Below are 217,550 nucleotides of genomic sequence, written 5' to 3'. Positions count from 1 at the left end.
CTGGATGTAATTACAAAAAGTCTTTTACCTTATACCAATCTTTGATTCATAAGGCATCGAATACGAAAATAAAAAATTATAAGATCGTATTTAGTTTCAAGTTATAAATGTTGCATTTTCTATTTTTAGTTTATTTATTTAATCATTATTTTTCCAAAACCCATAAAAATTATAAATTTGTTGTAATGAACTTAAAATATTTTAAAACATAGTTTTGAATCAATTCCATAAATGAATTGATTACTGCGTTTTTTCGAAGAAAAAAATATTAAATATTATGTTTATGTTGTATTAACTAAATATACTTCACAAACTTCATCTGTCTTCAATACAAATATAACATTAAAAATTTGATTTCAAATCGTCACGCTTCATCGTTATCCGATTGCAAAAATTTTTAGTATTAAAACTTTTAGAGTCAAGTGTAACTTAAGTAGGGATTATACGTTTTAAAATTTTTGCAGGTGTCCACAGAGTTTTTCATATGTTGGCAGGACTATCGGGATGTCCTTGACAATGGCATGGCTCTAACGACTTGCGAGATAATTAACTGGTGATTGATTGTTTGGTGTTTTTTTTTCAGAGAAAAGGTCTCTTTATCTCAGCTTTCTGTGGGACGTTATAGAAAGTAAAAATGTCAGTCGATGTAAATGGACTGGAAGGACTGGAATCTGGAAAATAAATACTGGAACTTACGCGCATCACTTTATTGTCAGGGGCCCTAAAAGTTAAAGAAGACGAAAATATTTATTTTTTAATCTACATAAAATCAAGCCAGCATTAATACCTAAATCTTGAAGTTTAAAAGAGTAACTGAACTCGTTTAAAAAAACTAGTAAGACTTCGTTCTATGATTTTGAAGTTGATTTTGATTTTATGAAAGGGTACACCAAATTCGGCACAACATTTTTCTTACTGCATCCCACAGTAGATAAATGGAAAGTGCTAAAGGAAAAAAAGGGTTGGGAAAAAGATTGTTTTCCCTTTATTTAAAGCAGTTCCAACTAGAGTCGTATTCACATTATACTACCAAGTAATGTATGTAATTTAAGTTTTATCTAATCTTCGTAAGAATATTCGATTACTTGTTAGATTGTTAGATTAAGATGTGGCTACCCTCTCTGCCACGACTCTGACTTTGAGTTTGCCACTTTTGCTGCTACTTTACTTACTGTACTTATTTCAGCGGGGTCGTTTGGCAAGGTTAACACAATGCGTTGGGTGTAGGGCAGGAGGTTGCACTTGGCCAACGAGCAGCAATAGAAACGAAGCCATGTGTCGACCTGTTCAAAGAGAAGGGTTGATGGACCCACCGCTGTTTTGTCCTGGGTTTCCTTCTGACAAAAAAAGGTTTATTATTAGAGACCCCCCACATATGGGGCGGCTGACAGTGACAGTGGTTTATTATGAACCCTTCACTAAAACTCCAAAAAAGAGTGTATAAACATGGAAGTCCAAGAGTTGATGAAATTAATATACGAGTCTAGTTCATATTTCTGAAACCGGTTAACAATTTAATGGGGTTATGAAAAAGGGGAACTACCTAATATAAATTAAATGGTATCAACCCCATGAAAGAGAAACTTTGAAATTAAAAAACAGGACTACCAAAGATGGCACAGCTCATGAAATTTGGAGGATAATAATAACTGTATAGATCCCATTAGAAAGTCTATTGATCCCAGATAGATACTCCAAAAGGACTTCAAACGAATATAGAATCCAATCAAAAAAACTTGCACTATTTTTCGTCTTTTGTTTAATCCTTTAAGTAACTATTGTCATAGGGTGTGTCGGGTTTTAAATTTTTAATTAATTCAAAAAGGCTAATGGCCCACTGTCAGCCCGTCAGTCAGTCAGTTATTCGGTCGGTTGATCCGCTGTTGCTCTGTGTTGGCCAGTTGTGCCATGGCGAGGCGGTGTGAACAGGCAAAGGCAAACAAGCAAATAAACAAACAATCGAAGTGCGGATGACGAAAGGGCGACAGGTGGACTGGGAGATAGAAGGATAGGTTGGTTGGTTGGGAGGGGGAGGGTTTCCTATGGCTTTTGGTCAAGCAATTCAAAAGGTGCGTGTGTGTGTGTTTACTCGCACAACACACACAGAAACTCTCTGTTTGTGTGCACTGTGGTTTATTGAATGGCTTGGCAGACTGGCGGCGCAGCAGGAAACAATTAGCTCTAAATAAAATTTCAAAATAAGCAACTGTTTGGTCTTCAATCCCTCAATGAAAGGGCCACAAGAAGGAGCGGGGCTAAACGGGAAGTTAAGTTTTGGGGGGAGGAGAGCGGCGGCTACAACCATGTATATTTAGGGCGTGCACGCGAGGGCTTTTAGACCCCAACAACAAGAAGAAAGCAAAAAAAAACCAACAATAACTATAGATAGCATGCTATCACTTAATTACGGTATTTAAATGAGCAACAAATGATATGCTTTTTGAATTTAGATGCCTCACTACATTCCTCCCCTTCCCTGCACCCACACAAAACTACAGCACATGTATTTGTGTGTGTGTGTAGGTGTTGTAGATACATTTGTATCTGTTGCCATGTCGATACACATTGAAAGCTGAAAACTATGCTACAATTTACATTTGTAATAATCTTTTTGACAGCTTCATTGCCATGGTGAAATATTCCCTATACATGTGTGCGTGTGTACCTGTGTGTGTGAATATTTTTAAAATGTAATTGAAATTTAGTTGGCAAAACTAATTGGAATTGTTACATTATGCAAAAGCACCCGCATATTCGTTTACAGTGTTTGCAATAGCGAAAAATTTGACAATTTCTGGCAAATGATGCAGAATTCATTTGAAATTTGAAATTTAAATATGTACATTCATTCGAATCGATAAGCTCAACATATCAAATTGTTTGAATTATCCAGCTTACATTTAATCGCATTCTCTGCATAAATAGACTTTCCATAGAATAAAACAAATGAATGTTATTTCAAATAAGTTATTTATTTTTATTCATCATAAATTTCAAAGCCGAAAAAAATACCAAAAAATTGAAAACCTTTAAAACAATTTTCTTTAAATATTCCTTATTCAACTTATTCTACTCTACATTCGCCTTTATTTGATTACACTGTTTCATGTTAAAATTTAAACGGCAGCCACAAAAATGGCTAATTAAAATATATATTTTCACTTCCTCACCCCATCTGTTCCACACAAGCAACGTAAATAATTTAATTAACCAAAATGACATGCAAAATGCTTAGACTAACAATCGCTTTCGATTACAAACAAATCGCAAAAAAGAGAGGGCGGGAGGGGGTAAGAGCGAGATGGCAATGCATTGCAACTGTTGACCCAATTAGTAAAATGTTTTCAGAATCGAATTTAGTTTTCCGGGCTTGACTGTCAAATTATGCATTCGAATTCTAAAAGGATTTGCTATTTTTTTTTGGCAAAAAAATGACGGAAGTAAAAATGGTATGGGCATAGGGGAAGGGGCGGGGCTGGGCGGTGAAAAGGCACTGCATATTTTTGGCTGACTGGCAATTGTTTAATATTTCAACACTAAAATTTTAATCCGCCATGCTTTAATTATATTTCACATACATTTATTGTGCATATTTTTATTTGCCTCTCTCTCTATTTATTTTGCTATTCATACCCGAAACGAACTGTAGGTCAAATAGCAAACAAAAGTTAAAACTTGATACAGCAAAGAAAACAAAAAATTAAACAACTGGCAAAAAAAATTCCACAAAAATTTATCAAACTTTTTTGCAGGTTTAACCCAAAAAAAATTTAAATTGTGAGTTTATTGCGGGAATGGGTTTATTTTTTGTTAGTTTTTTGTGTGGGGAGAATTTGGAAAAGTTTTAATTTTTTGCAGTGAAAATTACTACAAATAAAAAAGAAAAGTTTTAATTAACCGATTCAAGCGATTACTTAAACACCTTTAAGCAGATGCTAAGCCAACTTTCCGTGAATTTTTTAAGCCATTTTGTGGGCCAAACTACAATTGATATAACTTTATGGTCAATTTAATGTTGTAATATTTTTCTGGTTCGTGCAATGGCTTAAAACTCACATTGAATGTGAATTGAAGCGAATCATTTATCTGGATTGTAAAACCAGAAAATTCGAATGATAGAAATCACCAAAAAAGAAGATTTACATGAGCCAATTGCAAACAATTGTTTCATTTCGAAGCGTTTGAGCGTCATCTATGGCCACAATCATACAGAAACCAGAACCTAATTGCAGCTCATTCAAAGCTACGTCAACATCGAGCAACTATCCATCCATCCATCTATCCATCTATCTATCTGTCTATTCATCCATCTATTCGTCCATTCATTTGCACCGACAAAAACACTTTTCCACTATTTCTCCACCAATTGAACGTGTGTTTGTGTATGGAATTCAGTTTTTTTTTTGCTTTTTTGTGGGTTATTTTGTTGCATTTTCTCTCACTCATCCATACATGTATTCATATGTAGTTTAAAAATTTTGTGAAAATGAAAATGAAATACCAACAGCTCGCGGCCAGAGGTGTGCCACACACACACACACACACACACCCATCCACAGTTATACAAACACGCAAATTATGCAAACGGCCACCGCAAATAACATAAATTTCACAAACTTGGCGGCCAACAGGAACGCACCTGAACGAGGTCGGTCGGGTTGATAGGTTGGTTGGTTGGGAGATGTAGACGATGGCGGAGCAGTTCATGGTGTCGCTATCGGAGGATGATGTCGGACAGGAGGTGTTGGTTAGCGCCGCATAGAAATGTTAACATACATATGTATGTATGCCATTCATGGTGGTGCATTAATCTGCATTTGTATTTGTATATTCCAAATGGTTGACAACTTCATGCTACATACATATATGCAACTCTTATCCTCATATATGCAATGCATTTGATTTCTGTTGGCATTCCAACGACCAACGACGCATCTTCTTACACCAGATTTTTCTGCATACATAATAAAAACAGATTACAACCGTTGACAACACTGTCAATACACAAAGGCCACAGACCCACACACACTGGAGTGGGTGTGCCAGTGGATGGGGCAGTGGGAAAGGAGTCTCGGTATACACCAAGCGCCGCCGTCGAGTTGTCAGCAACAGAGGCCAATTGTCGTAAATTTGCATTGGACCATTCAAAATATATAACGAAAGAAATTATGTCAAACTAAGATCAGTTAACCGACCCAAGAGATACGCTATCAAAAGGGATGCAAAAAGGTACTAGAATTGTGAAGGAAATTCCAAGTAGATTCAAAAATCATAGAAGGGTACCAAGAGGAAAACTTTGGAGAAATAAAAAATCCAATATCATGTCAAAATCAACAACTAATGACAATCAATTGCAAAACTTACTATATCTACCTGAACTATCAAGTATCCAAGTATCCATACATAATAATAAACTGCTAAGATTAAACTAAGATAAAGAAGATCATCAAGAAATCAATTATTATTCTTTTCAGACGTCTTGTCTGCATGTTTTTGTCTAGCAGTTTGAGTGCCAGTGTAAAATCTGGTGGACATAAAAATTGAGTAAGCACTTTTTACACATGTTCTCAGAAGGTGTCCCCATAAAGAAGACTAGAAAAAAAAACATAAGAAACTGGATTTTTTTTTCTAAATCTCAAATTTTCTTTTAGTTTTCAACTTTTCTTTTCAATTCTAGTCTACTTTATGCAAAGCGTCTAGATTATATTAAAATATTTTTAGTTTTGGTTTCGCATTCTCTGAAAAATTTTTAAAAATTTTCGTGAGCGGGAGAAGTTTCAAGTAAGCTTTCCAGGTTGTCGCGTGTCGATTGTCCAGGCAATTGAAAATCTAATACATTTTTAGAGGCTTCGTTTAAAAATTCAGGCAAAAAAGAAGACAGACCTTTTTATACGAAATTTATTATCTACAAAAAAATATTTTGAATGTGGCTAAAAATGAATTTAAACAGGTTTTAAAAGTCTAAGCAAATATTATTTATATGAATTTGTTTAAGACATTTTGTGCTAATGAAATGAAATAATTACTATATACAGTAAAATCTGGTTATAACGACCGACGATTTTCGTCGTTATATCCGGAAGACGGGCTACCCGGGGGCCCTTTCATATATGTAAGTTTGTATTGGGACCAACCAGTCACTCATCGAACTTTAGTCGCTATTACCGGACGGACGTTATAAGTGAAGTCGTTATAACCGTATTCTACTGTAGTTGTTTCAAATGGTTTTTTATTATTATTTTAATATTAAGACACAAAATTTAAATTTGTCCTAGTTATATATTTCGTTTGAAAATATTTGGTTTATTTTTTTCTAATTTTGTATTACGTTTTTTCGGTGTCCCACTTATATATTTGCCGTACCTTATATATTGAATATAAACCATATAAGCAAACGTCATTAAAGTGTACTCATACCCGCTCAGTTTACCCTTTTTTTTGACATTTCTGGAATCCTAAAAAACAAAAACAAAAAATCAGAAAAGAACTTATGGCAGATACAGCAGCGCTTAAAACTAAAGATCAACAAAACGATATAAAGTTATGGCAACTTCCCATTGATGTTAATGACGATGATGAGGATGCGGATGATGATGATGATGATGTTTCCCCCGGTTGGCTTTTTGTTTTCATTCCCATCGGCTGCCAGTCTGATGCTCTTCAGCTTCTGCTCATTTCTTTGCGCCGCCTCCGCCTTCCCTTTGGCTGGCCCATAAGTTTGTGACATTAATGCGCTTAATTAAAGCAGCTCGCGAATGTCAACAACAAAAACAACTGAGACATATACGCAATTTGCATTGTCAGCCACGCCCCCCACCCCTGCTCCTGCCTCCATCGTGCCATTAACCCATTCAACGCCCTACTATCAACCGAAAGCAAGCTACCCGCCTTTGTATAAACAAAATGGCAAGCGAAAAAAATTGCAAGCGTTGATTTTTTTTTTTGTTGAGTATGTATACAATCATATATTATATAAAAGTGTGTTTGTGTGTGTGTGTGTGTGAATTGTCTGTGCGTGTTGTGTGTATTGTGTGTGTGAGTTTTTTTGAGCCAGAGCTGGATTAAATCAAATCAAATTGAAGCGACGACGATGACGACGAAGCAGAAAATTAAACCGAGAAAAACCCAACACACAAACTGGAAGCTGAAGGAGATTTTTCTTTCTTTCTGCTGTTTTCCTTTTTTGCATTTCCCCATTCAAACAATGCAATAAAAATTGGGTCAAAGATCAAGTGGAGCTCAGCAGAGGCAAGAAGCAGCAGCAACGGCAGCAGCAGCGAATCAAAAAGATGCCAAATAGAGTTGCGACGAAGGCGACGCAGCGGCGCGTGGCATGAACATGCTGCAGTCGCAGTGGCAGTAGCAGCCAAAGACGCCAAAATGGGCAAAGGGTGGTGGTGGCAAGAGGGAGAGAATGAGAGGTAGATGGCAGAGGTCGCATGATGGATATGGGAACATGCAGCTAACTGGCTAAGGGAGGAGCAGAAGTAGGTGGAGGCGAAAGGCGGGCGGCACAAGAAAAAGATTAAGAAATGTGCGCGGGATATGTATATGGGTAGTGAGAGAGAGACGCAGGAGGAGGAGACCTCTTGGCGAATCTCTCTATTGTTAGTGCATGGGCATGAGCTTGCATATGCATCACAGGAAGAGTGTAAGAGATGGCGGGAGGTGGAGGTAGATGTCAGCGCCACAGCTGTGACTAAGCGGCGCATAACTACGAACCGAACTGAAGCGAACTGACTGAGGATGAGATGCATGCCGCATGCTGCATGCTCCACACTGCTGATGCCTGCTGCTTAAACTGAATCTGGTTGACGATGTCTTCGAAGTCTGCCCTGAGTGAATTTTCTTTACGTTTTCGCTTTTCTTTTCTTCTATCTCTTTCCTTTTATTTTCCTTTTTATTTTCAGTTTTTGCCTATGCATTTTTTTGTTGTTTGTAGGCGTTGATGATATCAAAAACCTAAAGCCAAAGGGACAACCAGCCAGCACAGTGGACACAAAAGGCAAGAGAGTGACACGATTGAATTGAATATTAGATAAATGATTGTTGAAGTCATTTTATACATATATGTATATATAGGTATATAGACGGGTATATATAGGTTATATAGTCATTTAGTGTTTGTTTTTCTTTGCTTTTGGTTTTCTACAGTTCGTTAAGTTCAATTCATTGGCTTACAGTATACAGTGGGACAAATAACTCATAATAGTAAACAAATATAAGTAATCAGCAGAGTATAGACAGAACTTTCAAGGAATAACATTTAGGGACTTTATGGGTGTGACTTTGGCTTCTGTTTTAGCTTATTCTCAACAGAATGACGAGTAATAATTTTACAATCCTATTATTAGAGCTATATAGAACATACATATATTAATAACATATTACGACTTATTGTTAGTCACTGAGAAAAATGATTATCTGACTCGTAACCTGTAGTCATAACGTACCCAAAAAAACTATGAAATGAAAGTGGGCCAACAAGAAACTATTTTTAAACGCTTCATTGTACATAATTCCCTACCTTAAAGGTGATGAATAACCTTTTGGCTATATACGAGAAGGCATATGCTCTCTAGACACCAAAAAATCAGTAATTAGGATGCATTTTCATATGCTCTTAACTAAATCAGTAGGCTCTAAGGGCGTTATTTCAATCAAAGTATTTAAACCAAGGCTGCAAACATTTAAGGATATCGTAATTATTAAACAAAATTTAAAACTTTTCGTTTGCTTTTAGTAAATAGTTTCTTAGTAATAAGTTTGTAGTTTCTATTTTCTCAGCAAAGTAACACACTAAGGAAATTTTCTGTAAAGAAATTTGATTAAAAATTAACTCTATTATAGAACAAAAATTAAAATTCAGATATTAAACATTCAATTTAACTGATTTAATGTCAAAAAAATTGCATTAAAACATAATAATACATAATTTGAGACTCGCTTTGCCGGCTCGAGGGCGAATCTTTTGTGAATAAATTCTAAAAACGGTTTGTTTTTTCATATATTTTATATTTCGATTTATTTCGGCCACTCATCGGTGGTCGTCTTCAAGGCAACAATAAATTTTACCAACATTAGATTATGATTAACATTACACAACGAGAAACAACTAAGTATGTTTAAAGGTAAATAAATTCATCAACTAAATAATAATATGATTTTTATACCCTTGCAAAAAGGGTATATTAATTTTGGTCAGAAGTGTGCAACGCATAGAAGGAAGCATCTCCGACCATATAAAGTATATATATTCTTGATCAGCATGACGAGACGAGTTCATATAGCCATGTCCGTCCGTCCGTCCGTCCGTCCGTCCGTCTGTCCGTCTGTCCGTCTGTCCGTCCGTCTGGATCAACGCAAACTCCTCCTAGACCGTTGAAGCTACAGAGCTGAAATTTTGCATGTAGGCTTGTATATACTGCAGGCGTTGTATATCTCGGATTCATCCGGATTGGATCACTATATCATATAGCTCCCATACAAATGGCAAAGTCACGAACAGTGACTTTTCTTAATAACTTCGTTATTTTCTGCGCTATTGTCATAAAATTTAATATTGGTGAGTTAATTACACATATAAACGACTATGCCAAATTTGATCAAGATCGGGTGACTATATCATATAGCTCCCATAGGAACGATCTTTCGAAAACAGTGACTTTTGTCAATAACTTTGTTACTTTTAACGCGATTGCTTTCAAATTAAATATTTGTTAGTTTAATATATCTGTTAATGACTGTGCCGAATTTGATAAAGATCGGGTAACTATATCATATAGCTCCCATAGGAACAATCGGTGGAAAACAGTGACTTTGTTCGCAAACTTCATTATTTCCTATGCTAAGAATGTGGGCCATTCTTTCGCAAACTTTAGACTTTTTAGATACAACGTTTTTCCAATTTGATGGCTATAGGTAAGGAAAGAGTTACCAAAAAAGTTGCAAGGGTATACAAACTTTGACGCGGTCGAAGTTAGCCCCGGCCCTCTGGTTTGGATTAAGGTAGAAGCGATTTCTAGTCAAATACGGGAAAATTCCAATACTTTCGATAGATAAAAATTGACCGTACATTAAATAATGTAGAAGTCCCAAAACGATCAACATTTAAAAATTAGAAAATAAATAAATTTCTGGTTTGAGCGAAAATTGGATTCAAATCGTTTGGTTTGGCGTTAATAGATAAACTCGGTGATGTCTTTAAAATATATTATTATTATTATTACTAAAGTATAGGATATAGTTATAAACTATCAACCTAACTATATTTTAGAAGTACTGGCAGCGAAGGCCTTCGGCTTATTGTTAGACGAAAACTACATCCATACACTAGCCTGGTATTCAAACCCGGATCCTCGTTGTTCAGTTGACTAAATGACTGGGCCACTTAGACAACTCATCTACCGAGGACTGCGTCTTTAAATTATCGAAATTTATCTTAGTAAGCAGTTAAGTATGTGTAGTTTAATGATAGTTTTCTTAACATTTTGACATCAAAATATAAATTCATATCTGAACAATTATAAACCTCGGGATACCTGTAAGCAAATGAAATATGTTTTCGAACTTAAATATTTCAACATTGAAACGATTTTAACATTTTAATGGCCCTTAAAAGATTTAGTAGTGGACCAAATCGATCTTTAAATGACGGAAAAACTTTAAAAGCGAAATAAAATATCAGATTTTTTGGTTCTGATGGTAAATTTTATAAATCAGGCAGATTTATTGAACTGATTCGGGCTAAAACCCAGTTTTGATATACTTAAAATATATTATTCAAATTCTAGTTCTAATTTTGATAGAGCTTAGTACAGAAATGTATCCACTTAGGGACGTTTTGAGTTTCTCTTTTTTTTTTTGTTATGAATCTTGTAATATTTTTACCAAAGTATATTAGTTCATTACGAATTTGGCTTGGATCATTTCCATTAGGAATTTGGTTTGGAAATGTTCCACCAATTTTGTAAGAAAATCGTTTGGAATTCCGCTGCACTTCGCTTAAGTCCAGGTTACTCTTTATGAATTCTTACTTTTAATGATGATTTTCATTTGCATTACACTTATTGCTTTTTAACCACTGTGCTGGCATTTGGGTTGAATTTCGACAAACTGCCAAGTGGCATGAAAATAAGCGAAGAACCGAATGAAAATCGAAAAGACGAGGGCGAGGGAACCGCCAAATGATTGCGGCTGAACACACTGAATGCATGTAGTATCGAGCATCCAGCGATTCCTACCCAGAATCATTCCCTTCTTCCTTTTGCGTCGCTCAGTTCCATTTTGATTGAGATTTTGTTGCCGTTTTCTCTGTCGCGTATGATGCACTTCGGTTGTAGGTCGCCACGACCCATACGACCCCGACCCGTACTGGGACTGAGACTCAGACTCAGGCCCGGCCTCATGTATGCAACGAAAATGAAATTAAGTCAAGACGGTAGTCACATTAATCGACCGCATGCCAAGCTCCCTCCACCCCACCGCTCTCAGGCCAACACTTGACAGGCAGCAGCTTTGGTTGGATTTATTTTCCCTTTCCTTTTTTCGTTTTTTTGCGCCGCTGATGATTTTCACTTCTTAACAACAATTAAGCGCGCCCATAAGTCAAAACCGCAGCAACAACAGAAACAACAGCAACTAAATGGAGCACACAAAGTGAAAATAAAGGAAAAATGTGGTAAAGTAGCAGTAGATGGTTGGGTGACGGAGGGGTGGGAGGGGTCTGTGGGGTGACGTCTGTAAGGGCATGGAAAATGCTCCACTATAGTGGCAACAAAAAAGCAAATATAAAAAAAAAGAATGAAGAATAAGAAAAGAAAAGCCATTTCCTGCAAACAACTGCTGGGGACAGCCACACCCCTTAATCACCCCCAACTACACCGCCCGACAAACAACTTCAGTTTGGCTTTAAAGCCATTGCCTTTGACCTGCCCCTTCCATCTTTCCACCCACCCCCTCCCCATCTATTGAGCATCGACCGCACAAATAATTGGAACTTAGTCTAGTTGCTGGCAAACAATGATGGCGCGGGGGAAATTGAGAGGAGGGGGGAATGGAGGCAAACTGCCAGACACAATGAGCCTCTCTTCAAGTGCATTATCCGTTGTTCTCGACATCGTCTTTTGTGGTAAATGCCGACACTCCGACCCCAGACCCCAGACCGCGACCTCTATTCCTCCCCTGCCACTTTGCTGTTGGGATACCCAAAAATACGCACGCTCAATCATCGTTTTTTGTCTATTATTTCGAGCTACAGACAGGGACGGATTCCCTTGAGCGGTGGTTAGGCTAACAATACAAATCAAACGACTAACTTTGCCTCTAAAATGTGGCAGACAGCTTGTTAGTGGCGCCCATTTCTGTGCCACCGCATTCCGTTCCTGTTGTGTCTATCTTATCTATTTCTACTTCTTTGTCTTCCTGTGTTTTTCTTCTCGGGTCGCATAATTATTGCCATTAGAGTGCGCCTCAATTGCTGTAAGGAGTTGGACGAATCTCTGCCTTTGGGGTTCTCCAGCAAAACCAATTCAAGCGACGCGTGTCATTGTGGTTTGCCAATGGCCCAGATGGTAAATCGTTGGATGGGGGAGAGGGGGAAGTCGTAGGTAGGAGAAGCAAAGCCAAGGCGCATTTCAAATGGAAGTGGCCTAGGCGGCCACTAGTGAAAGTTCTTGACAATGTGCATCATTAATATTGTCTGAGTTTCTGCTGCTGCTGCTGCTGCTGTTGCCGCTGTTGGATCTGTTGCTGCTCTTGGCAGTATTTTCCTCTCTCTCTCTCCCCTCTCCATCACCACCCAATTCGAAATGCAGCTCACTGAACGCCGACTTCTACTTTGAGTTGCAGCTATTCGGCGTGTCAGTGTCAGTGGCATCTTCTCTGTTGGCGCTGGCTTTGGCTTTGGCCACGGATTTGGTTTTGACTTTGGCATTTGTGTGGACCTGGAGCTTGGTGTCAGGTAGAAAATGCTTGAGGGAAATCTCTGAGTTTTGGAAATTGGAAGCTCATTCGGGCTAACAGTTGCAGGAATGATGAATGTTTTGTAAGCCGAGATCCACACACATACACGCATAGACACACCAACACTATCACATAAATGATTCAATTGGCAAAAGTATGGATATCACTAAGAAATTCAATGGACCAAGGTGCAAGCTGGCACAGCTTGGGAAATGTACTTGAAATTCAATAGCCGACTAAGCGACACTTGCAGAAGTCTTTGATTCATGAATTCAATTTTCTATAAATATGTAGGTTGATTTCATGTAATTTAAAGCTAGCTAGTTAATACCATGCCTGTTGCAAGAGTCGATAAAGATGAGGGAGAGACAATTTCTAAGAAGGTCAGCGAGGTGCTAGAGATGAATCAACCCTTTGGCGATGATTTCCATGGGCAGGGAGTTAATTTGAATCCTTCATTTTGTTACACAAGCTTAAGTTTAGTCAATCAAGTATCTTTATTATATCCAAACATATAACTAATAAATTTTTTTTTTGTTCTAAAATATTTATTTTCCCATCACAAAGTATTCGTAAAAATGGTTATTTTTTTACGTATTTATTTCATTATTTAAACTTAGTCCAACGAGGAAAGACGAGAAAAACGAGGTTGTATAGCTGTGCCTTGGTGGTTTATTATAGTACTTACAATAAATAATATAAGTTCTGCAGATGAAAGTTACTTTGATTATTTATATTAAACAAAAGGTCGAGATCGTTTACAATATTGTGCAAAACGTTAGATCTATTATATTAAGTTTTTTTCATGCAGTATTAGTTTCTAATGTAATCTAATAATCAGCTAGCGGATATATAATATTTCAAGCTGGTGCTTCTTAAGTCGTCGACAAGGATAATAATAGCAAGATTCTTGGGAGTTTCCTTGTCAATTTGAGATTTGATTATGCGAAGCGCCTCTTGCTTTGAAACCAATGAATTATTTTAGCACTGGCAACAACAATTAAATCATAATAACATAATAACAGACTAACATATAAGAACTTTATCTTGGTCTTAGCCGGAAGTCTTAGACTAACAAATATGGTATTGGTATAAACCCTATTTAGACGTTTTCTTCTATATGAAATTCGGCCTTTTCAAGGTAGTCTTGGCGTTAAAGTTTGTATGTTGATTACTTTAATAGAAGGATCTGTGTTGCTGTTCTACGTAAGAATGCTGTTTTATAACTTAAGCGGATTAAAGGCTACGTTTCATCTTATGACCCACTGGCTCAAGTCATCGAGTCGACATTATATTCTAGTAGAGGCACCTCTGGAACACCTGAAGGTAACGATATAGGCGATATCCTCAGTGTGTGTAGGCACTGTGATAGCTCGATTTTCAATCGAAAGTTACTTTTGAAATTCTTAAAATTTTGCAAGGCTATGGATATTCTTGGCACTTTAATCCATTTAGACCAAAATTTTGTTTTATTTTACCTTTCCGATCCATCTCATGGTATAGATACTTAATTTGGATACCTCAATTTGACTTACTCGACACTCGGAGTTAATCTGTATAAAAGCAATTTAAATATATATTCCTGGTAATTAATGTTCCTGTTCTAATTAAACAGAGAATTATGCATTACTGATTTTTTATGCAAAAGGGTAAACTTGCTCAATAGACTGGACTAAGTTTCTAAGTTATTAAAGTTAAGCTATCCAAACAAAGTACCGATTGTAGATATCATTCTGTGTTTAGCAGTAACAGTTACTAAAATTCTGTTTAGTAATGAGTCAGCTCTGATTGCCCTCAGATTTACCTTGAATTTAGCCAAGACCAATTTTTGATTTTCTTGATGAGACAAACACCTTTTATTTTTATATTATTTTGTAATTAGCCATATTAATTTGTAATCGTTCATTTTATGGGGACCAGAGGGTATAGAGGGGATATACTTATGAAATATGTGCTACACTTTAGTACAAAACTGAATTGATTTGGGTTAATACAACCAGAAGTCAAACTCATTTATTCTTTCAATGATCGACTGAATTCAATACAATGAACTAAGACGAATGAGTAATCATTTTAATTGAATTAAAAGGAAAAAAAATATAATAAATATATTTTTATCACGAATAAAATCTTATTTTTATCTATATTATCTATTGGGAGGCTATTCAGATGAAACCAAAATGAAAGGGCGAAGTAATAATAAAAAAGCTAAATCAAATTATTAAGTTTCTTTATTTTGTGCATTTAATTTTGTGATTGTCTTTAGCAGTAATTAACATTAAATGAAATTTAATTTAATTTAAATTATACATAAATAGTTTAGAATGCATTAACAACGCCTTCGAGTATTTAAGAATATAAATCTCCAAGGAGATTTTTGCCCAAGGACAAAAAAAAATATTTACCCCCATTAATTTTCACCTTTGTCAATTAATTTTCGTAAGAAACTTGTTGATTACTCACATTTGATTAACTTTTACAATAAGTTTGGACACAAGTTTAAAATTTGTTAATAATTAAAAAATATAAATCAAATCTAGACTTACAATAACGATTCCTATTATCAATTGTATTGAGTGTTAGACAAAATTTGTTTTATTTTTTTTTTTTCGCTCATTCAATACAAATGAATTGCATTAGTTTTGTGAGAAAAAAAAAAGAAAAGAAATGGCTTGACACCAGTCCAAACTGTAGAAGATATTTGAAATTTGAACGCCTGACTTATTACGGACTTAGCTGAAGATTTAAGAGCAAGCCAATTTATCCCAGGCAACTAATTTATATACATATCGATTACTTTATATTGTGACATATTTTCCATTTGCAAATTTGTTTTGTTTTGTTTTTCAGAGGGGGGAAGCAGAAAAAAAGGAAAACAATTGACAGAGAGAGAGAGAGAGAGAGAGAGAGAGAGAGAGATCGAGTGAGAGGAGAAGAAAAAAGTCCAATCACTTGAACAATAAATATTGCACACAAAAACTCTCAACATTGGACAGGCAAAAAAATTCTCCAGAAGAAAAATTCAACAATTTATTTGGATATATTGAGTATTCTATATGGAAGTGAAAGAGAATTGGTATAATCCGCTTGGCGCTTGGTAAGTAAATGCAAACAAGTGTAGTTTTATGTAAATACTAATAGATGATTATGTAGTTGAGCAAACACCAACAACAACAACAACAACAACAACTACAACAAACAACTTGGGTCACACATAGTTACATGTAGACAAAGTGCACTCAACCGAAAGCAAGCTCCATTTGTTGTTGCGTTGCCTTGAGGTCATTATATCGAAAACAGCAAATGCCAAAATGTTGCCATGCCCCAAACATAGTTCCTCCCCCTCTCTCTCTTCTAACCATAGCTTGTGTGACAAGTCAGGCATAAGAGCGGGAAGGGGTAGTGGGGAGGAGGGAGCATGGGTGCTTGCATTACATGCTTCAATTACAACAGGCGCCGAGCAACGAGCACAGAGCAATGAGAATTGTCAAAATGTGAAACAACATAAAACAGTGGCAGAAAAATAGAAATAGAGAAATAAGAACATGAAAATAAATGTCATTGACTAAATGACAAACAACTTGACAAACATTTTTTTGTTTTGTTTGTTGCATTCAATTGTATCTGTGTGTGTGTGTGTGTGAAATTGGTTGTGCGGTAGTGAGTGTGCGTGTGAAAATAATCCATAATGGCAAGAGCTATTAGCAAAAGGAAAAAGAGGAAACGATTTCCTGCATTTTCAAATGTTTGCATGCAAATACACACACACACAGAAACCGCACACTCACACACAAAAGCATCACGTTTTAATGCATTTCAAAAACATTCGCCCAACACAAATGCCTGTCAAAGACCGAAAATTACAAAGACCAAAAAATCAAAGCGACAAAGCCTAAACAACAATGACACACCCACACAGTCAAACACACCCACACACATACACGCACACACACACACACACACATGAGTACACTTTCATTCATTGTCCTGGTGATTGACCTAACCTCCTCTGAGCCCCCATTTCCCCTCAGCTGTCTGTTCATCGCATTTACCCATAGACAGCAGCAGATGAACGCACAAAAGTATGCTAAACATTTTTCGGTATTTTTTTTCCTTCTTTTCTTTTCTCTTTTTGCTTTCGCTTATGCGGGCTGAGCAGACACAAAATTTCCAATTTTAAGGAAAATGAAGAAAACGCAAACCAACATGGAAAATCTTTCAGTAGTTGGTTCACTCCAAAGAAACTTTTTAAATACTCTGTTAGACAATCGAAATTACGAAATTGAATCTGCACAATTGAGTTAGACAAGTGAATTAAATCCCTTGTGTAAAAAAAGAGATAATGCAAATTAATATCAACTAATAACATAATTAATAAACTTTTGTAAAAGGGCTTAGAGGAAATGTTTAATTAAAAATGAATTTGCTTACATACATATGTATTTGTGTCAGTGTGTGTGTGTGTGTATTAAAAAGAATTTATATGAATATTTCATGTCAAAAAATAATATTATATTAATTTTATCAATTATACGCATATTTGGCAATGTTTGTTTTAATATGCATTAATTAAATTATGTAAACGGATTGCATAAAAAAACACAAAAATGAAATGTAATGTTAAAGTAAGTTATGCAAAAAACAATAACAAAAAGAAACTAGAGAAAGACAATGTTGAATTTTTGTTGAGTTAAAAGAAGAGAACAAAAAGCTTTTCATTTAATTAAGCAAAACAAAATAGGATAATTACTTAGAGTTGGCAACACAAATTTATACTGTATACATATAAGTGGAAAAACTTTTGAACTTTCTTATTAGATTAAACGATTTCGATGGAAAAATTGTTAAGTGAGTCTTCAAGCAGAAGGTAAGAACTCTGAGATATCAAAAATAGAAATAGGTTAAAATCTTGAATAAAATTTAAAGAATGGATTAATCATATGTGAAAAATGCTAATAAGAAAATTCAAATATAAGTCAAACGATCTGCTAATTGAAATATCCTTCACAAACTGTCTTAGATACAGTGGCGGCAAAAAACTCGATTCATCAATTTTCATTCTTAATTTACGCCTTTTTCCGATGTTTAAATATAGTTGGGAAAGTGTGGTAATTATCACACTATACTATTTATAGCTTTAAGTTATTCATTCTATGGAGGCGATGTACAGTAAATTTGGTGCGGGTTTCTTAAATAAATTTTGATGTAAAATCCAAAAAAATTTGACTTTCTCTCTCTTTGGGTCCAAAAAAAAAAGTTGTAGGTCATGTAAAACTAAGATAAACTCCATACCAAAAATTGTCTATTTAGCCTCAGAATCTAATTTGTAGCCAATTGTAAAACTGGATTTTTTATAACCATATTCTTTTGGTCTCTCTTGAATTGGCATTAGTTTCCGACTTTAATTTGTTCTAAAGTATTATATTTTTGAACTTCGAAATATAGTGAATCGAATTTTCCATCGAGTGAGATATTTTTCATAAAAATCTGATTAAAAAGCAAATTAAGGACAAAAATCAAGAGAAGAGCAGAATTTCAACGTTAAACCATTTTTTACAAACAATCTGTAGTAAACATTAAACATTAAACTAAGTATAATTATCCGTAATGATAAACTCCAACTATGTCATATATCTTAGGATAAAGATAAGCGCTTTTTGACAAAAAGATATGATTCTAAATCATAATAGAAATCAAACAAAGCGATATTCTGTAAGTAACGATTGATGTGAATGGACGTGTTTTAAAAATCAGAATTTTTAGTTCAACTTTTAGGCCGAACTTTCGTTTTATCAATCAATATGACATTTTAAATAAAGTGTATTTCAAATTGAATTAATTTTTTTCATATTTAAACGATTTAAACGGTTGTTAATAACATTTACACATTACTAACATTGCCTTTGAATAATATTTGAATATAATTTACACAATCTTTTACCAATCAAAATGAATATAAATTCATTACTATAATGCTTGAAATAAACCAAAAAATGAATCTACCCTTTAAATTGCTCTCAGCAAAAGAGTGAGAAATGTGAGAAATTAAATTGCGTCCAGACGAGGGCAAAAGCAAAGCTCGAACTCGTCATATATTGGTTATTGATATCAACATTTATTTGGCTTGGGCTGGGTTAGGGCTCTGGACTAAAGGTCTGGTATTTGGGCTTTGCCTGATAAGACCAAAATAATGATGCCTATTTTGATGACGATGATGATGACGATGATGATGACGATGATGATGAAGTCCGGGGAACGTCTTCATCGTTGTCTGTGGCCCAGAAAAAAAGGTTATCGCTATGTCAATTTATATTTGTTCGTCGAGTCATTATATTTATTGTTAATGTGCGTACTTACACACATATGTAATACGTGTATGTGCGTGTGTGTGTGTTTTTATGTCTGGTGGTAGTTTGCATGTTTTTATATGAATAATAAATGCTGCCCGTTAATCGTAAACGTTTGCTGCACTTTAACCTCTCGCACACATACTCATCTAGAAAATAAAATCATATTTATTTTTTTAGCCATTTTTATCGCAATTTATTTCAGTTCATGGCTGGCAGCAATAGAGATTATCGCTACAAGTAGACGTATGAAGGGCGTGAAGTATTTTTGTGCTCCGAGTGACCTTTAACTTGGTAAATGCCAATGATTAACATAACTATATATAGACTCTCAGTAATCCCATGTAATTTGGTTAATGCTAGTGCCCTAACTGAGAACCTTTAAGTGTGCATTGTTAATTATTTGCATAACTCAATGGCAGTTGAGTTCCATAGTCTCTTCAGTTCGATTTAGAGGTCAATGATTGATTAATCTAACTGACATGTAGCACTAAGTAGCTATTAAAACTAAAATATAAATGGTTTTCAATCACTGGCTGGTTTTGCTTCATAATTACATTTTGGACTAGTCTGTAGCTATAGATAGAACGTTTAAACACAAATAAGAAGTCTGTGATTCAAGACTGTAAAAGTCTTGATGTAGTGTATTTGTTTGTCCTTGGTTAGATATTAAATAAAACTAAGTAATTAAGTTTCAACTTTATACCATTTTATTCTATAAGTGCATGACATAAATAAATTTATCAAAACATATCCATATTAACGTTTTTGACTATCTCAATATTTTGAATGACCGTAGGATCAAAGTCATCTATTGGAGTTAATAAAAAGTTCTCCAAACTGACTACTCAGGAATTGCAATCCCATAACATAACTTCAATGCTGAAATTAATTACGAATCAGAAATAGATTAATCTAAAGGATAAAGGAAATAAAGTAAGGGTATATATACCCTGAATCCTAAAGAATCCTTAGTGAATCCAAAAAGAACGTTCACAATTCCATACTGGTTTTGCGAAAAATTTGGAGGAATTTCTCGTATTATAGAAGCAATTCCTAGCTGCTGAGCTGCTCAGCCTCCTTGAATAGGGACTAAAATGCTGCCATAAGTTTTCTTCATTGCCAACTAAAACTGATTATGCTTCCATACAAGTTTGTGTGGTCTTTTAAATTCGCTACAGGAGGCGGCCAAAAGGACATTCTGCTGGCTTTTGTCAGAAATTCATATATCGTTCCTGAAATAATCTGCTATCCAACTATCGAGCCACGTCTATATGGGACCCTCACCAGACCGGGAGTTCACCAGCTAAAGCAACAAATTATTTGTTTTTATTTATTCAATAATAAAATTTGTCTTCAAAACATTTTCTTAAATTTATCACATAAGATATACATACTAATGTATATGTATGTATATTTTTGATCCAAAACTGATTTCAAGGGAAAATATCAAAGATGTTTATATACCCTTGCAGTCCTTGGCAATAATATTTTTACATTTTGCTATTTCTTTTCCTGCAACTCAGTTCGTCAATACACAAACAAAACATTCAAATTATTACTCTTTTTACTAAATTTTTTCTGCTTCTTCCATCATTCCCCAAGCAAAGCACCGCACGCATACACATAGAGCTTACGTCTGTATGTGGTCTGCTGCTCTGTTCATTTTGACCAATAACGTAGTAGGCAGCAAGCAGGGCTGCCGGCAGATTAAAAATTTGGGGATCTGAGGTTTTATACCCAATACTATTATTGAGAAAATTTCGTAGCGACACTCCAACTGCTTCACCTTCTTTTCGAATAAAACTATATGATATAGTGTTCCGATCCTAAAAATTTTCATACCTGATCTGCCCCAGATAATAAAAAGCAAAGAAAAAAAATTTCAGCCCGATAGCTCTTAGGAGTAAGGCGGACAGACGGATGGACAGACGGACATGTATATCGACTCAGCTCATGATGGTCAAGAATATATATGCTTTATGGTTATGATAATGTAGTCCAGTTGCCGATCACCATAGACGTAAACTCTATTATTGGTATATGCCGAAGAAGACCACTGAAAATTAAAAGTAATTGGCTTAGGAACAGAAACAAAAAGAGGAAGCAGTTATTTCTTTGAACCAATTTGGCCTAAATGTCTATTTTTTTATAGAACCGAAACAAATTGCGACCCACTTCCGAACACTCGTGCTTAATCCAGGGTAAATAATTTTAGGCTTTTTGTTTTCTTATAGTTTTTATATTCGATAAGCTAAGAGTCAGGTTAATCCTACTGCAGAATATATAAATGTTTATTTAAAAGCCAAAATCACAGACCAAAAATATGATTTTAAATCAAACTGTTAACATTAGTTAACATGATATTCATTTTTGTTTCAACGTCTGATTGCTATTTTTTTTCAAAAGTAATATGAATATCAGAGTTGGGTCTTGGTATTGATTAATGGGTTTAATGAGCATACATATTATTATTCACTACAATTCGTAAAATGTTAATTAATATAGGACTATTTCCAAATGTCCAAATTTATTAAGCTTTTTAATCTGGGATATTCGATATTCAACTTTTGTTCAAACGAAATTCTCGTTTATTCTTGTTTAAATTGAATTTAACTTCTTGCTTTAGTTTTGATTTACAAATGAAATGAACTATTTTGTTTTTATTGTATTTTTTTTTTCTGTTTTGTTTGCCTGTCAATTACATGCAACTTGAACTAATTTTGTGGCCTCGTGTTTTGGAAATTCGATTATTCCTTTGTACATATTTTGCAGTAATTAATTATTGATAATTAGTAGATTTGCTTGATATTTTCATTTGCCTAAAAGTGCATTTTGTCACTTTGGACTTGTTGCTGAAATATTGATGTCTTTCTAACTAGCTTTCATATTTTATTATTATGTTTTCGGATTAACATCTCATTGCCAGTCAATGCTGAACTCTCCTCACTCCGGGTCTACCTCTACAATCTTTACTCCACCTCCTTGGGGCCCCAAGAAATGTCCAATAAAATAGAGTAAAATAACTTGAGTTGAGAATTGAGATAAGCCTTTTGTCAATGCATATGTGTGTGTGTGTGCCATGTGTGTGTGAGTGTGTTTTGTACATTGTCGTTTCTTGGCAAAAATGTCAGGCCAAGGGTCATAATTAAAACAGACCTAGCAATAGATTCGATATATCTCTGGGTATGTATGTACATACATACATACATACATATGTATGTATATTTATCCTCTTATAGCCATCAGGCGATATGCTTGATTATGCCAAAAACATTTGCATTTGCTTCATCTTCTTGCTTACCTCCCCCGATTCCCCCCCCCCCCTTCCCCTCCCCCTATTCCGATTCCCTACCCTGCTGCCGCCTTTTCTCTTCATGAGTTTTCTTGCCTCGAATGCTCATGGCCTATGGAAAATGCAAATATTTCCGCTGTTCTGTGAAATTTAAACATGAATTTTCAGTTTGTTTTTCTTTTCAAATTGTTGTTCTTGCTTTCCTTGTTATTGTGGTTGTTGTTGTTGTTGTTTCTGCTGCTGCTGTGTGTCCTGTGTCTTGTTGCGGCAAATGCATTTTAATATTTCATATTGATTTGTTATGCAAAATTTTGATAGGTCTATATGTATGTATCTCAATTTACGTGTGTGTGTGTGTGTGTGTGTGTCAGTGTTTGTGTGTTTCTGTGTTTTTGTGTGTCTATAACATCACTCAATGCGATTACATTACACTAGAGACAGAGATAGGGATAGAGAGTGAATGAGATAGATGGTTCATTCTAAATATAAGCAAATTATGCATACGCCGCGTTGGCTTGGTCACATAATTTAGCATTTATTATTATTATTATTATGATTATGTTATTTAATTTAATTTGATTTCAGATTTTCCCTTTTCCATCATCCAAAAAGAAAAAGATGATTGAGAGAGTAAGAGAGAGGGGGAGAGAGCTTAAGCCAAAGCTCTTCACTTCTTTATTCCCCCCTAAAAACCAACTTGCCCCATTTTGAGGGCGGTTTCTCATCCCTGCCCACGCTTGGTGTGTGTGTGTGTGTCTGTCTGTGCGTGTGTGTGTGAGCCAAAAATGTCTTCGATAATAGAAAATATAATCAAAGCGCCATAAAAATGACATTTAACATGCGGCATGCGTCGCCGTCTCGTCTCCACTCATCTCGTCCCGTTTCGTCTCTTCGAGAAGGTTTGTGTCTTCTCTACTCTAAGCGAGTGTGTGTGTGTGTGTATGTGCGTGTGTGTGTGTGGTTTTTATTTCATTTCACTTCGTTCGAGGGTTGGAACTCAATTTACTTGAAAACGCATCAAACAGCAAATTTTATGAATTTACAACGTTTCTGTTATATTTTTTTTTCACTCCTCCTTACCCGCTCTATCTATCTCAGTATTTTTAGCTTTCTATCTCTTTTGCTCCACTTGAGGTCACTGAGGTCTGTCGGTCCGTCTGTCTGTCTGTCTATATGTATGTCTGTCTGCCTCTCATGTAAGTGTAATAGAAAGCAAAGTTGATGGGCTGGCTCTTTGACGTTGGGGTTTTCCCTTGCTTCTTCGTGTGGGTCGACCTTTTGGGCCACAAAGGAAGCTGCTGATGCTCGTACTGCTGCTGTTGCTGCTGCTGCTGCTGATGATGCTGCTGCTGCTGCTGCAAAACCGCATCAAGGCAGCGGCAGCAATAGAAGCTACCGCCGTAAGGCAAATGGCTAAAGTAACCACCGACCAAATGAGTTTGAGGTGTGAGAGAGTAGTCCTGGCTTGGCGCCTTTTGCTTTGATAATGGCAAATGGTTTTCTGCTCTCTCTCTCTCTCTCTCTTTCTCTTTCTCTATGTTAGTGGCTACATCTTCTTCTTCGCCCTTTTCACTTCCGTTTTCCCCACTTTCGTCTGTGTCCTTGTAAGTGTAGTGTGGAAAATATAGTTCCATACACGGCAGTCAACAAAAAAATGTTAGTTCAACTCATTTAGAAATTGAAAGGAAGTAAAGTCAAAACTCTCAACCTTCTTCGACACAATGCTGAAACTTGGTCAGGAATCCACAGAGAAAAGCAAAAGACGTATAAATAAACTGAAAGGGAGTTTCATTTACAGTCGCATAAAAGTGAAACTAACATTTCTCGTTGGGTTTATGGAAGAAGACGGTGTCCAAGTGGAAGTGATGTCGTTTCTCGTCGCACGTTTCAAAGAGTCCTCTGCATATACATATAGACTAACTATATGGGTGATGGTGTTTGCATGTGTGTGTGTGTGTGCCCGCAATGTGTGTTAGTTGCGTTTTGAACTTTGCTGCAGTTGATCAAAAATTCATTTTCCAAAACTTGCCATAAAAATGCGAGTTTTATAGAAGTCGCTATGCATCAGTCGATGGGTGTAACTTAGTGTGTGTGTGTGTGAGTGTATGTGTGTGTGTGTGTGTGTTCATTCAGCTGAGGGTCATGGACGTAACAATAGAATGGGGTAAAAACCACATAATGCAATTTCAAATTCTTTCAAATTATCTCATCACAAAAGACTGAACTTTCATAAATAAAAGATTATTTTTTAAAGATTTTTAAGGGGTAAGTTAGTTTCACTTCGTCCCAGCACAAATAAATTAGTACAGAAAATCAAAATTTAGGCGTTTTTTCTCGCTCAACAGAAGATTGAGAGTGATTATTTTAATTAATTTGAAGCTACTATTAAAAAAGTGAAAGTTTTTTGCAAAGTGCTGTCACTTCCATTAAAATTAAAAGAAATAAATGTTTATTAGTACAAATTTTATATTGCTAATAATTTGGCTTGGAAATGCCATTTACATATTTTAGACAGAATGTCGATATTTCTCTATGTATTTAATTTTTGCGTTTAACATTTTTTGCTTTTGGGCAAACGACAGCTACTTAAAGAATTTGGTTACCAAAATCAAGTGAATCACCCGATTATAACTTACATTCTTCACTATAAAGACTTTTTAAGTAAAACGTTTTCAAAGTTTTCCTAGTTATTGAAATCGCCTGAGTTGCCACTTGAAATTATTTTAACATTTAAGTTTTAGAAAATTATTCTATATTGAGTGAATTTTATAATAATTTTGAGTCATGTGATATTCGTTTCCTTTTCTTAAGCATCGTTTTCGAGATAATCAGGTAGAGATAATTTTTAAGCATTTGTCTCAAATATTCGTAAATATTGTCCAAAAATATTATCTGTATAATTATGTGTCACATAATATAATTATTTATCACATAATTCAAAACATTGAATACACCTTTACAACATTATAATATAGATAATATTTATTGGTATGGTCTATGTTTTAGATATATCAAATACAAACTCTAGAATCGAAAAATTGGTACTTTTAGCCATATTAAAAAAGTCAAAATTTCAGTATCTTCTTCAACAATGAAACAATATAATTTTAAATATTAATTTGGTATTGAAGATTAAAGATAAAATCTTAATTTGATCGAAATATTTTATTTTCCAAACGATGCAAACAAGTAAATATATCTTTTAATGTACAAAACCCATGTACTGAAACACATCGTTTTTAGTCACAGAATAGATAAATAGATATATGTACATACATAGATAAGTGAAAAAAACGTCCATGTGATCTACTTAGCAAGATGATGATTTTTTTCCTGCAAAAGTAAGTAGGTAAGGTTCAAGGTCGTAGCCAGGTACCAGTAGGGTTGGGTGACCTCTTGGTAGACTTTCAATAACCAATGGAAACATTAATTTTTCACCAATTGATCAGGTTTGCTAATACATTTATTAGCAGCAAGATTATGCTGCATCATTGAGTCCGGACCATCCACGAAATTTCAAACTTTAGGCTCTAATCGGGTCAGGGTTAAAGTCAGAAGCATTTAATCTAAATCATATCATATACCAATCCTAACATAAAAAACTACTATTCCACATACTACAAATTGAATTTAAGTTTTATTAAGAATTTTTGAGAGCGACACCCCCGAGAAATTTTTATTTTTAAATCTGTCCCTGTGTTGCCTGATTTTATTAACTGTTTTCTTACTTTTTATAATATCACTTGATATCCGGTGAACTTTCGGCTACACATCCCACATGAAAAAGTACACATTACCTCACCAATTTGGTTTGTATACCTAATTTCAACAAATCAGCCAATGAATTAATAGAGGAAAGACTGAAAGTTTCTAAAGTAACTTCATTTGAATTTACTGAAACTTTTGCAAATGTCTTCCAAATAAATCCAGAGTTTGCCGTTCCTTTTTTTCTAAAATTTTCTCCCCAAATAAAAATTATTTTCATCTCAGCAATATTGTTGCAATATTCAACTAGTTCATCTATGTATATAAATCTGAAAAAGTTTTGCATATGTTTAATCTCATATAAGTCTGGGTAAGTGTTTATTGATTATTGTTTTATGTATCAGTTTATTAAACTTTGTAAGAAACTTTTACAAAAATTAAATGGATTTCTTTTCTGCTTTTAGCCTAAAACAAAGTTGTAACTTATATAGACCCAAAAATGTCAGAAAAATATGAAAACAAACAGAGCAAGAGTATAGAATTTCTTCTTTAATTTCGCATGGAGACTGGAAACTTGTTGCAATGGAAATAACCAGCTATAGGTACATATGTAAATATGTTTACTTAAAGATGAAAATGCAAGAAGTCTTACACTGTGAGAGAATTGTGTCAAACTTGTGATGTTTGCAGGTTTTCAAATAAACCCTTTCCACTGTCAAATGAGATCCTGGTTGCACGCCCATGTTAGATGGGTTTGGTAGAGATGAATAGTTGATGCTCAGGCTTGCCAACAGCCGCGCACTAGGAGCAGCAGCAGCAGGAGCAGCAGCAGCAACTTACTTAAGACTTTATTACTTTGGCCAGCGATCGGCATGGGTTTGTTGTTGTTGTTGTTGTTGCTGTTGCCTCGTCCTGTTGCTGATGCACGTCGCGCTCGTCGACATGTCGTTGACAGCGTTGTTAACATTTTTATAACCAAAGTTTATGCGTCTCGCGGATGCGATGAGGTGACGCAGTGAGGTGGGGAGTGAGGCTCAGGCTGTAGGTCGATGTCAGAGTCGGAGGTGACGGTGAGGGTGAGGGTGAGGGTGAGGACGAGGGTTTACCCCACGTGATGTTATATGCACGCACGTTGCATGTAGCTAAAGTCAAAGTTGCACTTAGTGTGCACCTCTCCCACCACCACCCCCTCTGTTGGTCGTTTGCACATTTCGCGAGTCTTGGGGGCGGCGGTTCCTATGTGTGTGTATGTGTGTATGTGGTGGGGGGGACGACCTGAAAGTTAGTTGGTTGGCGGGTTTGTTAGCGAAAGTGTTGCAGTTGCCACATCATGGGCCATGGCTTGTTGCTGCTGTTTTTGATGTTGGCAATGGCTTTTTGTTTTTTTTTTTTCGTTGGGTTTTTTTCTGGCCTATTGGCTTTTTTCGGTTGTCGCCATGATGATGATGACGATGATGACCTCATTCTGTCTGGGATCCACCTCTCTGCACCCGCTTAGTCCTCCCCCCCTCCCTCATACATGGGGTACCTTGTCAGTGCACAATTTAATTTGCGAAACTATCTGGTGTTCTGGCAAAAGTTTGTCTGCCACACATCGCTTTTGTTGTTGTCGCTAGGCTTTCTCGCCTTGCCTCTCCTCGACCTGGGTGAAACGAGGGGGGGAGGTGGATGAGGAGGATGAAAACTATGCGCGAATATGGCCTGATGTTATCAGTTCGATCTGGCAGCATTTGCATGCGGAATGAATGCTGCTTCAGAAGCATAGCGGGGATTGTAATTCTCATTGTTGCTGCTATTTTTCTGTTTTCTCTTCGCCTTTTTTTTTTTTTTTTTGGTAATGTTTGGTCATGATGATGGGAGCTTTGCGTCAAACCCAAATGTGGATAATGGCCGAGGCCAAAAGGGTCAGAATGATATGTGGGCCAAGTGGATGACTTGTTTTACAGGCACACACACACAAATGTTGAAAATTTAAGTAGATTGCCAGAGAGATTGGCAAACTACTAGACTACGAGATGGCCAAAAGCTCACATTGAAAATGTCAACTAAACCGATTTGCCTACGGCCTTATCAGTGGGCAAATAACATTGCAAATTTCATTCAAAATTCTCGAAACAAAAACCAAAATTCATTTCGCTCTTTTTGGTTTTTACATTTTGTTGGTCAGTGTATGCAATCAACTGGCTAAATAGCTAATATTCCACCCTAGCCAAAAATAAAAGTTTATCTTCATTTCCTTCAGGCGCAATTTGTCCTATATACATTTACATTTGTATATGGCATATGTACTATATACGATATATTTGTATATATAATACTCCCCTCTTTCAATTTCCTGCTGCATATGCTTGCCAAAAAAAAAAAACGACAAAAAATTGAAGAGAGAGAGAGAGGAAAAGGAGCAGAAGGGTAGCAAGGGAATGTTGTATCTCCCCTTTGCTCAATTCAATGAGGGGGAAGGAGAAGGGGAGGCAAGTAAAACAATATTCCCCATGCCAAACTGTTTTCTGCTGAGCCATCAATTTCGTTTGTCGACTTTCAAAATGTTTTTTAATTTTATTCTTACTGCTTTTCCATACACTTGCTATAAAAAGGGTATATCGAAATTGGTCGCAATACCCAGTAAAGGACGAATTGGTTTGATCTATCTAAATTGCGCTTATTGGATTGAAATTTGAAGGTTGAATGTTGAAATCTGAAATCTACAAAGTTATACTTGTTTTACTATGAGTAAGCGGATTATTGATCTGTCTGTTTTTAACTAAGCCAAAGTTAGCAGTTTGCATTATGAATTCTAATTAGATTCATGGACCATAAGGGTGTCCTTTTTCATATGACTAACGTAGTTACTTAATGTAATTATCATTAGTCATCCAAATCTAAAATCTTTTTCTTTTCCTGAAGGTTTCTTTAACATCTAAATCCGAAGAACTTTCAAACATTGAAAAAATTCAAGAAAAGAACAGAAAACTTATAATTTCTAACTGTATTTTTTCTAAGAATCACTTTTAAAAAGAAGTAAAAATTTATTAAATACATTAATGAGGCATTGCAAAAAAAGGACATGACTATTTCGGGTCATATAAATATAATGCATTATTACTTTTTTTATGTTATCACGATAGTTTAATACAAAATTTTATGTGAAAGTTTTTCATAAGATGATATTGATTTTTTTATAAAGACGAAGAAGATCTCCGATGCAGATCGAAAAGGGAAATAATCCAAAAAAGAATTAAATACAACAATTGATTTGACCAAATATTTTGGATATATTAGATTGTTAGAATCCTGAAATCCATTAGGCTTTTTCATTCTTTTTGGGAACTTTGGGCCGAATTGTCAAAAAATCAAACCTCAAATCTCAAACCCAACTTTATAATACATAGGAGACGTTTCCGACCTTAAAACTATATATTTACTTGATTAGTATGAAAAATTGAGTCGTAATAGTCATGGTCTTCTGTGAATATTACCTTCAACCCAACCAATTAGAAATCTATTGGAATGAAAATTGGTATCTTAGCTTTTAATTGCCTAATGCGATCAAGTTTTACAATTTGTTGTATCGGAGAATCCAGCGATCATCCCAAAATTGGATCAAACCATAGAGTTTAATCATGTCATTTTTTCGACTATCACAGTGCTAGTAGTTCCCTAGTAGGATTAGAGTTCCCTAATAAGAAATATTTGTAGCAATTAATCAATTTTAGTCTAATTGTCACGTAGGGGGAGGGGTGGGTCTAAAGTGGATGTCCAATGGATGTCTCCTGAATGAATATTATACGACTAATGTCAATGATTTGAGTTCGTTAATGTTTTACATGATTCAGATTCGCTTTCCTTAATGTATAGAATAATCTTCAAGCTCAAGAGAGAATTTCAAGCTCAAGAGAGAATTTCAAACTTGTACCTGTGGAACTCCGCAACGATCGATCCTTTAAGAACGCATCAAAGATTTCTTTATCATCCATGTAAGTTAAAAATTCTTCTACAATCGAGATCTAAGTACCTTTATTACTTTCACATATAGAAATAAGTTAGGAATATAATGAAGGAAAGTAAATATGGTTAAAATATCGTTAACTCCACATTTGGTGACTCACATAGACCAAATTTGAAATGATGTTCTTTTGAAAGATTGACCTCGAGCCGGCTAAATTGCAAACTTGGATTTAAATTTCAAATAGTTCATAATCTAATCAGATAATTTACAATGTAAGTAGTTAAATTTACAGCCCAATATCGGAAACATTTTTAAAGTCTGACAACTTTATCCTTGTCAAAACCCCTTAATACTGGTTTTGTCGTAAGGGCATATTAACTTCGGCAGATCGAAATTGAGTTCTATATGCTTTTGAATTTTGATTTAAATGGCGCCTCGGTGACTGCAACTTCGAGTTCAGAATCTGTCTCCGATTCTGAGATGTGACAATGACAGAGGCTGTGCCCCCCCAGTGACTTTTGATGTCTCGAATTTCATGCAAGAAAACTTTCGTATACATATTTTTGGAATTGTATAACTTTCGAGGTTGCATTTTGGCATTGTGTGCGGTTTCGTGTGGGTTCCAAATTAATGTCACGTTGGCCAGGTGGGTGAAAGTGGCTGAAATTCTAGTGGTGGAGTGGCCCAATTAAAAAACATATTTTTTTAATTGCATTTTTGTCCTCATGCACAGTTCGTCTGTTTTTTTTTTTTGTGTTTTTCTACCATACAAATGTCCAAAAGCCTGTTATTACCGTTGTTTCTGTTGTTGTAATTGGTTTATTGACACAGACTGAAAAGCAGGGCAATATTTCATCTACATACTATACCCACACACACGTAGTCATACATTCAAATGAGTGTGTATAGGTGTACATATATATGTATATACATAGGTATATATGGAAGGTTTTGCCTATTTGGTTTTCATTTTTATTGTATTTCTCTCTGGGTAGGTATTTGGTATGTTTGCTTAAACTTTTTGCCAAGCTCAATTAAAAATTGTTTATTTAATTTGTGGCAGTTGCACATTTAAATTTTAATTAAATACATTTTTAATGCATGACAGCGAAATGAAATGGAATGGAATCGATTCGTATCGGATCGAATCAAATCGAAATGTTAATGCTGCATTTTGAGGCTTACACAAAAAAAAAAAAGAAAATACCAAAAACCAAACGAATGAATAAATGAAAACAAAAAAACTAATATAAATCAATAATAATTTCAACCTAAATTTCGGGAAAATTTATGCATTGATTTATGCAAATTTTATAATAATTTATAATGGTCATGGATTTCAACCCGGCCTACTTATGCTTCGAAGGACTAATCTAATCATTTTACGCACACAAATTATCTGGGAAAACTGTCAATAAATCACGATTTCACTAAAAACAAAAATTAATTTAATAAATTAATGTCTTCAACTAAAACTTTCAAACGATACGAGTTGCCTATGGGTCTTTATTGGCTCTAAGATTGTATTAGGCAACTTCGAGGATCTTAATTAGCAAGAAGGCAACATTTGACTTTCTTAAGGTATGTATAATGAATTAAAATTAATACATTTTTCGTAATCGATTTGTATAGTATATGTTCTTAAAAGCGGCTATAACAGTGTCAACACCTCACGTTTGTCTAATTTCTTAGATTTTCCTTTAGAATAAAATATTTTACATACACCTATAATACACTCAAAATTTCGAATTTATTTATTTATTTAAATTAATTTTTTAGGTATATATTAAATTTCTGTTTAATATAATTTTTGTAAGCTATAAATTTGAGTCATATTTCTATAACATTCCAATATGTTACAATCTTTTGCATAGTAAATATATTCAAAAATATTGAGTTTAATAGTCATTTGACTCGGGTTTTTGATCCTTGAGCTATTTGAAGAAAAACACAGCTTTAAATTTTCATTACTAATAATTTTTTTTGAAGGCAATAGATATAAAGGTTACGACTGTAATTTTTTTATAGTCAATACATATAAAGAATTTTAAGGAGTTATAAACTACTTTTGAAAAGTGTTACACTGGTTTATCCTTTTAACCAAGAATAGCCCCTTTCTTGGTTGAGGAAATGTTTTTTCTAATTTTATTTTCGAAGAGAAAATTGAGAAATCGGCCTTAAAGTGTTTTTTGAAATTCAGGAGAGATGACGTTTGTGAGGCTTGAAGTTTATCTCACTTTGAACGCGTTTTTCTCGAAACCACGTTTTTTAACTGGCAGCAAGGATACAGCCCGTTATTTTGAACCGATTTCAAAAAACAAAGTGGAATCGACGCAGAATAGTGCAATCATTTCGAATTTTGTTTACTAATTTTCATTTTTGAACGGGCGCTATTTTCTCAAAAAAAATCGTAAAATTACGATTTATTTCAAGACGAGAATTTCATCTATGTTAAACTCAAGGCCGGGTTAGACATAAATTTCTGACGATCCTGCGTGGAGATAGCTCCACCATCCTTGCCGCCAGCAGGATGCCTTTTTTTTGGTTCAACTTCAGAGAATTTTTTGAACAGCCCTCATAAGAAATCATTTTTTTACCTTATATTTTTTTAATTAACAAAACATAGTTCCGATAACTCTTCGCTTTCAAATAATAAATTTTTTAAATATGATCAAAAAACAGGCTTTCAACCAGGAATCGATTTTTAAGGTTCTTATTGTAATTTATTACATAGGAAATTACCACCAACCCTAACAATAGGATCTCAACTCAATAAATTGTTGTTTTTTTTTAAACTGTTTTAAATTAAAATTATAAATAATTCACTTATATAATTGAATTCGTTAATAATGCTTTACAGTCTTTATAAAGTATGAAATTTCAAACATGTTGTGCCTCAAACAATCTTATAAAACTATGGATTGAAAACAATCAGCTGTTATATATTATATACATTTAAAAATGAAATGAATCTAAAATTTACATAGATTGTAGATATCTATTAGTCAATATTTTTACCATTTTAAGGCTTACTTTTAACCGGAGAATTGCTTTATGCCTTTTCTTTCATAGAATGTTCGTTGTTTTCCCCTGTGGAAATATGCAGAAACGGGGGCAATCTTGGCTAAGCCATTTGCCATTCATTCTTTGATCGTAATGCCTATTAGAAACAAAGACAAAATTTTACATTATTTGCCTTGTCTCTTACCCATGGCTAATTCATGAATACGATGATGAAACCGTTTTCCAGAGAGATTCCACCGCATTCCAAGCGTTGCTATCGTCGACATGCCAAAAAAAAAAAACAAAAACCAAAAACCCAAAAAAAATGAAAGAGGAAAAAAAATTATAATCTTGAAGAGAGACGCCCACGCGACGACGACGAAGACGAAGACAACGACGAAGATGCGTTTTAAATAACTGTAAGTGGTGGAAACCGGTGACTGGGTCTGGGTCTGGGTTCTAGATACTGGATTCTGGCCGTCGCCGCTGCCGCTCCTTGGTTTAGGCCCGGCCTTTTGTATTAATATCAAGGCGAATATCTCAAATTTCAATGCACATTTTGCGGTCGAAAGACGAAATATCTTCGACGGCCTGCTGGCACACATTTGGCTGTCGTCGGCATCGGTCGTTGCGGTTTGTCGAGCCCAGCCCAAGTTAGTTTTAGGCTCATGAGTTCAGTTCTGGCTCAGGAAATCTTTTCATTCTCATTCTGGCCGTCCTTTTCGGTCTCATCCGCCCATCAACACACACATAACAAAAAACGAAAAAAAGGCGCACTCTCGCACACAAAGTAAAATGGTAGGAAGTCCAAATGTATCTTTGTATCTCATTTTGAGTATCTCTAAATATGCACATGTATGAGTGTGATTGTAAGAGAGTGAGTGAAACCGCAAAGAAACACACACACATACACAGAGAAAAAGAAGGAAGGCCAGACCAAGCCTGAATGCAGGCCGGAATGATGTTGCTGCTGCTGCTGCTGGTCGTCTGCCTTGGCTCACTTAGTCAGCTCCGGGACTACTCATCATCAACACACACCAACCGCAACGTGTCCCATTTAACAAAAAGGATGGAACGAGAGACAAGAGAGAGTGAGAGAGAGAAGGAGAAACAAAACTACCAAGAAACAAGATAGTCGTGTGTAATGAGAGAGAGATAGAAGAAAAAGTCTGGGCCATAAAGCATGACTTCGTCAGTCCAGCGATATCCTTGAGTCCGAGTGTGCCAGGCCATTAGCCGCAAACGAGAAATGAAGATTATCTAAAAGATACATGCAACGGACAAACCGACAAACGAACAACGACAATGAGAACGAGGATGATGACGATGACGATGACACCAAAAAAAAAAGCAACAGAAACAAAAAAAACGGGAATGAACCAAGTTTCATTACAACCCAAAAAACACAAAGAATGAACGAATTTTCCTTGTTTTGTTTTAGTCGCCGCTGCCATTGTCATTTTCTATGTTGCGCGTACGAAAAATGTGTAACTTATGCTTTCTCTTCTCACGTTGTCGTCCTTCTTCGCCTTCTTCGCCTCCTCCTTCCATCCTTAATTCGTCCCCAATGCCATCTCCATTGCCACCTCCAGTCCGCATATGCATTTAGAGTAGATTCCAAGTTTACTATGCCCCTAGCCAAGGGGGCACCTCGGCTCAGCACATCCGCCATACACCATCTACTATCCACTGTGGTCTTGTGGCCATTGTAGGCGCCATTGTTTGGCACAGTTTCGTCACACACACACACACACACACACACACACACATGTAAGCAATTTTTGCGCTTAGTTACAGTTACAGGCCGCCAGGCAGACAATGGGCCAACAACACACAAAAGCAACAAACTACAAGACCTCACATTGAACTTTCTGCTAAATCAGGGACTAGAGATGAGAGCGTGACATTCAACTAAATTCCAAAAAAGGGTGGGAAAGCCTAACTAATCTAATCATGCAATGCTTTTTCACTTAAAACAAATGAAACTTTCATGCCCATAAAGTTTAAAGTTCATGTGCAAACCTTTCTATTGCCATAAAGAAGTTGCAAAAGATCGATTAGTAACATATTTGAGCAAATTTCCTACTGTTTACCATCTAGAATCTAGATCATGAAGTAGCATCTCACTTTGAAATTTCAACGAATTAGATTAGTTGATTTTAATATGGAATATGTAAAGAATTACTTGTTAAATATAACTTAAAGGTCTATAAATAAATAAAAAAAATAAAATTATAAAATTTAATGTTTCTTACCTGAAGTTATTTTATTTTAAATGTAAGCCAAGTCTTTTTCTAAGTCTTAACGATTTGTAAAATTTTGCTTTTTGCTAAAAATTTTGAATTTATCTAATATGATTTCCATTAATTATGTTAAAATTTGCTGAATTTTCAAGATTTTTAATTTGAAAGTTTAAAATTTGAACAAAAAAAGAATAATACTATAGAAATAATAATAATATTCACTGATAATATTCACTGAGAAGCTACATATATGTTTTTTCGGCCCTTTTCTTAGTGATAAAAAAGCAATCCATTTGATTGAGATCAGATATGTCTACTTAAGGCATTCATACGACTTATCTAACCTTTACCTAAATTCTCATTTGGTAATATTCAATATTCTCACCTACTTCAATTGCAAGATAATTTTCCAACAAATAGTTTAGGCTTAAGAGTAAAAATTATTATTAAAGTAAAAGTATGAAATGTGTGCAATCTGATTAGTTCAAGAGTAATGTTTTCATTTCAATTATTTTAATCGTAATGAAACAATCTAGTTTCTAGAAATAAATTCTATGATATGCACATTTATAAATTAGTTAAAGTTCAATCCTAATTTCTTAACATATATCCATAATTAGGTATATCTCTTTTATTTCGTTATTGGAATAAGAAGTGCGAAGCTATAATCAATATTCGCTGATATTTATAAAACTAATTCTATGAATTTATAAATTTAATTTCTCCCTTAGGTTAAAAGTTGAAACTTAAAATAAAATCTTCTTTAGAATACATTTTAGATTGAATTTTTTCCAACATTTTCTAGGTAAGCAGAAAAGATGTAGGTTAAATTCATTTAACAATTACTGACAATAAGTAAAAGAGACAAATATTAAATATTAATTGTAAATTATACAAAACAACAGCTCTTTTTTGACTATGTAGAAGTAATGATCTAAGGATGGTTGTATAAGGATTATATGTATACCTAAATGTAGAGTCAAACTATGGAACAGAATAGAAAGAATTAATGAATAAAAGAGTCAAAATCTAATGGTTTTTGGAACCTGAATTTGTACCCGAGAACTGAAATATTACCTTTATAAGGGGAAAGTTTTATTAACAAATTTAAAAATACGACAATTTAATCTCTATTTCTTACTTTTTGAATGCCAAGTGGAAAAATCTAGAAACTATAAAAAGAAACATCTATGTAATTATTCTATTGGAAAATCTAATCCAAGATTAGGTTAGGCCAAAAATATTTGTGAATACACAAACTTTTTTACGCACACAATTTTTATGAAGTTTCTCTTCCAAAAAATTTACTCACCCATAATTCATCTTCACCTAGTTTTTCCTATGTACATTTTCCTGCCTTAATTCCCTTGCCTCTGCCTCTCTGCTTACTACATTTCCCTTCTAGTTCATCTTTTGATTTGGTGTTGTAGTGCATAATTGTTTTATTAGCAAAATCCTCACCGTAAAACCCATATCCTTGGCCCCTGGCTGCCCTTCTCTATTCACACAGTCTATTCCAGTTTGTGGTGTGTGTGTGTGTTGTTTTGTATCTCGCAGATACATGCACTTTGTTACAGTTTTCCGTATCAGTTTTTGGCTACCCAGTGGGTTTGTTTTGCAACTTTAACTAGAACCGAACACTGAACTCTGAACTGCGGACGACTATGTGGGTGACCGGAACGTAAAAACTCTTGCAAAAAAAAAAAAAAAAAAAAAAATAAAGACTTAGAACCTAAAAAAAGAAAGCAAACTGAAGGTTTTGTCCTAAATTTTTTGCCATTTCCCAAAAATTTGTTTTTACGTTTTTTTTTCTTTTGCTTTGCTTTGCTTCTGCTTTTGCTGCTTGGCTCTTTGTTTTCGGGTTGAACATGTGAACATGACCTCATGGGAAGTGATACAAATTCGGATTGATTGGTGAGTTGAGGCCTCTGACGGATCTCTGACTCGGTGTTCCTGCTGTTGCCTGCAACTTGAATTCATAATTCTTTGGCCAAGGAGAAATATTCTGGCTTTTGAGATGCCATTTTCGTTTTGTCTCCAGCCAGGGGATTTGGATTGAAACTCATCGCATGCACAAGTGTTTGCAAATTGAAACCAAATAGACGAGATACAGGATGGGTACCATGTAGATTCCCCTCCATTGGCTGAACAAAAAGTGTCCAAGCGTCAAACAAACTGCATACAAATTGGATTTGTGGTTACATCTTTTCATTGAACTTTTCCATGTTTATTTGTGTCATAAAGTCCTGTCTTGTTGATCTGAATATATACAAAAAATGCATCTTAATTCCAATAATTTTTCAATTGAACTTTATTATTATTATTATCATGAATAATTCTGTCTAAAGTTTTTGACAGTTTCAGTTTATATAAATGTTTCTTTACAAGTTTCCTTCCTTTTTCTTTTTTCCTGTTGCTGACGACCGCCTTGGGTTTCGATTTTTACTCACTTTTTTTTATATTTTTTTGTTATATTTCTCTGCAAAGAAATTTTACAAAAAACAAAAAGTTTTTAGTTTCAGTTTTTCCCCATTTTTTTTTTTCTTCAGTTTTCATTTTGAAAAAAACTATTCGTTAAACTATGATAGTTAATTCCCTAGAGCATCCGGCTGCAATTTAACTTTGCTCAAAGGCGCTTAAAAATTTGATTTATTGCCACGCAAGTAACGAATTGAGCCCAAAAGAGCTCGAAGTGTCTTTACCCTTTTAAGTTTTTTGAGTTACTTAGTGATTTGAAAGAGATTCGACATAATTGACATAAACTTTAAAGCTAAAATATTATATCCTCTGACTTTTTATATCGAGGGGCATCTTTAAGATAATGTTAAACGATTTTGATTAAGATCAATTCTAAACTAAGCTTCAATTTTTCAAAATATTAATAATTTCGGAATAGAGGACTTTCTTTTGTCAACAATTTGATGGCTTTAATGAAAAACGATTTGGAATATAGGATTATAATCCTATTGAATTCGCAGAAAACTGATCTGTGGCTCATCGTGAAACTGAGGAACATACTTTGTATGGTCGGAAATGCCTTGAACTCAGCATGGCAAGCTTTTGGCCAACTGACGGGTGCTGGTGCTGGTTCGTCAGTTAGTCAGCTGGCTGCTTGCATATGTAACTTGCAGATACCCATAAAAAAAAGTACAAAACGAAACGAAACAGAAATAAAAATGTGGAAAAGCCAGAAGAGCAGGCAAACAGAAGCGTGTAAACGAGCTATAACTATGTAAGTTTGGTTACTCACCAATAAAAAATGAAAACTGCCACGACGATGACGATGACGATGATGATGATGATGACGACGGCTGCTGGCTTTGATCAATCAAGCGTCAAAATTATTGCCTGGATATATATATATATTCTATATACACATACACACGTGTGTTTGTGTGTGTGTGTGTGCCCCGTGCCAGCAGCCACAGAGAAACAGCTCCAGCTCGGAAATACCAGTTAAAGGTGGTGGCGGAGTTGTTAGTTACTGGTGGCATTGGTGGTGCTTCTCGCCAGTGGGAGGGAGGAGAGTGTCGGAGAGGGAGAGAGAGCGCGCGGATGCAATTATAACCATTTCCCTGTGCCGCTTCATTGGATACAGGCTTGAAGCGGATCGGAGCGTAGTGGAGCGGTCGAGTGCATGCAGAAGCCGCCAAGCCGTTAGTCGTTAGTCCATGGCTAAATAGAAATTTATTGCCCACCAGCAGCAACGCCCACACTCTGGCGAGTCGGGGGAGAGGCGGAGATGCGGGGCCAGACCATTGGGAATGTTCGTGTGAGATGATATAATTTGTTGTTGCCTACACTTGGAAAAACAAAACGAAAAGCGCAACAAAAAATGGCAAGTTTTCCCTTTACAAATAAAAAATGTCTGCATAAAATGAAAAATGGCAAACTTAAAGTGAGCTATCAACAAAAATGTATATTACTTTTTGTGAATTGATGAACATTTATTGAAAAACGGAAAGATATCATTAAAGTCTCAGCTGGCATAAGCTCCTATTAGCTGGGTTTACTTCCTACTGTTTAAATCTAATTAGAACCTCACAACTTATCCCGTTTTCTCTTGTTATTTAAAATCGTTATTTAGAAAACCTCTTAGAAAGGGAAACTTTAGGTATGCCAGTTACTTCATAAGTGACCAAGATATAGTTTAATGAAGTAAGTAAGTCGTCTCGCCGACTTTGGTATACCATACACCAGTAAAGCCAATATTTCAAGCATTTTCACATGCTTCTTACAAGCATATCTTAGTATCTCGCTCACTCAATCATACGAGCACCCTAGCGCCCCCACCAGCCAACGGCCAACTCCGGCCTTATGGAAAAACGTTTATATGCATAATTCGACTGTTTTTTATCCGATTTTGATCAAATTTGGTATTTTGATAGATATTAGTATTAAATTTAAGTGTGCCAAATTTGATTGCATGATGTAAAAAAATACGGGAGATTATCAAGTTTTTCAAATTACGGGGGCGGAAAAGGGCGTAGCAAAATTTTTCTACATACAAAATGTGTGCATTTACTAAGCGAATATACATACCAAATATGGTGTCTCTAGCTAGAATAGTTTTTGAGATTAAAGCTTTTTTTAAATTGCGGGGGCGGAAAGGGGCGTGGCAAAAATTTGAAATAAACTTGATCACTCTACATACTACACGCGTCTACATAAAAAATTTGGTGGCTCTAGTTCTTATAGTCTCCGAGATCTAGGTGTTCATACGGACGGACGGACAGACGGACATGGCTAAATCGACTCGGTTGTTGATCCTGATCAAGAATATATATACTTTGTGGGGTCGGAGATGCTTCCTTCTGCCTGTTACATACATTTTGGCGACTTTAATATACCATTTCACCCTATGGGTGTATGGTATAAAAAGTCATTTACAAGAAGAAAAGCATAATTGCAACTCCATTTGGCAGACTTCAGTTGAGTATCTCATAACACTCTTCAAAGTTAACTTAAAATAATGATGATTCAGCTCTAATACTAAAGTGTGGTCGATTTTTTGTTCCTCTTCGGCGGAAAACTGTTAAAATAATAGTATTTTATTATATTACAAATTAAAATAAAGGACAAGTAAAATAATTATAGTCTAAAAACTAAAAGAGTGCAAAACTGTATATTTTTTTCAAATTTGCCTAACCATTTCTCTTCTTGGTGACCAAATAACTTCAAACTTTTGAAAAAGAGATTACTAAATCAAAAAATAATTACTAAATCAAAAGATATAAAACTCATCGTTTTAGGTTAACTCTAAAAAGAGCTTTGAGCTATCACACTGAAGTTTGGAAACTGGTGTTACAGTTTTGCTTGTCAGTGTAGAACAGTGAGCTGAAATATTTCACACCACCTCAAATTATATGGTATTATACAATTGATCAAAACTTCATGAAAATTGGTGACTTGCAGACCTGAAGATTTCATTGTTAGTGAACTGATATACAAACATAAGTTCATAATATGAACTTTATATATAAATAATTCATTTGAAAAAACAATCTGAAAAATCATGTACATATATACCTCCTAAGGAAAAATTCAGCTTAATATCTAAAAAAAATAAATAAATAGGGCCTATAATATTAGATTTATTTGTTTAGTTACGCTTAAGACATAACACCAAACAAATTTCTATACAATTTAATAATTTTAAAATTTGCTTTTCTAATTTTTTCATTTTTAATTGATGGTAATCAAAATTGCATTATAAATCTCTATTTTTTTCTCTTGAATAAAAAAATTTAAGGATAATTTATTGTAAAAAAGATAAGTGCATTTATTTAAGCAATACCCATAAATTAAAATAAAAAAGAAATATAAAACAATTGTTTTTTCAATATTTTAAAATATATTTATTTGTGTAGATTTTAGGAAAAAATATTTTTTAGTTAAATTTAGTTCGAAAAACTATAATTACAACTTATGGAATTCAAAATTTACAAGATACAAGATTTGTATTAATTTATCTATCAAATTTTATAGATTTTTCAAAAATTCTTCTTTGTCGCTTCAAAAGGCTAATTAAATTTTTAGGGAGGTTGTAATAGATTACACATCTAGATACAGATAACATTATAACAATATTTTTTTATCATATATTGTTTTATTTTACTAAAAATGCACCATTTTAATTTTATTTATCAATTAAAAATTATATTCATAACAGATTAATTTGTAGTTCAAAATAATTTAAAAATTTCGCCACAAGACTTTGTTAACTTCTTCTAAAACTTTAAACATAATTTGTATTATTAATTTAATTCACTTTAAAGCTATTTAATTAACTTATTCATACTTGATACCAAAATTTAATTTTGAGATGAATTTAGTTCATGAGTTAATACAAAATGTTTCTATTTAACACTTCGTTATATCATTTCAGTTTCTAGATAAGTTTGCAAAACTTTTACATTTAGCTGATGTTGTTTCGAATGTGCCCATTGTACAAAGTGTGTGCCACTAAGCGCATGTTTTTCGGGTGGCAACTTCTCGCACACGGCCAAGAGGTATTGCAACATGAAGTGCGTTAGCCCATTTCGTAGCCCATCAGCAGCTGCAGCCGTTATTGCTCAAGTGCCTAGTCCACACACACACACACACACAGCAGCGATGATGACAACATGCACAACATCCCCCAGTAGGCCTATGTCATGTTGTTGCTGTTCCAGTTGTTGCTGCTGTTGTTGTTGTTGTTGTTATTATTATGTGCCCGGTGTGGCGCATAATGCAGCTAATCTAGGGAATTAGGTAAAAAAGCTGACAAAAGGCAAACAAGCGAGTGGCCAAGTGGATGCTGTTGATGTTCCAGTTGGTTGTTGTTGTTGTTGTTGTTGTTGTTGTCGTTGCTGTTGTTGCTGATGCTGCAGCAACATTGCAATTTTGTATCCTATTACGCAAAGTAAGTTGCAACAAGGCTATGCAGGATGAATGCTGAGTGACTCACAACGCTTATCGCTTGGCCAAATGTCCTTTTCTTTTCCATTTTCGTTTTAGCCTTTTTCTTTTTTCTTCTGCTTCTATTCGCTTTTGGCCTGGCCTGGCTTGAGCTGTCAAGGATTTACTGCAACGAACTGAAAGAAGAAAAAAAAAAGGCAAAAGCAAAGTAGCTAAGCGAATTAAAAAAGTAAACTCCCAAGTAAATTAAATGACAGCCAAGGATAAGGCAACAGAATAGAAAAGATAGTAGGAAGAAGACACACCGAAAGAGAGAGAGACAGGCTCACTGAGAAGAAGCTAAGCCCAAGAAAGAGAGAGAGAGAGAGAGGAGACGCCGCCAGCAGCAGCATAACCGCAGCAACAGGAAAACCAGCAACAGCAGTAAGGAAAATGTTTTTAAAATGAAATCACTTTTAATGAGTCATTCAAGTGGCATGCAGAAGGCAGTCACACAGACACACGGCTACGTCTCAAAGACTCCTCAAATAATAATTTTTACAGCGCAACAAACAAGAACAAAAAAGACAAAAAAAATATATAGAAAGAAAGAAAGACTAAGATGGCAAGTTAGTAAGCGAGGAGGTGGCATGGAAAAGAGGAAGGCAAAAGGCAATAATAATTTCGCGTACGGACACAGTGCATAGTAGTGGCAGCATTACAGGAAATCACAAGCGGCAGCCAGGCAACGTGGCATCATCATCCGCCTGCCTCACCCGCCCCCCTCGCCGCTCATCCACCGCTGATGCAACAAGTCGTCTTCTATACTCTGTCTGTCGGTCTGTCTGAATGTCAATGCGGCGGTGGCTGCTGCTGCTGCTGCTGCTGCCGTTCCTCCTGCGGCAATTTCACTTTGCTTTTCATTTTATTGCTAATTTTTTTTTTTCTCCTCCTGCTGCTGTTGGAGAGTTTTTGCAAATTATAATGACAGCCCAGTCCAAGCAATTGGTCGGTGGGTGGTTGGTTGGTGGGTTTAGGTTAGGTTGGGTAGAATAGACATTTAATGAAACGAAACGACAACAACAAATTGTTTAAACATTATTTGCGCTTTCATATTTCAAACGGACCAACATTTCCCTTTGCCGTTTGCCTTTCCTTTTTTGCTTTTCTTTTACTTTCCTTCCGATTGCTATTCTCATTCCCATTCCCATTTCCATTCCCCTTCTCTCTTATGCATTATTGTTAATAAACAGACATTACAAAGCAAATATAATGAGCGAAAAGGAGTTGGCAGTCACCAGAACCAGTAACAGAAACAGAATCAGCACAGTAGGCAAAAAAAAACAAAAACAGAGGAAAACAAAAAAACCAAAGTGAAAAAGTAGAAAATTGAAATTGCGCATTCTGCGGAGTTTCTGTGTGGCTAACAATTGCAAATCATTCGGTGAATGATTTATAAAATGCTTTAACCATTTAAAGAAAGCTGAAAAGGAGTTACAAATTTAATTTTGCACCTTTTATATTTATTTTATACCTCAAACTTGATTAGTTTTGATGTGTTCTAGTTTCTTTTTTTTTAATTACCCATGTAGAAAGACTCAAAGTTAGAGATTTGATATTCTTCATACTTGCATTTAAATTTATGTGAGCTTTCTTTATTTCTAATTAACTCTACTTAGTTTTGATGTGTCTTTTAAAAAAATCAGTCCTGTTTTCCTCAATTCGATATCAACTTCATAACGTTTTCAAACTTGTTATTCTCAATTCCGAGTGTTATGACAATCGGTTTCGTTTTCAAAGCTAAGTTTAACAAACTTTCGTTCAGCTTTTAGTGAAATTTGTAAATGAGTCTTAAATTAATTTGATTCTAGTTCTAACGAATGAATTTAAAACATTTATTTTACATCAAATTTATTTGTCGCTTATTGGTAACCATTCAAATTGGCATAAGCATTTCGATTGTAAACTTTCTGAAGCGAAAACAGGTCTATTCCATTTCGATTTCTTCATTTTCTTCATTGTTGTTAAGAATAATTCTTATAAGTTAATGGAAGGATTAAAATTGTTTACTTTTTTCTAATATTGTTATCAATTTATTAAAGAAATAATAGAAACATGTAATGTAGTTACATGTTGAAAGTTGTAACGTAAACGAATTATTGGCAATTACTTTTCATTCCACTGTCCCCACTGATTAAAACCGAATTATTTAGCTCGAATTCAGAAGCAAAAACATGTCTTACATTCCGATTCCGACAAAAATATTTGAAATAGAAAACGAGAATAAAATAAAAATATCCGAAATAGAAAACGAGAATAGGCCTGAATATTAATCAACTTAGATTAATAAAAGACAATTGACAAAGCCAAGGATTTTCCAAGCTTAACTAAGTCTTAAATATAAGTTCACTTTATCGCGTAAACTTCTGTACTCAACTATTCAAGATTTTAATTTTAGTTGGGACTATAGAAACAGTTTACAATTTAAAGAATAGCTGTCTAAAATCTTATTTTGTTTTCTGTCGTCTAGCAAACTATTTTTTTGTTGTCCCCATAAAAAACATAGTAACTCGAATAATATTTTTCGCAATATCTTTTGTTTAGAGGTGAGAAAATGGGATGAATAGAGTATCTGATAAATCACTTGCATGTTCCTTAAAAAATTTGTAAAAAATCTCTTTGATTTTAACTCCTATGTATACCAATTAGCATATAAAATTCTTTTGACGTTATTTTTTGTATTTATTGAATATGCAATGTACAGATATACAATCGCACCAGGACAAATTTCAAAGGATTATATATTTTCAACATATGTACATCTTAAGACTGTCTTTAATAACTATTCTATAAAAAAGAATAAGCTTTGGATTTCCAAAATTTTTCTTCTAATCAAATTCGAGTTATTTAGCGAAAAGACCTTAACTTAATTTTGAAACCAACTAATAAAAGAGAATTGCACTCTTTAAAATTATAAAATATTTTCCACAATCGGCTTACAAATCGAAATGTAACATAAGATTCATTTTCCTACAAAAATCTAAAAACCATTAATGCAGAGAAACACACAGCATATACTTAGTGTAAGCTCTGTAAATGAAAATCTGTTCTCACAAATTCAATATTCAATAATTCTTATCTATTTTCTTTTTTTTTGGTTTTGGCACTGAAAAAGTCAATCCTTTAATGTGTTTCATGTTGGTCCATTTCATTTAGTTTATGAAAAGCTTTTTTGTTCTCTTTTTCGACGTCTCTTCCCCTCTTCTACCCTACCACCATGCCCATTTTTGCAGTTTTTATTTGTCCTGTTGTCTTTATTTTTTGTTGGTCCATCCTTCCTTTTGACATTCCCCCAACTCATCCGGCTGTGAATGATTTCACTTAACGCTCTCTTGGACTTAACATTCTTGTTATTCCTCATTTAATACTTGTACTTTTTGTATTTTTCTTGTCATTTAATTTAGCTTTTTCTTCTTTCCTTTATATATTTTTTTTCTTTTTTGTTCATCTTGTTTTAATGGTTTTCTGTGTGCTTGTTTTTGTTCTTGTTGTTGTTGTTGTTGTAAACGCTCGCGTTTGCCAAATAGAAAATCATCATAATTTCCCCACCTTCCTCCTTTTTGGCATGAGTTCTCTTTCATTTTATTACCAACGACCGTCTGAGCGGGAGTTTTGAACCATTTGCGACATAGTTAGTTGTTTTTATGCTTTTTATGGACAAACTTTTGTACCGCTTTAATTGCCATTGTCATGGCGTTGGCTTCGACTTTAGTCGCCCTGCTCCTTAGTCCTTAGTCGTTCTATAGCTGTTGTCATTGTTTGTCACAGACTCTGCTCATCAAATGCAAAAAGAAACGAACTGGGCAAACTTTTGTCGGGAAAACTCCTTTGATTTGTTTTAGACAACACTGTAAAGACCGACAAAAAAAAGGAATAGATTCGTTGATTTGGAAACGTTTTAAAGATACCCTGTATTGTCTTATGCATTCGATTGAATGGAAAATAGAAGAAACGATTTATTAAATGTTGATTTTTAGGGATGCTTTAAAGCAATCGATAGTAGAAAATATATCGATTTCACTCATATATTTATCTATATATCTGTAGGTGATAGAAGTTAATTGTGCCCAGCAGTCCTTCGAAAATTGTATCTATGTTTGGGTTTTCTTTATGATTAGCACTAAGAAATTGATATCTTAAGTCAATTAATTGATAAACTTACGATATCATGAAGTTTTTAGACAAACCCATAAGCTCTTGGCCTAATAGCATGCCTCTAAGATCTGTGACTTCATTTGACCCAAGTGGAGATCTTGTAGACCAAAATACTTGAGGCTATAAGATCGTTTCACTACAGTCTTACTAATCGAGAGTCTCTTATAAAATAAATACTTAACCAAAGTTCGATAGTAGTTTAAATTTAAATCGTAATTCAATTCTTAGTAATATTGAACTTTTGGTGGGATTTGACTAAGCTTAGTGAATAGTTTGATTAACCTCTATGACTCTATAATGTGGCCATTTCAGGATACTAATCTACCCGTTTAAACTTAAATTTGAAGCATGTAAAAAGAAACTTTGGCTTAAAATGAGTTCGAGATGTGGTTAGATGAGGTGAGTTGAAACTTTTTAAGCTAAAATTATTTTTGAGTTATTAATGAAATGTTCCGGTTAGTCTTCCATCTACTTTTAAGTTTGTTTCAGAGAGTGTTCACACACACACACACACACTCACACCTACATATATATTTTGTGTATAATATATATAAATACAAATGCTAACTAAATGTTATGTTTTCATTATGCTCTCTTGAATAAGACGAGACAAGGAAAAGTTTTTGTAGTTTGAACTTGCCTGTAAGTTTTCCTTATTTTCTAGTGTCTCCTCTCCTCTCTTTCTCTGTCCATCGCTCCTCTTGGGTGGTCTGTACTTTGCCGTGTTCTTTCCTTCTGGTTATTGGCTTAGCTAATTTTTTCTTTCTATATGTGTGTGTGTGTAGTATTTTATTTTGTTATATGCAGACGCATTTGTTTGCCCAAAGTGCTGCACTTTTGGGTTTTACTTTTTTTCTATCTTTTAACTAACTTGTCTCTAACGCAACTAATGAAAAGATTTGTTATTAGTTTTAGTCCAAAACTCCACTCGAAGCAGGTGCAAAAAGTGGCACAACAAGAAGCTAACTTTGCCCTAGGGATTTATACTCAAACATTGGACAAATAACTACAACAACAACAACAACAACAGCAGAAGCAATAGGAAATGTCAGCAGCAATAACAACAACAACAACAACGAAAAAAATATGTTGGAAAGTTGAAAAAGTAAATAAATATTTGAACAACTTCTTATGGCCAACTATTTGTTTGGAGACACTGCAAAAACGATGTTCAATTTTATTTTTGGCCATTATGTGAAACTTTGCACTGTAGTTTTTGGCCAAAAAAAGAAAATGTTTTTCTTTTTGGTTTGCTCACTTTTCCAAAGCGAATTTAACAAATTGTTGGGGGGAGATGTAAAAAAAAAAACAGCTTGGAAGGACTAAGTTGAAGAGTGTCGTGGTTTATGTATATAGTGAAATCGGATGAAATTTGTCAACAAAAACGAAACAAATTTTGATAGGAATTTCCAATATTATTTATCTTTAACTAAATTTATTTGTGGGGTTTGTAGATTGACCATTTTGATGGTTTTGCTTTTGACTTTCTTATTCAATTATCTGCTCTGTGTTTATTTTAATAAACTATATAACAATCAAACAATATAAACACTTCTTGCATGCCAAGATTGAAGCAAATTTTAATTAACTCAAGTAAAAAGAGAAACCTCTAAAGTCATTCTCTGAGTAGGCAATCAAATTTCTCTATAAAAAAAGAAGAATCTAAATCTATAATAGAATATAAATATACACAGCTAAATATATTTAAATTAATTGTTTTGTGTCATAAGAGGGAAGGTATACAAACCATTTTGGCATAGTAAAAACATGTAAAACAGAGATTTTTATGTTAAACTTTTCTCTTTTGTTCTCTCCTCACCCCGTTCTCAACGGGTAACCCGTTGTAATTTGACACCTCATTGCCTTAAATGATCTCTCTGATCGAAATCGGAATTGCTTGTTTATTTAAATATTTTCGAAATAATCTTTTAATAAAATCCATTCAAAATCTTGTTCAATGGCCCGATCTAAATATGGACAAAACACGGCAATAACCACAACCAACAACAATAGAGATTTGACTTTTGTCTCTTTGCATAGTCAGTTCCATTGACTATTTGGTTGAATGGTTACTTGGTGGCCTATTAGGTTACCCAATTTGTAGTAGATTTCTTTTTTTTATGTGATAGCCAAAGTTATTTTTATTGGAACTTGCGAGTTAATTAAGTCAGCATTTTGGTAAATGTTGTCGTTATTTTTGCCCTCTTGCAAACATTTTTTATTTAGAGCCTGTGAGATTGATTGACTTTATCTCTGGTGATGGTTTGCTTCTTATCAATACTTTTCCTTCACTCAATCTTTAGAAGATGCAGCAAACCAAAGACGATGGACCACTAGAAGCAAAATGATGGGAAGATAAAACGAGAAGGGAGGCCAAGAAGGGTAAAAAAGCTGAAAACAAGTTTTTTTTGTGATTCTTGAGGCAAACGTGTAGGCCGAAGGAGTGCCATCTTTATAGACAGGTTAAGACAACTTCCTGTTGTTCACATCACAAAATGAGACACAGAGACAATGAGGACAGGGAAAGAGTCTGGAGAAAGAGAGAGAGAGAGAGACAGAACGATAGGAGACACGACTGATTTAGATCGAACATCTGATATGGTCTAAATTAGCCATGGAACCTCTCTAAATTGCAAGGTATAGGCTCTAGCAATCGCTTAAGTCTTTTGAGATTTATCTAAGTACAAGCGTGTAGTTTAGACTTAAAATAAAAGACAAATCTTAAATAGGATACAATTTTTAAATTTATTAAACAAAGAACTAAAATCTCTCGGCTTATTCAATGTACACTATGATAGTAAAAGAACCTAATGATTCCATTCGAATTGAATTCAAATGAATGAGTGATAACCATCCAATGAAATGGTTAAGTGGGAATCTATGAGCTTCTCAAATCTGATAAAATACTTAAAAAGCTTAAAGAAAATGCATTAAATTACTCAATGAATGCTTTGAAATGTGATTTTAAGCAATCGAATAAATTCGAAAGATTTAAACTTCTATATTTCATTCATTTGAGACATTTTAAAACAAAGAAGCAAATAACTCAATGATAAAATTGCTTTTGTTTATTCTAGATATTCTCAAATAGTTAGTTTTTATGCACATGATTCAAATAATCGTAAAATATTCATGAACTGAATTGTTCAATCACATAAACTATAACTATGTAAATTATAATTTTATTAAAAATGAATAGACAAATCATGTGTCAAGTTAAGGGAGAAATTATGGGCTAATAAATTTTGTATGTTCAATACATCAAAAATTTTAGTGCGCGGTTTCGGAGCAGAAATTTTCGAATGTTACAAATTCGATTTAAGGAGAAGAGAGCCCTATACTTAGCCACAAGTTCAGAATTCAGACTTTAATATTAAAATGAGAATTCGTGGGTTCCAATCGAAAGATGCGTACTAAAACACAATCAAATTTGGCCATGTACAATGTGTCAGTTCAAAAGACTATTTTTGAGTGGGTTCTGTCTTAGCCACCGAATTGACTAATTTTAACGAATAGTAGGTATAAATCAATATTAAATCATAATAACGATTTGAATGCATTTGTCATAGCGACTTATTGCCTTAGATTTCAACTAGATCAATTCGTTTTCGTTTCGTTTGAATGTTGTCAGCTTACTATATCACTCGAACTCAATTTTAATATTCATTCATTTTGTTTTGAGCAAGACTCTAGTGTCTAATATGGATATTAAGATAAAGTTATAAAGGACAATCAATGATTTAGCAAAAATTTTCTATAAATAATCACTGAACTTATCATGGTGTATCAGTTCTGTTCTGGTTTTCGATTTGGAATAAGTTTTTCAGATTCGAAATCGATGTCTAGTCTGCCTTTACATTGCGAATTATTCACTATAAAATCGTTTGCCCTTCATACATTTACCTATTCAATCTATTGAAATCAAAACAATTTCCAAACAATTTGAATAGTACATGGATTGACTCTTAAAATCTATCAAATTTGTTTTGGAATTAAGGTTAATCGCTTATTGTTAAAAAATAAGTTTGTATTCTACTCTTTAAATCAAATCAGGGTATAGATCTTTGGATATTTGTAAATAATACTTACATCAAAGTTGTTAAATTTAGCATATTTAACATTTGCAGGTCTCGTTTATCTGTTTCATTTTTTTGGAATTTCTTCTTGATGCTGGCTGCAAGCGATAAATCAATCAAATGCCAAATGATGTCGACGACTTCACCCTCCATCTGTCTGTTTCTCCTTCTCCTCCTCCATTCACCCGCATATTCAGATCACTAAAATGAAAAAGGAAACCAGAGAACTGAGCTAAAGAAGTTGGAATGCTCTTGCAAAAACTATTACCCACCTTTAAAGAAATTCTCATTAATTTTCGACCTTCGCGAATACTTTATATAGTCGTTTTTAGCTGTTGAGCAAACTGAATATACTCTCTTTGCAAGGGCATACACAAAACTGTACGACAGACTGCAAAAAAACAGAATTTAAAAAATTGGAAACAAAAAAAGTGGAAAAACCAATAAACAATTTAAATATTTATGTGTCACACGAACATAATTTTATTAATGGCTGCTCTCTGCTCTGCTAGAATGAAAATGAAACAGAAACTGAGAAGGAGGATGAAAAAAAATTGAGCAGAAATTATGATTACATAAATGTTTAATGTTTTTGTGAATGAATTATTTATGATCGAAATAACAAATCAAAGCTGTAGGAAGGAGAAAAACAAAAACCAACGCTAACAGTATAAAATTAATATTATTGAATTTTTTACATTTTATGTGTGTTTGCGTGTGTTTTTCTTTTTTCATGTTTTAGTTTCCGCGTTGATTACTTGCTCATCAATTTGTAATGAGATATGACTGGAAAAAAGGAAAAAAAAATCAGCACATATTTAAAACTTGTTATAATGTTATTTTTTTCCCATTGTTTCTATGCATATTTGAATAATTAAAATTGCAAAAATGGAAAAATGCTGAAAGAGAAGAAGAAATCAATGGATTAATTATGGCAACAGCCAATGGTGAGAAGAGTGTCCTCCAGGCCAAATCCAGATCCAGATCCAGGTCCAAAACCAAACCAAACCAAAACTACAACAAACCTGGCAAAGAGAAATAGAGAAAAAAAAATATCTGACCAGAGCAGTTCAGTGAGAAAGAGAGAGAGAGAGAGAGGGAATAAGGACTGGGGAGTAGGGAAGGTTGGGAATTGGGGAGTTTGGGTTACGAGGCCGCCACTTGGGAAAACTCTAAAAAAAAGTACATATACATATATATATACATGTATATATGTATTGGAATAGTAAAAGGTGCTCTGAGCACGCACACAAGCATTGAAAAAAAAAAGAAGAAGTTGGGAGAGGGTTAGAGAATGAGTAAGGGAAAGGGGAGGTTAGAGTAGGGAAGTAAGCAAAGCCAGGTGAAAATGGATTCTGAAAATTGGGTTAATTGATGCTTAGTGTAGCTGCTGCTGCTTCTGTATGTGTGTGTGTGTGGGTGAGAGGGATGACTTTTGGAGTGGGCGTGGTTATTTAGTGCAAAGTGGCTAATAGTTTTAACCACTGCTACTCCACCTTAGCCCAAGCGGAAACGGAAACAGGAAATAAGCACACACACACACAGAGAGAGGAAGAGAGTGGTAAAGAGAGGGGGAAAGAAGGGGTGTTAGTGGGTGGCAGGGAGAGTCCTACAAAATGGCGGCGTCGTCACAGGAAATACACTTTGAAGTAGCTGAAATTAGCCTCTCAAACTGATTATAAACTGCACACACTTTTATATATATATATATATCTGTTTTGTATATACAACATTTAATTAACATTTATATAAATTGTTGCAAAAAGTTTCGTTTTTGTTATTGCTCTACACACCGGGCATAACCAAGTCAGTGAGATTGGCATTCAATGAAGTGCTTGGTGGACCATTAGCTCCATTCGTTGAAGTGGCCACTGCACTAGATCCACCCGCTCCTAAAGCTCCTCCTCCTCCACCGCCTCCTGCAGCAGCTGCTGCCGCTCCTATATCGAGTTTTCCTCTGGCATGACCCATCAATTGAAGTAGCAGCATTAGCAACAACAATTGAAGCATTGCTGGCGTCCTCGTCGTCGTCACTCTAATTGCTTTCGTTGCTGTCCACCTCATTTTGCAATTTGGTATTTTGGCCATGTGTTTGTTGTATTCCAGCACCGGTATCAACATTGTCCATTTGTTAATGCTCCTCTTGGCTCCTTGGCTGCAATATGCTATGCGTCTGCTAATTGTTGCTGCAAAACGGAAGAAATGAAAATGGATGAAAAATTTGCCATACAAAGTGTTTAATTCGTTTTATTTAATTAAAGTGAAATAAAATTGAAAGGTGATTCACATTCTTCACTTCGCTTATCTGACACGTTTTGCACACTTTGATAGATGCATTTCACTCATTGCTTTAGATACAAATGTATCTTTCATCTAAATTGCTTAAGAGAATGTCATTAAGCGTTCGCTTAATGCATCTGATAGATACACTTGTTATTGTTTTCATTCAAATTGCTTTCATTACACGGTGTTCCTTTTAAAATTATCGATTATTTCAACACTGGGAGGGATTTTCCCATCCCCATCTTCTGCTTCTTCTTCTTCTTCTTTCCTATTTCAGTTTGTTGTTCTTGGCACCTTGTCGACATTCGTTTTTTGTATCTTCTTGTTGTTGATATTTATGCATTGCACTTGTGCCCCAACTGGCTTTTCGTACATTTATAAATGGTTTACAACCAACACACACACACACTCACACACACCCTAACACACACATAGACACCACCCGAGTGTGGTACACTCACGCACAGCTGTGGCTACAATTTGTAACTGTAGAAGCATTTATAAATGTTGCCGTTTCTGTTGGTTGGAGCTACTCCTACACGACTCCTTTCTACTCCTTCCTGCTGTTGCTCATCCTTATACATTTAATGTTTACACGCTCAAGAACTTTTTGTTGGTCGTCCTCGTAGTCGTAGTCGTCGTCGTCAACAAACCATCAAGCGGCAACAACGACAGCCCAGAGAGTCCTTGCCTCGACGGGCGTTTGTCCTGCGGTTCACTTCGGTTCCTACAGTCTTACTCGCTTGTATTTGATTTTCCCACATCTACTTCCTTATCCACATCCTCATCCGAGAGCTTGGGGCGCAGGGGGTATGGAAAACGTGCTCACATGAGTTTCTGTTGAATTTTCCGGTTTCTTGTTGTTTCAGTCAATTGCCGGCATTTTAAAAACGCATAAAATTGCTCAATGTTTGCCTTGCCATTTTCCCTCAGTTTCTTCATTCAATGTCTTGATCCTTTTTTTCCGTTTCTTTCGGTTTCTTTTTTCGGCTTATCCAGCCACCTCCTCTGGGTCCTCTTCTGGCGTAAATTTATGCAAGGCGCCTTTTAGTTAGGCACCTCGTCAACACATGATGACAAAAGCGGGCAAATGGCAACGGCGGTTGAGGTAGAAGTTCCTTCTTGCTATCCAGATGAAGACGAAATGCAGCTGCAGGCAGGCAGTCAGCGGCAGCGAGTATCCGGGATTTCTTCTACTCCTCCTCCGCGTTCAGTTCCAATACAACTCCTTCTGCTATCTCTGCTGGATTTCCCTCCTTCCTCGTCTCGTGGTAAGTATCTGTAAGTGGTGCATAAGTGGTAGAGAGAAATGTTATTGATGATTTATTTGCATTTGGCATTGATATATGCTAATGTTTTTCCCCCGACTACCACTCGTTCTTTCTTTCTGATTGCCTCTCTCTCTCTATCTCTCTCGTCTGCTTTCTTTGTCTTTGCCATTGTCTGTCTTGTCTCGTCCTGAAGGTAGCTCACGGTTCAGGTACGTTTTCGGGGGATTATGTTATCTTTGGTCGCTTTGGTTGTTGGCTTTTCAATTTCTCAAAAAGAAATTATTATTATGGTATTTCTATCATATTCATACCCATTACCCAATATACCCATGGAGTATATTGAGATTAATGAAATCTTTGTAAGAGGGAATGGAAAATAATGAATGTGTCACGACTAAAATGACTTGACCTGCTCCCAAACTAAATTCAAAAGTGATTAGAATGTTTTTCTATTTCTATATGACTTTAAAATTGCTTTGCATCCTTGAAAGGATGCACTTTTCTCTTAAAAAGGCGACAAATTACTTAAAGATCAAAGAAATTACTTCAGACAAAGGCACTGCAAAAGGATCTGTCAGCTAAAAAGGACTCCTTTGCGTAAAGTGTTTCTATGAGGTATCTTCAAGTCGTTTCTTTTGTCTTAATTTTACAGACAATTTTTCCTCATTTTTCTGTTTCTTGCTTTCATTTCTTAAAGTCATTTTTATTTGCATTTCGTGATTCCATAGCAAGCGGCAGGCGGCGTCGGCAGATAAGCCAAAATGACATTCGTTTGCTTAGGGCTCTGCCGTCATTCGTTGGCAAACTAAACGTAGAAGTTGTAGATGTTATATGTCAACTGGAACTCAACTCAAATATTTGATTTAATTCCCTGACATATAATTAATCACTCTGCACCTTTTACAAGAGAGAGAGATAGGGAGACCTAACCCCGAGGTCTCCTACCCTCAATCTATCTATTTGTGTGTGTGTGTGTCTCTCTCTCCCCCTGTTTATTTGTTTATAATTAAATATTATTTGGCAGCCCAAATGAGACAGCTTCACCCGGTTTGGTCGTTGGGTCTGGCCAGCAGGCGAATGGCATTTATCAGTCATTCAGTCAGTTTCGTTTTCGTCGTTTCTTTTTTTTTTTTTTTTAATGAGTTACAAATTTGGTTTTTTCAGTTGTTTAATGGCTGACAGCATTATAGATTAGTGACCGAAAGTTTTTCTAGTTCGCTTTTTTACATGATCTTACCCACCTCACTCCAACTCAACTGAACTTAACTCCACTCCACTCCATCCCTTTCTCTCTATTAGTGGGAACTATTTCAACGTTTGGGCTGCTGGCGGCTGTTTTTGTCGTCGTCTCTTGTCTGGCTACTTGGTGGGTCTGGTCTAGAGTCTGGGGTATGGAGCTGAGTCTCATGGTCTTGGGTCTGGGTCGCTAATGTGTTTTCTAGACTCTTTATGTGAATGTGTGTTTTTTTTTTTGGGGCTAATAGCTGTCGGCCAAGAAGTAGCTGCTAGTCGAGCGACGAATTCGAAGTGGTATCTTTTTGTTGGCTTGATTTATGTATGTGTTCCCATTATGATGGGATAAAATGTTGGCAGTTGAAATAGTTGCTAGTCGTATATCTGTTAGTCGAAATGGGTGACCGATTTCTTCTTTAGTTTCTTTCGAAGCAAATATCATTAGGAAAATTGATTTCAAATCAGATTATGATTTGTTGTAGTCATCATAAAGAGTCGATTAGTTCAGACTGATTGGCATCTTCTATGCTATTAACTAAATTTGAGTAAATTAATGCCCTCTATAAAAAGCTGAACCAGCTAATTGAGTTCAGAGGCCATCAAAGTGGCCAGGTAGAGATTAAGTTTTATAACAAAAATGTTGTCAGTATATTTCAATTATCTAGATTTACTTAAGGGCTAAATGTTTGGGGCAAAACACTTGCCAAATTAACAACGAAATCAAAAAATTAAAATGGTTTAGATATATTCAATACAAAATCGTTGAGCAAGAACACAAAGAAGGACAAAAGTTAAATTGAAAAACATTAAGATTGGCACCTGACTTAAGTACTTTAAAAGCATTAATGACTCTAGATTCCCTTGAAAATGAGAGAGGCAACTTTACCCCCTAAATTATGCAATAACAAGTCAAAGAATTCAGTTTTTAAATCGCTCTATAAATGTCCTGTTGATACAAAATAATTTTCATTGCTAGACATTTTTAAAGCTACAAGGCAGACGAAAAGTTAGAAACTCTTGCATACTTTAAGGGACATAGTCACTTCATTACACAGTTACAGAGAGAAAAAAGATTGAAAGAAGTTTTTTGATAAAAATTTTAGAATTAGAAATTGCTTAATTGTTAACTTATTATATCCGGGGTGTACCGATTTCATTAGCGATAACTTTAAATCACTTTTCAATCAAATTCTCAATATGCATATTAAGTAACTTTTTTCGTATCTCGCAAATCTCTTGAAATTTCTCTCTTTTTCTTTTGTTTTCTCGTTTGTCGTTTAGCTCTTAACCGATTACCATATTGATAAATTTGAATTTCCCCTCTGTCGTTCCACCGCCAGCTCTTGCTACCTCTTACCAGTCGACCGACCCTCCACAGTCCTTTCCACTTGAAAAGAGTCCACATTAAAAATTCATATGCTCAACTGTCAAGGCATTGAAGGCTAAATTTGAAATTCAAGTGCCTCAGCACACACATACACACACACACGCTCATACACACACTCGCGCGCGTTCTCGCACACTTCCCGCTAAAAGTGTCAAATTGGCAAAATGATGGCAGCTTTTTTTTTTGTTTTTTGGCCAAGTAACAGTTGAGACAAACAGACAAACAAAGCACACAAACAAAACATTCTAAAACAAACTTTTGATGCCTATATAGTGCGGTTCTCCTCCACTCTGTCTCTGTCCCTCTTTCTCTCACAGTCTTTCTCTGTCTGGCTCCTTCTGCGTGTGAGTCAGTGAGTGAAAGAGTGAGTGAGTGAGTGAGTTTATAAGAAATTGATATCATTTATCAAACTGACACACACAGAGCAAACCAGACCAGAACGGAGGCCAACCGAACGGGGCGAAGGAGGTGGAGCAAAATCTCTTTATATAGAGAAAAGTTTTGCAAATGAGACCGGGCTCCATATAAATAAACTCAATGGCAAAGGAGGTGGAGTGAGATGGAGGGGGAGGCCGTGGCATACGCCTAATTGAATTCAGCTTTCAAGAGTAAGCGAGAAATACATAAATAATCAGATGAACAGGAGGGAGAAGGGGACGCAACACACACACACACACACCAACAAGAACAGAAAAAAAAGTAGTTCATTAAAGAAAAGAAAAAAAGTTCAGGCAAAAGAATGAAATTTGCATAAAATACCCAAAAATAAAAGAAAAGAAATACAAGAAAATAACACAAAAAAAAAAAATAATAATGTAAATTAAAGTAAACAAATTGTTATAACCTCTCTCTGGTTTCCTCAATTCATCCCTCCTTCCACCTACAACTCTCCTTCCATTTCTCGTTCTCTCTGTCTCTCTCCCTTATACGCCCTCTAGCCACATACAAAACAAAAGTTCCGATTGCCAAAAGTAAAAAAACTTCAAAAGTCAGCAACATGCAACATGAATATATAAAAATAAAAAATAAAATACATTTTTTATACATATAAAAAGATTGCTACAGCAGATGAGGTGTAGCTAGAGGGGCAGAGAGACAGATGGAGGGAGAGACTATTTGTATTTGTATTTCATGGAACGAGTGCAGCAAATCAATGCGCTTTAACAACAACAATAAAGGCATGGGATCTCTTTCTCTGTCTCTGTCTCTGTGACTCCATGCTCCGTGTCAGGGCCAAATTCTGGGAAGCCCTTAATAAAGCAACAGCCCCTCCCTTAGACCCAACCCAAAACCAACCCGATCCAAACCGAAACCCACTTGTAATAAAAAATATTTTCAATAATAAAGTGTATTAAGTTGTGAAGTGCATACACACACACACACACACATAGCAGAACACTCACACACATTCAAGTGAAAATAAATGAAATGTGAACCATGGAAAAGCTTCGAAAAGCAATAAGAGTGAACAACTTTTTCTTTTTTATTTTTTTTTTTGTATTTCAACAAAACAAAGAAATAAAAAAAAGTGTACAGAATATACAATAACAAAACAAGAAAATAAAAGATGAAAATTCTGTTAGTTAAGTAGAATGTACGACCAAGAGATACCCTTTCATAAGATACGGCAAACAGACGCTATCCTACACTGCACAAAAGTGGAAGTTAAGAAATTAGGCCAATTTACGTTTCTTAGAGTCCCGGGTTGGCTTATAACCAGAAGAAGTTGGGTAAAAGATATAGAGAGATGGGCACAAAGGAAAAAAGAAGGATCCTTGAGTCAAAATATTTACGGGATACAATCGTCTTCATGGTTTTCAAGTTTTCTTCATTCATTTACAATCTGTTTCAATCAGAAGAGGGACAATTGGGAAATTGATTCAAATACCTTGAGAAATCGATCGAATTTTGAGCGTGGTAACTCTTCATTTTCAATACTTCAGTATATCCTATACACTCTTTATAATTATAGGGTATGCATATGTATATAAATATAAGAGAACTTGTGCCTCAGTGTATGAGTATTGCGTGTGTAAATATAAATATTTTTTCCATACAAATACAGTTGGTTGAAGCAAAATAGACGGCGGGGAGGAGTTGGAGTAGTAGAAAGTGGAGAAGAAGGAGGTGGAGGAGGAGTAGGAGATGTATGTAGCTACGGTCATGTAGCTGGATTCTACGAATATGAACGCATGAATGTGTCAATGGCTCAAACCGATTTATACAGCATATTAAATTCTGACATCAATGTTTGATTGTACGACACAACAACAACCAAAAAAAGAAGTGGAAAAATGTAATAAAAAAAAGGCAGCAAAACTGTCGCACTCTCTCGCTCTTGCTTCTGCCCCTCCTTATGGCTCGTGTCAACCCAAAGGAGAGAGACAGAGACACAACTGAAATTGGAAATATTTGTAATGAAATCAAATAAAGTGTAGCGGCATCTAATAGATTTATTTATACAATTTTTTAACTGTACGAAACGAACTCACTCACTCTTTTGGAAGGGTACTCGAAATTGAAACTCATTTAAGTCTTTTCTTTTTACTTTTCTATCTATACAAATAAAAATATATATGTACATACTTATGTGTATGTATTTCCATCCTATATACATATACATATGTGCTGCTGTTGTTGTGTGTCAAAAAGTAAACTTTTGAGTTTGATTGAAGAGAAGCTTTGTTATTTATTGCTGTTGTTGTTGTTGTTGCTGGTTGTTGGTTGTTGTTTGTTGCTGTTGCCGTGTTCACATTTAAAGAGATTACATTGAAATTGAAGTGGTTTGGCTTTCAATCTCCTCCTTCTCAAAACAAAAATACAAAAAAAATTCCGATTGACGGAGGGCCACCAAAAGTGCTGTAGCGAATTGCACTTTACCTTGTCGTAAAGCTGATGGGTTTTAGCTGAATAGAGGGGTGTTAACTTGGACATATGCAGCAGCAGCAGCAACAACAACAACATGCAACAAGAATGCGGCTTAAATTTGAACTATAAAAACAACAAGATTTAAGAAACAACACGACAGAATGGAATAGAATGGGAAAAAGGGGGAGCAAATAGTAAGAACAGAAATTGATTTTAGAATTTGAAATTTTTTTTATGTTTTTATGTCAATTCTTAATCAGTTTGTGTTCCATTTTAGATTTTAGTAATTATATGTATTAACTGCAAGTAATTCTCAAAGATCATAAGATTAGAAAGTACTTTAATCTATCTATCGTAAGTCATTTAATTTCCTTGAATATTATACTCAGACTTTTGACCTTATATGTATATGTCTTTTCAGCTGAGATATTTAATAATAATGGCCATAATTTTGTACTATGTTTTTGGTTAACATGGCAAACAAAAAAGGGAAGAAAAAACCCTTAAATTTTATCTAAAAATTTTATTTGTGTTTCAACAAATTTTCAAGATTTGGGTCTTTGGACTTGTCAACATAAAAGTAGTTAATATTCAATGCAAAGATAGTTTCTTGACTGAAATTATAAGTATTACTTTAAAGATCAGAAGATTAGAAAGTTAACATTTCGATACGAAATTTGATTAAAATTGGAATAAAACATAAAAGGTTATAAAGCTAGAAATGTATTAGACTGACTTTGGACTAAATTTTTCTAAATTTAACTGGCTTTAGCAGGAGTTTATCAACATGCCATTCCATTAACATTCAACTTATTTTCGTATTCTTCAAATTTAAAGTTATTCGATCACCATATCCAGATCAAAGTGGTAATTATATATACCTGGAACAGCCTAACCAGTGCAATGTCATACGTTATGCATCCTTTTGGCCAGCCACACAACGTTATTGAAGGAATATTCAAAAAGGACCAAAGTGCCAGCATCCACGCAAATTATCGCATAGCAAAGGAGAGATGTGAGATGAGGTTAAGAGTGAGTGCGAACCTGACTCGCATATGCTAATTAAAGGCACCGCAAACTAACTGGGTCACAAGACACATGGGGCGGCGGGTGGGGGCGGGTTCTGACAGGTGTGGGCAGGCAGCAGGATGACATTTGGTTGGTGTGCGCCAACTACTAACGGTATTTCGCTGTTGCAGGCTCTTTCAGCCTATGGAGAACTATCAATCTTGTGCATGGCAAACATAATTTATAACCTAAGGGGAGACTTCGAACCAGAGCTAAGCTCGTATACTCATATCCAAAAATATTCAACCCAAAAACCGCTGCACGCCCACTTGTTCTCAGATGGGAGAGCTGGGAGAGTGTTAATGCATAAAGACGAATAAAAGAAGAAAAAAATAAAAAGAGGGCGTGGCCCAGGAGGTAATACAAAAACCAAATGCGGCACGGTGCGCTTTTAATGAGCCGCCAAAGCGTGAAAAAGCGCAACGATGATCTCCACCTTCTTCTTGAACTCACACAGATATGACTCTTTCTCCTCTACATATGTGGCAAACTGAGGCTAGGCCAGGCCGCCCAATGATAATTATGAATGAAGCACAAACTGTAAAACTGACACAAAACAAACTCAACCCACACACACACAAATACGTAGTCACATAGACCTGGATGGGGCCATTGAGCTGTCAGTTGCCAGCTCTGATGACGACCTCGCTGAAGCGGCAGCTACACCCAAAAAGCTTGACTAGCTCACACACCCCCAGAAAACGCAGAGAGGTAGAGAGGTACAGGTAAGCAGCTTAATCGAGGCTCTAGCTCCAGCTGCAGCCCCAACTTCTCTTCCGTTATCATTAGTTGCATCTTAGAGGCACTCAGCCGCAGTTGAAAAGCTTTCACAGTGCAACACAGTTCAGTTCTCGGCCAGGTCCAAAGAAAAGTAGGCAGGTAGGTAGGTTAGTCAGATAGCTAGAGGAGGCACAGTCAAGTGCCAAGGCTGCTGACTGCATTGGAACTTGGCTAACGATTTGAGGGCCTCTCACTCTCTCTCTCTGTCTGTCTCTCTTTCGACCATAATAATAATAATGGTCCGGCATTGGGTCTCTAGTCAGCCAGAGAGCAGCATTTTATAATTTATTGCCTTGACGATAGTGGAACAAATCTATTAAAATGCGCATATTAAGCCAAAAGCAGCTTAAGTAAATTACGCACTTATAGATTCGAGCGGAGAGGAAGAAGAACGCATCAAGGGAGAGCAGATGAAAGCCGGTAAAGAAGTAGAAGACAAGTCAAAAGACAGCAGGCATCAGAAGATGCTAAAACAAAAAAATCAACTCCCATATTAATAAAAAACAAGAGGAACCAGTTAACTTTGTCCGCAACGACCTTTGAATACACTTCATGGCAAATAATCTGTGATCTTTTATCAAGAGAAGTTTTTGTTGATCAACAAAGAAATTTCAAAGAGCTCGAATAGAGACTGGAACAAGTTGAATTATTTTGTTAGTACTGTTGGTCAAACCCACTCAATAATAATAAAATATTAACAGAGATTTGAGTTCATATACCCTCATTGAAAGAGTATAATTAATGAATGAAACTGAGTGTAGATTGAATATGCTTTAAGAAATATACGAAATTGAAAATTCTTCAGTAAAGAATTTAAGAAAAAATTAATTGGCTAAAGAGTTCAAAAGACTAACAAAGAATAAATGATGTACAAAGTCGAATTTATAATTAAACCTGTCTTATTATAATTTGATATACATAATAGAATATTTTTTTGGAAAAGAAGCAGCGAACAAATCTTCCAATACTATGTATAATAAAATAGACTTAGAATTCAAACCAATAAAAGAGAATATTAATTACAAACATATTATTTAGATTCCAATTATCTTTCGAAATTTACTTGATAATTGATTACAACCCATATTTGATTATGGAATTTTAAAACTAACATACATTTGTATGTATAAAGAAGGTAAATTATGTAGAGTGTTCAAGGAATTTATAAAAAATTAAATGTTTTGTTAAAGAAAATAAGGATCAGGCATATATTTTATAGAAATTACAATCTATTGCAACAACTTTTAGTTGAAATGAGTAAATTCTGAAACCCATTTATGTTATCTTTAGTGAGTTGAAGGATTTTAAGACGAATGCAACTTTAAAAAGGAATTTATTGTGACTTTAAAAGATTCGCAAAAGACAAAATTACATGGCTTTGGGATCGTTAATGTGTCACCATCTATAGTATAAAAGTTCCACATTCTGCATCTTGTAGATTTATAAGATGATTTGGATGTTGAATTTTTGAGTTGCTTTTAGTCTTAAGTCTTGGTCTTGTCCAAAAGGTGCTTAAAAGATTGATAAGAAACAAAAGAAAGAAAAATCGTTCGGGAATGAAGGTAATAAAATAAAAATTGTGTGGCCATTAAAAAAATGAATATCTCAACAAAAGCTACAAAAAAAAAGAAAAAAATAATCATTAAAGCCATAAATAATTAGTGAATCTTTTTTATGGGTCGGCGAATTGAGAGAATCGGAGATTGGCTTACAAAATTGCTTAATTAGTCACAGACGAAAAAAAAACCAAATCTGAAACAAAATAACCTTAAAAATGGGCATAGCAATATGCGTAAATAATATATAAAATATGGCAAAAAGGAAAAAACAAAAAAAAATGAAACTTTTGTATGATAAACGTTTGAGAAATTTGAGAAATTGTTTTGGCAGCGCATTTACAACAAAAGAATCCACTTTTCTCTGTTTATCTCTTTCTCACTGTCTCACTGTGTCTCTGTTTCACTGGTGGCTGGTGCTTTTTGTTTTGGTTTTTGTTATTTGGGTTCTTTATTAATTTGCGTTTTTTTTTTCTCTTCCCCCACCTCATCCACCTGGGCGTCAGTTTATTTATGGCTTTGCATTTATTAAACAAAAAAACGAAAGAAATAAAATAAAAAAAACCAAGCCGACAAATTTGTTTTTGCGTAACAGGTTGTTGTTGTTGTTGTCTGTAATGTGTGTGTGTGTGTGTGTGTGGTGTGTGCGTGTGTGTTTTGAGTTATTTAATATCAATTAGGGCCCTCAAAATGTGCCAGCTGATTTCAAAATAACGACACACGCATTTCAGTTGAGTTCCGCCGTTCGAAAGGGAAGCTTAACAAATGACAGCAATTAGAACAATATGGCAATATGCTTTCAATTTAAGAGCCTTTCAATTTATATTTATATGCTACGGTTGCCTCACATTGAAATACATAATAAAAAACAGACCAAATGTGTGGCATAAGGTCGGTCTCTTGCTTTTCTGTGGTTGTTATTGATAAATGATCGATTGTAAATAAGAGATACTATGCGTTGGATTGCATGCTCTAGTTAGAGTCAGACCCGTGGATTGATTGTCTCTGGTTGATTGATTCCAAAAAAGTGACCATTGTCAATCATCAATTGGACAGACACCTACAAACATACATACAATGAATGATTTGTCACACAATAATCAAAAATTCCACCTTCAATTAATCGAATTATTCACATAAAGACAAGTTAGACCAAAAGTAGAAAAAATGAATATGGAAAGAAAGTATTGATAAGAATGGAAAATTATTATTTAAAGTAGTCAAGAGTTCTGTGAAAATGTTTGAATGTTTAACGACTTTCGAAATCAATAGCCATAGAATATTATTCAATTTAATTATAGTTTGTTAGCCACAAAAATCACACGATATGTGAACGATGTATGAATGTATGTATATTCATAATTCCTCTGTAATAAAAATGCCAACCACAATGTGCAAAACCATATCATTATAAATTAGAATGAAAATCATTTTTAATAATCATGGCAATAGAGAAAAATCTCTCCAACACCATCAGCAGCTATCCACAACATACTCCATATATGTATGTACATATGTATGAATGAATGTGTATCTGATCATTATGTATCTTGTATCTTCCACTAATTTGTGGCCAAGTCTAATTAATGGTTATGGGGTTCAGGGGCCGCCAAGTGCAAAATATGTGTAGGATCGATGGACCAACCGACCCGAACAGGCAGGCTGACCAATTCCAATGTGAAATAAATAAATTGATTGGTTTTAAACAATTTTGTTTGGTATTTTATTATTTTTCGTTTTTCATTTTCTCTGGTCTATTGTTAGTATGAAACCCACTGCGGCTGATTGGTTACGCACATAGAGGAGAGGTATGGGAGGGATGGTGCAGATAAATGTGCCCACTAATTGACAATTAAGCAGGAAGTACATAGTTATAGCAACAAAAACAAGTTCTAAATTGCATGATTGATAAAAAGAAACACACACACACACACCGAGCAGAATATTTCATTCTGTTTTATTTTTTTTTGTCTCGTTTGGGAACGGCAAGTTCTAAGCGGCTAACTGATTTCCGAACAAAACTTTGAAACTTATTAAAAGTGCACTTGCCACGCCATGCCGACGACCACACGGACTCACCCTTGCAACTCCGCCTCGGCCTTCATCTCCGCCACCTTCTTTGGAGGCGCTCAAGTATGTTGAACACGCGTCAAGTTCCTGAGGCAAAGTTTTGCGTCAACTTTTTGTGTAGGGAATCCGTGGAGTGAGACTGAGGTGAGTTCTCCAGCTTGAGCTTGAGCTAGAGTTTGGTCTGGGCACTTATAGGAGGACCGGCCAAGTCATTGACAATGGCAGCAGCCACCAAAAACAACAACAACAACAACAGCAGCAGCAGCAATAACAATAATTCTAATTAAAGTTTTCAATTTGAAGTTTGGCTTCCCACCCAAAAAAAAAAAAGACTGTTATCAGAGACAGAGAGAGAGAGAGCGAGAGAGAACGGGAGGAATGGAGGAAAGAAAGATTGGGTGAAGTGTAGAACAAAGCAGAGGAAACAATGCAGAGCTCCAAACAATAGAACCCAAAACGCACAATGCATAGAAGAGACCTCGAACCCGAACCCCGAACTCAAAACTCTAGACCTCAGACCCCAGAGAAATAGAGATCCATGCACACCCTGTATGCCTCCAGACCTACTTTCCTCCTCTATAGATATATACACACACATATACACATATCTATATGTAATCTAATAACAAATAACTTCGGGAAGTATTAATCATATTTTCATGGGTAAGAGACTGAATGCTGCTCTGGCTAGCTACTAATTATAAATTTCAATTGTGCACAGAATGTGCATTATAGAAAATTTTTGAGTGTGTGTGAGGCAGAGGTGGGAGGGGGGGAAGAGGCAGAGCAATCAGCCCTATCAAGCGTGCTTAAGCGGCTCAGAGACTATTGAAGCATGCCACATGGAACTAAGTATGAATCACACAATGGCCAGCCCAAAATATCAACTACATACATATATGTATATAGATACATATATGCATGTATACCGTTAGTATATAGTGTTTGTATGTAGATAACAATAAATCTGCATAATCAACATTATAATGCACTTACACAAAAGAGTCAGACAAAGACAGCTAGACTCAGTGCGAGTGAGTAGTAAAGCAGAAATTGGAGTGGGAAAGTTTGGGAAGCTTTTTCGGTGGTTGTCTGCCAGCGGCTTTTTGCCACACAAAAGTTTGGCAAACAAAGCAAATTATTAAAACCCAACACATAGACGCACACACACACACACTCAGACATACTATACATATATGCTCAGCAAACAGGGAGTTCCCGAATTCAACAATCTCTAGGAGGAATTGCTTCAAGGTTTCTCAAAGAAAAAGTTATTTAAGGCCTAATTAATTATAAGGTAATGCTTAAATGGATCATCGTTTTAATATTAATTATAGACATATAGAGTAGGGCAGTTCCGTTTAAAGTCTATTGAATATAACTTACTGCGATAAAACTCTCGGTTCAATTCGTATTGATCTAATATTAATTAAAATCACATTCAATTATTTTTAGTTATGCAACTTTTAGATTTATTTTCTAAGGATTTTTGAATTAATGAATGAGAATGAATATATGTACTTCTCCAATCTCATAAAATACATAACTCGTTTGAAAGAATAAAATTTATTATCAGCTTTGCAACTTTAGAATTTCTCTTCTAAGGATCGATTCCTTGAATGAATGAGTATGAATATATGCCAAAACATAAGTAACTCGGATAAATGAATGAACTTTCAAATCAAATAAATACTTTACAAAAGTTTCTTGTACGTTTAAGACACTCAGTTCCCTAATGAGTCGAATTAAATGAATACACTTCCCTAATGAATCAAATGAGTAAGACTGAAAAGAAATAAATGAATACAGGTGCTGATGTCTGAATACTCAAACAGTAAATACTTATATAGTTCAAATAGTTTCAATTGATTATTAATGGATTAATGGCTTATTCGTTTTTAAAGTTAAAAATTTTGAAGTACTCAGTCATGTACTTTAAGTTTTTGTAGTCAAACAAGAATACTCGGAGCAACCCAAGTTTTGAATATATTCTGATTTACACAGTTTGAAATCATTGTTGATCGTTTTAAAGAAACTGCCAAGTAATTACATCAGAAATGAATGGAAAAATAAAGCCAATTGTGCCAATCATTATAACAATATTCAAAGCAAAAAAATGACTAAACATACATTTCATTTCACTTTATTTGAATGAAAGCGAAATGTATATATTTGAGATGTTCATTCTAATGAACGTTTAGTTCAAGTAAAGTCAAACATGACTAGGCTAACATTGAATGCAATTTAAATTTACATTTTGATTCTTGTGATGGGAGGGAATAGATTTGAATTGATTTTGCCGAGTATTTGTATTCAAAATGTAACTGGAACTGTATCAAAATGTTGATAAATTCAGAACGCACAACAAAGAGAAAGAGACTATGAGGGGTAGATGTTGAGGGGAAGCCTATTCACATTGTTCGTTGGTTGAAAAGCTGCAACCAAAATCATTAAAAGCAGTTGCCACCAAAAAAGGAGACGCAGACAGGGAGACAGACAGCCAAGTTCCATATACTCGGCATATGCACAGTGTTGACAGAGTGCCAGCCATCCAGGCGAGCCTTCTTCGTCACTCACTACCATTCCATTTTAGTCCGTTCCATTCCATAAGCATACACCATGACAAATCAATATTGGTTATTTTTGTATGCAGGGAACTGTGGGCGTGTCTACCAGACACACACCAGTCAGGCAGGCAGGCAGGCAGGTCGATTGAGGCGCTCCTGTCTCCTGTCTTCCATCACCTCACTTTGCTTGCCGAAATAATCATCAGAAACTTTGATGCCGCACGCATATTAAATAAACTTCATCAAATAGATGGTCAGATGAAGTGAGAGGGGCAGAGTGACGAGTAAGAGTGAGTTAGATATACATTAAACATGAACATGTTCCCCCTTAAATGAAGAGACAAAGAGAAAGAGAGACAGAGCGACGAGTACTCGTCGTATGCATAAATTAGAGCTATAGCTGATTGTGTCAATTTTTGGCAAAAGCTATTTATATCACTCATATGAAACAATGTGAGGGGGAGTGAGACAGTGTGGGTGGTCTATATCAAGGGGAAATGAGTATAATTAAGCAAAAGTTGATCCACAACATGGCTTAAACACGAACATACGGCACAGTGTGTCTTCGGCAGAGGAATTAAAATATTCAAGAAACTAAATTATAGATCTCATGACTCATTAAGGATTATTCGAAAGGAATCCCGAAATTAAGCGTGTATAAACTAAATGTAGCTTATTCTTACTATGGCAAAACTGTCTCACTTATTGGACAAATGAGTTTCTTTTTGGCTTTTGGGTCTCACCACCCGTTAGACAATTAAGTTCTTCTAAGTAAAAGTAACCACTTTTAATGAAAAAACTACATTGGGGAAATTATAAAGATTCCCAAGCACTTTAATTTTAGTTGATTTTTCTTTTAGCTCAAACTGCATATTTTCGCAAAATGCTCCCTAAAATGATGGTAAATCAAAACTCATTAGTGCCAAAATTGCAGTGTTTTCTTAGGGAAAGATGCATTATTACCACAATACCAAATCTTGCCATGTGCCTCTCTCTCTCTGTTTCTCATTCTCTCTAAGCCACTCTATAAGCGGAATGAATAAATCTCTTTGAATTTCCGAATTTACACACCGAAACCTAAAAGAGAATACGAAGGAAAAAAGAGCTGATAATGATTGTGGCCAAAAGCCCAAAGTCATGGCAATAACTGTTGGGATTTTTCCCTTACCCGCCGCGCTTAACCTAACCACTCATCCACCAGAAGTCAGCCATGGCAAAGCCAAACAAAATTTCCTAGGTTTTTCGGCTGCAATATTAAAACCAGCAGCATCAGGCCCCCTCAGACTGACTGACTGAAAATCAAATAATGTGCCGCATAGACAAACAATTTTCCATGTGCATGCAACAGCAGCAGGCGGCAAGAAGCGGCGGCAGAAACAAGCACACACAAATGTCAGAGATGAGAGAATTTTTTTTTTTTTTTGCCAAAAACTGAAGGGGTTGGGTGAAGCGTATGGATGGGGGGAGGGGATAACAGTCATAGCATCATCATTAAATATCATTAACACAGCAACCAAACGAACGAACGAACGAACAAGTAGCACAGACAACCAACGATTTGGGTGATGGTGATATCATTAACAACGAGAAGCAACAGCAGCAGCAGCAGCAACATCGACAAGAGCAGCAACAACAGAAATTGCAAAACGGATTCGCAATAACACACAACTGAATCAGAATCTGAATTTGACTCCGAGTCGTCGGAATCTGGCTAAAAAGGAAGCAAATGTGTATACAAAATGTTTTTAATTAAACGTTTCCCCTTCAAGGCTTACGACAATAATGTTAGACAGAGACAGCACAAGAATTGAGCAACAGTCAGAGCAGCCAGAGAGTAAAAGACAAGATGAAGGGACTCCTCGGAACTCGAAACTCAGGAGATGAATAGATGGATGAGTGACTAAGAGTTGGCATGGCATGGACAGATATGAGATTGAGCTGCTCTATTAGCTCAAGAGCAATGTGTATGAGTATAGGTAGTTAGTCGGTTTCGGCTTAAAGCATTTGAATGCATTTCATTATGGAACGAATACGTCTATATGTGTGCCTAGAATGCTAAGGCAATTCATTTGGATAGACATTTCGTTTAGGGCTTATCTAAGGGGTATTTTAATGCATATTACTTGCAAACTTGAACGAATTTCAAGTGATGCTAGTGAATTGGAATCAGCCCTATCGATAGAGACTGATTGGTTTCAGTTGCTAGTGAAAAAGAGGTTTTTTTTTAAATATGAATTTGCTATCACTTTGCGTTTTACATGTTTTAACATATATATTTCATATTTCAAAGAATAATCTGCCCAAATAAGCCAGTTAACATGCTTTAGATTTTAACAGACTTTCAGAGTGTTTATTATACATATTTGTCTATTTTAGAGGAGCAGGTCAGATTATCCTTGTTACAGTCGGGTTGTTGAAAATGTCCCATTGTTTCATTGAAATATCATCGATTGGGACAACGATAGTTCTTCAACTTTTGTTACTTTATACACTATGAAACGAATCTGTTAAAGATCCAAGTCAGCAGTGTAGCATAAAGGCATTTCTTTACTTTCTTTCTGAAATTCTGCTAAGGCTAATTAATTCCCTAATTCTGTATTTTTAGTTGTTTATAAGAGGTAAGAATAAAGTCGAATCGCATGGACTGAACTGAAACATAATGTCCTAGTTTATAGATACATTTGCGGAACCTCATTTATGTAGATATTTTTGTAATTTTTCTGCTTTTTGTAAGGAATAGCAACAACAGCACAAAAATGGAGGCAACAAATGTCTGTCAGCTGGTTGTTCAGTTCATGATATAATGACGATATGATATAATCGTGTTCTTCTTGTTGTTGTTCTTTGTCTGCACACTCTCTCTCTCTCTCTCTTTATGACATTATGCAATGTTGTGTGTTGGCATGGCAATCCTTTGATATGATTTCACATAATAATAATGTGCAACAACTTGGTGTGCGTGCGGGTGTGTGTGTGTGTGTGTGTTTGAGTGTTGTGTGTTTTCATTGCAGATTATGGTGCAATAGCAACAAGGACAAACATAAAGCAAATGCTGGCGTAAAACTTTTTGCTATCATTCGTATAATTGCAGTGTGAATAATTACATCAAAAATGTTGAAGAGACGCACACAGACAGACCGAGTGAGTGAGTGAGTGGGATAGCGAGAGAAACTGATGCACAGACAACAATAAAAGATTATAAGAGTTTTTGTTGTTGTTGTTGTTGTTGCTGTTTTATGCATTTCATTTGCAACAAATGTTGTTATTTATGCGCTTGAAAAAGTTTTTAATTGATTTAATAAGTAATGCGATTAATATCCATACACACAATATGCACGAGAGCCACACACACACACACGCGCACACACACGAAACGCAGAGATTCCCAGATAGGAAAGAAACCCAGAGAAAGAGAGAGAAAGGAAGATTCATATAGACAGACAGATACTTTTGTGGGATTTTATTGGATAAACATGGCAAATTTTTTTTGTTTTTTTTTTGTGGTTACTGCTGCTTTTATTTATTTACCCGATGTTGGCACTTGAAGTGCTTTTAATTATATGTTTAACTTTTGAATTCATGATGTGATTTGAGAGGCTTATGTTAGGACATAATAATGAAATGCCTCAATAAGTGCAGGATTATATAGAGAGAGATGATCAAACACCAGCAGATGGATGAACCAATAGTTGATGAGTGGCAAAAGGGGGGGAAATATTGATTAATTTTGCAATGTTTCGACATTTGCCTTTGAGGTGGCTTAGCATAGGTTTATCTCAGTTAGTAACTTGGCTCACACAAAAAGGGTAAAGTTATCTTTCTTTTGACTTAGGAATACTCTTCTCTGTGGCAAACACCAGTTGGTATTTCATAGTATTATCTTGGATAAAGGATATGATAAAAACCCTTAAATATTCGCAATTTAACATCTTGTTTTCCGGTCTTATTTTTTCACTCGTTTCTTTTGCTAAGTTGGGTCTCATTTGGTGTTGTTCTGTCGTTCTGCATTTTGTGCATAACTAAAAGTAAACACAACTAATCCGCCATTAAACCAAAATAAAGAAGAAGACGACAAAGTAAGGAAATAAGAATGAAATGAAAGTGAAGGGAATACAAAGAATGTGAAAAAGAAGCCTAAAGCATAATGCTAGATAAGAGCTGTCAATTTATCATAACCTTAAAACCTGGAAAATTGCAAACACAGCAGCAGCTTGGGACTTCGGACTACTCTCTCTCTCGCTCTCTGGTTAAACATTCGTGTGAAAAGCGTTAAACATTTGCTGCCACTTGGACAATTGGTCCTGGGATTGGCCATGACAAAGTAATGACAGTTTACAAAAGATGAAATAAACAAATGACCAAGTGAATGGACGAGCATAGAGGACAGAGGGCAAAAGCAAGACGGTGTGGGTGTACACAAGAGAAGGCAATGCAAATAAAACGAGACGCATCATCCATTTGGACATCTGTAGCTGTAGCTGTATCTGTATCTGGAGCCGAGCCAGCCGCGTTGCCTTCGTTTCATTTGTTTTTTCGCAGCAGTTAAATGAAATTGCATGTAAAAAATAAAAGAAAGAGAAGCGTAATATGGTATGGAGGGGTGCGGGGTTCATTTATAGTGGCTGCTATCATTACACATTTATTGCTGCTTGCCCAAGAGCTGGCAATGGTCAAGCCCAGGCACAAGATGCTCTTCATGAGCCTCAAGTTGATGATGACAATGGCATTGAGTGGCAGTTGGGCCAGTTGGGGTTGTATGTGGGGGGTAAGAAGAGTCTCTGGGTGGGTGTAAATTTAATAAAATACACACACACACACACAGAGAGATGGAGAGTCGTCATGGCAACATTCAATATAAAAGAGGCGGGCACAACCCACATTCTTCTCCATCCTCTTCCTTTTGCTTTTCATGTTTCCTCTACACCGCCCCTCTCTCACTCTCTCACACATTCTCTCTCTTAATACTCAACAACTATTTTCAATTATTGCCAATCAAATGTTGCATTCAATTGATGTTTACATGCAACAGCAAACCAACCTGATTATGGGCCCCAATGTTCATTCGGGTTGCTTCATTTAGGATATGCCCTAAAGGCTGCAGTCAGATGGACTCGGATTGGGTGGGCAATAGGAGCACTGTTTCGTAGTGTGGGCGTTGCCTAAGAGTCATGTAATTAGTTTGCAAGTGAGTGTCAGGATTAATCTTTGAGTGTGTGTTTGATTGTCGGCACTTCAGACGAGAGTAAGAGAGGGATGGATAGAGAGAAAGGCACACACACACACACACTCATATTAATACAGTGTAAATACTCTTGCTGTGCCCATTATGATGTAGGTCTACTGTGCTTTGCGTGTGTCCTGGTCAAAGAAAGTGCTCGCCGCACATGTTAATTGAAGACTGGGCAAACACACACACACACACATAGTTACATACAGTGCCATTCACAAACACACACATACACACAGATGCAAAGACAAAGACCATACAATTACGACCACCAACATTGCCGTCAGCGCCTCACAATGCAACACCAACAACTTCCTATGTATATATAGGCAAACAATATATAATCTTCAACGACTTATAGAATACTTGATAAATTCGTAACAAATATTTGAAGAGTTAAGATGACACAAAACAATTCATTACCTGTTTCATTTGTTTACTGAACTCTAAACAAAAATAGTGTGGCTGCTTATTTTTAAGAAAACAAAGAAACAGTAAACGCTTCTTATTACTTGTATTATTTTTATTTTCTATCCCTTTATGCGTTAATATTTATCTAACTAACATGTATCTAACTATTTACTTTTAAGAATCTATCTAACCTTCTGTTGAGTCTAGGACTAGTTTAGAACATACTTTTCCAACCATTCATTTGAAAAAGTGTGGCAGCATATTTTTAAAATTTCTAAAATAAATGTCAAAAGTTTTATGTAAAGTATTTGGACTACAAAAGTTATTTATATTCTCTGTTTAAAATAAAAGTATAAACAACTAAATTGCAAGTTTTTAACCATAAATGTATGTAGTTATAAAATAAATAAGTCTATTTTAGTGTGACTGCCTAATTGTTAAGAATAAAGACTTTCCAACTGGTTTTGTTTGCGATCTTTAAGCATTGCAGCAAACATCGTGTTAGAGTATAAAAACCAACCACATAGAGGAGCTCAGGTCTAATTAGGTTATGTTTGATTGTTGTAATATGCGATGAGGCCGACCAAGACCAGGCCAATTTAGCCCAGTCCGGGTCAGGTTGGCTTGCTAGATGCCTGGCTGGCCAGTTGGCAATGGATGATGACGCGACGACTATATGTCCTCTTTGAATTTATCTGGTCAAACGCCTCAACCTCAATTGTGCGAAATTGGAACCGCCAATGGAATTTAATCAAGTTTTATTTGCACTAGTCCGTTCTAGTGGGTTCCCCCAGCAGCTCAGATGAGCAATAAAATCTCCTTCTCTCTCTCTTTATCTATCTCTCCTGCCATGGTGAGTGACTATGTTTGCCCGAGTATTGATTGTCATAATTAAACGCTGCTGCTGCTGCTGCTGCCTGGTGATGATGTAGTTGCTGTAGTTTGTGTAGTTTTAGTTGGCTGTTGTGCAATTTCTCGTCCAGTCATTGCCATCATGTATCTTTCTTTTTCTCTTTCTTTCATTTGTTCATTCGTTCTCTGTTTCTATGTATCTGCTATCCTATTTCTGCTGTTTCTCCCAGTGTGTTTGAGTTTTGTAACTGCGCTTTAAAAGTTTTGTTGATTGAATGCAGCTCTGCACAATTGTTGCAAAAGGGCAGCCATAAAGTGGCCTTATACAAACACTCGCCCACATATATCTCCTCGTACCCTCGCTCGTTCACTCCCACGAACTCCCTCATTCCTCTCCCACTAGTTTTATAGCTATTCTTTTGTATGCTCTGTGGATTAGTTCTTCATTGTTTAGCTGTAAAAGCGTGGCGCTTGGTAGATAGCGCACAAAACCCACCAATGCATAAGGGAAATGCACTGCACGAGGTGGGTAAAAGGGTAGAAGCAGGAGGAGGAGGAGGTCACTCATATGTGTGTGTGTGTGTGTGTGTGTGTGTGGAGCGCGAATGATAGGTGGCTGGTTCTGATGGTTGCCACTGCACTAAGTACTACTGTGAGGGTTGTGGCAAATGGCATAGCTAACTAGTAAGCTTAAGTTCAACTCATACACATACTAAGAATGAGCATAAGCAGTTGCTATTGCTTTGATGATATATGTATGTATCTATGTATGTATGTATAGGATATAATATAAGGTACGGATTCCAGTACAGTAAATGGAAAACGGAGAAAAAAGTGTGTAAAAAGTGGAATTATGTGAGCAAAAACTTTTTAAGAAAAATACAAATGAAAAAAACATGTAAATTGAAATTTTAGTTCTTAACGCTGATTTTTGTTATCCCAAGCAAAGTTTCTACAAATTGACGTCAAGTATGATTCGGTTTTCAATGATTTCAAGAAACTTTTATCATATAAATATCAGTGGGGAAAAGGTAATACTAGGTTAGCTCATACTTTCGGATTCGTGACCCTTTTCTTGAACATCGGATAGCAACCTTTTTCTCACTCTTTTTTGGCATGTAAATTTGAATATTTATGACTTCTACTTCTTCCTCAAAGTTCTTACTCATGCTTAGCTTTAATAAATAGTATTTCTATTAATACAAACTTGTTTTGGACCGATTTTTCTAATTTTAATTTAAGCAATCTTAACTAGATCGAATAATGTAAATGTCTATATAAGCCATCTTCAATTGAAACCCATTTGCAGGTTTGTGGCCCGAACCAATTGCCACTTTCCTTCTCTCCCTTTTTGGCCATGCTATAGTCCACTCCAGGGGGACATTAAACCAGGGTCCATAGCATTTTGCACATTTTCACTTAGTTATTACATTTTATTTGCTTATTTATGTGGGTGTGAGTGTTGCTCTCTTTCACACGCCTACAAAAAAGCTTCGCTCCGCCCTGCCCCCAGCCCCGCCTTCGCTTATAGTATGTTTCGTGGGGAGCACTTTTTCTTCTTTAGCTTCTTTTTCTTGTCAATTGTTGACGGCGACTATTGACAAAATATTACGTAGGGGACCTCACTCTATAAAGTCCTTGCCCCAAGCCCACCTCACTCTCTCTCTCTCCGTTTCTCTCTTAGCTCATTGTCGGTTGTTATGTGAGTTTCGGCCGTTTCTATACCCACAACACGTACAATTCTCAGTCGAAAGTCGTATAATATGATATTTGCATGAAATTACATGGACAATACACTAACACACAGTGAGAGAGAGATGACGACGAATAGAAAGAAGGAATGGATAGCAAGGGAAGTTGGTGGGACAATCAGACAGATGGCCCTGGCCCTTTGGGTTATTAACATGCTCCAGAGATTAGATGACGCCGGCAATGATGACAACATTTGATTTCTTTTTTTTTTTTCGTTTACTCTGGATACAAAGAACGACTGGAGACGGACGGTGAGAGGGAGTGGGTAGCAATGGGGCGGGGTAGCCAAAGTAACGCTGTTTGGGTGGCTAATCAGCACAAATACCAAAAAATACAAAAGCCGAAATCGAAAGTAAAAGCAAATCAGTGAAGAATAAACGAAAGAAAGAAATAAAGACTGAAAGAAAGCAACTCCAACTCAAACCCAAACGAATCCAGACTGAAACTCCGCCCCCTCAAGCAAAAAAGACGTCAATCATCAATCGGGTGAAGGACAACAACGACAAAAAAAAAATTTGATATGCCTTCTGGCGCTCTCATTCTGCTTGAGTGTGTCTATGTGTGTGTGTGTGTGTGGTGTGTGTTTTCATTGAGGTTGAGGTTTATTGATTTGTTCCCCCCACCACAACTCCCCACACAGCCACTCCCTCTTTTGGGTTGCCTGTAAACCGATATTTGGCATTTCAAATGTGAAATTCTCCTCTGCCATACGAAGGGCTACAAATGTCTCAGGAAGTGTCTGCTGACTTGGTGTCGTCTTCTCTAAAGGTCCTTGCCTTTTGCTTTGATGTATGATAAACTCAGCGCCAGCAGCAGCAACAACAACAAAAACAACAAAAATATCAGGCAGCGGATTAGCCGCTCAGCGATTTAAGTGATTGTATATCTTACAGATATAAGATTTCGTCTCCTTTTCGCTTTCTAGAGAGGGAGAGAAGGTAAAAAAAAACAGCAAATACACAAGTGCCGAGATTTAATAGCTTGGCTAAGCTACTAAGTGCTGCCCGGACTATGCCGGGACGTACAGGTGAGCGAGCGAGTGAGTGAGTGAGTGGGTGGGCGAGTGAGTGAAAGAAAAAGCAACTTCATCCACTCACAAGTTAGTCTTTTGCAGTTTAAAGTGATTTGTGGTGCTTTTTGGATTGGCTTGAGAAAACTTTTTCGTTTTCGCCCTTTACTCTACTACAACTGCCGGCATCCTCCCACCACTTTGGATGGCTTTCGTTGTTTTAGACAATAGCTATCTATTTTAAAGTAACCAACATTCAAGATGAAATCTCTTACCTAATACACAATTGGCAAGAAAAACTTGGCTAAAAAATATTTATTAAGTGATATTCTTGTAAGTATTTTTTTAATACCAACTTTGATTACAACGTGATAAAAGTGAAAAATGTCGAAACTTTTTTTTTGTTTTGAAGGTATTGCAATTTTTCCTGCTTTCAATTTGAATGGAAAACTGAGAAAAAGACATTTTAGATTCTGTCATAAAAATTACTAAAAAATACTTAAAATAAATGTTGTTGTTTCTCTTAAAAGATATTCAAGCTCTAAGGTAGCAAACTGTAACATTGTTTTTCTTTTAGAAACCTATACAATTTTCATATTGGCATCACTTTTCGAAATTAACCTATATATTTAAATTGATTTTACTATAAATTAAGAATTTTTTGGAGACCTTCAAGGCTTACTTTTTAGTACAAAATTTCTAATTCACTGAAATTCGCTTTAATTATACTTCTATATATTACATCACAATGGACATGATTCTCATTTGATTAGATAAACATTCGGAGGAAACTTAATCAAAAATTCTTTTAAAATAAAATTGTATTTGGTTCACTTGTTGTTATTTTCGGCTCACTAATTAAACTCGTGTCTTTCGGTTCTGTCACAAAAGCGAAAGCAGGCGGCTTTATTCTTGTAATTAAAATCCAAAATAAAATCAGTCCCCCTCCCTCCCTAGTCCCTTGTATCACTGACGAGTGGCTATCGTAAACACAAATAGAATACATATTATATACAAAATAAGGTATAATACAAACCTTTTTTTTGTTGTCCTCCTCCTTCTGTTATTTGTATGTGATTTCGTTTTAGCTGGCTGGACAAGGAAGGATACGATCCTTTTGCTGGCGCTGTTGTGATGTTGTTTTAGTCAAAGTTCCAATGAAAAAATATAACAAAACTCACACACACACACACAGACACACAAACACACACAAAGCAATTAGCAGAAAAAGGACGCACGAATGCTACGGAACGGAATGTCTGTAAAGAGAGCAAGGTAAAATATATTTGCATTAGTTAAGAGAGAAAGAGAGAGAAAGGTAAAACGGTATAAATAAATAAATAAATAAATACAATGTACAATATATATAAACCAAAAAAAAAAAAAAAACCGGCTAATGCCAAGGCAAATGGTAAAAGTAAAAGCAGCAATCTCTGACACAGAAATCCTTTTTTAATTTCTTTACGCGCCGCAATTGTAATTTGTATCTGAGAATGGAAAGAGAGACGCTGCTAATGCGGAGGGAATGGGGGGACGCAGTTTGTGTGTGTGTGTGTGTGTGAGGGGGGACGTGCAAAAATAAAGTTATAAAAGCATAAAGGAGTCGAGTGTAAACACGCTAACAATAACCATACCAAAAATCATTATATCAAGAAACAAAACACGAAAAGGACCTACGACCAACAGTCGGACCGACCACTGGGAGTTTTCCTTCTGTTTCTCCTTCTTGGAGTTTTCCCTTCGCAGTTTTTCGTGTGCGTTGCTGTTGCACATAAAATTTCATTGATTACATTTGTTGGATCGTTTCCTGTTTCTTGAAAACCCACGAAACTCTTACACTCACACATACACACACAAATACTTTATACCATGAGATTGTAATATATATCTTTTTTTAGGGGTAGCAAAATACCTAGAATTATATGCTCAGAACAGATCTAAATATATATGTACATGGATAAATTCAAATGCTATTTATATGCTAAATACTTTATGCCACTACACACAAAAAGACGAAAAACTAAATGCACATGGGGGCACTGCGATGTCGGCTGGAAAAGGAAAAACAGTTTTCACTAAATCCTCATTAATTAGTAGCATTTAAGGCGGCATAAAAAAACACAAGACCACGCCCACAACAAGCGGCATTGCGGCAGCATTAAAGCTACTTAGCATTAGGCCATGGGCATGAGTAAGCGAGGGAGAGGCACAAAAAGAGAGAGAGAGAGAGAGCGAGATAGAGGTATCTCCCCGAAAAGCAAAGTAAAAGGCCCCTTTTACAGTGGAACAACAGCAGCTGGAAACAGGTGTTGAAACGTGGCCACTAGCGGCATTGCCTGGGCATTAGTCAGCAGTATTAGTAGCTCTGGTCAAATAATGCATGAAATGAACAGGTGTTTACTTTTTCAATTGGGATTACCACAAAACTCTCACTATACCATGCGGTTGCTATAGAAATATTCGACATAGTGCTATAAAAAATACAAGCAAAGGCAGCAAAGACTTTAAAGACATATAAATTAGATAAACTAGGACAAAGAAACAAATGGAAAATATAATACAAATGAGTCAAAAACTTCAAAAAGTATATGAAAAGTGTAAAAGAAATAGTTTACAAATTATTTGGTGTTCCTAAATATTCAAATGAAAGTAAAGGCTGCACTTTTTCTTGCTAAAATTAATAACAAAACAAGAGTCTGCAGTTATTTTTAGGAACTTAAAAGGTTAAAACAACTGTATTCTATAATTCAATCTGTGGGAAACTCATATAAATTATTGCTCCTCTTCTTTTCACAATTTGATGTTAACTTTTAAAATTCCGTGACTTCAAATTTAAACAAAGAGAATTAACATATAAGCCAAGCTTAGTTTTTTAACTTTATTTGACTTTGTTTGTATTAGAATTAAGCACGTGTTTGTCTAAGATTTAGGCAAATATCCGTTATAGTCAACTTGGAGTAAACATATCAAATATGTATTTAATGACACATTTAACCACTGTACTGCTGCTGTTTTACATTTACCGTACAGAAAACTTGTTAAAAAAAGAGAAAAAACTATTAACACCCACTCAGTCGGCGCTTGGCGCCGAAATGTAGGCAACAGAAAACAGAGAAAAACGAAATAAGCAAAAAAAAAACGCACTCAAAGCTGCAAAAAAAAAAAGAAGGAAAACTACACGAAATGCCCTTAGCTGAGCTGAGCTGACTGCCTGCCTGCCCTTTTATGCCACTGCAACAGCAACAACAACAACAACCACATCATGCAACAAATACCATTGGACAACCCAACAAGAGGCATTTGCCTGCATTTAATAACGTTTAGTCTCTGCTCACCCCATGTGTGTGTGTTTGTGAGTGTGTGAAATCCCGAACGAGGGAAAAACCCAGCAGGGTATAGAGTAGAATGGAAAAGAGTAAACCAGAGAGGCGCACAAGAAAAACAAAAACACAAACTGAGAAAAACATTCAAAATGATATGGGAAAAAAATTGAAAGAATTTTTCCCATTTTTGGTTATCGCGCACAATCCAAGGAAGAGGAAGAGGAGGAGGAGAGGACCCGGGACTCGAGAACCGACACCGAGACCGAAACCGTGCAACGCATTAATTTCATTCACACTTATGCGGCGCAGTTCAAAAACAACAACAATAACACACAAAAAAAGAAGGGGAAAAAAGCAATATTTAAAGCAAATATGCAATAACGGCGTGTTGGAAACAATAATATTTGTCTAGGAGGCGAAAGAATGAACGAAAGAAAGAGAAAAAAAAAAAAAAAAAAAATGCAGGGAAACTCGAGTGTACACCAAGCAAATGGAAAGAAGGGTGATTCTGGGTGACTCTGGGTGCCTGGGTGAATGGGTGAGTTGAAGCGTACACGCACACGCTGCCCGGGCCATGTCTAAGTGAGCCTAGGTCCGGGTCCGGGTCCGGTTCAGTTCGGTATTCATGTTGTTGTTCTACGGGTCTCCTCTTCAACGTTTGTTTAACAATTGAAATACAACAACGCGTCAGTAATAATAACAACAACAGCAACAGCAACAACAACTGCTGCTGCATTGCCCAAGAGCAAAACACCCAAAAACAACAACTATAAGAAAGAAAAAAAAAAAGAATAAAAGCCCAAGAAAAATGGGAATGGGCTAGAAATACTGTACAAAAATATTTGTATGCCTATCGTGGGAGTACTCGACAACACTTTGATCCATGGGAATTTTTTGGTAATACGAAATCTCTTTTCTCATTTGATTGGCTTATGGCAATTGTTAACTGATATATTTATTGTCAAACCCTGCATTTTGGAACTAGAACCGGCCAAAAAAAAACTTTTAGAAGAGTCAAAGAGCTCAAAAATAATCAAGAGAATTAACTGATTTATACGTACATAGGTATACTGAATATTATTCTGTATTGTAATTACTCTATCAAATGGCACTGATAACCTTAGATGTGAGATTCATAAAGGTACTGATGATTAATAGAAAGATTTTTAAAAGAAATGTGATATATTACCAATGTATTCATGTTTCTATTAATATAAGTATTAGCAGGGTTAGCCAAAAGAACATGAATTAAGTCTTATGTGTCTAAAGCTTTTCTCAATGCTCTGCAATCAAATTTCTTTATTTCAAATATATGAAAATTGATTAAGAATTTTTTAAAACCCGGTGAAAAATGAGTAAAGTCAATAAAAAAAATGTTAAAACCTAAATTCATAGACCAGAATACACATTTTTAATGGATTATGGTAAGTTAAATCCAAACCTGGGTCAAAATATTCAGTTTGGCTTAGTTTTAGGCATTATTTTGTGTCAGCTCAACAACTATTTACATTATCTTAAAGTACTAAGTTATTTCTTTAAAGTACCGTTGTCATAACTAAGCCTTTTTTTCTCACAGAGATATAACCTTTTAAAAACCATGTTTTTTTTTTGTTATAACCAATCTACTAATACAGGTAATTATAATAATATAAAATTTATATTTTAGCGATACCAAAAGAAAGCAACTAAAAACTGTTCTCTTAATCTCTTGAGTTATCTAATGTTCTAATGATCAATCTTTTATACTAATAGATTAGTAAACTATATAAAACGCAGCAACTTGAAGGCAAATATATATATTATCTTGATTTATATAACACAAAATTATTTCATCTCCTGTAGAATTTAATTGTTCTAGGGATTTTTGTTTCTCCTTGTCACTTATACCCATTGAAGATACCTGTAGATAGGTAATTTCACTGCGAGACATTGAAAAAAACAAAAATGGAAAAAAGAGAAGACAAAAACACACAACAGACACACACTCTGCGAGTTATATAGCCCACACAAAAGCCCAAAGTCTGTTTGCATTTGTCTCGCGTTGCCTTGATCCCTAGACCCATTAGTGTACACAGTAGCCAGATCTCCAAGCAACCCTCAGAAGAGCCCGTGCAACTCTCATCTGCATTCCCTACCCATCCAGCAAAGCCCCTTCCGCCCTTTGTCCCTTGTTCGTCCCTGTGATTGTGTCCACCTACAAGCACAACTCGTGTCATGGTGTTTGGGATTTTTCAATGTGTAAAACTACCTGTCGCTGTGTTGTTGTTGTTGTTATTGTTGTTGCTACTGTATTGTCTCCTCCACCAATGCTCCCACTCCGATAGACTCTATCCCTCACTGGGCTCGCGTTGAGCCGGGCAAAACTATCTTTTAACACGCACAACGCATTATACGAGCACCTTGCATGCACACCCACACACACACTCGCACACACAAAGCACTAAGGCCAAAACTAGAGAGAACAGACCCAGACCAAACACCACAGAGATTGTGTGAGAGAGAGAGTGAGGAGACGGGGATTTGGAGGCAGTCAACGTATTTCCCGAGTGTTTTTAGCAGCCGCCGCCACGTGAATTTCATTGCTGCAATTCCCCTTAGCCCACTATTTGGCGATGTCTAACGTCGCGTCGTTCTATGCAGCATTTCCTTGCTACTTTTCCTCGTGCTCTTTGCTGACGACATTTGTTGGTGTTGCCCACTGCTTTTCCTCACTCCTGCATCCACCCTCAATCCACTGGGCTCCCTTTAACTGCGTATTTTGGTTGGGCTTTGCTCGCATTTGCGTTGGCTTTTCTTTTCAGTTTTTATTTCTGTTAAGTGAAATGTGCACGGCGCAAACGAAAGAGAGAGCGCAAAAGAAAAAAAAATGAGGAGAAAATACGAAAAAAATGCTCCAACGGTTGCACTAGTCGTTCTCGTTCTCGTCGTCGCTTTCCTTAAATAAATTTAGCTTAGTTTTTGAATGGTTTTTGCACTTGAGAGGTTTATATTTTGCAGTGCGAGAAAAATAAGAGAAGAAGAAGAAGGAAGCAAATCGCACGGATGTTGGGAGTACGTAGAGTACGTTGTCGACGTCGTCATCGTCGCTGTATTCAGTATGCCGAGTATTAGATTTGCATCAGTTGAGTTGGCGTAACTGCATTTTGGGTCTAGGGGTAATCTCGGTGTGGCATATTTGTGTGTGTGTGTGCGTCTCAGTGAGTGTGTGTGAGTATTTCTTTTTTTTTTCTTGCCCCTCACATGCAAAAATTGCTTGGGCGTGTTTATGTCGCCGCCAGTAAGGGGTAAAAAGGGCCAAAGATACTACATTCTGAATGCTTTGGAGTTTAACTTGGCCTTGGGGTTGGGGGTTTAAGGGGGTTGGAGGGCTTTTGGGGTGGCTCTGGGAATGTGTATTTTATAGTTGAAGCTGTTTAACTTTCAACAACACTTTCTCACTTTCTGAGTGATTCCCTTCCCCCCATCCTTCTTGTAGGTATACCATAAACTGCTTTCGTTCAATTCTAATAAAGTTTTTACCAACTACTTTTTTTTTTTGCAAAATATAAAGTTTTATTTTTTTTTAGTAATATAAGTTGCGTAAAGCCATCTTTATGTTATTATGTTAACTTTAGTTCAAATTTATTAAACTCTGACTTTTGTTATAATATATAAGAAATCATTTTTAGAGAAAAAGTTCCAACAAATTTCATTAGTAACTTCATATTTATATCCTTCTCATTTAGATGACTATATTAGATAGTGTTGTTCTCGAGTTCGAATCTCTAAGTAGGTGGTGCTTTTCACCCTAGTGAAGCAGTTTTGAAAGATCTTCCTTTCTACCTTGGGGAACAATGTCTCTTTTATTGTTTTCGCTTTGTTTCCTTAAATTTGTGTTAGTGTTAGTTTGTCAGATTCTCACCTATCTGTGGTAGATACATTTTTATCTCAATATTTTCACTCGGGACAACTTGCACTGGGGCGGCAATCTCACTTGAGTGCCAGCGGCCGCCAGCAGCTTCAAATGACAAATTGCCTAAACGCTGTTTCAACTTGCCAAAGAAGCAGAGGAAGGAGAGTGGTTGGTTGAGGGGCCTGAGGCGCAGTAGCTAGTGCCACAAAATGTTGCAATTTATGCAAAGAAATGCAGCAGGCGACCGCATCAGCAGCGACCCGGTGCTATGGTGGCACACTACCTCACTTCCTTCTATATTTCTGCGCCCCTCTCTCTCTCTCTTAGACTTTCCCTGCACCATTCCGCTCCGCTGGTGGCTCTTGGCGTTTGGCTTGGCTTGGCTCTCTCTCGCTTTGGCTACTTTTTATGCTTGCCGCAAACAATTCAGCATGTATTTTTTAAATGTTGGCCATAAATTGTTGCGCACAGTGCGTTTTCGTTTGGTTTGGTTTGCGTTTTGCGTTTTGCAGTTCGCAGTTCGCGCAGTTTTCCAACATATTTCAGTGGCTGCCTTTTGTTACATGCCTTTTGCTCTTGTTGTTGTTGTTGTTGTTGCTGTAGTTGTTTATGCTTTCATTTTACTTTACTTTGCCGTCTTCCCCCTTCGACCAACAGGCTCATACTCATACATAAATACATGTTGCCATACATGTGAAGTAATTCATAAACAGCAGCTTGGGTGGCACCTCCCCAAAACGACGAACAAAAAAAAAAAAAAAGAATGCGCCCCAATTCTACTATTCTTTTGCCTTCTAGGTAAGGTGTGGAGTGTGTGGTGTGGTGTGGTGTGGTTTGGTTTGGTGTGGTGCCAACCAAACACGAAACTACAAGAATTCAGCGCCTTAGGAGATCCATAGCAGCCGCGTGTGCTTCGAGCAATTCAAACCGAGAAACTCGCGCATATTTTCAGGCATATCTCAGAGCTCAGCCATTGCGTCGTTTCACACAATCCAAAAACGCAGTTGAAGTCGACCCAACGAACCAGCGAACCAAACTCTCAACGAAGCCAAGCCTGAACAGCAACAACAACAACTCCCTGGAGAGTATTTATGCGGTTGGCCAGGCAAACATTTGTTGTACGTTTCGTTCTAGAGACCAACCAAGACCAGAAGAGCAGCAGCAGAGTTCTTTTTCTGTGTGCGTTAACTTTTTTTTTGGTTTCGTTTTTTTTTTTTTTTTTTTTGCCAAACTATAGCTCATAGCTCTCAGCACAGTTGCCTTCATTCCCATACAGAGAGAGAACGAACGAATGAAAACATGGGCAAATGTGTATTTGGCATCATCTTTTGCCTATCTTTTGTAATAAAATTTTCTTCTCTTCATATGTAATTTGAGACATTATGGAGAGTAAAGTCTGTGTGCGTTTGTGTTGTGTGTGTGGGAGTCGGGGAGTCAGAGAGAAGGGGACACTCTGTCTGCGGTATGTTTATGTTTATGGGTATTCAGGTAGCTAAAAGCAAGTTCTTTTCTAATGCCCGTCATTCTCATCTCATCATAAGCCGCAATATGGCTTATAACATTTATAAAGAGACACACGCAATACACTTTACACAATTAGGGGTAGTTAAACTCTTGCCAAGAAGTTTGACACAAATTTCATTGGCTCTAAGCTAGATGCGACACAATTTCTACATTTCAAGCTGAAGTATTTAAGTCTTCGTCTTGGCCTTTTCAGGTTAAAGAAAAGTTAAATAAGGACTACTTATCTATTAGAAGAATTCTTTAATGTTTAGATTTAGATAAACGAAAGAAAACTCATACATTTTATTGATAAGTAAGAGCATTTTTAGTGCTTTGTAATTTTAGCTATTATTTTTATGTTAAGCCATCTAATGTCCGTAGATAGTGTGAATGGATTTTAAAGTGTATTGAAAAGCTATGCTATGGTTTTCAAAATAAATTTTCCCAGATATGTTTTTTTTTCTTTTACTTTTTTTCCAATGACTTTTATGATTATTTTCTCATGGACATGCGACGTTGTTGGCAGTCGACGGCGGCCTTCTGTCAAACTCCATTTGCATTTGCCAAAACGTTGTCGAAAATTGTTTCTTTTCAACCTCTCTCTCTCTCTCTCGCCCTCAGAGGTTCCATCTCTCTTTGCTGCTAGTCGTCTTTTTTTTATCCATCCATCTATTTGCCTAATATATCTTCATAGTCGCCAGTTTATGGCCTGCTTCTGGTATCTGCCGCCTGATCTTACCTCCCTCCTCCACATTGTGTTCCATCTCCTGCTCCTTCTTGTTCTTCTTCTACTGTCATCATCATCATCATCGTTCGTTCGTCTGTCTCTCAGACTCCCAAACTGTTGAGATTTTTCTGTGTGTGTGTATGTGTTTTTTTGGCTTCCGTATACTAATGCGACGACCTCAGCCTCAGCCTCCGTCGAAGTCTTGTCCTCGTCCATGTCCACATCAACGGGCCTCCTCCTCCTCCTTCTAGTCTCTCTGTCTGACTGACTGTTTTGTTTGTGCTTCATATTTACGACTCCTGAATGCGACGGACTGTGGGCTCCACGCGTCGAATAGTCAAACAGTCGGAATATCTGTCTCTATGTCTGTCTGTCTGTCGGTTGGACGGTCGTCGAACGACTAGTATCTCATGCCATCATCTTTTAAACGACGACAGCGGCAAACGGCGGCAATTCCTCAAGTGTTTGGCTGCTGTTGCTGGTCGTCGCTCCACTTGAAAATTTGGCATCAAATGTCAGAGTCAGAGAGCCGACCTACGTAGTGTGTTTGTCGTTTGCATGCCGTTTGCTTGCCGTTTGTCTTGTCGTTTTTTGATTTTCACTATATAGTTTTTTTCCCCCCCATAGCATCAGCATCGCCTCACCCTCTCCTCTCAAGTGGGACGCGGGTCGTCCGTTTTAAATGAGTTTTTCAAATACTTGTGCACGTACGGACAGCGACAACCAAACTACTTTCTTTTTATCTCTCCTTTTCTCTCTCTCTCTCTCTCTGCCGACAAAATAAAACGCCTTCTGTCACGCATTCTCTGACAGTTGAAAGATGATGACGGCTTCTTTTATTGCAACCACTATTTTGGTTCTATTCACAAAAACTCCAGCAACTCTCTAGCACCAACTCTCAATTCAATTCATGCTCTGTCATTTTTAATGAATCACTTAATTGTCGTCCAATGCGGCGGAGGACTCAGCCGAAAGACATGGGCTTCTTTGCTAACTACTTCAAGCAGCTTCAAATGCCAAAACACTCGACATAGAGACGAAGAGGGTGGTGAAGAATTTTATGGAATTATGCAAGACGCTTAAGTTATGACTTCATGACCTCTACAAAATTACACTAATATGTCTAACCCACTTCAACTTACACTTTTCCAACCAAGTGCAAGTGTTAGACTATAAGTTTTTTCCTGTTAGATTTTCTCACGATTACAGACTCCATCAAAGTTCTAATAAAGTGACAGAAAATCTATCAAAGCTGGTTACAATTTAATCTTAAGAAAAAGGCTATTTCATGGTTGAGAAAATTTAGATGAAAAACTTCAAATTTGGCGATAACACTAAAACTAGTTGGGAATTACAACAAAGTTAAGCGAAAAAATATTGAAAGATATGTTTTTTTTGACTTTTCGACTTAATTGAATTAATCCTGTAGCAAAGGTAGTTTACAATCTTCTTGGGAACCTAAGCTTCTTTGATTATTATTTTAATATTAACTTTTGAGGACTAAATGCCCTAATTAAGTCCCATAAGATATTTTACTCTGATATATTTATTAATTATTTATTCTCTATTAACTTTTGCCTTGTATATATAATTTTTTGTTTTTTTGGTTTTTTTTGTGGAAAAATTTGAAACAGGAACCTGGCCTCTTGAAAAAATTCCCAAAAGAGCACACAGAATAAAACTTTTTTCCCATGCTTTTCGGGGGTCTTTAGACATTGCACATCTCCATCAAAACTACTCACACACAAAATGAAATTACTCGAAAAATAAAACGGGAACAAAAAAACAGAAGGAAGACCTGGTCGAAAGAAGTTGAAGTGTTTTCGTCGTCGTTGGTGTTAACATCTCTTTCTCTCTCTATGTGTGTGTCTGTAGTGTGTCCAACTCCATACAGTGCCTCCATTTATGTTGGCACATTCGGTAGTTGAAAGTGTTTTATTTTTTGTTCTTTTTTTTCCTGGTGGTGTGTTTCTTCTCCATTTTTGGCATGCCTCAACAGAGCACTTTAGCGTCTTTGGTCGTCTACTACGACTACTACACGTACGACACTTTTCTCTCCTTCGTCATCATTATGGTCATTGCCGTCGGCGGCTTCCTAACACAAATTTAAATTGTTTTCAACTTAATTTCGGGTACCCAGTTTTAGGGGTACTCTTTTCGGGTCTGTGCGTGCGCGCATCTTCATTAAGGAGAAGAAGAACTTGGTGCACTGCTCTGGCATGCTCTCTGGTCTCGGCCATAAACAAATGAAATGAGGCCCATCATATAATTTCAACTAAGCGTGCTACGCGCCGCACACTCAACTACTACTACTACTGACGAGACTCTGTGTCTCTGGTGTTCCTGCTGCTCCTGTGGACTTGGCGGCATCTTCATCATTTTCCATGCATGATTCGGCATAAAATTTCGTTCACACCATTTAATTTTGGTACGCGAGTTTGGCTGGGCAGAGTGTTATATTGTTGACATTTTGAGCTCAACGCTAGCAGCAAATTGTGTGAATTATAGTTCCACCCGGTGCCCCTTCCCCTTCTCCTTCCTTTTTCCCATTTCCCTCCACAGTCACCCACTCCTCCATTCTCATTCCTCTAGATATGTATATATTTGAATCTGTTTGTGGCATGACTCTGGTATTTATGGCAAATGACAGCAGAAGGAAGGCATCGGCAACGGCATCGACAGCGGCATCTGTATCTGTATCTCTTAGCATATGCTGGGCATGACACTCATCAGTTTCCAACTACTTGCAGAGGTCGCCCGCTAATTAAGTGCAGCAGAACATGAGTTTTTATAACTCAAATTTATGTTAGTTTTACGACTCGAAGTTAGTTGCTGTTTGCTTTCTAGTGGCACCGTGTGGACCCCGTGTATCAATCAGCATGGCGATATATTTGATATGTAATTAAGATGAACGTGAAATCTACAGAAATAACTGTTCTATTTCATCTCTATCTCTCTCTCTCACTCTCTCTCCCTCTATCTCTTTCGATTATACGATTTTTATATGCTCTTTCTATAGGTCAGCGGCAGGCTACTTCTGATCTTTCTTTTTCTCTCTTTCTCTCTAGTTTAGTCGTAATGAAAATTTTGATTGAGTTTTACTACAACACAGCTGCATATGATTAGCAAGAGGGAGAGAGAGAGTGTGTAGGAAACCCTTTCGGAGGTTGCATCTGTGGGAACTGATCGATGGATGAAGCTGAACTGGCCGTGCAGTTTTGATTATGCTGAACATGAATGTTTGTTTTTCTAAATTTATTATTGGTTTTTATTTTTAATTAGCACTACACTTTCAAAGTTTTCTGTGTTCTTTCTCTGCGGGGCCCGCCCGCTGTGACAATGACAGCCAAAAGTCTACACACATCCATCCCATTAGTCTGTCAAAAATGTTGGAAAACTTTCAGGTTTCTACATATACCTCCTCTCTCCTAAAAACTATAAAACGTGTTGTTTAATTAGCATTAAAACTATCGCTGGCACAAAACTCAGTCTCTGAGTCATGTAGGAGTCAAGCATTTTCACCTGCCATTAAAAGAAAATTATGATAATTTCAAATTATTTAAAGATTTTTCTCTTTAAAGCCATAAAGTTGAGAGAAAAAAGAAAAAAAAACATCTTGTATAATTTTATTATGATGTTGACCTAATGGCTACATAATATTAAATTCCATTGCATTGCATTGCTTTTCTAAAAAAAGGTAAATTGTTGGTACGGATATACAAATTAAGAAGAACTGAATGAGTAATTATTTTAACAAAGAAAAGTATGAATTCGGGCTAGAGTTTGAGTGCTTTTCCATAAAGTATTATAATCCATTATAAAATAGAAAATAAACTTAAGCTTAAATATAAATAGGTTTTGTTTTACTCTTTATAAGTTTCAAGTTTCAAGGATAACGCAATTGTGTAAAGAGCTAATTTTTAGTATGTTTATTCGAAATTCAATAATTTATTCATGATGTTTTGTTAAATTTTCTGGCCTATAAATTTCTCTCTAATGGAATAAAATCATTTATTTGATTTTACAGAATTTCACCCTTGGTTAAACAGAGAATGGTTCACCAACTCATCATCATCATCATCATCATCAGTAGAAGATGAAGATTCCACAAAATTTCAACAGTGTGTAATTTCAATTGGCATTTTCTTGCCCTGTTTTTGCCAATTACTTACTTATTTATGTATGTATCAGTTCACTCTGTCGCGCTTGAAGCAAAAAATTAAATTCCAATTTAATTTTCAGGCAGAGCAGCAGCAGCAGCAGTCATCTTCGAAGACGAAGTGGAAGTGGAAGGCGGCATTTCACCAAGACTAATCCCCTCTAGAAGCGGGCATAGTCTGCCCTACTTAGAATAATTTGAAAACTTTAAGCAGCAGCAGCAGCAGCAGCAGTGATCCAAGTTTCTTCTACTTGTTTTTTTTTTTGTGCCTCTTTTCTTTTCTTTGGCCCATAGCTGAAGAAGATGCAGCTGTGACGCGGAGTTTGTGTGGGGCTCTAGACCTAAAGTTGTCCAGTTTTGTGCCTACGGTTATCACATCATTATTCAGGCATCAAGTTGGTTTGGTCTTTTTTTTTTATTTGTGGTGCCTTTGTCAAAGTTAAAGTTAAGCCACTTGAGCGACATTGTTGAAATCGGTAATTTGCCTGGCTCGATTCCACTGCGTTGTCGTGTCCATAAAAAAAATAAAAGAAAACTAAACTAAAAGCAACAACAACGATTGCCGGACTACTAACGACTTGAAAATCCTTATTAATCACACAATGTCCAGAGAGACCCCAGACCCCAGACCAAGACCGGAGACCAGAGACTCTTCTCAGCCATCTCGTTCAGGTCTCATGGCCATAAAAAGCCAATGCTGCCAGCTGATAAGCGAAACGGGCGACATGGCCAACAGCCAAATAAGCCAAACGAAGACGATGAAGGCTCTTTGCCTTCATCTTCTTTGCCTTGCTGCTGCTCGTCGTCCACTACTCATTTTCAATTAATTAATCCAACAACATTCCAGCACTATTCTCTTGGCATATCTCAAATATTTTCCTTAATTACGCAAAAAAAAAAATCCCCAAGAGAAAAGAAACAAAAAGAGAGGTAGGCAAATAAAAAAAAAGAAATAAAAAGAAAAAAAATCTGACACCTCGAACAATCAATACATCATCATAAGAGAAGCGGCATGCAAAAAAAAAAAAAAGGAGCGGGGTAAAAAAAAGAAGAAAAGGAATAAAAAAATAAATAACTATGCAACAGCAACAGCGGCAACACGCACACACAATTACAGGCACGACGACGATCACAGGACGAGTCGAACGCCTTCTTCTACACTGAGACTGTTCGCTCTATGAAGGCATCTAATGTAAAAAATTTATGCCATTCAAAATTAGCAAAGTGTTATCTAAACGCATAAATTACATGCACGTACAATGTGCCACAGCAGGCAGCAGCAGAATGCCTCAAAAAGGGGGAGGTGGGAGGCACAGAGGAAGTGGGTGGCAGTAGGAGCAGCAGCTAGAAGGCAGCATGCAAATTGTGCTCCTCCTCATCAATGTGTGTGTTTGGGTGTGTGTGTGCGATAAGTTGAAAGACGTTGCTGAAGAAGCTGCCACAGCAGCCAACTAGTTCTCCTCTTCATTGCTGTAACCAAAGTCTCTATATATGTGTGTGTGTGTGTGTGTGTGTGTGTGTGGAGAGAGAGTGAGGCAATGCGGCATAAACGATGCCAACAACTGATTGTGACGTGAACTAAGCTCGTAATGAAAGCATATATACCAGGCAACCAGACCAAAGCAGACCCGGCCAAGACTCTAGACTCTGACCAAAAAAAAAGGGGGGCAAGAGGGGCAGAAAGAGGGGAGAAGACTGCTGACTGGCACAAGGCACAAAGTCTTCTCCTAGACGATGAACGACTCAACAGCGACAACGACTAATACTACGTCGATTCAACGCAATGCCTGCCCGCCCTCCCCTTTAGCAGCAGGCTCCAAGTTGACAACGTGGCCATGGCTTTGGCCAATTGGCCGCAGAGTTACCAACGTCATAGAGACCAAGATTTCTGCTGCACTGCAGCAGTACAATGGATGCATAGTGTTTCGAAATACTTTGGTAACAGAATTCGCCGCAAAAAACGTTTGTTTAGCGGAAAATATTAATGGAGACTTAAGTAAAGTTGCCACGAAAGATGATTTATTTCGTTACACTGTTCATATTGCATTATGGAGACTTTTGGAGACTTATGAGAAACGTGCACTAATACTTTTTAACCGGTTCAAACTAGAAGACAAGCCAAAAATATTCAATCAAGTGTTTTGAGGCTTTTTGTAGACTTTACTTATATTTTGGAGACTTGTGTACAGTTGGTAAAATGATTGGTGAAAATGAAGTACAAAATATACTTTAGGCATTCAATTCTTTTATTTTGCATTTGGAGACCTGTGTAGACTTCTTTTAACTCTCTAATTCTTACAAGAACTTCAATTTAGTGACTTGGGAAAACATTCATGGTCACATACACAAGGATAGTAGCTCCCTAGCGACTTTTATGGCTCAACTAAAGCTTTGAATAACAATTATTCGCGGAGACTGTTTTTGGATTTCAGATTTACGAGCATACTGTAAAAAGTTTTCCCTTTACCAATTATTCTTTTCCCACTGTGACTCATCACACATTTTTTTTGCGAGATCCTACAATGCCGCATGGCCGTCATCCAACTACCAACCACTGACTCCAGCGTCGACTTTGAACCAACTTGAATGCAGTCGCAGCTCCCAGCCTCCCAGACCGATGGCACGACTTGGCGAAAGAAGATATAAGCACGACATAAATGGTACTTTATATCTGCAAGATATTATTTTTCCAAACATACACACAAAGTTTATGATTTTTTCTAGATATTTTGTCATCTTTATTATCAAGACACCGCGGTAGAAAAGGCAGAGAACAAGACGCATGGGCAGGGGGATGAGTGGCGCGAAAAGAAAAGGAAATAAGGCAAAAGGCATAAAGTAACCAAATAAGCACAAAAGCCAAAACCAAACCAAATGGAGGAATGAATGCAGCAGCATTCTCCATCGGTTAGAATAGTGACCATTGAATAGTCGAGTTTGCTGGCTAGCTAAACCAGGTGAGTGTCAGTGGGGGCATTGCTGAAGACAAGCCAACCAGCCAGCCAGATAGAAAACCAACCGGACCAATACAATGGGAGCACACACATTGCACTTGACCAGAGATCTTGCAGTTCTTACCGCAGCCTGTGTGTCATATTTACGGTTTCGTCTTAACACATAAACAACCTTATTTGCCCTATACACTCACGTACGCAGCGAGATGGGAAGACATCGTGTGGAAGTTTCAACCATATTCTTGGACACTGTCATAAACTAGTTTTGCACACACAACCATATATCTATATCTTTATCTATATAGACATACAAACAAACCATATTCTCTCCGTGTGTGTGTGTATGTTTAACTCAACTATATATTAATGCGTAAGCACACACAGTTGAGGCTACCGGACTAAGCGCCTTCACTTGCAACTCCCCATCCCCCTCGCTCCACTCTGCTGCTCCATCCATCTTTACCTTTTAAAGAAAGCATTGGAAAGGTTTTTCTTTACACACTCACACACACACTTAGTTCGCTATGTGTATTATAACAAAAGGCGCCGGTCCTATGCTGCTTTTGTTGTTGACTTAGGCCCACGCCAAAGAATTGTCTAGGGCTTCGCTTTGGGTACTAGGAGAAACAGCATTTCTCAATGTTTCCTCGATGCTCGATGCTCAAAACACAGACCCAAATAAAAACCACAAAAACCTGAGCTGGCATATTGCCGCTATTGTCTTTTATAGTTTCCTGGAACGTTTGCCTCGCTGCTCTGGCTTCCACCACCAACATCACCACCCAATTCCCTTTTCTCCTCCCCCCTCTCCAAGATGTCGTTGTGGTGCAATACTCAAGAGCTTTATGTGGTTGACTCTCTCTCCCCCAATACCAACTCTAACCAACTCTAATGCCCTCCTCGTGTAGTAGGTCTTGGTGGTCGCTGAACAGTGGAATCTGCTGAGTTACACACAAACACACTTGAAACATAATTTAAGTCTTTATTTCGTTATGGAAAATTTCTCAGCTTTAGCTATACGCCCTAGTTTAGTTTTAAGTAATAGACAATAGTATTTCAAATGTAATTTGATTTGGTACTTTAAGCGCAATTTCAACTGAATTTGCATACAATTTAAATTGGTGACCCCGACGACCTAACGCTGTAAACGGCAATAACCCATCTTTGATCTTCCTAAACGAAACGTACTTCATTCAGGTTATTTTGCTGCATTCATAAACATTTCATTGTTAGGTGGCTTACAATTTGATGGGCAAAAACCAAAACAAAACTCAAAAAAAAAACAAAATCAATAAAAGTTTTTACGTTCAAAGCTCTATCTATCTTCCTCTCCCTCACCCTCTCTATCTATCTGGTCTGTGTCCGTCTATGCGGCAAAAGAGTAAATCACATATCTACAGCAAACACATCATTTTTCTATGGCTCAGTTGTGTTTTGGTGCGTTGTGGTATGGGTATGGGTATGAGTATGGTGTTTGGACTTCCCTCCCTGACTTTATTAGTATTTTCTATCATAAACTGCCCAACGGGGTAGCTGCTGTACATAAAGCGCCGTTCGCATCTAGTTTAATGTCCCACATCAAACTTAACGACGACACCTACTCCAGTTTGGTTTATGACGGAAACAACGACCGCTATGGTTTCTGTTTTTGCCGTCTTTTTTCCCCTCCTCCCGCTATCTTCTCAAACCAAAAATGGTAAATATGGACAGCTCATAATTTTCACAATTGTGGCCCTGATCGTATGGAAACATGCATGTAACCAATAACAAATTACGCCTGCACCAAAAGGCATTTCAAGTAATATTTGCGCGGGTATCATTAAAAAAACAAAAACCAAACCCAAAAAATGAAATGAAATGAAAAAGAAACAACGAAACTTTATACCCACGATTCATCCAGTTGACTGCAGTGGTTGTTCCAGCAGCGTAACGAATTTTTATTTAACTTTTTTTCTTCTTCTTCTCTTCGCGCAAAAGCCGCCGCCAAGGAAGACAAGAAAGAAAGAGATAATGCAGTTGATAATAATCCCCAGCAATGTAACTCAATCTCCTGTTCTAAGCCTGGGCCAGGGAGATACGCAAGTCCTGGACACGATGCACATACACAAGAAAGTCTACAGGGAAAGAGGAGTAAGAGAAAAGCAACAGTTGGTCGAAACGAAAATGCCCTTATAAAATGTGCAGAAAATCAAGGGGAATTGTCAATGACTGGGAATCATTTTAGTCCTGATTAAATCCGATTTAAGTGGTTAGAAGTTTTACAATTGAAGAAAGTATTTTGCTTAGAAAAGAATTATTCAGAAATTTATTGATTAATCAAAAAGAATCATTACTCAGTAAAGCGAGGGATCTAAATGAGTTTAGCCACATGGGTTTAAATTTCTTATTGTGGAAAACAGAACCTGACAGATTCAAAACTAAATTGCAATTCATCTGAAGTAAAATAATAATACAAATTCGTGCCTTTCGTATAAAGTTGCTTCTTAGAGAATGAAAAACTATAGAAATTCCTTACGAACTTATTCATAATCACAACATTCATTTGATTTTATGTTTTTCCATTCCATTCGACTCAATAATTACTATGGAATTCCTAAAAGTTTTCTAAAATTGCATTCTTCCCGAAAAAGCCTTCAAAACCTTTCAATAACAGCAACGAAAAAGGGTAGAACTGGCTACATTACATTATACATACAAACATAAAGCCAAAAAGGCAAGTCGAGGCTAAAATAATGTGCATGAATGATGAAATGCAGCCGAGGCTGACTTGCCACACAGTTCAGTTCATTCTGTGGTCTTCTTCTACTTCCATCCACTACTTCTTCTTCATCATCGACTTGAGCATGCCAGAAGGGGGAAAGAGGACAGGCAGAAGCAGGGGAGTCAGTCAAACCTGGCGCTCACAGAAGATGCAAGCGGCCCGGCCTGGACAATGGTTTCGGCCTGCTATTAACGTCCAGCGCACACATGAAACAAGATATTTTTACAGTACCCAAAGAACACTTCTTCTTCTTCGTCATTTTGTATACTCTAAGTTTTTTGTGGTACATGAGTTTTAATAGCAGATTGAAGCATAAACAGACAGTATTAAATGGTACTTAATACTAAAACTTCAATGATCTGTATCAAAAGGAATTTGAATTTTGTGGTCCTAGATATCTAGGCTCTCTTTCAATATGGACCTATGCCTAGGGAAAACTCTTTGTTAATATGCCCATTTGCTCTTTTAAAGAGTATAGAAACTACGGTTTATTTTTTAGGCAGATCTTTGGTTTTTATTTTGCTGCTGCTCTTGTGATGGAACTCACTTTGGCCAATGTCTCGATGTTATTATTGCCCCTGCCCTGGCCTGACTTTGACTTGGGGAACGGGTTTGCGCGTTCCCTCTGTCTTTATTTTTTTCTTTTTCTTTTTCTTCTGCTGCCTTCCCGCAGTTTTTTTTCGTTTCGTACAAAACGACACACGCTGCATGCGGTCCGCATGGTCTTCACTCCGTCACTCCACTGGCTCCGTCTCTTGGTCTCGGCCTCTGTCACTCGCTTTGGGTATCTTTCGGAACCTGACCGGTGTGAGTAATAGGCGGCGTTGCCGTTGTAGTAAATGAGCTTACCAGGTGATACCAAAACACAAAAGAAATTATAGTAATCAAATCATTTTTATGTTAAATTATGATCGACAGCAGGCAGGCGACTCTGGGCGATTCCTGTGTAGGGGAAACCAACGAATGCAGCGAGTGAGAGAGGGAGAGAGACAAAAGTCCAGAGATAGAGGTAGGGAAAATGGAGACCTCCTTGTAGTAGGTTTTTAATTAAACTTTATACTAAATAGCAAATTTGTTGTCTTGCCCATGTTGCGTTGTATTTTGTATGTTGTCTTTGGGCTTTGGCTTTGGCTTTATTGATATGTGTTGTTGCTGTTGTTGTGTGTAGCTATAGAGCTATGGCTAATTATCTTTTGGATTGCAACAAGTTTATTAATGTTTATGTGTGTTGGACGGCCAATGGTCGTGGTCGTGGTCGTGGTCTTGGTCCAAGTCCAACTCCAACTCCAGCACGGATCGTGGCTGTGTTCAAATTTATTATTGTAGTGCTCCATTGAGGCGCGGCGAGGCATTTTGTGCGATTTTTAAAAGGTTTCAATGAACATTTATTATGATTGCAGGCCGGCTGACTCTCTGGCTGCATGCTGCCTGCCACTTGCCTTTTATATTGGCCAATGTTACATATAATAGACATACTATAAAAGTTTTTGCTAATATATCAACTTTATGCCACACACACACACATACGCCCAAACAACACCCATACACAGAGCATCTCTCCTCTATATAAAATAAATGCACTTGTTCTTGCTGTTTTATTAATATAAATGTTCATGTTTGTTTTTTGTTAATAGTTTGAACAAACTCTACACTTTAGCAGCTCCAAATCAATAAATCATAGGAATTATATGTATACCCACATATTTCTAGGCACGTGAAGAGGAAGGGGTGCCTCGCCATAGTGTAGTGTCATCATCATCATCACTGGGTTTATGATGATCTCTCGACTCGTTTAATGAAAATATTTTTGCACGACAAAAAAATAAATTGCATTTAGAGAGATTTTTTAATTAAAAAATTCTTTTTACCCCTCCTATTTTTTTCTTTTTTTTTATGTGCAGAGTGTGTGATTTAGAGCGCGTTAAATGTGGCACCTGAATCAGTCAATTAAATGCGAGAACATTGATGATAAATTAAGCAAGGAATATGCCTGAGACAGAGACACCCAGAGGTAGAGAATAAGAGCGAATCGTAGGCAGAGATGGAGGGGGAAAAATAATTTAATGAAGAAGCTAAATTGAAATGCAATCAATCTAAAAGATTGCCTTGAATTGAAGAGAGGATTACTAAGTGGGAAATAGATGAAAGAAGAAGGTACGAAGTAAATTGATGGGATAGAAACCTGTCAAAATAAAATAGGCCAAGACAATTTTTATCTTAATTACCTAATGACTAATTAAAGCCTTAAATTCATTCATTATTCATTCATTATTCGCAATCTTTATCGAAGACTCAAGGTTATTATAACATAATGCAAACAATTGCAATTTAATTTGATTACACTTTGCTTGAATTTATTATGAGATTGCAACTTTTAGACCTGTGACTAATCTTTGGGCTTTGGGTTATGGTAAAGGTTAAATCTGACAAGTCTTGGCAATTAAAAAGATTGAAGTGCTTCAAATCTTAAGGTCTAGACTTGAAAAAAAAACGTGTAAAATATTTTGTAATAAATTTGTTGTGTTCATTTGTTTGTTTAATTTTAAAACAAATAAATTGTTTCAGATTTCTCCTCATTTCTTTAGTCAAATTCTTGCTGAAGACAGAAGATTTTTAAGGAATTTCGGAGAGAAAATAATATCAAAATTAGTATTTTTGCTCAGTTGATCAAAGCATTCTGAATTTTATTTTGATTCATTGCATCTATATTTTTTAGTATTACTAATAATAATTTATGAATTTCAGTTAGTAAACAAGCAAAGAACATGTAAACAAAAAAATCGATCGTAATCTGTTGGAACTAAAGATTATAAACGTATTAAATTGAACATGACTATGAAAAGATTTGAATTTAAAAATAAAAAAGTTTTTTAATATCTAAAACTACGAGACGTGATCGCTTTAACTATGCGAATCATTGGAATAAAAATATTTGTAAACAAGTTTAAGGAATTCACCTGATTAAGATAGTTAATAAACAGTTTTATACTTAATCTTCAAATTGCTTTAAGATCTCAATACTCTATATAGTGTTTTTTTATCGTTTACTTCTTTCTAAGATTAAATGTCATCTAGTTTGTTTAATTTTATAAAGTAAATTTCTCAAGTACAAACTTTAGTTCGTCTTTGACCGTCATCAGCATTATTGCTAGCATCTCATGGTCATCAATGTGAAACACTTACATCTGCAAATAGTGAAAGAAAAGAGGAAAGAGAAAAACTTAATTAGTTCTAAAGCCAATCAGCAAACAAATAAACAGATAAATGAAAACAGTCAAAGAGTCAAGCAAATAGTATTATATATATATGTGTGTATATGTATGTAGTTGCAGGCAGGTAACTATATATATCTAAGTATAGCAAATAAAAGTGGAAGTCAAGTGAGTGAGTGAATGAATGAATGAATGTGAAGCCAAAGATATGTCCAAGTTGATAAGAACTGTAAAGGGGAATGCCTTAGATGCCTTTCAACTAAACGACAACAGCCAAGGACAACTATGGGAAGGAAGGAGAACAACGACAACAACAACGACAACGATTGCCGTCACGTAGTGGAGTGGAATGAAGGATGCTGTATCTCTCTCACTTGCCTCCATTGGTGGCAATTCGCAAACCTTCGTTGTTGTCTTGGCATGTGACGTCACATACGTTTTAATGGCTAATTAAATTGAAACCCAAGCATTCATTCAATGTAAGCTCTCAACACCAATTACAAATTGCACTGTGTTAACTGTTTGGGCATAGAATGTGCCACTGGAGTGATCAGGGCGCTAAAATTGTGGCCACCACAAATATTTTCACTTAAGAATTAAGTAGAAACAAAACTCAAATACTAAAACCTATTACACCACCATCATCATCATCATCATTTGTCGAACCATAAACATTGGTTTTTGATTAGTTTTCCGTTCATAAATTATAGACTTTATATTTAATATGCATGAATCATTAAACACCTTTTGTCGGCAGCGATCAAAAACCAAAACCATTTTTTAATCTTCAGTCGAAAATCGTTTCTCAAGAATAAAACAGGAAATCTTTGGCACTCAATGAATTTATTTTATTTTTTCGGTAGATTCTAATGCAGAATTCTTCATCTCACTCAGAGTTCCAACAAACACACTTCCACGACGAAGACGATGACCATTTATCTATGAGACATGTGAGAAATGTTCCGCATAGTCAGACAACTTTTTCAGTTTTTTTTTTTTTGCACGATAATTAAATATTTTTAATTGCTGCCATGCACACAGCACAACAACAACAACAACAAAATGCTGCAACGATGCATCAGGCAAGAAGGAGAATGAGTCGCAGAATAAAAATTATTTCCATAAAAGTGCAAATCATTAAATCTTCTTAGCCGCAAGGAATATAGCAAACATAGCTCTAATATTTGCCAACATGCTGCTGATGCTGTGGTTGTTGTTGTTGCCCATGTACATACACATAGTTCGCGTTATCCCCTGGCCTAGCCAGATGGAGGAACAACCGCGTTTTGATACCCTTTAAAATTTGTCACATAGCACATGAGAGTCGCAATTTGTGTGAGAAAATTTTAATTTAATATTTAGTGTGGGTAGGCCACGCCCACGCTATTAAAAGCATATTTAATTACTCCCACCATATAAAGGTTTATAACATCTATTGTGTAAATGCGAAACTAATGTATGAGAAAATATGAAAAATAAATCATAGACTATCTTGGGTATGGAAGGGGATTTTCAATCGAATAAAAATTGTTTGTTTTTTGATAAACAACTTTCAATTTCTCTTAGAGTCGTGGAAAATTGTTGCCAGATAGCTTCAAAGAAAAGAAGTTTGAGGTTTTAATCTACAGGATATCACATATTCGTAGCACTTTTACATACATTTCATCTAGCTGTTGGTAGTGTGTGTTTAAAATCTGGCTTGCATTTTCGGATATCAGAGATTTAGTGCACTCTTTTTTTTCTTCTTGGTTCCATTGCTAGGAGGAGTGGACAGAATTAAGGCGCAGTCGCAGTTTACAGTCACTTTGCAAAGAAATCGACACGAAAAAAAAAAGAAAACTGAAGCTCTCAAAAGATATAAGAACAACAGCAACAACGAAAAAAAAAGGTAAAGAAAAGAAAGAAGTTTGTTTGCTTGCCAGTGTGCATGTGTGTGTGTGTGAGTTTGTTTGTTTGCCAATGTTGTTGCTGTTGTTGCTGCCTGCCATCCCATAATACCGAAGCCAGTTTCCAGTTTGTTCAGCCTTTTTACACGGCTTCTGCTGCAGCAGCAATTGCAGTTGCAGTTGCAGTTGTTTCTGTTCCTGCTGCTGCTGCACTTAATGCATTTTTCAGTAGATGTTTCTTTTCTTTTTGTTTCCATGAAAATATTTCGTGAAATTATAACATGCAGTTGCAACGACTGAGCCATATGCGCTGCATTTTGGATTGAACTTAAAAAGCTTTACAAGCTTTTTTAGTCAAGGAAGAAGTTACCTTTGGTGAGGAGAACACTTTCTGTCACTTGCAGGATCTATGCGTAAGTCCTCCGCCCTCACACTTTCAATTAATATTTTCACCCCCAAAGAAATGGTGAATCTGCATGGAATTAATGCAAATTTCCTTTTCAACCAAATTGCCAATATAAGGAATAACAAAAAGCGAGACCCATTATCATCATGATTGAGCTTATCTAATTGAAAATCCTCACATCCACCAAACTAGATGTGTATGTATTTTCTACAATTTCATTTATTTCAGCGTGAAATCAGCTTTAACAAAAAAACATTCCAATCAGCGGGTCTTAAGTGAGGAAAACCCCTCGACGGCCCAGTCGCGAGGGTGGGTTGTGGGTTATTTGTTTGTTTGTTTAATTCGTAACCCTTGGAAGGGTTCTTCGTATTGTATGAAAAATTAATTAAATTTGATTGTATAGAAATTTATGGGTTTACATTCTGATGATGTAGAGTATAGCTTAGGTCTGTCTAGACCTAGACTGGGCGAAGAAAGGTCGTTGAAAAGTATCTTTTTCGTTTCGTTTTTGTTTTTTGTGCTTTGTGTCTAGTATCTGCACTTAACACGCATTCTAATTGCCAAGCCAAGCCTCAAAGCCGACACAGAAAGAGAGGGGGAGAGAGAGAGAAAAGAAATTATTAACAACAAAAGCTTTGGCTTAAATGCAGAAGCAGAAAAATGTACGGGCAGGAGCAATGAGCTGGGTCTCTGTGAGACTTGGCGTGTGAGTAAGTGGTGCGCATTTCCCCCCGTTTGCCTCTTGTCCACCACAAAACGGAAGGAGAGACAGATGGGACAGGGACAGAATCAGAATCAGAATGGCAGAGCGGGGCATGGGGTTGAAGCAAAAGCGTAGCAAAACGTTTGCACGTTGAAGGCATAATAATAAAAGGTTAAAAAAGGCGCAAAGAAGATTAAATGCTTGAGAAGATGCAATATTTTTTGCTTCGCCTGCTTTGGCCAGACTTCCAACTCCAACTCCGACTCCATCTCCTTCCTCCATCTCCTTCCTTCCTTTTGCCTTCTGCCTGCTGTTTCTCTTTCAAGTTATGCAGGCGGGGCAGTTAGGACTGCAGTTGTTGCAAGTTGTTGCTGCTGCCGCTGCTGCTGCTAGTCCGCCTTGTAATTGCACATCATGTAGCTGTTGCCGTTGCCAACTTCAAGACCAACATTCGACTTCGACTCCAACTCCAACTCCAGTTGCAAGAGTTAACTATTTTGTGTTCAAGTTGAAGGCACATGGTAATGGCAATGGGTTGCATCTTGCTCACATATTAATTGCCGCACGGCTGCGCGCCGCCTTAGCGCACAGTGCAACACGCAAACGCCTCTCGTAGCCTTATTCTACTTTTCTACCCTGTAAAAGGTATTCCAAAAAGAGTATATCAAACTCAATGTCACGAAGGGAAACCACTTTTCAAAGTGATCTTTAGAAAAAACTTACTTGACCCTCAAATAAAGAATGGGATCTCAAAAAGAAACTCTCTTTCAATGACAGTTCAGTTCCCCATGGAAAGACCCTCTCAAATTGCAGGGTATCTTTTGGACGGCCCTTGGACATGGCTTACATTATAATTTGCTTCTTCTGCTAGGAGTTTTTTATATTTTTTTCCTTACGTTCTTTGGTTTTTTATGCGATATTTAAACAAATTGCTTGTAGAATATTTGTGACATTTTGTCAGGGGCCCTCTGTGGTGTGCGCATGAGTGTGTGTGTGTGTGTGTGTGTGCTCAGCGGGGCAATGAAAATTGAGTACAAGTTGCCTTTTTAGAGTTGCATCATCAATCATTGCAGCACACGTTGAATGATGGAAGAAGAAACACAGACTAGAACCAAAACCAGAAGGAACCCACAAACCAGCCAACCTGAGCAAGTCAAAATATTTATAAAAGTCAAAAACACAAAAAAAATTGTCACACACAGAGGGCAAAACTTATATTTATTCTCCTTTTTTTTTCGGTGGGTGTTCGATTTCGATTTGCCCTGCAGCACATATAAATCTCAAGCAATCTCACTTGGTATTGTAATTAATAATCCAACTTGCGCATTTCATCATTTTCCAACTTGAGAAATGACGCCAAGAAGAGACATTCAGCGAGAGAAAGAGATAAAGAAGAAAGTTCTTTTGATTGGAATTCTCTACCATACCATGACGAGAGTCTCTCTCTACGTGTGTGTGTGTGTGTGTGTGTGTGTGTAATGGCAAAAGTATTTGTAATTTTCTAGATGACTGCTGGGTATAGTAGTTGCTGCTTTCTCTAGTTGTTGTTGTTGCCAGGAGTAGAAGAAATAGAGAAATTGTCGTAATCAAAAGTTTTTACAAAAAGATGAATGGTTCAAGTTGTGAATTATGGCTGAAGATTGGTTCTGGTATTTAAAAACCACAAACAAGAACTCTAAGTAGGGGAGAAAAGAGTTTTATAAGTATCACTATCTAATTTGGATTAATTGCTTAGGGGACCATAATAAATTAAAAACTTTTTCAATCCAAGATAAGTATGCACTAGTGAAATATGAACCAATTCGAGATGTTTGTCTTTCAAATACATTAATGTAAGTATGCAAAATGCAATAAAAAAACGTATAAAAAATGTTTGATTAACAACAAAATAAAGATAAGGAAATATGAAGTTATCATATTAGGCCAAATTAGTTACACCACAAACAAAAGATTAATTCAAATCACACTCAAATAGAGGAATATTAAATGATTTGATGAGAAATAATAATAATATTATTTACATACTAATAACACATAAATATTTGTCTTTGGGTCACTTTCTCTGGTTACATTTAAAATGGAAAAATACATTTTTATGTTCCGTTGTCTTCACTTTACTTTGTCTATTGACTCAATGTTTAAAAACATCTGGCAGAAGTTTTCAAAGAAAAACTATATTCTACAAAGTATTACAAATTTTTCTTTATTTTCTGCAGAATAATTGAAGTTTACACAGACTTTTAACGTGTCATATATTTGAATTGTTGTTTACTAACTTTAACTAAACTATTAAGTTTAGTTTTATGAATAAAATTGCAACATGGTCTAAGCAAAACTATCTTAAAAAACCTCAGCAGTGCTTAATATTGAAAGTATTCAACAACTAAAAATCAAAATGTGTGTCATTTATTTTAATTTTTTACTTCATTCTTTTTCAAATTTAGGATTATACAAGTTTACACCAAAAGTGATCCTCCTAATAACAGACGTTTCTATAATAACATGAGGTCGAGCAGTTCGATGTTGTTATTTTTCCTGAAAACGGTGCGAGATATTCACGAAAACTAGTTTTTTCAGAAATGCTTCAAATATTCCCGCATATATTTTTTGAACCGTATTGTGAAGTTACATGTGATTTATGTGATATATAATAAATGGAAAGGTATTAAATTTTACAATGACGCATATGTAAATCACATGGAAACACTATGAGTTAAAAGCGATCAAAGTCTTAAAACATTATAACTTTTTTCTCCGTTTTTAAAATTTTTTAAAGCATTGAGATGAAAGATATTATGTAATCGAATTAATATCCAGTTAGTGGCAAAAAAAAAATGTGTTAAGTTACATCAGACTCATACTTTAGCATAATATAAGTATGTAAATACAGTAAATTGAAGACATTTAATAAAACATAAAGTATAATAAGTTTTTTAGATTCTAAAAGACATTAATTTCTTTGAAATCGTCTTAAAAATAACTTGTTATTTGATTTGATTTCCGAAAGAAGATTAAGATTGTTTTAATATTTGGCCAGTTTTGGGTTTAATTCTTATTGTAGAAGCTATGACCGATTTTTATATCATTTTTTTAAGGGCATTTACCAAGTTTATGCAATTATCCCTCATTGATTTAACCACACAATAATTTAATGACTGTAGATAATTATTGTAAACTGTAAAAACTTATGTAAACAACGATTTTTTGTTGGAAATTGCATATCCATTATAAATTTACTTTTTGCCCTGTTTTTGTGTATTGTCTTTGCGGAAAAACAGACAAGACCTTTTCACTTTTTACTTATTTTGAAAGTAGACAACTTGAAAAATTGAACAACACCATGGAAATTGCTTACTCTTTTTGTCTTTGTTGTCAGTCTTTAGGGTTTTATATATTGTCAACTTTAATTACTGACCACAAAAACCGAACACAAAAACCACAACAGAAACAGAGACTGAAGGTAGGAGGGAATCGAGGTGAGTGAGTGTGAGAGAGAGTGTAAGAGGGGGGGGATAACTTTAAGCCTAACTCTGTCAATTGTATGACATTAAAATACGCAGACAACTAAACAAAAAGCCAAAATTGAATTCCAAGAGCGCCAAGAAGAAAACAAGATGGAACAGAATAACCAGAAAAAAAAATAAGGTGGAAGAAGATGAAGATGAGGAGCAACAGCAAGAGCAACCGAAAAGGAAAAACCGACGAGTAAATACCGCAAATAAAATAAATTAAATAAGAAACTACCGCTGTCAAAAGGTTTAACATTTCACTTAAAAAACAACACACAGAAAAACAGAAAAGAAATGTCTGAGAGTCTCAGAGTCTGGCTGAGATGCGAGACTTGCCGGGTCTCAAGTTTGAACAACAATTTCCAAGAAAATTAAAACATGTAAAGACATATCTTTTCATCTGACAAACATGGTCTGGCCCGGGCATATATAGAATGTGTACAAACATATTCATACAAACATATGTAAATAAACATATATATGTACATACATATGTATATATTTTTGTGTCTCGGCTGCTGTTGTTTGCCTAAATTTAACTCTTTTGCTGCCAGTTGCCAGTTGTTGGTGTTGTTGCTGCTGCTGCTTCCGAAAATTGAAGCTCAACTCAAATGAAATTACAAAAATTTCACAAATCTCATAAATACTTCAATCGAGTATGTCCAAAAATAAAGTAAAGATATTTAACACACTTGAAAAAACAAAAACCAAAAAATTCTATACTTATTGGCGACACAATATTTTCCTTGAAGGGCTCATGTTGCTGCCGCTGCTGCTGAGGCAACACAAAAAACAATGAAGAAATGTTGCTGTTGCTGTTGTTGTTGTCTCTGACATAAGAAATTGACTCCACTTGAATTCGAAAAAGGAGTGCAACAGCCAGAAACCAGCCAACGAAATTAAAAAGTAAATGCAGCCATAAATGTTGCAGTAGTTGTTCCTCTTGTCGTTGCTCCATGTCCCTCCATATTCCCCAAAAAAAATAGAGTTGTGTTTTGGAAAAGTCGAAGTTTCTACACACTTTGTGTGAGAGTCTCCCGGAATCTCAAAGCAAATTGTTCACAATGAATTTTCCCTTTATTCATACTAAGCGAAATACCAAATGTTTAGGTAAAAATTACGTCATTATTTTTTTGGTGGGAGATTCTCACACAGTTGTAAATTTTGAAAATATTTGAACTTCCATCTATATATATATATAGTATGCCCTTTGGACTTACATATATTTTCCTGATAGCCCTAAGAGGTATTAAATTATATATATATTTAATTATATTTATAGTAAGAGTATTAAAAACTGTCTACCAAAATAATTGTGAAAACAAAACTCTTTAGTAAACTGAAGAACAGAAATGTACTCTGTACTTCTTTGTTGTATTGAGCTACAAATGAAGTGATGCTGAGATGTTGCTGCTGATGCTGCACCGCGCCTTGAATTGTAAGTTTGTTCGGTTAAAGGAGTTGTTGTTGTTGTTGATGTGGTTATTGTTGTTGCAGTTGTTATAGGTTTCCTTTTATATAGCATATCAAAATTGCTTTCGAATTGCTTGGAAGAAGGGGAAGAAACAAAAAAAAACCAGAGGGCCGGGGCTAACTTCGACCGCGTCAAAGTTTGTATACCCTTGCAATTTTTTTGGTAACTCTTTCCTTACCTATAGCCATCAAAGTGGAAAAACGTTTAAGCTAAAAAGGCTAGTGTTTGCGAAAGAACGGCCTACATAGGAAATAACGAAGATATTGATCAAAGTCACTGTTTTCCACCGATTGTTCCTATGGGAGCTATATGATATAGTTACCCGATCCTTATCAAATTTGGCACAGTCATTACCAGATATATTAAACTGACAAACAATTAATTTGAAAGCAATCGCATTAAAAGTAACGAAGTTATTGATAAAAGTCACTGTTTTCGAAAGATCGTTCCTATGGGAGCTATATGATATAGTCACCCGATCTTGATCAAATTTGGCGTAGTCGTTTATATGTGAAATTAACTTACCAATATTTCACGACAATAGCTCAAAAAATAATGAAGTTATTAAGAAAAGTCACTGTTCGTGACTTTGCCATTTGTATGGGAGCTATATGATATAGTGATCCGATCCGGCTGAATCCGAGATATACAACGCCTGCAGTATATACAAGCCTACATGCAAAATTTCAGCTCTGTAGCTTCAACGGTCTAGGAGGAGTTTGCGTTGATCCAGACGGACGGACGGACGGACGGACGGACGGACATGGCTATTTGAACTCGTCTCGTCGTGCTGATCAAGAATATATATACTTTATATGGTCGGAGATGCTTCCTTCTATGCGTTGCACACTTTTGACCAAAATTAATATACCCTTTTTGCAAGGGTATAAAAACCTGGTCAAGTGCACGCCCCTTCAATTCAAAAGCAAAGCAAAGAAAACAGCTATAAACCTAATGCATCTAAATCATGAACTTCTTGATTTTTAATATTTTTTTTAAGTACCTATTCAACAAAAAAATTTTGTATAGCCCTAATAGACTGATATTAAGAGTTTGGAAAGAAATGTTAATTTCGAAAATATTATTCAAACAAATTATGATAACCATAATTCGCAAAAATTATAGAATGTTAAATTATATTTTAAGTTTTCTTTCTGAAATTATATTTTTTCTATCTCTGTTAACTTACAACTAATAAACTAATTAGTAACAAGCTCTTACTTCTTTTAAATATTCAATTTTATAATTCAATAGTTTGTCCTCATTTGTCATTTGAATTTAGTTAGTAACAAATTGTTATCCCCAATCAAATGTAATCATTTTTAAGGAATGTTATTGTATTGCAAATATTCTTTTTGTACCTTACCAAAGAACAAATATTTTCAATTTAAAAATTTTCAACATATTTGCTATGAAATTTCAAATTTCTTTAACTATTTCTCCCCCATTTGCATTTATAAAATTAGATTTTTCTTTACTATACACGCCCTCCGCCCCCTGCCCATAGCAGTTGTGTTGCTGATGTTGCTTTTGGCAGCATTGGGTTTGGATCCTTTTTTTTTTGTTTCTTCTCCTTTTCTACCTTTACATAAGCATTTACCTTTCATTTCGGACAAGAAACACAACACAACTACAAAACCCACATGTGAGCATTTAATTTCAACAACTGTCGCTGAGGCGGGCAGCAACAACACAAATGTGGAATACCAATATACCAAACCGAAAAGGAGACCAGACCAGAGGAGTCACTGAGACACTGATATTCAGCACAAAAAAAAGAGGAATTCGAAAGGCAGTTGCAGCATCAGCAGCGTTGGCTGACACCAACGGCCCTCATGTTGGACACTAAACAGCGGGCGCTGCCAAATGACAACCAAACTACATGTGAAGTACAACAGCAGCAGCAGCAGCAGTAACAACAACAACAACAACAACAATAATACACAAGTAACAGTGGGAGCCGCATTAATATGGCCAAGGTAAAGGGTATTTAAAAGCAGCAGCCACGAGTGGTCGGTCGGTCGGACGGTCGGTCGTGTTGAAGGCACAAGCACAGGGCCCGGTAACAGGCTAAGGATAGACAGAGGACCAGAGACCCAAGAGAGAAATGTAGGAAAAAAGGGCAGACGAGTCAAAAAGACAACTGCCAAATGATAAACAGTGGTAAAAAGTGATTTACTGTAGATGAAATTTTATGAAATTCATTGAAAAAATTAGTTCAAAATGAAGTTTGCAAACAAATATGTGTACCTAAGACAAACAGGCTTGTCCTCGATTCCGAACCAAATTCGTTTGGAATTCAAATCGTTTGCCTTATAATCAGTGAAATAAAAATTAATTGCCAATTTTCTCCCAAATTCTATTGATCATCAATTTCTAAGACTTATTTTTATCAAACATCAGAAAATTTAGTGGAAATTAAATTTTTTGTTTACCGATTTCGAACTTTTTCAATCAAAATGCCTTTGCTTCAACAAAGAAATTCAGCTTGGTAAGTTCAGTTCGGAATTATACTGGTAATTGTGAGCAAATTTATAGTTTTGTATGAAAACAATAGATGAATTTTGGAGTTTTTTTCGGATCATCAGTTGTAATTCTCAACTAGTTTAAGCAATAAAGTAGTGTTATGCTCACAGGAAAACGAAATTTTTTTTAAAAAAGGCTGCTGATGATAAAACTTTATTAGAGTTAAAATACACAACTTGTTTACCTTTTTGTGCCGCCTATGAATCGATTAACCATCATTACGCATAAAACTAAGAATTTATAAATTTTAAATAATTCAAAGCCCACACAGATAATTTACATAAAATTTAGGAATATTTTCTATTAAAAAAATTTTCAAAATATATAATTTTTCAAGTATTTTGATATATTCTCGTAAGATGTGCAATTTTTAACAGGCAAAACAAATATTTCTTACGAAATGACATTATTTATAAAACAACTTATTTATTAATCGCGATTTTCTAAATTCAGTTTACTTTCAGTTTATAGCAAAAATTTTTTTTAATTAACCATTTTAAATTGTATCATAGTATTTTTTTATATTTTTCACAAATAGAATTTATGTTCAGCCATAAAATAAAAACAAGTTTTTTGCTTTGATTATGTAGAAAAATGCTGTTGGAACCACTGTACGCTTGGTTGGTCGACTTGTGTTTCGTTTGGTTTCTTTTTTTGGGACAAGGAGGAGAGGCTGAGATATATTTGTGTGTGTTGTTGTTGTTGTTGTTACTTTGGCTACCTTTGTGTGTGTTTGTGTGTGGGTTTTGGAACAGGTAGTTTTCTTGCATTTCATTTCAGTTTCTTCTTTTTTGTTTCCTCCAGCATTTTGGCCAACATTTTGAGAAACACTGTTGCAGCAGCAAAGGAGACTAAAGGAACAGAAAGTAAAAGCCAAATGCGTTGAGAGTGGTCTGGCTGCTGGTGAGTTCTTTTTCAAAAAGGAGGAAAATTAAAACAGTCTTAAAAACATGACAAGCCCGACACACACATACAATAATAATGACAATGGCAACCCTGAAATTAGTTGACAAGGATGAAAAGGGAATGCAGAGAAAAACAAGAAGAAGACGTAGAAGTAGGAGGAGGGGGTGAAGGTGAAAGAACACACAAAAACGACTGCGTGCTGTGTGAAGATTTACATAATGTAGATGGGTCTCCATCGTCTCCGTTTGCGTCGTCGTCGTCGTCGTGTGGGAATTTCATTAATGAAAGAATTATGAGAGGTTACATAATGAGCAGGAATGAGTAGAGGAGGAGGAGGAGGAGGATGAGGACTCCTCTGATGAGCAGAGCAGAGATAAAGTTAGCATTTTGTGTGTCAGTGAGTGTCTGCTGATGGAGGTTAATAACGCGGCGGGGGTGTCCATGTGTCCATTATTTCCCTGTCCAACAAATTAACAACGAACAACAAAAAGAAGAACAAAAAGTTTTCTAAGAATTTCCTAGTAATTGAGAAGGAGGAGCAACAACAACAGCAAGAAGGGGTCAAAGTAAAAGGGCAATATCTATGGGGAATCTATCTATCTACCTTTTACTCTCTCTCTCTCCTCAAACTAATTTGACAACTCTTAAACCAAATTAACACACACTCACATATACACAAAGCAACATGTACGCACACACACACACGCACACACACTCTCAAACGGCTTATTTGCATGGCAATCTACTTTTGGCCAATTTGTGTATACGACGAAATGGAAACTGTTTGCCAATTTCAAATCGCAATACGCACCTGTCACATAAATCACCGTCCAAATGTGATTTATTAGTTATTCATATTAGTTACCAAAAGCCAAAACCAAGCCAAGACCAATATGAGACCAAGAGAGCCACGACCAAGAAGACTTTGACTCCTAAGGGGCAAAAACAGAAAACACAAAACCAGCAACGACCAGAACAGACACCAGCCACACGCTAATATATAATAAGCTATAGTCAATATATACGATTTCATATATACATACATATGTAAAACATATGTATCTATGAGATATATTGTATTTTGTATACAGTTCAATGTCTTGCCAAGTTTCTCTACCAGCTGCACTTGGTCTTTATTTTTCTATCTTATTTTTTCTTTTTTTTTTTGTATTTGGTGTGTAAAATATTGAAATTGAGTGCAAACGATTTGAACTTGTTGTTGTTGTTTGTTGTTGGCTAGCTAGCTGGCCAAAAGTGGATACCTGGGAGATACCTGGGCATTATATACATTATTAAAATGATATAAAGTAGCTGAGGCATGAATGGAAAGTAAGTATCTGCCAGTTTGCTTACCTGGCATTTGTTGCATGTGAATTGGCAATGAACTGGCCTCAAACAAAACACCAAGAAAAAAGAACCAACAACAAGCAGAAAATGTTGCCATGTCGGTTCGTAACTTGGTTGCTTCAAAGATGGTTTTAAGGTATCTCAAGTATGTATCTTAAGTGGTAAAATATGAATGAGGGGCAGCACACACACACACACACATGAAGGTACAATAGAAAAATACCTAAAGTGAGCTCAAGCACAAAGAGAAGAAAAACGTAAGAGAAAGAGTTAAGTGCAAAAATAGGGTTTATCATCTCAATGTCTAGCTTATTAAATTATGTTTAAATAACTGAAATTGATTTACAAGTGATTTAACTGCACATCGATATGATAATTTAATGTCAGTTAGATCATTTAAACGTCTTAGCCTTTTAAATCTGCCAAGCGATTCTTGTTAGAACTTTAAATATAACTTTTTGAAGCAATTTTCAAAGACCTGACAAAGTTGTTTTTTTTTTTTTTCTGTCGTAAAAAAAGGCAATTACATGGATAATTTAAATTTTAGAGGAATAAATAGAAAATAATATACCAAAATCTATAGGTTATACATATGTATTAAAAACCTGCAATTTGTGTTGGGAAAATATTAGAAAAATTTAGAAAATAAGGGATCAAAAGTGCTTCCATAGTAGAAACTTTCAACTTTGCGAGTACATAAAATACAAACGAATGAACGAAATCCCAAGAACTTTTTGTAAAACCAATAAGATATATTTAATTCTTAACAAATTGACCTATAAGTAAAAACAAAAATCCGTAGAATTTTCAATTATAAATAACCAACACATCACGCTTGTATATAGTTTTGCAACTTTGCTGAACATGTAAAGTATAATTCAAAATTAATATTTTGTCCTCAGACCCCCTTATTATACGGTTTGGACTAGTCTCGACCAACTTTTTTATGGTTTTCTTTGGAACTCGGTTCTACTCCAGTTCTACACGCTTCCAAAGATCGTCTAGGTTGGATGGCGCTGATTGATAATGCCCGAGCCGTCGTTTCACGATTGACCACAGGTTCTCAATCGGATTGAGATCGGGACTTTTAGCTGGCCATTCCATTAGCTTAAAATCTTGGGCTTGTAACGCTTTGCTGTCAATTTTGGGTCCCCATCTTGTTGATAAGTGATTTCCCCCTGGGGATAGGCATACTTGTCCAAAATATTTGGTAGATGGGTTTAGATAATGTTCTTTTAACATTATACCATAAATTTTTTGCAATGGTCCAATGTGCCACCAAGTAAAACATCCTTAATCCATTTACATTCTCTTCTCGATGCTTAAAGGTTTGCTTCACATAATGTTTATTCTTCAGATTATGACTACGTGAGATTTCATTAAACAAAGTGACAGTTTCGACGTGATTTTGACATTTTTACAGGATCTTAAATATATAATAAAGATGATGGTTAAAGAAACAATTCAAATATTTTGGTCTGTTTTGGTTTTGGCTCCTCCATTAACAAAACTGTTGTGAAAATTCATTTTGGTAAAGTAATTTGCAAATAACAATTGTGGAATAAGGATTTCGAGTATGCCTCGTAACTAATTTAGATTAAATTTTTTCGTTATAGAGGAATGTAAGAAAGATTAACAGAATGTTTTTTTTTTTTTTTGCTGTTGAAGAAGAAATTCTAATTACTTAACGTTGCCCAGATGCCACTCAATCATCCGTACACACACACACACACACTCGCACACACACCATTAATATCTATCCATCTTTCTCTCTCCCCTTATCTATATATCTATCTATGTGTTCCATTCGCCTCACATTTAGCCCATACCTTTATGGCATTTTTCCCCCGCCTTCCCTGGGATAAAAACCAGTCACAAAATGTTGCAGCTAGCTAGATTATGCAAAGATACAACGCGAAACGTCGACGATGTGAAAGAAAGAGGAAAATTATGGTAGAAAATTCTGCGAGCTGCTGTTAACTTTTATTGGCGAGCTTTAAAGCGAAAAATTTGTCTTTCTGCCACTTCTCACAACGAAAAAAAAAACAAAAAAGATTTACGACAAAACGAGTAAACGACCATGTTGGCCTATTCCCAAAATATGTATGAAACAATTAGAATATTTTCAAAGACTATTAAAAATCTAAGAAATGGTTGTAAAATTTAACAGGTTCTTGTTATTGTAAAGGGCGTGACTAAGAAAGCATTATTGTCCCCCCTGTTACAAATTCATACATATACATATACATATGATGACTGATCATTTTCTTTAACTTTCCATTAACTTTGTTTTTCTTTTCCAGGAATCAAAGGCTACTTCATCATTACAATAAAAAAAGTAAAATGCCTCACTCATTTGGGTAAAATTCAAGTTGAACTTCAAACTAAGCCGCGGGCCTAGCCAACTTTTCCTTTGGCACATTACTTTTCATTTTTGAAATACCCTTAAGAAAGAAGGGTATATACAGTTTAAAATTTTATGCAGAACCATTCTTAAAGTGTTTAAGTTCTTTTTTTTATCATGTACATTTACAAGTGTATACTAACTTCGGTTTCTCTTATGGTTTTATTTTCCTGGATCTGTTTTTCTTGTTGTTGTGGTTATTTTTGCTTATTTTCCATTTCATAAAGCAGCCCATCGAGTCGGCAGTTTATGATTTAAGCTGCTGTTTTGAGGAGGCTGCTTATTAGCCTTAGTTTGGTCTTGGTCTTGGTCTCGGTCTCGGTCTTGGGTCTTTAGTCTTCGGTCTTCTTGGACTGTGACTTGTACTTCCTTCCAAACTTCTGACGTTGCGTCGCATTTAATGATTGTTAGTGAGTTGTGAAATTGCTCCTCTAACTGCACTTTACCAGATGAAATGGGGAAAGCCAAGCAGCTTCCACACCATTTCCCATTTGCTGCTGATGCCGCCGCCAAGTGACCAGCAGCAGCAACAACGACCAAGCCTTTCCGGCAGGCCTAACCAAGATTCCCCCCCATTCATCTTGCCCCCCGGCCCTCTGCCATTCTCTGAAAACAACCCGCTCGCATATTAAAGAGTAAATTTTTCAATTTCACAGACATTAAACGCGGCTGCCTTCCTCCTGGTTTGGCTTCGGTTGCTCTCTTTGGTTGTGGTTTCGCTTAGCTTAAGCTAAACGCTTGGCCTAAGGCTATTTTTAGTCATGAGAAAGATAGAGAAAAAGAGAGAGAGAGAGAGAGTGAGCGCGAACGGGAGATAGGTGACGAGAGCTGGGCTACAGCTAAACATTTTGCCATTAAATAGTTTGTTAAAATTTGCCTTATTAGATTATTAAATTTATGCAATTTAAGCAAAATTCGTTTCTGAACACCAAAAACTCAGACTAAGCGACTAGAGCGAGTCAGTTGAGCTTTTACACTGTGAGAAATTGATGTAAATCAGAATTTACTCACAATAAATACATTTTTTTTTTAGTTTGTCTAATAATATTTAGTCTTACTTGGAAATCTGATGTGACTTTAGTTAAGTAAATATTTCGCATTAAAGTTCTGCTCGTATGATTCTTTCAACTCTATTTCCATATCGATCTACAAATTCTAGGCGTTTGAGGTTTTAGCCCAACGAAAATGCCCACTATATCATTTCTAATCCATCGCTTCCTTTTGGCTTTTGTTGGCCAAACTTCTCTATGCAACATTCCACACACACACAGAGAGACTCCTGTCCGTCTCTCTCTCGCTCTTGCTTGTCCTGTATCTGGCCAAAAACTTGCATAACTCTTCCTATAGCCAGCTATGTTTAGGTAGCGGGGATTACCCCCCAGAGTGAGTGCATGCATGCTGGGCCAATGTCCAAATTCTCCTACTCATCCTCTATCCTTCTCTCCGTCTTCCTTTCGTTTTGACTATCGCCTACATATCGATGTGTGTAAGTTGGTTTATCGGCATGTGCGCGCGCTGGCTGGAGTATCTGAGTATGAGGATGACTATGAAGGGATGATGGTGGAAAGGAAAGGTGGGGGTAGGGGGTAAGAGGCAAGCGGGCAAGTGCCTTAGAGTGTATGGGCTTTTGTTGCTACTGGCCATATGCCAATTTTCGGTAAACTAACTTGCCTAAACTCGACAAGCAAATTGCCTTCATTAAGATACATGCTTGCTACCTACAATTTAGACACACACACACACACACAAACATATTTAGAGATAGAAATTTATATATGTATATAAATATATTTAGATGTGTGTGTGTGTGTGGTATGTGTGGTGTGGCAGGGCCCCATCTTCAACCATGTGCATTTTCCTAAGCTGCACTTCTGTTTTTTCCTTTTTTTCCTACTAACAAGCGAAGCGTTGACGATGACGACGACGACGTCAATTGGGTCACAGTCCAACAACAACAACAACAGCTACAACAACTGAAACTGGAACCACAACAATTTCAATAGATACATGGGGGCTTGGGCACTAACGGAAGCCACTTTAAGACACGCCAAGCGCCTACACCCACATTAGAGTTGTGTATAGTGAATGGTTCATTCCTTCCATAAAAAAGAAGGAGGCGATGGAGCCGGAGGAGGAGTTGGGTAAATGAAGAACCAGCGCCGCAGTAGTAGTAGTAGTAAAAGTGTTAGAATTGTGGAGCCTCTCTCTATCTCTGTCACTCTTTCTATCCCTCTGTCCATTTTGGTTTTGGTATGGCATCTCATACAACATTAAAGTTAATTTCGAATCGCTTTTAAATTAGCTTAATTCGCATTAAGTGAGCTGAAATAAAACTCACGCCTACAACAACAGAAACCGATTCAAGCTTGACGTTGAAAAGACAACAACAACAACAACACGAAAACGAAGACGACTATTGAGAAAGTTTCGTGTAGTTGTAGTATAATATGTGAAGCAAATAAATAAATCGGGTCGACAGTTAGTTTACTCATTGGAAATGAAAATAAAGAAGTTTTTCTCTGATTAATTTTTTAAAGACAAGATTACAAGCAAAAGAAATCATCTTGTGCCGGTTCCACAGGGTGGCGAAAGGAGGCACTTACTCCGTGTGGAGTGAATCATCTTCACTTTTAAGTTATCTTTGTAACTATGAAAAGTGACAGAAAAAGTTTGACTTAATACGACTGCAATCTCTAAACTGCATTTACTATAAATCCAGCCCTGATTGGAGGATAGAAATATGTTAAAAATTTCAGTATTTATAATTTTAACTAGTGAAGACTTTGTGTGGACCCATTTCATTTCGGTCCTAAACCGATTAAGACAAATAATCATCAGAAACGTGAACGAATTCCAAGAAGGGGATCCATGGGGTCTAGACACCCCCGAAAATATTGGTATTTTTCACATTTATGTACTCTCTTAAGGCCCAATCAGCAAGTTTTGTAATTTTCATAAATTCCCATGCAAAAATTAGCAAGGAAAAAAAACAAAACCGTCCATTGTAAAAATCATAAAAAAAATGACTAACATTATTTTTAAATCATTATAGTAACACTTCATAGCAATTGAAATCAAAAGAGCAAGAGCAAGTTCATTAGCATATATCCAAAAAGAAAAAAAAAACGTGAAGGGAGGACAAAAAATATATTTGCTTTAATTACAGTGAACAAAATTAACAACTTTTAACAACTTTTAGCAACTTTAGCAACTATTTTGATAACACTTTTACACACTTATTCTCCACTTCTCACATGGCGCCTTTTCGCTGCCTGCTGTTGCACTTGCCCCCCCTTCCTACCCACCTCCTGCATGCAACCATCAATTATACAGCACTTTTTCAAATTATGCAGAGGCGTGATATACATAATAGATGATATTAAAAAGTTTTTTTCTATTTTTTTAATAAAAAAGTGTTTGTTGCTTTGCTTTTAATTAGTTGCAGGAAGAAATTTAAAAAAAAGAAAATATGTCATTTAACTTTTATTGAAACTTTTTGTCTCTATTCGAGAGAATACTTATATGCAAATGAATATTTTCTCAGATCGATAATTAACAGTTTAGAGATTGATTTATCTGATCTGCCAAGCAATTGCCACTCCCTATATACCTTACATTATACAGAGAGAGAAAGAGAGAGAGAGACAGCGATAGAGAAGCAAACCTGCCAACTTCTCAAAGTCGAAACAGAAAACGGCAGCTAAACATTTAAATGTTGTACAAAGCAATAACAAGAGCCAAAGCCAGAGTCTAAAAGGCTGAGGCCAACGAACACAGCAACAACAACAACAACAACAACTGATGCTACATACATACGTATGTATGTACAGAAAAGATATACAGACAGAGATACAGATACATTAGCTAAAGCAGAAACAAAAAAAAAACGCCGAAAAAAAAGGAAAAGAATTGCCCGCAGCCCCAAAAGCCAAGCCAAACTTTAAGATACATTTCGGCTGCTGCTGTCGATTGGCGGTTGCTGATGGCCACAAAAAAAGCAACAACAACAACAGAGAATATACAGAATTCTTTTTTGTTTCTCTTTCTTTTTTTTTTTTTGGTTTAAACGCTAGAACGCCTCTTTGCAACACTTTCGACAGTTTCTCTTTGGGTTTCATTTTTGTTTTAACTTCTTTTTTTTTTTTTGCAGTGGCTGCGGTTTTTGTTTTTATAGCTTTTTGCACAGATATTCTCTGGATTTCATTTCTGCTACAGTTTTTTTTTTATCTTTTTTTGGCAACAATTATTTTGGTTTCGACAACAAATGAAATGAAATTATGTTGAAAAATTTAAATACGTTTTGCAGCAAACTGAGCGACGAAATAAGAAAGAAATTCCAATTATCAATTAAGTCGCAATGTTTGGGTCCAGAATGAAATGTAATAAAATTCACGCGGGAAACGACACAATACAGGAGACGAGAGGAGATGAGAAGGAGAAGGAAAGAAGGATGAATACATCGGGATGCTGGTCAGTTTCCTGTTGTCAGAACAGAAACAGGCAAACAGAAACAGATTTTAGTCGTCGACTTTTTGTATATCCTAAAGTTGGAAATTGAGATTAAGGGGACCCTATCGATGCCGAGTAATTAGTTTATCGTATATTAGATTTAACCATTAGCAACAGTGTCTACAACACTGTTTCCTTTTGAAGGACTCTTGAATGATTTAAGTTACCTTTTTTTTCCTCTGAGGTAAACGTTGATCTAAAACTTTTAGTCTATCGACCCATAACTATATCGAAATACTCTTTGGTGCCCTTTTCCATAGCATACCCGTTGCTTGGCTTTCTCCATTAAAGGGTACACACACACACACACACACACATAAAGAGAGAGAGAAGATAAAAACATTAATTATTATTAATTGCCTTTTTTCTCTCTGTGTGTGTATATATATTTTATTTTTCGTTCTTGTTGTTATTATATTCTTTATATTTATTTTTTTTAATACCGCCTACTTGGCTTGGCTTTTGTTTTATTGAGGAGACCTTTTTTCTTTGTATTGTATTATTTTTGGTTTTATCCTTTTTGGCAACTGTCGCCGAGAAGAAGACCTTTTTCCTTAACGTTTTCCTTCCTTTCCCACAAGTCTCCTTGATTTTTATTCGCCGCTTTTTGTATTGTCTCTGTGTCTGTCATTTTGGAGACACAGACACAGCCAGAGAGAGGGGGAGACAGAAGGGGAAAGGGCTGAGCCTTTAGGCCAAAAGTGGCAGTGGCTTTGCCTTGTGGAAGTGGAAAACCTGTTCTTCAGCTTCTCTGCTTATGACAGTCCGAGAGACAGATGAGAAGATGAGAGAGACCAAGTCAAGTTTTTGGGGTATTGTTTTTTTGGTTTAAGTTATAAATGTTAATGTTTAGAAGCTAATCGTTATGACAAGTTTTGGTTTTTTTACCTTTCCCCTCTCTCTCTCTCTTTCTTTCTATCATCTTCTTATTCGTTTGCCTCCCACGCAATCAAGAAAAAAATCGAATTTCAAAGTGAAAAGTTTAATAGTTTATTTAGCCAAGTTAAGTCAAGTTCAGTTCAGTTCAGTTTGGTTCAGTTTAGTTCTCAGTTATTAAGTGGCAAAAAGTGCAAATTTCCCTGAGAGTCTGGGACTAAGCTAAACTTTTCTAGTTAGCTTGGCCAACTGAAAATTTGCCAAGTTTATCGATCAGGTCAGGCCGACACTCTATGTTAAAAATAAACTGCAATTCATTTGAAAAGAAGAAGAAGAGGCCAAAAGCTGTTTGCTGTCCGTATCCTGTCGTGTCCTAGCCAGTGTCCTGCTATTCCCTTCTTCTTTGCCTCCGCCGCCTCCTCTTGTCTAGCATTCCCAGTGTGTTATTGGTTCTTCTCCCCAGCGTGCCTTTCGACACTTTCGCTTTAATTAAAAACTTACGAAAACCTTCAACACCCACACACACAAACGCACACTCACACACACATACTCTTGTATATCCCAGAGAAATATGCGTAAAATATGCCAAGCAGCAACAACAAAATAACAAGAAGCAGCAGTAGCACATTCTATTTTTTTTGGGGGGAATTGAAAATCCAAATCCCATAAAATGCAGCCAAAGCAAATCTAGTTATACCCAGATCACACACAAAAAAACAAGCTACTAGAAAAAAAGTTTAAGAATAGAGAAAAAAGAAAGAGTATATTCCTACATACAAATGGAATGAACGAGGTATCGAATTTTTGCGCTTTTTTTGTAGCTCCATCGATAGTTTTTTTCACTATCGATAGTTATGGTCATTTTGAATAATCATGAGGAAGAACTTGAAGCAGAAATTTGGGTAAAAAGTAAGCTTATAATAAAATAGTTCTGATGGATCTGAAAAGTGTTTATAGTTTTTGGGAAACTGTACGTGTTTTTAATCTTAACATGTTGTTAAATATATACAGTGCATCCACGGTTCCAGTTGAAAACTTGATGAATTGTAGACTGCCTAGACATATCTTATTAATTGAGTTGTAAATTCTACAATCAACTTTTTAAAAGATTTAGGTGTTGATGTTGGTAAGTTATAAAATAAAGTTTTGCTTATTCTTTTAATCGTTCTACTTGTTGCAATGCCTTTTTGAATGTTTTTATTATGTTAATTGAGTTAATAATCTCTTAATCAGATTTTCTTGTTATGATGTCCTCCTGCGAAATCATTTCCGCGTCAGGCCTGGGGAGAGTCCGTCCACGGGAACGGCTTGTGTATGAAAATCTTGCAAAAACTCTTTTGAATTCATTTTTCTCACCAATTAAATCTAACATTCAGCGATAGTACCATATTATTCTATTACTTCTATTCGATTCTATCGAATTTTTCTCCATAAACTATTGAGAATATCAATGGACCCACTATCAATAGATTGCCAGCCTTAACTGTGGCGGATCTTAGCTACATTAAAATCTCAGGCTTACTATCGAAACACTATTAATATAGCAAAATCTCAAAAGAATCTGGAAACGAACTATATTCAGTAAATATAATACTGACTTCTTGAGACTGTAAGGAATCATTTCAAGATCACTGGGCAATAGGGGGGCTCTGGATGGGCTCTTCTCCAACATATTGTGCAGGAGCTCCAAAATCGAGGACAAGACGGATATGTTATAACACTTTCTTTAATTTTTAAGATGACGAAATTCGATTAATCGATTTATTCATTTTTTATTTTTTTTTAAATGAATGTAGGTTTAATTTTTTAACAAATACTTATGTTCTTCAAACAATTTTTCCCAAAATTTTCTCAAAAAAAAATTGGACTTCTACTTAGGTCAAATGGAATGGAACTTTGAAATCAAAAATTCTCTAAGATTTCTTGAGGATGTTAGAACCATTTAAAGCAGACAAATTTTCTTTGTGTGTCTACATTTGCTTTTCTTTAGGCCAGACATAAAATGCATACTTATGCAAAGCGAGAATCCTTTTCATTTTCAGAGTAGTGCTTAAAAAACGAAATAAGACACCAACAAAAAAAATACAAAAAATAAAAAGACCACGATGAAAAACAAAAATTTTCGCCTAGAAAAGTTTAGTCTTAATTTTGTGTGTTTGCTCGGGTTTCTTTCGCCTCTCTCTCTCTCGCAATGCCTTTTTTGGGTGTTTTTCATTTCTACTTTTCAGTGTGTGTGTGTGTTTGTGGGTGTGCATTTTGCATATGAGCAAAAACCAAACCGAAACGACAGTGCATAAAATATATATTCACATACATCATATGTGTGTCTGTGTGTGTGTGTGTGTTTATACATTTTTTACTTAAAAAATTTGCATAGATGTTAGATGTATTTCTCTTGTAGATGAAAATAAATTTGCGTATGCATTTCTGAAATGGAGAGCAAAGGGTGGTTGTCTCACAAGAGGGTAAAGGGGCGGTGAGTGGGCGTGGGCGAAGTGAAGAGACGCAAAATCTCAAAACAAAGACTTTTTTTTTGTCTGCCATATGCATGGGTTAGGTTTTTCTCTGTCTATTTTGTATCCAAAAAAAAAAATGTTTAGACAAATTAAAAATAAGCAAAAGGAGAGGAAAAGCGTCAGGGGAGAAAAGGAGAGTGGACTTTGTGAAAGGATGGGGGGTTGGGAAATCTATTTTCTGCGTTTTTGCATTTGGGTCAAGGTGTTTGTTGTTTTTCTGTTTTATTATGAAAATTGCAGCAGCAGCTAGGACAACAATAGACTCGTTGTTGTTATTGTTGTTGTTGCCATTATTATGAAAGCAAGGCAGGACAACAAACCGCCCACACACACACACACACACACCGCATACATATGCATAAAATATGAGCATGATTAAAGTGTCCATAGCATGTTATATCCTTCTCTTTGCCAGAACTAAAATTATTATGGCAAATTTGTATGTGCAGCAGCGGCAGGAGCAGAGAACAAAAAGAAGAAGAAGAAGGTGGAGGCGACACCAAAAGCCGCAGCACCAGCAACAACAACAGCAACGGCAACGGAGGCGAGAGAATAATCAATAAAAATAAAATATATCACACGTCGCCTCTTACCTCCCCCCAACCACCTCCCATTCCCATTCCCCCACTCCTTTCTACTCCTTGCTACTCCGTTGCTCATTTCGTGTTCATGTGCCATTATACGAAAAATAATATTCTTCTTACTTTGGTTTGGTTTGGTTTTTTTTTGGTTTTGTTGCAGTTTTTGCCACTAGTAAAAGTAACTGGCAACAACAACACGCAAGCGCAGGGGTTGAACTGTGTGTAGCATAGTGTTGTACATTCTGGGGAGACGACACCCTAGTTGGCTTGGCTTGGTTGATTTTCATGCCTGTGTCATGTTATTGGGCAAATTGTACAATGTAGTACAAACGAACTGAAAGACAGAAGCAGGGACAGGGACAGGGACGAGAAGGGCGACGAGAGGAGACACACGAGCGCGCCAGGAAGTGAGAGGGCACTACACGATTACACTGAAATTTCGCGTATGTCAAAAGGAGGGTGAAAACAAAAGCAACAACAACAACAACATTCCTTCAAAAGAAATGCCAACAACCAAATCCACCTAGACAGCAAATACCTAACGCTGACAGAGAAGACAGATAAATATGGCATAGATAGATACATAGATAGATAGATAGAACGAAACGACGAGCCATAACATATTTAAAATTCAATCGATTTATGGCTCATGCCAAGAAGTTAACAGGACGAACTTCACTTCTCTTCATGGCACTTTAACTTTATTCATGTATCTCTCTCTGTCTCTCTCTCTCTCTCTCTTTTACTTCAACTCTATTTTGTAATCGTTTTGTCTTGTTCTTTTTATATGGAAATTTGTTGCACTTTTCCAGCATAATATTCAAGATTGTTGCTATTTTTATGGGGAAGATTATGACTTAATCATTGAATATTAAAAGGTTTTTCTTTATTTTTGTCTTTGTGGATTCAAAGAGTGTCAGATAAAAGAGTATTTGAATACATAATGTACTAAAATTTACAAATATGTAACAACTATTATTTTAGTTATAACAAACGATTTAGACTATTTGAAATGTAATCCCTTCTTACACTACAAAAGAAAGTGAATTGAATTCTCAATTGCATAAATTTTTCATAAAAAAGTTAGTTACTTTTTGAGATAAACATTTTTTCTTAGCATTAATGTTCGTGATCCACATGAGCAGCATCAACCAACAAAAAAGTTGAATATTAGCCAGATCAAAGCATCAGTAGATTTGAGTAGAATCTAAGCCTTGCTTTTAGTCATTAAGAGAATCCATATCTTCTAAGATTGGACCGAAAACTTTTATTTCGAGTCAATCCAACTCTATAAACTAATAGAATACTAATCTTGTACTTAGCTTAGAACCTTTGAACCCATATTTTTGAATTAACTAAACGCTTTTTAGCAAGCCAAATGGCAAAACTTTATTATTAATCAACTCTATAAATCAACTAATGATAGGTATTTGTATATTTTTAATTCTATTTTCGTTTTTAAAAGTTTTGACGGACCCTTTGATTAGAGCTTAACCACAAATTTATTTATTATTTATACCATGCACCCAACCAGTGGTGAAATGGTATGTTAAAGTCTTCAAAATGTATATAATAGACAGAGGTACGATTTTCCAAGCTCATATTCTTGCTCTCATCAAGTCATGGGTCGATCTACACCGATCATACCGAACTCAAAAAGCGACTCACCTTGCTTTTTGATATCATTTGACTTGGTTATATAGGAATACTTCATTACATGAACATATGCATAAGATATGTTCGGATGTCCAATCAAAGAAAAAAGATCTCCGGCTTAGAAATTCAGTAGATTTTAAAATAAAGAGTTACGAGACTTTGAAGAAGGATGAAAAAAGTTAGAAATGATGCCAAATATTTCGCGGTATGTCCAGATTCCCTTAGACTTTTCCCTGGGATCTGTCCTTTGGTCTGTGTTTTTAATGTTAATTCTTTTTCCTTTTATTGAGTTTCCCATTTTGTATGAATTTATATTTCCTTTTTTTATAATTTGTCGTTTTCAATTATTAAACTTTATGTACCTAAATTTACATTTACATTTGTCTTGTACTGCCGTCTACCTAATTCTCTATTTCTATTGCATTTATGGTATTAATTTATTATTTTATCTGTAAAACAAATTCATTTCATTCGTCCCAGCTCACACCCTTAAAACCAAAAACTCTTGAAATTTACCACGCCACTTCAAGCAAAATGAAGAGAAAAACTGCACACACAAAAAGAGCTAAAAGTGCAGAGGGGGATAGGAGAGATGGAAGAAGACATAAAGGACAACTCAAAGTTGTTCCCATATTGCAGCAGTGTCCTTTGTGTGTGTGTGTTGTCAGACATGCCGTTGCGCTGATTTTGTTGTTCAGTTTTTCTGGTTCGATGTTCGATTATGCCTTTGCCTTGGTTTTCCTCTTTTTCACTTTTTTTGCCTGCGAGAAGAACAGGATTCGTGTGAAATTTGTATGTCTGCCTTCTCTTTGTATTTGCCACACGAACACTTGAGTGCGCACACAATGCGGGAAAGAAGATCCTGCGAGTAGAGTGCAAGGAAGTGCGTGGTTGTTTTTGTTTCACTCCTCACTAAGTAACTATTTCAAATGCCCGACAGCAGCAGCAGCCAAATGGTATCTGTAAGGGAAATAGTGTGTTAATTGCAATTATGCAATGCCCAGGCAAAACTTTACGTCGCTGGCATCCACGTGAATTGCGTATCCTGTGCCACAAATGCATTGGCATTGGACCGATAGAGATAAGGAGAGTTAGAGAGGGAGCGTGAGAGAGGGGGAGTGCTTTGCCTAGGGGGAATTTGCTGCCTTGCCAGGCATGTGCAAAATTATTGTGACACAATTTCATGCATTTCACTTGCCAGCAAGTTGACAGGGACAAAGCACACTGGTTCACAGTTTAGATAAAATGTGTCATCAATGAGAAAAAAAAGAAAAAACTTTAATTTCCCATTTTTGTTCCAAGAAAATGGAAAAAAAAATGGAGGGAGGAAGGTAAATGGAAAATTCAAGAATTTTTTTCTCAACTTTGCATCACTGTTAGCAAGTGTCCTGAATCTCTGTAGCATTCTTGCATCCTGGCCTGAGACTCACATCCTGTGTGGTATTTCTCTGCTTGTGTATGTGTATGTGTGGCCTTGTATTGGCAACTAGTTATACGGCGGATGTGGCTAAGAAAGAAAGAGAGAGAGAGAGAGTGATAAACAGGGGAAAGAGAAACCAATCAACCGACCGACCTACTCCTTCTTCCCAATCATAGACATAGTCATTTCCCTTGCCATAAGCAGGCCTCACTCTTAACTTACTCGCCCCTCCGCCACCCCTTTTTGCTGTCTTTACTTCCTTTGCTCTACCGTTTCGCACTTCACTTACTCCCACTTTTTTTTCTCTCTGTGTATGTCTGCATTTAAGTGCTACCCAAAATTGCCTTTTTAAAAGATTTCACGCACACAGGCATTTCAACTCACACACATATAAAGAGAGAAAGAGAGAGAGAGACAGACCCAGAGGAACGGCGGCAGAAGGAGGAGGAGTGCCATGGCACACATGTCCTTTTGGCCTGGGTGTCTTTTACGCTTGTCAACGTTGTCGTTCTTGTCGTCGTGCCATTTCTTCTGCCTTTCCAATTGATGCATCTATCTTACCATTTCCCCCTTCCCTGCCCCTTGTCTTTACCATCCTTATTTTCTTTGATCTGCCCCTTTCTCTCTTTACGCATTTGAGCAAACTCAATTCGTGTGATAAACTAAAATAAAACTGCTTGCAATTTTATTCAACATATTAACTCCATTCTCTATACTCTCACAATCGCAGAAAGGGATAATGACATTACTATATTCTCGATCGAATACGGTCCTTAAAATAAATGTTCCTGGACTCAAAATCAATATCACTCCATCCGAAAAACTCCTCACATCCTTATCTCGCTCTCCAACTTGATCCTTGTTGGGGTTTTCTTCGGAATCTACCCAAAACGGTATTTTTATTTTTCAGGATAATTTCCATTACTTTAAAATCAAAAGGTCTATAGAAAACGACTTTTTATTTTCTAATATAGAGTATACAATGGAGCGTTGAGATCGTCAAGACTGAAAACATTTAGAAAACCGGCGAAATGATTTTGCACAGGCTTGAGATTCTATGGAAAAATGCACTTCAATTTGTTGAACATTCGTCTATTAATATTTAAATATATGTATTCCTAATTGGAAAAATCATTTAAATAATTGTTGAATAATGATGATGAAACCAAGTGTTACTTTTATTTCTTTCCCACTAGGTTTTTAATCATTATTCAACAATTATTTACAAAAATAAATAAGGTATTTAGGAATATTTGAATTATGTCATTGAAAACTAGCTTTTTGGAAATACAGTCGAGTCTCGATAATTCGAAATGGCACGGGAACAGAATTTTTTACAAATTACAGAGGTTTTTGATTCACAGTGTTTTTCAAGGGACGAAGTTTTTTCAAGGGACTAACAGTTTCTTTCGAAATATTGAGGTTTTCGATTTAGAGGGCACGAATTCTCGAAACTCGACTGTATCTCGAAAAAGGGGCTTGAGAAAGATAAACGCAATGCAATATCCTTCAAGATGAAGATTCATTTTTGTTGTAGACTAGTGTAATCAAATGGTTATGAATATATCGAGACATATGTTTAAATAGCGACCGACTAGTCCTGAATAAAAAAAGTTAAAGAATTTTCATTCCATTTTTAATAGAGTATTTTGAGGTCGTTCTGTCGAATTGCATTGTATGCAATTTTTTATTCTTCCATTTCATTTTGCCCTTTCATGCAATTCATTTCACTTTTCATGTCCCCCCGTCGATTCTTCTCATCCAATTCTTTTTTTTTTTCGTAAATTGCATTTTCTATGTCAAAGGCGTTTAATTTAGTTTTCATTCGTTTCGTTTGGATTTTTTTTTTCTTATTATTTTTTTTTTTTTGCTTTCTTTTCCGTTTGTTGTCTCGTGTTTTTGGCATGCCGGGAAAATTGCTTTTTTCTTTTTATTATCATGTCTTTTGCCTTCTCCCTTTTTCTTTCTTATTTCTTTGTTTGTTTGTTTGTTGTCGTTTTCTTCTTTCTTCTCTCATTTATTATTGCGCTACTCTGATCAATAATTAAAGAAAAAAACACACAAAAACCAAAAAAAAGAAACCTGCAGCAATTAAATATTAATTGCTTCGAATTTTTCGTGTAAATGCAAATGATAAGTTCCCTTTTAACACGATTTACTTTACACATTTACAGTTAATGCCGCTCATTTTTTTTTTTGTTTTTTTTTGCCAGGCGTTTACTCTTTTGGTAAGCGGACTTCATCGGAATGGTTGATTACACGAGCGGAGGGGGGAGGGAATAAGAGGGGACAAGGCCGCAGTAATTAAAGCGCATTATATGATGTGTGTGTGTGTGCGGTAGGAAAATGGAAAACTCTCCGCTGCAACAACAACATCAGAAATAACACACTTGATGATATGTTTAACCTCAAGCGAGGGTCAGTTTGTATATTACGAATATATTTTCTTCTTTTTTTTACATATATTACGAATATTATTAAGTTGACATGAGTTTCAGATCTGTTTAAATATATTAAAATCTTTGGCTACTCTGAATAATAAGCATTCGTACTTGAATACAAAAAAAATTATTCATTCGAGTACGAGGTGAGTAACTATTTTAATGAATTTTGAAAGACCAAATAAATTCGTTTTACCGATCAATATGAATACGTCATATAATGAATGTTTTGGAAATAACTGAAACATATGAAGACTCAGAGAGCTTATTCATATACTTATTCATATGAATAAATGAATTTTTAAGTCCGATTGAATGATCTGTTGAACTAAATTATTCGAAAATAGTTTGTTTTAGCCTCCCCGCAAAACCTTCATTGAATTAATTAAAATGAGTTTATTCGAAACTTAGTTAACTAAAAATTATTATTTTTACTTTATATGGTACTCCACTTCTCACCAACAACAATAAAATGAGTCGTTTCATTCCTCTCATTCATTACATTTGGTAAAAAAAAAAGTGTAACAAATGCGATGACTACTTTTCTGCCACGCCTCGTAATTATGGTAAAACGTAGCAATCAGCGCAAATGCTGCGAAAATAAACAATATTTTGTATATGCGCTAGTTGAGAAATTGTGGTAGAGATATCTATGAGGAGAAAGTCTCAACTCTCAAAACGGAGAACTTGACTTGAGAAACGCAAATAGAATTGAAGTTCCACAAGTAAACAACAAACAAATTCATCCCCTCTCCTCCCCTCCCCACCCCCTTCCAAATACTAATCTAATTGTGTCTTTGAAGTAAACAAAAATGAGTTTTTCCTAGATAGATAGCTAAATAACAAATCCAGCACGTAGAATTAATGATGCTGATTCCAGTAAGGGGTCGGTCGGTTGTCGGTCGGTTGTTAGTTGTTGTTGTTGTAACAAACTCAAGTGCAATGTGTGTGGTTAGATGTGTGGAAATTTCTATTCTGATCTACCAAATACGTGAATATTTTCCAAAGCAAATGCATTTTATTGTCATACTTTTTACTGGTATCAAATGGTAATTGAAATTGTTTAAATTTTTGTTTAATTAGCAATTGATTTTAGGTTTAATTAGATGGAATTTAAAAAAATTTAAGTACTTAGAGATTGAACTCGACATTTTATTTAAGTAATTAATTAAACTCATTAAAAATACTCTTTTCTATAAACTTCATAGTTTTACTGCTTTTCTATTCTTTATTTTCTAGTCTAGTCTCTATTTTTCAAATTCCTTGGGTACTGAGAATAAATTAACCATCAATGGACAAACTTTCTCGGTTCTAAATCCACTCAGAAGAGATTTTCTGGTATTTAAAATATATTTTTAAATTTTTATTAATTTTATTTAGTTTTACTCCACATCTTTTAATCAACCTCCATGAAACTGATTTCAGAGGGTTTTTCAAATAAATGTAAAAGTCGACCTAAAAAGTATTAACTTTTGGGCACTACAAATCGTTTAATATAAGGCATATATGCTGAATGAACATACAAAGTCGAATACCCAGTATATAAACAGGTTAAATACTTGTTCTTAATTCTTTAACAAGGCAAACTAGTTATTTCACTACTTTAGTAGTTCATGGCTCAAAATATTGAAGTTGATTTCACAGTTTGCAGTATTTTTTAAGTGTTTACAAAGTTAGTTAATATAGACTGAATTATTTTTGGATCAACCATTTGATTTATCAAATTTGTTAACTGTTTTACAATATTTTAATTTGATTTTTATGGATTTTTGATCATTTCATTCATAAATTTCTATTATTTTCACGTCTCTTTTATTCGTATTTTTCGTGGGTTCCGCCTACCACTTGGCCAGCATCTTGATATGTGTAAGAGAGTAAAACTTGTTTCGCCTTGCCTTTTGTTGCTTTTTGTTTATTTTTTCTTATTTTTTGCCACCAGCAGCGGCATGGGATGGGGCATTGGCGCTTGTTTAAAACAAATAAACAAATAACATAAACATAGACAAAAGATGCTGGCTGCATGGAGTTGCAGCTGCAACAATGTGCATTGGGAATCGTTTAAGTTAAATATAAAACGATTAACATTGAATGAAGATTGAAAATCTTTATTTAAAGATTCTCTCTCATTTGGCATTAGTTTTGGGCTTGGTTTACAAGCTGAAATACAACTAATTGCACAAGGCTAAAGACAGAAATCAACCACACACACACACACAATGGAACAACAAAATCAACTTTGTGGATGTGGGGAAAATGGAGACGCCTCAAATATCAGCACGACAATATTATTACCAAGGTGTGTCCCCATTCCACATTCCCCAATCCACTCTACTCTTTCTCTGTCTTTAAATGGGTCTCAAAGTTCAAATTGCAATACAACAAATCAGCAAAAGCGATTGCAAAAGCCAATTGAATCATCATCGAGCTGAAGCACGAGAAGGAGGAGAAGGAGAGAGCATAGAGAAGAAACATTTTTGCAGGGCAAAAAGTTTTTATGCCACTCATTTAAATGCTAAGCAGCATGCAACGACGAAACGAACCGAACAACCAAAAGAAACTTTAACATCAAGAACCAAAAAAGAAAAACTTTATCTAGACCATTAAGTTTATACAAAAGAAATGAATGAATCTAAACGAGAGCAATTGCAGAACTTGGAGATTCTGAAAAACCCAAAACCTAGAGACTAGGAACTGACAACTTGACATATAATTCTTCTAATGCTTTTCCCTTTCCCTCTCGCCCACTGATGGAGGGGAATTTACTTGTGACTCAGCAAAAGTTAACAAGTATAAAACACAGACCGAAAAACCATATGAAAAATTATCTATACATGTACGAGGGAGGTTCGATAAATACTTAGCCGAGTTTCGAATCGAATCGTCGAATCGAATTTGTGGTTTTGGGACCCGATTGAAAGTGTGCGAGATAGCTGAGCCAGTAGGAATCTCAAAAGACTACGTGGGTTATATCCTTCATGAAATTTTGGGCATGAAAAAGCTGTCTTACTTCGGACAACATGCGCAACCGTAAGACGACATCAGAGCAGTGTTTGACGCTTTTTTAACGTAATCCCAAAGACTTTTTGCTCGTTTTGTGACCATCGACGAAACTTGGATCCACTGGTATACACCAGAGACCAAGGAACAGTCGAAACAGTCGACTTCACCAGGCGAATCTGCTCCGAAGAAGGCGAAAACTGTCCTATCAGCCGGAAAGATGATGGCCACCGTTTTCTGGGATTCACAAGGAGTGATGTACTTCCACTACCTGGAAAAGGTTAAAGCAGTCACAGGGGCCTACAATGCTGAATTATTAATCCGATTCGACGCTGAATTGATGAAAAAACGGCTCCATTTGGCGAAGAAAAAAGTCCTATTCCACCATGAAAACGCACCGGCTAACAACTCCGCGTCTACATGGCCAAATTGTTCGAATTTGGCCCCGTGCGACTTCTTTTTGTTCCAAACTTGAAAAATTCACTTACCGCACAGAATTTTGAGCCGAATGAGAAAGTCATCGCCGCAACGGAGGCCTTTTTTACCGACCTCAAAAAAACTTATTTTTCAGACGGGTTAAGAAAGATGAAGCATTGCTGGATCAAGTGTAACAAACTTAAAGGAGATTATGTTGAGAAATACCTCGACACTTCTTGAAAATTTTCGTTTTTCATTTGCAGGCTAAGTACTTATCGAACTGCCCTCATATCTATAACATTCCATTAAACGAGATAGACACTCTACAAGTAGAAGGAGGAAAATGTACGTTAAACAACAGCAAATTTTCCATTTCAAAAGATAGATGCAAAAGTTTTTCATATTATTAAAACGAAAACTCTAGAAAATTTGTCATCAATTTTCCAAGTGAAATATTAAATTGATGTTTTTTGAAACTTTAATATAAAGGCCTAAATCGATTGTAACCTTTTAATAAAAGTCTCAATTAAAAGTTCAAAATCTTAAGAAACAAGGCAAAATGTCAATACTTTTATCAATGACTGTGGCAATTTTGTTTTTATTCACTGTACTTGAAAAATATTTGAAATAGAAGTATTCGTTGAGAGAGTGTAGAGAACAAACAATAAGAAAATAAGAACAAATAAAAGTAGAAGTAGAAGTATATAAGAAGAAGAACAAGAGCAAACTCCGTGACTTGGTTCTAATTTGCTTGGGTCATGCGTTGAGGTTAATGAGTCATATCATTGTCATTATCATCATCATCATCATTATGGAGAAAGAGAAAAACAGGAAGAGGGAAAGAAACAAAATCATCATCAGCATGAAACGAAAGATAGAAATTTGTTTTGTAATTTAGAGTTGCAATTAAATGTGAATAAATTCACAATTTAGTTGTAATTTTTTGTCAGTTTTTGTTTTTTTTTTTCTCTCATTTTAGTTTCATTTTCAGTTTGTTGTGTTGTTGTCTTTTTTGTGGTGACCCCGATTTCCGCAATTTAATGACTTTTGTTTTAGCCACAAAGCGCATAATTGCTGGGAAAATGTGATACAGAGAGAGAGAGAGAGAGAGGGAGAGGTGGATAAAGATTGAGGGAGATGTCCAGCAGGTAAGGGGCAAGTGTCAGCATTTGTCTGTCCCTCTGTCCATTTGCTGAATGAAATTGCCAGACTTTCTTTCTTTCTTTTATTCTTTCTGTTTCTCTCTCTCTCTCTTTCTATGCCTAGTCTGTTCTTTTTTTTGCCTTTGTTTGGCTTGGTTTTTGGGTTTTTGTGTGTGCTAACGAGGCAGTGATAATTTTTTCTTTCTTTCTCTCTTTGCCTGTTGTAAGCGCGCACTTTATTGACTTTTGTGGCACACATTGTGGATTTTAGATTTGTGGCCCATTCGAGGCATTAGTCAGAACGGAAATGAGCCATGCCCCGTTGCGGAGGAGCCAAAAGAAGATTAGAAAGACACAGAGACACACACACACACATACACCCAGGGAAGGTCAAGGTTCTTCTTTCTCGTGATGATGATGATGATATCTTTGTTAATAGGAAACTCACTTTAAGGCACTCATCAGGACCTCATCGATTGCCGAGAAAGTTTCTTTCTCATAATATGAGGGTGTTTTCCTTAATCCTTATTAAAATTCATTTAACTTTGAACATTGTACATATAGTTGGTAAAATAATACCAGACATCTGGATTTCGATTAAAAGAACCTACAATAAATAAATGAAAAGAAAATATATGGAAATGACAAACTTAAGACTAAAATACATTTACTTCTTGTAGAAACCAACCGATAAGATGCATCTTCTTGTAAATAAAATGTATTATTCTCCAAAGATTTTCAATACAGTGAAACCTCGATATAACGAATCTGAGGGGGATCGCAAAATTATTCGTTATATCTATTGATTCGCTATAGGTACTGAAATGTAAAACCTTAGTCCTTTCAAGGGACTTAACAAAAAATTCGTTATATTGGGTTTTTCGTTATAACGAAGTTCGTTATATCGAGGTTTCACTGTATTTGCTTCAAATACTTGGCCAAGGCACTTTAGTTAAAGTTTTTTCCACAAAATTATGCCTAATTTTTGGGATTATAGATACGAAATGTCTTTTAATATATCGCCAACTGATTATCTGTCTCTCTCATTCTCTGACATGACAATGACAACAAACCGTCTAAAATTTGATTCATACTAGCCAAAGTTGATTGAATGTTAAAAATTCTTATTGAGTTGGAGATTTATTGGAAAATTAAGTTTAAAATTAAATTACATCGACAAGTCAATTCTTTCATAGTCAAAATGTTTGCCTCTTTCTTTATATGAATTCACTTAATCGTCTTATTTTGACGCTGTTTCTATTATTTTTTTTTATTATTTTTTTTCTATTATTTACCTTTTTTAAGTTGTTCTTATATATTTTGTCATTTTCATCGTCTTAGTTTAAATGCAAAAATTCCAATTCGAATTCGAATATGGATAAATTTCTTTGGAAATTCAAATCTCAATCTTTTTGATACTCTAAAAACTTCTAATTCCTTTTCATGATCCGCTTGGCTAGAGATTGAATAAATCCCTCCCTTTTTTTTGTTTAACTGCATGCATTATCCTTCTCTCTGCTCTAGGAGTGAAGGGGAGGGAGACCCTCATCAAGTTGATAGATCCCACAGACAGCAAGCAGAAGGAGAAGAGTTCTAAACGTTCTTAGCCGACCGGAAGCACCTTTCCACCTATTCGCCTCACTTCACCTATAGCCTCCTCTCTCTCCCCCTGCCGATCCGACCCTCCCTGCAACTGCCACAACATTAGCATACAAATGTGTCAGAGAACAAACAACCAAAAAAAATGTGTGTGGGGCAGGGGCAGCGTGATTTCTTGACTAATTTTTATGACACTTTTCACTTTATGAGGCGGCGGCGGTTCGGCTAATACCAAAGTTCTTTATTCTTTATTTACCTTTTCCATATATTGATTTTTAAGCAAAAAGAAAACGTACGGGCTGTAAAGATTTTTATCGTTCAACAAGAGAGAGAGAGAGAGAGAGAGAGACAGAGAGGGAAACCAGACGAGGCAATAGACGAGAATGTGTCATAAACATTTTCCTCGAGACTATTAAAAACAATAAATGTCAAAAATAAATAAAAAACAAATCCCTTAGCCTAGATAACTGGACATGGCCATGGCCGTATGGATAAAGCCAACAGGAAACAAATGAGAGCCATCAAAATGTTGAGTACATAAAAAGCGAATAGAATAAAAGATCCAAAGTCATTCTAATCAAGTAAAGTCAAAAGAAAACGGCCGCTAAAGTCGGAGATTAAGCACTAAATGAACATATGTGAGTGAAGACGAAGCAAAGGACTAAATTGGCTTTGGAGACTTTTAAAGCCAAAAACGATTCTTCCTTCTTCGAGGTAACTTCGTTCTTATTAAGGGAGAGCAAGGTGATTACACAACCTTGAATAAGTTGATCAATCATAAAATCGACGGAATTTAGATGCGGAAAATAATGTAAAATCATGGCAAAACACAAATCGTATATAGTCTATATGGTAAGGGTTAAGCACAACAGATTGTAGTGGGTGAGCCGGACTCTAAAGTCACTTTATTGACGACTATACGCATTTTTTTCTATAACTGTATAAACATTTATGTATTACTATACATAATATGGAATAATTCCTTTAATTTTGAAGAAATCGAAGGACTGAACTTCCTAACAGCGAACAGACCATGAAATAATTAGTTTATTATATCCGGATACGACTATATCAGCTAAAACCGTAATTCTTTGCGGTCTTTACATTCATATCTACGTATTTTAGGTTTTATCTTGTCTTTTTTTTCTATTTTTTTGGTGTGAGTAGTAATAATCCTGTCGATGTCTGTTCATATTTATGATGATCCTATTCATATGTTGCTTAATTTCTTGCACATGTTCATGCTCCTTATATGCCTCCGGTCGGTGTTCCTCCTCCATCTCCACCTCCTTCTCCATCTAATTTCACAAAAAGGTGCCCTGCCAAATGTAAGTGTCGTACGGCCATTAGTTAGGCAAATCACGTAATTGATGGGTCTCCGGCACTATAATTTCTTATCGCTCAAACATGATTTCAAATGATAGACTGTCCAGGACGAGTATAAAGAAGCACAGATAGATGACCAGGCAGGGAATTAGTGGGGAAGGGGGCAGTCGCGACAAGTTTTCTATGACGAAGGCGGAACAGAGGTGGAAGGGAGGGGTGCGGGAGAGGGCGACGGTGGGCGGCAAATGCAATTGGCAACTGGCGCAACGCATAAATTGAGTTTTTTGTTGTTGTTGTATTTATCTAATCCGCGGCATCTGCGAGACGCGTACGAACATTAGCCAAATGCCATGGGCCTTGGTTACATTGGATTGGCTCTTGGCCGGGTCTGGTTTGGTCTGGACGACTCCGACTCCGTCGACGACGACAATCGACAGGCCATAAATCACCCAAAGTTGCCACATAAAAATTTATGTGCAGCAGATAAGGATCCATGGGGCATTAGAATACAATTTCCCCTTACCCCATCCCCTACCCCCACCACCCACCATTTTGGAGGCACTGAGAAATCAGTTTAAAGTTTCCCTATATAATTAACCAACAGAAAGAAAGAAAAAAATATATGTAACAATTTTGGATCTCAAAAGAGGCGCTTACCTTATGTATTTTGTTGGTTCTTCTTCATTTATACAGCAGGCAGTTCCCGTTATAATCCGATTTAATCCAATAGAAGGCAAATTTCCTTTTGCTTTGCGTTTTTCCTTATGTGACTTTTCTTTTTTTATTTTTTACTAAATTAAACTTTTCACTTTTTTTTGCAATTTAGAAACACAGACACACACACAAACACACATACAACACACACTCAAACACACACACACACACACGCACTCTTCGAGAGAAAGAGAGTGTGAGACAAAGCAATTGGAAAAATGAAAATGGGCAATTTTCCTTTTTCGGCTGTTGGGAGGACAATTTGCCTGTCGTTGCTTTTTTCTTGTTTTGTTTTACTTTCCTTTCGTTTTTTGGGTTTTCCCCCCTCCGCAATTACAACAAAAACAACAACAATAGCACAACAAAACAAAGTCGCGACGCCGCCAACGCCAACGCCGACGCCAACTTAGCGGCGACGGCGAAAACAACAAAAAAAATTCCTTTTTTTTCGCCTCCTTTTATTGGTTGCTTTGCCTTTGTTGTTGTTGTTGTTACTGCTGGTGTGTTATGTATTCTCTCTTTCTCTCTCTCTCTCTTTGGTCTCTCTCGCCACTTCAATTCTATTTTTCTTTTATTAATGACTTTTTCACCTTTCAATTTCACTTTGATTTTGCTTCTTATGCTTTTCTTTCTATTTTTTTTCTTCTTCTCAACTCACCGTAAATTTGCCTAGATTTCCACTACAAACAACAAAACACAGAGAAAACACACGCGGACTTCACTTCACTTCACACACTTTCTTTCTTATTATTTTGGGAAATTTTCTTAATCAATTGTTGACAACATTTGGATTTTCCATTTTCATTTTCCGCCAAACAACACAAAAACCACAACAACAAATTGCAAACCGGCGCGCGCTACGCGTACCGAAAATTTGTTGATAAACAATTTATAACATTTTCTTTATAATCTTTTCTCGCCTTTTGTAAATAACAATTTCCAATTTCCTATGCGATAGGCTTCACAAATTTCAGTTTTGTTGAATTATAACAAAAAATTATAATATGTATTTGTCTGCTTTTCTTTTGCTCTTCTCTTTAGAAAATTCGAATAAAACCATCCGCAACACGACCGCTCACGTCGAAACAAAAACAACACTGGAAAAAAAAATAACGACTTCACCCAACAAGCATTTTGAGTAAACATTTATTTAAGAAATACCCCATAAGCATTAATTAGACATGTTAATAAGATCAAATATGATTGTTTCAATGCATACTTATTTTAATAAATCTTAAAAATACACAGATTTACTGGCAATATACAATATTTGAAAACGCAAGCTTCGATCGTGAGTTAAATTTGCTCCAATTAAGAGCAAAAACAGTTGCTCTTTATTAATTTTTTATTTAATATTTGTTCAAACCTTAGCGTTTTAACAATTTTTGTATTAAACGTTTATTACTCTGACGCTTAAAGTCTTTCAGCACTAAATTGATCCTGTTCTTTTTCTATTTTAAACAATAAATATATATTACAATTTTAGTATTTTGATCCCCTATTTTTGCCTGCCGGCTCCCAGTATTTAACCCCACCAACAAACATGCAGTGTTACCAACCTTTGAAAAACTAAAAAACACTGTTTTTAAATCTCTACTTCCCTGTATTATTTACCAGTATTATTGGCGGTGGAAATTCTAATATTTGAATTGGTGAATTCAACATGAAACAATACTAAAGTAAATGTTTAGAAAAAAAAATAGGCTGTTTTTTGAGCAAAATTAAAAGAAAGTAAAGAATGTGATAATATCTTTTTTCACCATTTTTACTCCGTTTTATCTACATTCCATAAGCTACACTTGATCTATTCATCATATTTTTAAATAAACTTTATCGTATCTATTTGATGATATAAAATTGTTTATCTTTTTAAACCATTTTAGAGAGTAAAAGTGTAACAAACTTCTGGGATAGCAAATTAAAATTTGAAATTATTGGGGCAAGCATGATTTAAAATCTTTTATTAAATTTTCATCTCCAATATAACAATTAAAATTTTATGAGCACATATTGCAAATAAGCAATTAACGAAACTCTTATTCTCGTGGCAAGGGGAATTCAATGTTTTTGTAATCTTTGATTTCTTGATGCACTCTAAAGTTCAACAATATGATACAAATTTAAGTTAAATATCAGATTTTTGTATGTTATCATGTGCATCAATGAAAAAACACTTCAAAAAAACTAACTTTTTCATCTTTTTTATTATAAATTGAACTTAGCCGGCTCGAGGTCAATCTTACAAAAGAAGATTGTTGTCTGTATATGTAGCTATTTCAAGAACCACCAAGTTCTATCATCAGCAGACTTTATAGTTTACAGATCTCAAAAAGCCAGGTGAAATTTGTTCAGGTAAAGCGTCTTGTGGAAGAGATTTGATTAATTATAAACATACTAAATGTTAGCAAAATTTCTGTCCGAATCTAACAAGTAAGCTAAAAAATGTATTTGTTTCTAGAATCCATTTCAATGAGAAATCAAGATCCGAAAAAAAAACATTTCTACACAATTTTCTTGACGCCAAAGAGAGCTATACCAATCAAAAGCTTATCTCACTAATCTAATACAAAGTGAGAGAAATTACTAAAAAGTGAAAGTAAATTCTCTTTTAACAAATCCATGGATTTTCGTTGCAATTTAAACATATATACATATATTGGGATCGTTCTTATCGTTTTCAATATAGTGACGTTGTCACACACCCCATTTAAGCCAATTTAATCGTAGCTCTTGTAATTGTAACAGTGCTCTATATTTGTACTATACAATACAAACTATATAAACATACTTATATATATACATAGGTAGTGGTATGTATTTTTTTTAATAATTTTTTTTACTGCTTTCGATAAGATAAGAGTGTAACAGCCATTCAAAAGCCTCGCACACACATAGAAAATGAGCTAATGAGAGGCATTTCAACGATATTTTTCATATAATAAATATTAGTTTCGGTTTACTCTTGGCGCTAGAAGGTTCTCTCACAGTTTGCGGAATACTATTTAATATAATTAGTATAAACAATCGTAGGGGAAAGGGGGAGTCAATCATAATGTCCATACGGATCTCTTTATGTGATCTACTGTTGATGGTCATACTAACTGGGACGACGATACGTGCCTTAACAATAGGTATCTTTAAAGTTATATAATAGAAAATAGATTTTTCCTTAAATTTTCCCATTTTCCCAGATGAGCAATGCATGCATGCGGATAGCTGTGAAAGGTGTTTGGGAGCACACCTGGAATGTGCCTGGTGTACCGACAAGGTGAGTTGGTTTTTTCATATCAACCCTAAATTCTAATGACTCACACACTCTATTTTTTTCTATGTGTAGACCTATCAGGTGCGTTCGCGGTGTTTCACTCGCTCCCAGCTGCTCAGCTTCAATTGTAGTGAGGAGGAAATATATGAAAATCAACCGGTATTAGATTTACTGCAACAAAAACCACTCAAGGACTATGAGACCCTAGATGATCTGGCCGTGCAAGTAACCCCACAGCGTGTCTACCTCAAATTGGTCAAAGGTAACTTATCTTATCGCTCGTGTTCTACACCGTGTATATTAATGTGTGTGTGTGTGTGTGTGTACTAGGGAAAAGTGCTATGAAGTAGCCACCCTAAAACCACAATCAAAATTGTGTCAACCAAATACTCTTTCACTGTTTGTCTAGCCGATTTGTTCCACATTAGTTTTGTTGTTGTTGTTGTTGTTATCAGCATTTGATGTCATATCTCCCGAATCACTTGGTGTTAAGCGTGGGAATCTATTTGCGTTCATTGAACCCCAAGGAAACTGTGCAAAGGTGCTAAATGAAACATTTTCTCTCTCAGAGTTGCTAAAGCGTTTTCGAAATGGCCCAAAAATTGTGAGTTATTGGGATTAAACACGCATGTTTAGTGTTCTCTAGAGTTTTCTTAAGAGTTCTTTCAACATGAAAGGAAAAAAAACTTGAAAATAATCTTTCCTTGTTCTATAGCTATGATTTATTTTATATATTAACTATATTTATGATCCGCATATTTCAAACTATATTTTAGGAAATTTGTAAGAAATTTTTGCCAAAATAATTATACTCAGACAATTTCGTTTCGACCATTTTTGGCAGAAAAAAACAACAAATTCCTAAAGTTCTCAAATAACGAGAAAAAATCGTCCGAAAGAATTTTATCTCTTTGAATTTGACTTCGTACTTTGCTGGTCTGAAGTAAAATTTGTAAATTATTAATTGCATTAATATGTATAAATTTGTATGTTTATTTTATATTGCAAAACATTTTAAAAACCAAAGAACCAATTTTTAAAACTCACTTGATCTTGATCAAATTTTACACAGATGTAAAAGGGCTTAAAAAATAATGGATACAAAAAATGTCATTGAACTAAAGTTAAATTCATAACCGATCGACCTACGTTTGTATATGAAATTACAACATTTTTTGCCGGATAAAGAAATTTCAACCTATTTTCACATTTATAGATATGTACTACAAAACCATATAAAGAATTAAGGGTATTGTTAAAAAATAAAATATTATATAGTAACACAGTTCATGGACGGATCTAAAGAATACATTCAGGAAAAGTCCAATCAAAGAATCAAAATTTTCGGTTCATTAATTTTGTAAAGAGTTTAAAAAGTAGAAAATTATTTGAAATAATGACATTTCGGGGCGTGTCTAGACTTCCCGGACTCTCCCTTTGACAAGGTAGCCACCATATTGTCCACTAAAACGTTTTACACAAATATCAGCCTTTTTATTGCCGAAAGGACTGAAATACATACAAAATTTGTAAATTTGATTCTCTAGCTTATGTACACAAAAGTTCCATTCTTTCTTAACTGTAGCTTAAGGAAATGGATGTGTTCATCTAGACACACCGATAGGTCGACAGCAAATATCAAGTTTTTGAAAATAGAAAACAAACTCATCATATTGTCGACCGCAATGAAGGCACTCCTTTGTACTCCTTAATACTAAGTGAGCTTCTAATAATTGTAGGTTTACACGGTTTGAAGAGTCAAAAAAATGTTCAACACCATTTTAATATTTGGGGAAAAATGTCGAATTTTTCCATATATCGCGCAACTCTATTTCAGCTAGATTTTGGGGTGATTGGTTTTTTTAATCCAAACTTTGCCATGAGTTCAACCAGTCAATACAGTTCGTCAATGACTTTTCGCTGCAACAAATATACATATGTATTTCGGTACAGAATGTAGGGGTGTTTTATACAGTAAACTTGGTTTTTAACGAAAAATTCGGAAAGTAAATTTGAGCATTTCCAATATTTCGGAAGTGTGCATTAGCACTCCGTCAGGGTATTCACAGAGAATCAGTTACTTCGATTTATCAAAAAAATATTGGTCATTCTGTAAGAGAGGCAGCTGTTAGTTTTCTAGAACTGAAAAGATTATTTTTATTAAAGTGTCTAGAGGCAACTCTGCGAAATACTTTGTTTTTTTTTTTGATTTTCTAGAAGACGAAAACTTTTTTTGAAATTCAATTTTCGCACTAACTATGGTACTAATTAAGAGCTATAAGTTTAGCCCTTTTTCAAAATAAATATGTGTTTTGAAATACGATATTTTTTACTTTGATTGCTCTCGAATGACACGTTCGACACTTGAGAATTGCTTATATATTTTTCATCCGCATTTACTTCTTAGCATATTAATATCAACATTAAACCCCTTTTTATGATAATGTTGATGATTTTTTCTTCGATTTAGTGATGTTGAATTTATGTACATAAACCTTTTGTAATTATACTACAAGCATGTTATTGACATAGAACTTCATTAAGCAATGGATATACTATTTCTTCCCTCTTATATCTACAATAACCGACTTAAAAAAGGGTTATCAAGCGATTCATGTGTATATACTTTAACCCAGTGACTTGCATCTGTTTATTATTAGCTCTAGCTCTATAGATGATTGCAAGTTACTCCTTATCCAATTGAGAGTCATTTGGAAGCACTTTTTATGCAGTTTGGCGAACGGCCATTCAATTGAAACCCATTAACACAACAAAAAAAAAAAAAGGAAAAAAACCCTTGTAAACTGCAATTAAGCCAAAGGGAAAATTGCATGCTTAAGGATTTATACATACAAAAAAAAAAAAAAATAAAGAGAAATAAAAAAGGGAAGACAACCATTTAGTTTGGGTGTGAAAACAAGACCAAGAATGGTAATGAAGGGTTGCATTCGGTATGAGAGAGAGAGAGGGCAAAGTGAATGGGACAAAGCTTGATAGCAGCTCGTAAAACAGCTCATAAAGCAGATATTAAAACTCGAATCAATCCTTTATCTATTTCTCCCTTCTTCTATCCACTAATGTAGGAAACACGCAACGCGTTAAACTAAGCTATCGCACAGCACGCAACAATCCACTCGATTTGTATGTCCTGATGGATTTGACCTGGACAATGCGCGATGATAAGGATACTTTGGAGCAGCTAGGAACGGCATTGACTCAAACCCTGCACAATCTGACCGATAACTATCGCTTGGGTTTCGGCTCGTTTGCCGATAAGCCAGTCATGCCCTTGATTTCGCATAAGTGGAAAAAAAACCCCTGTGCAGCGGAACGAGCTACCTGTGAACCAACGTATGGCTATCGTCATCATCTATCCCTGACCGATGACATCAAAGCCTTTACCACCGCTGTGGCGGGAAGTAAAATAACCGGAAATCTCGATAATGTGGAGGGTGGCTTCGATGCCCTAATGCAGGTGATTGTTTGCCAGAAGGAAATTGGCTGGCAACAGCAAGCTCGTAAAGTGGTCATCCTGGTGACCGATGGCTTCATGCACTTCGCTGGCGATGGCCTCCTAGCTGGCATAGTCAAGCGCAATGATAAAAAATGTCATTTGAGTGCTGCCGGTGAATACACTGGGTCATTGGAATATGATTATCCATCGCTCGAAGAGATGTACAGAGAACTTCTGCGTCGCAAGATCAATGTGATCTTTGCTGTAACCGAACAGGTTATTAGCACTTATCACGAAATGAGTGTTCTCATGAAGGAGATTAGCAATGTGGAGAAGTTAAGTGCAGATTCGTCCAACATTCTGGAGTTGATCAAGAAGAGGTGAGTGAATCCATGGATCCACAGTGCTCAATCGCTAATAAATGTACTTTTCCAGTTACGAGAGCTTCATCAAACGCACCCAGTTCGGTGATAATAGTCCAGATCATATCAAAATGGAATACTATACTGATTGTGGTGGACAATTTCCTCAATTGCAAAAGCGCAACTATTGCAATAATGTCGATTTGGGCAAAGAAATTGAGTTCTTCGTTGATGTTACACTAACTGAATACCCTAAAAATGGAGTTTATGTGAGTATGGTGAACAAACATTACCATAAGATGTTAACTTAGTTATAGAATAGGATTTTGTCTAAAAGATGTCGAAGTTTTTATAACTAATTAGAGTTGTGCAGGATTCTATACAGTGGTGGCAACTCCGTTAGCGTGTTTGGTGTTTTTGAATTTTAACTCAGATTTCATTGATAACCATTTAATCTAATGAAGAAATGTTTTTTGGTTATTTTACCTAGATGATAAACCGTAAATGTGGTCACCCATCTTCCCCAATTTTTCTACTGATGTCTTTATGGGATTATAATGATAATTCGAAATGGAGTTCGATTCACTTTCTATCGTAGTTTCTTATTATATTAGTGTCGTAAAACGCCCAAAAGATATAAACATTTCTATATAAAATTCAGAATTTCAATTGGCCACAAAAGGAATATTAGGAATAAATTCAACATATTTTGTATGTAGTTTATCTTAGATTTTCTAAAATGCATTAACTTACTTGGGAATCGAGAAGATAAGAGTTGAAATCCAAAAGCACCAAACGCGCTAACGGAGTGGCCACCACTGTATAAAGCTTCGATAATATTCAAAATTTGCAGAAGAAATTGTTCAAGATGATTTTCAGATTGCCTTCGCTAAACTTTCCAACTGATTTGCATGGTCCAGTTTACATAATTTTGGTATACTTTAGACTTTTCCGACTTTTTAATGATTTGATTAACAGATGTGAACATTTTTAATATCTCTATATGAAAGAAATTTATAATATCTGGTTGAACTAATTTTTTTAAAAAATCCAAATGTTTGATGGCAAAATAACTTTCTGAATTCGGTTAGAAATGACAAAAAATACAGTCCAAAAAATTGCGCTTAAAAATTCTTCAAAATTCTATCTATGCAAATCGTTTTTAACAGATTTTCATTTATGTTATAACTTACACATTCCAAAGTGATCTTCTAACTTGTAGTGTAAAAAAATTTCTAATACCACTAAAGCAAACTCATTTTAAAGTCGCTTAGAATTCGCAACTGGTTTAAGCCTGAAAATAACTATTTCACCTAAAGCTAAACTAAATATGCCTTATCTTCCAGACCCAAAAGATACGCGTGGAAGAGGCATCGCTCAATGAGTTTATGAACATTGATGTGGAGTTGCAACGTCCTTGTCCTTGTGTAGAGGATCCCGAACCACAGAATGAATACGGGAGATTTCAGTGTGACGATCGTGGTTACCTAAATTGTGGCATGTGCAGTTGTGATGACGGTTGGACTGGCACCTATTGCAATTGCCCCACAGATCCCTCGAATGCCACGACCAACGAAGCTCTGCTTTTGCAGTGCCGGCCAAAGGATAAGGACGGACAACATGCACCCCAGGTGTGCTCCAATCACGGCGAATGCGACTGCGGCAGTTGCAGCTGTGATCCTGGCTACACGGGCAGATTTTGTGAGTGTCGCGAGTGCGTGGATTGTGAAGAAGATCGCGCCGAATGCTATTGTGGTCAGTGTGTGTGTAAATATGGTTGGTCGGGAACGCGTTGCAACTGCAAAGAGGACACTGAAGCCTGCATGGGACCCACGGGAGAGGTGTGCTCGCAACGCGGCACTTGTGATTGTGGTGAATGTCAATGCAATAAACCATATTTAGGCAAATTCTGTGAGATCGATTCCCAAAAGGATAACAAGCTCTGTCAATTCTATGAGCCTTGTGTCACGTGTCTGATCTCACAGAAACAGGGCATGGGCGCCTGTGAGAATTTAACTGAAATCTGCACCAGCACAGAGTACAACGATCGTTTCACCTATGCCTTTGTCCCCGAATTGGACCCTGATTCGGTGCAGTGTCTTGTGCGCATTGTGAATAAACATGGCATTTCGTGTGACAGTTACTTTGGCTATTCAGTCGTTGGACATACCAATTACCTATCGATACAAGCCGTCGAATGTGAACCCCCCAACTATTATGCCATCGTTGGCTACATCTCTTTGTTCACTTTACTTGCTGGCCTGGCTCTTATTTTGCTTATCAGGTGGTGTGTCAATCGGAAGGATGCCCGAGAATATGCTCGATTTGAGGAGGAACAAGCCAAGACTGTGAATCAAGAGAATCCCATTTATAGAGATCCAGTCGGTAGATATACAGTGCCCAAGGCGTTAAGTGTTAAGTACGATGAGAATCCTTTTGCAAGTTGATTTATGAATCGACGCGAGAATGTTAATTATGAGTATTTTGTATATATATAACTCCAAAATGAGGGTCCAAGGTACCTCTGTGAGAATTGACAAGCCAAGAATTCTACATACATATAAAAATTTAGGTGCGATCCCCGAAACAAAGGAACTTTTCGAAATCAGTTCAGGGGAACACTTGAAATTTATCTAATTTAGATTTTAAATGTTTCTAAAACAAATACATTAATTTAGAACATTTTCTGTTCTAATTGAAACTAGTTTTAGACTTAATAGGAACAAAATCATTAATTATTTAAGACATTAAGTCCGATTTTTACCATGGATTTGTATTTAAGTTTGATTTAAAAATTCATGACAGAGCCAAAAATGTGTTTCGATATTTAGATTTTCCGAATATATTTCATTGTTTACTTAATCGAAATGAATTTAGGGATTAATTTCGATCACATTTTGGTATGAAAGAAGGTTTTCTATCCGATTTCTCTTAACAAAAAAGGATGAACTGAAACCGCTACTTTTTTTTTCTTAAATCTTATGTTAAATATTTTTTTCAATAATTGTTCACAAGAAATATATCTAAGCAAGTCCTTTACAATATATATATATTTATATTGTAAATTTTATATTTATATGTATATTTTACATACATACAATATAGATAAATAAGATATGCTAAAGAATTTCAATTTTTTTTTTAGTTATAAAAAAACTATCCACAAAATTACAGATAAGTTCTTTATAATGTTTTCATTTTAAAAAAATACATTTTTATTTTTTTTATGTTTTTAAAGTTTGTTTTTTATATTATAATTCATATTAATAAGTTGTTGATTCTATAATTACATTGTGTTTAAGATAAATAAACTATAGAGAAAGTATTTAATTTTAACTAACAAATTTGTGTAAATTTCCATTGAAAAATTGTAAGACAAAGTCTTACAATTAGTAATTAATTATAAGTTTTTGTTGTTTGTCTAAATGGTGTTTATTTTGTAGTTTATTTGTTTAGAATGACTTTGCCCAAAACGGTTTGGATGGATACGAAGGGAATTGTACCCCGAAAAATTTATAGAACTGCTAAACTAATTTAATAAAATGCATTAATAATATTATATAAAAAACCTGACTGCATTTGTGTTTCTACATAAAGAGAGATTATGGTTTTTTGTTTTGTTTTTTCTCTAAAAAGATTTGTATAAAAAGTATAAACGAAACTAAGCCTAAATTCCACTCTCTCTTTATCTCTTTCTTTCTTTCTCAACTTCCGATTGCTAAGCACTCACTTCAACTAAATGTAATATCACTAGACTTGTAGCTTAAATTTTAATAAATGGTTTATGTATCGTCCTACGGATTCAGCATAGGTGAACGAAAAAATGCCAGAAAAACACAAATTCAATTACACACACAAAAAAAAAAAACCTAAACAAAATGATAAAGAAACAGTGTTTTGTTTTTGTTTTTGGGGGAGTGTGGGGCGTAAGGTAAATTTCTCATAGCACACGTTCCCCCAATGAGGGTGTACGCTGGATCAGCATCGAGGGTGGCTTGGCCGGCAATGTGACGTTGCTCAACTGAACATCAAGGGCGGCTATATCGGCGGAGATGGGGGTGGGGCTCGACTTTAACTTGGCATTGCCGTTGCTTTGGGCTGTGCGGGCAGTGGTAATGGAGCTAGGCAAACCGTGTGGCGAGGCATCAGGCACCAGGCGACGCAACAAACCTCCCACACAACCCCAGGGGAAGGTCCTGTAAAAGAAAGAGAGAAAAAAAAGGTAAAAGTTAAATATTTATGCATTATTTAAGTGAAATACACACACTTCCTCCCTTCTAAATACACACAGACACATTAAACCAAAAACCATTAGGCATGCATAGGTAATGCAGGAATATGTGGTTAGATGAGTTGGATAAAGAGACGCGGGGTTGGTTAAATAGATAGACAGGGATTGCCTAACATTGCTCTCAAGTAAGAGTTACAAAATGTATTAAAATCTCTCGATAAGTGTCGAAATGGCATATCAAATAAACATGTTTCAACGCACTTTCTACACCCTTACTGAGGAGGACATTGAGGACTGCAAAAGGTACATATACAAGTATAAGTAGTTGCTTGAAGGGGAAGGGAGAGCAAACCCTTTCAGTAATCTCACTCCATGAAAAGAGGGTAAATTTAAGCAAACTAACTAAGAATCGCCAAAAATTCCTTTTATTTCAATTGGGGCAGAGTAATTTTCAGTTAATTGCCATAATGATATGCAAATGGTTAGCTGACATTTAACATGACTTTCTACACCTTCATTAAAACTTATTTAAATGGCTTTTTAAAGGACCTATTTACTTTAACATGGGGCTATATCAAATTATAATAATCACATGTCTTATTATTGAGTTATCGTACATTGGCCCAATTTACTTACCACTTGAAGGACAAAACAAATTTCAAGAAACCGGGTATCACAGCAAGTTTTTCGTTCTTTTTAATGGCAGAAATGACACGATCGGCCACATCATTTGGATTCAGTGTGGGCACCCATCTGCAAATAACAAAAAAAAAAAAAAGAGGACCAACTGTCAGATTCCCCTCCTTGCACAAGAGTGTCTCTCTTTCTCTTTTTCTTACCTGGCATTCACATCGTCAAACATGCCGGTTGCTTGTATAAAGAATGGACAAATGCAGGTGGTTTGTATGTTTGTATGGCCAAGGACTTCCAGCTCCAACCTTAAAGCCTCATCGAAGCCAACCTGTAATTACCAATTCCTTTAAGTTTTCTCTGCACACTGATGAAGGAGTAAAAGGTAAACTTACTGCAGCAAATTTACTGGCACAATAATCGACCAATTTGCTAATGCCAACATGGCCGGCCAGAGAGGCAATTGTGGCAATGTGTCCTCGTTCATTCTCAATCATTTTGGGCAAAAACGCTTTTGCGGTCTGTGTGGCAATGACAAGTAGTAATAGCAATTACATATATGTAGCAAAGAAACAGCTGTGCTCATGTGTGTGTGTGTGTGTGTTCAACTTACCCAAAAGTGTGCCATAACATTCACATTGAATGAACGTTCAATCAGATGGTCAGGCGTTTCCAAAAGATGCAGGCCAGAAACGACACCAGCGTTGTTAATCAGCAAGGTGACCTGTGACAGACAGACAAATAGACAGATACACAGAATGAATATTTGGTAAGTAAACACACAAAAAAACTGTTGACTTGGGCCTTATACAATTTGCATCTCTGAATAACCAACTGACTGTGCTACTAACACACAAAAACAAAAAACTAAGCAAATTCTAAACTTTAACTCAAGTTGTTTACGATCATCAATTGGCCAACAAGACAGAGGCGGACATAAATAATAAAGCCAAATAAATTTACAATTTACATTCAATATGTAAAACGTGTTTCGAACGTTTGTTTTATTTTTTCCCCCCCTTTTGACTTGTGCTGGCCAAATTTTGCAACCGACAAGAATTTATAAACGTTTTAAACAAATCTCTGTGGGCCTAAAGCAAAGGCAAAATATGTTAAACGTTGGCTAAAAATTCAATAAATTCAAATTGACTACTGAGTTTTAGTAATAAAATTGAATTTAAAAGTAATTTGTTGATGTCTTTTAGTTACTTTTGAGGAAAAGGAACGATAAATCTATAAAAAAAAACTATTTTGACAGTTTCGAATTAGGCAATTAAGAAGTCTTACACAAAATTTATATTTAGAATTTTTCCTATTCTGAAATTTTTTCTATTTTAAGTTTAATATTATATTTATAATGTGTTTAAAGAGCGAAATTTAATTCAAAATTTTCATTGGATTTTAATAATATCTTTTAAAAGTCAAAACTAGTTAAAATTTTCATTGGATTTGTAGACCTTTTTGATTTATTTAAAGTTTGTTTTAGCCATTAATGAAAAATTACAATAATCTGTAATATATAATAAATTTTGATAGAGTCGTAAAATAGTCTTTTCTAATTTAGTTTTCTAAATTCCATTTTTTATCTTTAAAATTCATGTTTCAAAATTTTCGAGAACTATTTAATTTAACTACTCTTGAAAGTAAATATTTAGCAAATTTCCATTTCCTACTTTGTTTTACCCCTTTCCTTAAACTTATTTGACACTTGTTTTAGTGTTTAAAACTGGTAAGCTAGTTTAGCGTTTTCCATTTTCCATTTTAATTTAAATTAAGACATTTGTATATTTATAAATTTCTTTGCGCCAAAAATCATTTCAACTCAATTTTATACATCTAGGGCATTCCGCATGATCTGTTAATACGGCCAATTGATGAAAACTCTATCATAAAAAGAAATTAAAGCAAAAAGCAGCATCAAGGTCTTCATTTTGCGTTGCGAATAATATATAACTTTGGCTTGAAAATGAAATAATTTTCATAATTAAATGCGGCAATGCTGAACAGTTAAAGGAAAAACAAAAACAAGAAAAGTTAACAACAAGTGCAACATGTCGTTAAGATGGCCAACACAACATGACTTAGTGACTATGGCCGAGTTCAAGTGCATATGAGGGCAGGGACAGGGCATACATTGCGTATGCGTGATTTCAAACAACAACAGCGACAGAAAAAAATAAAAAAAAAACATTTAACGAGGCGTGCATTAAAACAACAACAAAAAGCAGCAACAACAGTAGCCATTAAAAAATATTAAATGTAATAATTCAGAGAGCAAAAACAGCAAACATCTTCAGCAAAAAGCTAAAATCAACGCGTCATCTGCCCAACGCCTGAGTTAGTAAGTAGTTAAATGGTTTTTTTTTTTTCAATACCCTATACGCTAGTAAGGTAAAGGTTATATTAGCTAGCTAAGAAAGCTATAGAATCCATGAGAATCTATAGGAGTAGAGATAGGAACAAGAAGGCAACTAACAATAAGTGAAGTTCAATTACTTAATGAATTAATAATTAAATTATTTTTTTAAACTACAACAAAGTTCTCTTGATTGGAAAAGTATATTTAATATAAAGGGTATTAATCGATTCTCCACATGAAAATATTTCTGTTTTTTTGTTGCTACTGTTTTTTGTTTTGTTTTTCGCTTTTTTTTTAGGGCTTTTCAGGTTCAACTTGGCTGCTGCTGCTGTCATTATATAATTCGTTCAGCCCATCAACAATAAACTAAAAAAAAAAAATCATTGCCCTGTTGTTGTTGTTGTTGCCATGATATGTTTTATGACGTTCTAGTTGGCAGTTAGCTTTTTACTTCATGCTTGAATTTCTGTCTTAATTTTCTTCAGTTGAACTTTGGGTAAATGCCTTTTTGGCGGGGATTTTTTTTTTCGGACTCTTTTTGTTGTTTTTGTTGAACTTGTCAGTGCGTTAATCATTTATTTGGAAATTGTTGCTGGCCAAGCATGAAATCATTATAATGAGGCTAAATTAAAAATGCCAAAGCAAAAAAAATTATATATAATTTCATAATATACATAATAGAAATAAAGTGGGCAAAGCTATTTCAATTGCCATGTACAAATGGCATTACTTTCAATTGCCATGTACAAAGTCAAACTTTAAATTATTATAAAAGAAGAAAAAGTTATGTTAAGTTAAACTTTGAACAAAAGTTGATCTATTATATGTTTTTTAGAAATATTTTATAATTTAAAATTTATTGAAAGTTGGCTCGAGTTAAATACTTTCTTTCTAAGGGTTAGACTCTCCTTTAATTGTTTGATTCTTAATCAAATAAATATATCCAAATATTCCTACGGTTTTCCAGCATTTGTAACCTAGACTTGGTCAAAATGAGCCAAAGAACATTAGGAAAACATAATTTTTTAACACTGTCTACTGTCAACTTCTTCTATGGCTTAATAAACATTTTCTTTTTAAATTTTACTGGTCTAATTAAGATTTTATCTATGCAAATATCTATCTAGCTATTATTCTTTCCTTGTCTTGAGTTATTAAGAAACTTTACGTAGGAGACATATTCTTTTTGAATATTTGATCATCGTTTTGTATGTATGACCTCTCAAGTGTAACTGAGAGAATTCATTAGGCAAACCAAAAAGTTCTAATTGCATAAACAAATACGCATAAAGAAACAAATACTACTTCATTAGCAATTAAGCCAACCAACTGGCCACTTGAACAAACTTTGACTAATTGCTAACGAAAATTATGAAATTCCATTTTTGGTTTTTGTTTTTTGGCAATCGACTGCTAATCAGTTTAGCATGTGCAGCTGTGGCTCAGTGGGGATTACATCAAGATTTATGCAATCCCGGGGCAGTCACAATTAGCGGGTTGTGATTTTGATGCCATTTAAATGTGGCCCTTAAACAAAAAAGAGGTGAATCTTCTCGAGCATCTCGTGCCGTTTAATTTGAATGGTAGCCAGCCAAGCCTTGCTTCAGAGGCGAATGATAAATGGCCAAATGGAATGCAAGTGGCAACCAGTTTTCTCCTCGAAAGCAAAGGAGAGCCAGAGCCAGTCGCTTTGTAGCCATTTCTCAAGGTTGACCATGGTTTGTGCACTCATGCATACAAATTTTCTTTTAGGTTTGGGGCCCCTTATTTAAAATTGATGACATGAATATGCATAAGCAAATGTGTGGCAAAGGGGCGTGGCCGAGAGTGTTATGCTACATGTGTTACACAGCCAACAAAAGGGTTCTTGGCCATTAAACGCCCCTCAACAAACAATTACACGATGGTCTATGACCACGTTTCTTTCCCTCTGTTTTTCTTCTCCTTCTCGCTCGACTGTAAACATTAATTACAAGACTTTTTTATGCTTCAATTACTGCACGCATTATCTTAGGCCACACTCCGCCCATTTCTCTCTCTTTCTCTCTCTCTACTTACATCACCAACTTCTTCTCTGATGACATCGGCTGCTTTGTAGACTTCTTCCTTTTTCGATATATCTACCACATAGCCCTTGCAGTAGCCGCCAGCCTCTTCCACAATTTCCACTGTTTCCGCTATGCCTAAATAAATAAAAGAAGAAAGAATATATGTAATTATCTATAGATATTGAAATTGTCTTGAGAGAATATATGTAATTATATAACTTACCCTTCTTATTGATGTCCCAAATGATGACTTTGGTTCCCATTTTGCCCAATCTTTCGGCCAGCAAACGACCCAGGCCATTGCCTCCACCTGTGATTAGGGCAATGTCTGTGTTGAGTTCTTTTTCAGGATAACCAAAGACTATATAGTAGAGATCCTGCAAATAAGAGAACAAACATTTGACAAATTATTATAAAATTATTAAAATAATATTTCTATAGGTAATTTTCTTTAGTTTTGTTATAAATTTTAAGCTATTTTCCCTATGCTTATGGATATATTTTTTAAAAAGTATAAAACTTCTTTTGACCTTAAAATTCAGTTTTAGATTTTGAATTTCTGCCGTGTTTATTAACTAAACAAAAAATTTCATTTGCTTTTTATTTACTTTTTCCTACTAGAAGTCAAATTCAGTTTTTCATTTGCAGTTGAATACTTTGATCGGTGTTTAATTTTCTATTAGTTAACAACTTTTTTACATTTGTGATTTGCATATTTTGCACACATAAATGTAAATGCATTTCCTGTAGTAAGTTGGATTGTTTATCACTTTAATGTCAATAAGCTGTCAAATTTTATGTCTCTCACGCTTATATTGTTTGAGGCGGCATAAACAAACAGAAAAATAAATAACACGAGAAAGGAAAAAAACAAAAGACTCAGGCAACAAACTTGAGCGCAGCATTAACATAACATTTAAACAGTAGCCACTTTCTGTTGCCACCTCGGAGAGTGTGTGCGTGTGAGAGAAAGAGTGAGGGAGGCAGGTGCAAGGGAGTGCGGACCATAAATTTTATATGCCACACGCGAAGCTCCCTCTACCTGAAGTTGGGCCTGGCAAGCGTGTCCAATTATTTTGACATTAACCATGTATGTGTCGCAACCTGCGACCGGCGAAAACTTTGCAAAACTTCTTCCCTGCTCCCGAACCTCACCCCCCAAAGAGATCATAAATAATACATCAAATTAATCAAAAAGGGAACTTGTTGTTCCCGCTCACAAAAGATGATGATGATTATGATGAGTTGCTTATTGTCTCTTGCCATGTTGACAGACATTTTTGTCACATTATTTAAGCATGCAACAGGAAACTCGACAACAAGACAACATAATTTATGCCATAATATAATATAATATGTTTAATATGATAATAAAAACACAAAAATCCCTAGCCCAAAAAACCCAAAGAAAAAAAAACAAAATGGAATCAAATTCAATTTCTAAAGAATCAAAAAAAAAAACGAAACCAATAGAAAGACAAGAACTTGGCACGTTTTGGCCACGGAAATGAATTCTCAGCCATGGGATAAACAAAAGCTTAACTTTGTGTTCTTGCTTTAGTTCATGACTAGACAGAAATGTTAATTTGTTTATACTTATACTGCATACATATGTCTTTTTTATGCTTCATCATTTGGAAACATTATGCGACTTTTCACATGTTCATTTGGGTTTGGTACCTAAACCTGAAAATCAGCCTAGTCATGATCAAGTTCATTCAGAGGGGTGAGGGGTTGGGGGAGCCTATTGGGCTTATTTTCTATCTATTTTTAGTGTCTCTCTTTTTATATCTATTGCTGGTGATTGTCAAGGTAAAATGCATTGACCTTTGTAAATCATCGGAAAATTACTAGACACAAAATAAAAAAGAGTGGTAATTCAACTTGAACGAATTCCATTAGCAATGCTTATGGTAAATAAGTAGTCAATCTTCAGCTGAAATGATTTTGTTGTCGTTTAACTTCTTATTTAACTCGGAGTGGCTAATTAGTAAACTTTTTAATGAATTACGTAGTTTTTGGCATTATCCAAACAACATTTGTATAAATTTCCTGACTCTAATGAGCAACTTTGTCTGATCAATATTTGTTTATCGAATCAAAATGACATTTTTTATTATAGCCAAGCATTGGCTCATTAGTTAAATATTTGGTCAATCTGGCCATCTCAAACGATTGCCCAAGAATGCAAATGCAAAATGTCAGATTCCAAAAGAGCTAAAAAAAAACTTCTTAAAGGAACCTCCCCCTATCATCATCGTCATCGACAGCAACAGCAGCAGTAGTCTAAGCTAATGCATAAACTTGTTTGTCTCTGCCCCTTCTCTGTATTTATCTCCTCCTTCTTCAGCTTCTCCTCGCTTGGAATGAGAATTGCGAAAATTTTAACGACAAGTTGCTACGCCTAATGTTGTCGGTTCTAAAAAGCCAACTCAAAGCTGAAAGTGAAACTGCAAGCAGCAAACAGCCAACTGGCGGCTGACTCTTGCTTAACCGAATAAAAACAACAACAAAACGCACACACACACACACACAAAAAAAAAAAGAAACAAAAAACATAAGCAACTTGGATATATCGAGCTCTAGACTCACTACTCCGGCAGCTGCCCAAAATTGGCCACTTTATTTGAGTGCAAAGTGCTTTGAGTGCATTTTCAATGAGTCCCAAACAAAAGACTTGAGACACGAACTTGCCTCAATGAATGTGGCAATTTTCCATTGCAAGCGTCAGCAGCTGCCTTCCCGCCGTGAGTGACCTTCTTAGCTAACACTAGACACTTGCAAAAACAAAAAACACAAATAAAATATAAAGCCACACACATAAATAACAATAAACCTGAAATTGAGCCCACTTGCCCCCTTCCCACCTCCCCTCCACTGCTCATCAAGAGCCACACAAATTCAATTTGGACGCCAAATACACACATTTTGCCTGTTGCATTTGTGAATTTTGCAAAAGGCATACACTTGAAAATGGGAGGCAGAGGCGGGGCAGTTGGAGTTGTGTTTCGCTTTTGTTTTTGTTTATTTGCAATTGATCAATGGTTTTCTTTTTCACCTTGTTTGTTTACTCTTTTTTTTCACTTTGGTTTTTTATTTTTTTGGCCTTCAAATTTCGATTTTTCATTTATGATTTTGTGAAAATTAACAAATAGATTTTCTACTTTATTTTATTTCCCTATTTATTTAGCGTTTCTATTAAATGAGTAGACAACTTTTAAGTCATAAATCTGCGAACAATCAAGTTCTATATAGTCATGAACATAAAGTGGATACTGTAATCTGTCAAGTTTTTTTTTTTCGAGAGGTGCAATTTATTTTGCTCAAAACGGATATTAAATTATGATGCCATGTCTTGGTGGCAATTTTAATGGATATGCCCAAAGGGGGAGTTGGAGTTGGCTATTAGCCCAAACTGTCATAACTTAAACCCATACATTTTTAGAAGCTGTGACTTGGCAAAAGAATAGAGGCACCTTTGGTAACTGAGATTGTTGCTTTTGACTGCTATGATTATTTATTGGAAGCTTTAAGAATTCTTTGACTAACTTTATAAAGGAAAGACTCTTAAATAACTAAGACTTCTACAAAATAAACTAAAAGTTGTTTTTTCTATTATTGTGATATGTAATTGAGACTTTTTTCTTTAGGTTTTCAACAAAGTTCAAGTCAGAGTGGGTCATTTCTCACTCTCATATAAGCCAAGGCCGAATATTTGTTTTATGAGCCTGCCTAACCTAACCCAAGACACACACACACACAAACGCACACTCCCCTAGGTAAGCCCATGTAACTCATCCAGTAGTTGGCTTTTTATTTTTTTTATATTTTATTTTATTATTTGCTTTGGGCCAACACTTTCAGTTTCAATTGCACAGTTTGTATGTATATGAATGCCCGCGAAAAAATGTGTGTTGCTACAACAAATCAACATGTCTGCAGGTGTGTGTGTGTGTGTGTGTATGGTTGTGCCTCTTGCGGCTAGTGAAGCTAATAAAAACAGGCTCTCTTAACAGTCTCAGTCTTCGTCAGTCTGGGCCCAAGCCACAAAGCCGGCAAAATGCAAAAGTTGAACTAGGTCAACAAGCCAAACGCAGCAGCGAACATTGACGTCGACGTCAACGTCTACGTCGACTTCATTGGGAATAACTTGTGGTGCTTATTACATGGTTCAGTTGTAGCCCCTTCCCTCGACATAAGCTTGTAGGTGGACAGAGTTGAGTTGCCACATGAGAAAAGAAAATTATTAGCTACATTGACATAAATCAGGCTAATAATATATAACTCTCTGATTCTCAATGCGATACAATGAGGCAAATGATGAGGCAAAAAAAGTTGAGGTAATCAATCAGATGCAAGTGAAAACTTAACAACTCATCGCCTTCTGCATGACTCAAATTATACGACTAATGCTTACCCTTTCAAAACATGCAAACAGTGAATGTTGGTTTCCCTCGCTTTAGCCCTCTGTTAAATGGGCGTGATTCAGTTTCTAGACAGAGATTCACCGATTTTGAGCTTATCTCGATGCAGTTGACATTTACAAAATACGTAAATTTACATGCAAAATACAGTTTACTTGGCTGGTTGCACGTTTCACGAGCTGTTGCCTCTGCATTTGGCATGCAAATGTCAACATTTTAGTTAGTTGTTTCTCTATCGCTCTGTAGGTCGCTCTGTCTCACTCGTCTTTAATGGCAACTCATGCATAAAACTTAACTTATAACTTATATTTTTATTTTTTACCTGGGATAAGCCTCACATTTAATGATCATATCTCAAAAGGTTTGGTCTTTGCTTTTGTTCATATCTTTCACTTGAGCAAAGAGAAAATATAATTACCTCAATAGGGACGGCTTATGTAATTGTAAATGTAATCGAAATTGAAATTTGTTTAAAAGCCACTTGAGTTGTCGATCACAAAACTTTATTACAGGGCCCCAGAGCCCTAATTCTCATTAATAGTTTTTGCTAAGTTATTTCAACAGGTTTTTTCCCCCATTCAGTGTGTCAGTAGTTTTCCTGAGGCTTCATAACTATTTAGCCATGAAGTCATTTCTGTCTAGACAGTCAGAGACAACATTGTTCCTGAAAAGTTGCCTTCGCCCTCAGTGTGGGTATGCAAATTTCACTCAAACATTGTTGTTGTTCGTATTCGTATTCATATTCAAAGTTGATGAGAAAAAAAAACTATGTGATGTCTTTATAGGGGTTATGGACCCATCTTCATGATAAATTTGAGAGAATAAACATAGAAATTTATCATGAAATATTAGTTCAATAGTAGTTCAGAAATTATTGAAAGAATTTGAAAAACATCTTCTAATATTAGAATAACCATTTATTGTTAATATTATTTTTGTGAGAATAAAATACTTATTAAATTCGTGAAACTTTTCAATAAGTTTATAGACAATAACGAACGAAAAGTACATCAAGGAAATAGAAAATGCAAAGTTTAAGGGCATAGAAAACTCTGTCTAATTGAGATATAAAATTACCTTTAACTGAAAGCTTATACAAGGCAATTGAAAAGCAAGTAAAGTTCATTATTGTAAAATAGGTTAATTATAACTGAGAATTATGGTAGAAATGTATATGAAAATATACAAAAATATTTCAGCCTTTTCTATGAGTTGCAAGTTATAGAAATAATTAAGAAAAGTCTTGTATAAAATATATATGAAAAAACAAATATGCCTTGAATAACTTCTTAAAGTTCTCAGTGGTTCATTATAAAAATTTATAGAAACAAGATAAAAATTTTATAACACATGAAAAAATTAAACTTTTGAATTATACAATAAATATTATTTTTTTATGAAGTTTTATTAAGTTCTGTTTTGAGACAGTAATATATATTTGCAAAATACGAATTTCACAAAAACAAATGTTTACAATAATAGAAAGATTTTCAGAGTATATCATGGATGGATTTAGTAGGGAGTCTGCGGGCCTCGACATCAGCAATTCGATAAAATCTTTAACTTCTTTTGGCTCCTTATACCCCCAATCAGTCTTCAAAGGGCAACAATAATTTTAATGACTATTCATATTGATGAATTACTTGAATTACTGAGCCAAAGATCTGGATTTTTTAAGTTTTTTTGATTTTAATTCTAATAATCTCGTCTTAATAAATTTCCTTCAGTAATTATTTGTTTATTGTATTTAGATGGTGAACCGTAAATGTTGAGACATTTCAACAATTAGCCCTTATTTTCAGGTATACAAATGTTGTTTTTAAAATCTTGAATATTACAGATATATTTATGAACTTCCTGAAGTATTTGTGGTTCTAGGATAGTTGACATACCCCGATTCTTTAATGATAGGCCTAGCTTTCATTTTGGGTCCAATTGAAATTATGATTTTTGTATGTACATTTTGAGGCCCTTTTAAGACACAAATTTATACTAATGGAATTTTTCCCTTCAACTGCAAATGACAGTGAATTCAATTTTTAGTCAAATGATTTATTTTTCTGTAAAACTTATAAAAATTATATACTTTTAAACGACTCACAAAGTAAAGTTTTTAAGGATGGAATCACAAAGTTGCCGAGAACTATCTAGAAATGTTTGTCTAGACTTCGAACTTTTTAAAGTTAATCAAATCTGTGTTTTGGCTTGATTTCAATTAATCTTTCTAATTTACATATAAGACCTTTTGAGCTGCCTATGAATAAAAATCTTAAATTAGTAAGATTAATTGACTTCAATCCAGTTTCTAAGCCTATTATTTGATTAATACCTAGAAAATTTGATTTAGCTAACATATTTGTATTAAACAACATAGAAATCATTTGAAAACCTGCAGGATATATTTGAAATTCGGAATAACATTTTGATTTTAAAGGTTCAAGTTTGCAACAGAAACAAAAATATATAAAAATCAAATATTTCTATATGAACATTTCTTTGTTTCTATAATTCTTCTTGAAAGACGACCAAAAAACTTCAAGAAGACAATTTTTTTGCCAAAGCCATTTTAAGCGACTCAAAGTTGGAAAGAGTATAAAAACTTTTGGTAATTAATAAAAAAAAAAGTTTTTAATAATCAATATTTAATTATTGTTCAGGTTTACCCTCCTTATATTAAGTTTTTTGCTTTCATTTCTCTTTTGATTTGTTTGCTCATGAGGCTTATCTTATCAGCGGAATCCAGTTGATTAATCTGACTACCTTCGATGCAGAGACCAATTAAGTTACACACGTGCTTTTTTTAAAAAACAAACGAACTGAGTTTCTACTTCTTATATATTTATGGCGTTATTGTTTTTTATTGAATAACTTAATTGTAACTTCTTTGTGTGTGTTGTAAAGATTTGAAGGTTTCACACAATATTGTTAATCAAGCGATCAAGGCGAAGGCAATCTTTGATAATTCTCACCATCGCAACAATCAAAATGCAAATGTCTTTGTCTGTGTTTTTTTTAAACAATATCTTGTAAGAGAATTAAAAACGATCATCACAAAAATATTGACATTGGCATTGGATCTAGGCCTTACCTGGAATATGTAGGCAATGCAGCAGATTATGAACCAGGCCACATCGGCAAAGGCATCCCAAGTATTCCATAGAGTGTCGCGCCAGCTGGTTGGAGGACATGCAGCATCTCCGTTCTGGCCATTGGCCAGCACTCCATTGCCATTGGGCAAAGGACTATGGCCATTGAGGCCATTTGCAGGAGTTTTCAAATCGGCCATTAGATTGTTATTGTTCTTTACCATATTTGAGAGGATTTTTCGTGGCACTTTTTACACTTCACTTTTTTCACTCTTAACCAACTTAAATGGAAATTGGAAATTATTTCTGTTTTGAATGATTTTCGTAAAAATATATTTCTTCTTCTCTTTTTTTTTGGTTTTGGTTTTGTTTGTTGTAACGTTAATTTGCATACACAACCGCAGGCAAGCAACAAAAATAATAATAATAATAACAACAACAACAACAATACTAATAATAGCCCAACTGTAACTTTTTTCTGTAGGTTTTTTGTTAACTGTTAATTCAAAATTTTTTAGTTATATATATCTGTGATTTTTCGTTATTTTGTTTTGTGTTTTGTGATTTGTGATTTTTTTTTAATTTTTCCGCGCTGCACGTCCGCTCTCGTGAGCGTTGCAAACGAATTTGAACGTTGTGCGGCCGAAAGGAATGAATATCGACTTCTTATTTTGGCGCGCTATGGGGATATATACGCAGTCGGCGTCGCTGCCGGCATATATTTTGTTGTTGTTATTGTTGTTGGGTTTTGGGGCTCTGTTCACCAGTCAAGCTCTGCGGCTTTGTGACGTCATCTCGAGAGCTTAGCTTAAGATTGTTGTTGTTGTTTTTTTTTGTTGTTTTATGGTTGTTTGTTACTTTATTTTGTTGCTTGCTTTGCTTCTTCTCTTTCTGTCTATTCTATAGCTTGTTGCCTACCCTGTAGATTTCTTTAAATGGTTAGTGGGCATATTAAGTTGTGTGATTTCTGAATATGTCTTTGGTTACATTTAAATATCCCTCCTTTAATGATGATTTCCACTTTGAAATAAAATTTCTTAAAGATTTAATCTTAATTTATGAAATATATACACAAACATTAACTACCTATACATTGCTTATTAGACACCACACATTGGACATGACAGAGGGAAGAAACAACTACAACAACTACTGCCCATGCACTATCCACCATCTTTCTCATTTTAGCCCCTTTTTTCTAAATTTTTTGTATAATCAAGACGTTTTATATTATTCCTATACTTCATATCATTTTTAATCGTTATGATATCTTCTAATTGTGCTGCTAATCACAGATTGTAGAAGAAACAAATGCTTATTAAGAGTGTAAGCATCTTTGATGAAATCTATATGAAAGCCAAAATGTCATGGTATATATAAGATCTTAATGTAGATCTTTTAAAGTCTACCTAACCAAGTCAAACTAAGTTCGTCCTGGCTAATCCAATGTGGCAGACGATAAATTTTGTGGTTTCATAATGGCCAAATAAATTTTGAAGCAATACTTTTTCTTAAACATACATTTAACGAAAATGTTATCCCGGCTTTTGTCCGTTTTTTTTCCAGATTTAATTTAATAAATTAGTTGACAGACTACATTTTCTTATACTCGATTAAGAATCTTAAATACCACTTAATTTGGCGGTTTTAATGGTAGATTTAAAAAACTCACAATCAGGTACGTTATTAGCGACACCACGAAAAGAAAAATACCAAATTTCAACAATATCCAACCATGTTTGGACATGGTAAATTTTGATCAACCTATGCTTTTTAAGTTCCTCGAATACCTTCAATATGACACCCCAAAGTTTCAAGACAGACATAATTTTTTTCTTCTTAGAAATTTTTGTATTTGTAATAGTGAAATTTAAACGGGTTTGAGCTCCCTATAGTAGTAGTCTCATTGGAAATTCTTAAAAACGATATTCTTCTACTAGAATTATTGGACATTTAGGGACTAAGATCACTCAAATCGGTCCACCCTAATTTCACTACTTTTTCCATGTCAACTTGTTTATGTTTTAACACACTAATTGCATCTAAAGTTTGTATTTTTCTTGAACAAATAAGAAATTTAAATTAAAATTTACTGTCAATTGAGGCATTGTTGCTTAAAATCGGATAAAAATTAGAGATATAAGCATGTTATATACCTATACATATATACATATATGAAAAGGTGTATAGACATACATATGTATGTATGTCCATATGTGTAGGACAAATTTATAGGTGTAAGCTTAAAGTTTTGAAAAATGTCCATAGAAAGATTATAGAGCAAATTCAACGATCAGAAAACTGATTCTTAAAGATTCGTTCCCCTATTATGAAGTAAAATAAATAAATCCTAGAAATAATACTCAGAAGCTCTTCAAAAATTTGTTGACCATAATACGTAATATACCCACATTTTCAGTTGGCCAGAATAATAGGTGTGATTAACAAATATTTTAATAATTTGAGAAAGGTTTAACTGTGGTCCAATATATGCAAAAGTCCAAAGTCTCTACTAGGGTAACTTTTTGTCGATTAACCAATTTGACTTCCGTCAGGTTAAATTTTAGTTACGCTGATGTCTTGTGTATACACATTAATTGCTAATGCTAATTACTGGAAATTAATTAATTAAGTTTTGCCGGCTGACCATTTAGTTTAACACCCAGATTAACTTTACTAGAAGGATGATTACAAACAATTGTCTCTCCCATATAATTAGCTTTTAAGGTGAGTTTAAGTAACAAAAAAGTAAACTTTGTATACGAAAAACTGATTATAAAATTTAATATGAAATAAGATGTTGACCTAACAGTAATCACTTTATTGCACATTTCGTTTTACGATCTCAAATGAAAGCTTGAAAGGTTTTGTTTTTTTTTTAATTTTTATTCACAAGAAATAATGACATGTGAGCTTTGATACAATCTTTAAAAAAATATATATTACTTTAGCTTGCTAATTAAGTTTATTACTTTCAAAGTACAGACTAAATAACTTCTAAAGGGAAATATTAAATGAATTTTGAATTTTCTTTTTTAAGAATATAGATTGGGATTGGGACTGATATTTCTCTAGGATGAAATGATTCACTTTTTATACTTTCCCTTAATTTGTTTAAATCATAAATTATTACATTTCCCTTCCCACTTTACTTTTCATTTCTTTACTTTACATTACTTTATTGTCTCTGTACTTTCTTTGCCTTTTCCCTCTACCCTTGGCTTGGCTGATGCTGATATATGAATTTTATAAATCGCATTTGCCTTAATGAGACAAACAAAAAACCAAAAAAACCAAAAAACCCGAACAGACAGCAGAAAGTAAAACTCATAAATTTGTCTCAGATTTCTTTTTGAGAGGCATCCTCCTCCTTCTTTCATCTTCTTCTGTGTTTGTTTTCTTGGAGTTCTCCTTTTTGCTGCCAGACACATGACCAGAGGGACGAGGGGGACTGAGGGATTGAGGAGCGGCGGGGACAGAGAACCAAATTGCGAATTTCACAATCAATTATAAAACAAGTTATGCTAATCGTAATGTAGTGATATTTGTTGTCCAATTCTTGTGGATTTCGTCACAATATTATTATTGGGCTTGCATAATATGAAGACTAAGCATCTATATTTAATTTGTTTTTATTTGTGTATATTTTTTTGTGGTATACGTGCAGATCGATTTGCATTTATCGAGTGGAACTGGCTTGGGTCAAAAAACTCTTAAAAATGTTTAAGGCCATTTTGAGAACACACACAGACACACACACACACACATACAGTCATGTATATAGATGTCTTTCACTTTCAAGTGAGGAAATCTTTTGCGGTAGAACACTTTTCGTCACTCACTTCTAATTACTGCGTTTCAATTTGTTTTTAATTACTTAAATATTTAAATTTTATATTCATTAGTTTTAAACGTTTGTATTTTGTATATTTTCTGTTTTTTCTTCTGTCTTTTATCTTTTCCACTTATTCGTTTCCCAATGCTTGGCGTGTTTGTATTTCTTTTGACATTTCAGACGCATGCGTAGAAGGAAGCAATTGATGGAGGAAGGATGAAGTGGATGATGTCAGCTGTTCCCGGCCCCAAAAAACCTCTGTGAAAAAGAACAGAAGCTCAAACATCTGTTGCATAGAGTTGCCAAGGGTGACGAAAATTTTTTAAAATTAATTTATTCTTATTTGTGATTTTGGAATATTAAATTGACCGCGTAGGCCGAAAAGTAAAGAAGGCAAAAGATGTTGCACCTTGACACCGCAAAGATACGTTTCAAATATGTTGAAAATCAAAATTTTAAAAGATTTCCTGATAAGGTGTTAATAGACTCAACTGAAGACATTGGAAATTTACATATCTTAAGCCCCTTTTGATTGAGTTATAAACCCTAACCCCAACTTTATCCTGTTTTTTGTTCAGTAGTGGACAGAAGAATATAGATGTAAATATGAAAAAGGAAGGAAAATCTAAGATTTGAATGGAGATATTAAAATTTAATCAGTATCAGGGGTAAATAATAGTTTTGGTGAAAGGTTATCTAGGATAAATTTCACTTATTTCCCCCATTCATCCTCTCTCACCTCCCCCATCGCACTAGACGACACGCAACTGGCCATAAATACCTGGGATCTGATATACATATTCTTTGAAACTTTCTTATAAATACCTAAAAACCTTTCAAAATTCACTTTAGAACTAGTATTACTTGCTCTGCTCTACCAATTAAAATACTACAAATTCCTTTCATATAAGCCTTAGTTTATTAGTTTAACTAATTCTAATTTCTTGAATATTAAATATGAACTTGACATCACTTTTGAATATTATAATTAAAAATTATGAATAGCTAACAGTAAAATCTTTAACGAGTATTTTTGTTAAAACGCAATTCTAGCCCCCAACCCCCTACCCCAAAAACAAGTTCTGAATCTACTTCGTACCTAACCGAAAAAAAATACTTGATGGCCCCTTCAGACTCTCTAGCATTTGAGATCAAAGCATATAAACAAACAAACAACGGTCGAACAATTGAAAATTTCAAGTTCAATTAACACATTTGCCAAAACTGAGCGCAGCCAGCAAAAAAGAAAAAAAATATTACCTTGAATAATGTTCAAGAACAAGCTTTAAAGAAATGGTTAAATAATAATTATCACGCTCCTAATTATTGTCAAATAAATCATTAATTAATACAAACAAAAGAGTAAAAGAATTCCAAGAAACCAAAAATGGATAAAAATCGCAGTTCTTCATCAAATGGGCCAACGCCGAGTAGAAGAGAAGAGCAGCAAAATGATCGGTCATAGGCAGAAGCAACTGAATCCAAGCCAAATGCCAAGAAAACACGTTCACCAGCAACCGGAAGTGGGCAAAACAACACGAATTCAGTTAGATCGTAAAGTTGTGTCTACGTGTGAGGAAGTGAAATAGGTTAAAGTTCGTCATGGCGCCACTTGCCATGCGAATTTTTGGTTATTGATTCTTCTTTCTTAAGTTTGTCTTGTTGATCATCTTAAACTGGCAAATTATGAACATATGGTTCTAACGGGTTTCACAACGAAGGCCAACAGAAATCAACTGCTTCATTAGGCTTATATGGAGAGTTCAGCAGGCGGTCAACAGGGCACGAGGTTAGATTGCTTAAAAGTATAGAATGTAGAGATTGAGTATGGTTTTTGGATGATATAATTATGCGGAAATTAAAGCGGGAAATGATTCATTGGTTTGGACGAAACCTGCTTCCCTATTGAAGTTGGTTCCGACTTGAGCATAGAGTCGTAGATAGATCTCTCTATCACTCTGTCTCTGCCTCTATCTATCCAATTGTTTATGGAATGCAGCCTATGACCATGAATTTATAATTAAACTGCTTCTGTTTTTGATAAAAATTAACATAAATACTCTAAACTGATCTTACATTTCCATCATGCATCATGTTGTTACAACTTTAATTTGGTTTCTTCTTCAAACTCTAGACAAAGAATTGATTTTTCATATATATTCATGAGCTTTAACTCAATTTACATGACCTTAACAATTACTCAAAACCATAAATGACAACAACAACAAAACAAAATGTTTAATTAAATTAGTGAACAAATCATAAGTAAAAAGGCCAAACAAATTGGAGACTTCAAGAGCTGGACAGATCATAAAAAATAGAGAAGCAAACTAACTTTAAGCATGGCATTTTGAATACCCTTTCATTAAAAACTGATCAATCATAAAGTTAAATAATAGAATGAATATTTAGTGGGCAGAAGATTTAAACAAAAATCAATTGTTTAAAGAAAACAATGATCACAAAAGTAAACAAAACTTAAGCAAATGTAGTAATAGCCATACGCTAAGATATACCCTGTTTTTTTTAAGGGTATCACAATTTAAAGATAGAGACAGATACAGCAATTTAGATGGAGATGGTGATATTTATAGCCCAAGCCCACATCAGACAGCCAGACTTTAAAGTTGGTCAGAAGGTCGCTTGGGGATGGTCGTTGGAGTCACTGTTTTGATGAGTGAGTGCTAAGTGACCGCAGCCAGCCTCTAAATGGCTCATATGTGGATACAAAGTGCTCAAGTCCGAACAGATACTCGTACATTTAATATTGTGTTAGAGACTTTGGACATTCATTCAATCATTCAATAGTCAAAAACGCATTTAGATAGTATTTTGGTTTTTTTATGTCTTGTGTGTGTTTGTGTGTGTTTTTGTTATGCCTGTTTGTGGCCTCTAATCAGTCTAAAGAACTTGTTCCATTCTGAATTGGCTTAGGAATTTCAAGTTTCCCTTTCACAAGAGTTTATATAGAACATTATTTTTTTGGCCGTTTGCCTTGTCTTCAACAAATTTGTTGTTTTTATTTTTATTTTCCCCTCTGTATTGATTAGCACAAGGTTTTTGGTTAAATGTTTGTTTTCGTGTCGGTTACGGTTCTTGTTTTGTTTGTCTAATTTGTTAGCAACAAACTTTATTCAACACTTGTGGGTGTCATATCTAGACATAGATATTAGCCAGTCAAGGTCGTTGCCATCTAAATCACAATTTTGCAAGTATCTTTAAAGTATTTTTTTGCAATCTTTACAGAAATTTTGTTTTGTATTCCTTTTGACCATTAATCACTCGATTTTAATCTTAATGTTATATAACATCATTTAAATGTGACCATAGATCTTGTTTAATTAATTTTCAACTCTATTTCGTAGAATATAAAATTTAAATTTCAGACAGCTCGCCGGTTTAGTTAGTGACATAAAACATGTATTAGATAAGTCATTTTATAGCTTAACAAATACTGGAATTTTGTGATATTTTTAAACTGTTAATTTGCTTTCGGGCGTCATTAAAACAATTCAAGTTTTTTTAAATAGTCGCTCACATTATGATAGAGTATGATAAATGATTGCTGACTGAGTACTAAAAGAGAGTGGGTGGAATCGACTTTGTCTTCTTAGATTCTACAGATCAAGTGATGATGAGTGAAATGATTTGTGAAATTTTACTTATTTGTAATGCAATTCTATTAAGATAATTATTAAATATTTTTGTTAGAATATACAATTGTTGAAAATGGTATGTATGTATAACCAACCTATCATTTGTCTAGCACCTTTTTGTTCAAAATTAATACTAGAAACAACGTTTAATTGAGCCATGATAAAAGTCCGAGTCCGACCAATTTATAGTCTCTTGAGCATTGCTTGAATACATTTATAAAGCAAATAACTCTATGATCACTACATAACTTAGCATATTAGCGTACTGTGAAAGAATGAAACAAGTGCTGCAACACATATTTCCTGATATAAGTTAGTTAAACTCTATTGAATTCGACTCATTAGCAAAGGAAACCTAATTAAACTTAATAATAGCCTCAATCAATGCTTACCAATAATGAAAAGCATAGATCATATAAGTTATTTGTTACAAGTAGTGCAGAGATTTCGATATAATCTATGCTTTTAATGAAAAGCTATGCAATAATGATTGGCAAGCATTGATTGAGGCTAATATCAGATAGTTTTTAAATTTTGCTATACAGTAAGTTATATGCTCTGTGTATTAAAAGAGAATTCTGCTTGCTAACAATGTAATGACACGATATTTTGAATCTGGCGAAGATGACTTGTGTGGCCCAACACAGTTGACAGACTTGATGATCGCAATGCTGTTAATTTAAAATACTTTTTTGTTTCAATGAAAAATATCGGTTACATTTTAGTAAATACCAAGCACAACTTGGTTTTTAGTCTCATATGGAAAAGCTAAAGCAACTCACAGATTCAAGTCGTAGCTCTATTCTTCTTCCGAGTATAAACTCAAGTAGAAACGTCGGACTTTTTAAAAACCCAATAACTCTTATGGGCATTTAAAAAACCGAATGACTCTTATGGGCTTTTTAAATTTATTCACTCAATTCTCTGTTAACCTCACAGTTTCCATATAAAATTCAGTAAAAATTCTAAGTTTTAGACATGCGAAAGAACAAGAGGGAAATATTCGGCCTGTTTTGCTTACCCTCAATCGATGAGAAACTAAATTCACTTTCTTTCATATTTCACCAAAAATAAGTGATTTTAAATGTAGTGTCTTAATAAGGATCCAATTAAAATACAAGTCTGTCTTTCTTGTCTTCTTTATGTGTAGTGTACTTTATTTTCTACTTGTCTCCATTTCATTTACATTCATTTCAATAACTCCCTGTTTGCACGTGTTACATTTGTTTCATTCCAATGATGTCAAATAGATACTATACAAACGTAACATATTAATTATAAAATAGAGTATACATAACACTGAATAACACTTTTAAATCAATACTCTGCCAAGTTAAAAGCCCAAAAATTTAAAAAAAAAATCAAGTTTTTAATTCTGAAAATTCTTTTTCTCCAACTATCAAGGTTCTATTAATATGAAAAGTAGGTATAGGTATAGGTATATGTAAGTATATGATTATATTTACTGCAATATAGTTCGATAAAAATCTACAAATGATAAAATTTGGCATGATGTACACATGAATTCATGGATGATCAATCTCATTTTTAAATTCACATGAATAGTTGAAAAACTGTTCAAAAACAAATAAGTTGATATAAGTTATAGTTGATGAGTTGAGTGTACATTGTCAATCTGTTCTTCCCAACTAGTTTTAGCAAATCTGCAATTTCTTATCAGATCCTAACAATTCGCTCACACTCTTTTTGCCGCCTATAATATAATAAATCCTACAACCGTTTCAAGCATTAATGAAACCATTGATCATATAACGGTTTTCTGCCGATGCGACTAAGTACATATATGTACATATGTACATATATATTCTTTTCAAAACGATAAGGAAAACAAGCTTAAGTTGTTCTATCAACTGAGTTGTCTCCTTTGAACATTAGTTGCCCATTCATTAACTATGCAAAACGAAAATGCACTTCATAAACAGCTAAGAAAGCAGAATGGGCCAACTATTATCCGTTAGCCACTTACTGTAAGGTTATACAAACCCTCGACACCTTGGCCCCGTTTCCCCCATTTTCCCTTGGTCATTAGGCAAAAAGCAAAGAGTTAAAAATTACAAGCCAAAAGTGAAACCAACTGCAAACGTAAACATTGGCCAATGCGCAGGACCAAATTTTTTAACTCTCTCCACAACAACAGCTGGCAATGTGTGTGTATTTGTGTGTGTGTGTGTGTGGGAGGGAAAAGCTTTTGCTTTTTGCTTTTTATGACTGCAGCAGGGAAAAGCTAAGAAAAGCTACAAATGAGCATTCAGTCAATTGCAGCCAATTTAAGTGAACATAACTCGCATTTGGCCTATAAAAAAATAAATAAATTTTAGTTCCGTTTTAATTATATTACGTGATTCATTACGATTCTTTCATTGTGTTGTTGTTGTTGTTGTTTTTTTATGCATATTTTTCGTTCTTTGCCAAGACGATTCGATAGTCTTTTCGCGAATAAATACGAAATAGTGTAAAATATTCCCAAAAACATTGTGACAAGTTGTAAAGAAAGAAAAAATTGATCGAGCCAAATAGAAGCCAAAATACAAGACCAAAAAAATGTAACCCATTTGGCCAACTGCCAAACAGAATCGCCTATAAACCATAAAAACTTAAGCAAACCGACAACCACAAGCCATGTCGAATGCCAGCAGGTGAGGTTTTAGGTTTAATTATAATGATATCTGTCTGATATTATGGCCATTATGCCATATAGCCATAGCCATGGGCCCACACATGCCGCAATGATATTTGTCGTGTAATCAATAAATTGATTTTTGATTACTATATGTGTGGCTTTTCCTTGACAGATTTCCATTTGTTATTTTCACTTGTTTTTCTGTTGTCGTTTTCCCCATTTCCTTGTTGACGACTTTTGTTGGCGTCGTGCTGACTGGCAGACAATAGTCGACAACTAACTGGAAAAAAACAGTTCAACTAGGCCAAGTTAAAGGTACTTGGCGACGAGAATGTAAAACAACTAAAACCTAGTATATTTTAGCCAAAAAATTTTAAGATATTTAAAAACCTTTTTATGGTAACTTCTAAGGGTGATTTCAAGCTATAGAATTTATAAACTATATGATTTATTTCCAAACTTATCAGATGACTATTAGACTCCTTAAGGCAGCAGTTTCAGTGGGTTACCCTGGCAGCTTTAAGAATATGAAATATACTGTGAATTTGCCCCCTTAAATATGCAACAGACAATTTGCCAAACCTAATTTTCAAAAGCTATAAAGAAAATTTTGTAAAGTCCTGAAGGATAAAATACTTTTTTACAGCAAACATGGTTTCTAGACAGTTCTAATACAAAAACACATTTAAAAAGTTCATTAGAATTTAAAAAATTGTATTTCTTAATATCTGGTAGTATACTTTGGGAGCATATCTTCAATTCAAGAGGTTTATGGAGGAAAACCTTATAAACAAGAATCGTTTTTGAAACTTAGTTATTCTTGCTATAAATTAATCGATCGATATTAATCGATTATTATGGATTGAAAGGGACACAAGAGTAAATAAGCCCTTATATTGGTCGAGGTAGAAATTTAGGTAGAAAATTTAACAAAATTTATCTTTCTATTCATTGAAATATTTACAAATCTAATACATTTTCATAAATATAGGTATATTCCACTCCATATAGACATTTATCTTATTGTTATCAGAGTTTTTTTGCATAATGTTATTCTAACAAGTTTGTTTATATGTAGATAAGAAATGATGATGATTAATGTTTTATCTATGAGATACGTAGAGCAATTCGCTACGCTCTTAGTTCACAAAAGTGAACAGAGACAGATGTCTTTTCTCTCTCTCTCTTTGATACGAAACTAGCAATAATTAAGTATAATGTCTTGAGGATAATTCCATTTCAAAGGATTTTAGTTCAATTCCAATTAACCATTCATTTGCGTGTTTCGTTTGTAACTGCTATTTGGCCAATTTGATCAAAGACGGACTGAAAGAGATGTCAGTGGCCTTTGGGCAAGTAATTAGTATAATCGAGCATCTAAAATATGCACAAAGTGTATAATTAACAGCAAATTGGCAAATGGGGCAGCCAGGAAAAACAACCCCAAGGGAAAGAAGCTCTGACAAGTTTTCAATTTCAACAAAAACGGTGGAAAAGGCAATAGGATATACCCAGGACACACACACACACACACACAGAGAGAGAGCCCAGCATGCCGAAATAAAAAGCAAAATGTTGAATGAGTCATGACATTTGAGCAAACAGAATCCCCCCCTGCCCACTACTCAGAGTTCTACCTGACCTTGTCTAGTTGGCGCCAAAAATTTGTTGGTCAAGACTGATAAAAGAAACTCAAGTTATATCAAGTCCCTGTAGATTTAGTGTTTCTTTACTTTGAGTAATTTTATTAAATTAACCTTTCAGCCTGCTGGACGTCCTGTGTAGCGGCAGTGGAGCTCGCCTGGCCCTTGGCACTTCGGTGATTTGCTATTTGATTGTCTACAATGAGGCCTCAGCGACAAGTTTGCTATTTGCCAGCTTATTAGCCACTGCCTATGGGGCCTTAGCCGGTAAGTTAGTGACTCTTAATGTGACGATGAGAAGCCATTTCTTTCTTTACCATTTTTTTTTTTAGCCCGCTGCAAGACAAGTTTACGTGGTATCCAATATCCCTTTGTGAGAGCCACAAATAAATTTGATTTCTGTTGCCTGTTCTTGGCCATGTGGATGGATTCGTTGGCTGTTATGTGTGCTTGTGGAGCTTTGGCCAGGACATTAAGTTCCTGTCTGGATGTCATGACCGGCGGATTGGCACGCATACTCATATTAGGCGAGTATGACTAATATCTTTTTCCATCGACTGTATGCACTTGAATCTTCAGTTTATGTTGCCTACTTTCAAGGGCAGCAGAAAAATGTCTCTTTGAAATATATTTTATATAAATCATAATCTCTTTTAGGCCGCAATTCACCGGTCAATGAACCATGGCCAGATGTGCTGGGTGTTGCCGTCGTCCTATTGGTCACTGGAATGTTCATGCTAGGTCTAGAGGTTGGTTTTTTGCATTTGGAATCTCAAGAAATACTTTAAATGGTTTATTCTTCTCTTATCTAGCACTCGAAAGCCTTTAGTTTCATTATGTCTTTGGGTTTATTTGGCCTAAATGCAATACTAAGTGCCGTTAGCTGGTGGCGTGGCGATATGTTGTCATGGACCAAGGAAAATTACTTTCAACCCGATGGCATTAGCAGTGTAAGTTCTATTAATGGGTCAGTGCACTCAAGTCGACTCTCCAATCCGGTCTAATCCATTGCCCTCACGCTTTGTATTACATTTGTTTTATCGATTTTCACTTTTGGTATCATGTCGTGACAGACGACAATTGGGCATGGCTGGCATGGATATGCCGCCACAGGATATAAGCTTTTGATTATGACACGTAGAGGGACTGAGAGTTCTGTATTTTTTATTATTATTATTCTTTGCTGGGCAAATTTTCTTATTTACTAACGTCTTTTGTAATGTGACTTTTATAGAACATTCTTTATGCCGTAAATGAGATAAATTTCGAATATTTTCTTACTCTTTCCTTAGTTATTCCTATCGACAGCCTTGTTGACCTATGTCTATCCCAGTGAATGGAAGCAACAACATCGAAATGGACGTTTTACAGCACTGATAATGACCGCCTTGGTGAGCATTTCTCTACTCCTGACGGCTCTGTGTCTCTCCTCGGTAGTGCACTGGAAGTAAGTTCTTAATAGAATTATGACTTTTTAATCTTTACACTAAATTGTCTCCCTCTTTCTTGTTGTAGATCCCATGAAGAATATGTGGCTGTTCCTTTGTTCAATATTCTAGATGAAAATGGCTTCCACAAATTGATTCCTGCCTCGGCCTGCATGTTATTGTTAACCAGTTCAGCTGCCTTTTTGGAACTCTTCCCCGAACTGTATGGCATTGTGGTGCGCTTAGCCACTTCAGAGTTTCGTATACTATCCAAACAGATAAGTTACGAGAGCTCGGACAGTGGCAATCCAGTTCTGGCCGTGTTTATAGGCGGCAGCTTGTGTGCCATGCTGGCCTTTGCCTGTCCCCTGCAGCACTTGACTTACACTCTGGCCGCCAGTCACATGAGTTCGGTGTTCCTAAGAGCCTTTTATTTGCTGTATTCACCGTATAGACCCAAGTTCATGCAGCCAAGCAGTAGCAGTGAGTCCTCATTGTCCTATAGTCGCTTGTCCACAGCTCCCATGGCCAAGAGCAGCAGCTGCAGCAGTGCCACCACAGCCAGTTCGAGCCGTTTGAAGCGGAGTCTGTGGAACATAAGTCTGGCCAAGCATGGAGGTCTCAAGAAGCCCAAGACTAAGACTAAGAACAAGCAAGAACTTGAAAAGGAATGGCTACTATTGGGCGAGCCCACTTCGCCCTGCCCGCAACGTGAGGGAAGGGACGATGTGGAGTCAACCATATTGTCAGATGGTGAGCCACCGCCTTCTGATTTTGAGTATCCAGATAAATTTGATAAAAGCGACTCGGATACCTCGACTGATATTGATGCCATAGTTGATGAGTATAGGCAAAAGATTAAGGTGGGCTAAAGAACCTCTCTCAATGTGATTGAATTCTAATTTTGATTGTATTTTGCAGGTGACAACAGCTGGTCCCATGGAGCGTTCGGTTCGTGTGCCTACGGTGAGCTCCTGGCATGTTACGATATTTGCCCTGATTGTCATTGGCCTGGGCATTGCCCTTTGCTTGGCTGGTTTGCTAATGCAGTGGCCACCAGCGGCCCTAACTGGAACCATTGGTGTGATGGTGATTGCCATTATGATGGGTTTTATACCAAAATATACGGGCAGTGTAATCAATGTCAGTCCTCTGATCTGTGCCATGTGCCTTTTGTTTAGTGTGATCTTCTTCTCCTCATGTGCCAGTCATTCTTGGCCGGGTCTGGCTTTTTGGCTGATTGCTGGCCTAATTTTTGTCATACGTTGTGATAAATATTGCTGCAACTGTTTTGATCACACAACCATTATGAATGCCCAGCTAATACCCAGTGTTTCGGGCAAGAGTTCTATGGATGATGGGCCCTCGACCAGCATACGTATGCCCAGGCCACCGAAGGGCATGGGCGTGTTGACTCTACCCCAACCGCCGCGTGCCAGATGACAATCAGAGTCCTCGGAGGAGGAGGGCGAAGACTTATTTCACGAGGACTTTAATGTGCGCGACTTTGATGAAGACGATGGCGATGAGGATTGCTGGACTGATTAGCCAAGCAAATGAAGGACCGAGAGAGAGAGAGAGAGAAAGATCCTTCTTTTTGCATATTTTTACTATACCCATATACTTATATATATATTTGCTAAATGCTGCTTATAACTAATGAAAATTTCTAGTTAGTTTTTGAATTTCTAGTTAGCCTAAACTCTAAATAAAACATACAAAATGTGAAAAACAAAAAAAAAGTCCAATTTATTCAAATACAATTTCATTATCCTTTATGTAGACCAATAATTCATTTATAATTTCGTATACATCATCTCTATATATATGATCATGTTCCATGGCTATATCGAAGAGCTCACTCCTATCGACATACATCCAATAATTATATCTTTCCACGTTTTCTTTTCGCAATTTGTCTATCAAATCGATGGAAATTTTAAATAAAGGCAAACACAAACCGCTGATAATTAAAGCGGTTAAACGAGCACGTTGATAATCCAACTGGAAATCCGACCTAGTAATCTCATCCCGATGAATATGCAAATTTACAAACTCTTCTTGCAAGGCCACGAAATAATACTCTATAAATTCCTTATAGAACTCTTGACGAATTTCCCTTGGCGAACTGATATACAATAGGAAATGTATATCAATTGCTGGCGGACAATAGGTCGCTAGACCCAAATCCACAAAACAAACTGATTGTGAGGTCGAATTTATAAATATATTAGAAACTGAAGTATCACGATGGCAAAAGACATTTCTCAGTTGTCCAGAAGGCTGAACCAACCTTTCAGATTTCATAAGTAATCCAAGAAGTTTCTCAGAAACAAAACTTTGATCAAATTGGTTAAGCTTTTTTGCCAAATGAACAATGCCCTAAAAAAGTAATTGGGTGGGGGGGAGAAAATCAAAAATATTAATAACTTATTAAAAGGACATCCACTCCTCAGAAATACTCACCTTGACACCAGCTACAAACCATTCACTTCTCTGAGTAAGTAATACCTCAAATAAATGATCTTTGTATCTTTCACCTATGGAAAAGCCCTCAGCTCGTTCCCAGGCAATGCTGCCAGCATGTAATTTGGCCAGATTTTTTAGTATTAACTTAATTGTCTTTATATTTCTTAATTCATTGGGACAGATCTGTTGCCAGTTGTTTGAGAGATCTTCCAAAACTAAGAGATCTTGGCGAGCATAATAACAATCCGGAAATAACTTTGCATGGGCTTAAAAACACAAAAAAAAAACATTTTTAAAACAAATTACAAGAAATTAATGAAAAATTTGATTTTAGACAGACCATATTTGTTTAGATTTGGCAAAATGTTTGTAAAGATTTCCTTCTCTTTGCGCAATGCTTTTTGTGGGTTTTCCTCTTTATCCTGAGGATTTCTCTTTGGCACTGACTTGACAAAATATTGATAAAATTTCATTTTCACATAGACTTTTAGATTGTAAAATTCGCCCATGAATCCCATGATCCCAGTTAATTTTGTCAATACAATTTTATAGATTGGCAAATTCTTTTTTATTGAATTTTGTATGATTTTTTGAACTTCTTCAATGCTTAAAAGCTCCATGATGACTGATTAGAAGGCATGAATTTATTTTTCACGCTGTAAGTTTATATCTTATCTATGGCATTATCTCTGATTGTTTAGTTTTGAGAATGTATTCCAGAAGCTCTTTAATGGGTGTCATAATTATTTGCTCGTAGCCAGGTTGCTCCTTTATGACTTTCAGATATAAGCCACTACGATCTTCATTCAGATAGTAATCAAATCTTTCGGGATCTTCGGCACGCAAACGATTTGATAGTTGAGGCTTAATTCTTGTCTGTGGTTCGCCCAGAGCCCACATCAATAAACCAGCCAGACGCATCTGTTCGCACTCGTCGAGAAATCGCTGCCTAGTGACAAGGTCACGTGGCAGGCCAAGTCGTTGGAAATGAGATTGTAGTGAATTGAAATAGTGCTCCAGGCAATCTTCATTTACATCTTTTCTTTGCTCTGCCGACACGACCATATAGAGTACAAATAAAACATCCAAACATGGCGAACAATATTTAGCCAATTGAAAATCAACTAAACAGCATGATGAGGGTGATGTCTGATCTTCTGTCGATGGGAATTTAAAGAAGATATTCCTCTGCCAGGCATCTCGATGGCAAAAGGAATTACGCAGATATTTTGATGGTTTCGCAAACTCTTCCGTTTTCAATAATATATCATAGAGTTTCTCTTTGATGAACTTCTGTGACCATTCATCTTGATAATCCGGATGCCTTTGAGCCAAGAAAATGATGCCCTAAATAAGAAGTTATACTCAGAGGTCTAAGCAGTTAGGTATTTAGTCAAATTTACCTTTAAGCCAGTCATGAACCAACTGTTATCCCTGCTCAATAACAATTCGTTTAGATCTTCTCCATAAAGCTGATCAATGCTGATATTTTCCTTCTCCTCCCAGGCTATGCTGCAAGCGTGCAGTTCACTCAAATGCTCAAGGATTAACTTGCAACAATCTAAGGAATCACTATCCGTTGATGCATTGAGATGTCTATAATTTTGCCCAAGATCCTCCAGGACTATGACATCCTGGCGACAGTAATAGCATTTGGGAAACAGCTTCTTAGTGCCTACAAATAGATAGTCATACATTACTAAGAAAAAGGGGTAAAAGTAGTTATGCTTACCATATTTCTGAATATTTGGCAATATTTTGGCATAAATAAGTGACTCTTTGGGAAAAACTCCTTTACGCTCGCATTCAGCCTTTTGCGGTTCATTCTGATAGGGCAAACTTTTCACAAAATATATCAAATTATAGTTTCGTATGGCATCTCCACGTGTTTGCACATTCAAATTGAGCTTGTAATACTCTCCCATATAGCCCAGTAGATCATTGGAACCGCGATTTAATTGGCTATCCAAAATTAATACATCCTTCTGCTCCAATGTTCTTTGAGCTATTAGTAGCAATTCATCCAAGTTGAGTAGATTCATTGTGTGTGTGTCTTTCCTCGTTGAGCAACCAAACAGAACTGAATTGATAACTTTCTAAAAAAACCTTATGATATGATGCAAAGAATGTATCAACTAATCTCTTTTGTTGATTAGATTCATTGTGTGTGTATGTTTCCTCGGTGAGCAACCAGACTGAACTAAATTGACAGTTTTCTAAAAATCTGCTGATATGATGGGAAGACTGTATCATCTAATCTCTGTTGGTGGCTACCCCAACAATTTGAAATAATCGTACCATTTTGTTTAAGTCCCTAAGGGAATCATGCATCTAAATGCCGCTTCAGACAGTTGTCATGATAAGCTAACTAATCTCTCGAGAATTCATTATCAACTGTGTTACCAGGTGTCCAGCAAAGCAAAGCATATGTATGTATAATTTGTAGAGATACGAACCACACGAGTCCCAAAAGGTTAGATTAAACTAAATGATATGAGTACAAATTCTAATAGAGGCGCCTATATGTATGTACTTTCATATTTTAGACATAATCTCTCATTAATTAATGGTAGCTTTTGATCAGCGAGAATGTGATCCTTATCTTATTATAACTAGCAATCTGTTGACATTTTACTAACAATTATTTCTGAATCAGGTATTGCTCTTCAAAACAAAAATCTTTCTAGCTATTAATTTTATTTGTCTCTGTATATTAAACTGCTTCAGGTTTTGAGACAGGAAAGCAGGAAGATGATCCAGAATTTTGTCGGTCAATGTCCCTGTTACCTTCTGCCGCAAAAGTATGTGAAAAATTAAAATTCCAACAATAGATTTAATTTCTAATCATCGATTTGGTTTCCACAAAGTACAATTTCACAGTTAGTCCAGGGCAAGAGCCCTTGTTGTTAGCCTTGTTTTTTGATAGAACCTTGGATGTTGGTCTTTTGGTCAAACTTAAGCAAGTTAACTTAAGCAACTTAACTCCTATCTGATGCTCAGCTGTTTTTTGGAAAATGGAAAATGAACATGTTTCACTCTTCATGCAGTGGGTCTTTTCCCGAGTACAGAAATATCTTCTTCTGCTTTAAAGAGCGGAGCTCGCCACAAGTCAAATTATTTCAATATCTACTTAACGCTACTAGGTAAAAACCCTCTAGGAGTATGGCTTAAAGAAATGTGCTACGTTAAACAGATACGGCAAAATACCTAGACGTAGTCCTAGATGTACTTATGTACTTACTCTAGCCCACATTGAAGCCTGCCAGCTTGACCTCAAAATGCATTATAATTAACCATGTAATAGCTTCTAAGTCGAAATGTGGATATTGGTTATCAAAACAAATGAATCATAAATCATGCTTCATCCAAAATCAGCAGCTCTATTGGGATCCCAACTTGGAGATCAAATAAACTGCTAAATTGATGAACTTATATACGTAGGGGAGAGAACCCAGTTTTGACCCGGGTTTTGAAAAACCTCGAAATTTTTTCTTCAGTTCCGGAAAATTAAAAATTAAGAAGTTTAACATTTAAATATTAACCAAACGCAACTTTTTTCCAACACAGAACAGATTAATTGCCGAAACTCACCTTAAGAAATTCACTGAAAATAAGAAAATATGAAAGGAATGTCACACCAATAGTTGTAATTTTATGGTTTATTTATTATGCAGGCCTTCAATGGCAAAAACAATGAAAAAAAAACAAAAGAAAATGGCTTCCAATGGCCATCAATGACAACGATTTTTATTCCTCGTCGTCCATGTGACTTTCGCAGTTTTTGCAAGTGAAATAACTTGCTTGCATATTAGCGCACTTCGAATCAACTTTTGGTACTTTGAAAAAATGGAAAAAAGCTTTTTCGCACGATTTTCAACACGATGTTTGGTACTCGTATATACAATACGATTATTAACGTTGGGGTCTGTCCAAAAACTGCAGAACGTCTAACAAACATGATTTACAGGGCTCAAACTGTCATTCAATACCGCATTTCAAAAATATTTAAGAATGTCACAACTGGGCCTGAGTCACAACCCTATATATAAATATATGTTTGAAGCTTAAACATTTTCTATAAATCGTTTGATAAACAACATAAGGTTGATGTAAAAGAAATGTTAAGATCATATTTAAATTTTTACATTGTTCAAAAATTAAACCAATAAAAATAGAAAAGGAAAGAATAATTTTGTGACTTTTAAAATTGCTTGTTCCTATTGCTATCTAACACTTTTAAATAACTATTTTATCTAACACTTCCATCTGCATTTAGAAATTGTGAACTCACTTTGAAGTTTGGCGGTAAAAAACTCAGATAAAACAGGATGTTTTGACTTGAAACTTAGTTACTATTTATTCTTTGCTAGTTTTACGCCGCCATTTTAAGAGCTATTTGGATGAAATTTGATATTTGAGCTATGTACTTATAACTCGGGCCGAAGTTACCTTTTTTGATATTTTTGAAGACTTTTTAATTACCATGTTTTCAAATACTTAGAATAGTAATTTCAGCACTGAACGTATAGTAACTCAAAGTAAACATTTTAGAGATTACATACAAAACAAAATTACGTGTAAAAAGTTTATTCCCATTGGAAACCCCCGAACTTGTAAATCTCACGAAACAACAATTTGTCATGTGTGGCTTTTTTTTGGTGCTGAACTCTAACTCTTCCACTTAGTTAAAAACTCCTGCGTGGACTTCATTGCATTTCATAAAAGGCTTGAATTTAAAATAGTTACACTATTAATTAATTAATTTTAGTTTCGTTTCGTATATAGCAATTAACTAGATAAGAGAAGAGAAGAAGAGCTGAGATTGAAATATTTTGTAACACACCCAAAATAAAAACCTAAATTTTTTATTGAATATCCTCAAGTTGGCTAACGATTAGGTTTGATTTCATACAAAAAAGTCGTCAAAATACCCTTATTATAGTAACTTTCGGTCTTGTTTATATAATTTTTTTAATTCCTGTAATTTTTTGAATTATGTTACAGTTTAAGTCATCACTTTTATTGATACAAATTTTGAGATTTTTAAAAGGTACTCGGTCAAGATTTGAGGGCAACCTCCATGACTTCAGAACAGCATTCTAACATATATGAATTAAAGGCATCATTTTCCTGCATATACCTCAAAAGGCATTCACTACGATCAACATATTTAAAATCGTTGGTAACAAATTCGACAGGCACCTTGACTATGGTGGCTGCCACAGCTCTATAGACCACTCCAAATAAACGGAATTCCTCAAAGGATTTCAGCAATTCAGATTTGGTTAGGAATTGCTCTGCTTGCAGGCCAAACTCTTGAAGATTTGCATCTAAAGCATTATAGTAAATCTCCAACGAAATGCTTGCCAATCGTTCGCGTTCCGCTGATGAGAGATTCATATATAGACTGAAAGCTAGATCTGTGGCTGGCGGTGTATAGCGACATGTTTGAAAGTCTACCAAAAGAGCCACTTGCTCTGGCTGTGATGGAAAGAATATGTTACCAGCCCAAGGATCGCGATGGCAGAGGACATTACGATATCGATCCGATGGTTTGGCCTGTACATAAATGCCTTCCATAATGCCAAGTAATTCAGAGTCAATGAAATCACGATTTGCAGCAAACTCTGGTAGACTGCGTATGATGGCCAAGACAGCAGAGAGACCTGTAGTAAACCAGGCTATTTCCGATGCCACAGTTATTTCCTGCAAATAATGACCAAATTCTTGGCCAATATTCTGTTCTGTCTGCTGTTCGTAGATCAAACTGGCCGAATGAAATGCAGCCAGGGAATGCATCAATTGAAAGAGACTCGTTTCACACAATTCCGTGGTGGCTGATAGATGATAGCCAGCTAAAGTAACATTTTCCAAAACCAAAAGATCGGAACGGGTAAAATAACAATTGGCGCGCCATTTCAATTTTGCTGTAAAAAGATACGGAAAAAGCTTATAGATTTACTTTTGCCGCTCAACAATTTTGGAAACTTACAATATTGTTGCATATCTGCAAGTAATGTTTCATAGAGCCACGCCTCCTTTTTAAATATGGCCTCTTTTTGAGCTTCTGCACTTAACTCTGGCAAAGATTTGATGAAAAGTTTCTCTTGCTTTGCATTTCCATCGGCTGCCTGAAAGTAGGCAACATTAATATGCAAGCAAAATAAATTTTAACGGTCAAAGTCAAATGGTAAATAATGTAAGTTAAATTTACTTAGCTCACATGTTGGATTATGATATATATTTGTTTTTATTGTACTTACATTGCTGTACGTCAAAGTCAGTTCGTAGTAATCACCTAGATAACCCATTGGAGTGTGATCCCTCACGAAATTATAATCCAACAATTTGACATCTTCTTCCTTATGATCATTTGTTGTTGACTTTTGTTTCAATACATTTTTCAGTATTTCAACACATTCGGAGCGCGAAAGCAGCATAATAATAACAAATTTATACGTAAGACTTTTGACTCGGTATATATGTTTAGATCGATCGATCGTTCTCGCCGTATAGCTTTTCCCCACTCACTCTCTCTCTCTCTCTCTCTTGCACACTCTCACTCGAAAAGCTATTTTCCGTTGAATTTTCTCATCTGTCACCAATGAACTATGCTTTCGAACTAAGCAAAATTTGTAGTTTTTACTCAGTTTTTATTTGCTTAGATTTTGTGTACGGACAGCTGATTATTATGTAGTGCAAGTGCATTGCCCGTATTCCAAGTGCACTTGACGATAAGATATTACATGGATATAGACTAATAATAAGATCTACACTAATTAGCACAAAATTAATTTCAATTGGAGACTACATCATAATTGTGTGCAACATTTTTAGTCTAATCAAAACTATAGTCGAACAAATGACTAACTGTTGCATTTATTTAGACTTCGTCTTCGATTTAAGTTTGTTTGTTTTCATTTGCCCTTTTGTAATATAGTGAACAATTCAGGTCCAGGCTTTTACTTAAATTTATCATAATTTTACGCCTTAATTTTAAATAGACATTTATAATGCGAATATTTCCCATTTCTCATTAATTTGTCTTTTATTTTTAGATTCAAAAATCTCAGGTAAAGTTATTCAAGTGTCAATTTATTTATGCTATTTATCAATAAATTTGTATAATTTCCTAGTGGGTTAGTCCAAGTAGGTGTCTTAGAAAAAAAAAAGCTTGGTAAAACTAAACTTTGTCTCTTTCCTGGACCGACCCTTAAATATTAAGAGCATATCCATATCATTTTAGAAGGCTGACCAATAGACTTATGCTCCCGTCGAAATCTATTAAAAAATGACTTTCTCTGGTTTGCCATAAAGAAACATTCTATTTTTGACAATTTTGTTATTGACTGATTTGTTGATAAGTATTCATATATTTTTCAAGAAATTGATAGTTACTTATATAAGCAGGAGGCACGATAAATTGGGATAACTGCATGTCTTCGCGGAAATCGGCCGAGATATGTCGCTTTAAACGTGTAAAAGTTTAAATGTATACTGGGCTAAAATATGTGGATGTATCCACACATTGAGGCATACAAGTCCATAAAAGCTTTTTCTCCTCCAAATATAACGTAGAAAAGGATGATATTGCAAAATTTCAATATATAAGCATTATAAAATAATTATAAGCCTTGAATATGTAAATGTAAATGTATATGTAAATTAATATTTCTCAATTTCATAAATATATTGAATGCCTTCTACTGTCTTCAAAAATGATTGGGAAATAACCCTACCCCAAAGAATTCTTTGTTTTCAAAATACATAGAACTTTTGCTACGCCTAGAAGATATAAAATTATCCTTGTTTGCATTGAGGATCGTTTTTTATTGAAAACTTTTAACTTATTACTCAAAAAGATTTCCTCGACTGCCATGTGCATGCTTTAAGCGACACATTTTTATACCCTTGCAGAGGGTATTATAAAATTGGTCAGATGTTTGTAACGCACAGAAGGAGACGTTTCCGACCCCATAAAGTATATATATTCTTGATCAGCTTGAGAAGCTGAGTCGATATAGCCATGTCCGTCTGTCCGTCTGCGTTTTACTCAGCCGTCTTAAGAGCTATCGGTCTGAAATTTTGTTTCGAGGTTTTTTATTACCCGGGAAAAATAAAGTATGAAATTCATAAGGATCGGACCACTATATCATATAGCTCTAGAAGAACTGGAAGAAACATTTTCATAAAAATCTGAGTATGCTATGAAATTTACATATGTATGTGATAATATTGGATATAAAACCCCAGATCCCAAAATTTGGATGTGATCGGATAAATATAACACACACAAACGCAACGCTACATGAACTGTATGTGTATGCGTGCGTTGCTTTGCTTTGGGAATAAGGGAAGAAGAACAAATTGTAAAATAGAGAGTAAAATTGTTTTGTTTGTATATTGATGAACAAATTTTGAACATGTAAAATTATTATTACCAAGGACTGCAAGGGTATATAAACTTCGGCATAGAAGAAGCTAACATCGGCAGCTTCTTTGATATTTTTACATTAATAGATCTTCATTTAATCCATATTATTAAAACTTAGAAACTGATGAGATAAGGGGATAGTCGAGGAAGTGCGAACCAATTTGAATGCCGTCTGAGAAGATTGACAATACTTGTAATCACGAGACTTTAGTGGCTTTATTTTCACCATTAACTATTATAGAGTTCTCAATCTGCGGGATTGAAATTAATAGCATTTTGAATAACCAAATTCCCCCGATCTATTAAGAGCACCATTTTAAGAGTCTTTTTTTAAGACCGATGAAGTGACCAAAAGTAGTTCGAACTTGAAGAGAAGCAAGTAAAGATAGTCTCGTCACCACTGTGTTCCCAGTTCATGTTATAAGATTCCCCATCAAAAATGTAATCCAAAAGTGAAATAGGTCTGTATCCAGAGTCTATTAAGCATTTAAATTAATATTTAAACTTTGGTTAGTTCTTTTCATTTCCTCTTGTCATGAATTGATTCAAATAACTAAATCTTGATAATTATCATTATTATTATAATAAATTAGTAGTAACCAAGTGATATTTTACTTTGCAACAGAATGGTGTTAAAGGCATTTTACAAAACATATAATCCACCGATTTGAATGATCTTTGTTACAGTAAATCAAAGTTAAATTTAAATGTTTACTTAATTTTGAGACCATGTTTGTAAACACAACATTGAGTCCAAATTAATCTAACCAAGATGTACATAGTATTTACATCTCATAAACTCAAATGAAACCATCAACTAGTGGTTTTCCCATAACTTTGGCACGCTTGTCTCTCCCCTAATTGTCCATTATACTAACATTTATCTAGGGATTAACTTTATGATTATTATATGGAATGTTTTTTGGCTGACGCATTAAAACACTTTTGTTTGGCCCGAGCCAACAAAGATTATACTCTAAGATGGTTTTAATATTATGACTAACAAATAGTGTTAGGTTTTCCACTTTAGAGGCAGGCATCGTTTAGATTTATGGGGCTATCAAAAACGTTCCAATCCCTTGCTTAGTTACTAAATTAGTAGTAGTGTCTTGGCTAAATATATTAATCAAATCAGGCGAGCGAATCTTTTATCAGTTAGACTATACAGACCTTCCGTATGGAGTAAAAACTTAATGAATTATATTAATTTTGATGGACCTGAAATATTTAGAGTTTATTTGCGAATAGTCTAAAAATATTTCAAAAAAGATTTAATCTAAAATGTAAAAAATTCCAAATGAAAAATTTGATATTCTATCAATAATTTAATTCATTTCATATTTCAATTAAAAAAACTTTGTTGTTTATTAATATATAATTAATTTAATTTAGTGGTTTATTGTTTAGTTCTTAATTTAAATCGAAACAACTAAAATTATAAAAATATAATTTAATAATTATTAATTATAATTATAATTCACAGGGACTTGAAATAACACTTATTTCAATTTTTTTTATTTAAAATATTAATATTTTAGACGTTTAGTCGCCGAAAATAACTATTATAATAGTATAATAATTTTAAATTATTATGATTCTAGTTGTTTCGATTTTAATTAACCATTTATGTAGTACTAAAACTAGCATAGAAAAAATTAATAAAAACTAAAAAGAAATTTTTTAATATAAATTATAAAAATGTATTAAAAATAAAAGCAAATTTGATGAAATATAAAATTAAACTTATATTTTTTCTGGCAATTTCAACATTTTACATTAACATATATTTATTATTAGCAATTTAAAATCTTCCAAAAATTACAGTGCACAAAAGACGACCTTAATCAACGTTAACGATTAACTAAATAGTACATGTAAGTGTACAGGGTGTCTCATTTTAATGTGACCTACTAAGCGACAACATGGAAAAAGTAACTTTTGATGGACATATTAATGGGTATTGCTTTGTAAAACTTTGGAAGTTAAATTCCTTAAAAGGAAAAAATCCAACTCTACTAATTTCATCATTTTGGCCCGATTATGGCAACTCAGTGCGCAGTGGAAATCGTTTTATTCCCTTACCAAGTGACCCTTAATTGCCTCAGAGAATATATATGTGTATATATATGGATGTATTTTAAGTCTAAAGAGATTAGTCTGTGGATTTATCTGGGTGTTAAAATGCCGCAGTTCACTCACTTAGGTGCTGCTGTTAGCGCAATTTCCTTTTGGCCGAACTTACTCGGCTGATGGTCTCTTATCTTGTCTCGTGGGGGAATTTACAATCTTGGACTGCCGTCGGCCGTATGCCTATATAGGCCAAACGTTTTGAATGAACTCCAAACAGTCAACACTCAGCCTCTCGAAATGGCATCGGCAGCACTTGAGTTGAGCAATAGCGACATACAGGGCTTATGCCAGAAGTATTTGCATCAGGATGACTCCACAGGCTTCGATATAGTCAGCTACAAAATGAAGCCCACCTCGGATGCTCCTGCTGGATATTTGGGTAGTCATTTCTATTTGCAAGTAACGCTCCGTCTACACGATTCCAATGAGTTGAAACACCTGCGCTTCTTCTCCAAGATGGCACCCGTGGGTAATGAGTCGCGTATGGAATATCTGGAGGATTTTGGAGTCTTTCAGAAGGAGATAGCTGTGTATCTGCATGTTCTGCCCGATCTACAAAAAGTCAGCGGTGATGTAGCCCCCAAATGCTATTATGCCGATAAGAATATTTTGGTTTTCGAGAATCTAGCCGATCAGGGTTATCGCATGGGTAGTGGACGAGATGGATTGCTCAACTATGAGCACTTGCTGTCATGTCTAAAGACATTGGCTGCCCTCCATGCCGGTTCCATTATCCAAGAGAAACGCTTGGGCAAGAATCTAATTGAAACTCATCCAAAAGTTGTCGAGGAAAATGCCTACCCCTCGAACAAGCCGCCAGAGCACTTGAGAAACGTAAATTTTAACAATTCGTGTGAAGTCCTTAAGGAGTTTGTGAAAACTATTCCCAAATATCAAAAGAAAATGAAATACATCTTGGACAACTTTACGCCACGAATGTCAAAGATGTTCGAATTGGTTAAGACATCCAAGAAATATCAAAACGCTCTGCTCCATGGTGATCTATGGGCAAACAATATAATGTTCCAATATGGCAAATACGGCGAAACTCCTTTGGAATGTCGTTTTGTGGATTTCCAATTGGCTCGCTATGCCCCACCAGCCTCAGATCTGATGACAGTTCTCACCATCCCAACCACAAGTGAGTTTCGCGAGAAGCATATGGACGAATTGTTGGTCGAGTACTATCGATTCATGAAGGAATTTTTGAAGCGTGCCAATTTGGATATTAACGACATTATGCCCGAACAGCAATACTATGAATCTGTTGAAGAATATCGCATTTTGGGCCTAATCGAAAGTTGTTTGTTCTGTCATTTGGTAATGTTACCACCGAGCTCTACACAAAAACTAACCGGCTCCGAGGAAGGTTTTAATGACTTCTTCAGTCGCCATCGTATTAATATCTGCATGGAAGCTTTCAATACCGATGAATTGTATAGAAATCGTCTTGTCGATATGTTGCAAGATTTTGTTGATCATTTTATATTGTCAGAGACAAACTAAAAGGCAAATATTTATTTCGTTTAGATTTAAGAATTTCCAAGTTTAACAAACAAAACCCAAATATTTATAAACTAATACTTATTGCGATATGCAATTTGGCTTAGCTTTTTATGCTTCGTTGAGTTCAGTTGTGTTGACGGTTTTCGTATGAGTTGAAAAACTTTTAAGCCAAGTCCATGGCAAGTTGCCGTCTTTGGCTCGAACAGCGAAATCAGTTGCCAATTGGCCGCGTTCAGTTCAACAACTTACCAACGGGCGAAAAGCAAAAAAACCAAACCAAAAAAAAAGGATTACAATTTATTCAACTAAATAAACAAATTTATATTAAATAAATAAACTATTTAAACGAAAATTAAGAAAGCTTAAACTATAAAGAAATATTTGACAAAATGTATATAAAAATGTGAGTTTACAAAATTTTTAAAAACACATTAAAATACACAAATTATTTCTCCATTAGCAAAGAAAATTAAAGACATCAAGTGATTTGTAAAAATCTGTGTTACTTTCCGGTTTAATTACTTGAAATAATCTTTATGAAAGAATATGATAAATATTCTCTTATTTTTATTATCTAGCAGTGTCATTAAATAAAATAATAATATGTTACATATTTTTAAATTTGATATTTGACATAGAAAACTTGACTTTTAAACCTTAAATGTTTATGCAATTCAATTAAAATAATAAATAAAAAGTATTAAAAAGAAAACAAAATACCTTGATAAAATTTCGTACTTCATTTTCAAGGATTAAAAACTTGTTTTTAATGACTTTTAATAGCTTTTTCTCAATTTCAAAACGAATCAAAGAGCTTAAATTTTTTTTTTTTTTTTTAACTTTTGTACTTGCCTTTTTTTTTTTAATTAGAAACAAAAAAAGAAAGAACCAAACCTAACTTTCTTTTCATTTTATTTTTTATCAATTTTATCAAATTTTTCGTTTTTTTTTTTTGTGTTTGTTAAGATTTTCAATGTAAAAATTCATTTCAATTTACCCTAAAGTCAAATAAATGACTGAATTAACGCAAACTTCTAGTATAAATGTTTCTGATTAGAATTACCACATCTTAACCCAGATTGTTATCATAAAAGGGTAGAAAACAAATTACTGATAAACTAGGGAACATTTTTATTTTCAAAATTCCCCAAAATATATTTCAGGTTTTATCGTTTGAAGATTAAACTTTGAACACAAAACTTTTGCGATAGTTATGATGAAATGTTCAAATTTTTTATGAAAACAGACAAGAATAATCAATAAATATTGAGATATAGAATCAACAAATGTTGAGGTGCAAAAATTTTTATTAAAATAAACTCTAAAATAATTTGAAAAATGTTAAAATAAATATTTTAAAACAAGAGTGAAGCCAATTTAGTGACAAATATTTTCCACCTAAACTCAAAGTGATTTTAAATTTAAAAGTGATTTAATTGCTCACATTTGTAAACATTTTTCAACTAAACAAAAAGTGATTTTAAATTTAAAGTAGATAAACTTAAGAGTCAGCAGCATATAATGTGCAAAAAGATTAAAGTTTAAAATATATTGTACCATGGTAGTAAAATAAATTTAAATTTGCTTAAAAAATTTAAATGTAAAAACTGGAAAAGTTTGCATAATACAGGGAACCAAAGAAAATTGCGCATCGCTTACGCTTCGAAAAAAACAGCAACAAAAAGTGCAAACAATCGAAATGTCCCATAAACAATTCGGACCTATCACAATGATTTTAACCAACCATTTGACTAACAACAACAAAGTGAACAAAAAAAAAAAAAACGCATAAAAACTTTGCCAAAACAAAAAAAATATATACACACTACGGATGTACTCAGCACATAATTCAATTTAACGGTCACGTTTTTTTAACAAATGCACACCACAAAAAAACAAAATGCCCAAAAAAAAGGCCAAACAAAACGACAACAACAAAAACAATCATAATAAATTAATGAAAATAATGCATAATATTTGAAATTGTCAACTGTCCAGTATCGAAAAAGAAAAAAACAAAAAACCAAAAATACATAAAACCAACTTAATAAAACAGTGGCAAAAATATTGCGCCACATAATGTTGAATCAACATTACAATAACTGCATATCAATATTGACCATAAACAGCATGAGCTCACCCCCTCTCTCTCCCCCTCTCTTTCTCTCTGAGATGGTCAAAATAGTTACCAATAATCGCAGAACTGAAGATACTCACATAAAGATAGTGATGATGAAATATGAATATAACAGAATACCCTTTCTAAATGAGGGGGTATGCAAAAATACTCTTTCAAAATCAAGTGAAAAAGTGTAAATTTTTACATAATCCGACTCGAAGAATACGTTTTTAAGGCATCATAATATTAATTAAAAGCGAGATGCAGGAAATTAAAAACTTAAAAGGCAACCTTGAAATTCCCCCTCCTCTCACCCCCCAAAAAAAATATAAACCGTAAAGCTTCACACTTTCAAAATTTAATGAGCTGCTTTGCCGGCAAAAACGTTGTAAGGGAACAGCGGGCAGGCCAAGAGAGAGAGAGAGATAGCTATAGCAGACCAAGTGCAGACGACTTTTCTCATTGTTTCTTTTGTTTCAAGGTCCATGATGACCTTTCACTCTCATGTCTCTCACTCTGTCGTTTAATCTCACACCCCGAAAGTAGTCCAATTCCATTTGTAATTGTAAGTGATGGCCATAAGTATCTAGATATGTAGAAATTTCCACAAAGATATTTCCTCATTGTATGCAAAATATGTATAAACAAATTTTTTTTTGACCGTAGGAATAACAATACGTCAATCTTTGTCAATTAACCATATGACCCAAATTTCATATCATATTGTAGAGCAGCCAACAACAGCCAGCGAAATTCAATGTTCAATTAAAAGATTCGACAACGATATACCCTTTCTTCTTGAAAGGAATCACAAGTGAATTCACTAACTGAGCTTAAGAGATTCTAGAAATGTATTATAAACTGTTGTAAGATTAAGTTTCTATTGTCAGAAACTTATCTAGTTGTCTAATCCTCCCTGCCAAAAGTGGGTAGTAAGTGCAACGATTTCAGTATACCCATATTTGGCCACTTAACAAAGGGTATAGAAAGCAAAACTGCAACAACATCCAATTGGATTCCATTGACCTAATCAGAAACAACAACGAGTAGTAAGTAAGTAAGTAAGTAAGTAGCAACCAGGCAACAGTCTGTGACCGCCCTCTCCCACCACTCCTCAACCCAAAAAAAAAACCCCAAACCAACAACAATAACAACAACAGTTGACTGGCGTATACAAATAAGCATGAAAACCTGAAAATGCCAACAGCTGTGGAAGAGACACTGACAGACATACGACCAGGCGACCAATCGACCAACCGTCCAACCGTCCAACGGTCGGACGCATGCGCAAATCGGCAAAAGAAATTGCATAAGATCGCCGCCAGAAACTGAAAGCGAAATTGCAACGAAGCGATGCGACAATCATGGGGGACAACAACATCAAATGGGCGGAACCACCATTTAGCCAAAAGGTTGGGGGGCCAAAACCACCAAAAGTCCATAGATCAATAGAAGTTGGCCAAGAAAGACAAAAAATGTAATATACACTAATTTCGTACTCATCGGTCAACTATACAGAAGGAAAAAGTATAGCATTTTGGCGCAAAATTCATAACGTATACAAATGTACTCATTTTCTGAAAATGTACTCATTTCCATTTTAAATACATTCTTGGAAAACCTAAATAGAAATGGTTAGAAATGGTGGTTCTATGAATATCATAGATTGAGTTACTTTCCATGGTAACGAACTATTGTAAAATTCAAACAGGCTTATCAATATACATTTTTAATGTGAAATCCTAAATAAAAGTTGTTTAATTTAAAACTTAAATCAATTTTAATACTTTACGTTAAATGAAGAAATATCTGACTAGATTGCGATTTTTATGCCGACGCGAGGTTGATTTTAATAAAAATTTATCAATACACTTTGCCAAAGACGACCATGTTAAAATGCCCAAACCATATCTTAATGCTAAAACTAGTTGAGAATTGCAACCAAGTGAAGCGAATAGCCATATTCATATTTTTGTGTTGAGTCTATTAAAAAATCGACTTCTCAAGCTTGACGTAGGGCTAAAAAGGTTTGTTAAAAAAAAAAACAAATAAATATAATTTAACAAAACCAAAAAAAGAAATAGAAATTTATTAATTTTCTGTGGCTGCCAAAAGAAGAACCCCTAACTCAAAAATTGTTTCCTGGAACGGGTCAAAACGGATAAATATTTTATGTCATTTATACACACTTATGACTGAAATAATAAATACCTAAGTAAACCGAGCATTTAGAGTCAAATATTTTAAAGTTCATTTTTGTTTTCATAATTTAAATATGTTTATGCGCTAAGGTAGGTCGTGACAATACCTATCACTATGATAGAAGTATGTTAGGTTAGTTTAGTTAGTTTTAGCGATCTAAAAAAGATCGCATATAAACCGATTCTCTTGATGGATTTGGCCGCATCCTAAAGCAAAATCAATATATCAATATGTATAGGCTCCCAGGTGTGTGCCTTAACGCTAAAAAGTCTGGATATTTCCTTAGGAGTTGTTCAATCGTTTCTCGAAGATCCGAACGGCAAAATTGAGCCTTTTGAAACCGAAATGTGTATTGCTGGCTAAAAAAAGGGCAAATTTTTAAATCTTTAATTTATTGTTCTTTCGTCGGAAAAAAATTGTTACAAATTTTGTTTCTTAAAAATCTCTAAACATCACGATAACTTGAATACCATTACATATTCATATATGATCCAAAAATCATAGATTTAAAAACCTGGCAACTTTTTGCCACATGAGGTAATCAAAAAATTGTTGCCATATGTTGGCCAAATATGATCTAGATACCAAAAAATTCTTTTAGAAACTAGAAGTTAGCATTGTAGCATTGCAAAGTATGGTGTGAAATTCCTTGGCTCTCATTGAACACGGGGTTTACGTCCTTAGAAACACCGAGATAAGCGAATGTGTGTTTAATGAGGCAAAATAAAAGAATAACCCATAGAGACTAAAGAAAACTTTTTATTGACAAAATTTTAAAGAGAGAGAATGTAAGTAAGAGTGAGTGTTAAAAGACCACGTGTTAACCATGTGCTAAGCAAATATGAATAAACGAAAATAGCTCCTGTTCGACCCGGTCTCTCCTAAATCAAAGTTGGACTAACCTGTTAACTTATTTTATAAATCATAATTAATAGAACCAATTTAAAGATACTCTGTGTATAATATGTATTATTGTTTCTGAACATTTCGAAAATATGATTTACTGGTAGAAAAAGTCAAAAGATGCTTTTGATTCTGGATTGATGAAGAACAAACTTTAAACTTAACTTTAATAAGTTAAAGTTTTCCTTTAGCTGACTGGCAACTCAATAAAGTGACTAAAATCAGGGGAATTTTCAAAGCAAATCAGCAAAAGCAAGGAGTTTAGCAAAAATTTTAGCGCAATAAAGAATATATATAATCGATTTAGTATTATGTCTTAAAGCTTTTTCCTATGTTCGGAAGTTGATTCATTAGTTTAACTTTAAATAGCCATTTTACAACAATTTTAAAATTTTTCACAATATTTTTTGCGCCTTCCAGACACTAGAGAGATCCTTCCTTCACTAGAGAAATTTGACAGACGATTTGATTGGTATTTCATTTATCTAGATCGGCGCGTATCACCTTAAGTATTTCCCTAGTAAATAGTAAAATTAGCATATGTACTTAATATTTTGACCTCAACTGTAGGTAGTAAATTTAGATGGTCTTCCCTTTAAGCAGTATTCAACAAATTTCCCACCTGAATGCCAACAGCCTGATGGCTATGAAAATGATGATAATGCTTGTTGAACATGATTTGCCACAAAAAAAAGGGCAAATGAAAATGCACATTTTGAAGCCGCAAGTGGCAATATCAAGTCCATACGAAAGCCTTACATCATCATCAACAAAATGCAGGAGGCGTCAAGCAAGTCTTCACTGCCGGTTACCCAATTAAAAAAAAAACAGAGAGAGACACAAAAAAAAGACCAAATCGAAAGAAAAACGCAAAAAACTAAAACAGAAACAAAGATCAGGGATCTTTTTGCCAAACTGAAGTGGAAGTGGGCCGGCAACGATGACGTTGCTGCTACTGGTAATGGCTATGGCTATGACGATGATGATGATGTTGGTTAAAGTTACCAAAGTTAGTGGGGGTGAGGAGCAGGAGTGGAGGGGTAAATTTATACGCACCATAGCCAAAAAGAGTAACTCAGCACGCGACATCTAGGAAATGGCCAGAAAGTGAGAGAGAAAGAAACAGAAATGACAACCAAGTCAGTCAGCTGACTTGGTTAACTAGTTACCACCAGATCCAGTCATTTAGGCGTGGACCAGGTCGGTAGGAGTTTGATGAAGGGGGGGGGCGGGGGATGGAGAGTCACATGCGTGTATATGCGTGACAGGCGGAAACTTGTAATATCATATGCACGCCACAATTATGTAATGCTCGAAATAATTCGAAAAAAAAACATATATAAACAAAATTCATACAATTGAGAAAAAAAAAAAAGTGCAGCCAGGCATGATCTTTGACCATTTCTCTTCATCTCTTCTTAAAGGTGCCCGCCGTGTCGTTGTCTCTTGATTGTAATGTTGGTAATGTTCGTTTTCGATAAAGTCTCGGCTCGCCCTCAGAGAAATTTGCAGCACATTGCCGTCGTAGAGAATGCCGCCTGGGAGCAAACATTGCCGCAACAATTTCAGAATCCCTTCTATAAGACACCACGTGTCCGAGATGCTTTAGCCCGTTCCAGTTGGTTTGGTCCCGGCGAAGAGGTGGTAAGTTTCACTCAAGAGACACACAAAAAACACTCAATCATTGGATTAACATTCTTTCTAGGTCTATGATCGTCAAGCCGAGAAAATTCCACGCATGGAAATTTACAACGTTTTGTCCCATGCTGGTTTAATACCACGTCGACGTTTTCTATAAGACAACAAAAAGTTTCTATACTTAAAAATCATATTAAAATAACATTTGTGTATATCATATATAGAATGAGAATAAAAAATTGAAGTCATTAGGTTTAAGTACCAAAAACAAAACTAATCAGTCCCCTCAATTTCAATCTTCTTTTTTGTTTTGTTTTGCGTTGTAAAAATAGTTTGTATTTTTCCTCTTGCACACACACAAAAAAAATAGATATTTGTATATATAAAATTTGTTATAACAACTATTAGGTAAGTATTTATCGTCTCTTTTCTAAGTTGATTCATCATCCTTTCTCTTAAAACTGCAAATGTATATCCAGAGCGGCAATTCGTTTCAATTTGGCGTCCAACTCCAAGTGGTCACCTTCTAGGCCAATTTGTCTCTCGTCCAGTTTGGCATTTTGTTCCATCAGAGTTTTACGCACTTGCAACGATTCCTGCTCTTGCTGCTGTTCCTCATCTTGGTCATCTTCTGCATCGCTTTCATCGCTGTGGGCCACACCATTGCCATTTAATTTGCCATTGGTTAGGCCGGCATCATCACCATTTCCATTGAGTCTTGTATCCAAGCTATCGGCAGGCGTTAGCAGGGATTTAATAAACTCATTGCAAATCAGACTCATGGCAGGCATCGTGTGGGCAGACAAATTGACCAACTGTAATAGAGAAATTGAACATTAATTGGCATTGACCTTGATGAAGTTCAAAAACTGTGTTAGAGGCTTAACTCAGGAGCGGAACCAAAAAGTCATTTTGATTTAAAACTAAACAACAAACTAACTATTCTACACATTTAAATTTTCTAAAAAGTATACAAATTTATTAATCCAAATCTTCTGTAATCCAAGAAGTATTTCTTAAGAGGGTATTGTTATTTAAGATAATTTTTATTTCGAATTTTTTTTAGCCTCAATTATTCCTTGGAGTATTGAGCATATCGCCCCAAAAGGTTTATTTAAAATTCGAAATACTTCAGGAGATACGAGGTTTTTTGTGAGACAATGTTCTCCTCATGTGAGGTTAACTTCAAAATTTAAACTCATTTTCTCAAAAACACATTTTTGAACTAGCGGCAATGTTACATCCCGTAATTCTGAACAGATTTTGATGAAGCAAAGTTCAGTCGACGCGGAACAGCCAATTTTTCTGTTACCGAACTTAAATAAAATTGTATAATTTTTTTTTCAATAAAAAAGAAAAAAATAGGTCTAAAACAGATTTTCCATTTTATAAAAAAAATTACATCTATGCTGAATTTAACACCGCATTAAACTTAAATTTCGAACGATCCTGCGTGGAGTTATCCTCGCCTCCAGTGGGATACCTTTTTTTGGCTTTACTTTGGAGGCCGAAAACTTTTTGAACAGCCCTCGTACCAAAAAAAAAATGGAAACATTTTTTCAAAAAGTCTTTCCGTTTTCAAGTGGTAATTAAAAAAAACAAAAAAACAGTCAAAAACACGCTTCTAACCAAAATACCCCCTTAATCCACTCCTGCTTAGACCTTTTGAATTTTGTTACTCTTATTTTTGGGTGTACTTGTGAGATTGCGGTTCAAGTTCAGAGCACGACATTGTTAATCACATGATTATATGTAGTTTCAGTTTCGTCTGATTTATTTTGTGGTTTTTCTCTTTTTTTTTTGTCATTTGCTTGTTTTGCATTCAGCCTTAATAAACAACTCAAAAGCCTCTATTAACCTTCAGTTGCGCATGCGTCTTTGGTTTTTGGCAAACAGGTGAATTCAAAAACAAAAACAATAAGCAAAACAATTGAATTGAATTACAAATCTGAACTCTTTAGCCACACTCGACACTTTGATGAACTCTGTGTGACGACTTGGTGACTTCTCAAGTTAAACTGCTTAATTGATAAATTATGAGGAAGCGATGGATGAGTCAATATAAATCCGTGGAAAACTTAAGACAAGTCTAAGAACAAGAGCATTCCCCCACAATTTCTCAATTGCAGCTGGCATAAACTGACCAAAACTAGTTTATCATGGTAAGTGACTAACAATAAGTAATAGTTTTGGGGGGGAAAATTATATGCATATCTAGTGTATGTAATTAAGCCAACTAGTTAATTAATGCCACTGTAGCACTAAGGCAAAACCTAATCAAGGGAACTCAAACTAAATACTGGTACACATATATATAAGATATTATTAGTCTCACAGAGAGAATTCCCTATAAACTGGTTAAACTTCAAGTATATTTGGTCAGCATAATAATCATCATCATCACCAGCATGAGTTAAGTATACTAAGTAAAGTGAAAATGTCAAAAGCACGCAACAACAATGCTTGGCACGCATAAACAACAAATTGAACAACAAAAGACCAAGAAGAAGGGGCTGGCAGCTCCAGAATACCAAAACATCAAAATGCACACTGGAATGAAGTGACTATAAAAATTAATTGTACAAATTATTCGACTTTTAAGCCTTTTACGATGTAAGCACACGTCCCATTAAATATATTTGGATAAAGTCACTTTTTTAGTAGTGAAAAACTTTACTAAATCATTTTTTTAGTTTTCCTCTAGCTACAAAAACATTAATAATAGACTTCACAAAAGTAGGTAAATATTTTACAAGTTTTTTTGATTGCGTTCCCTTAAATTGATTCAAATCTTTTTTGTCTTTTACTTTTCTATTGATCTGATTTTGATATTGATTTTTACTAAAACAAACAAAAGGCGCAAGGAGCAATCGAACAGGGGAACAATTAAGTGAGTGAACAAGTGAATAATTTAACCTGTGAGCATGTTCCTAAAAAAACAACTCGACTCGTAAGCGAGTCAAAAAAGAGTCACACAACAAAAAAAGCAAAGTAGAAGAAGCAACCGAACAAGTACGTTTGTGCACAATAAAGTTAGTAAATATGTTACCAAAAAGAAATAAAAAGGAATTATTGAACAACTGTACAATTAAATCATTTAACAATTGAGTGACTAAACAGTAAGTCAGCGAACAAGTATGTGATTAAACAACTGAACAATTGTGTGAATCAGTAAGGGAATCACTGAACAAGTAAATCAGTGAACACTTCAGGGAGTTATCAAGTAAGCCCCCAGTAAATAAAACAAAAATCTTACAAGTGAGTGAGACGAAAAGCAATCAGTGAACAACTGGACAAGTCAGTGAAGCATTGAGCAGGTAAACGAGTGAGTCAGTGAACAAGAAGGTGAAAGAAGAACTGGACAAGTGATTGAGTAGAGGAGGAATCACTATACAACTGAACTAGTCAGTGAACAATTGAGTAAACGAACACGAAACTAAAAGAAAAGTTGAACAAGTAAGTCAAAAAGGAACCAGTTCACAACTGAACGAGTAACTAATTGAACAATTGAGTGAGTGAACAACTCAGTCATGGAACAAGAAGGTAAAAGAAGAAGATAGAGTCAAAAAGGAATCGTTTCACAACTAAACAAGCAAGTGAACAATTGAGTAGGTAAACGAGTGAGTCAGTGAAGAAATAGGTGAGCGAAGAACTGAACAAGTGAGTGATTCGAATAGGAACCAGTGTACAACTCAACTATTATATCAGTGAACAATTGAATGAGTGGCAACTCAACAAGTGAGTTAATCAGAAACGAACCAATCAAAGAAGTGATATGATATTTCCTGCTCACTCAATCATGACTGACCGAACACGATGATTCGTGTAGTACAATCGGAGTACAATTGACTAATTTCTGTAGATTTTAGTTCGTTAACTATGGTCAATTCTCTAATTTCAACAGATTTAACAAATTTTTGAATAATTATGATTAGAATATAATAAAATTGTTTAATATATTGATGCAACATTTGCGAGCACTTGCAACCCACTGTGCAATTGTGGGTGGAAAACAGGGCGTATGGGTTATTCAAGTAATTTGGAGCTGCTGCTGCATCGACAACGACTATGCAGCACTCTGAGAAATAGAGACAGAGAGAGTTTGAGAGAGAGAAGCAGAGAGAGAAAGAGAATGAACGATGAGAAGTTCTCCAGTTCTCAGCCGTTCTCTTGGCTCGGCTGACAATAACAAACCGAACTTTATGAGCAACTACTGTTCGTCGTTCTATTGAGAATTATGAGAGCAGGGCACGCACTCGGCAACGATGTGGAAGCGGCACATATAAATGCAACAACGAGCAGCGACAGTTCAACACTTTACAAACGGCAAGCAACCGGAACAGAGCGAGGCGAAGTAAAAAAAAGAGCGAACCAACAAAAAAAAAAAGAAAACACGACGACGACGACAGCGTTGAGAGTGAGCTGAGTGCCGTTTGCCGGAGCCGTAGTCCAATAAAAACGGAAGCGCGTGCCGCAAAAGTTTACGGAAATAAAAATATAACAAAAGTTCAGGGCAAGCACACACAAAGACAATCAAGTGTATAATATTCAGTTATTAAATCAAAATAAGGAACCAACCAAAAACAAAAAGAAACAAATAACAATTTAAACAATCAGTGGAGGAGTAGGAAGAGGAGCAGCAGCAGCAGTGAGAATGTGGCCCAACTTTATGGCTGTCATTTCCATGCTATTCCTAGCACTCTTTGGCTGGGCTCAAGCTGGACCCGTGCCAATTGTAAACGAGGTGAGTGAGCCACACAACAAAAAAAAAAAAAGAGTATAGAAGGAGTAGGGGAAATTGGTACTAAAATTAGAGTTTCAGTTGGGGGGGTCAAAGTACAGCAAAGGATATTTAATTGGGGCAAATGAAATATAAGGAAGTAGAAAGCGTACTACAGTGTGCACTTGTGTCTTGCAGCATTAATTGAAGAAGTGGGCGAACAAAGTGCAAGCTTAATTAAAAGATTGCTTTCTAATTAAAAACACATCATCATCATCATCATCATCATCAGAATCATTAGCAGCCATCACCTTCATCATCGTCAGGCTGGGCAAGCATGTCTGGGGATCGTTGGGAGCGTTGATAACTATTTTTAGCAAGACAATTCGAAATTTCACGAAAATATACTTAATACTTTGCATTTATTTGTCATCATTAGCGGCTTATATTATATAATATTTAATATGTTAGAGCAGCGAGCCTCTTATCAGCAATGGAAGAATTTAAATACAAAACAAGGTGATTAAGATTACATTGAACGGCAAACAAGTTTCCAAAGAGTGGTTCCAAAGACTTTATTTTAACCTATCCCAAAAGTTTTTCAAATTTTTTAGCACATGTGCTCGCCCAATCGTTTCACTAGACTGTCGTTAAGTATGATTTACATAAAGCAATTGAAAGGCATCCAAAAATAAAAATAAATATGTATCCAGCCACTTTAACAGAATGACGTTATAAATTTGAATACAAAAAAATTATTTAAATTACCCCAAAGTCGGGTGACAACGACGATAACAATTCAGGAGGCTTGGCCTGACCCAAACAAGAATTATTTCAACTCTCTGCATCTCACTCTCTCTCTATCTCCTTCTCTCTGTTTTTTTAGCACCAACAACTCATGCCCAAGGTACCACAATGGCATTGTCTACGTTACTTCAAACACGATGTCCTTATGATGCGACGCTGTCGACATTTGAGAGTGCCAACGGCTCCGCGTCTCGGCGATGTTCTTATACGTAAAAGAAAGAAATAGTTTAAGGCGATCAACTATCGCCAACAACTACAACAAGAACAACAACTGCACACGACTGAGCAACAACCAAAAGATGAACAATTATTATTATTACTACAACTACAACAGGATTTATAAGCAAACAAAATCAAAATAACAAGACCAAAGCTAAACCAAACCAAAAACAAAAAAAATCTCTTCGATATATATATATATATACAAGCATCTATTCTATATATACCTACTAAAAACAAATTATTGTAATTTAAATATAAGCCTAACCAATTGTACTTCATAGCACGTAAGGTTTCAATAAACAAGCAAAACAGGACAACGAAAAGAAGGCTTTTTTACAATTGGAGATATTTATTAATATTTAATCTAGTGAAAATTATATAGCAAAAGGACTTAATTAAAAAGTTGGCGGATCAGAGAATCTATTACGATCTCAGATTTTATAAAATTTCTGATCATATACGAATCTTTTCTTGACTGAAGCAGTCAAAAATGAGCTTCTTTTCTGATCATTAATGAAAAAAGTCTGACAATTCCTTTTGATGAGTTGCTTTGAATCACATTTTGCATGTTGCTCGATTCTTTTTTTAAAACGTATTTTAATCAAGTACAAAAAACAATTTTTAATCAACAAATGGGCTCGAAATAGACTCATCAGGGTAATTTCTGTTACAACTATTTTTCAAATGCTGACTAAAATCTTTTATTAGATTGAATCAAACCTCAACACCAAACGAGTATAAACGAATACAAAAACACAAACCAAAATGTTCATACCAGGCACAAATCAACCGAAAATGTTCAAGTACATAGTTTAGAGGCTCGTTTTGATCTAAATAGATCAATACCACTAACCATAGAACACATAGATGGGACAAACTCATGATTTTTTGATTGCAAACGCTAGCCTAATCATGGAACCCCAGAGAACTTCGGGAAAACCCGAACGCTCTCACTCTCAATGAGAGCGTAAAATGGGGAGAGGGCAAAGCAGCTACGAAAAAATTTCAGTCTAGCACAGACTACCGAACGACGAAGGCAGGCCTACGTCGCTTGTGATTTCGTTCTGTCTATGTATGTGTACACTCGTCGGTACATGCTCAGGCTTCGTAGTGTGTGTGTGACGTGAAGTTGTACAACATCGCATTTCAATAGCTCGCTCGACCAAAATTTTTCATTTTCGACAAAACAGCGGCAATGCGAATAGGATATGCCCCTGTCGAAAGAATATCAAGAAATATTGCCATCTGCTTTGTATGTATCCCGGTGGCTGTACCGATAGAGTGCTCGCTTGGCAATAGGAATGTCCCTGGTTCGAATCCCAACTCGATTATCGTTAACGAAGTTTTTTTTTGTCTATTTTTTTTATTTATATAAAAATAAACAAAAGGAAAAAAAAACAAAATAAAAATAAATAAAAAAAAAAATCAAAAAGGAACAAAATAAAAAATAAAACAAAAAAAAACTTCGTTAACGATAATCGAGTTGGGATTCGAACCAGCGACATTCCTATTGCCAAGCAAACACTCTATCAGCACAGCCACCGGGATACATACGTAGCTGATGCCAATATTTCTTGATATTCTTTCGACAGGGGCATATCCTATTCGCATTGCCGCTGTTTTGTCGAAAATGAAAAATTTTGGTCGAGCGAGCTATTGAAATGCGATGTTGTACAACTTCACGTCACACACACACTACGAAGCCTGAGCATGTACCGACGAGTGTACACATACATAGACAGAACGAAATCACAAGCGACGTAGGCCTGCCTTCGTCGTTCGGTAGTCTGTGCTAGACTGAAATTTTTTCGTAGCTGCTTTGCCCTCTCCCCATTTTACGCTCTCATTGAGAGTGAGAGCGTTCGGGTTTTCCCGAAGTTCTCTGGGGTTCCATGACTAGGCTAGCGTTTGCAATCAAAAAATCATGAGTTTGTCCCATCTATGTGTTCTATGGTTAGTGTCAATACTGTTTAAAGTGATCAACAATCATCAGTTCTAACAATACTGCCGGTAGACCGCACATCATTTACATCAATGAATTATCAAAACTGACGGAAAAGCATCGACAGATTCATCAATGCTCAAAATATGTATGATAGAGAACGGAGATTTTCATCAGTGCTTGTAAAACTGACGCTAAAGCAGAAGTATTTTCTTTAGTACTGATTACAATCTTACAATATTGACGAAAGAAAAGGGAGAATTTTCACCTCTGCTAACAATAGTGACGGTGAAGAAAGGGATTTTTATCAATGCATGCAAGTCTGACGATACATAACACAATTTATAAGCAAAAGTTTTATCAACACACAAATCCAACGCAGATCATCGATAAAAAATGATAGTGTTTGAATAAATTCCGGCTGGTATTCTAATCATTGATGTTTTCAGATATAAAACATATTCAAGTACTAATAATACTCGGATTTCATAATAAACAGGAAAAGATTCTTGGAAAAGGCAATAAACTAGTGTCGAAGGTTTCTTTTTTTTTTTTTTATTGCTGTATAATATGCTTTATATAAAAGATATTATTAGTTAGTAATAGAAACCGCGAAAACGTAGAAAACTTTGTTCTTCTTCGTATCTTCAACCGAAATATATTAATCCCCTTTGGAACTTTGGGTAACTTTTCGTTGTCTTAAATCCCCATTCAGTTATTTTAATTAGGGATAAGTTTGTTTTAATCTTCTTAATATCTCCGACATGTGCAATAAACTAGATGGCAAATATTAGATTGGAAGTTTTGATAGTAATTTAATTTGAACTCATGACTGAGTAGAGCTTTAAGTGATTCGAAACTGATTGTGTGAAAAATGAAATCAACTTGACGTCAAGCTCGATATATTTATCTCTTAAACTGATGAAATTTTAATATTCAAGACCGATTGAGACTCACAATGATTTAATTCTAGATTATTTACTGCTTGTTAGTGTGTGTGAATTGGTTTTCGAAATGGAAAGGTGTAATTGTCTGACTTTACACATTCTTGACCAATACTCCCATTGTTAGTATACAGAAAGATATATATTAATCTTTAAGGAATCAAAACTTACCGCATTGACAGCACTATGCGTACCACGTCCCACTATCAGAGGACCACTCTTCTTGCTGTTTGCTGCGTCGGCGGAATTGCTGCTTGCTTTTTGTTTGATTAGATAGCTTCCGAATGTCGCGTGCTTCAATAGGCTCTCCGTGCCAGATGCAGCTGAACCGAATGACATTGGTGCCGGGGCATCATCCGAAGGACTCTGGCCGGGTTCCGCAAAATAGACTATCTCCTGATTTTGTGTAAGCATCAGCAAAGTGGATTGCGCCTGCCAATCCAAGTTAATTGAACTCTGTCTGGGTTGACGTCGAGGCAACCAAACCAAACCATTTGTTTTGGGTATATTGCTGCGCTGATAGATCGGCAATGGAACATTCAGTTGGAAGACATGCACTGAAAACATGGAAAAAACGTTAAAAAGATGAATGGCGTGTGTGTGAATGGAATTGTGAAATATCTTTAAAAGTGGATAAAACCCATTTGGGGGTGATATTTGCAGAGTTTTTTTTTAGACATTTTTTGTAAGAAATGATAGAAAATAACAGCTGTTTTTTATTACTTTTTTAGTCGGTTGGTTTCTGTTGTAGCATTCAAATTTTGGCTGACCTTCAAAGAATTTAAATTTATACTTTATCCAATTTAAGATAAACTTTCATAAAATTTCAAATCAAAATGTGTTTTAAAACTTAATTAAAAAGTAGAAAGTGGGGAGCCCATCTAATCTGAATCCTGGCTATGCTCTTGTAAAAAGATGTTCCTATGAAAACTTTTAAAAGTAACGTATTTTCTGTACATCGGAACTATAAACTATGTAAAGGTAAAGAGGTTTTTTTATTTACGATTTCAATTAGAAATTATAGCGCTGAAAAAAACTACCCAACGCTAAACCTTTGCCTGGCATCGAAACTTTTAAACACGTTTTTCTCGAAACTACTTTTTTATCGTTTTCGAAATTGTCATTATAGATTCATCTCGTGAAGTGTTAGGTACCAAAACAGAACCAAAAAAAAAGTGGGCTTTCCACACCATTTTGTTCATAATATTTAAAATTAAAGTAAAATTTTTGCCACTTTTGCGACAAAAAATATCTCGATTTAAAATTTTAAACTAATTGTCGATTCAAATTTCTTGTAATATAAAAATATATCACGATTATTGCTTTATAATTTTTGACTTCAAAAGTGGTCTCGAAAAGTAATTTAAGTATTTTAAGCTATTTAAACGCAATGAATATTGTTTTCAAATTTAGAATAATATCGGGAAGAAAAGTAATTTGAGAGAAATGCATTCGAAACTAAACTTAAGCTATTGAAACTGCATGCAATTGGTTCTCAAATTCAAATTAACAGCAAAGTTAACAATTAATAAAAACAAAGCAAAAAAAAACAAGCCTTTAATGTGTTTTTCCCCCGCTAAAAATAGTTTTGACCAAATCCTTAACTGACTGTATTTAGTGGAAAAGTGAGTTGATTAAAACTCTTATTCTCAATTGACTAAGGGCCTCGTTTTCTGTTTGAATCAATTGGTACTAATAAATTTGATACTCTAAATCCAAGTTAAACTTATTTGTATAACTTACATTCATCATTTTTGGTGATGACAGCAATTAGATTGGTCAGCGGATCAAAGGCCAATTGTGTTACTGATAGTTTTAGGCCCGCCTGAACACGCAGTGTCATTAGATTCCATATGAGTACACGGGATTCTGTGCAAATAGCCACCAGATGAGCCTGAGCGCCGGCTCCAAATTGCACATGTGAAATCTGGGCTAAACCTTGTAGGGGAGCTGGGGGAACTTTTAGCCCTTTCCCTTTTTGAGTCTGACTGGCAGGCGGCTGAGGTTGTTTCGCAGTTTTCGCTTTAGTATGCTCATCCAATTGCAGTGTGCTAAATAGAGGTAGAAGTTCTTGTTTGACCACCTTTTCGTATTTCTGGCGACGTCTGATTAGCTGGTCAAGTTGATGTTTCGCTTTGAAGCGATGTCTTTGCTGTAGACGCAGCAAATGGGCATCCAACTCCTTTAATCTTTGGGTGGGGGCCAGACAGCGTTGCAAATGTTCCACCAGACGATTGCGATGGGTCTCTGAGACGGAACATTGAATGTCAAAGCGGCGTAGAAGTTGCAACTTTTGATGCAAACTCAATTCCGACATTTTCATGATGTACTTATATACAGACTCCTTGCGCGTGTCCTCGGGAACTTCAAGACGTTCGGCTGTGATCTTAGGACTGGCATTAATCAAAGTCTTGGCCTGCTCTATCAACTCCGCATCGTTGCTATTTAGCAATGTTTTCAATATGGCCATCAATTGTTGTCTCTGTTGGAACAATTCTTTTCGTGTGCCATTTACCAAAGTTTTGGATAGACGCAATTGCGCCTTGGCCAGGACACCATCATAGCCGGCGGGACAACTCAGAGCCTGGAGTTGAAGCAAAGAGCGACCATCGTATAGGACCAATGTGTTGCCATAGCCAGCAGCTAGGAGTGAGCCATCTTCGGCAAAACAAATCGAACCAATTGTCATTTGCTTATAACTTGTCTGAGCTATACAATTCCATGTCTGTCCTGGTCTATAGATATTATCCGATGCACTCATCGACCACAATTTGATAATATTATCCTTGCCCGCCGTGGCACAACGCAAATTATCAACTTTGAATTGATTCGAAAAGACAATGACCTTAAAGCCATGCTCATGAGGCAGATTAATATCGGTATTAAGATTGTAGCTACCAAAAAAAAAGTAAGAGTGATAAGACTGAGCAACAGGATTGAAAGACAAATAGTTTACCTTTGCAATTTCTCATTGAATTTCCAAAATTTCAAACGCACTTCAGCAAAGTTCTCCTGATCATTGTAGACCTCACCGGTGGCCATCCAATCGATGTTAAAGGCAGCTCGCGTTACACGGGTATTATAGATGAGTTTATCCGCTTCCGGGCATTGTTGATTGCTTTGCACCACACGCAGCTGCAACACCAAAAGAAAAAGACATGAATGATGGTGATGTCAGAAGAATGGTTTGTCCCACTCACATTGTATAGCAAATTCTTTGTATAGGCCGAATAGAACTGCAGATGACCAGTTCTTCCATTAAGGACCAAGGTATTGGTGCGAGGATTTAGCCTTAGGCCAATGGGAAATAGGTTCTTGCCCGTCTTATCTCTCAAGCTGTAGGTGAAATGTTGTAAAGCCGATTTGACCTCAAATTCCTGGGCACTCAGGAATTGCATGGCATTGTCCTCGGTGCAGACGAGAATATGTTCATTGCCATCACTGACCACAATGTGACGTATTATGCTAGACATGCGTGGCACAAAGTTACGCTCATCTGGCCTCTCGGCATTCCATTTGACCAGGACTGCTTCACGGCCGGCACTGTAGAAACTCGTGCCACTTGGCGAAAAGGCTAAACTGGTAACCGGCGTGTGATGCCAATGGCAGATGGCGCTGAATACAGTATCCTGTTTATCGAATAGACGCCACAGGTGAATGCGTCCCATCTGATCACCACTGGCAGCCAATTCCACACCTGGACACAGGCGGACACAGGTGATGGGCACAAAATCCGAGTTACGAAAACGCCAAAATTTCCATGTTTTATAGTTAATAAAGTATATATAGAAGCCTTGTGCTAGGATAATATATTTGAAGGCTCCTTTGCCCACATCCACCAAAGGTGTGCGAATCCTGAAAGACAATTAAGACACAGCAATTTAAGTAGTTGCTATAACCAAATGGTAAAGAGAAACCTACTTTAAGCTAAGACCACAATTAACATTGTACTGTTCGCCTGTGCTGGTGTCCACCAAATACCAGGCAACTGGCTGACCACTCTTTCGCTTGGCTGTGACAAAGGCGCAGGCAGAATCACTTCCTTTATAAATGTCAAGCAAATTGCAGGTCAAAATCTGTGTAGGTTCATCGCCCAGCTGCATCTTTATAGTCTTTTGTAGCACACCGGTGCGCCAATGCCAGCGCAGCAGCTGTCCAGACGTGGTGCATCCAATCAACAGTTCAGGTTGCCTTAGATCCACTTCCAGGCTAATCAATGGTTCTGTGGCATCATACAATTCCCGCGTCAATTCTCCTGTGCTGGTCACAAAAACTTGCACCTTCAGTCCACATCGCACGAATACAAATCTGTAAGAATTATGTTAGTTAGAGTCTTAATCACAATCTTTTTGCATTTTTGTGCTAACCTTCCTTGGGCGGAAAAGACAGGCGGATGTTCCACAATGTTGCCGCCAGCCAAATGCTGCAGTTCCAGGTGGTCAACGTCAGCAAAACTCATGACTGTCCAGGGGTTGTTCAATAATTGGACAGACTTTGCTTAGGTTTAAGCAAATTAATTTATTGTTATAGAATTTATTAACTTTTTTTTAAACTATTTCCATATGAACCGCACGTGTAGCTACGACTGTGTTGGTAAGTGCGCGGTCTTTACTTTAGCTAGTGTTGAGCAGCGTTTGGTTTCTGCAGCAACTGCAGCCAACTTAACATAATTATTTCGCGCCAAAAATTCATATTTAAATTAAAGACGTTGTAAACGTTGTTAAGTTGAATGTCTTGGAAAACAGAAATACGATAAACAAAAGATATTTTTGCATATATATATGTTTACGGCTATAACTTTTTATTTAACTTTAATAATTTATTTATTCATTTACTTTAAATGTGCCTTATTACCGCATAAAATGCAATGATGATATGTGGAATGATAATATGACTATTTTTCGGTTACGTAAATATTATTGAGCTATTGTGGTTGTCTTATAAATGGGTTCATCAGGCTTCATGTCAATTGAATTAATTAAAAAATAAAAAAGAGCAGTGTCTATTTTAATTTTTTTAACTGTTCAGTTCCGAAGCGTAATATATTGGGTCAAAAAATATAATTAGAAACTGCAGTTTTTTATTAAATTCACTTGACCTGAAGCCTGGTAAATCCATTTAAATTAGTCAACTTTGAAATCGTTTTACTTTGCTTTAAAATAAAATAAATAAAGTGAAGGAGAAAAACTGAATCATTATAAAGTGATTCCAGTTCCAGTTCTCCTTTTTATACTTTTTTCATGTTGGAGCCCTGGTAGACACGCAGGCTCATCAACTGCGTTAACCAACACTAGTTTAGCAATCTGGCAAAAGAAAAAAATATATAAATTAACGACATATTGTTAATGGATAAAGAATTGCCCACCAAACGAGGCAAAGACTAGACGCTCGGGATTGGCGGCAACGACAACTTGGAGAAACGACTCAAAGGAGTTGCTGACCACGACACCGCAAAGCAAAGGCTAAAATAAGACACCGGCGGCAAGAACAACAACAACAACAAGAGCCAGCCATGACTTGGACCACGGAGAGCTACTTGCAGGCAAGTAGCCGGTTGTATATCTGCCTGATTGTGTTCTCGTGCTGTTTAGGTCAGCTGGTCGTACTGGCCGCTGAGCCATTCCACGACTCCGACTCCAGTGCCAATCCTCTCAAGGTGGTTTATGCCGTCAATGCTGGCGGGGATGAGCATACCGATCGAAATGGCATCCACTATGAGGCAGATCCTTTGCGGAATGTGGGCATAGCTTCGGATTATGGCAAGCATCTTCTAATGATTGGTCGTGTCCAAGAACAGGATGAAGTGCTCTATCGAACGGAGCGGTATCACACAACCACTTTTGGCTATGATTTTCCCGCAGATGGAGATGGAGACTATGCTCTTATAATGAAATTCTGTGAAGTCTATTTCGATGCGCCCAATCGCAAGGTTTTCGATGTGCTGCTCAATCGGAAGCATACTGTGGTCAAACAGTTGGATATCTACGATCAAGTGGGTCGAGGATCGGCCCATGACGAGATTATCTACTTTAAGATAAGCAACGGACGCCTGCATTACGAAGGCGAGACATCGGATGTGCGAAATGGCAAACTACGCTTGGACTTTATAAAGGGAGCCTTGGATAATCCCAAAATAAATGCTTTTGCTCTGCTCAAGGGCGATATCTCTCAAGTGGCACGTCTCCATGGCACAGAGGCAAGTGACAGAACATCGGGGCCTGTTAATAAGGATGGCAATGCCAAATTTCGAGCCAATCAGCAACAACAGGATCGCGTTGTGCGCTCACAAAAGGAACTAAGCCCCAAGACGAATGTGGACGAAGATGATGACTATGATGACGATGAGGATCTTGATGATTTGGAGCCCGAGGAGAGACATCAACACCAGCTTGACGACTCGGAGGATTCATTACATCAGCACCAACAACAGCACCAACAACAGCAGCAACACCAACAGCATGCAAATGGAAATTCCAAACGTCCCATTAGTGGTCCACGTCAACCCAATCCATATTCCATGGATGATTCATCCATTTTGCTGCCTGTGTTCATTGCCATTGGCGCCTTTATACCATTACTGTTTTGCCTCTGCAAGCTATGATCCCCATGGGATCGATAGAACATTATAATTATCTTGGTTGATTCAGAAACTTTTATGCATATACATACATATACATGTATGTATGTATATATATATTGCTTTTTTGTGATTTTTATAAAAGACTTAATTGTATACCCCTTAACGATTAGTTGTGTACATGTTTAGGATCATTTATGTATATTTCTATATATATATATTTGTGAATATTTGCTTAATATTGCCACAAAACGAAAAGAAACTGAAGCACAAATGTCCTTTGTTCCTTTCTGTTTTTTTTTTTTTGTATCCTAACTTTAACAACGGCTATGTAGGCTCGAGTTACTTAAACTTTAGAAAAATGTTCATTAATTTTCAAAGAACGGCGATACAATTGAAATTGCTTAAAAGAAAAATTTGTTATTTTTGATTTGGTGAGAAATGAAATAAATAAAAAACCTTGTTTGTTATTGACAAATTATGTAAATTTGTATTTTTAAAATGGAATGTGGGTATGTAAATCGTAAAAACTTTTGGGAGAATTTTGAATTTTCTGAATGATTTTTCATTGAAGCTTGCATAATGACACAATGTGACTAAATTTTCAAAAATTTCCCAACTCGCTTCAAAATTTAAGAAATTTTTAATGTATGGTCAAACGAACAAAAACTATATATGTGGACGAAATTGTCCGACCATCCCTAAGTATTTGTTCTAATGGTAAAACACCTTTCTTAGAGATTCATGTACACTGCTGCTCAACTAAATAGGTATGACTTTCTTTTAAGGTTTTAAACCTATTACAAGCTCTATGATTTAAGATGAGCCAAAAAGTGGACCACGTATTTTACGAATTTCACAATAAAAGCAAATTCCTGAATTATCATTCCATTGAAGGTTCAATCGCTAATAAAATTTCAATAATTTTTTTAGGGTTAAATGGATTACTAATCAAAAAATTAGCTGAGCTAATTAGGAATTAATGAATTTTCTTTTGTGGTCCTTAAAATTTGAACTTTTTTCACAGTGAAGAAATACAATTCATTCCAGTGCCGATGTGATATTCGATGTGACAAATCAAAAACCTCTTAATTTTGAAAAAGGGTAAAGCCTTTAGCCCTTCTCTAGGAATAAATTTGAATTTAGACAAGCCCTTGTTTTTAAAAAAAATTCAATATCGTAAAATCGTAGCTTGTACAAATACAGAAGTTAAACATTTCAAACGCCGACTTAATCGAATCCTGAAGGAATATTTGAAATCAATTTTTTTAAATATTTAAATATATATAATTTTAAAAAAACTTAGGTGAGTTTTCTTTAAATTGAAATTGAAAGAATATTAATAATATTTTTATACCCTTGCAGAGGGTATTATAAAATTGGTCAGATGTTTGTAACGCACAGAAGGAGACGTTTCCGACCCCATAAAGTATATATATTCTTGATCAGCATGAGAAGCTGAGTCGATATAGCCATGTCCGTCTGTCCGTCCGTCTGTGCGAATGCGTTTTACTCAGCCGCCTTAAGAGCTATCGGGCTGAAATATGTTTTCGGGGTTTTTTATTACCCGGGAAAAATAAAGTATGAAAACCATCAGGGTCGGACCACTATATCATATAGCTCTAGAAGAACTAGAAGAAACATTTTCATAAAAATCGGAGTATGCTATGAAATTTACATATGTGATAATATTGGATATAAAACCCCAGATCCCAAAATTTGAATGTGATCGGATAAATATAACATAACATATAATATAACATGTATGCGTGCGTTGCTTTGCTTTGGAATAGAGAGTAAAATTGTTTTGTTTGTATATTGATGAATCGAGTTGCAGAAAACAAACATGTAAAATTATTATTACCTAGGACTGCAAGGGTATCGGCATAGCCGATGTTAGCTTCTTTGATTTTTTTAAAATTGAAATTGAAAGAATATTAATAATATTTTTAAAAACAGTAACATGTGATAACATATGATTAAAAGTGATTTTCAATATATTCATGGTATTTATTTATACTCGATAAACAAGAATACTGTGTATGTCTTTTGCGAACTGAGGCGACATTAAACTTGGAATCGAAAAACTTTAAGATTTTTGCAATAATATTGCTTGAAAATCAATAAAATCATTTGATTTGTTACTTTTTTTTTAACCATTTTGAACTTTAAACTATTGCCAAGCGCAAACCCCTTGAATATTTTTAATGCAAATTTGAAAATGCTTTTTTTACATTTGATAAATAATTCGGTTTAAATGGCACAAAAATAAAAAAATTTAAAATTAAATGGATTAAATCATTTATATACTTATAATTTATGTTGTTTAATTTTCAAACACAAAATCAAGCTAAATTAATAGCGCTCAAATTTTATGGGACCATTTTTTTGTTAGACCTTTGCTCGAAAATGCGTTAACAGGCTCAAGGATATTTTAACAGTAGAGAAAAGACTGTTAAGTTTTAACCCTTGATATGGAAATTACTTTTTGTCAGGAATTTTCAGTCATTGTCATCCAGTCGTCCTCGTCGTGTATCCCTCTGCAGAGGGATCGAAAATCGGTCATCCAAACATCTGAGAAAATGGCAATGGCCCGGCAGTTTTATTTTAGCAAATATACAAATTTTCATAAAAATCACATTAAATTGTTTGCTGTTTATATGAAAACGGCAAATCTAATGCAAAATTTCAACGTGCTAAAGCGTTCGCTTTAAAAAGAGACGAGACGAGTGAGCGAGAGGCGAGGAGGAAGCGAGGAGCAGCAGGAGTAGTAGTGGGAGTTAACGCCGTCGTCCTGCTGCCGCCGCCAACTTTCCTCCCCACCCAACTCCCCCCAAAAGACCCTTCCCTCACCACTCTGAGACAACAACTTTCGGGTCGTGTGTGTGTGTGTGTTTGTGTTTGTGTGTGTGTGCCTGAGCGTGTGTAATAGATAGTGTATGTGTGCAAAAAAAAAAAATTCTATTATTGTTGGAAAATTAAAGAAATTAAAAACTTTAGCCACCCAAAAATTTGTTACTCAAATTTGAATATGTGAAATTAACGGTTACAAAATTCATAAATTTAATCCACAAATTTCGCTTACTAAAGGCGTGTCCTGCATAATTAACAATAACAAAAAGGCAAAAACTATTGGTAAGTCTACAGACTCTTACATAATAAATTTCCGCTATCTGCTCGGCCAATTCAATTGCATAATACCGATTTTTTTAATGGCAACTGGGCCATAGCCATATATACTTTAGACTTACATTTCGTCAATCAATTGATTGCCATAAATCTAATGAGCCAAAAAATCAAAGCAAGCCAACAGCGTGACATAAAATGCAGTGCAAAAAAAAAGGAAGATTTCCACTCAGTCCTTCTCGTTCTCTCTCTATCTCTTACACCAAGTGTGACTCTCTCGCTCTCTCTCTGTCTCTCTGGGCAAACAAAAGAATTGACAAACAGATGTTTTGGCCTATCAGTGCGCATGTCTTGCCGCAAAAACAACGGTCTACGCGGCCTACGCTAAACAAAAACAAGTTGACGGTGACTTTCAGGCCAATTTACACTACAACTGACAACTGGGCAAACACTTTACTAAGCAATGTAGTGTAAAAATCATTAAGCAAAAGTCATTTGATTTTAATTTGCTATTTAAATCAATTTTTAGCACATGTGAACATAAATTTCTCTTTAAAATGGATTTAATGGGCAATTATTTTAAGTAAAGTGTTAATTTCATCCATAGTACATTGGCTGCTGCATTTGCATATCACGCTTAAAAGTATGCTATGTTTTTGTATAGAGCTTGCAGCTGGCTGTATGTTGTGTGTGTGTGTGTCTGAGTGTCTGTGTATGCCAGATCCATTTTATATAATGATGACTAAAACGCCACAGGCGCCATCTCTGTATTATGTGTTTGCTGTTTATTTTTGTTGCTTAGGTCCTAGTAAATGATTCTGTTTTGTCATGTGGACAATACTCATACACATAAAATAATCTATTTGGTCAGAGTGGAGATTCGTTAAACGCGAAAATGAAACTAAAACTCATTACAACTCAAATGACAAGGGAAACATTCAAAGAAAATTGTTCTTAATTTTTTATTCTTTTGAGCCATTTGTGATCTAAAGTAACAATGGCCAAATCAAGAAAACTTTATTTAAGATTATGAGGTCCAAAAAATTATTTTTTCGTTTTTAAAAAAAACATAATTTTTAATCTGATAAATATAAAAAAAAAAACATCCAACATTTTTTCAGTACTTAAGCGTGTGTGTAAACATCTTCTGAAACGTTAAATTTGTTCTTCTCAAATCGGTAACTAAAATTTATTAGAATTTGTCGTACTTATTCCGAAGTACTGTTATATAGTTTTGGATTGTAGCATTTTTTTTTTTCATAGTGAAACTAATATTTTATTTGTAACCCAAAAAACACATTTTGTGTTCAAAGGCATTAACTTTTCAATTATAGAATTTTAACTGAAACCATTTTTTAAATTTATCATTATTATGAATCTTTTTAACTAAATTAAAAAGACATTCGAGACATTCGCTGGAAGCCTAAAAAGAGAGCCAGAAAGCGCCCGGAATTGACTTTACCTAAAATATTTAAAACTATATTTAAAAATAAAAAAAAATTGCTACGCTTTTGAACTATTTGTTATTTTTACCTTTTTTTCTAATTCAACAAACTTGATGATGCTACCATCTGAACAGGATAACTCCAATAAAAGCATCTAAGGAATAAAATTTTGTTTTCAAAAATTCGACAATACATTCGGTTTTCATCACTTAACGGTTTACGTTGATTTAGATGGATAGATATGAGTGAAGACGCATTTCTGATAGACCAGGTTCTCCATTCTAAAAATTAACCACTATGGCTTAGAAATTTCAGCAATTCGTCCAGAGGTGCTGATATCCTCCAGCAGATCCAATTGATGTGCCTCCAGAGTCCGACATCTAATCTTATTGGACATGGGGCATTCACAAAGTAAGTGGTGGACTGTTTCCATCTTACAGCTTCTACAAAAATGTAGTTCTACACTTTGTGTGTGTTGTAGAAAGGTCCTTCCTTAGACTTGTTGTTGTTATTTTAAGTATCTGAATGTTTTGTCAAATCAGACTGCTTTAAGTGCAGTTAAGTTTAGTTTAGTGTTTAATTCTTCTTCAGAACTGTATAAATATCCATTTATTTAGGGGAAAGTATACTTAGAGCTGTGTTAAAAAATATAGTAGCCTTACAACCTATCTTATTTGTATGAATTTTTCGACATATTAAACCTTAAAAATTAAACTTTTATTTCATATTTTTCAAAAAATAGAATACAAAGATAAGAATAGTGATTAGATTCCGTTTGTATGTAGTACATAGTATGTACATGTATAATTTCGAAATATTTTTAAAATGAGCTATCTGGTTAGATTACTACCCGTTTAAATTTTAAGTCAATCTTGAAAAGGAAGATCATTTCAAAGCTAAGCCAAAAAGGTTGTCTATATAGCTATTTCAAAAACAACATAGTTATATCATCAGTAGATTTTTCTATAGAACGTCAGAATTATAATAGCCATACCAAGTCTTTAATGCTAAAACTAGTTAAGAATTGCAACTAAATGAATGGAGAAAAGATTGGCGAAGCCTACTATATATGTATAAGAAAAAGTTTTTATATAAAAGAAGTAGAACTAGTTCTGATATTCAACGAGGATCCGGGTTCGAATCCCAGGCTAGTGTATGGCCTTAGTTGCCAGTGCTTGTAAAATATAGTTAGGTTGATAGTTAATAACTATATCCCATATTTTAATAATAATAATAATAATAAAAAAGTATTAAAGTATTAAAATATTTAGGTAACCAACGAGAAAATGACTTCTTTTTCAAAATCATTTGAAATGACATTATGTCATTTGCCTTTCGAAAAGTATCGATTTGTATGCTAATTGTATGGTTGATATTATTGAGGCCATTATAGTTTGGCTTCACTGTAAATGGTATTAGTTTCAGTTCAAGTTGTAGATGTCGTATTACTGCGACAAAGCCATAACTATTGTCTACTTGTCACGCCCCATGCAGCTCAAAAAGTTATTCAATTGTGTGTGTGTTTTTTCCATTTTTGTACTTCTTCTATTTGCCTTTGATTTAGAATACTGTGTGTTGGTTTTATTTCACTATTTGGTCCTGGTATTATGCTTTGTACCATTGGCCATTGGAGAAACAGTAATAAATTTGTATTCTTTGTAGTTGTTGTTGTTGTTATTATGGTTGTCAGACAGACAGACTGTCTGTCGTTGTGTCTATCTATTATTATTTTCTTTTTTTTTTGTTGTATTTTTTGAAGTAGCAACCGTGGCTCGTTTGTTTGGTCGCCTTCACGCTGGCTTTCGCTATTTTCGGTTGCCTTTTGTAGGCAAGCATGTCCTTGAGCAACACGCCTGAAGCTTATATAACATGATGGTAAATGGCAGCGCCTTCCTTTGGCCCCTCTCCTTTCACCTACTTCCCCGCACTCTTTGCGTCTCAGACATTTCATATACATATGTATTAAGTGGGTGGCTGTTATTATTATTACAATGTGAACATATACAATAAACAAAACTAAACTAATAAACCAAAATACGTCAACAAAAAAAAAACATTGGCACTTTGTAAAAAGTTTCATTTATGTTTTTTTTTCTTTCTTTTTTATGTAACCGCTTTATGGGTTATCACAGCATGAATAATGCCAACAGTTTTGAAAAGAAAGATTTCAATTTAGTTGGAAAATATAAGCTAAATTAATTCCTTAAAAGCAACGTCCTTGAAAAATAAGTGACTATAAATTTTCTTGGATTCAAAGTTGCTTTTCGCCATCTCATAAAAACCTCGTTAAGACATCCAATCAACTCAGACAACAAATGACGACCCTCCTTTCTTGTGTTGTGCTTATTGTCCTTTCGATTCAATTATGTGCACTTAGTGCATGCTGTTCAAGTGCAAGGATAATACACATACC

General features: G+C 35.4%; 12 protein-coding genes and 1 long non-coding RNA gene across 14 annotated transcripts; 7 read left to right on the top strand and 6 right to left on the bottom strand.

Annotated features, from left to right (window-relative positions):
• Positions 1-41,633: 41,633 nt before the first annotated feature.
• On the bottom strand, positions 41,634-51,083 carry LOC26529068. 2 transcript variants are annotated; one of them, XR_002724097.2, is made up of 3 exons: positions 50,945-51,083; positions 50,686-50,899; positions 41,634-42,578 (listed from the first exon to the last, which is right to left on the bottom strand). It is a non-coding gene; the product is annotated as an uncharacterized LOC26529068 (long non-coding RNA). The 2 variants fall into 2 exon arrangements; XR_001450554.3 differs by having other exon boundaries at positions 50,686-50,873.
• A 1,332-nt stretch (positions 51,084-52,415) lies between these two features.
• Positions 52,416-137,979, bottom strand: LOC26530319 (voltage-dependent calcium channel type D subunit alpha-1). Its single transcript, XM_015178131.3, has 2 exons — positions 137,551-137,979; positions 52,416-52,858 (listed from the first exon to the last, which is right to left on the bottom strand). Exon 2 carries the CDS (start codon positions 52,791-52,793, stop codon positions 52,458-52,460), a length of 336 nt encoding a protein of 111 aa, XP_015033617.3. The 5' UTR covers positions 52,794-52,858; positions 137,551-137,979; the 3' UTR covers positions 52,416-52,457.
• Positions 137,980-139,886: 1,907 nt separating this feature from the next.
• LOC6643806 (integrin beta-nu) lies at positions 139,887-146,999 on the top strand. The gene is made up of 6 exons (XM_002066853.4): positions 139,887-140,023; positions 140,084-140,160; positions 140,230-140,419; positions 143,241-143,991; positions 144,047-144,242; positions 145,320-146,999. Exons 1-6 carry the CDS (start codon positions 139,945-139,947, stop codon positions 146,418-146,420), a joined length of 2,394 nt encoding a protein of 797 aa, XP_002066889.2. The 5' UTR covers positions 139,887-139,944; the 3' UTR covers positions 146,421-146,999.
• An 855-nt stretch (positions 147,000-147,854) lies between these two features.
• Positions 147,855-161,103, bottom strand: LOC6643805 (estradiol 17-beta-dehydrogenase 11). The gene is made up of 8 exons (XM_002066852.4): positions 160,754-161,103; positions 153,465-153,618; positions 153,252-153,376; positions 149,448-149,558; positions 149,230-149,355; positions 149,044-149,165; positions 148,841-148,957; positions 147,855-148,169 (listed from the first exon to the last, which is right to left on the bottom strand). Exons 1-8 carry the CDS (start codon positions 160,973-160,975, stop codon positions 147,914-147,916), a joined length of 1,233 nt encoding a protein of 410 aa, XP_002066888.1. The 5' UTR covers positions 160,976-161,103; the 3' UTR covers positions 147,855-147,913.
• A 9,598-nt stretch (positions 161,104-170,701) lies between these two features.
• Positions 170,702-175,686, top strand: LOC6643761. Its single transcript, XM_002066851.4, has 8 exons — positions 170,702-170,899; positions 172,648-172,793; positions 172,859-173,053; positions 173,184-173,275; positions 173,339-173,476; positions 173,819-173,973; positions 174,042-174,816; positions 174,875-175,686. Exons 1-8 carry the CDS (start codon positions 170,883-170,885, stop codon positions 175,394-175,396), a joined length of 2,040 nt encoding a protein of 679 aa, XP_002066887.3. The 5' UTR covers positions 170,702-170,882; the 3' UTR covers positions 175,397-175,686.
• Positions 175,679-178,601, bottom strand: LOC6643760. The gene is made up of 5 exons (XM_023176756.2): positions 178,155-178,601; positions 177,826-178,097; positions 176,763-177,769; positions 176,420-176,688; positions 175,679-176,335 (listed from the first exon to the last, which is right to left on the bottom strand). Exons 1-3 carry the CDS (start codon positions 178,462-178,464, stop codon positions 177,098-177,100), a joined length of 1,254 nt encoding a protein of 417 aa, XP_023032524.1. The 5' UTR covers positions 178,465-178,601; the 3' UTR covers positions 175,679-176,335; positions 176,420-176,688; positions 176,763-177,097.
• Positions 178,602-181,369: 2,768 nt separating this feature from the next.
• Positions 181,370-183,427, bottom strand: LOC6643759. The gene is made up of 3 exons (XM_002066849.3): positions 182,686-183,427; positions 182,415-182,553; positions 181,370-182,349 (listed from the first exon to the last, which is right to left on the bottom strand). The coding sequence occupies exons 1-3, from the start codon at positions 182,860-182,862 to the stop codon at positions 181,481-181,483; spliced, it is 1,185 nt and encodes a 394-aa protein (XP_002066885.1). The 5' UTR covers positions 182,863-183,427; the 3' UTR covers positions 181,370-181,480.
• A 3,788-nt stretch (positions 183,428-187,215) lies between these two features.
• Positions 187,216-188,844, top strand: LOC26528970. Its single transcript, XM_015178067.2, has one exon. It carries the CDS (start codon positions 187,224-187,226, stop codon positions 188,490-188,492), a length of 1,269 nt encoding a protein of 422 aa, XP_015033553.1. The 5' UTR covers positions 187,216-187,223; the 3' UTR covers positions 188,493-188,844.
• A 6,302-nt stretch (positions 188,845-195,146) lies between these two features.
• Positions 195,147-195,595, top strand: LOC6643758. The gene is made up of 2 exons (XM_015178002.3): positions 195,147-195,360; positions 195,422-195,595. Exons 1-2 carry the CDS (start codon positions 195,172-195,174, stop codon positions 195,512-195,514), a joined length of 282 nt encoding a protein of 93 aa, XP_015033488.1. The 5' UTR covers positions 195,147-195,171; the 3' UTR covers positions 195,515-195,595.
• A 79-nt stretch (positions 195,596-195,674) lies between these two features.
• Positions 195,675-208,593, bottom strand: LOC6643756 (WD repeat-containing protein 75). The gene is made up of 7 exons (XM_002066846.4): positions 208,357-208,593; positions 207,911-208,297; positions 207,190-207,844; positions 206,946-207,124; positions 205,733-206,883; positions 204,161-204,546; positions 195,675-196,169 (listed from the first exon to the last, which is right to left on the bottom strand). Exons 1-7 carry the CDS (start codon positions 208,446-208,448, stop codon positions 195,810-195,812), a joined length of 3,210 nt encoding a protein of 1,069 aa, XP_002066882.1. The 5' UTR covers positions 208,449-208,593; the 3' UTR covers positions 195,675-195,809.
• Positions 199,670-201,236, top strand: LOC6643757. The gene is made up of 2 exons (XM_002066847.4): positions 199,670-200,098; positions 200,961-201,236. Exons 1-2 carry the CDS (start codon positions 200,009-200,011, stop codon positions 201,105-201,107), a joined length of 237 nt encoding a protein of 78 aa, XP_002066883.1. The 5' UTR covers positions 199,670-200,008; the 3' UTR covers positions 201,108-201,236.
• Positions 208,594-209,252: 659 nt separating the features above from the next.
• On the top strand, positions 209,253-211,047 carry LOC6643897 (malectin-A). Its single transcript, XM_002066845.4, has one exon. The coding sequence runs from the start codon at positions 209,502-209,504 to the stop codon at positions 210,588-210,590; it is 1,089 nt and encodes a 362-aa protein (XP_002066881.1). The 5' UTR covers positions 209,253-209,501; the 3' UTR covers positions 210,591-211,047.
• A 2,039-nt stretch (positions 211,048-213,086) lies between these two features.
• LOC111518805 lies at positions 213,087-213,695 on the top strand. Its single transcript, XM_023176550.2, has one exon. The coding sequence runs from the start codon at positions 213,149-213,151 to the stop codon at positions 213,278-213,280; it is 132 nt and encodes a 43-aa protein (XP_023032318.1). The 5' UTR covers positions 213,087-213,148; the 3' UTR covers positions 213,281-213,695.
• Positions 213,696-217,550: the final 3,855 nt, after the last annotated feature.

Source organism: Drosophila willistoni (genome assembly GCF_018902025.1).
Source record: "Drosophila willistoni isolate 14030-0811.24 chromosome 2R unlocalized genomic scaffold, UCI_dwil_1.1 Seg167, whole genome shotgun sequence".
NCBI lineage: Eukaryota > Metazoa > Arthropoda > Insecta > Diptera > Drosophilidae > Drosophila > Drosophila willistoni.
Note: the sequence above shows the minus strand (reverse complement) of the source record. Positions and strands in the feature narration are given on the sequence as shown.

Bases quoted from the DNA above. Each gene is read 5' to 3' on its own strand.
- LOC6643761 (XM_002066851.4), top strand. The intron at 172,794-172,858 runs GTAAGTTAGTGA...TTTTTTTTTTAG, and splicing joins TGCCTATGGGGCCTTAGCCG to CCCGCTGCAAGACAAGTTTA. The intron at 173,276-173,338 runs GTTGGTTTTTTG...TCTCTTATCTAG, and splicing joins TGTTCATGCTAGGTCTAGAG to CACTCGAAAGCCTTTAGTTT.
- LOC6643897 (XM_002066845.4), top strand. From the start codon at position 209,502: ATGACTTGGACCACGGAGAGCTACTTGCAGGCAAGTAGCCGGTTGTAT.
- LOC26528970 (XM_015178067.2), top strand. From the start codon at position 187,224: ATGGCATCGGCAGCACTTGAGTTGAGCAATAGCGACATACAGGGCTTA.
- LOC6643805 (XM_002066852.4), bottom strand. From the start codon at position 160,975: ATGGTAAAGAACAATAACAATCTAATGGCCGATTTGAAAACTCCTGCA. The intron at 149,559-153,251 runs GTAAGTAGAGAG...TGTCTGTCACAG, and splicing joins TCAGAGAAGAAGTTGGTGAT to GTCACCTTGCTGATTAACAA. The intron at 149,356-149,447 runs GTAAGTTGAACA...ATTGCCACACAG, and splicing joins ATGTTATGGCACACTTTTGG to ACCGCAAAAGCGTTTTTGCC.
- LOC6643758 (XM_015178002.3), top strand. From the start codon at position 195,172: ATGTTGGTAATGTTCGTTTTCGATAAAGTCTCGGCTCGCCCTCAGAGA. The intron at 195,361-195,421 runs GTAAGTTTCACT...CATTCTTTCTAG, and splicing joins TTGGTCCCGGCGAAGAGGTG to GTCTATGATCGTCAAGCCGA.
- LOC111518805 (XM_023176550.2), top strand. From the start codon at position 213,149: ATGGCAATGGCCCGGCAGTTTTATTTTAGCAAATATACAAATTTTCAT.
- LOC6643760 (XM_023176756.2), bottom strand. From the start codon at position 178,464: ATGAATCTACTCAACTTGGATGAATTGCTACTAATAGCTCAAAGAACA. The intron at 178,098-178,154 runs GTAAGCATAACT...ATCTATTTGTAG, and splicing joins GCCAAATATTCAGAAATATG to GCACTAAGAAGCTGTTTCCC. The intron at 177,770-177,825 runs GTAAATTTGACT...CTTCTTATTTAG, and splicing joins GGTTCATGACTGGCTTAAAG to GGCATCATTTTCTTGGCTCA.
- LOC6643806 (XM_002066853.4), top strand. From the start codon at position 139,945: ATGTCCATACGGATCTCTTTATGTGATCTACTGTTGATGGTCATACTA. The intron at 143,992-144,046 runs GTGAGTGAATCC...GTACTTTTCCAG, and splicing joins CTGGAGTTGATCAAGAAGAG to TTACGAGAGCTTCATCAAAC. The intron at 144,243-145,319 runs GTGAGTATGGTG...CTTATCTTCCAG, and splicing joins ACCCTAAAAATGGAGTTTAT to ACCCAAAAGATACGCGTGGA.
- LOC6643757 (XM_002066847.4), top strand. From the start codon at position 200,009: ATGTGGCCCAACTTTATGGCTGTCATTTCCATGCTATTCCTAGCACTC. The intron at 200,099-200,960 runs GTGAGTGAGCCA...CTGTTTTTTTAG, and splicing joins CCGTGCCAATTGTAAACGAG to CACCAACAACTCATGCCCAA.
- LOC26530319 (XM_015178131.3), bottom strand. From the start codon at position 52,793: ATGTTGATACCGGTGCTGGAATACAACAAACACATGGCCAAAATACCA.
- LOC6643759 (XM_002066849.3), bottom strand. From the start codon at position 182,862: ATGCTGCTTTCGCGCTCCGAATGTGTTGAAATACTGAAAAATGTATTG. The intron at 182,554-182,685 runs GTAAGTACAATA...GCCTACTTTCAG, and splicing joins TGACTTTGACGTACAGCAAT to GCAGCCGATGGAAATGCAAA. The intron at 182,350-182,414 runs GTAAGTTTCCAA...ATCTTTTTACAG, and splicing joins TGCAGATATGCAACAATATT to CAAAATTGAAATGGCGCGCC.
- LOC6643756 (XM_002066846.4), bottom strand. From the start codon at position 208,448: ATGAGTTTTGCTGACGTTGACCACCTGGAACTGCAGCATTTGGCTGGC. The intron at 207,845-207,910 runs GTAGGTTTCTCT...ATTGTCTTTCAG, and splicing joins AATTGTGGTCTTAGCTTAAA to GATTCGCACACCTTTGGTGG. The intron at 207,125-207,189 runs GTGAGTGGGACA...TTGGTGTTGCAG, and splicing joins CAAAGAATTTGCTATACAAT to CTGCGTGTGGTGCAAAGCAA.